Genomic DNA, 288358 nt, shown 5'->3' with positions numbered 1-288358 from the left:
ATGTACTTGTAGTTAGAAAGGAACACATTCATCTATGAAATACATAGCAATACTAAAAATATTTTAACAGTAAGAAATTACATGTTTTAAGTAATTTGCTCAAAGATACAGAGAAGTTAGATGACACCTTGAGATTTCTATATCCAGAGGTAGATTGAAACTTTCAGGATTTAATGCTATGGTAAAATCTGAATAAACCCAGAATCACAGAGATGGATGCAAAGCCACTGTGTACTATGTTTCTGCAACAAAATCCCTATAAAATATTACCTTTTCAAACATTTAAACTGAAATTAAGGTGTTCAGCCATGCCTATGTCTGCAGTTGAAAGTTCTTTCCATCAGTTCATCACTGGACTGTCTTAAGAACAAATTCCTCCACCCAAAAATAAGTTGGATGTGCAACTGTACATATGTAGCACAATGTAGATAAAAGAGTTGAATTTTCATCCAAAATTTCTGATGTTTCAGTTTGGCCAGGTCAAAAAAACTGCTGTAATTTTTCTCTTTCAGAGTCCATGCCCAATGACTGGACATTGTCATGCATTGCTTTTGCTTGTCATCTTTTTTGAGGTTTTTTTCTAATAGGGATGCAGAAAGGAGCAGTTTTGGCCAAATTTTATGTGAAAGAGTGCTGAATAAACACAAGAAATAAAGCATGCCACCAACAAAATTTTGAGAAGATTGAACTTCTAATTATTTAAAATAAAAGATGGAAGAGATAGAATGAAGTCAAGATTTCATCTCACAAAAATGCCATTCCCTAATGCATAAATATAAATCATAAATAAGTATTGCTGCAGATGTTTTCTATAGAATTGTCAATATTTCTATTAAAAAACAATTCAAAAGCTGCATTTGCTATTACCTGCCTCTAAGCAAAAATAAAATGTGTATATACTCCATAATGTAGCAGTATATGGCTTGATTTTTAAAAACAAAAACAACACCAAACCAATAGGTTTTTGAATATTAGTGGATGAAAAAAAGAAAGAAACTTAAAACAGGGCTGACTTTGAGTTAAGAGATGGGAGGTGGCTACTCTGCCTGTCCTGCCAGAGAGTAGACAGGACCAATTAGCTGAGCTATGTCTACCAAGGAGTCATAGAATCATGAAGGGACCTGAAAGATCCTCCAGTCCCAACCCCTGCCATAGGCAGGGTCACCTCCCACCAGACCAGGTTGCTCAAGGCCTTTGCCAACCTGGCCTTGAACACTTCAAAGGTTGGGACATCCACCAGGGCTGGCAACCTCCCAGGGCAACCTGTTGCCATCTCATCTCTCCCCAGTAAAGAATTTTTTTTAAATCTAACCTAAATTTCTCCTCTTTTGGTTTGTATCCATCAGTTCACAGCACTGTTGGGAATCACCTGGTGGTAATGTCAGCAGAGATGCAGAAGTTGAGTTATTGCAATTAGATGCATAGTGCAGGAGATAAAGAGGGGGGAAAAAATCACTAACACATTTTTAATGCCACCTGGTCCTGCTGAAACTACAGTCTAGGAAAGCTTCATGAAAAAAGAAGATGGAAAGAGCATTCATACATTGCCCATGTGAGATGTTCCAAGATGACAATCTTGCTTCCTGTGTTTTTACTTCCCAGCGTCCAGCTAAGGCAACTTTGGATACATGCTCATGGCAATTTCCTGCAGCACCCCGGTCTCTAAGGACAGGAGACTCAGTGTTATCCATATGCAGTGCCCACCTTAAGATCCAAGTAGCAAATAAAAAGAACCAGTGCCTATCTTGACATCTACTGCCAAAACACATGTAATAAGTAGCTATAATTTACCACCTTCAATATATAACCATTTAGATCTCTTTTTCTGTCAAGCCCTTTAAAAATAGTCCACAAACCACCTGTTGATCACATTGTTCCAAAGGCTGTTTTTCAAACACTTTTGTTGAGCTCGTTTTGTTTACTTCATTTTTAGAAGGAAAAATAGAATGCATTCCTGCCTCTGCTGCTTAAAATAATTTCAAATACTTTTAACATGAAAAAAAAAAAAAAAGGAAAACAAACAAAAGAATCACCTGTGGTTTTGGACAATGGAAAATTTCAGGTGAAAAAATAGAGTTAAAGGACAAGCAAAGTGATAGAAAGCAAATGGCCTGATATATTTTAAAACATGATTAAGTTACCAGGTCCAAATTTCTTGGTTGTATTCCAGACACTGGCAGTAGATAATAAATGAGAAGGAAAAACAAACCACAAAGGAAAGAATTTGAGGAATACTACTTTCTCTATAGCATGAACTACCAATTTTTACAGTTTCTGCCTAATAATGATGTAATTCTTCTTGATGTCAGTGGAAAGGTAGCTGGACCTACAATGGATACTTCTGGAAAAAACCTTCCTTGTGAATTTTCAGCCAGAGTTTGAAAGAAGATTTATGGGCCTCATAAAAGGTGCATTCTCATTTCTACACAATTCAAAGGTATTTCTTTCTAACACAGGTTGATTCTGTCATGCTGCCATGTCACATTTTGTATGTTTTTTGAATAAATTTCTGTGTCAATCACTGTCGCTTCCATTTTCATTGTTTATATGTTATAACTTACTTTCCCCTACCAAGGGCACAGATTTTTGTTTCAGGAATTATACACAGACCAAAATAACAGATGCTCAGCGACAACTGGGTCATAATCATGAACAATTTATAAAACACAGACCAAAACCATAGATAATATTTTCAGATCTAGATTGATCCCCAATCCAGAGGGACTGCAAAATCATGTCACCTTAGGGAAGGCACTTTGAAGGTGCTTCCACCAGTCTGGCCATAACAACATACACAGTTTTGGTTGGCAGAGAAGTGGGGGGAGAAGAAACAGTGAGAGAGCACTGGGATACCTCCACAAGCTCTGCCACAAAAGACTGCTCTTAGGAGGATGTCTTCAGCTGCTGCTGCTTTTTGGAAATAATGAAAATTCCTGACATGGGAATGGGACATTTACTTCAGTGTAGGGCCCTCTCTTTAATATATATTTCTCTTTATCATTTAACACAATTCAGTGTGCACTGTTCAAAACTGGACCAATTGCAGGTCTTTCACAGTAAATTTATGGTGCATGGAAGACTTTTTGGGTTAAGAGGAGATGTGGACAGTTGATGATACAAATGGAATATTGTCACTCAAGATGGCCTAGAAGAGGGAGAAGAGCATGCTTCTTGCAGTACTTGAAGCTGTATTTGTTACCTACCTCTATCATGTTGCTGAATAAACTGAGGTTACGTAATTAATACTACCACAGTCTTGAGGTTTTAAAGGTAATGTCAGAATTGGAAAGTTCATCTGGTTATTGCCTGAATCACCAAACATTTCTGTAACAGAGAGGCAGGTACATCAGAAACTGGAGATAGCACTGAATGTTCTTCCATGGTTGTGGACTTTGGTGTCATGTCCAGTAGAATACTGAGGAATCTTAAACCCTTATGGTGCCACATTCATACTATGAAAACCATCATGAACACAGTTTTTAACTCCCTCGCTGGCCTCACCCAATCCCTACCAAAATATTTGGATCTTTGACAGAGCTCCAAATTAAGCCATGGGTGATAAAAAGAATTGGGTGAATGGCTTGGTCAGAGGAGAGGCAGAGCAAAGTCCTTTGATATTTCTCACCAATCTCCTCCAGAGCCAAGAATCAGAATTTCCAGAAGTCCTTCCAAAGGATAAGAATGTTTAAAAAGCTGCAAGGATCTTGTAGGAGTTGAAAAAAAACAAGAAAACAACTAAACCTATGCTCAAAAAACATTCACAACCTGAACTGATGGATGTAACCATCCACCCTCACCCCTTTCTGCACAGCTGGACAGAAAGAAGTATATAATAGGATAAAATATAAGAGTTAGGTGGAAAAGAGAGGGTCCATGTCACATCCCCCTCTCCAAAATGCTGTGACCATAATTTTGGAAGGAACAGCCTATTTTCTTGGGTGAATTTATAACTTCAGTCATAAAACTGGCTACCAGAAGTGGAAATGCTTCTGAAGAAACCCAGACAAAGACAGCAAAATTCCCAAGGCTCATCTCAAATCATTTTAGACAAGGTGGGTTTCTTCTCTCATGCCATGGTCCTTCTACTTTTAGGTCTCCTCTGGTTTGCTTTTTAAGTTTTGCCTCTCTTATTACTGCTCCTATCCTCACTTCTGCTTCTTCTCTCTGATCATTTGCTTTTACTCACGTATTAAAAGTACTTAAGTCACTTCACAGGCCAAATGTTTCCCCTTTTATCTCTTGTTCTTTCCCCTTAATCATCACCTTCTGGGACAGTCTTCTGGTGATGGTTTGAACAAGTTGTTGGAAAGTAAAAGCAAACTGAAAGTTAATTTGGGTACTCCAAAGACCACATTCCAATGCGATCATAAGTTGCGGCTGAGAAGATGAAATAAATTTCTGTTTTTTGGGTTTTTTTTAATTCTTAAAATCTTTCAAAATTTCTAGGAATTTACTTAGAGTTATTTTTCTTAATTCATCTTAACAACACTGGAATTCACTGACTCCACAAATACTAAAATTCTTTATCCCTGCCAATTTTCCTTCATCTATTGTTAGAGACATCACCTTGTCATGACAGCACAAACTAGTTCCTGTCTTTGAAAGAAAAATCAACTATTAGTCTTCAATTTCCATTATTTCTATTGTGACTTTAAAGATATGCAGAGGTGCCATGCACACCTGCTTCTGTTATTATACTGATATCAATAAAAAGGAACAGATCTAGTAAATAAAGGGTTTCCTTCTTCCATTCAGAACAGAACAAACCTAAAAGTGAACTTTCAAAATCACTTTCTATGTAATTCACAACACAAATCTATTCACTCATTGAAAAACATTAATAATGTAAAATACAAACCTTTCAAACATTTTGACCTTTTCAAAATACTTTTTTTTTCCACTAACTGGTGTCAGGCAGAACTAAAAAAGATTGTATAATTATTTTAGTCTGATGTCATGGTTCTTTGGCTTTCTCTAAGAAAGAATAATAGTATTTGGAGATATTGATGTTTTAGCTTCCTGCCAGTCACATTAAGTTGTGCCAGTCCTCAGACAGCCAGTGAGAATACCACATTTAATCATCATTATTGCTGGCTTTCCTTGAATCACAGAACACAACTACTGTGAGCAGATATTCTGCTTTTAATAATAGATATAGCCATAAAATCCCCAGTAAGTTCTTCTCTTCCTCATTAAACCTTTTCCCCTTCATCAGGCTGATCATCAGAGCATGAAGAAATGGCTCATAATCCTCCAGTCTGGTGTCACAACAGCACTGGTGCATTATTTTGCCAGTGGAAAGCCCAGAGCACAGAAAGGATGAATCCTCTCTGCTCGTGTGCCTACGGTGGAGGTGGCTCCATGTGAGCACCCACCTTTCCCTGCTCCCCAAGGGCCTTGTGACCACCAGGATTTGGGGGGACACCCCAGGCCTCCAAAGCTGGCAGGAGACACCTCCTCAAAGTTTCTTTTGTGTAAAGAGCACTTCAGCAGGTATGCCTCCCTCACAGCATGGCCAAGAAGGAAATATTATATTTATGCTACCAAAGAGAACGTATTTCTTTCCCTCAGAGCAAGCCTGAAACTCCTAAAACAAAAGAACATCCTTAACTGAACTAAAAACACAGTCAAATATTTTCTTGTGGAAAGAAATGCTTAGTCCAAGTCAAAATATATAGAAATTCAAATCAAAATAAGAAAACACAAAGTTTGAGGTCCACTTATGTTGCAGCATTGCATACAAATCCATATTTCTCAGCATTTCTCTGGCACAACCCCTCCTTTCTACTAAAACCATTTTCAAAACTGAAGGGTGAACTCAAACTGTCAAATAAGAAAGGACATAGGTGAACAACATGACTGCACCTGAAAGGGATTCTAACATCTGATCAAAGTAGATCTGAAACATAATTTTTTTTTCAAGCAAGCATTCTGCTAATTGTTAGGTAAGCATAAAAACAGAAAGACAGATCAAGAAAGAAGTAGTAACATACCCTCTGTGCAGAGTTCATCTGACCAACTCCTTACATTGCATATTAGAATTATCCTATCAAATAGGGATTTTCCATTTAGCCTCAAATAACTGCTACCTAATTTTAAGATTTTTTTTTAGTGCACCTGAATTATATGATAAAAATAATCTTATACAGAATCACACTTCTGCTAATAGAAAACCAGACTCTCCTCTAAATTACAGATATCTTAAAACCTCACGTAGAGAGTAACTTTGGCATGCCTTGATGATTTATTACTCTAAATTTCATCCACTCAGCAGTTTCCACAAACATATTTCTAACATTACTGTCAACATGCAATGTTTAATTCTGTTGCTGTGCTAATGAAGGAGCTTTTTCAAACTCCTAACTGAGATAACATTATAGCTCAGATCATATTTATTACCATTACACTAGATGACTAGTGTAGCTAACAAAATCTGCTCAAGAACTTATCCACAAGTGTCATGTTTCCCTCCTTAAGGGAGTGAAATGTTATAAAAGCTTTATTTTCTGTATAATTGTGCAACTTACCTAAAATTTAGATAGCTCTCTGGTAATTTTGGAAACATGTATCAGAATATAAATCCTTTTTTCTTTCAGCAGAAAACAGAATCTCAGAATATTGTTTTAAGAAAAAATTACGTGCATCACAACAAAGGAATTCAGAAAAGCTGCAGGAAAGCTTGAATAAATAAAATAAATATGGATAGAATAAGATTGGCCTCCTCCCAAAGCCCGAGTTTGTCAAAAGAACAAAGCACACACAAACAGCATGTAAAACCTGAATTCAAAATACATTTATAAAAAAGGGATGAGGCCACATGTTTTTTCTATTTCAGCTTGAAAAATAAAGGGACACGGCAATGAGTCTTGCTGGCAGGCAGATAACTCATAGGCCCTGACCCTTCGACTCACCAGGAATTCAAACACAAAGCTCTTTTCATAGTGACCGTGCCATACATTCTCAAGATAAGGCAGCGAAAGAAGGAGCAATGGAAAGGTGCCACAAAGCTCAAACTGCAGAAAACTGCACAGAATTATGTTCACTTTTTCACCTCCATGCAGCTGCACACCAAGTGCTGGCTGCAAAGCGATTTCTTCCCAAATCAGAAGCCATGCAGCATGCTTTTAGACACAGGACCTGTCTCCTGAAGCAAGAAAAGCACAAGAGAGAGCAAGCAGCAAGGAAAGGGCTATCCCTGTGCATTTCTGTATCGTTCAGAACTGAAGTGCACATCCGGAGAAATCATCTGGAATACAATGAGCTCTGCAGAGGGATCGCTGCGGTAAAACAGAAGGGTTTTAGAGACAACAGAAAAAGCTACATTTCAAACAACATTTCAAATCTGGACTCACCATGAATAAGCAACAGTTGCCTGAAGTTAGTGTGTTATTTTCTGCCCTGTTCCATTGCACTTTTTGCCTAGTTGTCCAACACTTGGTAGCTCAGAGCTGCCACACAGAGGCCCCTTCCGTGATCTGGCTTATTTGCCTGTCAGTTTGAGTCTCAGCTTCTGTATGATGCAGCTGTGCACTTTGCTGAAGGTCTAATATCATTTCCATAAGCTTTCTCCCTGCCTGGAGCAAGCAGTTTGTTCTCCCTGCTCAATAAATACTCAGATCACTTTTCTGGTACTCACAGGGATAAAGCTTTAAGTTGTTAAGGAGTTCTTACTAAGTAGTGGGTGGAGAACGTAAGCTCAGTACAAGGAAACTCTGCGCATAATCAGAAACTGAGAAACTTCCTCCCTTTCCCCCAACCCCTCCTCTCACCAGGCAAAGCTGCCAGTGCCTCCTTTAGAGAAATTTAGGAATGTAAAGGGAGGACTCCAAGGGGCCCAGTCAGACAAGCCTTTCTCAATCAATTAGCTTGCAGCCATTACTTGTGACCCTAGGTCACACAACATAAGTGTGTGGGGTGTGCCTTTAGGGGTACACCGAAGCTACTTATTAAAACTTACATAACCAAAAGTGTTCAAAATCAAATAACTCCAAAAGTTGGAAAACACTTTCCATGTACCAGTTTGGAAGGAAGAAGTGTTTTGCAAAAAGAAATGCTGCTTTGCTTTTCCAATAACAAATCATTTGATGCAGGAAACAAATCTTTTCTTGTACTGAAAAAGAAAAAAGAAATGTGAGACGCATAAGGAGACTTTAAAGTGGTATTTGTTTTATGATTATGCAAAAACTAAATACTGGCTTGAGTGATATTTGAGGAAGCACGTGATCATGTCTTTTTAAAGTAAGACTATTGTGTGGAGCTGCAAAGGCATTGATGTTTATAGGACTATTTAATTAATGAAGTTCATCCCCTGTATTTCAGTCCTTTGCAAGAAACTAGTTCTCAGCATTCAGATTCCATTCTTCATTTTCATACACCAACATAACAAATTGAACTATTTACTTTTAGAAAAGTATGGAAAAGAATATTTGAACACTGCTTTAAGTTATCCTGCCCTGAACACACAGGGAAGAGAGGGTGTAACTTGCCACGATTCCCACACAACAAGGTTACACCCCTTGGTGTGAAGGAAAACTTCAAAAAGACCCTCAGCTTCATATCCTGCCAACCCAATGACATGGAGATGATGTCTTGGAAAAACCCATGAGGGAGTCCTGATTTGAAAAGCAGATCTATGACAACCCCTTTCTGGGCCAGGCGAGATCAATGCACTGCAGGGGCGATGCACTTCGATCTCCAGGTGCATCGCAAGGCATCCTTAAGTAGTGCCATAGATCAAGGCTTATACACAGAAAAAAAAAAAATTTTAGCCCAAACTTCACCATCTACTGAAGGTAATGGAGAAACAGATACACAAAAGCTCATAGATGTCTCAGGGAAACACAAAACCATGTAGGAAAGTAGTGGAGCTGATTGAGGGTGTTGCAGACAACCTGCAATCTTCAGGTCCCTTCCCTGTGAAAATCCCAGCCAAACTCTCAGAACAGGCAGCAAGGCTCATGTTAGTTCAGACATTCATTCAAGAGATCAGATTGCAGGATCAGGGCCACTAAGTGCCCTGGGGTAAGGATTTTACTTCTGTCTTGAACGTAAGAGAGCATTTAATAAATTAGGTCACATTTCTATCCTTGGAAAGCCCTGGCAGTAGAAATAATAATCATGAAAACTTTAATTTTGAAAAAAAAATGGGTTCAGGATTAAGATGCTGGACTAGAATTTAGGTTATTTGAGTTCTGTTCCCATTTGTGTTTCAAATGGCCCAAATTATTTGGGACATTGCTTCAATTTCTGCATTTATGTCAGATTGCCCTTGTCTTGAAGTTGTAAAGCTCTTGTAACCTCCTCAAAGTCTACCAATAAAAAAAATAGATCATGATAATAATCTTCAGTATGCAAATCTCTTCAGCACTGGTTCCCAACACATGCTCTGCATAATGGAATTAAAGCAGGATTGAATATAAACTATTCACTGACCCTGGACTTGTCAGTAACTGAAAACAAGAAAACTATCTACATCAAATCTTCTGAAATCCGTGCAATCTCCAGGAGTTAAAAACAAGTCCATATACATCATTAACAGTTTAGGGTTCTTTCCCCTTTAGCCCTCTAAGTGTAAGGCTCCTGGAAATTTTACAGGGTTGGTTGCATGAAACTCAAAAGGTTGGACTCCCTGATAGTAGAAAAAAAATGGGAAGACTGTGCCTGTGAAGGGACAGGCTGTCTAGAGTGTTGCTGTCAGCAAGTGTTAAGAAAAGGAGAACTCATTCCATCTTTGTCCAGTCTCTGTGAACTTCCAGGCTGAAGCAGAGGAATTACCACTGATTCCAGGTTTCCCTTTAAGCCACAATTTCCAAAGCAAGATGCATCCAAAGCAGACCACTTCAATATATGCTCACACCTTTCCTTTGGAAAAGTTGATATGGAAAATTTACAACACAAATAACAAAGAAATGTAAAGGATGTTTTTGATCTAACTTAAAACAATGCTTCCACACCAGAAATAATAATAGAATAATGGCTCCTCCTGGCACTGTTGAGTCCCCTGGCTAAGGACTCTTCCTTTTCCTGATTGCTGGCTGCAAAATTACTACTCCATTGGCTCCACTCCATTGCTGCCACATTTCAGCCATGCAAAGGCAATGTGAGCCATTTCAAAATTATCTCTAACAAAGAAAGACACCAAGTTTGAATGAGATGCTCATACTAAATATGGCAACCAGGAATATACAAAACTCCTTTAGCATTCTCAGAGTGTGGTGCTATGAGCAAGATTCCTTTTAATTAATGGAAGTAACCACCACCTTTAGTGTTTCCACATTTACATTCTAATAAGGATCAGCCCAGAACAGACTATTTCAGGAAAGTATAATAGAAGTTTTTCATGTATTTTTCCACATTCTACTCCCTTTCCTCAAAAGTAATCAAATTTGGAGGGATCTACCTAAACTAGTCACCTTTTTTCCCCCTTATTTGTCCCATGTTCTGGTAGACTAACCAAATGCTCAGCTCCTTGCATCAAGGTATTCTCACACTTACTAACTCAGAGTCACCAAGGAGATTAAATATGTAAGAATTTTACAAGTTTTTCTTTGGATGTGCAGATCTTCAGACCTGGATTACACCCAAGTTCAATGTGATCAATATATGATCATGCTACATTAAAGAATCCTTTGAGAATAAAGGGATTTCTTGTTATTTGGGAGCTTTTTTCTGCATTGGTCAATAGGAACAGCAACATTAATTCACAGAACTAGCTCTCCACCTCTGTTATTCTCTTAAATGTGATTAAATTCATTTTAGTTAGGAAGATAAACTATGTGCAAAACACTTGTGGCAGAATCACATGTGTAAAGTTTATAGTGTTGATAGTGGTACTCAGCAGACATTCATATCTTAAGCCATAAACACTCTATGTTAAAAACAACTGCTCCTTTAAGAAATAAAACTCATTCTATTAAAAAAAAAAAAAAAAAAAAGCACTTGCAAATACACTACAGTACTTTGAAACAGATCCTTCACTCTCTAAGCCTTCTTCCCCTGCTTTCCCCCACCCCCTTTTCCTTTCAGGAAACAAAACTCAAGAAGAGAAAGAGAGAGAGAGAGAGTCAAAAGGTTACAGCCGGCTTGTAAGTGCAAAGAACGTGAGAGGCCCATTCTTCCCCTTAACACCTGACATCCCAGGGTACATTTTACATTTTCCCTGCACTGAGGCTGCTGGATTAGGAATGCAGCTCCTGGTGGCGATGCAAGCTGTGCATCTCATTTGCCATGCGCTGCTACTTAAAGGTCTTCTCCTGCTCCTGGAAATTATTCTCATTCCTGCTACACAATTACAAGCTTAATTAATGACAATTTACATTTTGCCATGATTAGACTCAGTTAAATACCTTTTCTGTGCCCCTGATAATAGATAAGAACTCATTCCTGGAATTTGGAAGTTTGAAAAAGTTGCAGAAAAACCAGTAAAATTATGCAATTATTCTTAATTACTAATAAAACCCAAGAGAGAACCTGACACAAAGCTAATAAACGTTAAAGCTTTGATTAAAAAAAGAATCTTGATCAACAACCTTTGTGACAGCAATATAACATTCATGCTGTCATTCCTTCACTCAGAATACCAGGTTTCCATCATTCCCCACATGTGAAACCCATCTAAGGCTTGTTTGTAACAGGTACAGAACAATGAACATGCCAGAGAGCAATACCAAATTACCAAAGTGTTTGCTGCACTTTTTCTAGGATGGAGGTTCCTTGTAACCCTCAGAGGGAGCTGAGATCTGCTTGCTTGGCTGTTGCTGTAGGAACAAGGAAACAATTACCTCTAATTAGGTGCATAATCATGTACAAAATGGAAAAGGACTGAGAACAAAGTTAATTCTAAACACCAAAAGTCTTCAGGCTAAAGGACAAAAGAGAAACAAGATTGATTAAGGTAGAAAAGGTACAGTTCACAAAAATCAACATCTAGCTCCAAAAAGAAAAAAAAAAAAAATAGGAGGAGAAAGAAAGACAAAATAATTACTTGGAATTTCCTGCTATTAATAAATGCTATGTTCTAATTTAAAGATAACATTTTCAAAAAGGATCCAAATTCCAAGGTGAATCAGAGCAAAAAACTTTAGCAGTTAATAAAATGCTGGAAATGAGAATATGGCAGAAAAGGTGAGTTCCTTGCTGAAGAGGGGTAGTTCTGGGATATTGCACAACAGCTGCAACCAAAAACATCAACCCCTGCTTCCTGTCACCGACCCCATCCTAAGCACCAGCCAAATGCTTTCTGCTGTGGATGCAAGGCACTTGTTGGAAGGTATAGGTTTTCTTTAGAGTACAAAGGAAAGGTTTTTATTTTTATTATAAGTTTTGTTTCTTGGATTTTGCAAAATGTCTTGGTCCTGTCACTCCTAAGAGCAAATGTCACAAATTTTGCAGGAGGAATCTGAGAAGGGGGAAAAAAAAAATAAAAATCAAAGAGGCAAAAAAAAATTCTCGTAGTTGATAGCCAGGCTTTCAAAAATGCATTGAGGCAACTCAAACATTTAGGACTCAAATGTGTGAAATATCCAATGAGAACATCTCAAAGAAGGTTTGAAGGAGGATGACACATGTGTGCAGCTTCTTTAAGAAGATTTTATAACCAGGGGAGTAAAAGTTGTCTGAAGAAATTGGTTTTTACAACTTGTTTAGATGCACTGTGGTAAAAAAGCTTCCTTCAGCTGATTTGACTTTTTAGAAATGAAAACAAGTGGGTGTGAATTTTTTATTTGGTATTTTACTAACAGACTAAGATATTTTATTTAATTTGAAGTCACTTGGGTCTTAGAAGTATGACTGAATACAAAGACAGAGATTAAAGAGAGTGCAGTCATTCCAGAGAGAAGCATTAAACGAGATTTTAATGGGGTCTGTCCATCACCTCACCAGTAACCTGCCAGGTAACACCACAAAAGCCCTCACTAGACCTGCCTTCCAGCCAGGATGGTTTGATTCAGCTTTGTTGTTCAGGTAAGAGATGCTATTTATTTGGATCACAGAACCAGACCAGATATATACACAAGCACTACTTATTTTAGCTGCATTTATATTTGTAAAAAAATAGACCTAGAAAACAAGTCTTGTGCCAAAAAAGACCTTGAAGGGAAAGATACATAAATAAATTCCAAGCATCCCCATCAATATATCAACAATATAAATTTGGTGTACAAAAACTGACTGGCGGTGGGGGAATTCAGGTTAAGCAAATTTAGGGTGTAAGTCAAGCCCAGCATGTCCAGCCACAGAGCCTATTTTTTAAACAGAATCAGGTACTTAGCTCTACCTGACAAGAATGAAAACTTCCTAAAGCACCTGTCTGGTGGAGATCCTGCATCCTCACACATATCTCATTACATCAACCCTTTCATGTCTGCAAACCCCGTCCCACATTGCCAATGTGGACAAGCAATGAATCTGTTTTTTATAAAATCTGAATGTCCTAAAAACACCACAGAAGTTTTTAAATTTAAAATCTAATAACATTCATGAAAATATATGGATGGGTAAAACCTTTTTCTGCCGTTGCCCACACCACCATTTTAACATGTGCTTTCAGAAGAAAGTCTGGAATTTTTAGCTACTGTATATCCAGGCACACCTGCCTGACAGAGAACTACAATGGGAAAAAGCTTGGTAATGCTTGCTCCAATTTACTTTCTCTGAAGTTGATGCTACTTCTTTGTCTAGGACCTTTTTTGCTTTTTTTTTTTTTTAAGTGTCATGAAAAACATGACCTTGCTGAAGCTTCAGAGTTAAAAATGAATTCTCAGTAGAAAAATATCCCTAAAGTAGATTCTCTCTCTTACCAGGGAATGCTCCAGCAGTCAACTTCAATTTGCCTTAAAGACAAAAAGGCATCTCTCTAGGGATAAAAATCAATCCCCAAACTGTCAGCAGCAACACACAAAGTTTAAAAATGTGCTTAATTCAGCACAAACAAATGCTTGTAAATTGTCAAGCCAATATGTGAGAAGTGTCTCTTCCATTAAATAAAATCATGAGCTAAACGAAAAAACTAAAAAGAGGACAAAGACACCACAAGTAGATATATTTTACCCACCTGATATCTATCAAGCACACTTGTACAGAATAATAAGAAAGCAGTCCTTACTAATAGAGTGCGGATTAAGTTTAGAATTATTTTAATTGCTACTGACTTTTTCAAAGATTTTCATTACTGTGGTGTTCCAGTGCATGCAAAAGCACACCTTGTTCACACAGCCTGGCAATGGGAGCAGTTTGGGACAACATCAACTCAGATTTGCAATCTGAAGATGATCCACACCCAGTGACAGGGAAATCAGTTTTCCAGCCTGGAGGTGTCATCCCAAATTGCAACAACTGAGAAATGACTGAAGCCATTGCTGGGCTCCAGATGTGCACCAGGGGTGCCCTTGTCTTCCTGTGTGTTTGTCCTCCTCTCCTCAAGGCCAGAGCAAGGTTACAAGCCCCATCTGGGAGTCCTTGCCTTTCTCTTCTTGTGTACCTTGTGGCACCTATGGAAACTGCTCCCACCCTCCTGAGATGACCCTGCCTTTGCCTGGCAGCACCCTGACATCCTTGGAACCCTGTCTCCCTTGTCTCCAAACCCCCACAGCAAAGAGACAAGGTGCAGGGGCTGCTTGGCAGTTTTGTGGGCAAGCAAGGACCTTCCTCATCAGTTCATTCTGCCTGCAGGTGCTCTGGAGATAGGGGTGGGACTGTTTGGTGGGTATAGTTCAAGCCTTTGCTGCATTCCAGGATGCCACTGATCACAGCAGGGCAGAGACAGAACATCCTAACAAAAGATATAATACAGCCGTGACAGCTGTTACTGTAATTTCTCCCCAGAATAATGAAAATTGGACTTGTCCCTCTATAACTACATTTCATACCCTAGGAGATGAGCCCATAATGATCAACACTCATAAGAAACACGCTCAAGATTTGTGCAGAGCTCCACCCCTGGTCTCCTTAATCTTCAACGAAACAATTTAATCTCTCTGTACCCCAGTTTCTGATCGGAAAATCTCAATTTAGAGTATATAATATGGACTTTGTTATCAAACAGGTTTCATGCAATAACCAGTAAAAGCCTCTCAGTTTTGTTCTCATGTGTGGTTGTATACATCAGAAAGTCCTGAAACAAGAAGGAGCTATTTTGTGTAAATAAGGTGTTTTGCAAAAAAAAAAAAAAAAAAAATAGGCTCTGTTTTTCCCTAAAAAGCCAAACTTGCAATGACCCAAAAGTAAAAACCCCACCTTCCTCAGTAAGGGTCTAACACAGACTCAAAGACCAAGTTTCAGTGATTTCTGCAAAATAACACTAAGACCTCCATTTGTGTTAAAAAAGGAAAGGTATGTTCTAGACTATTGAAAAATCCACCATAAATAATTTAAAACACACAACCATAAATACATATGAAAACAAAGTGAATGGACAGTGCAAAAACCAGGAAGGTTTCATAAAGCAAAAAAAGCAAGTAGAGAAACCATCACAGCAAAATCAGCAATAACCAAAGCACATAATGGTGCTATTTGATGTGCAAATTGTAAAAAAATGTCTTTTGTGTAAAATGTAGAAAAAATAGACCAAGTTTCATGCTGGCTATGCACCTCAAGACAGACACAACCATGTCTCATTACTATGTTTTCATGTTAATTACTGTGAGCACAGAAATACTGTGAGTTCTGAACTTTTAGGCAGAATGAGAAAAAAATAAAAAAACAACATAGCCAATGAAGAAAAACCATAAGAAAAAACATTGACATCTCCTTCTGCCATTACTTTCAGAGGTAACAACAGTCAGATATCCACACATTGACAGAAAGTGTCACAAAATTTCACATACAAGGCAATAATGCCAGAAAAGGAATGGCTACTGCTACTCTCTGAAGTGCTTCACTATCAAGTTTTCTATGGAGACTCCTAAGGATTGAAAAGGGAGGAAAGTACTCCATCTTTCCTGACTTATCTTGAAAATCAAAAAGTCTAAGTTATTTGCAGCTGATACTTCAGAATGATCAGAAATCTTTTCATCACTACTTTGGCAAATAAATTTTCTGATACATGTGATCAAAGGCAAAGATTAGCTCAGGAATCTGGACATCAGTTATTTTGGCAGTGTGCATATGTTAGTAGATTCTTTTGGTCTGCCCTAAGACTTAATTAACATGCATTTTGAGAGATGGTATGGGGTCCATAGAAAAACCTCGAAGTTCAAAGCTATATTGCTTAGTCTAGTCAGCCAGGAAAATGAACTAGAACAATTAAACTATCAAGAATTCCAAAATAAGACTGCAAACTGTGCCAGAAAAGAGTAAAATTCATAAGTATTGGAGATGATCTCATTAGCTGGTTCCGTCTTCCATACAGTACATCATCACTTGAGTTCTCCCTGTAACTGTTCTTACTATTAAAAATATTCTTCAAAAATGTATATATGATAACTCTATTATACATTGAATGAAAAAAGATAATTTTTCTTTGGTTCTCATAACACTGAACTATTTAAGTCTTTAAAAAGAAGTTACTTTCATGGAAGACAATAGTTGTTGCTTAGGTCCACAGTATAAAAGTCATTATTTCCATTGAGTCCAAAGACAGCAAGAGTGCAACTTTGAGCTAAAACGCCAAATTAATAGGTTTGAGTCAGCATCAAATAAATGAGGGTTTCAGGCAGAAACCCCAGACCCTCTCTTGCCCTTGGAAGGCAGTGATAAACTTGGGCTGAGTCAAGCAGGGCAGTCCATACCACCTGCAGCGCTCGTTGCTGTGTGCACACACCTTCAATCACTCTGCCACACCTTCAGTCTTTTCTTTGGGCCTTAAGTAGGTCCTGTCAGATTTTGTAGGCATGGAGAGTGTCACCTCTTGCAACATCACAAAGCGGACAGGATTACTGGGATTGAGCCAGCAGGTCTCAAGGAATCATCAGTGTTTGACAGTTTTGGTTTAATACCTTGGGAGGAGAGTTCCTCATTCTGCAAGCCAGCCTGAATCCAGCCCCATGCCTTGAGGAACTGAGGGGATGGGGGAGCCCAGGGGTGACTTGTGAGCAGGGCACAACCAGAACTTGCAGGAATGGAGGAGTTGAGGGGAGGGCAGAGGGTTCCTCTGCTGGCAGTCCCAGAGGAACACGCTGAGGTTTCTGTTTCAGCAGCCAGGGATCTGAGCTACCCCACAATAACTGCATCCCCTCAGTGGCATCAAGAGCAAAAGTGGCAATACCATCTCAGTTGGCAAACCATTTATGGCTCCAGCATTATAGTCCGGGCACTGCTAGGTTTGCATTAACAAGGTACTGGCAGCAAAAAGGAAAACTGAATCGTGTCCTTCCACACAGTTTAATTCCTATGTCCCAGTCTGTCACATCCTGCAGTCTGCTCATCAGTGGACCCTACTGCAGCAGGGAGGGCAAGGGGGACTGCGACCTGAAACCTTACACCAAAGGTCTGCGAGCACAACAGGCTGAAGATTCCCTGAGGGCAATCCTTGCCTGGGCTTCCTAAGAGGTAACTGGAGAGCTGCTGTGCCTTCCCTGTCCACTGCATGAGAGCCAGACAGTGTCTGAACAATTACTATTTGATTTGGGTTAAAAGTCAGACACCACCCGGGGCAACATCCAGACTGCAGCCAGGGATTCTGTTTCCGGAAACAGAAACAACAGGTGGGAATTGCAAATGGCAACCCTTTACACACTTAGAGCACCACTGTGCTTCAGTGCAGAGCATTAAAACACAGAATAAAACACTTTTCAGGGTGATTTTTTGCATTGTGTTGTAGCAATATTGAGAGTAGAGTTTATTCCCAAACTCCCTGACATTTTGTAACAGATGATGATCCCAAACTCAGGGATGCAATCGCTGCCTAACTTTCTTTGCTGTTCAAATTTATCTGTCCGATGAATGTGCACCACATCAGGCAGTGAGTGAGCATGGAGGTAGTGAAAGGGGGCTGCTGTATCACAGAAAAACAGTGTTACTTTCAGAACTCCATCATTTCAGTTATGGCTGTAATCCTGATTTCTTTACTTACCTGATAGAGTGGGAGAAAAATTGCAGCAGGTCATTGGTGATTCCAATCATGCAAAGCTATACAGGAAAAATATTATACTCTGATTTCTGGAAGTATACATGCTCTATGCAGGCCTTCCTGTCATCTCTATAGGTACAGACAATACTTGGATGGACAAAAATTTCTCTCTGAAGACACTAAATGTTTTGTGAAACAAACTAACCACTATTGCCCAAAGCTATTTTTCCTTCTTAGCAGACATCCACAGCCAAAAAATGGTCATTGCTGCTCCTCATTTATTTGTATGTTCAAGAGAAAATGTGCTGAACTTCCAATTCAGACAATATATTTTATCACCTCTGACTATCTGGCTTAAAGTACTAGGTAGGTACATTACTCATTTCTTAATTTAGTGCTTCTTCACAGAACCTATTCATGGTGAACGGACTGATGGCTTCATGACATTATTGCCACCTTGACTGAGTGACAGAAACTATGCAACCAGAACAACAAAACAAGAAATAGCCTTCACAAATGAAGGCTATTGGGAAGATAATACCCATAATAAACTTTCTGTAATTATCATGGTCTGGGAACAATTCCAAGTGTAGAAAGACCATGTGTTACTATGCTTTTAAAATGAATAGAAATTCACAATCCTACTAATGAAAAAATATATTGTTTATATTTAAGCAGCACTAATTTATAACCTTTCTGAGGCCAACAGGTGAAAAAAAATTGGCAGAACAAAACTAGTCACGCATGTTGGGCACAGACATGAGAAAGTTTTGTCTTGAAAACATCCATGCTCCTGCTCTTTCCCTTTTTCTGTGAAATCCTGGACTGGCTGTCACCAGACACCTCAGACTATCAGGTTAATGCTTAGTAAACATTCTCTTCATGTTTACACCTGAAGGAAAGCTGAAGTGATTTCAGGGTTTAAAAAGCCCTGTGGCACCCAAAATACCCTAAGAACCCTCTGAGAAGCAAAGCTCCCAAGCCACAGCTCCGGTCTAGCACTGCAAGAGGCACAGCAAAATTCCACATGTGGCATTACAAGCGTGCCCTAAACTCTGCCCCAGAGGGACCATCTTGGAGGCCAAGAGAGCACTTGAGTCTCAGTTCCCCTGCAGACCTTTGGCTCTGTGCTGAGGCTGCTGCACAGGGTGCCAATTAGTGCCAGCCCATTGCTCCTGTGATGTGCACACCTCTCTGGAAGCCAGGCTGAAGCTCCCAACTCATTTCCTACAGGTCACTGGATGTTGACAACTCTGCCCAAGATTCACTAAGGCCCAGTTTGGGTTAGCAATTCAGCAGGAAGGTCCTGTGTCACACTGCCCTCCAACCTCTCTCATGTAAGCAATTTGAATACAGCAGCTTCTCGGCTGCAAATTGACTACTTTCAGAGGGAGGGGTGTTAGAAAACTCCAGAAGCAAGTACATTTACAAAGCCTGCCATAAAGTGTTATTGGGAAATTAAACTGTGCCTTGCCCCCTTCAACTCTTGCTATGTAGACTGCATTTGAAGGATTTCATTAGGGCCAGAGGCCAGAGCTTACATTTCTGTTGCCAAATGAAATGAATCATGGAAGAAATTGACTTAACTGGGAATTTCAATAAAATACTGGGTTTAGAACGAGAGTCAACAAATATTTGGCCACTTCAAATTTTTTGAGATGTGAGCAGGAAAATTATCGTTTGTTTTAGAATACGACAAATACATAGTTATAAAGTCATCTTCAATCTAATTTAATAAACCTGCCTCAACAAAATGATGAGAAAAAGAAAAGTACATAGCATTGTAGGCTATAGAATACCTGCAACACCTAAACATTCACTGCTATTAGAACTTTAAGTGTACTCTGTGGTATTCCAATGTATAGTTCCCTTGAGATGCAATCACTTTTAGCAGCTAAACTTCTGCCAGATACTTATCATAGATCCTTCAGAATTGATTCCAGTGCCAGTCACTACCACTGGGATGGTTCATTTTGCCTACATTCTCATTCCTGGTGCTGCTATGGAATGGAAATGGGATACAAACACTGTGTATCCTCCTCCTTCTCAGACTGATTCCTTAGCTAACCCTCAAGAGGTGCAATACTATTTTTTAATCACATTTAATGAGTACAACCACCGTGCACACACATTTATGCCTGGCATAAGACATCACGACAGAACCCATGGAAGGAATTGTAAAGGAATTGTAAAGTAATTGTATAGGTCGTCACAGTTGTTAAAAAGTCATAATTTTAAGTTGTTAAAATTGTATCATGTTCATATAGAATCAGAACTGGTGCTATTCTAAAATGACAAAGGCATTACAAACTTTCTGTTCATCTAATCCAGCTCAGCCACATCTAGAGGTATGTAAACACTCAGCAAAAAATAGAAGGATACCTGCTCAGCAGTGTCAGCCACTTGAGATGCTCCATTTCCTTGACTCCTGCTCATCTTTGACAGGTGACTGTAATGGAATAGCTCAAGGAGATAGGAAACAGGAGATTGAGACACCCCTGCAGGGCTCCACTGAGTTTCAAAGGTGCAAGCAGGAAGAAATACAGTAAATTAAAAAGCTAGAGTGACAAGAAGTGCAATCTTCAGAACTAAATATATATTGTGGGTTGTATGAAGTCACAATATAATGGCCTTCTACTGGAGAACAGCAGATATCTAAGACTTAAATTGGTTAAGTTAACAAATAAAAAATTTAATTAAAAAATTGAAGCTTTCTGAGTGTGGGCCCCATGCAGCAGGGTATGAGAAAGCAGTTGGGGACATCTGTGTTCTTTTTCCTCCTGACACTCAAAGCACCCCACAGCCAAGCAAAACCAAAGGTGCTCCCTGCTTGTACTGGGGCCAGGTTTAAAGCAACTGAAAAGGACACATGAAAATTCAAACATTCTGCTTGTTGTAGTTCTGTCCATTTCAGCATGACACGATTGCCAGAATTCCTGGGCTTTACAGCTGAATCTGTTCTTTGTGGCACCTGATGTACCCACTTTGCTGGTGGCTCATGATGCTATCCCAGCACTTTACATGTCTTTGCTAAGATATCAGGCAACAAAGAATGAAAATAAAAAGGATCCTATTATTCTTGTTTCTTGAGAACTGAGCTGAGGAGAGCTGAGCTCAGAGGTTTTCAATGCCTTTTATACAGAAAGAGGAGGTGCAGAAACTGTCATGCTGAATTGCAGCATTTGGGACTGGTCTTTACTTGCACACATGGGAGAAGCCCACCAATTTTCTTGGATATTTGTACTTCACAAGGAGGACTTCACTATATCATAAAAAAGAGGGATGTCTTCCTACCAGATCACATTCTATGTATAATAGAGATTTGTGTACATCAAAAAATAAATTTAATACAGTCAACGAGTACCTACTGGTATGTAGGTGGGGAAACACTACTTATAGAAAATAATTCGTTGCAAGAGGAAGCTGGACAAATTCCTATTAGAGGAATGACATTTTTAAGACAACAAATATATTTTAATTAAAGCTGCCTGTTTAAGAACATGTCAGATAAATCCTGAAAGTCTTTAAGTCAAACCTGATCATCTTTTTAAACTGTGTTAGAGCACAACAGAAGTGATAAGCTTGAGACAGCTTTATTTAGTGTGGCTCTGTGGCCTTTGCTAGGTCATGGGGTCAGAGAATATCAGTCACCAGGGCTGCCTTTTCTGATGACTTTAATCTTTAAAACCTTCCAATGAAACTGTGTGACCCATGGTTAGCAAAAGGCATAAAAAATGGCCAAAGTGCATATTTGGTTGCACATGACATCATAAATTACCAACAGGACCATTCTGAACGACCAGATTTCCCTGGAATTAAATAAGAAAAAAAAAAAGGGGAAACAGGGTTCCCACTGTCAGCACTCCCTGACAGCAGACACCCCCAGGATGAGCTGATGCTGTGCTGCCCCAGTCAGGTCTCCACCCCCAAGCAGTCACTCACCTCTGCCAGAGGTGAAACCTTCCTGAAATCGCTTTGACCGAGCTCCCCAAACGAGATATTTGTAAAACACCATCACTAACATCTTACCCTGGGAAGTACAAAGCAGTGCTCGCTGTCTGTGTTTGATCTCATGCTCCCCTCCTGCCTCACTAACTTTCACAGCTCCAAGACCATGAACAGGGCCCAATTTCAGTTCTATATATCCTTTCACAAAGTTTCACTTGATTAGAGTAGAGGTTGTTCAAATACTTTTACTCATAAAAAAGGGACATGATAAAAAAAGACATTATTAAAGATGTATTCAACCTCAAGCCAAGACACTGAAATCAAACCAAACATAAAAGACCAGGGAAACACTCTGTAACTCACTCAATAGTGTAACAAAATGCTATCACTGCAGAAAAACACAAAAGTAATAAAAGTAACTTCGACCTTAGTAGCTTTTAAAGTATTAGGTACTGATGGAAATTTCCTAACCTGATTTAAGAAATCTATTCTGCTCTGCAGCTTCCTTATTTTTTCTGTGATGTGAAATTTCAAAAGCCTCCAGCATTTTTTCTAAGTTGAAGTTCAAGAAATGAATCTACAATTTGTTGAAAAATTACTTTCAATAATAACAATATTTTATTAAATTCTTTTACATTTCTTGGAAGGATTTCCTGACAAGTAGGAATGAAGCATGTTTGTAAACACAATTTGAGCAGGGAATTAGAGCATGGTTTCTAAATCCCTTGAGAAGATAAATAAAAATTTTAGGAGACCAAATTAGCAATAAGCTGAATTTATCTCTATTCAGATTGCAGATATATTCTAGTTTGTTTTTATAGCAAAGACAAGCAGCTGTAATGGAAGCTCAGGAATCTCCTTTACAATTATCATTTGTTTTGTTAACAGGCAGTGATACACAATAAGGCACAGGAACACAGAAATTCTATTCTTCTTCATTAGAAACATGTTACAAAGAGTGAAAGGTTCCTGAGAAAACAGACCCATTCCTACATAAGTTTTGCTCTAAAAACAGCCAAGTTATTTCATTCCTGTAGCAGGAAGTGGATTTCACTTTTATAAAATTTAATCAAGGAACTAAATAGAAGAGGGAAAAAATGTAAATTAACCATATTTTAAATGTTTACCTGGACCTGCACAAACTGCCTTACTAGAAAACACCAGCTTCTTGTTAGTGAGGGTACTTGGGGGTTTTTTTTTATTTGTTTTAGTTTTTTTTTTTTTTTAACTCTACAGCTACCATTGAGCAATATCAGTCAGATACAGAAGTCAGTATGCACATATTTGGAAACTGCAGAATTAATGTGTAATGTAAACTCAGCCTAAATACTTATCTAGGCTTGATTATTAAATAGCTTGTGGTAGTCTTTAACACACAGCACTAATGTTGCTTCATTCAATGCACAAGATAGACAATACTCATTTTAAGAGCAGTTCACTACTTTGTTTTATTCCATTATTCATATTGCAATCCTTTGTAGCACCCTTTATTTCCTATCTATGGTTCAAAACCTGTTCTGAAGACAAATTTATTTACTTTGCCCAGGCAGTTGCTTGGTGCTCATCACCAGAGGATACAAGTGATTCAGCCATATAATTTTACTGCAGCCTGGAAAAAAGTCAGCATCTGTCTTGTGCAGATGACAAAAGATTGCAGGGACAGAGACACAGGTACACCAAATCTGAGACATCTGCCACATGTGCTTTAAGAGAAGATAGCACTACTCATTATTCTGTAGACTCAAAACAACTCTCTAGTGACTTCAGGAGCAGACATGGGTGTTCAAGGCTCTGATTATCACAGTGTAGGATCTCACAGTCAGTATGCAGAAGCCGGGGAAAACACGCAAGATATGAAAAAAATATTGACTTTGCTAAACATCAATGGCAGGGACAAGACTACAGGTCTATTTTTCAGAAGCTTATCTGGCTTTTCACCTATATATTTCCTTTCCTGCAGTCTTTGATTTATCTACTATGCACCATCCACCTGCAAGAAATGAACTGTCTCTTTCACTGCACAAGTTCCCTGGGCAGGTCTAACTTGTGGCCTGGATAAGACAGAAATCCCATAGGAGATGAGGACATGGGGAGAGAAAAAGAGGCAGTAGATAATTACAGCGTTAGAGACTGCTCTAGTGCATGTGAACAAATGAGCCATCTTAAATGACCTCAAACCTGCCTTTTTTTAACTTTGAGTACTCCATTTTGGTACCTTCAAAATACTCTGTGGGTTTTTTTTTTCATGCTACTTCCATAAAAAAATCCTATGCTTTATGTACCAAAGAGCTTGTTTATGTGCCAACAGAATTTTGGAAGGGCGATAGAGGACTAAATAACTATATATAATTATTTAACTTTATATATCTTTAACTTCATGCTTTGCTTTTTACTTAAAGGCAATTTTGATTTCATTAGTTTTTTGCTTGACTGGTTAGAGGGTTTAGGGGGGAGATATTTGCTGTATGTTATTTAAAATATGAAATTAATTTCATGTGTGTGCCTTTCTTGAAAAACTACATACTCTAAATAGTCTTTTTTTTTTTTAAATGAAGAATGTCTTTTCCATGATATTTATTGAAAAATAAGCCTCAAACCTCATTTAAGAGCTGAAATTTGGATCACTTTAAAAGATTGGACAAAAAAATGAAAGCTAGCTGAACATCTAATCACATCCAGAGTGGGACCATCCACAGCAGGACTCTGATACTGTGGGGCACACTGCAGATGTGCCATTAAGATTGTCACCTAAATAAGCCCAAGAACTTCACCATGAGAAACGCACTCAAATCCCTGCACTGTGGCTCTCTGACTGCCATAATTATTTTGCGGTTTTGCCGGCGAATTGGCTGGATTTTCTTTCCCATTGGGGCAAGGGAAGCCTCCCGGCTCTGGGCAGCACAAAGGCGGGGTTTGCACAGCCCGGGCTCTGCGGATGAGGAGGAGGAGGAGGAGGAGGATGGAACTCCGGCCCGGGCACGGCGTCTCCAACACCGGACCAGGAGCATCCTCTAGCGGCCAGCGCCTCGGGAAACCCCTGCGAACCCCAGGAACAGGAATCTTCTGGAAGGAGGAGAGAAACCAGCGACCGGGGAAAACGGGCAGAAGCCAGAATGGCAAAACGTCCTTCATCTTCTGGGTACCCGTCTCATTTATGCCTCCACGTCAGACTAAATGGGAAACAGCTCCCTCCTAGGTCCTGAGTAGCACAGAGAATCCTTGCCCTTCCTGCCCTGGAGCACCCTCATCATCAGCTGTGCTTTGGCATGCAAGAACACAACAACAAAAGGAGCAGAACCACTCTCCTCCCCCCAACATACAAACAGAAACCAAACACCACAATACTCCCCCCAAACACCCACAAAAAACTCCAAATGGAAACAAACCAAAACATCCCACAAATCCAACCAGTTTGAAAGGACTGTGTACACAACTCTGAAGTGTGTTACATTTGCATTAAACTTGTAGCCACTTCACTTCATCAACAGCTGCATTACATTCTAATCAGCCAAGAAGGACAAAGGCAAAAGAAAAAAGAGCAATCACATGAACTTGCCATTAACCCAGGTCATAAAACAATCTCATTGTGGTTAAAAATAAATAAATAAGCAAGAAAAATTAATCAAATAAATAAGTTTAAAATGTATAAAGAATCACCCAGTAAGACTTCCTCAGTTTAACTGCTTGGGAACTTTAGAGACCCAGGAACAGATATGGACTGAAGTTTGGCTCTCTATTCTATTACTACAAACTGGGATTGAGGCAAGTAAAAAGCCTATGGTGGGTACACACTAGCTGAAAACATAAATTAGTTTGCTAGGGCATAAATCGCACAGCAAAGTCCAGGAACTAGAAGGCAAAGCACAAGTGTCTACTGTTTTACAGCCCACAAGGACTGCACCTGGTTGTTGCCATCTTAATGCAGGGGTTCCACACTGTTTCCTCCCATCAAAAAGGCTCCATACCTTCTTGGTGGTCCTTGTGGGCAGCTCCTCAGAGCACTGACCTTTCTTCTCCACAAATCAGCCACAGACTCAAGTCCCCACCTCACCCAGCCACCCCACTCTTTTACAGCACTCTGCTTCTCATTGCTCACAGCTGTGGCCTGTTAAAGTCAGCCCTGCTCCTCATCTTTGATAATTGGCCCAGCTGCAACTCCTTAGGGGTGAGATTGCTTTCTACAGTATCTTTATTTTCTTATATTCTAACCCCCTACACCTGGTATCAGAAATGGTCACCTTAGGAGCTGCAGGATGAGGAACATGACCAAGACACACTGAGTTTGATGAGAGGATTGGGAGACTTCCAGCCTCATGACAGCACCCTTCTCTCTTTTCCTTTGGCCAGCTGCTTTCTCTCAGGCAGCATTTGCCCTCCAAACACATCAAAACAGAACACATTCACCTGGACTACTCTTAATAGTCTAACACATTCCAACCATGCCTGGATTAGGAAAAAAGGTAGCATATTTTAACATGTATGACAGCAATGTGGTCCAGTGCAGCCAGTATATTTATAAAAGTGACTATGTTTGAGTCCCTGGCAAAGCTTAAAATTAGTCATGTCCTGATATTTTGAAATCAAATTTTCTAATTTACCATGTGTTTCTACAGAGGATAATTTTAGGGAATCTTTGCCATGATTTAAAGCAAATTGTATCTGTCTGTCTTCTCATGACAGGAAATGGTGACTCAGTTTTCTCCCATTTCTGCCTGGATGCAGTCAGACACAAGAGCTCCATGCCAGCAGCAGTGACTAAGCCACCATGTGCCTGTGGATTAGCCATGACCTGGCCACCATGAGTGGCACTCCAGCAATCTCAGACTCTGATGTACCCATCACTAAAGAGAAGCAGATAAAGAAATTTAAGTATTCCTGATGTCCGCTAGACCTGTGAGACACACACCAAATGCAGGGCGTTGAAGGCAGTTATCTGTCATATTGCTCTGGATAGAGAAAACAGAAAATTCACAGGAAAACAAACAAAATTACTTCTGCACTGACAATTATCCTTCAAGCACTTGACCTACACTCCTATCAAGGAACCCTGAAACCTAATTTTTAAACACATGGCACAGATCAAACACCCTGCTGATGTAGCATTACAAACCTTTTATATTTCAGTGTGGTGGTAACCTAGAGAACTTCTGGTAAAGACACAACATGGCAGGAGAGTAAACATTTACTCTAAAATTTCAGTCAGACTTCAAATCAGGTCATGACATAGCACATATACATTGTTATGCATATATATATGTGTGTGTGTGTGTGTATACATGTGTACATACCTTCTGTACCTAATTAAATATACACACACAAAATGATGCAATCTTAATTGGCTATTACAACTTAATCATTGTCTACATACCTATAAGAATACAAAAATATGCACAAGAAGAGGCAAAAAGAAAATTAGAAACTTAAAAGAATAAGGAACAAAAGACATGCTAAAGTCCAGGTACAATTCTGGTAAGTTTGCCAGTAAAAGATGTACCAGAAGGCAACAAGAGAAAAGCAAAGAGGATGACCTATCTTGCAAGAACATGAAACAGATTAGAAAGCTCCAAAATTACTAGCTGGATAGAGAGAGAATGTGGTAATGATTATTCCCTCTTTCCCATTAGGGAGCCTTAAATACAGTTATCAGGCAGCAGCTCTAAAACTTACAAGAGAAGTGCATTTCCATACAGCTCATACCTAGATTCTAGAAGTCATTGTCACAGAACACTTCATTTAGAGTAAATGTCATCAAGAAAAAGGTTGCAAATGTATGCAAGAAGGTAAATCACAGCCTAATAACATAAATATACAGATATGACCTCTGGTTTAGGACAGTCAACTGCCTGATCCATAAGAAATGAGTAAGTACTGAAAGGATGAAGACACATCATTATTTATCTGACCAACTCTTCATGTTTTCTATTCTTTATCTCTGTTTTATTTTACTTTTCTCCATGTAAGTTTATGTCTCATTTGTATGTCTATGAATCATTTTACCCACAACAAATGTTTAATACTTTGTTGCTACTGCTGTAATCCTCAAACTTTCACAGCATCCTTCCAAACCTGCCTATTCCTCTATAACTCAGTGATGCTCTTTCAGCATCCCAGAGTAATCCAAGAGAAGTATTTGTATTTATTCCCTTCTAAATCACTTGGTAATTTTCACCTAGTAGATTTAATATTTTTATTAGAACCTTTATATTTCACTTTACAATACTGAACTTCTAGGACTTTTAGAAAAGGAGAAGTGAAAAAAAAGCACAACTTATAAATAGTCCTATACACATAACAATGAAATGAAGAACTGAACAGCTCTTTATAACCACAGCTTTATCTTACTGACACAGATTTGCTGAAAAATGCATTTACAGATTGATTCTTAATGAATTACTAAAGGTTTATTAATGCTACTGGTAGCATGAGCTGTCATTCCTCCAGTAGAAATACCTCCATGAAAAGTTCACAGGTGGCCATAGATGGATTGGATTCCTTTTCAAAAAGCTAAAACTGCTCCAGTATTTGAGTCCATATTGCTGCAACTTTGCCAGCTAACGAGATCAGAGCTAAGCACCTTTCATTAGGGTTCTTGCAAGCTACACAGGGATCAAGGAATCATATAAAAAGGGCTTCTAGCTGAAATTTTTTACAGCTTTTACTACAGTGGAGTTTAATCCTCAGTGGCTGAGTATTGTAACAGCTACCAGAATGTTACAGAACAGGAGGATCATTGCTAAAACCAGAAGCTGAAGAAAAAAATACACCAAAACCGTAAAGCAATAACTCATGCCTGCCCACAGAAAGACTGCTCTTCATTCCGTTACATAGAAAGGACATCTTAGCCATGACTGCAACCCAGTATTAAACCAAAAACAATCAACAATCACAGAAATATTGTTAATATTAGTTTTTGTTCACATAAATATGTTGTGAACATAATAGTCCGCTGAAAGCAAACTGATACCTTTTCACAGGCAAGGATACAGTACCTTCAAAATGTTATCATCCAAGTGTAAAAATACAGATAATTTAAACCATCTTCTGGACTGGATTTTTCTTCAGTATCTTCCTTTATTTTCTCTCATCAGTTCTAATACAATTCTACTTTCTCAAAGTTGACAAAGACTGGACAAACTCATCCTTTTAACAAAGGAATTGGTTTTTTAACCAGTCTGTTACAAAACAGACTTGATTTGAGGCTTGTGTGGTGAAGTTGGGAAAACTTGAAGTACAAATTTCACGGTATAAAATGGAAGGTTCAAGGTGGAGAACAGGCACTTGAGCTCTAGGCAGTGACTCTGTAGAGCAGACAGGCTGACGCATTTTATTGCTGCCCAGCAAATACTAGACATTCTAGTCTAGTATTCTATTCTATTCTACCTGCTTTAACAAAGGAAATTTTACCCCATATTCTGTAACAACAAAATAATATCTGTATAGTGAATCACTCAGAAAACAGTCCCATGAATACTAAAAGCAAACTAATTCAGTCTCCTTGTCAACAGACATTATACTGAAGTTTATATGGTTACTCTCTCACGGCTTCTGTTCTTCACACCAGAAAAAATCCTTTCCAAATGTGTGAGTATTCCATTGACTTTGTAAAGAGGTTTGCAGATTTTTCAGCTCTGTATGGGTGTGCCACAGTCTCAGTACTGGGATAGGGAAGTTTGTTAAACAGAAAAAGTTTTCTGTGTCTTCACTGAGTTGGCCTTTATTAATAATTACCTCCCCATCCCCAAATAACCTCAGCTTTAGTAGATATTCCATGACCATGCCTTCACAAGGCTAACCACATTTATAGGTTCTCTTGTCTTCAGAAAAGGGGGATGTTCAATAACAAGCCTCTCACACTAGAATGTGTTACATATTACTTTTTATATATTTTCCCAGATCAGAAATAGGACAGGATTTACAGGACTTTGGTTTGGTTTTATTCATCTGGGCTCTTTTCTTACATACAACATATCACATTCAACTTATACTCAAACAAAAAACTTGATCAAATTATTCCCTTTTCTAAAAAAAAAAAAAAAGGCAGTAAAATATTTTTTTAAAATTCGCTGAAATATTTGGGAATTGAAAATATTCTTCAAAAACTACAAAAATATAGCACATTTTCAGGATATAATGTGTCAAAATATCCATACTAAAAATGGAATTTTGCTATTTTGGGAAGTCTGCACAATCTTGTTACCATTTCATTTTCTATTTAGAAAAATAATCTTACTAATTGACTGGATATCGGTCTGCAGATATCTAATATGTTTAAGTAGGTGTAACAAAATCCACATCAAGAGTACACCTTGAAGTAAAAGTTTGAGCATGGAAAAGTTCAAGCTCTAGAGTTGTTCAGGCTGAGCTATGTAAATAATATCTGGAAAATCTCACATCCCTTATGACAAGAGAGCCATATACCTCTAAAAATGCTTACAATAAACCCAGATACTCCAAAGTTTATAAGTATTGGAAGAGAACAGAAAGTGAAGCTAGAGTAACTTTTTCAAGAAACTGTTGGGAAAAAAGGGAACTGCATTATGTTATTGGGAAAACACATTTTTGTCATAAAAGTGGAAAGAATACAAACTGTAAAAAATTAAAAATATAAAATTAATATTAAAAAAGCCCTTCATGCAATTGCTTCATCTCAGAGCAAGTGTAAAACCTGCTGCTTTCATTATAAATATGCTGCATTTCATGATGCTTATTTAAAGTTATGCACTGTAAAGCATTGGGCAAAGACATTACCTGAATCTGGACTAATGCAGTTCTCTTTGAAAGGTATGCTGAGGTTTCACAAAAGGCAGCTAGACAGGAGAATCAATTGCATTTCTCATATTTGCATGTAGTAAAATGATCTAGGCATGGACATCTGTGGCTCCAGTGTATGTCTGTATTTCACTTATATAAAATATATGGAATAACATCCATTACAGGGTCTCATCAGGATATAATCATTGTAGCTGCCTGCAATTCATAAGATGCAGAGGTGCCAAAACAAGGATATTTAAGGCTTAGAAAAGCATATTTATGAGTTTGAAATTTTTATGTTTAAAGGGCTTTCTGAAGCATTGATAACACCCTCTCAAATTCATGTTTTACACTTTTCCACTGAAAGTCACTGAGACCATCTCTCCAAAATTGTTTTTTGTTATGAGTTTTAACATCACTAGTGCTTTTTCAGTACTTCACTTTAGTCTATTGGATCTTTTGGAAGCGACTTGTCAATTAGGATTTATTAGAAACAAATCAATGTTCTTGATTAGGCTCTCAAAAGTAGTTCACCCACTCAACAGATTTTGGATTTTGAGATGCACAGCAGACAAAGAAAAATATTATCTACTTCCAGTTCACAGAATCACAGAATTTCTAGGTTGGAAGAGACCTTTAAGATCATCGAGTCCAACCCATGTTCTAACACCTCAACCAGATCATGGCACCAAGTGCCACATCCAGTCTTTTTTTAAACTCTTCGAGGGATGGTGACTCTACCACCTCCCTGGGTAGATGATTCCAGTATTTGACCACTCTTTCTGTGAAAAACTTCCACCTTAACTCTAGCCTGTATCTCCCTTGCACAGTTTGAGACTGTGTCCTCTTGTTCTGTCTGTTGTTGCCCGGAGAAAGAGGCCGACCCCCAGCTCACCACAGCCACCCTTCAGGAAGTTGGAGAGAGTGATAAGATCACCCCTGAGTCTCCTTTTCTCCAGACTGAACAACCCCAGTTCCAGGTTTGCCCATATTATTCATGGAAACAGTGAGTACAATTCTAAGACAACATGCACCTTGCAGTTTGAGGCAGCTGGGTTTCATTCATGGCTAAATTCTGCACCTTGCTGAAAAGGATTCTGTTAGGAAGGGATTCTGAGCTGCACATCTTCTCCTTAGCCAAGTTCTCAGGCCTGATGGCTGCCCTTGCACACAGCTGCTCTGTGACTGCACTGCAGAAAGCCATTAGGGAGCTTCTTCTCACTCTTTAGTATCAACACCCGGGTTCAACTATTGCTCATTTAGGTGATGCAAATTCTTGGGTGATCTAACTGGCAATCAATACAAATTCTTAGGACATGCACCCCTTACCTTGTCAAAAGCAAATTTCATTAACTGGCAACTTGTTTCTGCTGACCACTCATCATTCAATAAAGGAATAAAAACCACCTTCAATACAGTGAGGAAAGATGCACTTAGCAAGTGCATTAACTCATCAAGTTCTGCTCAGGTTGTCTCCTGTCCTATCATTTGGATTACTGCATAGAGCTTAATAGTAGGACCCAGCTGTGTTCACTGCTCCACAGACTGGAGAAGAATCAGTTTATAAATGATTGCTTATGACAACTGAATTATCCAGAAGTTTAGAGTTAAGTATTTGTTTTGCTGATCATTTAAAAGATAAGACTGATCATTTAATGGAATCTGAAGCATGATGTGGCTGAGGAGATTATCGTTTACAATCTACACTTTCATTATCAGAATAGCATTTAATATAATATTCCACAGAAGGAATGGCTTAGAAAATACTGTAAAATGAGGTAATTGCATATGCACAAGACCACCTGCTTTTATGCAGTACTGGTGTTATCTAATGTCAAACACGTGTATGCTAATGCCTTCCAAAACAAGCCAGGAATTAAAACCTGTGAAGCAATATACATATTGAGACATTCAATAATTAAAATAGAAGGACAGTTAATCAGAGCCCAAGTTTTACAGAAATCATTAAAAATCATTATTAAAAGGCAAGGGAAATGGTAACAGGCAGTGCCTGTTTTCAAGCACATGCCATGCAAAATATTTTCCTTGCAGGAGAAAAGTTAACCTAATTGTGAAACTCTCTCAGTAGTATTTCCATCCTTAGGCAACATTTTACAGCTATTGCTCATGCTTGCTTCTGGCAGGCAAATGTCATCTTCAAATAACATGGGAGGAATGCAGAGCTGGAGTCAGGGTTCACCAAGAAGATGAGCACAGGGCTCAGGGTTTAGTATACAGGTCACTTGGAACCAGCAGCCATACATTTTCTCAGTAATCTCTGTTGGTTAGAGATCACTGTGGTTCACAACAAAGCCAGAATGTCTGTCTGTCTGTCTGTCTGGTATGACAGGTATATTACAGCTCTCAAAAGCAGACACTCAAAAAAGACACTAATTTAGTCTCAAGCAGCATACTTAAAAGTCAGACAGAAGGAATCAGTTTTAAAACATGATCTTTCTGCTGACAATTCCCATCCTGCAGAAAATGTAGCACCAGGTCATCCTCTGCCATTAAGCTGTAGGCAAAAAAGTGAATGACAGAATAATGGTTCATCTTTGGCAAAAGCCAATAATGAGAGAACCCAATTTTCTAGATTAAAGTCCAGTTACTGCCCAGTTATGAAATAGTTTGAAAAGTAGAAAATATCTATGTCTTTAAAACTGGTATGCAAAGCTTTTCCCTGAGGAAAATTACTGTTGAAAAGGGATCTTTAAATACTTTCTTGCAAAGCTTCAGGATTTCACTAATTGCAAAGCAGTTTTGTTTTGTTTAGTCAATTATTCTAGCTCTATCCCTGAAGCAGCAATATTGAATGAAAAGAGCACCCTAATAGTGTTGCAACTTATCAGGAGAAATCTTCATGAACTTCTTCAGATGAACAAAGTCACTAGAATGGGCACATATTTCCTTTTTTAAATTTTCTTCTTCACTTAGATAAGAGCAAGAGGATAGAATCACCTCAGAGTTTGTAAGACAAGCTCCTTATTACTGGTGAAGAAATATGGCCCCTGAAGTCTGAGAAGCAGAACACATCTAGCTCTTTATTAATTCTAAAAATCAGATGTGAATAGAGCTTAACAGACTTGATTTCTTTCTTTTCTATGTTACACTAAAGATGATGCATTTACACTGAGAGTCTCCAAGGCAGAATTCACTCCATTTTGAAGTAAAATACTTTTTTATGCTTTTTGTTGATCGGATCTGCTCAAGTAGCACAAAAATAAAAGCTTCCAGATTTGCTGGTTGTTTCTCAGAAGTGATGCTTGAAGTGACTGGGGCAGTTGCCATGGGTAAACTCCTGGCCTCATTAAAGTTTTCACAAAGCGTTCAACAACAGTTTGCTGGTCTAAATGCATTCTGCCAGTACTGCTGAAATTAAATGCTCCAAGTACAAACTCATGGCACTTTTCCACAATTGCTGTTGAATATTAATAGTACTCTCTCTTCCTTCCTACCTCACACTAAATATTAAAATACATTTTCAAATGCAACCAAGTTTGAAAAAAAAGAACAGCTCACGTTCCATAAGAAATATTCAACTGGAAACATTTTGTGACAATTTTTGTGTATTGCATATTTCTTTATCTCAGTCTGGCCATTCCTACTTCAATGTCACTAAGTAGGTATTAAAATGAGTGACACTAGCCATGACCCAAACTATTGAAAGTGAGTAATGATGGGCAGCTGAGCCCCACGTTGAAAAGCTGCTGCCAACCCCCCCTGCTCCTCCTCCCTCACTTTTTGCCAACCTTTTGGCCAGATCTAATTTAAATGTGAATACCTTAAGTAATTGCCAATATTTGTAAAGTCACTATATGCAATTGCATTAAAGACAACAGATTTCCGTGTACTATATTGCAAGGATTTTTTTTCTTTTTTTGGGGGCGCAGGGGGGTGTTTCTTTTGTTTTAATGCCCTGCAGTTGCTGGGAAGGTGCTGGGTAAAACTTGCCTTGGTGCACAATTGTTTTATACACTTTCGCCTTACTTCATTCTTTAGTGAACATCTCTGGAATAAGTAATTACTGTGGGAACACTTCTTTACAGCAATTCTCAAACAGCAAAATTGGCAGAGGTTGGTTTTATAAAGTTCACAAACTGAATGGTGCCTTATTGCCATAAACAAAGGGATTTTAACTACTAGCATTAAAATACTCTAAGAATAACAGATAAGTGAATCTGTGAATAAAGATAAGTCCTTAATTGACAAGAAAATGAAGGATTAAGCTAATGCAGCATTATAGCAATATGCCAGGGATTCAAACTTCGGCCTACATCACCATTTTGGACTAAATGATTATAAAAGCTTCTTGAATGACAGAAAGCAGGACTCCCCTGAGAAAATTTCTGCCTAAAATTTGTCAAAATAAGTGCAACTTGCACTAAGACTCAATATAGGGTCTCTGAATGAATACATTATGTATTTAGTTACTTAAGATAATTGAAGTCTTGCCAATTTAATTAAAAATAAGCCATTTACTGAAAGGAAAAGATATTTCAGGATCACACAACTACTGGTAACCCTGGATGAATTTGATGAATGTAGGTTTTTTTGTCTTCTGCCTACTGGTTTTATCTGACAAATCAAAGATCTTTTGCCTGAAAAGACAGTTAAGGCAAAAGTTCAGAAATCAAATCCAGAATAAGAACTGCTAGCCTTGAACTGCACTAGGTGTTCATGAATACATATGTTGCTCTAAAATTCATCTAGACAGTATCTTTAAAATCTCATTGCTTTTCCATTTGTCCTTGACATCCTGCACAGCCTTTGTAAAATAAATTTTAAAAAATACATAAATAAAATTAAAAACTAAATGTAAAAAGAACTCAGTGAAAACTGAGGAGTTAAAGCTTCAAGAGGTATTTCAAGCTGATCTCCCTTTTGAATTGAACTAGTGGGTGAACACCAAAAGTAAGATAAATAAACTTTGTGTTGATTACACTGAAATTAAGGATGTGGGAGAACAAGCTCAGATCATTACAAGTGGAAAAGGATTTATTCAGACACACTTGTATAATTTTGATAACTATAGCAAAGGAGGAGATGAGACACCCTATAGCTATCAATAAGTGCATAATGGCATAAGTTACTCCACATAGAGTCAGAAATAGGCCAATCATTTTTTATTAGAACTTCTGGGTACAAATATGATTCTCCGCTTTCAGGTCTCATGAAACCAGCTCTAAACCCTACAAGAATATCACATGGGGGAGTGTTTCTGAGACATAGTTTGTCCAAAGCACTTATAAAATATATGTTCTCCTGGGACAACTAGAGCACTTAAAAAAAAGAAAACCTAAGTTCTGTGTTGGGTTGAAATCAAAATAAAGAATCGTAGAATGGTTTGAGTTGGAGGGGATCTTTAAAGGTCATTTAGTCCAACCTGCAATGAGGGCATCTTCAAGTAAACCACGGTGCTCAGTGCCTCACCCAACCTGACCTTGAATTTTTCCTGGGGTGGGACATTGATAACTGAACAGCTCTGGGCAAGCTGTTCCAGGGGTTCTCCAAATGTTTTTGTCCTTAATCTTTGAAGCAATATCTGTAAGGACATGTCACTACACAGGCATGCCCAGATATCTGTGTAAAAGTTTTGCCTTAGCCTTAATTCTTCTGAGTCAGTCTGAGTTTAGAGAAAAGAAAATCAGTATTAGTCAGTGTAGATAAAGACTACTCAACTCCAACATTGGTTGTTCTACCTTCTCTATTTCTACAACATCCTTCTCTCCCTGACAGCATATAAAGCACATAAAAATAATGCTACATCTGAAAGAATGGACCTTATTTAGTGGCAGCCATTACCAGGAGATGAATGGCAGCTTCCACTCTGATAATGGATTGTGTTCAGAAGCCGCACAAACCTATGAAATAGCTTTGAATCCCTTCATTACAAAAGAAATTAGTCATATTTGAAAGTTTTCATTCTAACCTTGAACTGTGACAGAACATTGTCAGTAATATTTTGGAATCTATTAGAAATGATTTTCATAGAAAGATTCTGTTAGTGTCTTGAATTTTTGTTGTAATTTAAGGAAAACATACAATTTAACCCTGCTTTGAGCAGATAGTTGGACTAACCTCAGGAGGTCGCTTTCAAGCCATACTATATTATGCATCTAGGATAACAGTATCATCAGCTGCAATGATCTTGAGGAAAGTCCCTCTAAATTCACAGAACAGTTTTTTTTCAGTTCCTGGGGTTTGATTAATTTTCAGACTTATTAGATAAAACAAGTACCAACCTGCAACCTGAGCAATGTCCTTTTACAATCCTATGAGTTTAGTTTATGCATTTGTACCTTAATACAATTTAGGTTTTTTAGCAATATTAATTCAAATGAAGTAAATAGGTATGCATATTTTTATTTATTTGCAATAAAAAATAATCCCATTAATTTTTAGGTAATTTTACTGTTAGTCCCTCTTCTTCCAAAGTGGGATGAATTCTTAGAAAGCCACAGACCTAAAGATGTACAGACAAGTCCTTAAGAGTCAAACAGTCAAACTGTTTTAAAAATAAAATAGCCAAGGCAGAATCTTCTGCCACACATTAGCTATTTCTCTGGCTCCTAAAAGAGAAGAGGAAAGAAAGAAAATTAAAAAAAAAAAAATAAAAGGACAGGGTTAAAGCTTCAAGAGGTATTTAGCAACATACGGTTGCTAAATCTGAAATGCAAGTCCCACAGTCTGGAAAAGACTCTGAGGAAGTGTTGCCCACACAAGGTACTTAAAATGTAACCAGAGAAAGATGAGCCAAAAGAAGACTACTAAAGAAATTGAATTGACAGGGAGAGCAAGTTTACGTTCAATACAGTGAGCAAGTTCAAGTAGAAACAGATTTGGAAAAGCAATTGACAGTAATTTGTGGAATCTGTTTCTTTCTCTGGAGCTCCAAAGGTGCACAAGGTTGCCATGAATGGAAGTCAATGTTTAAGAGGGCTCAGAGCCATCTCTGATTGGTTATGTAGTTTACCTTTAAAATTTTCTCAGAGCCAGTGTCGGTATGTCACGCCACATATAAACAGACCTCAAAATATTGGTTTTACTCTGAATTTCAAAGTCAAGTGCAGAAAGTGGGTGATTTTAAAGTTATAGCAGATCTAATTTGTTTCAGGGAAAAACTTTTATAGAACATCAAAATAACAAAGGAAAACATTCTTTGAAAATAAAGGAATCACTAAGTTAAAATGAAGAGCAGAATGCTCCCTTGCTAGTAAAAAAGTAAAGCAATAGGGTTTGGAGAAACAGTTCTATACCTCAAGAGATTGTCTCTGATTTGAAAAAAGACTTGCACAAAGGTATGTGGAGTGCAACTGCATCAGGAAAGAAAACATGGCAGAAATCATGTGTCAACCTTAAAAATTTGTGAGGGTTTTGATTGTTTTCTTCCATTGGATCTTTGAGAATCTAATTTAAATAGCTCTCCTTCCCAACATGGTCATTAGTTGTTGACTGAGACATTTCTCCTAGAAAGCACTGTAGAAATATATCCCAAGACAGCATCTGTAGATTACTCTTTATGTTAATCATAAGGAGTGATGGAGAATATGACAGCATAATGTCAAAAAAATTGTAACTGAAAGCTGTCCAAATCAGAGGCAATTTACTGCTGACAAAAAGTTACTTCAGATAAAAACAGAAGTATAATGAGAGCTTAGAGGTAAACCTAATATGGACATATCAGTTGAACTTAGAGACCCTGCTGCCATGGGCAAATCATCACAGTTTGTGCTTGGACTGTGCATCCAGGACAAACTAACCAATTCTGTATGAACCTAGGTGCAATATGGAAACAAAGTTCCAAGCTCATCTGCTGGGCATGTCCTTTCAAGAGGAAAACCTGAGTTTGACCACTTACTGTCTGGTTCAGTGCAAAGTTTCTTTCAAAAGTTGGCTAAAAGCACGGCCAATACAGTCACAGGAGTTGGAAGAAAACTTCTGTAATGAGAAGCAAGCAAAGACTTCAATAGGTCCCATTTTAACCTAATTCAAGTCAATGCAGATCCATTTACAAGAAATTTGCCATCTTGTTTCCTGTTTGGGCTTGGTTTGGGCACCAAAAACTCAGATTTCCTTTCAATTCTGTTACTTAACATAAACATGAGGTTTCCTACGCTTAGTTCTGCTCTTAATACACAAGTTTAAATGGCACATAAGAGGTCCTAATTTTATACAACTATACATTATATACAAATTTATCATTTTCTTACACAGACAGCTGTGAGAATAAAATTCTCTACAGTTAAACCTTGGCAGGTTGGCATCCATGCTGAGAATAAGAGAAGAACATTTTCTTTACACATCAAGTTTAGCATTACTTACATATCTATTATATAGTTCCAAATCAAAGGACTTTCTTTACTGCTGGCAAAGTCATGCATGTTCACGAGGTTCAGCCTTTATTCATGAAGTTTCTGGAACTTAAAATATTAATGGTATAACATTCTTATGTAAGGTATTTTACAGGTGACTTTTAAAACAGGTTACTGCATATAATCAACATCTAGGCATACATTCTAATCATAATATGGAAACATAATCTGGGAACTTGATTAAAGTTTCTCAACCACATTTAAAACAGAAATGCTTAAACTTTAAAATCAATTGGAAACTTCTTAATTTCTGATTCAAACACTGATTAATATCTTTTAGGGGCTGTGAGTGGTCAGCATCTCTGAGAGTCTAACATTTATTTAAGCTGTGACTAACTTTAAACCTTGATGTTTGAAATGCTTTGTGGATTTGAGAGGGTTTTTTTGCTTTTCTTTTTTAAAATTATTTTTAGTATATTCTGATATTTCTTATCCTTTCCTCTTGGCAACTTGATCATAGGAGAGGGGTGGATGTCCCCCTGTTTTGGTGAGATACTTGGCTGTAAAATTCATATATTTTTCTGGAAAACAGACTTACTCAGGTCTTCTGGCCTTTTTGAAAAAAAACCATTCAGTTTAGTTACAGTACCAAAGTGCAATGGCAACACTATTGGGAGAGCCTAAGTAAACTGGGATTCAGTGCAGGAGATGGGTTTATCTCCACAATGTAGAGCAGGGCCTAATTTGTTCTATTGCCTTTTCTCATTCAGATGATGTTGTCTAGAAAATAGCAGAAATTATTTTCTAGCAGCAAATAGACTTTCCCATGTTTAGGTAAGATAGCTGGTTGTCTCAGATGTACAATATGAAAATTCTATTTCTGTGAAGTTGCTTTGTTTGCTGGAACTCTCTATTCAAAAAACCAATAACCTGAAGAGAACACCTCAACATCTCACTCTCAGCAGGACTGTCATGAGATGAGTAATGCTGCTGTTTGGAATTCCAAAAGGAAACAGAAATTCCTTAAAATAAGAAAAAAAGAAAGCAAAGCAGCTTAAATGAAAACAAACAAACAAAAAATCACACCAAAATGCCATGAGTTTAAGCAGACTTCTGAGGAAATACAAGGTGATTTTTAGCAATTTCCTGGAAGACTCCTATGAAAACCATGTCCTTAAGTTTGAGGCTCTGTGCTATGGATCAAGAAGCCTGGGAGACAGCTCAAGTCAGCCCAGCCTGTTAGCTCTGTGAGAGGGGTACTGAAAGACCAAAGGAAACATTGCATTGTCCTAATGGGAAAGCCTGAGCTCCAGAGAACAGAATGGCAAGACTCACAACTGTACTGTTAATTCTGGTCACTAAAAATAGGATGCATATCCATAGTGCCATATCATATTACTTGGCTTGTGCTATTGCTTAGGACAGATTGAGCCACAGGCCAAAACTGTCAGGGAGCACACAAACAATTAAACAGCACAGACAATTGCATGCCTGAACTAAAAATAACAACCCAATCCTATTCCTTTTGTTAATATGGACATGAAGTAGAAAAGTTGAAAATCACCTCCCTGCCAGCAGATAGCGGAAATTTGTTGTGCATTTTCAGGAGTTTAAACACAACAGTGGTGGCAAAGCTGTTCAGTTTAACTGGGGGTCACAGATATCTGAAACCAAGGCCAGCCAGTCCAGCAGGACTGAGGGGCACCACTGTCTTTAGAAGCCCTGAGTAAGCTGATACCCTCTATGATTCACTTGCAGGATCATTTCTGTTTGGAAATATCTGAAAGGAAATATTCTGTTTATTTAGAAGTGATCTTGCTTTCTTTGCACATAAACACAATTTGACTTTTTATTCTAAAACCAAACAGAATTGCTTGCTTTAATTTCCTGCTTCTGACTGCCTTAGCACAAAGCAAATTGTCAGACACATTGCGAGCTCACCTGTGGGCACAGAAACAAGAAATAAAATGCTGGCTTTCATCAGCTTTGTTGGGAATACTAAATAGATGATATATAGGAAGGGAAACTAAAAGAAATACACATGCATTAGCAATGACACAACTGGTAGCTGTTGCAATTTTTACTGAATGTTAAAGTACTGGTATTCAAGCATGGGTTCTTTAGATGAGGTAAAAATGTTACTTATGAAGTTAAGAATACAAATAACTTGTTACACAAAGCATTATGTGTAGGCATAAGCAAAAGCAGCTATTTCCAAGAGCATTAAGTTTGTATTTATAGTGTTTAGAACTAGAAATTACAAGTGGCAGAATGCTCAATAAGCAACATGGAGTTAAGCAACTTAGCACAGCAAGCAGGGGAAGACTGAAGCAATCACAGGGAAATATGCTTAAAAGAGAATGCTGAGCAAAGTTTTTCAGTCTCTTTAGCAACTTTCTAGACTATGTGCAAATGCAATTTCACCCCTCCAGATTTCAGGATTGTTGCAATTGGACAATAAATCATTGATGGAAAGCCCTATTCTGTACTAATTCCTTTCATTTGAGCCATGTAATTGGTTACTACAAAACACATTTTGGTTGATATATTTTATGCATATTATTTGAATAGCACCTGCAATGTCATGAGAGATAAGGTTGGAAAAATCTGATTACAGTGTAACAAAAAAACTGAAGCTACAAGACTGCCTCTTTCCTAGCTCCTGATCTACGAGGAGGAGAGGTTGTTCTTTGTTCCTTAGATGTGGCCTCTGCTCCACAGTCTGCACTTTCAGGAGAGAATCTCCCACCACTGCTGTGTCTGGCTGTGTCCTCACAGTCTGGGCATACCAGTTTTCACCAGCGCAGCCCCACTGTGGTAAGACACAAGTGGTAAGAAGAGCTGCTAATACAGAGGTAAAGAAATAAATCCAAACACTAATGGAGCTTGTCACAGCTTAAACCTTTGGACCCATAATTGCAGCTGTCTGTAAGAGTTTACAAGCTTTTCTTGTTGCCCTTGATGTCCCTGACCAGATTTAATTCTATCAAGGATTTAGCTTTCCTAACCTGACCCCTGGTGGCTCAGAAAATTTCTCTGTATTTCTCCCAGGCTCCCTTGTCTTTGCAGACCCTCTGCAGACTTCCTTTTTGTGTTTCAGTTTGTCCGGGAGCTTCTTGTTCATCCACACAGGCCATTGAAGTATTCCTACAGGTTTCCTTGAGGACAGCTTGACTTCTCTGACCACATCAGTTCTGTGTACCTGCCCCTGAGAACTCCTGTTACAATGAAACACATTTGTCTTCTGTGTTGTCTTTGTGAACACTGTAAAACAAGAGAAAATTTTCATCTGTGGGATAAATGGGACAGGGTTGGCAGAGAGGGAAAAGTAAATCTTCATGAATACTGCTTGGACAAAAGCTTCTGTGAATAATTTATTGAACATCCTTTGGCATAGGAGGAGTAGTAGTGCCTTCATGACTTTTGTTGCACTAGAATGGTAGCTAGCCATACTTTAGACAATTAGATAATTTTTAATCATCTGACCAGTCAGAAGGTCATCTAGCAAAAAATAACTAGAATTTATAAAGTGAAGTGATGGTTTCCTTTTCCTTTAAAAGAGAGAAAGAGAAACATGACTGGAGAAATCACATTCTAGAAGACACTGATAAAGAGAAAGGAAGACTTCTTGGTGCCATAATCAGTTCTGGCTTTTTCACTGAGAGGTGTGATGGAAAAAGGTGTGGAAATACACTGATTTATCTCTTACACTGTTTGAAATAAAAGTGAGTTTTTGTTTGGAACAAAGACTGAATGCCTGTTAGTTTATGGTTCAAACTAAGGCTGTCCTGTCAGCCCAGAAAAGGTTACCCAAGTTATTGGGAAGGGAATACCTACTCAATACCTACCTACTCTACCTTGGTTCTAGAGCAGCTCACAGCTAGAGGCTCCAGATCTTCTAAAAGGTAGGAGGCTAATGGCTCCTGACCTGAAAGTTTGGGAAGTAAGAGGCCCAGTCATAGTAATTAAGAAAAGCTTTAGAATGTAGATTCAGTTTGTTGAAATGGCTTGAGTATTCAAAAGGGAGTGATGTGATAAATGCACACATTCCTACATACAAACCATTTAATAACACTGAGAAAAAAAATCAAAGTAGTAGAGCTTAATTTCTCTTACTCAAAACCTCTTAGGCAGAAAGATTAATATGTGCCAGCACCTCTTCTAGACCCAAGCTGAATGTTAAAAGATTTTATTTTGCATATTATTATTTCGTAGTGGACCACACAACCTTGTAAAAAATAAACTGTATATGGGCATTCTTTTGTTTACTTTTTTTTTTTAATATAATAACAGCTTTGGAAGTGTTAGCAGCATAGTTGCTATATTCTGCTTACGGCTTCCAATAAAAAACATACATTAGGCCCATTTCTTTTAAAAAAAGGACCGCTAGGAACTGTAAGTCCTAATGCAATTTTAAATCCATTTTACTTACTTATTCTTGAGAAGACTATAGAGGAAGCCACTTGAAATGCAATCATGAACTTGATGCCAGTTCTTCCAGTGCATATTAGTTGCATATATAATTAAAGTCATGTTTAAACTGTTTTTCATAAATGCAGTGCTTTTCTGAGGACCAATCACACTTTGTGGCATTTCATTTCCAAAACTGTGATTATGCATAAACAAAAGGACTGAATTAACCTGATTTTGTACCTCCAGAAAAAATGGGAATCCTAAAAGGAATGGGGTATATAATAGCAACAATAGCTATAGGACAGTCTGAACCTTGAGGGGAATACCTCCAGGCATACAAGTTATAGCCTGTGTTTAAGTCATTCTATCACCAGATCTCAAGTTGGATTTCTTTTCCCATCAGGATACCTGGCAAAATCAGCAATACTAACTCCATAGATTGAACTAAAAATACCACAGTTCTGGGAGAGATTTCTACATTACTGTCAAATTTTAACAATAAAGGTCTGTATTTTTTATCATTTTTATCACTCTGCAAATTAAATTCAGAGCTAGAAAGGATTATAATCTCAGCAAATAATTCAAGAGCTACTATGGTTTTTATAGAAAGATGGTGCTGTGAAAAGTCCAAGAAACCAAGAATTCTGCCAAAGACACTCAAAGAAGCCAAAACAAACTGAAAACACTCAGCCACCTCTGCCAGAGCCTAAATCAAAGTCTTTCACAACTAGCAAGCTCAGCAGAAAATGGCTAGATTCTGAGCAAACCTGCCTTAGATTTAAAAGGGAATATTGCCCACACACCTCTAATTATCAGTCCATCATACTTCTTAATAGCCACCATTAGCAGTGAAAGTTTTCCAGCAGCCAGCTACACTTGAATGGATAAGGGAAGCACAAGGCAGGCAGAGTTAGAGAAATTACATATCTGCCTATGGGCACACATGAGAAAGGATGGGAGATGGAGAATGCTCCACTTCCCAAAAACCTAACAGATAGATACAGCTGCCCTAATAGATTTTCCATAATGTATTCTACTTGCTATGAATGGGAAGAGACAGCCAGATTATTTGATTTCAGGGGTCATCAGTTGGATTCCCACTTCAGAACAGAGTGAGACCAATGCTGGAAGCATACAGGAATGGGCATTGCATTGCCCTTCCAAGGTGAAGGCACTTATCTATTGCTTTTAATAAGGAGTGCTTCAACTTCTGCATGACACATCTGTAAAAACTGCGACACCACCCACCTACTTAAACATTTTCAAAGCATCTCATCTCATTATTCAAGTCTGGAATCAAACATCCTCCTTGCCTGAGTCCTGTCTTGCCATGTAAGTAATCCCAATCGCTGCAAGAGTACAATTACTTGTGTAAAGGGATTGTTCAAAGTGAGACAAAATGGTAGAGTAAGGCCCTAACTTACAAAGTTTAATAATAAAAGCTGGAGAATTTTATTGTCTGCACATTATAATTAATTAGGTGCCGCAAATCAAAGAGGAGAAAAGAAACAGGTTTAGTGACAATATGTGTATTGTTTCATTGAATTGAGACTAGGGGTTTAATCTCTTATGTCTGCTATGATCATGCAGCCTTTCTTTGATAAATACAAAAACCTGTGACTTCAACAAATAAAAGTGAAATCAGTAATTAAAAAAATGTAATAACAGTTAAATCCAGCTTTGAGCCCAGCCAAGAAAGCCACAGTCTATAGTGGTTGGATTCTCACTAACAGACACACAGACACACACAAAAAATCATTGGAAAATAAATAGTACTTATGCAGTCACTTCTTTAGAGAAGGAAGGATAAGCTAATAGCATTTTTGGTCTGAAGCCACCACTTCATCTCCCTGCCTCTTCCTCTCTTCTTAAGAGCAAAAAACAAAAGGAGAAAGAGAAGTCTTTTCCAAGGCATGATCCTCTATAACAAAACAAAACTCTCTGCAAATTACCCTTTAAAAATAACAATTAGCTTTACTCTAGCATTTTGTGAAATATGAGTATTTTTGAGTCAGTGTAGTAGTAGTGCACAGACAGCTCAAAGTTGCCAGGTTTGCTCACTAAACTCCATTGCCTGACACTGATGGAGGAACCACCTGTAGAACATAAGAAGGTAATTTTGTGCCCCCAGAGACAGAGAGACCTTGGGTGCTTTGCTGAAACATCCATTTTCCTGCCAGCAATGTCTGCATGTTGCACACAGAGGAAAAGAGGGATATTTTCTATATGAGAAAAACGAGTCTCCCTCCCATCTACCTACCCTGACTGCCAGCTTCCTTTCATGGTCTCAGCACTTTTTGCTCATGAGTATGAAGAACAGATGCCAAAATCCCATAACAAGGAACAGCTTCCCACAAGATTTCTTGCAAAATGCAGCATAAAGAAGGTTTTGACAAACCATTAACAGAGTCCAGAAGAACAGCTCCAAGGTAACAATCACATTCCAAAATCAAATGTCCTTGCTTTAATTAGAGCCAGAGACTGCATTGAAAACAGCAGAATCAGAGTGCATTAGAAGAGCTTATGATAAAATCTATGGAAACAACTTCCAAAACAATGTAAATTAATAATTTTAAACTACCTCCAACTCTGACATTATTTCTTTGCTAGTAGCTCTTCTTTCTGGTGGAAATATGTCTTTTTTTATCTCTTCCCAAATCCTTTTTCTATGTTACTCAGTAATCATTTTCCTATCAAATCACCTTTCTTCATTTAATTTTCCCCATTCCTTTCCCTTTTTTGCTGTACAACAGAAATGTTACATTCATGGAAGATTTTAAATACAAACAAACCACAAAACAAAGTCACAAAATAAAAGCTTATTGGTGAAGGTTCTGTGGATATTTTTGGCTAGAAGACATCTCTAATTTCACCATTCACTTCAAGGGAAAGCTGTGCTTATATCCTCAACAGCCATCAGATCAAAAAATCTTTGCTGCAGGAAGCTGAATTTGCCTTTTGACCTCAATGAATTTCACTCTCTTATATGACAACCAAAACTTGTTTTCACTAGCCAGAAGTTGCTTTGCAGTTATGTTGAACATTCCAAGAGGGATTCAATGCAAGTGTGAACATTGGGTTTTCCCAGTAGAATGGGAAGAATGAGGAAGCCAGAAGTCAAAGTTCTTACATAAAATGACGCTACTTCCACATGCAGAAATCCTTAATTTTAATCCACAAGTCTACCTGTGGCAGATCTTCCTGTGTATAGAAGACTCTTCTATACCTGTGTATAGAAGAGTCCTTGGAGTCCAACTTTCTTGTTACAGTGGTTTACTCTTCACAAATGAAACTGCCTCCTGCACAGGAGTTCTGCTACTCCTTGTCCGTCTTCCTAAGAGCATTAAAACTTAACAACCTCTCCCCAAAAACTTGAGATAGGCAGCCACACCTACACTGTCTGAGACAACACAAAGGATTACATAAACTCAGGCACTTTTCCCAATCTTGCTGCATCCGTTTACCCATCGCAATTATCTGTGCTTCATCTGAAATGCTGCACAGTGCCAAAAGAGAAAAACTTTCCACTGTTTTTGAAGGAATATATATCCCTTTCATCACTGAATTACTAGTCATAAAAATATATGGTGGTAAATCTCCTATATTATCTTATACAGAGGTTTCTGATAGGTCTAGAATTCCCTCCACATTTTAGCCTCCACAGAACAGAACTGAACAAGATACATTCAATTTCTGATTCAATAAAAAAGCTGAAAGAAACATGTCACGTAATTAATCAATTAAAATGTCTCTAGTAAAGATTCTCTTTACCTTGCTATCTAATATCTTTAAATTAGATATAAAAATATTAGATAGCAAACACCCAAATAAAACACTCTATAAAAACACCCAAATATTTTAATTTGGGCCAAAATTTTTCCTTAAAAGTTCAAGAACTTTTTGCATAGAATTTTTGATTGTTTCTTTATTTTTTGGAACGGAGAAGTTGAGCAAGTCACGCACAGGCATTGCCCTGCCTTTTTTTTCCCCCCCCTTATTTTCTCCAAGCATTTTTTCAACTAATTTTTGCAGCTTATCATAGTATGGGGTTTTTTAGGTTTTTCAGTAAATCCTCTATAAATATAGTGTTTTCTCTCAGGCTGGAAGATTTACCAAATGTTCCTAAGAATTTCTAGGATTCTTCCTTTTCTAGGCCAAGGTGGGCCAGGAAAATGCTTGTGTGAAAGGTTTCAAGCACTGTGTTCACAGAAAACAGATCAGGACAGTGTGTTGTACTATTGAGCAAATTAGGAAATGAGAACTAAGAAGTTCTTATAAAATTCATACAGAGTGACCATGCCAAATATGAGTCTGATTGGGTTTTTGTACAAAACAAATGCAGGTGTTCACTGACTTTCCACTTGTACCTGGTCTCTTGGCATAAGTCAAGTTTAAACTGTTTATTCCTAGTCTATATTCACTAAATAAAAAACCAAACCAACAAATCACAGAACTATTGACTGTGATTCCCCTAACAAGCTACATTCATCCTACACTGCCAAACAGAATTAGTACTTGAAGCAAATTTTCTATCTTCAATGTCAGATGTTCCTTCACTTGTGCTTTCTTTAAATTCAACAAAATTTAATTTAAACTATTAAAGAACATAAATATTATAAACACATTCACACAAAAATAATATTTCAAGTATTCTTTCTCAGTATACTGTAACTTCTACTGCAAAAGCTAGACACGATGTATTTTTATACATGAACATAAAAATCTACATGGAGACATAGCTCTAGCACTGTTAAAGGGTGGCTCTTATTCACAAATTGTTCATAACAGTTATAACATAACAATAAAAACACCAAATAAATAAAGAGACAAACAGGACAAACTAGAGGCACAAGCAAAAATAGCAATCTTCCTCTAATAGAAGATAGCAATACCTGGTGTTATCTCCAAAATTCATCACTGATCAGAGCAACTCACCAAGGAACAGTTAACAGGTTGTTAACTCTCTTTGTAATAAAACCAAAAAAAATAAACTCATCTGGAAAGTCATTAATGCATTTAGGTGCTGCTATAAAGACTACATACAGCCAGGTAACAGCTGAGAAAATGAGCTTGTTTTTCTAAATAGCACTTCCCAGCATTCTCACAAGTGATACTGAAGCTTCCTGTCTCATTGGGCCAGGCAAATCCAATAGCTAATTTAGAAAAATGCATTGGTTTCTCCCTCCTAACAGATGTCTGTTGTTGCTGTAATAAACAGTCACTAAATACAATTGAGGCTGCCACACGAATGGAACTACTTTTTCAAACACCACTGCGAAGCAAAGAGTTGACAAGAGAGTTTGAAACAAAACTGAGGTAATCCCTGGAAGTGTTCAAGGCCAGGCTGGATGGGGCTCTGAGCAGCCTGGTCTAGTGGAAGGTGCTCCTGCCCATGGTAGGGGCCTGGAATGAGATGACTTTTAAGGTCTCTTCCAACCCAAACCATTGTGTGATTCCATGATAATGCCTTTAAAGAATGTTTCATTTCCCAAGGTCCCAAGAGCCCCAAATTTGGACAGAAGGGATGCAACTGACTCATTATTTAGAGAAACAGGAGCAGGAATGAATATTAGTAAATACCAAATATATGTTAATTCTTTCAATAAAAGTAAACACAAAGCTTATTTTTTATCATGTGAGTGTGGTCTGTGCAACCTGTTGAAGTCCTTTAGGTTCTTTCAAGTGTTTCATCCACATGCAGTGGCAAAGCACACCACTAGAATAGCACTTTCATTCATTATTTTTCAAAGATTCTAGATATGGTATTTTATCAGGATTTCTAGCATTTGGTCAAAAATACACAAGATAAACAATAGCTTAAGTTGCCTATCAGGGTTAAGTAGAAGAAAATAGACATTAAGGTTATCTATTCAGCAAGGAATATTGCAATTAACAAAGAGGGGTAAATTATAGAAGCTGGAGGCATGTTTCTGTTGGGAAAACAAGAAAGGAGTGGGAATTCTTGCAAGTTTAAAATGTAGAACTAGATTAACAGAAGTTAATACAGGTACTGGAGAAAACTTTTAACACTGAGATTTCCATATGGATTTTCATATGGAAAGAGATTGCTGATGCTTCAGATTATCAGGTCAAAGAGATGAAAAAACCCTACCAGACCCTTTCAAATTACTTGTGACATAAACTCCTCTTTCTTTCAAACATTTCCTTGGAGGCCACTTACATTGTTCTATATTAAGTAAGCAATTCACAGGGCCTTTGCCTGCAGTAAATACACTTTTCCCTGAGCTGACTTGCTGCCTGTTGCTTACTAGACACACTTAGCTCTATGATTCTGCATGAATTTACATCATTCAAGGCTTTATTTTCACAGATTATCCCAGTGAAAAAGGAATCTGAGTCTGCTCCTGTATTTCCTGGTTGGTGTTCCATGTTTTCACCAATGAGTGAATTACCTCAACAAAACCAACTTGAAAAGTTACTTGAGGTCCCTTGAGAATCCATCTAATTCCCTTAAACTAGATGGAAAGGGCATGATCAAAGTGAAAATACACACTGAGAGACTTGCTGAAATGATCCACCAATAGGGAGTACAGAATCAATGGACTGAATTGTTTTAAGTATAGTGGGAAATAAAGTTGCTATTAGTAAAGTTCAAAATGTGCTGAGTACAAAAAAGAGAGAGAGCAAATTGTCTAGTTCACTAGCTGTACATAAAAGTTGGAAAAGAGCTGATAAATTCATTATCTGAAAAGGTAATCTCTTAAAAATCAGTTCTGTATTTTCCATTCCCTCCTTTCCCAAATGAGGTAAAGGATGTGTTTATGACTAGTTGAATTCTTCAAAGTAATGCTCCCTAAATATTTGTACCACTTTTTCAGATTGCACCTGACTAACAAAAATCATAGAATATGAGAGTCCAGAGAGATCTCTGATCACAGGTGATTCTCTATCCTTTAGCACCGTGAGTCAAACATCCTTGATTTACATCCTTGTACTTAAGGAAAGTGTAATTATTGTATTTTTAAAAGATTTTGAATAGAACAAAATAGCACCATTTATAGGGACTAGTTATTAACATGACTGTACAGAAGAATCTACGTGTCTTTGTACAATATTAATGTTGAAAAAAAAGAGAGTGTCCACATTTTAAAAAAATAAAGTGGGATTTATGTACTGAAACTGACAGAGTTTGCTGTAACATAAATATTGAGACTGTGTGGAGACCTGATAGCAACTTTGGAGTATCTGAAGGGGCCTACAGGAAAGGTGGAGAGGGGCTTCATCAGGAATGGCAGTGATGGGATAAGAAGCAATGGGTCTGAAATGAAAAATAGGAGATTTTGGCTGAATATTAGGAAGAAATTCATCCCTATGAGGGTGGTGGGGCCCTAGTACAGGTTGCTCAGAGCAGCTGTGGCTGTCCCATCCCTGGAAGTGTTCAAGGCCAGGTTGGATGGGGCTTTGAGCAACCAGGAATAGTGGAAGATGTCCCTGCCCATGGCAGGGGGTTTCAAATTAAATGAGTTTTGAGGTCCATTCCAACCCTTAACATCCTGTTCTTAACACACTGCACTGCATTGCTTTTGATTCTTTTTTACTTCTTTCTTTTTCTTCTTTTATTTTTTTTTTGTCTAAATAATTGTTGAGCAACAAGACAAGCTCCTGATTCCTTTAGGTGTGAAATGATGTCAAAATATTGCTCTGATTGTTACAATGAATATCAATATTCAAATACCTGCATTGGTAGGAAGGCATGAAGAGTTGAAAGTTACAAAGAAGTCTTTGAAAAATTTTAATAAATCACACTAATGAAAAGCACTATAGGCAATGGGAACGGCAAAGAAATGAGCGAAAAGGAGCAATGTATCTACTAGGTAGGAGAGCCTAACCATTAGGGGTATGAGGCAACTGGTGGTGAGGTGCACAAAGTTTGTACCCAGCTCTGTCTTAGAGACATATTTTAGTGAGGACATACATTTCTGCATTCCACAGACACTGGAGTAAAAGAAACAATGCTAAAAGGAGGCTGAACAGGTAAATTAAAGAAGGAAGGAAATATTGTCATTTAGGGCACACACAGAATTCTAGTGACACAATGTCTTGCATACCCACTGGTCCCAACACCTGCTCATGTGCAGCTGGAGACCTCTCACTTCAGACAAGGGATCAGAGTGACTGCTCAGTCCTTGTTTGGGCTGGCATTCCAGGCTGTCTCCACACCCTGTTGTAGCCATGTTTCTAAAAGACAATCTGCCAGAAGCACCAAAGAAAGTGGGCAGAGTTTTGGAAATAACCTTCTTTACCACATTTCTCCAGCTACTGTGCCCATTTCCCTTGACAGCACCACAGGTGAGACTTGCAGAGTGTGAACCCCTGGATGCTCCCCTGGCCCCTGCCCTGGGCTCTGAACAAACACACAGCACAGGAAGGCAAGTTTTGCCTCAAATATCTCACATCTTCTACAAAAGCCAATAATGGACAGGTGATTATCATTGCCCTCTACAGGGAAAATGACTGATAAAACAATAAAATCTCAGACTGTCTCAGATATGTATCAAAATGGCACAGGAAAATGCAGCTGTGGGGCAGGATTTTATGTAGTCAAATTTTTTAGAAAAGACACAAATATAGTTTCACATACATGCCAGAAAACGAATATGCATACTCAAATGATGTAACTCTATTAACATAACGTTCACATCAACATTCCTGTTGATGTTGGTTTCCAGATTTGGATTGGAAGGAGAACCAGACTGTCTTCAAAAATAATTCATGAAACAATTTGAAAATGCAATTAATTTAATTTTTTTACAATGACATAATGTTGAGTATTTAGAAACATCTCCACAGAAGCATTAAAACCCAGAGTTTTCCAGATCTCTCTGATCATTGTAACCATCTAAAAACCGTGGCAACTACTCTTAGAATTTTGTTGGTTTTCAGAGACTTAAGTGGAAATACATTTTGTTACAAAACACCAACACATTGTCATTCCTTATATTCTTGTTTTCAGCTTTAAGTAGTGCTTGGGTGCTGTTTACAATGTAAATATTTTTTTTCAGCATGGCAATCATCATTATCATAGTCTTAATTTTATGCCCATATTTTGCAGAATAAGAAACAAAGAGAAATAATTTCAGTTGTGTAGACCAATTAAAGCAGCTGGTTTAACAATGAGAGCTTTCACTAAAAATATGTACTTAGCCCATTCTGGACTAAATCTACATCATTGTCAAGATTTTGCATGTATTACCATGAATGATATGTTAATAACTTAAAGATCCAAAGCATTATGACTGCCTCTCAATAAAAGTCTTACACTAATTGAAGTAATCTACAGGAAACAGACATAGAATATAAATTTCCTGGGAGAAATTAATGGGAATCTAAGAAGAAGCTATTTCACACACACAGTGATTGTTTCATAAGTATTTGATGGGCAGGCTTTAGGAAAAGTCAGCATCCCTCAGTTAATAGAAAAGGGAAATCGAGCCTTACACTCTAATACAGCAGTCTGCTGAAAATTCTCAACATAAGAAATTTTTACATAGCAACCTGTTTTACCATCTTGGATTTTCTTTCATTACCAAGATGGTCAAAGTATGGGAAATTAAAAAAATTGATGTTGAATGGGACATTCCAAAAAGATTTAAAAATGCAGAAATATTTCAAATTTGTTGATAAATTGTAAACACCTCTGAACACTCAAGAAACCAAAATATCTTGATTTAATTGTAAACAGTGTTTCCACTTTATTTTATGAACCATCAAAATTCCCCAAAAAGAACAAAACAATTTAGTAGCTAGCTGGTTTTGGTTTTGTGCATACATCATGTGCTCAACTGTATTTTATTTATTATAGCTGAAGTAAATTGATTCCTGATGATGGCACAGAGGAATATTGAAGTGGATACCTAAGAGAAAAACACAGAGATACTTCCCTGCTATAACTTCCTAGTCTGCAGCAATTCACATGTCAGGGATTTCCGAGTTAGAGGTAATACCTCTGTGTTTAACAGCTCTTCACAGGTTTGTCATCCATGAATTTGACTGAGCACTCTTTGAATAAAGGCAATTTTTGAAATAAAAATATTTTTTGTAGTCAGGAGTGTCCTAAGGTGAAATTTTCCATAGTATACATAGACACCATTTGTGCACATGTAATAATATATCTCCTATTCCTTGTTTTGAGCATGGATCATAAAGGAGAGCACAAGCCCGACTGCTCTTCTAATAATATGACATGCTAAAATAGAACTTGCTATGTGCACTTTTGTCTATCCAGATTAAAGCTTTTATTTGGTGATTTTTTATCTGTTTTGAGAAGACTTGACCTGGGGTGGAATATAATTTTTCCATTCCATACCTGTGTTAGACTCAAAAATTTTTGGTAACAAACATCACCCCAAGCTAGCTCAGATTTTATAGAAGCATCAGTTTTCATTGCACAGCTATAAATTCCCCACCCACTCTACCAGGTGCAAAACATCACAAATTCTACAGACTAGATCAGATGCATTAAAATGGCCACAAATCAGCTACAGTGTATTTTTCAGGGCAGGTCTTCTAGGTTTGTCTTCATACCAACACTAGTAGAACCAAACACCACTCCACCTTCCCAAAGTGTTTTTGTCACTTGGCCTCTCTTCAAAGCATGACAGCCCCATAATCTGTATCTCCTTTTTGATGTATATAAAAGAATAATCCCTTAGATTTTTTTAGTGGCTGGGCACTATTTAATCCCAAGGATCAAGCAGCTAATAACAGAAGCTGGCAAGCCTGGCTTCCTTGCTACAGCCCCATACTAGAGGTCAGTCTTCTTCACTTTGCTACCTCAGCCCAAGGCTTCTAACTCCTCTCAGAGTCCTCCAAACTACCAACAGAAGAACATATCTAGAGACAAAACTATCAATTTATCTTTGTTATGAACAAGAAGACCTGATTACTCTTCTGAGATACTGAACAGGTTGTGATCGGGGCATTTTTCTATCTCCATACATACTTAAACTTATTTCCAGCTATGAAAACATTCAACATCAAGAATTCAACTAGTGTAAAAACAGCTTTTGATGTGTTTAGCAATAGATTTCAAACCAATGGCATTGCACTCATAGCCTCTTGCAGCACAGTTAAGTTCCCTAGTGGTTCAGGGCCAGCTTTCTGCCCTCAAAGTTAATGTCCTCCACTTTTTTCTTCTGAGTAAAATTCTGCACAAAACCTATACTCTGCCAGAACCAGGACCCTGCCAGCCAGAATAGAAAGTCTGTGCATGTCATATAAAATATTTATAAAATATTTATAATATGTAGGATTTGTGAAGAAAATTCCTTCTCTTTTCAACCACTTTGGTGCTAGATTGGAATTGCAAGAATGATGATTAGTTTTTGACTTTCAAGATAATTTTGGCTTTTCCAACCCTCTCTTTAGCCATTTTGGATACATACTGCATAATGCCATCTGGTGAAATTGAATTTATCTCAGCTACATGAGGGATCTATCCCTGCTAATCAGCTGGCTGCAAAGGTAAGTTAGCTCAGGCTTTGTTACCAAAGCAAGTCTGCTTCCACTACCAAGGTAGCTTAGTTCATGTTAGAGCTGAGAGTTAATAAGAACTGTATCCTTTCTTTCATGTTGTTTTGGTCTACTTCACCCTTTCTGTGGTTATACATTGTCTGAGATTACCTGAATACTTTTAATAATTTTCTTGCCAATCTAAGGGGTTTTTAAAAATGTCTGTGTTGTTGGCCCTTTTGGACTTGTTAATTATGTTAAAGAAGTCCAACCCTCCTTGATCCAGCCATTTAACCCATGAATTAGGCAAAGATATTTCTCTACTTTTGCCCATCAGAGACAGCTTTCATTGCTCCATGAACTCAAATGAGGTCACAAACATAAGCTCTCATATATCATGCTACTCTTCTATGATTTTCACTTCACTCGGTATGACTATTTTATCTTTCTAAAGACAGTTTCCAAAAATATTAAGTGATAGTTTTCATAACAAATTCTTAGTGCTTAATTTTATAATTGCTGGATAGTGACACAGAGCTCAAACTCCCTTGGTGAAAACAGTTATAACATTAAGGATTTTCTTATAACAAGATGTTTTCTCCTTTCATCTAAATGCAGGAATAGAATGAAAAACTAGGTGCGTTAATAAAACATGCCTAGATTCCAAAATTTCCACTAAGAGCAATACAGCACTGACATGCAACATGAAAAATGAAAACAACTGCACGAAGAAATAAAAACACAACTCCAGAAGTCAGCAGTTTGCTGCCTTGCACATCAAAGCCCATCTGAGGGCCTGCAGGGTGACGTAGTGCAGCAGGCACTGCTCAGCTCAGCTCCCCTCCCATCAGCCACCAGGAAAATAAAGACATTTCAGGGCAGCATTTAGGCCAAGAAAGAGCCCCATTTGTGGTGCCAGCCCTTAAAATATTGTAGGACTGTCCTTGAACAACTGATGACTCCTATATCTTTATTCACTAGTCTTTCCATACTTGCTTCCAGAAAACAGTTTTGGGCCCCTTCCAGGCTTTTTCTCATACAGACAAGAGCCATCACACTCCATTTCCCACAACTTCATTTAAAGTGAGGAAAGCTGAAGTGTCACAGTAAAATAGTAACTGACCTTGTTTACCCAAGATCATATTTTGATTCAGTATTAAAGTACCCCATAAATAAGCTATTTCTTACACAGTCTTAGATGAGTGTGTATCTCAGTAATGTACTCAAAGAATATTGATATGCCCAAGTGAAACATATATATATGTAAGTATTTCTAGATTTTTAGACCAAACCCTGCAATGCAGACATTATTATACAGTTTTCTACCATTTCTACCTTTTTCCTATAGGCTATAAAAGAAGCCCGCTAGCTCAATATGCTTTGCCTTAAGATAAATATATACAGGGTATTTTAGTCTTGATTTACATGGAGTATTGAAGCCAATTCAGTGTTGCATGTTGCAAAAAGAGCAGATGTGCAGCCCTTTTAAAGGGTGGCAGTGCCACTGATTCCTTAGAGCATGTTCTGGGTTTGGCTGAGGTAGAGCTCATTTCCTTCATGGTGTGGGGCTGTGGTTTGGATTTGTGATGGAAACAGTGTTGATAACACAGGGATGTTTTTGTTATCACTGAGCAGTGATCAGAGATCAGGGCATTTTTTGTCTCTCACACGACCCCACCACTGAGTGGGCTCGGGGTGCACAAGAGTTGGGAGCTGATCCCAACTGTCCAAAGGGATATCCCAGATCATGGGGAGTCATGCTCAGCCTATAAACCTGGGGGAAGAAGGTGGGAGGGAAGGATGTTCAGTGTCATGATATTTGTCTCTCCAAGTCACCATTACACATGATGGATCCCTGCTTTCCTGGGAGTGCTGAACACTTGCCTGCCCATGGGAAGCAGTGAAAGGATGCCTTGCTTTGATTTACTTGTGTGTGTTTTTATTACCTATAACTGTCTTTATCTCAGCCACAACTTTTGTCACTTTTTTCCTTCTGATTCTCTCCCCCATCCCACTGGTTGGGGTGTGAGCAAGCATTTGTGTGGGGCTAGGATGCCAGCTGGGAGTCAAACCATGACAGTGTGTTTTCCTAGTATTGTCACCCTTAATTCTAAAAAACTGATTTAATGAAACCAGTTGTTTAAATATGGCTATTTGAGAAAAGAGGAACCTTTTCATAAATATAAAAGAAATGTGATATTACATAAAAATTAAGATACAGTAATTCACTATTAGTGTCACCTCTGCTGTCCAGTCTCATTGTTTTCCCTATAAATTGTATAGCTTGAATTGTAAAAACTAGGTTGCTTCTACACTAAGCATGGCAGCAAACAAATTTAAATGTCCATATCCTCTTCATGTAAATGTCCTACTTGGAAACATCAGCTATTGCTATAATAGCCTTTTGAAAGGAGAAGTCTGTGGAATGGATTCTTTGTTAGGACTTTTATCAGAAAGCTGAAATGCTACCACAGAAGAACAGAATCAAGTACAATGTGTTTGTTCACAGAAGTAGAAAAGAAATGTGTCATAATTTCCAGTGGCTGTTATTTTCTGGCTCATCCTTCACAATGACATAACTCCTCTTTTAAGCAGTGTGAACTATGACAAATAACATTTTCTGCTTAGCCTGTTTCCTCATGTCAGAGTTCAGCTGTCATGAAGGTGATTTGTCTTCCTGTGATTCATCAAATCATTATGATTTTTTGTATTGTTTTTCCCATTGATCCCTATTATGGAAATCTTAATAATTATATGGAGGATGTTCTTCAATGGAACATCAATGGCCTAGGAAATTCTCTTCCTCTATTCTAGATGGAAGGAGTCAGGAAGTAAGCTGCAGACACCAACCCTGCTTGCCTTATTTGCAATTTTATCTTATTTCTATGCCACATTACTGTGGATTTCCCTTGTTTATTTTAAAAATTCTGATCTTTTTGCACAGTATTTTAAATATGACTCACTATTCAGGTGTTGAGGGTCTTCCCTCTATGAAGATTCTTTAAAAGTCAGCCACCAGGTGAGCCCTATTTAATTATCATTCCTATAATCACAGAAGAACTTCAGTTCCCAAATATTAGCACTTTTGACTTTCAGACAGGTTACAGATTTTATTTCTGTCTTCCAGAAGGTAAGACAAGAGGTGGTGATAACAAGAGGATCCTCCTCTGCTACAGACACTTCCACAGTACTGAAATAAACATGTCTTGGGAAGAATTATTTGCTACAGTTGTATCGCTGTTGTTCAATGAAAAATATGTAAGCTTCAGGATGAGATAAACATGCTAAAGGAATTTTTGCTTCTTTCTCTCCCCAATACTTCCCCTCTCTCTTCACTAAATCAAAAATGACAAATCTGTTATCTTTAACAGGAATGGTCAAACAATTTGTACGGGACAGAAAACATCATGCCTCTACATGCTTACACAAAAAGAATATCTGTAAAAGATAGGATCTCAGGATATTTTGTTTGTGTTTTAGGGGTGACACTTATGTGAACAAAAGAAAATTGTAGGCCCTGGTGCTGGTGTCTCTGCTACATATGGCAGCAGTGCACACACTATATCTGAAAGACTTGCACAGATTTGGGGTTTCTTTCTCTGCTCTAAGCAGCTGCTTTTACTCACCTTTAGATGCCCTGCAGAGATTTAACCAACAGATACAACTCATATTGTATGAACTCAACTCGTGTTTTCAGATTTTGCATTTCTAAGATTTCCTACTTTGTTATGAAGTGTTCCTATTTTCTACACTCTTGGTCCTTTTTAGTATCTGTTTTACATTCACTGCTGACACTGCATCTTGTTGAATGCATCAAATCAGGTTAGATTCTCAACCTGGGAAATGCAGATCCAGTCCCAGCTGACACCATCCCATCAACATCCTAGTTAGAAAATTACCTTGTCAGCAAGGCAAACATCAGATTTTTAATACTGCACTAATCATCACCTAAGTCAAAAGCATGAGCTGGATTAAATATTATCAAAAATCACAGAATAGCCACCCACTTCTATTTTCTTCTCCTCTGCCTCCCTTAGCCTGTCCAAATGTCCTCACAGCCTGGATTTCAGCACATGGCACATTCAATACACTTTTGATGAATCCCTGTAAATGTTCAGCTTTCCTGCTTCAGCATTCTCAAATATTCCTGCTCCCAAGAAAACCAAATTTATAACGTGAGGGGAGGCTTCATATTTCTGGCACATGCAGTTGTGCAGATGTTATTCCTTAAGGAAGACTATCTTGATTGCCTCTGTGAATAATGGCTACGAGATGGCAAGGAGCCAACAGTTCTCTTAGAGCAGAAGGTATAAAACCACTCTCCTACTGAAAGAAGGCCCCCAGTAGGATAATATATTATTACGCATGATTCAAATTACAGGATCTGCAGCAGGGGAGCCAGTGGCTGAATCAGGACAGCCGCACGCAGAATACTGATGATGGGATGATGGAATGCATCATGCATTGAAAGAGCTATGGTTTAGTGCTTAAATCCTCTGTATTTTCAAAGTGACTAGAAGGATCAATATATAACTGAAGCACCGTAAACAAATTGTAGATTATTGTGTGTGAGGAGAGGGGAAGTTACCATGTTGCAACAAAAATTCTATTTCGGGCTAGTTTTTTAAATAAAATTGTGCTCTGTGAAAGACTTGACCTCTTGAAGCCCACTAGCAACAGATATAGCTTTAATTTAATAACACAATATTGAATTTGTCTTATATCTGATTCTGTTTTGGCTATTAGAATACTGAAGAGCAAAACCTTGCCTTATTAGATTATGCAGTCTGAAATCTCTGCATTCCACAGTATCCTGCGCTGGTTTTAAATTGTTCACACAACAAATTACTTTACCCACAAAGAACTAAATCCAAATGTTCAACACAATGTTGGCTTGCCCAAATGTTTTCCACTTATAATTGAGCACATATCAAGAAAATGTGTACGTTTATTATTTAAAAAAAAACCCCAAAACATCCAAACCCCCCACACCAAACCTATTTCCTAATATGAAAAGCTGGCTAGATCAGAGTTTTTTCAACCTAAATCTAATCTTTTCTGTGCAGACTAAGCACATTCTAAACAAAAATTCCATATTTCGCTTTGCTGCAACGTACCCTGAAGCAGTATGCAAGCTCTCCCTTGACTTCCTTTCATACTGGCTCTTGTATTCAGTTATTCTGGTAAATGGATGCAAATCAGGTGCATTGTGTCGAGGTGGAAGGAAGGGGGTGAAATTTGTTCAGAAATGATCTCAGTTCTATTCATTAATAAAATGACATCTTGACTGAAAGTGGTGAAGAATGAAATATAACAGTACTGAACTTTACTCAGTTGTAACAGATGCATGTAAGAACCTTTAGAGAAAGGCAGATATGTAAAACGGCCACAGCGAAATGATTTTTGAAGCATTAGAATAAGTACTTAGACCCTGATGGCAGCTAAAGATGCAAACTCAATGCTGCAGCAACACCCTTTTTTACCTTCCAAGACACTTAAAGGCAATCTCAGGCTATAACTGGAGGAAGCATTACCACATTAGGTAAGGACTACGAGGAGGAAAACATACATGAAAGAAAAATATATGCACAATATTAACAATTAAAGACACTTTTAAAGGTTTTTATGGGGCCAACAGAAAAAAAAAATGGAACAATGCCCATGGTTACCTGCAGAGACAGCACACAGTTAAAAAAAAAATCAAGAAATTGTAGCCATCGTTTTGCATAGCGATTCAAATTATGCTGGCAGAATAATTAATGGAGGACCTAATCTCTGTGAGGAAAAAAAAAAAAAAAGAAAAGAAAAAAGGCTACGTTAAACAAAGTTCATTACGGCATGATGTAAATGAGTTTCTCACCAGTGATGTCACTGATTGGCTGGGATGTAGAGCTGGTTTCGAACAGTGCAGCATGGCCGGATTGGCTGCTAGCTCTTCTGGTTACTGCCTGCTTGGGCAGCGGTCGAACCAGACTCTTTCTGTCTCTCTTGTTGTCGTTTGAAGCAAATCTTGTTCAGCCCAGCTGTGTCTCCATAGTAGTGGCACCCTAAGAGAGTCTCCCTCCTGCTTCCCACAGCTCATCTGTAAGGCGGTCGCTGCTGTGAAATACCAGCCTTTGGCACGGAGCCCAGACTGCGTTGTTAGATCCGTCTATAATACAGAAAAGAATTTTTTTTAAAGCAGTTCTTTCACCGAATTACATCTAAGAAGGATTAATAAGCACTAAATTGCAACTGATTTGTGGACTTTTTAAATTATGTAGCTAGCACGCTTTCTGAAATAAAATATTATCTGACTTGCAATAGTACAGCATCATTGATTAAAAAAAAAAGAAATAAAAGAGAAAAAAGGAAAAAATGAAAGAAAGGAAGAATGATAAGCAACAACTCTTCTTTGTTTACCTTGATTACAAAAAAAATAATTCTTCCTTTTTTCCCCTAGGACGGTAACTGATATCTTGGTGCTACACAAGAATATTTTAAACTATCGCCAGTTTTCTATTTACATCTAAGTCACTATTTTCAGGTTAAGGCAAGGGATCTTAATTAGCATTCTCTTTAACTATGCAAACTGAGACAGGGCATGAAAGAAAAATGCTGTATGGAAGAGACAGAGAGACAGAGGAAGAAGACAAAAAAAAAAAAAATCAGTGCAGCTTTTACAGTTCAGCTGTCTGACCCCCTGCAAAAAGAATGCAGTCATATCAACTTTGCCAGACAATGGAGTACCTACAGGCTTTCCTCTAGACAAGTCCTTTATAACCAGTCAGTATTATGTGCTGCAGACAGTGGCCAATCGCTAAGCTGCTTTCTACAGCAGTGACACAATAGGTGCACTGGCCACACTGTCCTCCTAGCCTCCGACAGCGGTGCAGGTTCATTTTTTGTACGCTGGAATATGCATATGTCTTAAATGTTCCCACTGTATGGGGAAAAAAACCCACCATCAGCCTAAGCTTGCTTTGTTTTGCTATAATTACATCAGCCTAATTACTGCAGCCGAGCCGCAGAGCCACTGCTCAGAGCGGCGCATAGGCATGCACGTCATATAAATATGCATGAGCACGCCTGCTTATTTAAATACAAAAATGCATCAATTGCTGGTGGTGCCTTTTTGGTTTTGTTTTCTGCATGTCCTTCCTCCCCCCTCCAACAGCCATTGCTGATAAACCAAGTGAGTTAAGGACGCCTAGCAAATGCGGTCACCATTTTTCTCCCTTTATTTATCCCAACTTTTATTCGTTCCATTCTAATTGCGAGCATTCAGTGGGAACTAAAAAAGAGGAAAAAAAAAATTCAAATGCAAATGAGTGTCAGTTAGTAAGGGAAGGGTATTGCAGACCTAGGGCATTTTTCTCCCTTGTCACTACCCATCAGAGAAAGCGCCTGTAAATGAATCTGCGAGCACTCCATCATAGCCAGGCATCAGATGCCCAGTTCCTATTAAAGCCCAGTGATCCCCCAGCATGTGCACGCACCCAGCTTGTGTGTTTGGGTCCTCTGTAATTACTGCAGCTCCCCCAACTGTACCTGAATCCGCTCATACAGTCCAAAGATTAAATCATCACTATCCACGTATTAGCAGACATAATTGGGCACATTCTATAGTGGGAACCGCCATGCTAATTTTTCTGATTTTATGCATGGGATTTACATATTCATGAAGAGAATAGCTGTTATGACCGCCGACAGAGCAACATGAAAAGAAAAGACACCATTCTTCAGCACACAGAGTATACAAAACCTAGAGGGAAAAGATGCAGCATATGGCGACAAGGAGGAGAAGTTGTTTGGCTTTCGAGGGTTATTTTCTTTCCTATTTATAAATTCTGGGTAGACGGCTTACAAAAAGCATGTAAGTATTCTGATCACGAAGGCAAAGTAAGTCTGTGTTATTAGTAATCAGCCACTGGTAGCTGAAATAAAATCATTTTCCACTTGGTGCCCAATTTTCTGCAAGTTTTGCCTTTGCATTAGAGACCATTATCAGTTTAAGAATGCTTAAGACATATTCATCTAGGAGTGCACAAAAATACTGATGAATCAGAAAGGAATAGAAATTCCAGTTGATATTTTAAAAAATCTTGATTTCTTATTCTAATGCCTACTTTGAATTAGGGAACGATGCCTTTCCCAGGAAAGCTGGTATTCTTCATTACCAGTGGTGTTTTTTACCCAACTTCTTAGCACTGCATGTTTTCCAAATCTGACAAAATATATCTGAACAACTTTCAGATTCCATTGTTTTTGAAGAAAAAATATCAACAGAGGAAAGATAATTCAGGCAGGGTTGTAAACATAGTGCACCTTGATTTGTATAACAATTTCATATAAATAAACACATTATGCATACTGTAACCCTGTCCCTTTTATGTATTTAATATAATAATTTCTTAAGTGTTTGCTTATCTCTTAGGTATCTGCCTCTCAAAACAGCACAAATTTTTTTATAACAGCCAGATAACAATACCTGCAGATGCCTGCTTTCCTTTACATCTTCCTTCATTTGACAAAGATAATACTACAGATAGAAAGGTGAAAAAAATTAATTTTTACAAGGAAGATTTTAATTCAATGACCATGTTTGTCAGGCCTGGTTGTATATAATTTTTCACAAAATATTCTATTCAGTACTTCTCAAAAGAACAAAAAATAAGGGTTTTTTTATTTACATTTGTACACTATAAATTTCTTTTAATTATAGCCTTTTAATGCAGTCATGCAGTAACATTTTTGTAGTGACAGAAATGATGTTGTACATTACATTATTAAAAATAATTTAAAAGCTGATTGATATTTTATAATATGTTATCATTAATTCAAATAGCAATATTTAAGTTATATTTTAAAATAAGCTCAAGAAACTGCTTTTGATTCTCTGAAGTAGATTTAAAAGAAATAAGCTAAAGGAGCACTAAAATAAATAAAGCAATATTAACTAAAACATGTTTCTCCACCCAGATCACTGTTACTGTCTCTGTCAAAACAAAAAGCTATCAAAAATAACCTTCTTTGTGTTTGTCTTTATCTAAAATTCAAACTTCAGCAACTGTAAATCTGTGAGCTAATTATTAATTCTCCCCTTTAGCATAAATGTCTGGGCTATGACATCATATAGTACAAAAATAAGCTTCACTGCTAAAAGGGAAGACTTTAGACAGCAGAATGGTGATATAATTTTTATGGTACAACCCTTTTAAAAACCTTAGCATGGCCTCTATTCAAAAACCCCACTCCATAATGTGAAGTACATAAGTGCTAATTTGAAGCTTTTGTTAGAGGATAATATCAGAAAACTTCAAGTATTTATGAAAGAATTTGAGGCAGGTTTCCTAAAGAAAACATGTAATTTTGTGTTCTGTGCTCACTGAGAGAGAAAAATGATTCTGTTTCTTGTTTGTAGCAGTGAACCTGACAAATTTCAAGTGCTCTATTGAAAAGAAATGAAATCACGTACCTCTAAACATGGGCAGGTTTTTGTCTTATTTAATAATCTTTACTGTAATGAACTTTTTAAAACTCATTCCAGCAGAGAAAACAACAGTAAAAATTAAGAAATTTCAGCAAAAATATTATCTGATTTGTTATATCTGGCATAAAATGAAATTTGACAATACTTTAAAAATACATCTATATTCAGAATAAGGTTTCTTATTCTAAAAAAGCAACACCTGTCACATCAGTTTTCCACTCTCTTCTATAATTTCAATTACTGTTTTCTTTACAAATGATCACCTTTTGCTCTGCATTTTCATTGCATGTAATGCTATTAGCCTCAGCCCTTTGTTCAAGCTCTTTCAAATTCCCAGAATACACAGTGCTATGTCAACAGTATTAATTATGATGATATTTGGTGTATTTACTTGCTACGTCTTCCTGCTTCTGAATTATGGCCCAAATTTTCAAGCAATGCTCAGGCTCTGACATCATGTTTAGACTCTGGCCATGCTATGGGCTTCACTCCCAAAATTACCACAGAACTGAAATTTTAGAGCCTGAATAAGCAGGTAGTCTGACTTGCAGAACTGCCAGAAACCTGCAGCTCACTGACACACTGCAGGAGCTCCCATTAACTGGACTGCCTTAATACCATGCAGATGTCAAATATTTTGCTTTCATAAGGGGGCCTGATACAAATATTGACCTGATCTTTTTCGTTTTAGTAACTCCAACAATCCCAAATGCTCTGATAATGAAATAGAGTTTTCCAGGCTTGGGCTTGTAACCTTCAGTGGAAAAGCAACAACAGCTTCAGAGGTAAAAAATGTAGCATTTAAGATTACTACTTAAATTTGGGGCAACATGAGAATAGTAATAGGTTGATGTAAAATAACAAGTTTGTAAAAAAATTTCAGTAAGAAAAGTTATTTATGATTTAATATCTGGATCACAAGAAGTGCTAAAGACTTGGAAATTCATTGTCCAGAGCCTAGCCAGTTTAGCTGTAAACTACTCTGGTATTAGCGCACCAATAGAGAAAAACAGATTAAAATTCTTCACTCAAGGATTTACACTATTACATCTTTCATGGCAATATTCAGCCAAACACTCCCACATGGAAATTGTGACAGCATTTTTTATCCCATTTTTTAATTTAGATTTTCCTGGAAATTTTTTTGGGCTACACATAATAAATACAGAGCCTATGCTTTTAAAAACTTGATTAATAAAATAGGTAAAAACATGTTATTTTGGGGTAGATTCATAACCTGTGTGCATACAGTATTTAGTATTTTATTTGGAGAATTTTCCTAATTTTAAAATATTTTTATTCATTTATTATTTAAATTAATGGATGTAAAGATGACTGAGCCTGTTAAGTGTCACTGAAGAAGCACATTCAGGATTTTTTTCATGAATCTATTCTAAAAACGCATAAAAATATTTGCCTAAAGTCCTTGTCACTTAAAAGCATGTTCTGTTCTAGAGAAAAACTCATCTTCATTTACCTCTGAAGAAACTTATCTTAGGGTTATGTTAACCCTAATTTCCTACTTGGTTGCATCTTCCTCTTATTCAGAATTCATCCTTTCCTCAGGCTGTACTTAGTCCTCCTAAAGAGCTAAAATTGAATGATACGCTTGTGACAGTAATTTAATTAAACTGATTGTAGAAGCATGTAAACACACGATTAAGAGTCTATTTCTCCACAGTGGCTCTGGTGCTGTAAGCACTTCTACCTGCCAGTACCCCACCCCACCATAAACCTCATTTCACTTATTGTCTTCTGTTTATTTGGGAGCAGGATACTCTGGGTGATGCTACATGAGCTGTGTTTGACCTGTTGTATGTTCAGCCTTCATAGACAACCATAAGCTGTGGCTGTAACTGAGTTTGCTGAACCAAACTGCAGATTTTGACATAGTTTTTGTCCTTTTTATTGCACATGCAATAAGTAAACCTCAATAAATGGTCATTTTCAAGAGCAAATACTCTGGGGTTTATCATTTGGTGCAAGTTCCAAAGCAACCCCATACTATATGATGGACTACTTTCACATCTAGTTTAATCTCAAGATAAAGTGGCTTTATCTGAAGGCTGGGAAAGGCTATGATACTGTTGAATATTTGAATTACCACGACCCAGAGACAAAGGTAATAATTTTCCATTGTATTTTCCTCTTTATTACTGAGGAGGTGGCATGGCTGTGCAGAGGACTGAACATACCCATCTGCATCAAGGAGGATTTTTGTCATATTAAAAATATGCACCTAGAACACACTTTCTTAATCTAATTAATTTCTTAATCTAATTAATTTCTTAATCTATACTGAACTTAAGAGTCTACCTTTAATGGAGCATATGTTGAGTAATCTTTCAGCACATCATAGCAGCTAAACACAAAGCCCGTGCTATGCAGCTGCAACTCCTCTTATTTGACAACTGTTTTGTAACCTCAGGTTAATTCTCCTCAAATACAGAAAACAAACACTGTATTTGAAATAAAACTCAGAGTTAGGAAGCCCTTTAAGCACAAGATGTCTAAACACTAAGGACAAGATGTCAAAAGCAAGATGACAGCCCTCTCAGACCACATGTGAACTCTCTCAGGGAGGCAATGTCAGTCTGGGCTACTGGGGCCACTGATGAAAGCAGCAAAACAATGAAGGACAGCTGCTGACAGGTACCTCTGACCTGCTGTTACACACTGAAGTTCCACCACCTTCCTTGAAACACAGAAAACATCCATCCATTAGAAAATAACACAAGCATTGTACCTTACAAGCCAGCAAACACAGTAGGGTTTGGTGGTCTGTGTTCAGTATTAATAAACTTAATGCCCCCTGGCCTCCCAAGCTGGGGGGACCATGAGTCCTCTGTGGTGACTGCCCAACAAAGGGAAAAGGAATGGATACCTACCAGTGTTTAAAATTTAAAGTTTTAAAATACTGAATGCTATCCTCAGAATTTACCTCACCTTTCTAACAAAACTGGTCATGGAACAGTCAAGAGAGAAAAAATAGCATGCAAAAGTTTACGGGTCAAGATAAAGACAGATCACTCACCAATTCTCGCCACTGGAAAAACAGAGTTGGCTTGGAGAAAATTTAAGTCACTGCCAATCCCCAGTGCATCGAGGAGATGAGGAATAGGGATTCTGGTCAGTCCTTCCACCTCACACTCTTCCCATTCCCCTGTTCCGTTGAGGTCATTTTCCCAGGCTGCCGCCCTTCAGGATAGATTTGCTCCTGTATGAACAATCTAAAGGCTGTGTCCAATAAGATGAGTGCTACAAAAGAGTGGGTTAGCTGAGTGAGAAGGGAGTTGGAGTTTGTTGGCTGTGCTGTGAAGGAGTCAATGCTGTGAGGAGATGCCCATGAGACATCACCAAGAACATAAGGAACTTTTGCAATAAGATGACAACAGTTCCTTACCCAGGTTGTCCCTGAGGCACCACACCATGGCCATGGGGCTCAGCTGTGCTGCTGGGATGGCTGGAACTGCTGCCCAGCCAGGCCATGGACACCTGTACCCAGTGTACACTGTTCCTGTTCTCTGCACTGAAGGGTCCCAGCAGTTCACGTCCATTTGTCCTCAACTGGCTCTGTGTTTAACTGAGCACATGCAGAGCATTCACAGCTTGCCCATTAAAAGAAGAAACCTGAAGAAGAAGAAGAGGCACTCCTGTGAAGTAACTACAGTGCACATGGCATTTTACCCCAAGCACAGTTTTCCCTACAGTGACTCAGTTTTCCACAGGCAGATATCCTCAGCCAGCCTTCAAGCCAAAACACATAAAGACCTTTTTCTGTCCTGTAGTTAAAATCCATGTGCACACAGGTACAAGAAACCCTTGCTGCTGTTCCACCTCCACAAACCTGATGATGTAGAAAATAAAACTGACAACAGCTCAAAACCTTGCTGCCTTTGGCTTCTCTGGCAGTCAGTACCTGAGGTGATCTAAGAGGTTGGAACCTCCAGTTACAAATCTGCAACACAGGAACAGAGACATTCCTTTGAAAGCAGAAACACTAGAACAGTCAGCAGCTCCTCTCCCTGGGCCCAAAATTCTGTGCATGGACAAGCTCCACAGACTTCTGACTCCTTCAAACGAATGTGCTGCCTGAGGAAAGGAATAGCAGCTAAAATAATGCCTACTTTAAGTGGCAATGGACAAAAAATGCTGACCATCTCACAGCCACATATGTAGCCATGGGAATATCCAGATGAGGACACCTAAACTCTTCCTTGATAACAAGGAGAAAATTTTCATACCTATTATAATAGGTGTTCTTTCTTTGCATAATTCTTAGGAATCAGCACAAGGCATCAATCAAAGGACCCTATGTACTACTTTAATAGCTAGGATTAATAAATTATAGGTTTCCCAGTATAAATAAGTGTGTATTCAGCACAAGCTGCTGTTTGAAATCTATTGATAGTTAGAGGAAGGATTTGGATTGTTCCCAAGTCAAACTGTGCTCTCTGCATAACAGCAACCTTCCTCACAATGTTCATTGTCCCAGTCTGCATCACAGCCTGGTCCTTCATTTAACACACCTAGGAGATTCTGAAATCCTTGGCAAGTCTGTCATTGACAAAATTAGTACACCATGATCCTCACATATAACACACAAGACACATAAGAAACGCTCTTTTTTTTTGCCTTAAGAACTTAAACAGTTCTTTAAGTTATAGACTGACATGAAAGGAATGATGTTTCTACAAGGACTTTCATAATTGCACAGTTATGTCACTCAGAAGGCAGTGTCTGTATTAACTCTTGCCTTGTTCATTTGCTGTGCTTCAAGAGACCTCTTGGCCCTCTATTTCAAACAGGAGAGAGGGAAGGAGAAGAAGTCCTAATGAACACATGCTCAAGGAAACATTCAGGGATTTCACTGTGGGATTCCCATTAGTATCAGTGGGGGATGTTTAGGGATTTAGCCACACAACACTGAAAACATGCATCTCAGTGTTGGGAGGAGCACTGAACTGCTCTGGATTTGTTTTTACCCCTATGTCTCCAGCCAGGGAGGTTAGGAAAAGGCTTAAAAAGAAGCAGTGGCAGGACAGAGATTCAGATATGATGGCAATGCTACCTGTCCTGCTGGACTCTGAGGTGTATTCACATGTCATTTCATGCCATCATTGTACACTTGGCAAAATGCAGGCATAGAAATATGTGCAACATGCCCATATTTCACGTGCCAATATGTGTCAGCCTGTCCAGAACACTGAAGCAAGCAAAAAAACCAGAGAACTTAATATGGTAGGATTAAAATTCATTTCCCACCAATTATAACACTCATATCTTCCTAACTTCTGAGGAAAAAATGATGAAACATCTCATAAAAATCCAGAAAATTCAGGGAAAAAAACTCCTATTATTTGTATTTTTTTCAACACTTCACAATTGACATTTTAGCCAGTAATTTGTTAAAAAAAATCTTAACAAGGAGTTTTATGCTAAGAATTCTACTTCTACCTCTATTCAAAGCACCAGTTTCCAATTTAGTACAGGAAAAAAAAAAAAACTAGTAATCTTCAGTACATATATGACATGAATATCCACATCTTATAACAATTTTGCCTAAGGATTAATATATCTGGAGTACTGCCTCTGCAAAAAAAAAATAGGCTTTCAGATATGAAATCCACACAGACAATATGAACACATAAAGAACCCTTAAGTAAAGACCAAACAAACAAGATGCACATGAGACGTACAAATGGGCTGTGGAGATGAAACACATCATTCCAAGTAAAAATGGGCTGAATACATCACTCCAAGTTAAAATCAGAGCATTAAACCAATGTGTGCAGTGTTGCTGCGCAATGTCTGAGCCTAAGGCTTGCTGCACTAAGTGAACCCTTTATATGGGCTTCAGTACTTCACGGAATGACATGGAATTGGTTGTGCTGCCTGTTCTCTGTCCCAAATGCTGACACTGCAGCTCTTTTTTCCTCCCTTAGACAAGATTGACATTAAAGATCCTCACACTTTTAAGGATAATCACCTAGGAAAGATATTATCCGGTACCAGGGTCTTTTTCTGTTTGGCAGAACAGTACTGAGAATTGTCCCATGGTCAAAGAGGATTTCTCTTACTGCCTAAATCAACACAAGCCTTCCATACACATTCTCTTAAAATATAATGATAAGAAACACAGCACATACTTTATTTCCATATAAGCAACACAGAGATTTGAATATGTTCTCTCTCTTGCAATGAAGGGAAACAAAATTCTCAAGGGCTCTGACCCACTTGGCCCTCTGTTTTCATCTTTTCTATTTTAACTCTGCTTTTTCAGACGCTGAAGAGGTTTGATTCTGGTCTCTAACTTGGGATGACAAAACTTGATTTTCCAGAAATGAGAAGATTTCACCCTGCTTGATATAACTATTCCATAGTTATTCCATTAATTCAAAAAAGACATCCCATGGCCTTTGACAAGCTATATCACAGTAGCATTATATAAGTGATACTGATACCACTGATGCTTCCTAGTGCCTTGTTTTTCCTGCAGGTTTTGTGAGCATTTATACGGAGACACTTTCCAACTAATAATAAATGCTAAATCCACTGAGGATTGCAGGATTTATGGGGTTTTTTTACTGCTTTTTTGTTGTTGTTGTTGTTTTGTTTTGTGTTTTCTTTTTTGTTTGTTTGGTTTTTGAGTGGTTTTGGTTTTGTGATTGGTTTGTTTGTGTATTTTGTTTTTGTTTTGGATTTTTGTTGTTGTTGCAGTAAACCAAAACTAGTAATTTCCACAAATATCTCTCATCTCACAGCAGATGATGCAGAATATTTAGTTCCAGGACTAAGATTCAATGTACTTCCAGATAAAAATATCAGGAATGATAATATTTATACACAGCAACAAGAAGCACATTCGTTTATGTGCAAGGAAAAGATTAGAGTTGGACTGAAAAAGCTCCAGTGGGTATTGCTGTCAGGAGAAGGTACATGTTTTCCCATGTGTGTTATGCATGGACACTGAGACAGTAAATGATAAGATTTGCTTCAGAAGCACATGAATAAAAAATAATGTTTCAACATGATTGATCCCAGATTGTTCCTGTATACGATCTTCAAATGCAAGGAATATTGTCTCAAATTCTGGAACCTGAAGTAATAACTTTTTTTCCCCAAGATGCACTCCAGCTGCTTGATTTTCTCCTTTCCTCCTACACACTGCACTCAATGTACCAGAAACTCTTCTTGTTTTACTGTGAAAGGTGGGTAAAGGAGAAAGGCAATTTTACACCTCCCTTCCAATACTTAGTACCAGACATCAAGTCATACTTCAAACCCAAGCGTGCCTGGTTAAAACCAGTCAAGAAAGCTCCCTTATGTGATAAATTTTTGCTATGTTTAGGAAAACAGAGCAACTCCACATGATAAATGCAAATAAAGCAACGGATAGCATTCAAATCTTGCAAAACCTTGACACAAAAAAGTGAACAAGTTCCCTTAATTATTGTCAGATGACGTGTGTGGTATATATGTCATCTGTTGTCTTATGCACGCATCTCCAAAGGAACGCTGTGCAGCCTTTTGGTGTGGAAATTAACACAGCCCAGCCTCAGAGCACCTCCTGTCTCCCATGGCCAGAAACCATACCCTCTCAAGTGTCACATCCCATTGCCCTGCCGCTGTTTGGAAAGCTACACCCTGCTGTTTGCGAACACCCAACGAGGGATTACTTCATCTTTGTTTTCTCATGCTGATAAGTCAACGCCAACTTAAAAACTGAAACAGTTGGTCTCTTGTCACTGAAAATTTGATCAGGTGTTCCTCCATTGAAGCAGTTCAGATTACATTTCTAACAAATACCACAAGCAGCAAAATGCTTTCACCTATTAAATCCTTTACATAAGAGTTGAAAGTAACTCAAACCAGCTGAAGTGACGTGCAAAGTACATGGATAGTGTCACTATTCTTGTTGCTACATTTTTATTGTGCTGTTGATAACAGATGACACCCATCATTGGAACACGATTCTTTATTATTTTTTGAACTCTGAATAGTGTCACAATTTCAAGTGCTGCATTAACTTCTGAGAGTTTTCATTATAACACTCTAGCAAACCAGGAAATATGATGAGAAGGTGTAACGCTCGACTTTTCCTGACATGGACGGTCTAATAGGGAGCCAGAATTGCTTTCACTTAAAATGGAAATGAAAGGCAAAAACCCTAACCTAGATCTATCTTGTGCTGCAATAATAATTGCCTTTATCCACCATATTACTCATATCATAGTGTAGCACAAATGTGCCAGTAAAGTGCTGGGTGAACCATATTGTCTGCAAATGGTTGTACCTGCCAGTCATGATATTAGAAGGTTAATAAAAAAGCATATCCAACCATTTCATAAGATCACCACAAAGAGAGGGATTGTGATTGTTTTGTCCCAAGTAACTCTGCGCACTCAGGACAGAGCAAATGAACAATACTTCCTTCCTTTTCCCAGTACCCTGCTGCTACCAAAGAACAACATTTTACTTGTAAACCTGTTGAAGTCACTGCTTCACATCCATTAATGCAGCTAGATGAGTGAAAACAAGTGCACACATCTGCTAATCAAATCTTCTGGACAGAGCTGGAAATGAGAAAAAGGTTTTCAGATAGGAAGAGAGGTACCCAGCTGGGAGAACAAGCCTCAGCAAGAAAGGAGAGGCAGAACAGCTCCCTCACTCTGTGCCAGTGGAGCTCATGGGCTGCAGTGGGGCACAGCAAGAGGATGTAAAGGAAAAAAAAAGGGAAAAATACTCCAAATGAAAATGAAAGCTGCATGGAATTCAGCCTTCCAGAGAAGAGGGAGGAAAGGATTGAAATTAAAGGAAATGCACAACTTGTTTTAAACTTGTGTGTTGCAGGCATCTTTTCATTAAAAATCCTTTCCTTAGGATTTTTCTTCCTGAGAATCTGGAGGCCTCAGGAACAAAATGTAAACAATGGTTATCTGCTGCTGTGGAATGCAACAGGTGGATCTGGGATTGGCCCATCTTGGATGTATAATTGATGGCCAATCACAGCCCAGTTAGCTTGGACTCTCTGTCTGAGACACAAACCTTTATTATTCATTCCTTTCTATTCTTAGCTTAGCTAGCCTTCTGAGATAAAACTTTTCCTTCTATTATCTTTAGTATAGTTATAATGTAATGTATATAATAAAATAATAAATCAAACCTTCTGAACACGGAGTCAACATTCTCGTCTCTTCCCTCACCTGAAGACCCCTGTGACCACCGTCATGCTTGTGGACTCCATTTTCCTCATGGACTGATAACACACTCTGCAGCTCCACAAAGTTCAGTGATCAACTCTGTGTTTATCCAGGACCCTGTACACAACAGGACCTTGGCCTCTGGGTACTGCAGAAATATAAAAAGTTAATTAAAAAATAAAGAGCAATGGAAGGTGGAACCAAGCCCCTGAAAATGGAAAGAAATGGAGAAGGTTAAACTACAAGCAGCACAAGTTAGACTTCATTTCATGACAATTGATGTCCATACCACTGCTGCTAGACCAGTTTAAAGACTGCAGCACAATTCTGAGCTCAGGACAAATTCACCAGACAGAAGTAATATCAAATACTGCTGTAAAGTGTATTATAAAGAAACCAACAACATCAGCAAAGTTTCATACAAAGAGAGAGGATCGATCTATGAGCAATACCGCAGAAAGAATTAAAGGATAAATTATGTTTTTCTCCAGGTGGAGAATTACATACGCCTCAGAAAATTGCTTTTTTGTGAGTTTGCTATTGTTTTAAAGCAATAAAGATAAATTGAAAAAGTAAATAAAAATATCCTAAGCTCATTTCCAAATAATGCCTGTCTCAGTCAAATCACCATTTTCCAATTGGTTTGTCTTTTTAAGAGGCCTAGAAGGCTCTGAATACCAAAAATGCTAAAAAATCACTCTTTCAATCTCAGACTTGTATTTATTAGGACTGAACAGAAAACTTGGATCTATGAGCTTTCATATCTTCCCCATCCTTTTTATCTCCACCACTCATTCTGTGTTGGAAAAAGCTCATTAGAGCTTTGCTTTCCATAACCCATGTAAATCCATTAAAATCCATGTTCAGAAAATGTTTCAGTTTATATTCCAAGTACTTCCTAAATGGGCAAGTTAATTTCAGTAAATCCTGTATTTTTTTCTAAAAGAGAAATCCCACAAACAATCAAAACAAATAAACAAAAACTTTAAGAACATCAACACAAAAAACCAGAACAACCCAAACAACCAGGAAACACCAACCAGAAACCCAAGTACACATAGTCTGGACCCTAGTTGACATGTACATTGCTCTCATTCTCTTCATACATTGCTCCATCTTATTTCTTTTTATTCCCCCCTTTTCTTTTTTTTTTTTACTGTTCTCACAACACTTCCTGAAGAACTACAAAAATAGGCATTTGCACTCCTCAAATGCTGATGTCCTTCTATGAAGAGTTTCTCTTTCCTCGGTGTTTTCATTATTTAGTTTCAAGTCCTAATTTCCAATATAGGGCTACTTAATACATTTTAGATTAGTTATTTATTTTTATTTTTGTAACCAGCAACCATTTGTAGAAGATTTTAAGAACTGTGTTGTAACTTCCCCTTCATAAGGCTGCTGACCAATAGTGAATTCCTAAATGAGAATTGTCCCTACTGATAATCATTTTTTCCATCTTATTCTACAAAATTAAGTTGACTGCTTCATGCCAGAGATAGGAAATAAGTATGTTAATGTCATTTAATGAAAAGTCTATCTGACACTGGCTCATGCTTCACTAACACCTGCCAGTCCACTACCAGAGATTGAAAACTTCTTCAGAAAGAACAAAGTCCTCTTTTTTCAATTTTGAAATGTTGACTGCACTTGCCTATCTTATATTAAAACTGTTTTATCATAGAAAATAGAGTAAGGTCCCCTCCTAAATTCCCTTTATTCTGACTCTATTGAGTTAGAACTCTGATCAGTAGTGACAAAAGATATGGGACAGTTTGTAAAATCCTTGAGGATTTGTATGTCACCAGAGCTTGTTCTTCACATTTTATCTAGTCTTGTAGGAATTAGCTGTACCCGATGGACGGAAAACTTCCCTTGCTGTGGCTATGAAATTCTTCATATACTAATTACATCTGTATTTATAAAATCTCTGCTGATTTCTCATCTGATTCATAGAAAAGCTGTTTCCTATTCCTTTATTTAACAGTCACCATAGCTGTAAGATAAACATGCATCTGTTTCTTGAGAGCTGGTGAGTTTGCAAGCAAAGAACACATAGATCAGCCTACATAAAATACAGTGTTTATCCATTGTGTGCAAAATACATATGTGTTCTACTTATATTACTTAGGGAAAAAATTACAAGCCTAGATCTGATGCTTTAGTTCTATCACTCAAGACATTTCCACATGTTTGGAAACAACTGAGAGTGTTAGAATAGTTTGAGCTCTGACACTGGTGAAGTTTTGCTTGCTCAGAGAGCTCTTTGCAAATTTTAGCCCCAGGGAACACTAAAGAAGTTTCAGCTATTGTTTGACAGAATATAGGTTTGAGACAAGACATCTGCAACAATCCCTTAACCTCCTTTTCTATCCCCAGCTGCACAAGTCTCTCAAAGAGAAGTAAAATAAACAGTTGAAAAGGCACTGCCAATCAGCAAAGCAATGTTCAGAGGTATTTTCAGGAGTCCTGTCAGTCCTATGTGAATATATCTAATCCAAACTATTTTAAGATATTTTTAGCACCTAAATATTCAAATATAAACCTTCTAGACTATCCCAGTATTTTCTTCATTCCTATTCCTAGTGCAACCTGATGGAAGAAATATCCATATGATGTCCAGTCTAATACCTGCTGTCAGTCTTGGTCCCCTGTACTAAAAAATGAAGCACAAGAATCAGACCTGTACTTGTTTTCTTTCTTTTCACTGTTTGTTTGGGTATTTTAAGGTATAGTAAAAGAATTGAATCTGAAAAACCAGGCTTTTAAACTGTCAGCTTTAACCAAGTTATTTCAGTTGAAATAAATTCAATGAAGTTGAATGAAATTTCAGCTGAAAAATTACCCAAAACCAGATAATACTCATGGTTAATTATATGAAACTCTAGAAATTAATCTGTTATATTTTATTGGACTAATCCAAGGATGTTCAAACACATCAGCTTCTCTTAGTGGCAGAACATTAAGAAAAATAACTAGCATAAAGGAAATCAAGTCTGAGTGACAAAAGACTGTCTTTAAAAAGGAAAAGTACATGGAGTCTTTTACATAGGAAATTTTAGAAGTTCTATTTTCCTCCATTTGAAATCCGATCACAGATCTCCAAAGAAAAACTTACATTGACAGAGCTACAAATTAAATATATTCACTACTCAGTTTCAGTCATCCATCAGAGGCCCCTGGATATTGGGTGCTCCTAGTTTGAATCTAAACTATCTGAAATAAGTGAAACTTTACAAAAACTCAAATAAAAAACTATGGGAGGTGCAAATATATAGATATGAGAATTGTTTCATTGAAAAAGACCCTAAAAGATTTTTAGGTTTCCCTTCCTCCTCAACACTTTTGACTGGAGCAGGAGAGAGTGCTTTTAACACATAAAAAATATTCAAATACAATGGAAATGTGGGATAACTTTTATCCACATGTTACACCCATGACACAGACCAGCAAAGCCTGCAGGGAGGGAAAACAAAGATAATTGTCTGGGGGGTTTGGCCTTCTCTAAGAATTGCAGAGCAGGCAAGGAGTCTGTTTAAAAAGACAATTTTTATTTCTCTCCAGGAGCAAAACCAAGGAACATGAATCCAGTTCATTATAGATATGGCATAGCCAAATGGTTTCTTGAATGAAAGAAAATCAGATTTTTTGGCCTGTACCTGTCACAGATTCCATCTTTGCTCTGAATAATAACTAGGACAGGCTGTTGCACACTGGAAATTAAGGGCTGCATTTATAAATTAGTAAGGCAATTTCCCTTATACCACATTTTGAGAAGATGCTTAAACTTTCTTTACTACAGTAAAAGTTCAATATGAGCACAAAGGCTTCCTTGATTTGTGAAAGGAGAGAACAGTGTTCAGGTTTGCTATAGTCAAAACTGAGATCAGGAACCCTATGTCACTAATTGCTACAGATTTTTCTAGTAACAAAAGCTGAAAATATATTTCCCTAAAACAAGTAAATATGAGCACAAGCAAGCTAGCTTTATTTGAAAGAAATAATAAAATTAAAAGCAAGTAGATTACCACTTAAATTTTCCGGCTCAATAGCCAGAATAGCAGAAAGACACTTTCTGTGGGTAAATTTTTTTCTTTTTCCTGTTTCTGATTGGGGTTTTTTTTGTTTGTTTATCTGTTTTTACTTTGGGGGTTTTTTAACATTGTGAGAAAAAGACACCCTGACTCAAACCAACGTAAATTCTTCTTTCTTGCAGTCATGGGACACAAATGAAAATAGATTATTTTTTTATTTCTATATTGCCTTCTGTTCCATAAGTTGCCAATGAACAACCTTAGAGACAAAGTTAAATGGCATACCTGGAATAATCTTGGGTAAAGGCAGGTGGAGGCACTTGGATTGAGAACATAGACACATCTCTCTTCAGCTGAAAGCCAGCATTTAAATCTGGAACAGAGGTTCCTACTCAGATCAGCAGATAAAAAAGTAAGAAATATGAAATACTCCCTTTTTATTTGAACAAAGATACTTCCAGTGTTCATCTTCTCAGTAAAAAAGTCTTTTCTTGGCTAAAGTGAACAGGAACGATCATTCTTTATGGCCATTTTTACAGCACCTACATCAGTTGAAGAGGGGAATGGTGCTATTACCAAACATTACCCAGCCCAAAGGGGAAATATTATAGAAATATTAGAAAATTGACTTATTTAAAGAAAGGGTATTTTTTTTATTGACCCTGTTTTGTGTTACTCACAAGGAACCTGACAATCTATCCTCCCATCTTTTACATCAGAGCAAAAATGTAGACATAGTAAATTATTTATGAAGCTATTTATAGTCCCTACTAACCCAGTTCAGACTGAGGACAGTGAGGAATACATCTGGCCACTCCTCCAGCCAAAATTAGTTGTACAGCTGGCAATTCTAAAAGGCCATGTCATTATATCAGTGAGTCCACTGAGCTATAAAATCTATCAGGTTGCAAACCCAGATTCCAGAAGGCAACAGCTAAGCCAGACTATAAATTTCCTATGCTCAGGTAATTTTGATTATTTAGTTTTCAAATGTGCTGAGAATATATTCTTTTATAAATTATAGTTTATTTGAGGGAACACAAGCTCTCATCAGGTCAAGCATTTTTGGTTGAGTGGTTTGAAACTAATATTGTAACCATGAAGACACCAGGACAGCTGCAAATGTCTAATTCTATAATTAGAATATAATTTCACATTCTGATTTATCATCAATGTGTTAAAGATAGCCTAAACATTGACTCAATAACAGGAAGTTATCCTGACTGCCAAAGTCATCCACTGGTATCCACTAAGCAGGAAGGCTGGAGAATGATGCCCCAGCTCCCTCTCTGTCCCACTGGGATGGGACAGCGCAGAGCATGTTTCCAGGCCACAGGAACTTTGTGGAAGGGTTTCTCCCTAACTCCTCAGGGCTTTATATCCCACACCAGGCTCTGGATATGATCAAAGCTTTGGAGAATCTTTGTACAGAAGATTACATTTGGTGTAGCCAGAAAAATCTAAAAAAATCTCTATGTCTACAACATAGAGAATAACTAATTTCTATAGTTATTTCTAGAAAGAACTAATTTCTAAAGCTCACAACAGTTCCTCTTAGTGTATAAATACAATAATAGACAGGGCTGACAACCTCCAGCCACCAAATGCCACTTTCCTAAGGACCCAGGAGAGACTAGGTATGAAGTTTTTGCAACCCATGAAACCAGAGAAAGTTGTCACAGTGGGAAGCTAGACCGGAGAACAGGTTTCTCCTGCACCTGTTATGGCACATCTCTGAGGAACAGTTCTGTGCTTGCTCCCCCTCCAGAAGTTTCCTCCAGCTCAGTATGCTCAGGCACTGCCAGCAGAAAAGGTTGGAGGATTACAGCTCATCTGCTTAGGTATAAGCCTCAAAACAGAATATACATGCATCTAATTCTGAGCCATTAGAACAGCTATGCCATGAACTGCAATCTGAAGGGCAGCACCCGAAGAAAGGGTTCACTGCCAAACCTGCAGGTTGCACCATGCAAGGTCTTGGCAAAAATCTGATAAACTTTAAATATTTTCATTAACAACTTGGATAGAAAATATGTTACCACAGTTCTGGCTATCACTGAGCTGGTAGGGGTTGCAGGAAACCTCAAGAGCAGGATTAGATTTCACACTAATTTCAGAAAACAGGCTAAGGCAACTGGATATCTTCAGTGTAATGAGGACAAGATAAAGAGAAGGAAGGACTTAAAAACAGTGTTTAAGAACAATATCTAGAATTTGTTGTAACGCAAGCAACAAATAATTTCTTTCCATAACTACCAAAAGATAGGATAAGAACTAACTCAATTTTATTTCAATAAAGAAGGATTTCAATTAAATATTACAGGAGAAACTTCTTATTCTAAATGTACAGGCAGAGACTGTGTCACTGCTTTTGCTAGAAGGGGAGATTGTCAGGAGGAAATAGTAATGCCAGAGTTCCAAGCTTGTGTAGTCAAACATAGGAAGAATGAGAGCACTGGAGCCTCTTTGCAGATTTTCAAGTAAATAAAATTTTCATGAGCCTATTTTTTTTCTGGGAAAATTATTTCAGGAGAGTTCCAGTGAGGAATCTGCTGGAATGGATTTGGCCTGCTTGCAATAACTCTGATGTGAAAATAAATGCTTTTTTTCCTGATATAGATTTGGTAACTTTTTGAGAACAAAATATTGTGCTTGTTGCTGTGAGGGGAGTGGGGGAAGGTCAACATCAAAGAACAGCAAAGACAAATACTGCATCAAAAATCTTGATCTTCAGAGATCCCTTTAGCACAGTATTTATAAAACAAAAACAGCTAACAAAACACAATTATACAATAGACTGGGAAAGAAAGCTGTCATTTTGCCAAGTGACACATGAGATCCTTTTGCTAACAGGATAAATTGGTGACACATATAGTTTAACAGTTCAAGAACAACTGCATATTTCTTTTTAAAGGCCCAGCACAGTGAAATTATATTACATAATGAAATTTCTGTTTTCTACTTTTAAAAGGGAATTTTAATTGTTTCCAGATAACTACATAACTACATGTTCACACCTGTACACCTGCCATTACACATATTCCCTTCTGAAAAAAAAAAAAAAACAAAAAAAAACAAAAAAAAAAAAAAAACCACAAAAAGAAGGAAGGACAAAAAAATTAAAATTAGGAAGAAAACATATTGTGGAAGTGTTCATCACCAAGCTCACATTTAATAAAGAAGAAATAACTGCAGAAATAGATATTTTATAAAATAGAAATAAATACTTTTCCTCCCTGAATAGGTGATTCATGGTTGAAAATGTAAGACAAATTGGTGGGGGGAAGCATTGTCTGGGGGTATTTTAGGAATACTTAGAGAAAACAGATGGAAAAGTGGTTCTTGGCAGGTGGCTGTGATTCCAGATGTAGACAGATGATAAGGGGCAAATAAACATTCTAGAAGAGAGAATGGACATGAATCTCCTTCAAATGCACCTGTGCTCACCTGGGACAAGAACTCTGCTGTTGCTGTTGGCACTTTTCATCACAAGCACTGCTGTTGATGGTGTCCAAGGAAACTAAATTCTGTGCTCTCTTCAGGAGATCCCATGCTCCACTTAGGTATATTATTATTTCCTATAAATTAATAATAATTTCCAGAGTGGAAAAAACCCACAATGAGTAGAATTTTTTGTCTTGAAATTCCATTTCAAATAGGGGATTTCATACTCCCTTTGCACCCATCATACACCTAGAAAAATCAAAAGGCAAAATTTTTTACTTAGAAAAAGTCAATGGAAAACAAAATATTTCTCAAATGAAACAAGGATGTCAAGCATGATGAAGTCACAGATCAAAGGACATCACATGTTCAAGTAAAATTTGCTTCTCTAGCCTTAACTGGCCACAACAGTGTCACAACCTGAAAACATACACAATTTTTAAATGAACTAAAAGACATTTAAATCCATAAAAATGTGACTTTTCTCTAGAAAGACCAGTGACATGAAAATACAGAATAAGCATCTATGAGAGGGAGTTTTGCATCTATTGGTTTAGGGAGGGGGAATCTGGAAGGTGGGGGCTTGGTTTCTGGTTTGTTGGGTTTAATCCTGGTTCTACAGTAAGTGTAAAGGATTATGCCAGAGCCAACAATTACAACCTCTTCCAATATATTCCTGCCTATCCTATATTAATATAGACTTCAAAGACTACTTTAATGATGCCATACATCTGGCAAGTTTCCATGGCACTATAGGCACCAGGACGAATCTCTCTAAAGACAGTATTTAACAGGCAAATAAATGACTTCATGACAGGGCTTGATATGGAGATTTCTAATTCTTGTGGCTTTTAATGCCCAAAATCTAGCCTTAAGTGAAAATAAAACATTGGTCTCATTTCAGTCTTCCCAAATCCATGGACAAATAATTCCAAACTTTCCCCTGCACAAAGCATTTAGAGAGGGGGTGGTTGCTACTGTGGGAATAAAGATTTTTATCCTGTGCAGTATTGTTTGAGGCTTTTCTCTTCAAAAATGCCAATAAATGAATTTTGTTTCAAGTTTTTACAAAAAAAGAAATTGCAAAAAAACACAGTTGTGCTAAACTACAACCAAACAAAACATCACCCAAACAACAGCTCTGTAAAACACCTTCAGGAACCCAAGTTAAATGAAACAATTCAATTTTGATAATTCCCTTAAATTACCTAAAAAAAAGTATTTGTTGGTTTAAAAGATGGCACCATTATGATTTGGTTAATCTCATAGTGTCTTTGTAAGCTGTTCACGTAAAACCTCTGGTTCAAAGGCAGCCAGTGATGGATAAAACAGGTCTAATTACATATCTCTTTGTAGGTTTGTCAAATGCATAAATATTACACAAAGAAAATGGCTGTGTGATAAATTATAGCAAATTACTATAATAAAAAAAGTTTACTTTTGTTTTTGATAATCAGTAAATTAATTGTGTTTGTTGCCAATTTAAAATGTATAATTAGTACTACATCTGTGTCATTTAAATCAGCTAAGCAATTCTCATTGTATCATTACTGGAGGAATCTGAAGTGTACTTAATGTATTAATGATTCACGACAGGGAAGAATTCTCATTAGTGGAAACTTTTGCATAGTCAATAACCAAGAAAATTAGTAAATAAATAAATGAGTTTTCCACTAGCCTATGAATTCCATGTAGGCTAATAAATACTTGGTAGAAGGGCAAACCTCTCAAAAAAATAAATTAGATATATATCAAGGGTGGATGTTTGCAAAAGCCACAGACACAAATGATTTTAAATATTTAATGGAAATTTTGAAAATTAAATAGATAACTAACATGCTAATAATTATATACTAGGCAGAATACAATAGTTTTACCTATCCTCGCTACCAAATCTGTCGTGCATTTAAGTCTGGTTGAAAATCAGATTACTAGAATTTCAAGGCATTCAAGCTGTTCATAATATTCTGCTTACAAAAAAAGGAAAGAGAGAGCAGTGAAGCTCATAACAGCAATATTTAAGTGCACCAGTACAGCCCTACCTGCAAACCTCAGCAGGAACATGGCTGGGATAAGGTTGCTCACTGAGGGTGCAAGAGATGACCACAGACCAGCTCACACTTGGCCAGCACCACTTGCTTCCCCCTTTGAAAAATGGGCAAATTCATGCGAGTCCCATAATCACAAAATGGGCTGAGTTGGAAGGGACCCACAAGGATCATCGAGTCCAGCTCGTGGCCCTGGACAGGCCAGGCCAGGAATCCTGTGGTTCCAAGCACCTGTTTTCACCTGGTGTGCAAGGACAGACAGAAGATGGAGCCCAGTGCCAGCCAAAGACCTGCAATGGTTCAAGGCTCATTTGAGTGGGGCCCTCACTGTCACCTTTAAGATGTGCCATATAAGAAATTATAACACTGCAGGAATCAATCAACTTGCTTTTTAGGATCCTAAAGGGCAGAAATAAATGAAAGAACAAAAAAAAGTACAACCAAGTACAGACATTGGTTTCTGTACCTCTCTAAAACGAGATTTATGATCTTTGCAAATTTTGAATTCAGACACAAGACCAGACACAAGACTGGAAGATCTAGAACTTTATCAATCTTCTCTGTATCTTGTACTGTTTCTTTCTGAAAAATAGCATTCCTGACAAGTTGAAAAAAAAAAAAAATCATGGAATTTCTTGTTTGAGCAATCACTTTCCTGATCTTTAAATACATGTATATTCAGCAAGCTGAGAAAATAATTTCAATAAAACTGGCCCATCTAAACAGCTGAAAATCCAGGACTATGGCTTCTTAAGAGTGGAAAAAGTGAGTATAGCTTAATCTCACTGAAAATAAACCTTAAAAAAAATGAACAAACTTCTCTTGTTTTTTTTTTTCCTAAAATTTCTAAGTCTAGTTAAAAGTTAGCAGAGCTGAAAACAAAGACTAAATGAGTGAAATTAATAATAGAAAATCCCAACAACTCTGCAATTTTAATTTACTAAAGGTAAATCTGATAGAAGTCTTTCCAAACCCCGTTGTCTCAAATTATCCTTAGCAAATAATAAACATTTTCCTTTTCTTTAACACATAGTATAGATTCATTCAGGGTGCTGAAATGAACATAAAAAATTAGATTATTGTACACACATGAAAAAAATTACTGTGTGACTAAACCCACTACAAATGTTTCCTTAATTTGTTAGTTCTCTAATTTACTTCATGAGGAAAGCCAGAGATTAAAGTAAATATTTGTGGAATGGATCACATTGTCAAGGACTATGAATAGGTTGTGATAAATACAAACAGAATCAGTCTTTTCTTTCAAGATAGAGTAGGAAATAAAATACTGATCCACTTCCCTCAAAAACTGAGGAAAAAAATTTCTGGAGAAACTGGAGGAGTTTTTGCTCCTCATGCCAATTTCAATGACCATGCCTCAGGTTAGGAGGGGTGTTCTGACTGAGGTAAGGGATTTGGGGTCAAACTCTAAGGTCACTTCATAGGATGAAGGTTGTCATGGAAAATAGAACAAGAAAAATCAGGGTCCCCATGTGAAAGAAGCCAGGACCAGCTCTGGAGGAAGATGTTGGCTGGTTTGTTCTTTCTTTGAAATGCTGTTTGGATGCGTGTGTATATTCTGTAAGTTTATTTTTATGTTTAAAAGGAATAAAACTGGAAACAACTTTGAAGCCTCCTTCAGATCTTCTAAACACAAAAAAATTATATTGCAAGCTACCATTAGGACATTTATTGATAAAAAATAAATTTAAGAAATGCTAAAAATACAAAGCTTGTGTTTTGAAAGAGCCCACTTTCTCACTGGAGTAACATGCAATTCCTATAAGGAATCAAGTGCAATGCTTTTCTCAAGGGCCTTTTGAGTGGATTATTTATTGCTGTTTCCTGTTCAAGTTTTTATGGGCAGGTCAAGTGCCAGAGTGCTGCTCTGCTCTGTCTGCCAAGAATGATAAAAGCTGGACTCCAGTGTGACAACAGGACCATATCTAATTATTAAAGCAAGCAGTGCATGGATTGCAGAGGGGTCTCCCCACCAACCCACTCACCCCTGATTTACTAATTTAACATACAAAATCTCCATGGAACAGTAATCAGTAGGACCAACAGCAATGCTTATTTATAAGGCATTTTTTTTCAAATTTCATTTTACAGATTTTCTTTTTCCTTTCTTTTTAAAAAGGCAAATAAATACAAAAGAATGTATTCTGTCTTCCAATTTAATCACATAGTGGCAATGGGGACTAAAGACCTCTTTCACAGCCATGAGCGAGTCGCAGTCATGCTGCTCCACTTGAATCCCCCATGCTGTGCTGTCAGTGACCTTAGTGATGACCTGAAGTAATGGTTATACTTCTTTTTCTTTTTTGTCCTTAGGAGTAACAATTCAGCCTCTGTATTCCAGGCATTAGTTCTGTGCTTCCAGTACTGAACAGAGACCGATCATTATACCAGTGAGCATTTGCTACATCTTCTTACACAGCCAGAGTTTCAATGCAAGTTCATTTGAAGACAGACACAACATGTACAACCCATGATTTACTTAAGGTGTCAATGGCAGGGGTAAATTTATTTTCCTTCAGCACAGCAGTAAAGTGGATCACTTGCTTCCCATTGTAATCAGTTCCACAATTGGGAGACTTTTGAAGACATTCACTTATTAAATCAGAGCTTTTTTGGAAGAACACCAACTACTCCAGACAACATTCAGTCCCCATACTGTATAATGAAAATTGTCATACACATTAACATTTGCAATGAATACCAAAAAAACCCCCCAAAAAAAAAAACAAAAAAAAAAACAAAAACCAAACAAAAGTGCAAATAAAACAGAAGCCACGGAAAACTTAAAAAGACTTCAGAGTCTCAAAGTTTTTCTAATATTGTCATCTCTTTCCACTTCTGGGTTTTCCATTAATTCTGTGCTTCTTTTGGAAGTTCAGAAGAAAAGTAAGCTAAAAATGTGTATGTATGTATATGTATATGGTTTAAAACATCTAGTCCTTCATGTTGGATGAGAGCAAGCTGAGCCTCTGCAGATGTTAATGAAGATTTAACTGGGAGGCAGGTGCATATAAATAAAAAGCATATGGAATGGGGCAACAGTAAACACAATAAGAGCTCAATGCAGATCTGGACACAATAGAATTTAATCTTTTATACACTCATATGATTCCCCAAAAAAAATGAACTCAACCATTCAAGATTTAATACACATAGCTTATATTTGTTGACCAAACAATGATCTAAAAATAGTGATAGAGACTATATTATTTTTATCAAAATGGTGCCATTTATGCATAACTTTTTGGTTATTAAAAATGTGATGTACTAAAGAAACTAAATTTGAAAGCAGGATAAGAAGAGACTAGTCTTTCATGAAAGGCTACATTAGCTGAGAAACAGAGAAGAAACTGTCTTTAGAAATACTTCAGTGGCTGCTATTAGGACATCAGAGGTAAATGTGTGAGTACTTTGTGGATCTGAAATATAAAATGCCATATTCAAAATTACAGATAAGGGATCTGGACAGAAAAAAACAGGATAGGAGCTGAGTCTGTTCACTTGATGCTCTGTGTTATTTCCAATTTATATTTCAAAAGCAAACTAAAAATAATAAGAATGTAAATGTTGTTGCTTCTCTGTAAAGGAATTCAGAAAAGTGAGGTAAGACTGCAATGTATATGTAATAAAAATCAAATATAAATCAGATCTTTGAATTTGAATTGGCAGACAAACAGTGCTGAGTTACTACTTGGCAATAACCACAATAACTAAAATTATGGAAGGTGTTTCCTCAGCAGAGAACATTCCTAAAACACACCCTGGAAAATAGTAATTTGGATATTGCAGAAATAAGTGGGTATTTTTTTCCAGAATGAAAAAATATTTTTGTGCTTTATTTCTCTAATATCTTCTTCATTAATAGTATTAACTCTGTGTTTGGACCAGGAAGGAAAATGCATGCTTCACCTTTATTGTCTTTAAAAATTTGAAACTATAAGTTAGAGGGAGTTGTTTTCTAGCTACTGGCATAAAATAAGCAAAAAAAATCAACAACCAACTAAAAAAAAACTTACCCAAGAGTCAAGAAAAGAGGAGAACTTGGCAAGCAAGGTTAGAAGCTGGCAAAGTTGAAGTTGAGATGCTTCCTTTTTTTCTTATCCGCTAGGTGCTGACAAGATGTGCATGATGCCAGTGACCATGGAAAATGTTTTACCTGGAGCATTACAAGAGATGAAGGCCTCCAAATGGCAAAATGGGATGATAGCTTTGTAGTCAGTCAGAAGGCCATGTACTCTAGCATAGCAGAAGGCAGCTAGTTAAGAAAAGTAAGGTAAGAAGGACTGGAGTGTTGGTACCCCACTTGACAGAGTGCTGTGACCATCAGCACTGCCTTGCTCAGAGCCAGCTGGGCCTGCAACGAGACAGGATGAGTGCTACTGTGCATTGCCAGTCTGGAAGGGTGCCATTGATGGGGAAGACTGTCAGAACCCAAAACATTCCTCTGGCTGTCCTGAGCAGCCAAGAGCCCTGCCAGGGGGCTCAGAGACCCTGGCACAGAGCCCAAAATGCCTGTGGTTTTGATTATGACCTGTGGAGCAAGTTGCCAACCTAAGATGAAGACCTGCAAGCCGTGACAGTTAAGTAGAATGACAGTGAATTTATCACAGGGTGAAAAAGTAGATTTTGGGTTTTTTTAGAATGGAGATTCAAGGGGCAAGATGGAAAGATCTAAGCGTGTCCAGCCTTTCTTCTTCTTCTTCTTCTTGACCTCCATCTTCTGCTGTAATGTTGGCACTTACAGATTGGTTTAGAGTAGAAGCTCACTGTCTAACAAAGGTGATAGGTATTGGAAAGTAATTGTAAACATTGTATACGCAGTTTTTAGTATAAAGACATAACACTGCCCCGGGGGCAGGCAGAGTGTCTGGAACTGACCTGCTGGATGGACCTCAGCAGGACAGGAGAAAGACTTTTATAGATAAGATACAATAAACAACCCTGAGAGCGAGAAATGAAGAGCCCTGACTCCTCCTTCGATCACCGGGCTGAGAAAAGAGACTTCTAACATTTCTCAGAATCACTGTGACCAGCGAGAAGACCCAAGAGAAGATAAGTTAAAGTCAGGCTGGGGACAGAAAACAGCTACCGGGGAAGTAGGGGAGCTGTGGGGCTGGGAGGCTTCTGCAGGACCACAGTTTGCTTAAAACCAACAGAATAAAAGCTGTCAGCACCTGAGAGCACTTTGTATTCCTGTACTGAGAGTAAACACCAGGCAGAGACAGACAAGAACTAAAAAGCAGCTGGGCTAAACACCCTAAAGATGTCTCAGGTAGAACTCTTTATAAAGCCCAAGTAGCCCAAGGACCACTGCATTATTTACTGAAAACATCTCTTCTCTTAATGTTGCACTTAAACAAAATAAGTAAATAAAGCCTACTATGTATTTCTGCTACAGAATTACTTTTTTTAACAGTTGATTAGTCAAGATAAACCTGAGATTCAAGCATCCAGACAGTTTTCATCTCAGAAGAAGTAGTTTGGTCTTAATGGGCCAAACATCCTCGAGTTTAAGAGAAATACTGCTCTTCCTTACCCAATTACTTGGGTATTTAATGCCAGCAATGAACTTCTCTCAGAATTTATGGGAAAATAAGTATGTTTTCACCACCATGGTAGGCAGACTCCTTAAATGGTAAGAATCACTATGAGGAAATAGACCCCCTTTATGGTAAGAAAACCTAAATCCCTAAAATTTAAGGTGACCTTGTAATTTGTAAACTGTGCTTGCCTGCTATGATAAATTATAGAGCAGATAACATAAGACAGCATTGCTTAATTTCATTTGCTGCCATCTTGGTCCAGAAATGCTTGATTTCAAAATATCCTTGTTTCCAATTCAAAGATGAAACATCTATGTGGATAAAATATAATTTCTAAAAGAGGAGTGATAAAACATGATATTTTATTTTATTTTGTCACAATAAATAGATAAAAAAAGACCAACTGAGCTACTTAATATGTCTCCCTGAACTTTTTGGTTTATTCCCTATATACATTCAAAGTGATTTTTCCACTCTAGCTATTAATGTCACAAGCAATATGAACTTTCACCACTTCTCTTGGAAAGTATGTCATGATCTGATAAAACCTTTAATGGCAAGATCATTTAGAGCACATATCAGGAAAAGCAGATTTCATTTCAGAGTCATCTTATTACACCTCATCCTCAGCTATTTATCTTCCTCCATAACACTTTCTATACTCAGAGATAGTGAACATCATCTTGTCACGTTTAGGTAACCAAACTGCATTTTGGGGCCTGGATAAAAATCCATGTGGTTTATAGTGGTTTCTACAGAAAGTGGAGAAAGCTATTCTGTCTAAGGGACAGCAAACAACAGGCTGCTGCAGCTCTTTTGGAACACAGATGCTGAAGTATCTTTGAACAGTTGTGACATGAGTGCACCTGGAGTGGATGCCCACTGAAGGCTGGATGGCAAGAGTTGATCCCTATACACATTCAGAGAAGCAGAACCTCGGTTTTGCAAAAGGGTTTGTGTGTGAAACCTGCAAATTGCTGATGTGCCACTAACCAGTGTGCCAGTGAGTGAGCACATGGAGCCTGACTGGCACAGTTTTGTAAGCACAAGAAGGCATTAAATACAACATGGGTAACTCCTTTTGTGTAGTGCATGCATAACCACATGTGTAGGTATATCTGAGATCTTAATGCAACACAAACCTGAAAACAGAAACACATATTGCAATGCCAGCCAGCAGTGAACTGTGCAAAATCAGTGAAGTGAAGCAGTTCTGTGATGTGCCTGTGCACAAGGCTACACAGACTTTGTGGTTCTGCATTATAGAACCTGTCACAAAATCTACCCCAGTCAGGAAACTGTGTTCCAGAGTCTAGAGGAGGATGTAGTATTTTAAAATACAAACTGTGTTTCCCAGCTCTTTCCAGTCTCCAAGACAGTTTAGGCAGTTCTTGTTCCCCTAGTAGTTCAGTGCACTGGGTGAGTATGTTTATTTGCATGGCTGTGCTGCGAAACCCATCAAGTAATTGGTGTGGGTGAAAAAGAAAATCCAAAAAGATCTTTTTTCCTCTGCTCCATAGGTTACTTTTTCAGCCAGATCTGTTCTTTTGCTAAAGCCAGGAGACAGCAGCTACAATGAAAAAGCAGAGATGAGTTGCCAAAGCAAAGGCTGCTTAAGTGTTGCTGCTGTGTGTGTATCACAGTCTTAGACAAAAATATATGTATGCTGATATATACAAATATATCTGTGTAGGTATGTGTGATATGCATATAAATATGTGCATATATATATTTATGCACAAATTTATACACAGTATAAAAATTAAATTTATTCTAAATCAATTTCTCAGGTCCCCTAGTCTTAACATTTGCACTGTAACAGACATTTACCTCAATAGCAGCATTAGCTCTTCAGGCTCATCACCCCTTCCCACTGTTTTTCCTTATTCCCAATCATCACATTTTTTGAAGAGACTAGATATGTTTGCCATCAAACTTTACAAAGTTGTTGATGAAGTCTGGAGAGAAAACCAAAATAATTATACAGTGCTTTATCTGCATATTAAAAAGGTAAAAAAAACAAACCCCACCCAAACGTTTTGCCTGTGAGAATAAGGAAAGTCTTAGATGGCTCCTATTCAGGTCAGCACACTCACAAAATATCTGACAATGTCATCCTGACCTCTACTGGAAACCCTCAGCATTTGCAGAATTAAACTGTGGAACAACAGCAAATCCAGAACGAATAATTTAAAGATGTAACAAGTACTTCCCAGCATCTTTTCTACATTAATTACAAGACACAACAGCTAATAGGAGCAGAGAGCTGCAATACTGCCAGCAACTAAAGAGGATGTAAAAACAAAGCACTTTGTAATGTTCCAATAAATTCACCTCTACACCTGGGTTATATCTTCCCCAACTATACATAGGGCTTAGCTGTTGCACTCACTTTTAATCTGATCATTTATCTGTATTCATTTTCGAATGTCCATCAAGGTAATGAAAAAGTAAGTCACAATAGGTACAAACATTCCCATCATATCATGAGTTCCTAAAGCCCTTAGTGTTTAGATTATTAATCTGAAGTTCAAAGTGGCGTTCAGAAATAGGTGAGAAACTTATCAACTGCTAAAATCTCAGGTATTTACAGCAAGAATGATTAACCCCTTCCAGGTTTGTGTCAGAAATCACAAATGCTGCACAATTCCTTTAGGACAAATCCTGGAAGAGGTTAGAAAACTTAGAGCTTGGAAACTGTAATTGAAATGTGTAGTTCTGCCTTTCAATGCAATCACATCATTTGCTAAAACATTAGGAATGACATCAAACTACCTGGAATGGTTGCATTTAGCCTCTCTACTTTTCTCAATACATAAAAACAATTTAAGGCTCGTAAAACTTTTCCAGTATTTTGAGCTGTTTTGGTGTTTGCTAAAGCAATTGCTATAGGTGAGATATAGAATTGTTCTATTCTGCTTGTATCAGACACATAGAAAGCCAGAGCTCATCATCCCAGCTGGGGCTGCACTTGCAAAATCAGTGCACACCAGGTGAGGTCTCAGCTGGTGCAACCCATGGCAGCTCCAGGGACCCAGGAGGAGACAGACACTCAGGGTAGATGTAAGTCCTATCAGGAGCAGCTGAGGGAGCTGGGATTGTTCTGCCTGGAGGAGTCATCTCAGGGACACCTTATAACTCTCTAGAAATACCTGAAATGTGGGTGTAGAGAGATGAGGGTCACTCTCTTCTCCCAGGCAACCAGTGAGAGGGAAAGAGGACATGGCCTCAAGCTGTACCAGAGAAGGCTGAGGTTGGACACCAGGAAGAATTTCTTTTAACAGAAAGGACTGCTAAACATTGAAATGGGCTGCCCAGGGAAGTAGGGGAGTCATCCTTAGTGGAGGTGTGCAAGAAATGACTGGACATAGCACCCGGTGCCATGGTCTGGTTGACAAGGTGGAGCTCAATCAAAGGTTGAACAAAATGATCCTGGAGATCTTTTCCAACATAAATGATTCTGTGATTCTGTGACTGTGAGGAGCAGCAAAGGGAAGATCTGTAGTAATGCACACACTGAGCAGCTGAAACCAGTCCCCAGCCACACAGGTGGTGTGTACTCTGCACACTCCCAATCAAAGCCACCTGAAGCCATCTGGACCACGCAACAACACAAAGTCTGGACATAGCACAGCAAATAGGGCTGTTAGAAAAACCAGGGCTTGGCCTGCTGCAGAAACCAAAGCTTTGGCAGAGAGCAAGAACCTTTCTGGTAGGAGCATTTGACAAGAACAGCACTGAAACCAGCATTATTTTAAGAGAATGGAATGACTGGATGTAACCTGATATTTAAATGGAGCAAGCTCATATCAGTGTATAACCAAATGTTGCATATTCTCCCACAGAAAAATCTGGCACTTTGGAGGCTGAACTGGGAGTGTGGGGGTCTCCTTCCTACCCTTACAACTTATGGAGCATCTCACATGCCAGCTTTCTTCTTACATAACATAAGGTGATAAATCTGCTTGTCACAAATCAGTTATGGAAGAACACAAGCTTACTAAATGCATCTTCAATCAAGGACAGGATTCTCCCTCAGTACTAGATCAAAAGTTATATTTGAGCTCTAATAAGAAGAAGCCTTATTTATTGGTGGTTGAGGCATAGGGCCAAGAAATCTTCTGTGTTCCAAATCTGTAGCATACCAAATTCTTTACAGTTTTGAACAAGTCTGTGGCTCCATTTCTCCATCACATAAATAGAGATTATAGTATTTGGTTACCTCAGTCTCAGAATAATATATATAGTCCTTTTGTTTTGTAGTTAACAAACTCCTACACTACAAGTTCTGCCATTTAAATCTGTAAATTTTCAGATTTCATTGAAAAGAAAGCATAGGGAAAGATGTGAAATAGAAAAATAAAGTGATTCTTACATTAGAAAAACACAACTTCCGGTCTGATGGGTTATATAAAAATATCCATAAGGGAGAGTCAGAGAGATCCTTGTTTCTCCAACTGGCTCAGCAATAGGGGAAAACCAAACAACTCCCCAAATGATAGGAAACAAAGAAAGCTATTCATTCCTAATTCTTTCTATATCTGTTGGTTTCATACACAACGGATATTTCTTACAGAAAATTATGCCTTCAGAAACCCACAGAAATCCATGCCCGAGGATATGACTTGCTCCGCGTGCCTCTCCCCACCATGCTCAGAGGGAGTGATTCCTGTGGGAACCCACTGGGAAACAACAACAAAGCCAAATATTGGCCTTTGAGGGAAGAGCAGGCACACTGTGGCTCTCCATGGAGCCACACATCACTCCAGAGGGCACCATGGACAAGTATTAGTGCTGAGGGCAGGGAATAACCTGGCAGCAGCTCCGTGTGCTGCACCAAAGGCTCCAGGGCAGGCTCCCCATGTGCATCCATGGCCCCAACACTGCCATTCCTGCCAATCCAGGCAAGAAGAGAGGCTTTCCACTTTCCACCCAGTGTTAAATATAAGGAGACATGGAGGCAAGCACGACTTTCCCAAAGGAGCTGCATGGTGTTGCACTAAGGACAGAGCTGGAGATGGGGATCTGGAAGATCTGGGATGCAGGTTCAGTGTGAGCCACCCACACAAGATACGCTCAGGCACCAGATCCCAATGGAGTACAAGCAGGTGCTAAATCCATATGACTTTAATAACAAGCATGTTTGTGGTGGTGCCTTTCACACTTTGTCACTTGAAGCCTATCCAAGCACTCCCATGACTGACATTCTGGTATCCTCATAAAGGATAGGGACCACCTCTCCTTTTGAATAATCTCAAAAATATACACACGGTAAAATTTCACTGCATGCAGCAAAGAGAAGAAAGGGAGGAAAAAACCTTTCCAGTCTCAGACCAATTTTGCACTATTTCTTGAACTGAAACAGTTTCTCCCCTGAAAATTTACAAATCCAGTGGAAGTGTTTGATAAGGAGAAAGTGATAAGAAGGAAGAGAAGTGATGGCCAAAGCTCACATTTGTAGACACAAGCTCAGGAGACTGACAGACATTGCTGCAACAGTCTCTATTTACAAACATGATGAAGTCAACTCACTGCATCTGGGAATTGTGAAGAAAAGTCTGAAGGACAGGTATTCTACAGGAGCAAAGAGCAAAAGATTGTACATACAACTAAAGAGAAGATTATTAGGCAATAATGCCTTTCTCTGGCTATATACAACACAGTAAAATTCCTGCTACTAATTATGATATTGGCATGAAAGTTATTCCCACTATTATGTCAAAAATGCAAATTTAATGTCAAATAGATTAACAGAAAGACTTTTAAGATGTAACAAACATTTCAAAGTCATGTCTTTTGTTTCCAAGGCTGGGGTATTTAAGTGGTTTTTATTTTTAATTTTTAATAGTAAGATCAGGGCAAGGTACCAATAAAGGTTCTAGACCAGAATAGCTTAATGAAGTAGTACTATTTATACTTTAAATACAAGCAACAAACAACTTTTAAAAAGAACAGCAGATAATGTTTAAATGTGAAAAGTTTCTTTCAAGTTAAAACTGTAAATCCAAAGCTGGAAGCCAAGCCACAATTCTTCATGCACCAGCTGCTTAAATAAGATGGGGGTTATTTCCTAGAGTAGTCCTCTACCAGTAGGACTCCCAAACTTAAAAAATATTTTCCAAAAACCCACTGATCATGCCATAGATTTAAATTACATGGAAAACAAAGGTACAAAGAGATGCCTTGAACTACACACTGAAACTCAGTGAGGTTTTTCCCACTTCTGCCAAAGATTTCTTATGTTGCCTTTTTAAAATCAAGAACAAGCTGACTTCCCAATATCCAAAACTCAAATTCTTCAGTCAGCATTGTCAATTTTTTCAATAAGTATTTGGTAATTGAAATACAGAGAAGATATATATATATATATATAAGGAGCCTACTGCTCCTTATGAGTGCTCAGAATCTGAAATTTTAAAATTTTAATAATGTAAAACTCCTTGTTTTGAGGCCATGAAAATCTCCCGCCTGTGTTTTTTATTTTTTTCTGAGTTTCATTCTACTCTCTCTGCAAAATAAGCAATACTATTCTTTTTTTTTATCTCAGAGTCTTCTGTAATGAGACAATAAAAAAAATCAAGTTTTGCTTCTTTCCACATAAAGTGAGTCAGCAAAACCATAATTGTGAGTGGAGTTTTCAAGCACAACTACAGTAAAAATAACACTCAAGTCCTTTCTGTTTATTACTTTTTCTTAAGGGTCTCTAGGAATGAAGGAAATCATATAAGTCATGTAGTAAACTAGAATGTTTTGACAGTGGTCATTGATAAACTCTTTCCATCTAAGCACAAAAGATGAATAATTTGTAACTTGCTACAGAATATATATTTTAGACAATATGTCTATAAATGGAACTGCCTTGCAGAGGGGACAAAAGGCTTTCTAAATATAGCTGAACTTGGATGCAGATCACAGGACAGAGCCTATGATAAGCTGTAAGAGCATTCAAGGTAAGCACAAAATGGTCCTAAGAGCAAATCTGTGGGCAGCACACACAACACTGTCAGTGCTCAAATTGTTTCAAGTGGACAGTCTTGCCTATTATTTCTACATAATGATATTATGTAGAAACATAACAGCCACTGTTCCCTGATGTATATTATATTTAAACATGTGCTACTGTATTTGCAGCATCTGCTTCCTCCTCAGGAGGAATTAGGATAGGTAGCTTCTAATGAAATTGACTAAAGGAAAATTATCCAACTTCTCTAATTTTTCCATAAAAATAATAAATAAAAAGAAAATCATATGCAAAATCATACTTGTACATAACACTAAGTTAAGCAACTATGGAAAAAACAAAACAAACAAACAAAAAACCAACAAAAAAGACCCAAAATCAGCTGCACCATTGCTAGATTCTCTATTCCTTTTTTTCCTGTTGAGTCAGCATCTCCCCTCACAACTTCCCATGTAAAAGCTGTAGGATCATTTTTGCTGCATCATTATTCTTCTTCCTCTTGCTCTCCTACAATAAGGATCTCAAGGAAATATCAATCAAAATACCACCTTTCAAAATATATTTTCATGCCTGAATTTGCATGTACTGTAATATTCAGAAGTAGAGACTGCCAAAAATGAATCCTCAATAAGTACACATAAATCCAAGTAAGGAAACCATCATCAGATCTGAAACTGCAATCCAGCTCTGGAAGAAAGCAATCTCTCCCAAGCCTTTTTGAACACTCAGGTGCATGAAGGTTTTTATTTTTCAGACCATTCTGATCATCTTTCAGAAGTTCAGCACGCTTTGGCTCACAAGTGTTATCAAGGGGGACCTTAAGGCATTTTCAATGGGGTTGAAAGTACATGGGAAGCAAACAGATTAGAGAGCACTGTACAGAGAATGTTAAGGGTAAATTGCATTCATGTCACAAAGCATTTTCACTTTTTCAAGGATTCCAAGCTGCAGGCATTTTGCTGTCACTAAAATAAAAGATTTTTTTTCTGAACATCGCATTTGAAGAACAGGATGTTAAAAAAGCACATTACAAAACAGCATCAGCAGCCACTACAATTTTTTTCAAATCTGAGGGTGAGGGGCCATACTATCTATTACAGATCACATACACCATATGAAAAAAAAAACTCACAAAAAATCCATACAAAAAACCCTCTTTAAATTGTGTGGAGCTGCAGAAACGAGGGTAGGTTTGGTGTAATAAAAGTTGAGTTTTACCACTGTGCAGTTTGTGCTGGTCCCTCCTTTCCTACTTGCCCTTTCAGTTTCTGGACAACTGAGCAAGCTCATTTTATTTACAGTCTAAATTGTTCTCCTACTGAGAAGGACAATATTGCACTTCTCAGCAGAGCAAGATCAGTATATTATTTATAGTCCAATTTTAATTATTTAATTTTTCATAAACCACTGAGAAAAACACACTAACCAAAAATACAAGCAACTTAATTGTCCCAATTTCTCCCTGTGCACATTTGGGAGTGAAATTCCCTGGTGTCTACTGCCTGAGGAATAGAAAAGTTAATGCTACTCCCCAAAAAGAAGATAATGTGTGGACGCTATCTGAAAAGTATGATGTTATATCACTATGATACACAGACCAGTACTCAATGGTCTCTGAACAGTTTAGGAAGAACTAAAACTCACTTCACCCAGGTATCTCTAAAACTCATGCACCTACTTCTTAGACAGACAATAATTTTTTGTTTCAGAGGCAGAATTACACAATCAGCTCTCTTGTGGCGAGCTACCTTTTATGTAACAAAATCAAATCCTCAATCAATTGTCCACAAAGATAAATTAAGACCCCTTTTCCAAACTCTAGAAGAAGAATATTCTTTTTCTTCTGTTCTGTTTTTATGATAGGACACAGCGTCTTATTGTTTAGAAAAGAGGAGTAACACTAACCCTGTTTTACACATAATATATAAGCTCCAAAACAAATCTTCAGCCAAAATTTTTGTCTCAATCTTTATGAAATAGAAATTCTAAAAAATATTAACTAAATATTCCTAAACAATATTAAAGATAACAAGCACAGAAGCTTCCAGTAAACAATGCAAGCATCAAACAATTGACAAGTTTTTCTGCATTTAAACCAGAATAACTTTCCCTTTCTTGTATGTCTCTGCTTCAGTTTAGTCTTAAAACTAAATGGAGTATTTTAAATTACACTAAAACCCCACTGATTTATGAAAGACTGTATAAACAACATCATCTTGAACAGGCCAGCACTAAAACATCTCATGGTGACTGGTTCCTGTCATTTACATTTTCTCCTTTGAGGGGAACAAAGATTTACAGGGCTTCATTTGAGTGCTAACTTTGAATACAGAGACAAAGTGGCTTAAGTGCCTTGTCCTGAATGGATGAAAATTGAAACCCTTTCAACACAGCAAAGGCTTGCAGTACATACAACATTTACAATTACTAATGACCAATTATCTGCTAATTAAACATAAGTGGCATTGCATGCTAACCAATGGCTGCACTGGGGTACCACAACATTTCTTTTATTCTAAATGGTAATTACTGCAAAGCTTAATGTAAGGCTGAGGAGGCAAAGTTTGAATATTGGTGTGTAACTTACATCTGGGTAACATGAAGTGCTGAGACTGAAGGAAAAAACCCATCTCTCCAATCTTATGTCTCACCTGGAAATTAAATATTTTAATCAGAATTTCAAGAAAGTATCTATATGCACTGGGGATCCAAAGCTGAAAAAGGAAAATTATGTCCACAATTTTTCCTGAGTTTTTTTCTTGTGGCTTGAAAATTTCTGGCTAATTTGTCCTTTGGTTACCTCATCTCTTATCTCTTGCTTTTTCCTTTTAATAAAGTTGGAAATTTCCATGAAATTTATCCTAAAACCAAGTTGCACCAGAGACGGTGCAATAGGTAGATTATACAGTTACTACAGAACTTTATAGGTTCTATAGTAAAGAGAAAGGTGGATTTAAAAATTAAAGGAAAGCTGTCAGATGCCTTGGCACAGTTTTGCTGTGAAATTTGACATATATCTCAAAATATTTTGTTTTACTACTTTTCTAGCTTAAATTGAAATCTTTGCAAGAAGTTAGCATTTCTCTATCCTAAAAAAGTACACTGAAAGAAGGCAGTAGGAAGAGGGCTGAGGCACCTGTGCAGCCTTCCTTCCATTCTACATCATAGCACAGCACAGAAATGTTGTGCTCATGAGGGGATGGAATGGCAGGAGATGCCATCCAACCAGGAAGTCTGGACACAGGAGGCAAAATTAAGCATAAGGAAGAATAGTGAATAAACTTTTTGATTCTTACATAAAAATGGGAGTCCTTGATTAGAGAATGCCAAGTGAAATAATTATTCTAACCATTCTCCTGAGTGCTTCACATTGTAGTGAAGAAATAAATAAACATTTCTCTCATTTCAAGGATAACTTATTCCCCCCCATGGCATAAAATTCCAAACCTTGATATAATATCCTGATCTTTCTCTCATAACAAGAGAGTTATTCTCAGAAGAAGAAAGTTCTTCCTAAAGTTTTGGAGCTATTCATCTGACTGAACTCTTCCCTTACCTAGCAACCCTCATATGAATTGTGAAAAGATCTCTCAGCCATATGCACAACTTCATATTTTGATGGAGTTTAAAATTCCTAATTCCTTCTAAACAAGGGTAAATCACTTTAAAAATAAGCATTCTTTGGCCAAAATCACATTAAAGTAACACTTTCTCTCAGCAGTTTCTCTCATAAGTGATGGAAAAATTTATAAGAAAAGGTAGAGGGAGGGAGAAAGGAAACAAAATAAAATCAGATTAAAAAAAGACATGAAGAAAAGCTTGAGGAAGGGGAAGCCATAGTTTCCTTGGGGCACAGGAACAGTAAGTGTGTATGTGTGTGTGTGCAAATAGCAGAAGCTGTATAGGCAAAGAGTAATGTAAAAGAATAAGGAGTTTGTTTTGCTTGTAAAATATACATTGATTTCTTTCCAGAAATGATACTTCAGGCTAATAATTAACTCTGAGTTTTACATGCTGCTTGTTTGGGTTTTTTTTTTTATTTTCTCAGAGCACAAAACAGGTAAAATGCCAAAGAAGTTCTGATTCAAGTTGATATCCCAAGACCTTGTTGGTAGTCAGTACAGAGAATTCCTCTGTAGCATGGAAAAAGAAATATTTCTGCCTTTTTGTACCAAATCTGTTTTATGTCTTGCTATAGTTTAACTATTAACAGGACTCTGAGACAGTTAATGCAACAGTAAGTCTCCTAACTCAGAAAATACTCTATATTTTATACTGGGTTGCAACAAAACCATCTTCTGAAACAGATACTGACAGAGACTAATAGTAGATGCTGTAACTTAATCTCAGAACCCCAATGATGTCAAACCTCTTGAGCATCATATACAGTTTATGGTAGGGTATTATCACAATCCTTCAATGGAATTACAGTTTTGTAACTAATCTCTCCCTATCAGTTACACTGCACAGAAACTGTGAAGTCCAAATACAAAGAGGCCATAGGTGTGAATGATTGCACTTGAGTCTTTCCCCCAAACCATATTTCTAAGCCCCAGAGTGATAAATGGCACAGCAGTTATAAATGGGCCACAGGGTCAGTGGAACTAAAAGCTGAGAGTTCAAAGAAAAGTCACAATTCTTCAGAGTTCAGCAAAAGGCCAGAGACTGATGTTGCAATGCTCAGTGATGAATGGCCAGGGTTGTTATGCTCCAATTAGAGAAGATAGGAGATTGGCAAACAACCATGGCAATGGGAACACTACAGCCTCAGACCATCCACATCACCTTGCAGGTCTCTAAGTGTTATGGCTTTCCTGCATTTGTCTAAAATTCTTCATTGACAGAAGCTTAAAAGTCACAAATAAACCAGCCATAAGAGGGAAATTATGTACACAAATTTAGCATAAATTGATCACATCTACACGAGTTCACAAAACAACTCTGAAGTGTGAGGAGAGGGACTTTGTCACCAACAAGAATTATCACAGGAGACTGAAGGCCAAATCTGCTGACAATTTAGGTACCTAAAGGGAGAAAAAAATCAGGAACTAGAATTGAGGCACACATGAGTTCAAAAGGCTGATTCAGCAATAAACCTAAAGATACCTGAATCTCTACCTGTTCCACTCAGAGAAGTGGAGGCCAACAGCATCTTTCTTTTGTGGAAAAGGAATCATATTTAAAGCATTTTCTTAGGCACTGAAACTACTGGGTTCCAGACACATGCACATTTTACAATACACTCTTACAATCCAAGTGAACACCCTTCCCACCAGGAGTGTTTTCCATCCTGCACTAGTTGCAGTTGGGAGATGAAAACTGGTGGATCTGTAAGGATTGCTGGCAGGAGGACCTGGCCTTTTGCCACTCCTGTGCAGGAAGGAAAGAATTTAAACTCATTTAAACTCCAATATTACTTCTATTTTTTAGACAACAGGATAATGTGTAAATAGTCACCATTGAAGTGAGGCCTGCAACAAATCTCCTTCCTGCTAGATAAAGATTCAGATTCCAGATAGGCTAAATTGGAAAGATTTCCAGGCATCTCTAAAAAAGATTTCCTGAAGAGACTTTCCAAGTGTTTGTTCATTGCTGAAAGCACCAGATTTCCAGAATATTCTTACTGTGATCTTTCATGGTTGAATTTTAAGGACCATGGTCTAAAACTGGATCTCAAAAGTGATCACACAGTGATATACAGAAAGAGTTGCAATTTTACATTTATGAAATTATCAATATACAGAAAGATTTGCAATAGGAATTAAATTACATGCATTTTCTACATATTGGTCTCAAAAAAAAAAAAAAACACAAATGAATCTTTGCTTATTACTTTTCATTGCATCTCTGCAATAACAACAAAAACAAATAGTTTTATGTTGAATATTTTTACACAAAATCTTGAATAGTGATGAACGAAAAATAGATATCTATTTGTCAGAAGATTCTTAGAGACAGCATATGAGGAAATTTTGCATGAAACAGCTATTCAGGCTGTCTGAAAGTATTCTCCAGAGATGTGTATCAGTGCCTACAATGAAATCACATAAACAGAATAATTGGTCATCCTCACTTTTGTATTATTGTCTCACATGATGGATTAAATGTCCTACTAATGCTAAACCAATTCACCTATAAATGAATGATCAGGCTCCCAGACTTTAAAAAGTTTACTCACCTTTAAACACTAGAGCTGCAACAGGAATAGGAAACACCGGTCACAATATCCAGAATACTTCTTAACATTTTTTTAAATATGACTCTTTGATTTCCCCTATCAAATCACTCGTTACCATGGGACTTCACCCTTGTTTTCAGAACTTAACTAAAATTACTACAAATGTTCTTAAGTAAAGCATTCATAAGGCAGGAAATGGGAAAATTAATTCCCCATCTCATTTGTATATACAGACTGAACAGATCTTCTTTATGTGCTCATATTACATTTGCTAAATGAGAGTTGACTCCCTCACCACAAATACTCAATGTGCAGCTATTTGGTTTTTCACTGCAGAGTCACTATCCCTGGTTCATAAAGTTCCTGAACTGCAAATTGTTGAAGGTTAGGAAAATATTCCTGGGAAGTTTTACTGTTTGCTGATAAGTTACACTTTCTTCCTTCAGCAGCCAGTGCTGGTAACTGCCAGGGATGGAGCACTGGGCTCTGTGCTCCCAGGAACTTGGACTGGTTTCAGTGCTGCAATCTCACACACACTGCACGTGCAGTTAACACTGCTGCCTTTATTTGCATATGTCAGAAAACTGCATTTACTGCACCAAGATTTTTTTCAATTTGTTCTGGAATACATGGTTACCTGAGTGCAAGAAATTTGTCTTTGTCTAGGTGTACATTTTGATATTTTAAAATATTTAGAGGTAATTTTCCAATTTGGCCTTCCTCAGAAAGACAGAAAGCCCAACTGATCTATAAATTCTCTGCAACTTAAAGTGCAATCATTTAATTTCATTTTATTGAAATCACTGAAGCATGCCTGAACACACACCTCGGTAGCACATGGGCAAATCTTGTTCAGTCTGATTTCATAGTTTGGGTGGGAAGGGATCTTAAAGCTCATCTTGGTCCAACACTCCTGCCAGGGAGAGGGACACCTGTCATTAGACCAGACCTCCAGGCTCAGAGACCCATCCAACCTGGCCTTGAACACTTCCAGGGATGGGGCATCCACAAGTCCCCTGGACAACCTGTTCCAGTGCCTCACACAGCAAAAAATTATTTCCTAATATCTGGTCTAAACCTACTTTCTGTCAGTTTAAAGCCATTCCCCCTTGTGTGGTCACTACATACCCTTGTAAATAGTCCTCATGCATTCTGTAGGCTCCCTTCAGGCAACAGAAGTCTGAAATTAGACCACCTCAGAGCCTTCCCAGGCTGAACAATCCTAATTCACTCAGCATCTCTGCAGAGGAGAGGTGCTGCATTCCTCTGATCAACTTATTGACCCTTGGCAGCAGTAGCCCAGGCAGGGCAGACAAGGAGGCAAGGAGCAGATGGCAGCTGTTTGATTGGAGGCCTGGAGTGGACAGTGAGGGAATAAAGCCAGGAGGATGCAATGAGGAGAGAGGTGCAATGAAGAGAACAAGGCTAAAGGAACATGGATGTGTTGCTACAGATTGATCTGTAGGAAGACAGTGGTTCCCATTTACTGAAATAAGAATCAGTTCACAGAAGTCCACTATCATGCAGTCATCATCTATTTAGCCAGCCAATTTGTGGTTCACTTAGTGGGGACCACCCTTATTTTAGGCAGGAATACTTATTTCACTGTGTGTGGGATAATATTTAATTTATCTATTCCTCTTTGCCTTCTTTTGCACTTCCCTCCTTTTCCAGTTCCCTCATTACCTCCATACCTTTCATTGCAAAGCTGGGATCTCACAGACAGTCTAACACCCTCCACAACCCTGACTCACCCCTAGCAGGTGATGGCAGCAATGCCTGGCATTTAGCAGGCATTTTGCAAGAGCTAGGAGGGAGGTAAGAGAAGGTCGTGTGGCCACCTGCCCTTTTCACCCTGTCAGCAATAGCCATGTGATGTGCTTACAGACTGCCCTACCAACAGAGACCAACAGAGACCAACAGAGAAATCCTGTGGCAGATCAACTGTTGAACAACAGAAGTCTCATCAGGACAGAAATCAAGGAGTTCCAAGTTTTGCTATTCACTCACAATTATGGCCCCATATTCAGAACACCCTGGTTCTCAGGGCTCATCTGGCCTCCTGAGACAGAGGCACAGACACATCTGATTTGCTCAGAGTGTGATTTTACATGACAGAGAAACATTGTGCTCAAGCTGTTCCAAAAGGGAATTCTTCTCAGTGATTCAGAAGGAGGTTTTCAACTTTGCTCTCCAAGATCCCAAAGCTGTAACCTGATCACCAGTTATTTTGGATAAAGTACCTCTGGCTCTGCTGGAGCTATCCCACTTTGTATAAAGAGTGCAAGAAGACTCTGTCTGGATAGCTGGTGGCTGGGGAGCCTCTCCATTCATGCAGGCAAGGCAGAAACCTCAATATGAACCTCAGCTTCCTGGTGAGATGTTTCACAATGGTGTTACTTGCTACCTGACAGCCCAACCTTTCTCTCTTCTCCTCTTCCACTCACCCAAAGGGTGGTCAGGAAGATTTCTTATGAATCAGATCTGGTTTCTTTAACTAAAAATATTCCCATCAGCTCCACTTGTACAAGGCAGAGCTGTGCAGGCATCCTGACAATTCCTACCTGGAAGCAGGCTGCTGAAATGAAAGCTAGAATTCAGCTAAGGAGGGTCTGGCATCTCTCTGACAGTTTCAACCTCTGAGACAAAATGAGTAATTTTGAGAGCAAAGATCAAACTCACTTCAGAGTCTGGACATCAGAAACTGGCAATTGTTGCAAGGCAAACACTGAACTTTGAAGTCCTTCTCTTTCATTTAGTACAGCAAAAAATCCTTACCACTCACACTTAAACCACAGTGACTTCCCTCCAAAGTGCACATTGCACTGAAGCTCTCCTGCAAAGGACTCTGAACTCATCTCTCCCATTTTGAGAATACTGCTTGAAAAAAAAATACAATTTGGCACTTCAAAAGAGACATTTGACTTTTCCTTGTCTCAAATGATTGCCCCTTATAGCCCTTGAGCAGCTGCAGCTTTGGGAGCATTTCAAAGATAAATGCTCTAGCATTTGATATCAGAGAAAGTAGTTTGAGGTACTGTAATCCCCATTATCATATTCTTAAAAAATATACTATTGCTTAGTGAGACACAGCTTTTCTCAGTCCTATTTTTAAGCTGTGGTACCTAACAAGGCTGATGTTTAAGATGAAGAAAAGGTAGTTTCATGTATTTAGTTTCATTAAATCTGAAGAAAATAATAGCTGCATCCATTTGGGGTAGGTATAGATAAAAAAACATCATTAAGTTCCTAAAGCTTGTGTTAAAATACAATCTGTTATCCTTAAGAAAACAATCATTATCTTCCATCACTATGAAATATAATGTGTGTGCACACTCATACATATGTATGCCAATGCACAAAAACACAGGGTTTTATTTTCTAAATTTAAGTGACAGCATATGAAAACAAACACACTTCGATGTACACACTTATGCTCCAAAATCATTTACCATACTTGAAGGGCCAAAAACCCCAACAACAAGAATAAAATCCCATCCCCAAACTGAAAGTTACCAATATTTCTCTGCATTTCATTTAAAACACTTGATTATCTATTTTGCTTTCTATTACATTCTCAAATATGCTCCATCTGACTTAAAACCTTATAGCAAGGTTACCAGGAGGAACAGAATCAGGTCAGCACATTAAACTAGATTTTTCTTTTACAACAGCTTCCAGGCAAATCTTCAGATTTTCCATGTTACTTACAAGGACATTAAGAAGGTCTTGGGCTTTCTACCTCAGTGATTTATTCTTCCCATATGCAGATGTGGTAATTCTTTAAAAGCTAGTTAATTAAAAGTTCTAGCAATAGCAGTAGGATCTTGACAGACTAACTTTGATTTACCAACCTTATAAAAAGTCTGTCCTTACCTTTCAGAATCTGACTTTACCAGGGGATGTGCTAAATGAGAATAATAATTCTTAAAATAAATTAGCTAAAAAATTTAGTGTCTTACACCCCAAGTGGCTGCAAATACAGTAAATGCTTTCACATAAGGATTTGACGCTTTGTTATATAGTATTTATGAAAACTATTTGTAATATCAGGGGTATCAGAAGTTAAGTTATTATTAGAAATGACTTGGTGATAAGACATGCTCTTAAACAGACACCTACTGCTTTTGTCAAATACAATTTGCAGAGCAGCAGTACACTCCCACACAGTTTTGTAAGAGATAAGGGAAAACAAAATCTTCATTCAGATAAGCTTTTTTTTTAACTAGTATCTATTTTGTAGTCTATGTGGGCTCTCTTCATAACCTTGTTTTGATACACATCACAGAACATCTGGAACCACATGTGTTTTCTTGACTTCCTTCATGCTGGATTTGAATATTTTTATTTTAAATGATACACAGTACATGATATACATATGTAACACAATATTAACACTAGAAAAATTGTCAGAAACCATCTCCTGTGTATCCTGCCTCCCCTTTCCAATCTTCTTCCCCACATCCCCTCTGCTGCAAAAGAATGATTCACCAGGATTATTAAATGTTAGATGTGTGAACCACGATGCCCCTCTTGCAGAGTTGTAGGTTGGTTGTAAGAAAGTTTTCAATAATTACTGGAGGATTTGTATCATAACTAAGTGATAAATCTGGAGTTACCCATTCTCATTCAGTTTATTGATAGAAGCAATAGTGTTACAGCTTTAGATAGTGAATTCACAGGAGAATTAATTGCTTGCAGAAGGTTTTAGACAAGAAGAATTCCTCCAGAAAAAAATATCTGGGTAATATCAGATTTCCATGAGAAGAAGTGCAAGTGGCAAATGCACCAATGTGTTCTGAAAGATATTTAGGTAGAGGCATCTTCTTCAGGAGGTTATTTCCTGAGAGCGTGATATTTCTGAATTTACATATTCCATCAGGCCCAGCAAAAAATTCAAACCTTATCTAAATTGTAACAGCCTGTGCAATCAGGGAGCACGTTCTATAGCAAAGATGCTAATATGTGCTACCTTAAATGCAAATTGGAAATTACAATTTTTCACATCAGATAATGGCACACCACCAGTCAGTCATACATACAATCAGATTTTATCTATCAGCTTTATCACCAGACTGGCAATAACCAGAATACAAGTACTGGGGTCCTGCAATTAATGGTGAGATATAAATCCCACCACTCTTGCTACTACCTAAACATGCTCAGCAACTTCCACGACTGGATACTAACCACAAAACCAAACTGGGGCAGAGTCTTCCCTAGGCTGCTTTTGTTTAATTTTAGGAAAAATAATATTCTTCAGTTACTTTAAGTTATATAGCTCAACAAAAAAAAATTATTAACATTCTTCCTACAAAACTTAATAGTACATTTATATCAAAGACACAATTAGCTTGTCTGGAAAATCCCTTAGGAAAAGTCTTACCTTACGTGGAGGAGACAAATTAAACCCAAGTTTGCAGTTTGAGACTTCCTTTTTTCTTCTAAAGATGAATTTATCTCTTTTCAGTTCAGTACCTCTGTGCTCTCTTCTGACCCAATTTTGTCTGTGATATATGCCAGAGTTTCAGTGGAGTCACTTGAGCTCCTGTAAGAAAAGAACTGAAGTAAAAAATGAATGCTCTCAACATTCCTGCTCTGACAGATTGCTTGACAGGCCACTAAAAGCCTTGCAAGGCTATAGGTGAGGTAAAGCCTCAGAACTGCCATTCTCTTAGACAAAATTGCATTTTGGTTTTCTGCTAATTATTCTGTACTAACATAACAAAGTTAAAGCTCATCCAGATTAAGCAGGTCTACAATTTGTACAGGCCTGATACAGGCTGTTTTAAAGGATTCATTCCCAGGGTATTGCATGACAAGAAGACATTCAAATTAAATTTCAGTCTTAGTTTAGACAGGAGAAAGACAAAAAAAAAAAAAAAAAGGCTTTCTACTGAGAGGCACTGCAAAGCACAGCTGGCACAGAAGTTTCTCAGTTTCATTACTTTCTGTTCTTCCCCTATCCAAGCACCTTGCTGGGATTGGTTTTTCACTTGTTGATGGAGGGTCAGCAAATTGCATGGAAGACTGAGCACAGGTGCACCTGCTCTTGCAGAAATGGGCAGAGAACAGCCATAGAAGGTGCAGAGAGGTTTCCCATCCCAGCCCTTCTGGGGGGATCCCAAGGTGTGTCAGAGGAGCCACCGCAAAAGTCCACATTGCAGGATAAGGCAGGCAAGATGGCTCAGACCCTCAGGTAACAACAACATTTAAAGGGCTCTACTGGCCCGAGTCAAAAGCTCTTCCAGCCCCATATCCTGTTCCAAATGCTGTGCTAGGGGTAATACAGGAAAGCACACCATGATTTTTACTCTACTGTTTGCTCCCAGCTTCCAGCACCCTGCAGCCTTGGGGCATACAGAGCCAGCAGGCATTTCTTTCCAGGGCTATAGCAGGGCTAAACCCCTCCTGAATTCATAGCACTCATTTATCCCCACCTCAACAAGCAAACTCCCTCACAGAGCAATGAGTTCAGCTGGAGGGAAAAACTGAAGAAACTAGATCAGATAAGCTCATCACTAACACATTTAGGAAGGAGTCTTTTTCTGGAAAGCGAACCAAAGCATGTGACACCTTATGAAGTAATTGGTGGGGGGGCCAACAGTTAAACAATTGTGGTTATATGTTATACAATCTTAAGCCTTAATATGATGTAATAAAACATTTTTAAATGTTTGCTTATAGCACAAACTTAACCAAGTTGGGCTATTTCAATACCATGATCAGTTTCACTGATTCACTGTAAATGCTCCAAAGTAGCTTTAATTTCCCAAAAATCATGCAGGTATATTCTGAAGTCTCAGTTTGTTGAACAGACAAATATTTTGTTATGTAGGATCAAGGAATCCCCACTTCCATCTTCTATCAGCAAAAAAATCCATAAGATACTTTACCTGAATCATATGAGAACAAAAACTGGCTGGTTTTGCTGCTAATGAACAGCTGCTTCATATCAAAGGAGCAAGAAAATATATTTATCAGAAGAGCAAGATTTCCTTTATTAAAACTGCTCCATTTTTTTCTTAGTGTCTCCTCAGTCCTCTGGGGAAAAAAAACCAAAACAACAACAAAAAAAAAAAAAAAAAACCAACAAAAACCAAACCCACAACCCAAAAACACCACAAACCCTTTTTTAAGGAATAAGATTATCAGATCTTTGAACTAGTATTAAAACACAGTATTGCAGACATATTAGGAGGACGGTGTTTCCCAAGCCTGTGTAATAAAATTCATCAATATCTTTAAACAATTCACTGAGGCTCTGAAAAGCCAATGTTTAAAAGTACTATTCAAGTCTGATTTGCCCAAGTGAACAGTGGAAAAAAAAAACAGTATTTGAAAGACTACAGCCAGAGCTTCTCTCACTCCATTATTGTTAGCAGATGAGTACATTCACATGAACACCATAAAACAGCATACCCACACTGTTTAGGTATTATCAAAACTTGCAGATCTACATAAGAGGAACAAATTCATGAAAGCATTTGTAGATTACATTCTAGCTTTTAAATGAAGAACAGAAAGTTTTCATGCATCCTACCACTTAAATACTTCTTCAATTCCTAGAAAACATTTGGATTTTTAAAGGTTTAAGGAAATTTAGTGTTGTTCCCCAATGTCAATGATGCTAAGGTGTTTACTGAAGTAGTGTCACTTCTGAAAGCTCACCTTTAATTAAAAAGAAAATGTGAAAGGCACAGACAAAGATGTAGCAATCATTAGTACTCATTCTTCACCATTCTTCTCCATCTTTTTCACAATACTTAAATGTCTAGGTGAAACAAAAGGAATCTGATCGTGTTACATTTAGGAGACAGCTGTAAAAACCAAAACCAAACAAACAAACAAAACTCCCAAAAATTCAAACAAAAAGCCCACCCAAACAAAACAATAAAAACAAGTTAAAAAAGGTGGGGTATGACTAGACATCAAAATCATTTTGCAGAAGTGAGAGTTAAAAACCTCATACTATCATTCACTTCTAACAGCAAAGTAAAAGCATTTCTTTTCTAATGAACTTTTCTTACAGTGAGAAAAAGAAAACATAACCTTGTATAAGTAATAGGTAACAGTAATCAGAGTACCAGCTATAGAAAACACAGCAGCAATATATCCATAGTTTCATATTGCTGCTGTTACACATTTTCCCAGTTTTGGCACTCCTTTTATAAACACTTTTTACCCTGTGCTTGAATTTTTCTAGCACTTAAAACTTTTCCCCAAAGTGCTGATATGATTCTAGAAAAAAGAGTTGGGACTGTACCATAGAAAGGTTAAAAAAGTCATGTTCTACACATGTGTCTAATGTTGCTCTCTGCCTTCCACAATTATATAAAAAACAGGATTTCCAAAACTAGTATACAAAAACTGCTTGTTTCCTCCACTTCCAAACCAAGCAGGGCATTTAGCTCTGAAGACTGGAGGAGGGATTTAAAGGACTACATTCAGCATTGGTTTGTAAAGCAAAATGGTAATAACTTTTGTCAATATCACTACTCTTATTTTAGAAGAGGCACTTCGTGATGCCTCAGGTTTTAACTTTTATATTTTTCAGATTCTATTCTGCTTTAGTGTGTAAGGCTAGGCTTCATATTAGGGGATAGTAAGTCTCTTCACAGAATAGGTAGACAAGGCAATCCCTTCTCTAGCTGGGGACCCATGGACAGATCCAGATCTCAGGCCCAAGGGCATAAACAATGGTGGACTGAAGAGAGAAAACAAGAAGGATGGGACTTCTAGGATGTGCTAAAGCTGTAATTGGACAATTAGCTCCAATATGCTAATGGACCAAAACTTATAAAAGGGAGAGACCCTGTGACCTGTTGTCCATTTTGTGGCCATTTTGGGTTGTGCTTTTCAAGGTGGATCTATTTGAGGCCTCTTAATAAATCCCTACTTTATTCTTTAGCTCCATCTAGTCTCTGTTCTAGGTCAGCCTTCACGAGGCATCACTGGCACCAAAAACTATCATGGCTAAAGATTGCTAAGGCCCATCCTCCTCACTCATCAGTCCCTGTAGTCCTGGTGGGGCAATGGGCCTTACTATTAATTGCAATTACTATTACTATGATTGTATCACTGCTACCAGCAATTGCACAGCGCAGTGCTGAAGATTTTTTGCAAGGAAGCATCCCCTGTGTGAAAGCATCTCCTGTGAGCCTCTCTGGTTTCTGCAGCATCATCAGTACCATGCCAGCCAACTCTCCATTCAATTCCTCTCAACTTCCTGAGGATCATGGGATGGGAGTTGTTTATTGTGAGCTGCTTTATTCCACCTGCTCCCAAGAGGAGCCAGCACAGTGATTTGATTTAATGTGAGACACTCATAGTAGCTCAGCTGGGCAGAGCACTGAATTAGTAACACCAAGGCTGTGGCTTTGATTCCTGCCCAGGCCATACATATAAGAGCTGGACTTGCTGATTGATAGTTGTGCACAATATTCTGTGCAATCTGAAACAGGACTGAAAGGACTGGAAAGCAGCTCATTCTGACATGAGTGATGACAGAAAGCCTCTTCCCCTCTTCTTCCTTCAACTAAATAAGGACTAAAAGTTGGCTCCTAGGAGGAGTTGCCACTAAATGGTCATTGGAGCAAGGGTGTTTTGCATTGGTATCCAAGTGGCTGCTGCTGTTTGTGCAAACAGGGATCCATGGTAGCCATGCAAAAAGCCACACACAAAACACTTCTGACCTCTGGAATCTTGTAGTTCACTTGGAACACCAAGGCTTTAACAGAGAGGAAAAAAAGGTACAAATTAGAAGCTGAAAATGACAGCTTAAGTCCACTTTTATCTTTAGCATTACCCTCCCCAAAAATAGCTTTTTTTGAAATTCCATTTAGCACAGAACTGTCTAATAGGTGAATAATTCCCCGTGGTGCACTCGCTCCAATAGTTTTAATATCAGCATAATAAACCTGAATTTTAATTGACTTTGACATTACAGTTACCCTAAAACGAGTCTTATTCTGTTTCCAACTAAATCATAAGTAACATTTGCTTTATAAAGTGATAAAATTATTCAAGACTTGTGATGTGAACATATCAGATACTCATGGTAACTAACATTCTGGAGAGTGTTGGCACCACACAGCACTCTAAAATCTGGACACTTGTATTTGACCTATGATCTCCATAGATTTTTTCAAGTTTTTTGTGCTTTTTATATGGTTCATTACTTTTGAAAGAGATTTTTTAAAGTATTAACTTTTTAGAAGTCAAAACAAACAAACATAAAACCTTTAAAGTTATTTTTAGGCCGTGTTCTTGCAGATGTTTGAGTCACTTTGAATTAAAATATTGATTATCAGCTTTCCAAGTGGAAGTACCAAGCCCTTGCAAACAAATCTGCTAGAGTGGCAGCCTACAGCCATCCAGGACTGTTAAAAAGCTAGTCTGAAGGGTTTTGCCTTTTTCTGAACACACAGCATATTCCATTTCCTGCTTTGTGGACAAAGAATCACAATAAGCACACAAACACATGCATGCATCTATGTCTATTCATACACACATTTGTGCAATCCCAGATTACAGAGAGCAGCTGTTCTGTCTGATCTACAGGAGGAGCAGATGAACACTGACTTGATAGCATATATTCAAGACTTTTTGGTTTTAAACATATTTTCAGTTTTCCTGAATGGGAAAGAAGGACCATTCAACCAGCTTCACTAGAAGCTCGTGGCTCTAGAAGGAAGACAGCACTCCAAATAGAAATACAGTCCTCAAACACACGGCCCAACCTTACCCTTCTTTTATTTCTGCTCAACTTCCTTTCCCTACACTGGAGAGGACACATCTTTCTCCACTGTGTCTTTTAAAATTTAAAGATTCTCAAGGTCATTATTCACTCTTACCATTGCTGGTTTTACTACACTAACAGCAGAAGTTTTCTCTCAGCTGGGGTTTCAAGAACATATTCTAACACAAACCAGAAGGTGATGATGAGACTACACATCCCCAGGTCTTGTGGCCCTCCCTGCCTCAAGTGAGTGTCAGGTCCAATTGCTGCAGGGTTGGGTTTGCCCTGGGGTACCTGCTCATAAACCACAACTTGGCTCTCCAAAATTGAAACCACACTTCCAAGAAGCATATAATCAATCTTTCAGAGGAGGAATAGGGCAGCAATCTATTTTTCATGCTTTTATAACCCCTCATGACAACATATCACATTAAGATATTTTCCAAGTGTGCGTCATTTCAGACTGTACAGGTCACAACTACATATTCCCAGTGAATGTTTCCATTACAGCACAAACTCTGCTGAATGAACCACACAGAAGACTTACAAGCCTTGAGAGGTGAGGGGGGAATAGCACTGCACTATGGTAGTTTTAACACACAGGACAACTAATCAGTTCAGAAACCTCCCAGTATATTCTAGAAAGAGTTTAGCAACTGCAGGAACAAGGACTAATGGAAAAAAAAAAAAGCAATTTACTGCATGCTTTGGTTCTGCAACAAGATACCAATATAGCTGGAAATAATGTAAGGGAAGGCAAAGTACTGGGGGTTTTGAGTTTATATTAAAGAAAATTGTCCTTTTTATTTTACTTCTTCCACCAGTGTAGGTGCTCCATTAAGAAAAATTCCATATCTCAGCCTGTAATTCCATAGCTACAGGTTTCTCACTCGGGGTGGAACTCAGCAAATTTGCATAAAAAAGAACAAAGATAAAAGAGCTGAGTGTTATCATTGAGTGCTACTACTGCACACATTAACTCCATCCTTGACTTTTGGCACTCTTCTCTCTGAATATTTCCCAGTGAGTACATACAACGTGCAGCTGAAGAAAGTCCCTGATGCTTCTCAGCAAAGCATTTGGAAGTGAAACCATGGAAAAAGCTCGGCACCAGAAGCATGACATATTTCCTTCTGTTCTGTGCTAGAGAGCAGGCTGGCAGCTGGGCTCTGCTGTCAGCCCTGGAGCTTTGAGCACTGACAGAAGTCCATTGTCACCAGGCTGGCAGCCCTGTGACGTGCTGCCAGCAAAGCATGGTGTGACAGGGCTGGGAAAGTCAGGCTGAGCTCTCTGGAGCAGGTAGAGCATGAGCAGCAGGGAGGGGAGCAGCAAGCATGGAGCAGCTGCTGTTAATTAAATCCATTAAATGGCAGCACTTTAGCATGAACACAAATGGCTCAGTGCTGGCCTCAAGTCTCCAGCTCTTGCAGAGTAACTTACAAGCCATGGAAAAGTAATTATGATGGCAAGAAAGAAAAATGCAATAGGTCTTGGGAGTTGGGGGGGTTAAACTCCTTGTTATATGAAAACTGAATATCAGAGAGACTTTCTTCTGTAAGTTGGCTTCTCTTTCATAGGGCAACTTTGAGTAAACACACATCTATCTTTTTTCTTGCCCATATGACCTCATACACTGCACATTGGGAAAAAAAGAAAATTTCACAAGTCCTAAAGCACGCTGGGTAAGGAGAACTGCCTGCAGGAAAGCTCCATGCTACAGCAACACAAATTCATCCATCTCTATAACTTTGACCACGAGTCATGATTATCTAAACATCTCAGGTTATCTCTGACATGTTCATGTAGGGCTATTTTGGTCTTGCACACGTGGGACTGAGTGGCACAGAATCACAAACACTGAAGGCCACTTAAATTCATCAAGAATTAAAAATTCCTCACAGAGCTGGTCCAAAAATTCTAGAAGACTGATCATACCTTCCAGTATGCCCAGAAAATAATATTATTTTTTTTGTAGCTTTTCACACACACACACCCCTCCAGTCTGGCCAGTACTCTGTAATGTGCATCTCAGAGGAAACCCCTTACAGTCTGTGGGAAGAAGAAATGCAATATATGCCACAAGAGGGGCAAACACAAAGGCAGGACAGCATCAAAGGTGAAAAAAAAAGCACTTTCTTTGTGAGAAAGATTTTCCTTGTAAAATCTCAGCTGGTTTCATGAGTGATGGAGAATGTAAGGCAGCAGCTACTTGGGCACACTGAGAACCTGCCCCACATTCCTCTCCTGTATCCCTGCCACTGCAGAGCAGGGACACAGAGTTTTCCCTGCCCTCCCTTCCCCAAGGAGCAGCTCAACCCTGCCTGCCCTCTGCTTGTCAGCCCTGCAAGTGGAACCAATAGCTGGCTGCACATTAGCTCAGAACATGCTGACATGCCACTCTGGAGAGCCTATTTGAAAGGTTAATAACTTTTAAAATCCAATTAGAGGGCCTAATTAGCTAAAGCAATCTTTGACCTGCCTACTGAATCTCAAACTAGGTGAGAACAATAAAGATTAATCAGTTCTTCGTTCTTTTGCAGGCAAAGCAAAGAGGATGCTGGAGCTCCTGAATGCCTCAGTTTTCAGGTGGGCACCAGAATGGCCTGAGCTAGCTCAGGTCTGAACTTCAGAGCAAGTTCAAACCCAGCAGAAAAGCTAAAGCCACAAACTTTGTGTTCCATTGCCACGACATCATGATGCTGATACTTTGATTGTGACAAGCACAGCCACACATGCTATTTTTGCCATTCTTGAGCACATAAGGTCAAAATGATCTGATTTGTTAGGAAGAGTAGCAGAAAAAAAAATCAGCAATTTTATTTCTCACTCAAGTATCTCTGTGGAACTTTTCCTTTGTAACATCAACTGTGACAAATCATCTTGCATGCAGTGTAGCTCCTTCACATGTACACACTTCCAAATACACAAGAAAACCATCCGTTTGTTATTAACACACTAACTCCTAGTTAGCCTGCTCTAGGCATCCAAATGAAACTTTATTTCATTATTTCACAAGCTATGCTTTCTCTTTCCTGCTAGACGTCATTAGCAGACATAAAAAGTGAATATATATAATATATAAAGTGAATATAAAAATGTACTATTTTCATAGACATTTAAGACATACCAAACCAAAAATGACCTTCAACACAAGCTCCTGAAAATTTCCAGTGTATAGCTGTCCCAAACCCCCATTTATACACAACCTTAAAGGTAGAAAGGCTAAATTCAGAATGTCATATTTTTTTAAACATCTACTAATAAAGTATCCAAAGTATCCTAAATTCCCTTGTTCAGAGGCACACCTGAATCTCAAAAAGCCCTACTGATTTTCCTAGGAGTACTGATTTTCCTAGGAGTGCTTCCTGGGGGGTGGCACATGCTGCCAGAGCCATGGCAGCGGTACCAATGACAAAGTGAATTTCAGAGGAAAAAGATCAGCTGCTAAGAGCACCACCCCAGCCTGTTTTAAATTCAGAAAGCAGCTTGGTACGAATCTGTCACAGGAACTGCAGCCATTAGAACAAACTACTGAGAAAAGCTGCCTGTACTAAAATAGCCCCTAATCACTTCAGGCTTTCCCTGGTAAAAAGGGAAATTTCATTTCCAACCCAAGAGAGGAAAGGAATCGTTCTGATTCACGCGGAAACTCCACTAAAATTGAAAATGCTTAAAGTGCCGAGAGAGCAAAACCTGCTCCCATGGGACCTCTCCGGAGCCCTCGGCCCAGTGGAGCTTTCACTGCGGGAAACACCAAGTGTCCGAGTTTATTTACACAGCCCGTCCGGGTCCCGGCGGGCTGGCAGGGCTCTGGTTCTCCCGCAGGAACCATCCCGGAGCTCACGGAGCTCCCGGCCGCTCACGGAGCGCGGCATCCCGCCCGCAGTGCCGGCCAAGGCCCGGCAGGGGCCGCTGCGGCCCCGCGGGAGGGCCCCCTGTCCGGGCTGCCCGGCACCGGGAGCGGCCTGGGCTGGAAAGGAGCTGGAGCTGAGCCAGGCTCCAACCCCTGCCATGGGAATGGAACTGGAGCAGCCTGGGCTGGAAGGGGCCTGGAACTGCACCCGGTTCCAGGCTCTGCCATGGCCAGGGAACCGGAACGGCGTGGGCTGGAAGGGATCTAGAACTGAACCCGGGTCCAAGTCCTGCCATGGGCACAGAACTGGAATGGCCTGGGCTGGAAGGGACCTGGAACTGCCCCCAGTTCCAAGCCCTGCCATGGCCAGAGACAGGGAACGGCCTGGGCTGGAAGGGACCTGGAATTGTACTCAGTTCCAACCTCTGCCATGGGAATGGAACAGGAGTGGCCTGGGCTGGAAGGGACCTGTTCCAACCCCTACCACAGGCACAGAACGGGAACAGCCTGGAAGGGACCTGGAACTACACTCAGCTCCAACCTCTGCCATGGGCAGGGACCGGGAATGGCCTGGGCTGGAAGGGACCTGGAACTGCACCCGGCTCCAACCTCTGCCATGGGCATGGAACAGGAATGGCCTGGGCTGGAAAGGACCTGGAACTGCACCTGGTTCCAGCCCCTGCCATGGGCAGGGACCGGGAACAGCCTGAAAGGGACCTGGAACTGCACTCAGCTCCAACCTCTGCCATGGGCAGGGACCGCGAACGGCCTGGGCTTGAAGGGACCTGGAACTGCACCCGGCTCCAAACCTTGCCCTGGGAATGAAACTGGAGCGGCCTGGGCTAGAAGGGACCTGGAACGAAGCCCAGTTCCAAGCCGTGCTGTGGCCAGGGACACCTTCCACCGTACCAGGGTGCCCAGAGCCCTCTCCAGCCTGGCCCTGAGTGCTGCCAGCGATGGGGAGTGCACGAGCTGCCTGGGCAGCCCACAGTTCTCACCATCCAAATCCAGGCTTCAATACTCTCAGTAAATACATACGGACTGAGGATATTCAGAGTGTTCCAGAATCCTTTTACCCTGGAGGTCACCACAGCCTTCCCAGATGGCAGAGGTGTCCATGGCTGATGGCAGCATTTTTGTTTTTCGTGGAGCACAGCAGAGATACACTTCAGCCCTCAGCAGATCCTATACCCTGGGACAGTGCAGCATCAGAGGATCTGAAGAGATCACTGTCAGCATTATCTCTTCAGAAAACAAAAAGTCATAAAAGCAAACTAACTCCAACCCAGACAAACCCTTAGGTTCTTAAAAAATTGCAGTATAAAAGCATTGTCAATAGCACACATATTCTATACATTTACAGAAAAAATGCTGTCCAAATTAATGCATTCATTTTAAACTATTTCCTATGCAGGTCAGAGGGAAAGGTCAACAAGTTTTTTAAAAAGATCAAAAAGTATGTACATTGCTACTGAGCACTCCAATGAAAACTTCCAGATTTTTAGTTTAACTAGATGGGACATATAAGAAATAGAAACTTTTAAAATATCAAAATACAAACTGAACTTCAGGTCAAAACTGAAATTCAGATATTTTAGCTGCATTCCTAATCATTAGGCTGTCACCATGTAATATTTGCATTTAAGAAAATTTTCAACATGTAAAGTAGCAAAAGTTTCAGTTTCATCACATCTGTGTTCATTTGCAGTGTGTTTAATGTCATTTTAACATTTTTATCCTTCTCCAGTGAAGGAGGCCTGAATCAGTAGGACTGATGCTGAAATTTGTAACTCTGAGGCTTAACATGTAAAAGTAAATTCCCACATGCAGTCCTGATAGCAAACGTCAGAACATTTGCTATCACTGCAGACCTGTGCACACTGTGCTGGTGTCAAAGAAAGCCTAGTGCTAAGACCAACTCTACCAGGTGATCAATAATTTCCCTTCAGGGAGACCACAAATCACCAGAGGAGCTTTCCCATTACAATCTCATGGCTTTTAATGCTGTCTGAAATGACTACAAGACCAAAATTTATGATTTATTGCAGAATCACAGACTGGGTAGGGTTGGAAGGGAGGGACCACTGGGTCATCTGGTCCAACTTCCCTCCTCAAGCCAGATCAAACTAGAGCTCATGGCACACGATTGCATCCAGATGGTTCTGGAACATCTCCAGTGAGGGACAGTCCACACCCTCTCTGGGGGATATGTTCCCGTGTTTGGTCACTGCAAAGTGAAGAATTTCTTCCTCATGTTCAGGTGAAACTTCCTATGCATCAATTCCTGCCCATTGCTGGGCACCACTGAGCAGAGCCTGGTCCCTGCTCTGACCCCTCCCTGCAGGCACTGATGAGGTTCCTTTCTTAGTCATCTCTTCTCAAGGCTGAACAGTCCAAGCTCCCTCAGCCTTTCCTCATAAGAGAGAAGCTCCATCCCTTCCTCATCTCTGCAACCTCTGCTGGAGCTGCTCCAGGAGCTCCCTGTCTCTCTTGCCCTGAGGAGCCCAGGACTGGGCACAGCACTCCAGATGTGCCTCACCAGGGCTGAATAGAGGGGTAGGATCACTGCCTGAACTGCTGACAATGCTCTTCCTAATGTACCCCAGGATGCCATTTGCCTTCTTGGCCACAGGGCACAGAACTTTTTTGTTTATTCCATAGACATTTTTGTGATGTCATGACAGGAGGGGTTTCTTCTTACTAAGAACTTCTTTCCAGAGGAAGCACTACTAGTGAAGGGAAGGAGTCATATCCTGCAGACCTCTTCATCAGGGAGCTGAAATACCAGCAATGACTACAGAGATCTGAAAAACCTGAAGGGTACATTTTGCCATGAGTCAGTCAGTCAATCACAAAATGTAGCTGAGTACTCAGTGAGCTGAATTCAGTTGAGGACAGAATAAATTAAATTATTAATTTTATTTAATTAAATTATTATTAATTAAAACAGGATATGTCCCTTCACTATTTAGAAAGTAAATTTCCTTATCCAAGAGGGCTTGTACCCTAGAAAGGAGAGAGGGCTCAGAAGGGACTTGAAGTAAAAATGAGCTCACAGGTGTGACACTAAACAGGAGTGTGGAAAAGCTGGCACTCAGCTGAGGAAGCAGAAGGCTGAGACACTCAGCTGGTGACAGGGAGGGGAACAGCCAGTGTGCAGACAGTGACTCTGGTGGAAAAGACAGGGTTTTGCCCAGCTGTATTCAGCTGTCCCTATTCCAAAGAAAGGCATGCCTGTCCCCTCAAGGTTACTGTCCAAAATACACCTGCTTCCCCTCTTCTACAGCAGGGAGCCCCACTCCATCATTTCTCACAAACAAACCCAGCTTTGCCTACATTATTGAGAAGCACTGAGTCCCCTCTGGGCAAAGAGCCTGTGGTTAATCAAACACAGAAAGAAGGAATGAAGCCACTTGCAGAAATCCTGCAGATATCTCTGTCCATTCACACCTCTGAGTGTCTCTGTAGTTGACACCACCTGTCTTTTCTGAACTCTGCAGGGATCAAACTCCACAATACTCTCCCTCTGGAAAGAGGTGTTGGACAACAGTACTCAGAAGCCCTCAATACTTACTCATCATCCAGAACTTCTCTGTAGACATTCTTTGCACAGCACCCTTTTATAGATGGCTTGTAAACAGCATTTGCAACCACTCCAAATTTTTCAGTCTTAATAGCAGAAATAAGACAGGTAAGTTTAAACCTGGCTGTGTCTCTTCCTCTCTTAGCCAGAGCTTACCAGGATTTGGTATATATATTAAACCTCTTGTAGCTCTTTGCCACACAACTGGTCTTTTCCTTGAAAAAAAAAAAAAAAAAAAAGAAACAAAAAAGACCCCTAACAATCAACAAAATTATAGTTTGCCCTGAGCCCACTACTTAGTTTTAGAAGACGCTTTGTTGAGGACAGTAGGGAGTTAACCAGGTAACAGCATAGACATAAGAGAGAATAATTACTGCAGTTTCACAGCTTCACTGAATTGACAGAAAAATCCCATTGGAATGCATCATGCTTTCTTGCTTAACACCAAGAACTGAAATTAGGTATTTACAAAACAAGCCTACCAAAAAAAAAAAAAAATTACTACAGACCAAATAAAAACCCACCATATATACTTTTAAATCAATGTGTTTAGAACAAAGACAGGAGGACAAACACACTTTCCATGCAAGTGCCCTCCTGAAGGGACTGTGACCAGTTTGAACACTTACCAGCTCTTACCCAGAAACTTCCCCTTTTCTTGTGCGAATATATGTCAAGGGAGAAAATTATTTCATTTTACTTTGTTATTAAATAAAAAACAACATTATGGCTCTTCTCTGTCAACTGCAACCAAAAGGTAATTAACTCCATTACCTTCCATTTCACATAAATTCACAGAGCACAGAGCACCATAAAATCTCTTAAGAAGTCGAAGTAGCACAGAGATGTCTCTGCACTATCTCCAGTGGAGTAGAACACTGGCAAACAGAATCAGTGCTGTTTCACTTGCTCAATGCAAAGCATTTGAGTAACAGCCTTAAACTGAACCAAGATAAGAGAGGAGTAAATTCCTAAAACACAGCAGTATAAACCTTAGTATGCAAAGAATGTTGAGGATTACATCCCACAGAGGGAAGCTGAAGTAACAAATCGTCTGTTCAAGCTTCTTGCAACAACCACATAATTAAAAATCACCATCACTTGAGAGTGGAACAAGTGCCAGTAGTGCCAAATACAATGACAGGTCTTAATCTCACATTGAAAAGTATCAGAGATGACAAGTTTTCCTTCAGAAATTCAAAGAGAAATTATATGCATTTCAAAACATAATGTACTTGTTCAAACAGACTGAGCAAGGGAGGGAGGAAATAAGTTTTTTTAAATATCCAAACTAAACTTGGACTTCACAGAACAGAATTATCTTCCTGGAGGAATTGGGGTGGGAGTGGGAGGGTCATTTGATTCTGTGGAGACAGTTTTTTTTTTTGGGTTTTTTACTTTCCAGATAAAAGACTTCATAAGCAGATTACAAGAATGTATTACCTTGAGCTATTAAAAGTTACAAGTTTTTCAGTTTCACCAATCAAGGTTGCTAACAAAAGCCAAACATCTTCCCTAAGAACACAGGAGGTTTTCTTCAAATTGCATTATGTAACACTGACTTCTTGGCTTAAAACTTAATTCAACAAATTAAGATTTTTTTTCTAATCCACAAAAAAGTTTACTATGTTTACACAGCCATTTCCTCCATCTCATGATCCTGTATTATTGATAATTTTTTCTTTAAAAGGAACCCCTCCCCAAACTCCCCCAGGTTTCCCAAGCCCTTAGTCCACATCCAACTGAAAGTTCTGCTGTTACAAATTAAAGGTCACAGACAGCAAGGAAATTTTGTTTCTTAGACAATATCTACAGGAATTAGTGCCCTTCCCCTTTTGTCTGTATATCCACAAAGTACAAATGGGTCCAGGGAACCTCCACACAGATAACAAAGCAGGTACAGTTATGGGCACTGATAGGCAACACCCAGACACAGAACACAGACAGGGGCAAGGACTGCAGAGTTACTGACTGAAATCAGCATAGCAGGAAAAGCTGCTTTTTGCCAGAAGTTGTTTGAAAGCAGTTTTAATAATTCAAGACAAAGTATAAAGATCAGGGTAAACTGAAAACTATTGCACAAGAGTAACAGCCTCTATGACCTTCATAAAAACCAGGATAGTGCCAAGATACAATGCACAAGACACCCCTACATTCCTTAAGTGCTCAGTTAGTAAATGAGTTAGGCTCAATTAGGCTCCAACAAATTATTTCCTTTTTTCTTTTTTTTTCTTGATATGTCAAGACATTGTACAGAAAACTCCGGTGTAGTTAGCTTTGGCTAACTATCCATAACTTTCCTCTTTCAGACTCTCAAATGCTGAGGTGCCAGACAGTATGCATGTGGATGGTGTTATATGACCTGTACAGGCATTTCCAGGACAAGACAGAAACTGAAGCCCACACTAATCAGATGGAAGCAGAGAAATCCTGGTTCTGTATCCTGCTGGTGAAGGTACAGTTGAAACTGATGATGAATCAGAGACTTCATCAACTACAAAGCCTGAAAAGTGAATATTTCCCCAGTGACCTTCACCGGGGGACAACATGGGAGGGAGAAATAAAAAGTGAAAGAATGAACCATGGAGCCCAAACTTTATTTAAGAGGTACTTCACTTTAGATATTAAGAGAGCAATGAAGAATGACCACATCCTGACATTCATGATGAATCCATCCTGTGACCATCATCCTGAAAACAAGCCTTTCCCACTATGCATTTCCCAGCCTGTGAGAAGGGGATTTGGGTTGATCCCAACCACCAGAAAGCAAGCCAAGCTGCTCTTTCAAAGTGCTACCTCAAGAAACAGTTTTTGAGAGGCATGAGTCCTTTCCTGCTATTTACAGAAAAGATGTGAAATTCATAATTGAGAACATTCCATGGCCAAGGCCAAGATTTTAAGGGCATGACAATTAAGCTGGAGCACACGTGTGTATGGCAGCAACAGACATGTCTGCAAAAGTCCAGAGACTTTGCTCTCATATGGATCAGAACAAAACTAGAAATGCTGAACCAAGCAGGAATGTTCTGCTGATTCTTGCCTACAAAGATACTCTTTAGGAGTTAAAAGTGTTTCCAGTTAATAACTTATCCACTAAGACCAGGACCTCAAAAGATTTTCAAGGACAGAGTAGACTAAGAAAAATTGGATCCCAAGCACATGAAATATAATTGTTTCACTTGAATCACTCCCCTTTGGAATTCTACCTACTGCACTTTGCTAAAAGACCTCTTTAGATAGGAGCATTTTCATATCCATATTATTGTCCTCTCCAGAAAAGAAAAATGGAAAGATACCACCACTTTCACTGAGAGGACTGTTACTCACTTTTCTTGCATTCTTACAGGCTCACACCTAGAATATATATATATTTTTTTTTAAACACACATTTCTGTTGAAAAATGCTGCACAGATGAGGTGACTCATTGCAGACCTAGAGTGGTGCATTGTTCCATGAAAATTCTTTACCTTGTGCTTATATAAGGCCTCCCACAGACATCTGGAGTCACTGGAGATTGAGGGAAGGAAACGTGACAAAATGAAGAATATGGGCAGCAACCATTGTCTCCCTTTATGAACCTTTACATTTGTTGGACATTATCCAGCTGTCTCCTGTGTGCTACTGATGGTGTTCAGTTCCTTCTGGGAGCTTCAATCTTCACAGGAGTAGCCTAAAAACAACCTGAAAGATACTTAATGCAGATATTATCAAATTGTGGTATGTTAATGCTTGAACACAAAGCATTTTGGGGCTGCTCATACTTCACATTTTCTCAAGCAACCCTGTTCCCTGGAGTAAAGCACAGACTGCCCACAAAGCAACACTGACTCACTAGGGAAGGTCAAGTTCTTCATGTCTGGTGTGATTCCAAATGTTCCACATCTAAGAAGGACTAACTGACTCCATCCACCCATCCTCTTTGTTTGTTCAGCTCAATTCTCCTGCTGCTCATGGTTTTCTGCTAGGCTGAGACTGACAGGCCTGCTATGGTAGCTTGAACTAGAAACAACAGGATTCCTGATACTACCAAAATATCACTTCAAGTAAAGCAATAGGACTGGGCAGCCAAAATGAAGATACATGTTTGGGAGAGATTAAAAAAAGGCAATTAACTAAATCAGGGTAAATTCAGGCTTTTTCTCACGATGAAGCAACAACTGGAAAAATCCCCACATTTTACTTGATGGTACATATGATTTTGTAAATGAATTTTGGTTAAATTTCCTTAATCTTTCTTTGTTCTATTAACTGAGAGAAAACCCTAATAAAGCACTTCATAATCCCCATGCTGAAGAGACCATATCTCACATAATTCAGCCCCAGATTACCAGGTAGCCACATGGACTGTATGCTTTCCTACCTTACAGTTACTTGTAGAGGTTTTGTGCTGGGCATTGTGAATCCAAGCTATCAACAGCAGTGAGAAAAGCAAGGCTTTCAAGACAAAGTTAATGCAACCATTAATGATTTCACATTAACATAATCATTAATTATTTCACATTAATGTAATCATTAATGATTTCATTGAAGGCCTAAACTCAGATATTAAAAATATATTCAATATATATTTATTTCTTCTCTTCTACCTTCTCAATTCAACTCAAAAATCTGTCTTTGCAAAGGAATACACATTTATCTTCACCGCTATGAACTTCAGTGGATTATTTTCATACTTTCAGAAACTGAATTTAAAAAAATCTGAAACAAAAACCAAGTCTCATCCTTCCTGTCTTCCTTTTAATTTAAAAATCTTAGTTATTTTTCCCAGATGAAATAATTTATTTTTCTTTTTTACCTTAGAAAGTGCCTTTCCCCATGTGTTTACCCATGTGTTTGTTGTCAGAAATTAAGCAGATGAGGGTTACTGGCTCCTTTGGGGTAAGAGGGGAGCTTTCCTTAAAACTTCCACAAACAAACTCAAAACCTGTTAGCCATAATGAAATAAAGCTGCTCTTTCACATCTAATTCTTTTTACTATTATTAAAATGTAGCAAGTCTGATCTGTTCAAAACCTTGTTTAAAAATACAGTGCTAAGTAGGCACATTCTTGAGTTTCAAATCAAAGTTGAACAGGTGCAAAATGTAAAAGCTTTTAAAATGTATCCTCTCCCACTTCATAATAAGCATACCTTTTTCTTTAAGAGGGATATTTCACACATCAACATTCTCAGACCTAAAATAATGCTCCTTTGCAGTATATTTCACTTCTAAAAGGTCAATATTCTTTTTTTTAAAAAAGAAATTTGATAAAATAAATGGGTGGTTTGAAAAAGCATGAAGCACTGCAATACTGAAAGGAGGAGTGGAGAACAGCCCTGAACAGACTTGGAATTGAAGGCCACATTCCATTCCCTGTACATTGTGATCCAGTGTTTCTCCAGAGAGAACAAATTCTCAGACTGATACGTGCTAAGATTGAACTCTGCTGCTTCTTGCTTATGAGATGCCCACATTTCTGCACTTCTAGGTGGTCTGAACTTCATCACTCCTTGCATTCCCTTCCCTCTGTGGTTTTTATTAGCAGATACTCAACCACCACTTGAAAATCTGTAAGGAAAAGTTGTGTCGCTCCAATAAAAACATACAAATAAATATTCACATATTTTACTGATCTAACACAAAACGTTCTCTAAAAAGAGAAGGAATCAAAATAGTGTCAGGTAACAGGATTACCTAAGGACGCATTAAATCTCTTTTTCCACAAAATAATTAAGTTTCTTCATTAAAACCAGACAGTATTTCAGTTCTACAAAACAAGCCCGATAGATATGTTCTTTTACTTCCAACAGAAATTTAATTAGGACAGATAAAAGATTTTTGAGATATTTTGTTGCAACAATAGCAACCCATTTCAAGTAAAGAATTAAAATTAGGATTTTCTTTCTGGTCATTTACATGACACAAAAACCAATTAAAATTGATTAATCTTTAAGCTTCATAAATTCAGTTTTTTAAAATCTTTATTTTCTTCACTTACACCAATTCAAAGAAGCTTTGCTTAGAGGGTGTAATATAGTTAGACTGAAAATATTTTAATTTTTTTACTTAAATTTTTTTCTAAGAAGAGAAGCAAGGTGCCATTATTGTTTTGCTTCAGAAGCCAGTCCCTACCATTAGAAAAGACTTGGCATGGCCATTCACACGCACACTAAAGTGCTCAGGTGCAGTATCAAACAGACCAGTGAAGAATATACAAAACACCATTGTGTATAATACTGTGACAGTTTTTCAATATATTCACATACAGTAATCTCTGAGTACCTGAAAGGAAACTGGCCATAAATCCTAAAGAACCTTGTCTATAAAATTGAGTAACCCATCAATATACTGTATCTCTTCTAAAAATACCCATATTTTACAATAATATACAAGGTATCTGCTTGCAAACACAGAAGTAGCCATAAATAAAACTTTATTCTTTCTTTTCATTTACAAGCTACCAAGTACCATGTATTTACACAGCACTGGACACTTAAAGTAGTTGCAGTCACAAAATGATCCAGACAGCTGTTGATAAAGTAAAGGATCTTAAGATAAAAGCAAAGTAATACTGTAACAGATAAATGGCAAAAAAGCAGTTTTGCCATAATGATCAGACTTGCATGTTGCATCAATTCTGGTTGAAACGACTGAGCGCCATGCGATTCTCAGCTTTAATCGTTTGCAGTCTGGCTAAAGTTTGTACAGTCATTTCTCTTTTGCAGTTATTAAAATAAAAAAGTTAAAAACTATAGCAGCAACAAGCAAACCCTGTGACAGGAAGGCAAGGTTTAAGAACTAAAAAAGTTTATACAATGTGCTTAGGAAGGTATGCAGAATTTATCTTCCATCGGCTGGAGTTCGACTGAGTGACAGCATGATTCGGGCGTATCTTTCACACAGTTCATGTGTGGAGTAGGAGGGTAACTTTGGCGGGTCATTGAAACCTTTAATCTCTGTAGAACAATCTAGCAGTTTTGGCAGGAAATCTGTCAGTTTTTCTTGCAAGTTGGCTGCAAATCAAACAGAAAAACAAACATAAGCATTGATGTCCACATGTAGAATTGTCCTTTTTCTGCCCAATGTTGACTTCTTTTTAATTAGTAGGTAGAAGAGGAAGAGTTTCACTTGGAATAATTCAGATTCATTAGACCTACCAAGCAATAACTAGGACATACCAATTCCTAGTAAGATGTTGATATAAACTCCCCTTTAGATAGTCTAACATCACAAATCTTTTCTCATTTGAAAAGCATGTTTCCTTTACAGCTTGATAGTGCAACATATGAAAAAATCTTTTATGTGTACAGAAACAATCTTAAATGTGTACAGGATTATTCAAAAGTCAAGGTAGCTCAAAAAACATTAATGAGGTAAAAAAGATACAGGTTTAATTCCAGATATTGAAAACATCATACTTATAAAAAAGGTGCACAAGAGCCTTTTACCTTGATAATAAATTACTTACGTTCCATTTCTTGTCCAAGATAGGAACACCAACGGTTCCTCATATCTTCCACAGCAACAATATCTTTCTCTTCCATTTCATCCACCAGCAGTAATGGCAAACAGGGGACAATAAGCTCATTCATTATGATCAGGCCATTATTTACTTCCTGATCGTCTCCCGATTCAAACAGTGCTGCAGCATGTTCGTTCAGTTTCTTCAGAAACCACCACAAAAAAGGAAAGCTTTTAAGTCCACAGCATTTCACAGTCTACCATGCATCATTATCACTTTGTTTTAAAGCACAGTCTTCCTACAGAATTACCTGGCAGTTTGTATTAATCACAGCTGTATTTTAACATTTACTCCATGATGCATATGGTGTACTAATCCACTTGAACTTGTGCTGTTCCTCAAGCCACTTCATTTCATACCTGCCAACTCCAATTTTGCAGCTGTTTTGTTAAGACTGAGATTCTATCAGCAGCTTTTACTTTTTCACTATTGTTAAAAGTGACATAAACAAGGAAAAAATCCCTTGTTCCAGGCAAGGCATCATTGCTGATGCCTTTGCCAATATTTGTCTCCCCATCAAACCATGGCAGCAGGGTGAGTCTGCTCACCAGCACTACCAACCACTGCTCCCACCCAGCCCAGACATGATTGCAGTGAGCCCACTATAATCATAAAGAAATTTATTTGCTACTCACAAAAAATCAGGGGAATAATGTTTTCTTTTTTACTTGTGGTTTTTTTTTTCCTCTTACAACTTCACTATTAAATTACTAATGCAGGGAGGTTTGAGGTTTGTTGTACATGATGGCAACACTTTACTATTAATTAATATTATTAGAGATATGCAGCAAACTCAACATTTTGAGACATACAGTTCCCCTTCACTTACTAGCAAACACTCTCGTCTGTAGTGAGATATCAGCTCCTCGTCATGCCCTCTGTAGGGGCCTTTGGACAAGAGTTCTTTGTTATTCTGGTAAGCATAGATAAGGTAGAGCAAGGCTTCCATGTAACTGAAGTGAAGAAACAAAAGCATTACGTGCAATATCCACATACCACCTGCCTCAAGGTAACTATTCCAAGGACAGATAACTCCACCTGCTGGATGGCAAGTCCACCCCTTCCCACCAATCTCTTCATAATTTTATTTTTAAACCATACAATTTTGTCTTTTACACACACTAGAACAAATCATTTTATTATTAGGTTAGATCATTACAAATGATGTCTGATCCAAAGCTCACTGAAACCAACGGGTATCATTTCACTCACTTCAAAAGCATCTTTAGATTGGCCTTGAGTATCTATGAAAATTTAATTTTTCCTGACTGCATTTATGTCACATTGGGTTTGAGTTTCCATTGCAATGAATATCTTGACAGCATTCTACACCTCAGCAAATAAGATTTAAAGTTGTCACCTTATTTCTAAAACAACAAATGTGAATTTTTAAGCTTCACTAATTGAAAGTTCTTCCAAGTTACTTGAAATCTAATGTGATGGAAGAAGCCATCACAGAATTTCAGCAGCAGAAGTGCTGTCAGACTGTTGATATTTCTGTCTTTAATCTGAATGCAGCAGATAAATGCAAGGCTAATTGGTAGAGAAGGAATAAGAGAGCACCCAAGAACCTGTCAGTTAGTAATTGACAGAGATCCCTTCATGCACAGATGAACAATCTCCCCTCATACTGCTGCACATCATCTCCAGCTAACACAGCTGAAATGGTTAATTCTCTGATTTACAAAGACCCAGTTATGACAGACAAGCACTGAAAGCAGTTCCGGTAGCTACCCTAAAAACAGGCAGCTTGATATCTCATTTTTATTCAAATAATAAAAAATAAAATTTAGGAAGAGAAATTTCCTAAGGGAGTGGTTAAAGGAACATGAAATTGTGCACTCCCTCTTGATGAGATTCAAGTTGAAACTACAAAAACTACCAAGCTACTGAAAAAGGCTAAAAATTATGTGGACACACAGAGCATATCTGAATGCAAGTCAAGAATTTTCCAAAGTAAATAACTCAGGATGTAAGGTAATACCTCCCAATGAGACAATATAAAAATAAAGGAAAAGGCTACTTCAACTCCATTTTTCCTAGCCACGAAAACTCTTCATACCACTGGTCACCAATAAAACTGACCAGACAGCTGGAAATTTAGTATGGGAGGAAAGGGGAAGAAAAGATGATTACAAGAACTGAAACTGCTGGTTATAAAGCCAGAGGGGGCGGACCTTCTCCTGTTCTTAGTTCAGTTATTTGTGAAACTGCAGGTTGGAGCTACAGTGTCAATAGCTCTGTTGATGCAAATTAAAACTCAGTGGTGGTAGTGACCTTATTTCCAATCACCCTTTCTTGCTCCTTCCCTCACCTATGTGTGACCCTTTCCTGAAACAACTGTGGTGCCATTTAACACCAAGGTAAATTATATTAGATTATCATGACCATATGTCCAAACTCAGACTCCTTATATATCTTGGGTCTGAGGAGTGGGACTACAGTAAAATTAGCAAACAGATCCATAGAATCATAGGGTGGCCTGGGCTGAAGGCCATGGGCATGGGGACACCTTCCACTTGACTAGGCTGCACAAATCCCCATCCAACCTCGCCTTGAAGATTTTCAGGGATTGGGCAGCCACAGCTCCTCCAGGCATCCTGTTGCAGTGCCTCACCAATGTTAGTGTAAAAAATTTCTTCCTGATAACAAATCCAAGCCTTCTCTCTGTCAGCTTGAAGCCATTTTCCCTTGTCCTGTCACTCCATGCTATTGCAAAATGTCTCTCCTCATCTTTCTTGTAGGCTCCTTTCAGATACTCAAAGGTTGCTTTCAGGTCTCCATACAACTTTCTCTTCCTTCAGGCTGAACAGCCCCAACTTTCTCATCCTGTCTTGACTGGGCAGCTGCTCCACCCCTCTGATGCCCTTGGTGCCTCCTCTGGCCTGGCTGCATCAGGTCCCTGTCCTTGCTGTGCTGGGAGCCCAGAGCTGGATGCAGCCCTGCAGAGGGGCAGAATCCCCTCCCTGCCCTGCTGCCCACGGGGCTCAGGACGAGCTTTCTGCCTTCTCACAGCTGAACTGCACATAAGTTCAGGTGTGTGCAGACTAAACCTAAAATCACTGAAGCTGCTCACAAATTTCTGGAGCTCACTAGGTTGAGGCATTGGAAAAGACAAGCAAGCACAGAATGGCAAAATTTTAGCACTGCTTTCAAAAAGGCATTTCAGTCAAAATTGAAAAGCTGTACTGGCTTTCCAAGTAACTTAAAAGGCAACTGGTAAAGCATACAGTTTGTTCACTTTTAAGTTGCTGCCACAAGAGTGAGCTGCAGGCAAGGTTCATTAGCTGCTGCCTGGGTTGATCTCAGCCAGAGTAGGTTACTGCTCCACACTAAAGTCAGAGACCTGCCTGAAAGACCCCTTAATTCTCCACCTGCAGTGAAAAGTGGGCCTTGTCACTCACCATCAGGCATGAGTGACAAGTGACCACTGAAAGTAGGCATGAAAAAGATATACCAAACTAATGTTGATTTCTGTGTTTGTTCAACACATTACAATTAAAGAAATAAATACTGCTGGAATAAAGGCTGACTTTTGGCTCCATCAAGACATTGAGTGCTGCTAGGTTATTGCTTAGTGTTATTGAAGCTAAGAAAAGTTTGTCAGCAGAGAGGTGGGTTTGTGGGGGAAAAACAGCCTCAAAACAGTCCTACTAATGAAGATCATATTTCTAGTATGAAAATCTATCCTTTCATGAAATATTTCTGAAGTTATGTTTTTATGATTTTAGTGTTGAATGAACTGACAGGGATCAGCAGTTTAGTCTTGTTTCTAGCACAAGGATGGTACCATTGCTCTCTCAAGTGTGCAAGGTGGGCATCTCTGTAAATCTCTGAAACCTTTGGGAACCTGAAGCTGAAACACAGGTATGTATTTGCACAAGATGTCTTTGGAGCAGGCCACTGGATAGCCAGATCTCACTCATCCACTAACTATATTTCAGTCCTACTATCTTTGTATCAGAAACTTCATGAAGCACTTCTGAAATTGTACCTTTTATTTCTGACCCATATTAGAGTGTAATATTATCACCTTGGTGATAATAGGCTTGTTTTTTAAATTATGAAGGTGCTTTCTAACAAAAGAAAACCTAATTCTGCAAGTTATTGTAAATAGTGGAGAACGTCATTTAGCACATAGTACAAACCTGTGCTTGCCTCTCTCCTCCATGACATAACCAGATTATATTATGGCAAGAAGGAATTTATTGAAAACATTGGTATTTTATAATTGAAGGTGCCACTCTGGAGTCCCAGTGCCAAAGAACTTGAAGATGTTTCACCCTCCTGTAATCTTAGAGAATGCATGAAGGGCTTCCTATAAACAACACCAAGGCCTGTAACATTTCTGCCTCTTTAAGGAATGAAGCATCACCAGACTTCAAATAAGCCAGGCAATCTTCTGACTAACCTTTGTCCACAAATTGTTTAGGACCAATAGTGTAGCATATTTCAATTCAGATTATTAGTAAATGTACTGTTTATTACATGGTGGTAACCCAAGGACAACCCAAGACTCTGGGCTCATGGTGTTAGTCACTATTAAAAGAGGTATCATGTCACAAAAGCAATGCTGTGTCTTTTGCAATTAATTTTCCTGTACTGTTTGGGGCCTTTCTTTTTTGGGAAGATATAAGATGAGAAATATGGAGCAATTTACTACTCAACAAAGAGAGAAAGAATTAAATTTGACTCCTGCTACAAATTTCCCTACCTATTGTTTTATACATGAAAAATCAGTGATTGACTACATTTATACTGTAATCAACATTCTTGTTGCATGTGTAGATCAGAATAAATATAAGCTGTTCTGAATTAAGTACATAAATGTCACCCATTTTATACAGCCACAATTTCTGACTTGGTTCAAAAAGAGAAGGGAATGAATCACCACAGAGTTAAGGACAATCAGCTACAACTATGACAGCTATGCATGACAGTTTTTCTCAAATATGTTGTTTTCCTGACCTTTAAAGGCCACCATAGGTGAAGTTTTGGCTCAGACTAATGCAGAAGGTAAAACTGCTTCAGTGGGAAGTCCCAGCCAAAAAGCAGGAAAGACACAGCCTTGACTAATTGTATCTGCTAATGAAAGCAAATAAAAGTATGTGCACAGAGTGACACCCAGAGCATTTAAGAACAGAAGGAAAAATAGGGATGCATGTGGAGGGTGCTCTGAAAAGAACCCATAGCTTGACAAAAGATTGGAAATGGAAATTAAACACTTCTTATTTTATAAAACAGCTTTACTTATTAATATTACATTTTGCTTTCACATCATTCCACTACATTTGAGTTCTATACTACCACTTACCTCTTTTTTTGGAAAAACTCCAATCCTACCATGAGAAACATGGTTGTTTCCCTGAAATGTCTATAGTCTTGATGCCATCTCTGCATGTAAAAAGAGGGTAAATAGAACTTCATCCACAAAAATGAAATATAATTTTTTTTAAAACATAAAACCGCCTCCAGTTAAATTCAGTGTCCAGTCACAGTAAGTACTAAGGATGCCAGTAGGCTTGCATATGAGAAAAGTCCACCAGAATCCACCCTTCCTCAATAAAAAAAATTCTTAAATGTCTTAAACATTTCTAGATGAGATTATTCTTACAGAACCTATTACCATTTGAAAGGAACACAAAGCATCTTTGGAGAACCACAGGTAAAATTATACAAGATCTTGTTTTTTCTTCCCTACATTACTCAGGTGGTGTTGGCAAGCTTTTTCATACGCCAGATATTAACCTTAATTTTCAATACAAGAATGACACAGAAAAAGCCTGAACACTTTACATGGGAAGTGCTAAAAAAACCCAAAGGCAGCTCTGATGAGATGCTGGTGCTGAAGCAGAACATTTATCTTACTGCATCACCATTTACACCAAGTGACTCCTGGTTCACTTTACAAGTAAATGGCCCAGGTGAGAAAGGCACTTTCTCTACAGAGGGTTAAGTGCTGACTTTCAATTTATTAAAAATAAAATAGACATAAGACACAGCTACTAGCAGATTCAACAGAAAGAGCTTGAGAAAACATCCATAAAATGCCAGCTCACTATACCGAGCTGACACCATCTATGGTGAAACCCCCAACTACCTATTGCAGAAGCTAAAAAAGGGGCACTTTTCTGCAGAAGAACAGAAGATCTCCCCACTCTTAGAGCCAAATTCAGAATTGTTTATTCTCTCTGTGCAGCATCATTCAGAGAATGGTAAAACAATGAGCTCTGCAAAGCCAAGAAAATGCAATTAAAATGCCACTCTGAGGGTCCCCCCCTCTCAGTGGCTAGGGAGGCACACTGTAATGCAGTAGTATCTACTGTAGGTCTTAAACCTAGTAATGAGAAGTGGAAATTAAAATATTTTTCATTGGATTTGTGAGGGGAAGATTACTCTCATTATCCTCCTGATCAAGTTGTTTGGACCTACCAACACAACAAGGAGGTTCAGGTGCTGCACTGGAATCTGCCCAGGACATAAATACCCACTGTTAAGAGGTCTTAATGAACACTATTACTCAGACTTGAAACTGAGGCTGGAAAATCAGCTACAGCTTAGCTTTAAATGTGAGATGAACTATTTTAGTAACTATTAGTCACGATTATTTAATGTCCAATTTTCACTCTCACTTTCCCTCCAAGTTTTTCTAAACAACCCAGGAGGAAAAATTAAATGCATAAGCTGGTTATGCATGGTCTCAGCAAAGAAAAGAATCTGCTGCTCATAAGACAATGGGAATGGCTGCAGCGATAGCTGGAGGAGAAGCACAAATGGGACTGTGCCTGCTATGCAGCTCTCAAGATGAGCAAGGCTGGGCACAGACCACTCTCCTCCTTCCTTGCCAGCTGCCTAGACAAAGCCATGTGGCTCATGTGGTGATAAATTACAAAATATTGTTAGTGACGTCAAGACTGGTTAACAAAGTAAGGACAGATTCCAACCTGACACTTATTAATGGCTCAGACACTGGAATTACAGAAGTGGAAAAAACAGCTTTGGCTCAAGAGCAGCCTTTAGACAAATAAGGGCTTTAAATAAATAGCCAGTTTTAACTTCTCAGTCTGAGACATGAAGAAATTTGTAAAAACAAAATTCAGCTTTACTGATAACTATTTCACATTACAACTTCATTTAAAGCATAGAAATACTGACCTCATATTCCTCCATGTTTACTTCATCTGGCTTTATCATTTCAAGTTTGGCTTGAGCAACCTTCATTATGTTACGGCACCTTACGAAAAGCAAAAAAATAAAATCATTAAATATTACTGGAAATTCACAGAGGATATTATCCTTACAAAGACAGGAGCCTCAAACAGTATGAGCTACAGCCTTATGCAAACCAGTAGGAAAATGCCTTGGAAAATGTACTTTTTATTATGCATGGTATAATCAGCAGGAGAAGGAACACTTTTGAAGTATGTGTGATGGAGGCCTGTGCTATTTAAAGGATTATTTCTTTTATTTCACTAAATTGCCACATTGCTCAGTCTTGCTTTTAATTTTAAATTTCAGATAATTTGAAACTCCCTGACAATTACTTTGCAGAAGTTTAGAAGATTATTCCCTACACAGAAATCAGACTGTTTTCTAACTTTTAATTTATCTATTTATATAAGTAAGTAGATGAAATTTTGAGTGGAAGAAAGACATAGTCTTGATCTGGAGGCAGTCACTCAGTTGGAAAGGCTTTGCTCTCTCTACTGCCTTTCAGAGCAGTGAGAAAACAGTGAAAGAAAGTACAAAAAACTATGTGAAAGATTATGAACAACACTGAGCATTTCTACTTATTTTAGATGAGTAGAAACTCAACCTCTTGATTAGTCTTTTAGCAGGGATTTTTATAAAGATGATTTGTTTTACAAAGTAAGCGTGCAAGCTATAAACCAGGAGATAAAGCTAAACACACCAGCCAAATATGAAGGGGTGTTTCCACACATCAGAGAATATTCATGAACACAGGAAATGAGATGTGCAGATCTTATTACCTTTCATCAAAGCTGAGATTGTGATCTCCAAACTGCTCCAGTAATGTCCTCTCAATTATCTTCTTTGGTGCCTGGTTTTGTATGAAGTAAACAATGGCATGACGCAAACGATAATCACATTCAGGTGGCGGATCTTCCTGGGCTAATTTTAGCAGACGTGTGTATTCCAACTTAATTGCCTACATAATTTAAAAGAAAAAGATATTATTCCTTCTGGCTTTCAACTCAGACATCACAGACACAAGATACTTTATGTGCCATAACATTTTGCCTATAAAATTTTTTAACAGTTCCACAGACTAGTCTTCTAAGACATCTAAACTATATTTTTAAAAACTCCACAGACAAATTGTCAAGTTGGTACTCTCTCTCACCAATTAAGCCTGACAATATCCCAAGTAAACCTTCCCTTTAAAAGTAGTTCCAATCCTGTGCTATGTCTCCCTGAGAGGAGATTTATCCAATCCTTAGAAAGGTTTCTTTAAACCCAAGAACCCAAGACAAGTATAAGATTTCAGGTACTTGACCTTAAGAAATTTTCTGAAGACTCATAACATAAAAAAGTACCTCTAATACATGGTTAAATGCAAAGACATTAATAAAAATACCCTACAGAAAGTTTAGTGAATGGGTATGATACAGAAAATACCAAGTGGGAATGGAATATCTCCTTCAATGAAAAACAATTGATCGGATTTCTGAAAATAATAATTCCATATGAACAGCACTGCCCTATAGGGCAGGAAGAAGCCCTCCCTGAATATTTTAGAGAAATTTTAGAGGTCATCAGAGTCATTTACTTTTCCAGCTTTGCCACCACATTAGGTTTTAATGAACACCATTTGATGTGTTCATTAGATTTTACTCACTGAAACTATACAGCATGAAGAGGAGCAACAAGAATTAGAAAAATGGTGACAAATGTTAACACACACAAATTCCCTCTGAAAACAAGGAGGTTATCAGATGGTTTCCTAACACATTTGCAAAGTTTCAATACAACGTATGCACAAAATAAAGCATCAAAGCAGTCACGCAAAAAAAACCAAACCCACAACAAAAGAATCCTGCTCAGTATTTCAAGTGTCTTTATGCGGTAATACCAGAAATCTGGGCTCCCATCCTCTGCTAATAACACATTTTGTTTCAGGACTAAACATGTAGGGTAATAATCATACAGGTTTAAACATAGAGCACGTGGAGATCTTTAAAACTTAGGGGAATGTTCTGCATCAATATCTTTAAATACTCATGATTTGCATTACCATTAAAAAGGATGTTTAGGACAACATTATAAGTGCCAAAAGCCACAGAGGTTCGATTATCTTACATCAGAACTTCCACCATTAGAAAGTTAACATGGCTAACAATTAAACCTTGTTTATTGAGGATGCAAAAATAAATTGATTTAGACATTTAATTTTTCATATCATTACTTAGAAGTAGGAAAAATGCAACACAAACCCTATATTTTTATAATAATTTTAAAATAATGTGGTATTCTAGATTCAGAAATCTTTAACAAAATGGAAAAAACCCCACTACTTCTCTACACAAAAAAGAGACAGTTGAAAAAGTATTATATGCTTTCATTTTCTCACTAAGGATAACAAAGATCTTAAAAGGAAACATTCTGCAAGGAGTTGTCTATAAAGGTTAAAGAACAATGATTGGAAGAGATCATTGACCAAGAAATATCTGAATGTTAGTCATGTTAAACCTGAGGTCTAGAGGGGGATGGAATCTTGGCTGTAACAATGACCCACACCAAAGGAGTTTCACCTGAGTAACATTAAAACAAAGATACAGAACCCCCCCAGTTTTTTTGGAAACACTAATTTCATCAAAAACAAACATATGAAGGAACACAGTAACAGTATTAAAAGACATCATAGAAGCTTTTATAGTAAGCTAGGGGAAAAAGTGAGATTTCATCTGATGTATCCCAAACCAAAAATTTTGCTCCCAAAGCAGCCCCACTTCATCTGCATCCATTCATACTAATGTATTCCTTCAAAATGAACCACATTTCACCTCTTCCAAGCTATTACAAACACAATTCAGCAGAAAATGAGTAAGGAAAGTTTCCTACTCTATGTCAAAACATTGTCTCACTCAAAGACATTCTGCCCCCATGAAGCCTAAATGTTTAAGGACTCAAAATTAAAGACTGAAAATAATTTCAACTGAGCATTGTTTTGATAACTCTAAAGCATTAAATAGAATTTTATTTTGAAGTAATTTTCTGCTTTAAAATTTTCAAAACACCCTTCATATTAAAAAATATAATTAGATATAATTGAACTTTCTGATTCAAATCAAGGAGTTATTTGATCAAATGAGTTGTTTTTTTTTTCAACCTGAAAACCACTTTACATATTTTCATTAATAAATTTAAAAATAAAATAAGCAACCAACACTAAATCCCAAGCAAACCCAGTTTCACTGAACAGAGGCTGTGGCAGATGTCTCTCCCTTCCCTGAGACCAGGCACAGTTAACAGAGACAGCCCTGCACACACATTATGGTTAAAACCCTTCTCTAAGTATCCACGTCAAACACCCACACAGACAAACCAGGCAACCAATCCATGAGGTTTCAATTTCCTTACCAAGGGGTTGCAGAGCTTTTTGTTGGTGATGTTAGGGTTTTCTGTTTGTTTGTTGCTTGTTTGGGGGTTTTGTGGCTTTTAGAATTTCTTCTACATCATAATGATTAAGAAGAAAACACACTGCTACTCAATGACAAGCAAGAAACTTCTTTCTCCTCTCCAAATCACATTTGAGAGGATTTTACACTTTACATCATGTCAAAGCAACTCCCTTTCTAATATCCTGAAAATTCAAAAGGCCACGAGCTAAAGGTGCTCAGAAGTTTGTGTATTTAAGAAAATGAACACATTTCCAAATCTGGTGTCACACTGAAGACTAATCACCATAAAAAGCCTAATGTCTAATTCCCAGTAATAAACCACTGCTGAAATAAATAGTATTGACACCCATGCAGTTACACAAAAGCAAGAAATTTAAAATTATTAAAAATCTTCAGGAATACAAACCAAGAATATCTCTTTGAAATAAACAACAAATGTCTAAAAGTCCATAGGTAAAAAAAACAAACCTTATGTCTACCAAAGGCATGAGTTTTATTACTAAGAGGAGAAAAAACCATATACTTTTATCGATTACACATCTAGGTTTCATATTACTAATATGTAACTCACTACTATTACTAAAAAAGCTAAAATGCAGAAAGGTCTATGAGCTGCTGACATCAACAGGGCAAATATCTGTATATTTCAATGGATAAACATCTAAATTAGGGACTGATATAGACAAGCATGTATAAATGCTGGAAAAGACTTTATCTACAGAAAGGGGTAGAGGGAGTAGCATATCTAACAGGAAAAGTCAGAGGAGAAAAAGTTGAAAATGTTAGTTGTACCTTAAAGAACCCTGCTTCTGGCCCACACCTGTCATAAACATTCCTGGCTTTACCTATAGCCATGATAATACCTTGCATGTTCGGGGTCAGCATGACCTGCCACAAGGGATTTAAGGTAAAAGTTTTGAATGATTAATATTTTAATGACTAAATTCAATATGCTTTTAGTCTCATGCAAAATGAAAAAGCAACTTAATGCATGCATACATTGATATGGCACACTTCAATACAGATGTGGTGAGCATATTCTGCAAATCAAATCATGGCATGTGTATGTATAGTTTTACTGTAACAACATTAAAGGAATCTTACAAAAAAAAAAAGGAAAAAAAATCTGTGTTAAAAAAGTTACATGGACCAAACTTCCCAGGAAAGGAACATGCACAGTTCAGCATTAGTACCAAGCAGAAACTGCACACTGAATGAGTGCTACCCATGGCCATGAAAGGATTAAAAAAAAATTTCAAGTAGAAAAATCATCCAATCACACTTGAGATATACTGCACTAAAGCCACCTATGTTTTATGCATATTTCAAGGTCAAAAGAGGAGACTCACTGCTGCAAATGCAATCAATCCCTGAAACATCTGCAGACAATCTCTTAAACATCATACCCAAAACAATTAACAAACACCAAGCCAAACAGAAGACATCTCTCACTGCTATTCACATCAGTTACACACAATTTGATACATCCAAGCTACTCAGAAAAGCCTCTCCCCTTTTTTATCTCTAAGGAAAGGAAAACATTCCCTCCCTGCCCAGGGTATTGCTGGCGCAGCAACAAATGATGAAGGATCTTAAACTCCCTCTGAGTCTCCCACACATAAAAACATTTTCAAAAGTGAATACACTCACAAAACAAATAGGGAAATAGGTAAGAAAGTTATCCTCTAGAAAGACAAGGACACGGGGACAAAACTAAAAACAAACAAGCAGGTCATTATATGAGGTTAAATCTCATTTCTTTCAAAGTGGAGACTACACATCTGTGAGAAGCTAAACTCAGTGTGATGATGTCAATTAAACCCATTTTATTCCCCATCCTCCCAGTTATAACTGATCACACTTCCAGGTCAGAATGACCTGAAACATCCATTTGCCCAGGGAAGCTAAAGCTCCCCAAGAACCCATGTTCAGAGCCCTGAGAATATGGGCTGCACCAACTCTATTCCCTCCCAAAACAAACATCGAGTAAGCAGTGACAATGAAGGGGAGTTTGATGACCAGCAGTGTTGCTTTCTACTGCTGAAACTGGGCAGCAAAAAACAATGTTCCTCAGAAAAACAACAGGCCCCTTAATTATTCCTCAAGTACTAGCAGATACATGTACCACATGAGTCTGAATTATTTTTAAGATTTTCAAGATTCAGTTCTACCAGCCATATCAATTTCAGCTTATTTCCATGGCTAATTTAATCCCCAAAGCCTGAAAAGCTTAACCTTGGCAAATGAGAGATCAGACTTTACTGGACTGACAAGAAAGCACAAACATTAAGAACATTTCTCAGTGTCCTGTCCCCTTTTAAATAATGCAGCAGTGTGCAGTCTTATCACCAGCATTTTGAAGGCTACCTGGCCTAACACAAACATTCGCCCTCCAGAGCTGAAGAGACAGATACACCTCCAGTGTAAAAGGCAGCATGCAAACCGTGCCCAATTAAGAGTTTGTAGTGCTTTCCTTCCATATTCCACAACAAACTATGACGTTGTTAAAGATCACAAATCACTAAGCACTTAGTTTTGCAGAAGTCTGTTAGGTGTCACAGTGTGCAGACATGCCAAAACTCTCATCAGGCAGCACAAGGAAGCCCCGAGGAGGAGCAGTGCACACGAGTACCTCATCGTCATAACCCCCCTCCTCTGACTCAATGACAAACGTCCCCACATCGGGGATCGCCACCTCCACCACTCGCTGGGTGGGAGCTGCTTGAGCTGGGGCATTAGCAGAGCTCTGCAGAAGAAAACCATTATCAGTACATGCTTGGGGGGAAAAAAGGAATAATCATAATCATTATCAGAAAATACAATAAAATTATGGAGAGATGCAAACTGACAGGATGATCTACAATGATGTCCACTGCTGAAATTTTGAAAAAATTCAGAAGCTGTATCTAGTTAGAGAATATAAGTGATATTTCTAATTTTTTAAGCAGTACATTTTAAAATAAAACCATAATTATTAAAACTATTTCAATTGCTCTTTATTCACTAATTCTATCTTTACATGTTATTATACCAGTATTACAACTCTAATATCCATTACAAACTTAAGTCACTTGGCAAAGGATGTCAGTGAACCACCATTTTTTGTACATTTCACCCCAAAATTATTAAGTATATTATAAAATATCAGAATAGTTTAGGAAGGGACCTCAAAGATCATCTAGTCCTAAAGATGCCACCCACTAGATCAGGTTGCTCAGGGACCCATCCAGCCTTGAAGAAGGCCAGGTCAGATACTTCATATCTGAAATACCTGATAAAGTCACACTAAAGACTTCATATCTGAAATATCTGATAAAAGTCACACTAAAGGGTAAAAACAAACTGAAAGCTAACATTTCCCGATGCTCTGGGAGAGAAAAAATGCCAAAAAAAGCCTTTTAAAGAACATTTAAAGAAGCATTACATTAAACCAGATTCCTCTTAGAAGACAAATTAAACAGAATATCAGGAGAAGACTATCTTAGTTACTAAAATTCTTGACATGTTAAATTAAGTTTTAAACAGCAACAGAGACAAATATTGCTATGCTACTTGTTTTGCAACTGTAACAACAACTTCACTTTTTAACCAAGATTCCAAAAACACAGCATCTATTTACACCCAACACTGTATAAATACAAAGGAGGGCTATGCAATCAGAAGGCAGAAAAAATAGACAAAAGGCGCAAAATGGAAAAAATGAACATGTGGTGAGTAACCTACAATCCTGTTACATGTGCTGATGTTGCCTTTCCTTCTTTTATAAATGGACAAACAAAAAGGCAAGTAATGGGATTTATGCCTGCATGTCTGAATGCATATGAAAGCGGAATAATTTGAAAGCATGATGATACACTGAGAAGGAAGCACAATTCTGCCTAAGTGAAATTTGGGAGTACAGAGAACAGCTTTTAAATGTTAAAAGAGTACCTTCAGATTAACTAGAAATTGAACTACATTTTTTTCTAAATAATGTTTGCATGGTTTGTTTTTTTTCTTATTAAACAGATCATGGTGTTCCCCAACCACAGTCTTGTGAAGTCCTAAGGCTGACCACTGTGCACAGTGCCATTACCCTGAACTATAACACTTGATGCATTGAAAAAAGTCTAAGAGTCTTTCACATCCCACTGGGATGGTGCCCACAAACCCTGGAAGGAGGACAGCCTTATGAAAGACATTTTATCATGTATTATGGTGTCTTCACAGTCACTTTTCCAGCTGGAGTAACACATATTAAACAGCTTCCCACTAAGCTGTTTTGAGAACTCAAAAAAGGCCAATATGCAGCAGCCTAAGGCTTTGGTGGCAGAGCATCTTCTCACCCAGAGTTAGGCGAGTTTCCCTGTTAGTTTCATTTCAGTTTAGCAGAGGAAGTGTGCTTCCCTGCCTTCCTGACACCACAGGAAGAGTGGAAAACACAGCTGGTCAACAGGGTGCCAACAAGCTGTCAGATAATTTTCAAAGATTGTAAGGTATCTGGGGCCAGACTGCTTCTGTTTAATGAGGATTCACACCTGATGTTGGGAAATATTTTGTACAGATCTAAACTGTTCATATCCTTGGTGGTTACTAGGGATGCCTAAGGAAGCCATACTGTACATTTATGGATACAGTTCCAAGACAGATGAATATATTGCTTTAATGACACAAAGTTTTCTGGCAAACACATTTGTCATTTATCTACATACTTATAGGGAAGTAAGAAAGCATTTGCTGCAAGAAGAAAATGTCAAATATTAGTTTCATTAATAACCCATAAAATAGTTAATGCCCCATTCCTCTTTCACTTTGTACAAAGTGAAAAGAAACATCCAACACTGATTGTTAAGGCATCCTATGAATCACAAAAAATTATTTTCACCAAGTTGTAAATCTGCATTAAAGCTACAGAATACTGTTGAAAAACCCCTTATTTTTGAAAGCTACATTAACTTCCACAGGTCTATCAAAGGAACTCAATTATGTATTTACATTTCCCAGATAAAAACCAGAATGTCTAAAGCAATATTTTTCAAGTCTTTCACATGGACTGTTAATGTTTACTCCTCAAAAATACATGGAATCATCTAACATTTTTAAAAGATGGTGGGCACACACAGCTGATTCTAATTTGAACAATATGCTGTACTCCTGGCAAGCACTTTAATCCCATAGAGAACAGCTATCTTAGTATTTTTATTTTTGCACTACACCCATTACCATCGTACACAGTTTTTGGATGGACTTTAGTGTTGGACAGTCCTTGAAGAAAAAGCAATTGTCAGTTCATAATTTCCAGACTCACACCCTTTTATCAGTTTTTGTATCATTTTTCACTTGCAAAATAAAGGCAAAATAAATATTTCAAGCTTCAAAATGTCCTCACCGTATCCATTATAGCTTCTGGACCTCTATCTTCTTGTTCAGCTAAAGCTTTATTGATTGCTTGTACAGAATCTTCTTTTAAGTGCTTTGAAATATCAGTTCTTGATGGCTGCTCTAAATACTCTGGTTCTCCAGGTTGAACTTAGTGACAGAAATAAGACAACAATTGTGTGTGTTAACATAAGCCTGAATTTTAAATTGATTTAGTTTTATTTAGATCACTGTCTCATAGATAAGGTAAGCACACAGAAAATGTAGGGTAGGACACAATTCACAAATACAACTTTACACCAGTCTGTGTCTCAGGTAATTTTAAACACTTCCTTACAAATGGATCCCTGATTTTTTATTAGGAACTAATATTTTATATTAGGAATATATTATATTAGAAATTTTATATTAGACCTGTCCTGTCTATAGATCCATTGAGGCTCCTGAGTGAGGGGTATTCATCAACCAATCATCAGGGATGACTGAGAACAAAAGTGAGATTCTAGGTGGAGTTTCTGTGGGATACAGACTCAACATATGGAATGACCTCCAGCTACCCGAGTGTAAGATCTACTTTTGCTTTGTAAAATAATAAACACATTATATTTTTCTGCCTTAAGGGAGATCTCAGTCTCCTCCACTTGAGAGCAACAAATTGATTAGTATAGTGTCTTATATTCCTTACATGATGAAACCAAATTTTGACAGACTAAACATTAATTTTGTACTTTCCATTACTAACAAAAGAAATAGCATAAATCTCAAAGTGTTTGTGAACTCAAAGCATAACAAAAGATGAAGCAGCTCTCCATAGAATATGCAAAACAAAATCACATTAAATCACTGCACTTCTTACACTTATTTTGCAGTCACACATGGCTATGAGAAATGTATGCTCAATCTGTAGGACTCAAATACAGCAATAAGAACATCTGGACAGAAAATTCATCATCATTGCCAGTGGTCCTTATTATCTGGGTTCCAACAAGCATTACAGTTGCTGGTCAGAATCTTTTCCACCCAATTTTAACACCCTAATTGCCACACAGTAATTTCATAAGCAGGCCCTACTCTCATTATCATTAAATCTATTCAGTGCACTGCATCAAATACATTATTCTGCTCTTTGGATCTAAATGCTACTCTAATTTAAAATGTTAATGTAGGTCTCACACTAAATCATCCTGAATAGAAGAAATACTCATTTACAGGCTAACAAGTCCTCAAAACAGACTGGTAAGACCTAACTTAAAAAGACTCAGTTTCTATGGGGGGAAAAAAAGAATCAAGAACCTCAGGACAACTGAGAGGGAAAAGTCAGAAGAATCAATGAATAATTATTTTCTTTAAATAAAAAATTAAATGGAAAAACCGACCCCAACAGGCTAAACTTGAAGTATAGTTACCTTGGCCAAGTAAACAGCTGTAATTCAAGATTACACTAATTAACCTTTTCTTCCTTCCTTATGTTCTAAAATATATATACAAACCCCAGTGACTTCTGGTCAACAGGTGGAAGCAGCTAACCTGGAGCAGGTGAGGGTGCTGGTGCCCTGGGTATCTGAGATAACAATTTCTCCTGCTGTGCTTTCTGAGCAAGTTCTGCATCCCACTCTTCAAGTTCTTTTTCAAAACGTTTATTGTCTTCCTTGACATAATCCCTTAGATCAGAAGGCAGTGTGTCCATCCCAACAAGCATCTGTCCTGTTTCTTTGTTGAACTCCTCTGTGGTAACATGAAATATAATTTTCAGAAAAAGAAGCAATAGGACAAAAGAAAGTAAAAAGTACGTTCAACAGATATCCACAAGTAAATTACCAGAAATGTACAGCATAGCATCAAATCCCCAAAACTATAATAGTTTTAACTGGTTTTACTATCTGTTGAGCACTCTATGTGAACAATCAGAGAATACTCACAAAATCCCCACCATTGCTTGATTGTATTAATGCCACAGAGAGCTGAACACAACTAAACTACCCAAGAGAAAAGGGGAAGGAGAGTAGGAGAGTGGACTACAGAAATTCAGAAATCTAGCTGATAAGAATACTAACTAAATTGAGTAATCTTCCTTTTGCTTTGAGAATGGTCTCTGCAGGGGTATCCCACATCCCAGGGGATCCACCAGCAGTAATTGCCATGCAGTGGGCAAGCCTCAGATTTAATCAGAATGGCACAGGCAGCCTATGGGGCCCAAACACCCTATGGCTGCAAGTGCACCACAAACATGGCAACCTAGGAAGGTCAAGGGTAATATTGGTTCTCATTTAAAAATTGAACAAATGAGCACTTGAGCCTTCTGCCCTATGAAAAAACAGGAACCTGAATATTTTCCATGACCTTCTACTGAATATCTGGACACTTTCACAGATAGCTCTCTGTCTACCACTATCCAAAACTTTGTATTAAAGGATCACTGTCCTCTCTTTAATCACTTCCATACAAAGTCTTATGGCTGCATACTCCTATATGACCTGAAAAACAATTCCCAACCCATGTATTACTTAGGTTTGATGTGTGGTTGGTAAGTCTAAGTTATTCACATTTCAATTTACTGCATAAGCTTTCAAGTTTTCATGCTCCAGTAGAGTGTATCAGGGCTGTGAAGCTTATGGGGAAAAAAGCAGCTACACAAGGATTTTAATGTCAAATGGCTCATTTCTCCATTTCCATACCTCTCTCCTAATCCTGAGATAAACCCTCCAAAATTCTGCAATCCCTTCTCTAAATATTTACAAATTAACAGTTTTTTTTTTTTAAATCTTAATAATGCTGAAGCACAGGCATTCTTTTTATTGATCTATAAGCTGAACAGCAATTGCTCCACCCACAAAAACAAACTAACAGTTAGCAGGAATAAAATTTTCAATAACTATTAAAAACATTTCAAAAATCTGGAAATCCATCTGAAAGAAGTTTGTTCAACCAATGTATTCAGCTATTCTGTATCATGCAGAATCTGTGTAGATAACATTACCTTGTATCAAGTACTGCTCCTTGTCATTGATGTACATTAAACAATATGCACTGGCATTCCTGTAACCACCAAAAGAGTCCCGTTCCAACTCTTCCCAAGTTGACTTTGTCACAGAAATATCATTATATTTCATCCATCTGTTCTGGTGGTGGTCATAAATATATGCCCAGTAGTGTCCTGCATTTGCTTGACCCTCATGAACTAGGACAGCATGCAACCTATAAGGAACCTTAAAAAAACAAAAGAGGAGATAAAACAAATGTCAAACCCTCCCTGACAGCATTTAGTTCCTATTGTATGCTACCAGTAATTGCTACACGAAATAAAGGTAATTGAAATAAAGTTAATCAGAATGAAAACACAACACAGAGGAAAAACAAGTAAAACTAGCAACCCACTAATCATAAGGACTTGGAACTATGTTACTTACCACTACAAGTTACAGGAGATCTTAAAATATTAGTATATGACATATATGTCTACTCTGTTGCCTTTACTGCCACTCATCCTCTTTTCTTAATTCCTTAATATTCCTACCTTCATTGTATCTATCAAAAAACCCTCAAATAACTCAGCCTTGACTGTCTCTGATTTGCTTCAGTTCCAATCTGGCAAACCTGTCAAAAAGTCTGGAAAGGCGCATGCAAATTCAAACTCAGTGTTTTTTGTGTGACAGTAAAAGAATTTATTTAAATTAGTATCTGCATCAGTTACCCAAAAATAGAATTCCTACAATAGAATAGGAATACAACTGTTTTCCATTGTTTTAACTGTATCAGGAAAAGTTAAATAAAGCACAGAAGACCTGAAAAGGTCCCTTCCTCCTCCTGAGGGAAAGGATGATAACAGTTTCTAGGATCAGTGGAAAATGAATTACAGGCTACATCTGTAAACCAACAAGTAAGAACAATGGGAAACTCAGTTTCTACCTAAGTAATTTGGAGTCTGATGGAAAGAGAGAAGCAGAATTAATGAGTTCTTTCTTACTTATAAGTCCTTTGAGAACATCTTAGTGATTGACTCATTTAACCTGCTGTTGCACATGCAACATAAAAAGGAAAGCTGAGCTTCTCTGCTATGCTCAGTTTGTCTCAATGACAACAGCTCAGCTGGGATGAAAAACTCCAAAACCAGCTTGTGCTGGTATCACAATCTGGACTGAAGATAAACAGTCTTTAACTCAAGGTGTACTCAGTATTTTTTGCAAACATCATTTGAGTACTGCAACAATCACAAACACACACATATCTGTGACTGGAGAAGCTCCTTGAAGTTATTTTTAAGCTGATCATTCTCTTCCAGGCTATATGCAAGTGCTGGAGATATGCAACTCCCCTTGAACTGTAAAGCAGAGTGACTGCACAGCAGCTGGAATCAAACAGCCTGTCTTTCCAGAGACCAGACCACACTCTAAATCTCCCAAACACAAGAAGAAATCCTGACAAGTCCTTAAATCTGAATGCTCTGGGGTTTTTAACATCTGTTATTAAACCAGTGTGAAAGCCTCCTTAACATGACTGCAAGCCTCTGTATATGCACACAAATGTATGCAGATCCTGATTTAATAAAAAAGGGGTCTCCTTACACTTTGTCAAAACAAATTTTCTTACCCTAAAATCAGGAACTAAAAATCCCTGTTGAATTTAAATTGTTTTACTTAAAACCATGCAAACTGAGACAGCTTGAGGGTCCCCACCCTTTTTTCCAAGCCAGGAGAAGCAGCTGTCAGTCACCCACACGGAGCTTTCAGGAAGGTTCCCCACAGAGGTCTGTGATCAGGGGACAGGTGAGTTCAGTGCCAACAGGCATCTCTTGTGATAAGCCATTATATCAACAGTAATTAACAGCACAAGGCAACACAAACATGGGTGGCATTAAACTTCTCAGTTTACATTTAGTACTTGTAAATCAGAAATAGAGCTTCACCAGCCCCATCACATGTAGCTAGAACACAGATATGTCAAAGCTGCTATATCCAAGATGAACTCCCACAGAAAAAACAACTGTGCCTCTTTCCCAACAGCAAGTTCACAGAAGGAAGGAAATAAATAAGCAGCTGATAAAACATTCATTCAGGAGAATGAAACAATAAAGATTTCAGGAATGCATTTCATATGACAATTTGACAAAGATTTTATGGACTACTGTATCTGCTCAGAATCCTAAAGGACAAAATGAGAAAACAAAGAGCTTATCAAATAGTTCATAAATATAATATTTGCAGGATGCTTCCTAGTGTATGCTTGTCTTAAAAATGTATCTAGTTTTATGTGCATAGAACTTGACTTCAAGACTGCAATCCTGCAATTGTATTTTGCAGAGGGAAACTGTTCCCAGGGAATGGGGCAATACCCAGCTATCAAATCACCCAGAGACAGAGGAAGCAGGGAAAAGCAGACAGCTCTGTGTACCTGCCTCCTTCCTATTGTGCCAAAACAGCAACAGGGACAAACCAGGTGAGCTGCAGGAGAGCAGCTTCCCTCCCAGCCTGTGAATTCAGATGGGTTCAGCACCTACTTTGTGTTTTACTAAGTAATCTCTTTTTTCTTTTGTAATGAGAGCTGACTAGTATCTTTGCTATCCAGAGGTATTTCTTCCTGCTACACCTCAGCCAACACAGGTAGATTATTCAGATGCAAGTGACTAAATTAATTAATTTTACAGTTAGATGACATGTAGCTTGTGGCCTTCTTCTTAGAACACAAGTATTAAGGGAAAAAAGTGCCTGCTAGTAGCAAGCTTAAAGAAAGTCATCTAGGCAAATCTGCCTGAAATCCTTAACATCACAGTTCAGCTGCCAGTAACTATTAGGAGCCATGTACAAAATGAAAACATACCTCAAGAAAAACTGTAAGCTGAACAGATCTTACTTGGAATGCAAATAATTTTTTTTTACTAACAGAAAGTAACAGACAAAGTAATCTTTAGCCTTAAAACCTCTCAGAGTGAGAGAAGATGAGTATGTGAACATAAGAAACAGCAGAGGAGCCACAACTCACAGCAAAACATTCTAAAAACACTGTTCAGACTACACAAAATAAGAATTTGCTACAAGATAGCTTAGACTAATAATCAAAGTTGTGAGTGATACAATTTCTAGACAAAGTTTAAAAAAAAACCCCAGAAAAACAAAATAAAAAAACAAGCCAATAGCAACAATACCACTCACTGGAATTAACTACAAGTCAAAATCAGGAGTCTTGAATTTCCATGTATTAGCATGGAAGTTGCAATTTACAGTGGCACTAAGAGCAAAGTAAACAGTTCTTTCCTGTGTCTAATGCTTCATCACCTTAAAGCCATAAGTTACTGAGTAATAATGGGCAAATCAGGGCAAGAAAAGTTTGTTGTGCAAATCTGCATTCAAGTAAAAATGGGGATCAGAGGTAGAACATGTTTGGGCTTTTCATCATAGCTGCCTGAATTTAAGCCTGTCACCTGTAAAATACTGTAAAGCTGTCTTTCATTTGACTGCACAACTAAAGGCTTACAAAACCCACTATGACTTTGCAATGAAATTTCTCACAACACTACATAATTGTACAGTTGCTCTCAAAACACTACATAATTGTATACTTGCTCTGTTTTCAAGCATCTAAGAATTTTTTAAAAGTGCCAAAAAAGATCTATTTTCAGTTATGCCAAAACTGTACTTACCTGGACCATTGTTTTGTCAGAGTACATCAACTCAATTGTCCGATGTATTCGGGATATACTTTCTTGTAAATCTGAAAGACAAAGAAGAAAGAACTTTTCTTCCACAAGGCTGTATAACTGCACATGACTACATATTTATCTCATGAAAAACCAAACAGGGGTGCATTTCACACATGGTACATCTATCTACAAGCCAAATGCTAAACCTTCTGGGATGAAAGATGTCCCCCATGTGCACAAATCCTTTCCTACAGCAAATGCCCTTCCCAGTGTGGCATTACCTCTTGTGTCATTCTCTACTTCAGTCCTCCAGCGGTGCAAGCAGCCCTCCAGGACAGACAGCTCCTCCTCTGTGATGTGCCTTGGTGCTGGATGCATGGGCAGGTCAGGGGGAATCCGTGATTGTGTGAATGGTTTATGTATTACTGATCTCTGTACAGGAGATGTGCTTGGGACTTCTGATGATGAGGGCCCCTGCTGCTCTATTGCGCTGCATTCATTCAAAACATGAAATATAAAAATTGAATCATCACATAGACAGACTAAATGTTACACCATAAAAATAAGCTTTTCACCTGAAAATGGGCATTTTAAACATAATAATTTCCTCAAGTGCAATCCAGAACATGTAACTACAATAGCAATATGGAATTAGTTTTTAAATTCTGAAAGCTTTGTGGTGCATTACATATTAGCACAAACTGCAAAGCAGCCACCTTAGGAGAATTCTGCAAGAGCAGCAGGGTAATAAAAATGTTACTTGTTACAGATTTTTCTCTTCCCATCAACAAGATCACTTCTATATAATTACACTGCATAAGAGGAATCTGAAGATCTTTCTTGCATGCCACTGAATTTTTACTTTGTGTATAGCATCATGATACAGCCTGAGGAACTTGGATTTTTCATGAGTTTAGAAAGGTCTGAGAACATTAAGAGCTGAAAATATCACTCCATATAACATGTTGTGGTGTTTCTACAGATAGACAAAAAAGCCACAATACTTACATTTCTACAGAACAAACTTCCTGTACAGGAGTTTGACCAGTTTATTACTTTCGATAATACATTTCATGCAGGCAATGGTAACTTTTAAAAGTTTGTCTTCTCTTATCAATCATCACAATTTCTGCTGGCATGATACCAGTAAGGCATTGGATATCTTGTTAAAACCTTGTTAGATTAATGTGCTTCACTTCTCTGAATGACAAATTTAACAACCTTGACTGACCCAGAAGACAGAACCCTACTTTCCAAATACAACATACAAAGCTATGTAACAAGCTGTTAAATGTCCACTTATCCAAAATTGCACTCTATTACCAAATAATTTTTTAGGTTGGAGAAAACTTCTAAGATGAAGTCCAACCATTAACCCAGCACTGCCAAGTCCACAACTAAACCATGTCCCTCAGTGCCACATCTACACTTATTTTAAATAGAGGAAGACTCCACCACTGCCCTGGGAAGTCTGTTCCAACATTTGACAGCCCCTTCTGTGAACAAATCTTTATTAGTATCCAATCTAATCCTCCTCTAGTGCAACTTGAGGCTGTTTCCTTGTGTCCTGTCATTTATTACCTGGGAGAAGAGGCTGGTTCCCACCTGGCTAACTCTCCTATCAGGGAGTTGTAGAGAGTGATCAGTTCTCCCCTGAGCCTCCTTTTCTCCAGGCTGAATCCCCCCAGCTCCTCCTTATCACAGTGCTCCAGACCATTCCCCAATCCATTGCCCTTCTCTGGACACATTCCAGCACCTCAATGTTTTTCTTGCAGTGAGGAGCCCAAAACTGAGCACAGGATTGAGGTGTGACCTCAGCACAGGAGCACAGTCACTGCCCTGGTCCTGCTGCCACACCATTCCTGATCCAGGCCAGGTGCCATTGGCCTTCTTGGCCACCTGGGCACTGCTGGCTCATGTTCAGTCACTGCTGACCAACATCCCCTCCAATCCTTAACTGTTGGGCACCATCTGCAAACTGACTGAGCATATACTCAATTCCCTACACCGAGTTACTAACTTAAATAAAGAGAAAAACATTATTGGACATTGATTTCTCTGGTACTTTAGCTATTCTGCATTTAAGAAGCCAGATTATTTAGATTCCTGACAAATTTGGTAAGATATGCAAACTGCATGGCAGAAAAGGAGCTTAGCTCCTAGGCAAAAAGTAAAAGATAAATTGTACACCAGAAACCTTGATGCTACACAGCACATACACACTGCCCAATTCATATTCTTAAACAATACACATGGGAATCAATGACCTCACCAGAATCTTCTGTCTATTTAGAATTGTAGATGAAATTGGGCTGTGCTTAAAAATGGTAATCTCCTTGTGAAAACATTTTTTTAAGTGCATGAGACAAACCCAGGTCGTTAACATTTTTATTTATTTAAACCTGCTGTGCTGAAAGAAAAGAGCAGAAACTTGATGCTACCTCCCCTAGAGATGCCTGGTTTTACTGGTCTGGTGTACAAAGCAGCTGAATGTGCTGGTTAGCTCTGGGAGCAGAGGCAGCCCTTACCTGGGGGGGATCTGTGGTGGCAGAGTGCCACTGGCAGGGGCACTGGCACCCAGGTCATCCACGGGGGACGTGCACACCGGCTTGCTGGAGGCAAACTCCAGGGCATACTGCAGGACATCTACCAAGGGGAATCGTTTAGGACCAGAACCATAGCTTAAATATCTGTTAACCACAAAACGTATTAATGCCATGACTCACAGATACAAAAAAAATTTAAAAAGAAAAAAAAAATATTTTTTTTTTCTGATTGACTGCAATTAATTAAAGCAAATCTTTCCTAGCATGTTTCATGAATCAGAATTACAACACTCATACATAGCTTCCAAAGAAAGGTTAAAAGAAAAGATATAGAAAGGAAATCTCAAGTAATACACAAAGTATACAATTGCAAAGAGTTATTCTACGTAGCCCACAATACTATTTGCATTGACACAGTTATCTATAGTACCGTTCTAATCTCTGCTGTAAAACTGTGAGGTACTCTTTGAGTCTCTTGATTTCATCTCGTTTAATTCTTGTTATTTCTCTGTTTTTGTGCATATACCTGTAAAACAAAATTTAGAAAGTATTGTCAGCCTCTAGTATCCCAACAGTGAAACTGAGGTGTGTCACCATCAGCCATGCAGTTCAATACTCATAAAAACTCACACCCTCTAGAACTACAACATACTCAGCACTAAAACAGAACTGAGAAGAAAATGAGCCTTCCCTTCCACAACTTTCAGAAGATCCATTTTCCCCAGTGTAAAAAGCACTGTTGATACTGAGGATGACAAAAATGTATTAGAAAGCCACTATTAGAGAGATTCTAAATTAAGTAGTTTTAGTGGCAACCACAGAGCAATACTCCTGTTTCATTATTTAGGTTCACAAATAACTTTACTGAAAGCCATCCATTTCTGCTCTACAGAGAAACTGCATGCACTCATGCTGACAACTGACTGCATGTTTGAAGAGTATCTGCAACACCACAAAACATCCAACTTGTCACCCTGTTTCCCAAAGGGACCCATAAATGGTGGGCATGAATTTTCAGAGTATTTTGCCTGTGTACACAAGTACCGAGCAATAAATGAAAGTGGAAGCAGGTTTTTGACACAAAGCAGCAGTATGTCTTAAATTGTGATCTATGTGTACTTTCTGAAACAGATGAAACCCATGAAAACTCTAACTTGTGTAAATAGAACATAAATTTACTATGATTCAAGTGAGCATAAGACACATCATGAACTTTACAAACTTACAAGATTTATTTTATATCCACACTAGAATTTTGTTGATAATATTATACCATACCTGTCTAGATACAAAATTGGAGGAAATTCTAATTTGTTGTGTATCTTCTCTGGTCTCCCCAAAGCCTGATTAAACTCAAATCTTGATAGCTCAAACGTTAAGACAGGAGGAAGCTCTGTGAACCAGTGCTGGATGAAGAAACAGAAATCCCCAAAATTAATGCCTTCCAATAGCAGAAATTCAGTAATAGTGATACAACACCTGCAGACTGACACAGCTATGACAGAAACTGGTTTTAGAGTGGGTCAGCATAAGTTTTCCAATGCTACCACCCTCTCCCTTCAATGTAAACACAGACTATTAGTTGCCCGTGCCCATAAAAGCTTTGTTATCTGTATTGCAGCAGAGGAGGCAGAAATACTTATTCCACTCACATTTATTTTGCTCATACAGAAGTCAGCTCATGCTTGAGCCTACCTGCCTTGTCAACTCCTCAATGACACTGAAAGGGCTGTTTACACTGTTAGCAAGTGCTCTTCCTGCTATAGTTCTCTCAGACTCAGCTTCCTGATACTTTCATTCACCTAGCAACATTCAAAGTTTCTAATGATCCCCTCTGAAACAGGATCAGTGAGTGTTTGACATTTCCTGCATACTAACAGCTTAAAGGTTCTACTCATGTCTCTAATCATCTTACAATCTTCTGCTCTCATCATCTTACCCCATTTGTCTTTGACTACTCAGCAGAGGTCTATCGCTAGTCCTCATTTCTTTTTTTACATGTTGTTTCTCAACTACAATACAAATCCAGCTCCAGTTCCAGCACTGAAGATCATTTTTTTCCTGTCCATTCTCACACATAACAACCACAGTCTACCCATTTAAATAAGTTTGGGGTGTCTAACCACCACCTGAAGTTTCTCTGATTGCTGCAGACACCATTGACATATTTGTCATCAGTGCCATAGCCCAGATGTGGCATTTGACTCAGGGCTCACTTGAAGTTCTCCTATCCAGCCAAATGTCTTGAATAGCCATTTCACATAATAACTGGCAAACAGCCTTTTCTTCCAGTGCTCATGGCTAAAATTCTCTTGAAGCAGGATTTAAGTTCCTCAAGACACAGAAAGTTTCCTTTTTCTGTTCCTACATTAGCTCACTAGCTGAGACCCTGCTCTGTAACTGAGGCTTTTAGGTATCATGATAAAAATACTTATACTAATAGCAGTCAAGCTAAATACCCCATTACAGTCAATGGTAGGAAAAAGGAAAAAAACCCAGAATGTTACTTTTAGGATCTTTCAACACATTTGAGTACCACGTTATTTTTCTCTTTTAAGCTTTGATATCAATCAGATCAGAGAAAAGTTACTTGAAGGCTTTGTTCAGTTGAGACAGACCACGTTGAAGCTACAAGAAATTCAGAGTTCTTTAGTACTTCCAAACCTTCCAGTGCACTGTGACATCTTTCTGGCATTTAAACACAGCTACTAAAAGAAGCAATATCACTATAGATTATTTCAGAGGCACATAACCAATTCACTTGGCCCCAGTCATAATGAAGCAATGCTTTTCCTAGAGTAGGACTTGACACATTACTTTTCTTGTTTTTCCACCACTAAATCTGTCATGTGTCTATTTCACTTCTATTTCCACATTCTAAGAAGCAAAGCTGACAATTTCACAGAACTCAAAGCTTAACAGTATAGAGCTGTACTTCACTATCCTGCTGTTTCCCAGTTTCCCAATATTACAAGTTAAAAAAGCCTCAAAACCAAAACAAAAAAGCCCACAATACCCAAATATGACATTTCTAGTCAAGCATTTATAACAGAACTGGCATTTTATGCATGAATACACACAGGTTATAACTGCAAGACAACCTTCAGTTCATAAGATGAATAGTTATGCTCTTGTAGTAGGTACAAACAAGGCTTCACCTTGCATGGAGAAACTAAACTTGGGATTGCATCAAGAAATTTATGAGATTTTGTTTTCTTCAAATTACATTTCAGGAAATACGCTCATTGTAGAAGAGATGCCATAAGACATTTGTTGTAAAACACAAATTGGTACCAGAACTTCAGATTGGAGGATGATTTCAGTGTGTGTCACTGGGCTTCACAATTAAACCCCATGTGTACTTTGACATTACAGGAAGCAAAATTGCATTACTGCAAAAGCTTGACATCAAGGAAGAAATTACACCTGAACTTTTTACATAAGTAAGAAAAAACCTCCCAAGATTTCACATCTTTAAAATAACTGTGATGAAACATGAACGACTGTGTAAAGAGAAAGCAGCTCAGCCTTTACAGGCAATGGGGATTCCCATCTATACAGCAGGTGCCATGAACCAGAAAACCCAGACATGAAACCCAAAGAAAAATAAAGGGCACTACAATAACATCCCAAGAGAAGTCCACAGGAGCACTTAACTCACCTCCTGACCAGACTTTGCAGAGTTTTCTGAATGGAGAGATTCAATTTCCCCTTCAATCATTGCAGCTTCTAGGCACTCATGCAGATCTTTAAAGCCATTAACCTGTAGTGGATACTGGCCAAACATTTCTGTGTTTTCAAATTTTTTACCTTCACATGAAAAATTAAACAGTTAATGTTTTAGAACAAAAATTTACCTCTATCTATCAAAAAAAACTCTATCTATCCTAGGTCAATTGATCTAGTCTACTAAACAATAGCCACATTTTCTTGTTTAATTTAATTATATGCCAAAACACAATTTATTCAAAAATGTTGCTCCAGCAATATTGAAAATTACTGTATTTTCCTCTTCAGCCCACTTTTATATATTTTTAGCATCTTTTGGTAATAAGAAAACTGAAAATTACTTGGCACCACAGACATATGGCAAGTTTTACACATATAAATCAAAGTCCTCCCCTGCAAATAGGAGCTTCATAATACAAATGTATATTGTATCAGCAAAGCCAGTGGAATTGCTGGTATGAAAGAGCCCTTTGTATAAGTACATTTTGCAAAACTAAGCCACAAAAGAGAACATTCATTTCTGCCCTGAAAACAAGATTATATTTTGGTAACATTGTATTAAGATGTAAGTGCAAAAATGAGAACAAATATGGGGGACAAGTGATTTCAACCTAGAAATTCAATTTATTTCAGCCGAAAGTCAGTAACAAGTCTTGCATCCCCTAGTTTCTTTTCATTTGTTTGATTTTTTCATATCTCCTCTGTTAAAATGAGAATGTTAGGGATGAAAGTAGCTAAATATAAAGAAAAAAGAATGCTACTAGCAAGAAATCTGCAGAATGGTTCTGAAATCTGACAACAACTCATTAGAAATATGTTCAAGGTCACAGAATAACCTGGAAGCCACTTAAAAGACTACACCTGCTTCATTCAAATACAAAAGTCATTCATTTGGATGAGAAGCAGAATCACCAACATTAAAATGACTCAAAAATACTTTCATGGCCTATTGGAAATAAAGAACAGTACAATTCTGCAGATCTACTAATCACATACAAATAAGGTAAAGGGAAGCTTGTTGTACAGTGTCTTCCTCCTTAGCACTCTCTCCAACACTGCCCTTGAGCAGGTTTCCACTGACTTGTTTCCCAACAAGCTGTACTTGTGGGAGGGTGAGTTTTCCATGTGAGAAATTGTGCATAAGGAAATGCTGTAACTCAAGCTTTAAATTGCATTAAATGAATCAGAGGGAGCATGAGAGAATAGCTCAGTGAAATACAGTATCTTGCCTTCTGGTAAGTGGTAACAGTGCCCCAATAATTTTTTCCAAGCATCTTCCCTCAGCATCTCACCCCAAGTTCTGCTGCACTGAGAACATACACTCAGCTCCTGAAGGTTATGAAAACATGGATGCAGCTCACTGCATTTCTCCTCAGTCTCATACCTCACCAACCATTTGTCACAGACAAATTTATATATGTGTGTTCTCCATACCTGCTTCTGCAGAAGCAGCTAAAATCCTAAAAATGCATCAGTCACCTGTGTGCTTGGACAAGCACAGTTCAGACATGACCAGAGAAGTGCAAGTAAATTCTGATGCATACCTTCAAGTACACCTACTGCTAGAAATCTTCCATAAAACAGCTCCACCATTGGGTTCTTTGGTTTCTCTCCATCCCTAAAAAACAAGAGCTGTGTTAGCGCAAAAAATAATCCAAGTCAAAGCTACAACCTTTGATCTATAAAACCATGAATTCTTCTCAAATTCAGAGTTCAGAATGAATGAATTCAGAAATTTAAGAACTTCTGAATTCGTTACAGAAATTATGTCCATTTTACTGTTAATTTATTTTTGTACTTTCCTCTAATGACAATAACAATGATTCAGATATTTGCAGGGAAAAGTATATTCTGTAAACTAATTTTCAGAAGTGTTTCACTTTAAGACAATCTATGCAAACCAGATTCAATAATGAGTGTTTAAACTGTACAAAACCCTTGTAACAACTGTTTGTTCAGACATTAGAGAAAAAAAAAAAAATGTGTTCAAAAGAGTTTCCAGATACTCACTAATACAAACAAGAAGTATTTTCTTCTGAGATGAGAAAGAGGAGCAAAATTTTGAAGTACTTTAACTACAGGATTGAAAAGCAAAATGGCACTAAAATAAAAAAAAGCCTAATTGACTATCTACAAAACACCTCTTTATTTTACTCTTTAAATACTTTGGACTTCATGGAGCTATATTTTTAACATGAAATAAGAGGGTGAAAAAAGACAACTTGTGGAAAAAACCTAAATAAAAGTATTGATGTATGGAATTGAAAAAAAAAAAAACTTACCTCTCTTCTTCAGCTTTAATTTGGAAGGCATCTTCTAGCCAATCTAATAATTTGTGTGTAAATTCACTAACATCTTGCTGTAAAAAAACAAAGTGATCAGTACACATTTGCAGCAGAACACAACAAAGTGTCACCTTACAAGACCAGTTTAGCAGAATTCCCTTCCCCCTCCACCAGTGTTCCAGAATCACACAATGTCTAAGACCATGCCATGATTGTTTTTTTTATGAGTGGCTCTGGTGTTCCTCAGCAGTGACACTGTCCTGTGATCCTTGTTACTTGGGCTCAGCTTTCACACCACGCTAGTCCAAAGGCATCTCTTGAATCCCATTGTTCAAACCCTTTGGTATCTAGCAAGTGGTGACTAATATTACTTTCATCAAGCAACAAATTCAGTGTGCTATTGTAATTAAACAACTCAGTCACATAACCTCATGTTATGAAACAAAGTATCTGAAGAAATAGAATATTTCTCCAAAAAAAGCAGAATATGCACATTAAGATTTGGGTAATAATCCTGAATATTTAGATCCTCCAAACCAGTATCTAAACAAGCAGGATAATGGCATTGTACATTAACAGTACAGTCCTGGATGTACTGTTAGATCAGAATAGTATTTTTCCTTCAAAAACCCCCAGACTCAGAAGCTAAAATAAATCCTAAAAGCAAGAATGTTGAACTATTAGTCCATTTCTAAAATAATAGGAAGAAAGTGTATTGAATAAAATAGTCCTGTTGTCTGGAATTATATTTTTTTACATATTTCTAACAAACATAACCAGAAACCACAAAAGTTCAAAGACTGTGATAATTCCAAGTTGCTTTTCTGTGGACATTTTGAAATTCTGTTGTCTGTGGTAAGTATTTCCTATTCCAATATGACTATATAGAAACATGCATAAAATTGATTGAAAATACATGGAATTTACCTGTTGGGAATCATTTGATTTAAAAGCATCTTTAAGGATTTCAACTGCTCTTGATGGATCAACATATTTTCTCTTTGAACCAACTAGAAGTGCAAACAGGTACCTCAATTCACGCATGAAAGGCAGATTCCTATGTTCCTGTATGTGAAGAATAAAAATATTTAACAAAGGGGTAACAGAAATCTACTGAACAGAAATGTTATCCAATAACCTGAGTAATGTCATAATAATACATGAGGTTACTTGTACCAAGGTAATGCTGCATGTCTTTTACTTGTCAATATTACAAAATAATGCAGTTTTCTGGGAAGAAAATTCCATTTCAGAAACTAAAGTTTCCCTGAAATAATATCTAGATGATACTCTTTGTCTTTAACAGGGCCTGCATTGACAACTGGACAAGCAGAGCTGCATTTAGGACAAAAACGTTTCTCTCAAGACTTAAAAAGCTTAAAGTAACACCCCGCAAGAATGCATTATTTTACCGAAATTAGTATTCCTCTGTACCTCTAAAAGAATTTCTTGTGAGCCTACACACTACTCAGCACCTTTTTTAAGCTTATTTTTTCCTGAAGACTAAACCGCTAAGGTCTAAATTAACCTCTGTTATTTCTCTTGACACTAATAAAATAGCCTTCTCTCCTTCCTACCAACTTTGAAGTACAGTTCATGTGACTATGGCATTCTTTTGCTGGTTTTCAGAAGAGAAGAAATATTTTCTGCCTGCATGATGAAAAACAAATAAACTGAAACACAAATACCATAGATTAAATCACAGGTTACCAATGCTGCAGAGATTGGATATCTACTTCTGAGTGGATAGCTGGCAAATACTTGTGAAATTAAACCCCGTGTAATATCCACTTGTATTTAGAACAAAGTATCATTCAAAGGCACCACAGATGTCTGATACTGGTCAAACTGGAATTTCTTGATGACAAATTGTGACTATTTCACATGCTCATCACACAGCAGACTTGTTTGGTCACTCCTGTGTCAATCCAGGAGGCATAAAGCTTTTTATATGTAAAATATGGTTTACTTCAGATTGCAAAAGTGCACAGTGAATTCCATGTGTTCCACATAACACCTAGGAAATACTTCTAGCCATGTAAATTTGAATTTAACTTGCTCTTCCAGTCCACCTAGCAAAATACCTGCCAGTTATAAACACTGCTCTAAACACTGCTCACAGAAAAGGTTGCACTTCAAGTGCCACTCTAATTCAGCATCAAATCATCCTAATTAAAAAACAAAACCAGTCTCCCATTTAGATACTTAAAGCATAATGTAACAACAAAAGAAGGAAACAAACTGCAAAAGTTGTATTTTTCTTGCTGTTTTCTGAAAGTGTTCTATTAAAACAAATGGAATTTCAATTTTTAGATACATTTTGTAAAGACGCTTCAATATCAGTGATAGTTCATATGCATAAAATAAATTATTAACCACAGAATACTATTTTTATTCAATCTGAAGTAGATAGGCATTATTATAAAGTACATAGTACATTACTGCATTACTCAAATTTACACTACAACTTTGGCTGAGTTTTAGCCAAAGTTAGCTTGAACAGCTGCATACCAATGTAAGAAAGATTACTCAGGACAAATATCTACAAAGACTACTAAAGTTCTCTAAAACTAAGGAAATCCTTGCTGCTTTTGAAAAAGCTCAATTTAATGCAATAGACATGACTCTTGACCAGAACTAACCCTAAAATCTTCAAAATAAGGTAGGCCAATACCTAAGATAAGGTATTGAGCTCCACAAAAGGACTTGCACATCAAAACAAAGAACTGATAAAGTGAACACAGCACAGCATACAGCTCCCATCTCTAAAGCATCCTGTACATGCACCAACACAAAAAAAAGATGAAATAAGGTTTTAACTAAGCACTGCATGAAAATTTCATAATCTAAAACATTCTCCATTTTATCAGCTATCCTGCCTGCATAAATAATTTCTTAATACATATCAGAATAATTTATTGTTATAAATGTCTTTTAAAGTTGTCTACATATTTAATACATAGCAAACATCCACTATGGCCAATCAGTTTGCCAGGAGAGTAATATAAAGATAATATTACAATAATATCAGACCAGGTGGAAGGATGTGCTGACTTGGAGCGCAGTAACCCCTTTCCTCTGATAATAAAATGTTTCCTGAAGATATTACTGAAGCCAAATATTTAGCTGGTCTCAGTGTGTACAGGAAAAATATCTGTTCATGTGACAGCAAGAGCCAAGAGAATTGGGACAGCAAAGAAGCTGCAGTAACTACAGAGAACTGCATTTGTTCTATAGAAAGAAACCAAGGAAGAAAAATTATTTTCAAACTAAAAAGAGCAACATCAAATCAAAGATTTTAAGTGTATGCCCAAATCCAGAAAATCAAAGCCCAGTTAGCTGAGATAAATAGGATGGGACTGTTGTTTGTTTGGGGGTTTTTTGAAGTAAAAATTTATACCAATGGCTTCTGGATTAAAAAGTTTAATGCCAAATTATTCATAGCATTTGGATTCAATATATTGATGGGAAAAAAACAAACATCCTGCTCTGTCATATTCCCTGAAGTACAACCACATGCTTTAATTCTAAATCAAGAGATTGTCATGACCCCAGCATTAACCTGTAATTTCCAGCAACTGGAAGAACAACAGGATGTAAACCCAAGTATTCGAAATCTGGGATTATTAAAACATATCCTTTATTAGCAAGGAAATTTGATCCTGGAGAATGTCAGTCACATATGGTAGTTAATACTGAAATAAAAACAAAAACAAAACCAAAACTGAGGCAAAATAGTTTTAAAATAAGTAAGCAGTCGGAAGTAAATTCCAGGGCTTTATTTTTTTTTTTTTACTGTCAACTGGTAACTTATATTACAATTCTGAATCAATTTCCCTCTAATTGCCTTCTCTTACAAAGAAATAAAGGCACCCATATTTGGGGGCATGCATGCTTATGTCTTCTATCCATCAAAATTCCAACTAGTGCAGCAATCCCTTATCCTAAATTCTCCTCTCCTTATCCTAAATCCTTTTTCAGCTGTAGATAAGACAGATGAGTACACCAAGTAATAATGTTACTTCCTTCTGGAATGTAAGTTAACAAAGGAAAGGATACAAACTACTGCCAGAGATTCTTTCTAGCAAGGTTTCTGCCCAAATCCATGCACTTGCCTGGTGTCACACCATTTCTCACCAACTTATTGCCTGTCATGGTCAGACTTTCTAAAATAAAGCACTTTGGCACAGCTAAAGGCATTTGGCTGCAAGTGTCAATGCTTGGGCAAGATGTTTATGATGCCAACAGCTTGTTATCAGCTATTTCATACCATTTTTTAGATGCCAATTGCTTTTTCCATGCTGAAAAATGAACATAGAATTTCTGAGTACTGAAGAATATTACTAAAACAAATTACATGATGAAAAATTAAATACTGAGCAGAAGGTCAATCTAAAAATCAAAATAAAAAAATTTAGTGCAACCATTTGTAAAGCATGACTTATCTTTCTCATTAAAATACACTATCCCATCCCTACCTTGTGTTGGGAACACTACCCATGTTTTCTTTTCACACCATCTCATGATCTAATGCAAATATGCTTTCCAACCAAAAAAGTGACCTCTTGCACTTTGAATGTGGTGAGGAAAGAAGGGGGTAGGGCAGGAGAGAAATTATCCAGGCCTGACTGAACACTCAACTTCCCTTTTATGGAACATACCCAGAGGTTTAGAAAATGGACACTGGCTTCTCTTTGTTTTCTTTTGCTTCTCTAATTACAGTTCTTACTTTTGATAGTGAACATTCCAGAGAATCCTGAAGGGACAAACAACTAAGAACAGGCTGACAACACACTTGCTTCTTTAAATCTGACAGAAAGGGGCAACAGGCAGTACTCTAATTTACTGTGAGGGTGGTGAGACCCTGGCACAGGCTGTCCAGAAGAGCTGTGGATGCCCCATCCCTGGGAATGTTCAAGGCCAGCTTGGATGGAGTTCTGAGCAACCTAAACTAGTGGAAGGTGCACCTGTCCATGGCACAGGGGTTGGAAGTAGTTAATCTTTAAGGATCTTTTCAACCTAAATAATTCTAATTTCTAGATATGCAAAAATTCATTGCTCTATAAGTCCCTGCTAAAAATCAGGCAACAAAGCATCTTCATAAAGCCACTTCCTTTTCCATTTCTTCCTTCCCATTTCATAGCATAGAAACCACAGGGCCCCCACTGCATCTGTCCTCAAAGCAGGCCCATGAAGGAAGAAAAACTGATTTGTCTTGTCCCCCACTCCATGACCATTCCCCTTTGCCAGTCTGAAGCCACAAGAAACCTAAGCCAAGACCTTCCCCTTCCCAATCCTATATGAGTACCAGGATAAGTATGAGAAAATTTATACTTATAATCACCTCCTGAAAAAGCCAGAAGAGACAAGCTAATGAATGAAAGCTCAATGTCAGATCATGAGTGGGAGGGAACTGGAATAAAGTACATTTGCTAAGACAAGCTACACTCACATGAGAAATGCTCTGCACCCTGCCCCATACTGTGCTGCCAGGCTGATGCCATTTATGTAAGATCCACAACAGGAATCTCAGAGAACTGTTAACTGGCACCTCTAAAACCCATGCTGATATGAGCTAAAGAACAGTGCAAAATTCAAATACAAGACAGAAATGCCCTCTTCAGCCATGAGAGGAAATCAGCTTCTCCTTTTACCTTTTGGTTTCGGGGTAAATCTTGAGCATTTGCAGGAGGATTGAAATTCAAAACTAGTCTTCGAAACTCCAGTAGGTTAAATAATGACTGAAAAGAAAAAAATTAAGAAAACTTTTAAGCACTTCTACAAACAATACAAAACTCTTCCAAATAAGCCTTAGCAAAATAAATGAAGTGTCAAACATATGCAGTGTTTTGTTTCAGAAGGCAGAGTATTGCTAAACATATTTTCACCAGAAGACAATTACTTTTGCCAAGAAAACAGTGTAATAAAAAAATAACTCTGCATTTAATCACATAAAAGGAACAATAATTTTACATAATAGGCAAATTACATTTTACAACAAGAATTTTATGAATTGTATAACTGTCGGTTTCCAAAATGACTTGAAACACAGTTTAGCCATCTAAAATTTATCTTGTAGGCCCTCTATCATCTACTCCTCAGTGCACAGAGACTACATCTCTCCATGTGCAACCCAATTCCACTTGCATTAGCTGAACATTTTGCATTCTGTCCTCTCTTCCCATTCCTACAAGATCTGAAGGATGCACATTAGAGTAAGGAAATTGGGTTGTACAACTTTCCAGGTACGGGACTGATAACATTCCCATTTTATGGAAACATGAACAGACAGGTGTCTGTCCATCTAGGACATGAAAACAGGTGTCTGCAGGCACATCCGCAAAGAACTCAACAGAGCCTGGAGCCAAGAGAGTACAAGAGCAAGATGACTCTGGGCTGCAAGTCCAATGCATTGAGCTGAGAACTGAAGGTCTCAGAACTTGTGGAACTGCATCACTGCTTTTCTGTACAGACAAAAAGCACCTTAACTAAAAATCACTACGTTACAGAAGAGCATTCTGATGAAGACAGAGCAGGAGGAAAGGTCTGAAGTACCTTAAACATGCTCATCAGAGAAGCACAGGAAAGATCTGCCTTCCTATTTGTATTTTATTTGGTTTACAATCTATAATTAACTCTCCTCCCACTCCATCACATACTTAGCTATTTGTTTTGGAAAGGCAGAGTTTGCCTACCCCAGCAATAGACTTTGATCCCAGAAGTCATCCTACCCATGCAAAGACTTAAGTCACAGATCACATCAGTTTAATAGGTTTTCAACACCACAGTGCCAAATAAGTGAAACACAAATTGTGAAGAGGCTCTGCACTTATTGCAGTAATTTAGAACATATTGGTAGGAAAATAAAAAGGTTGTAAAATACTGCCGTGTTCCTGATTCTCCTTGTGAAAGAGCCCATACAGAGTCCAACCTTTTCCCACACCCCACAGTGTACAGCATCCCCAACAAAACAAAGAGGCTTCCATTGTCACATTTCTTTTTCGATTTAAAAAGTATCCAAAACATCAGCCAGAAAAAGATCTCTCTGACTTTGCTGAATCAAGGTAGACAACTGAGACAAACTTTTTTCCTATTTTGCTGTTCAAAATACACGTTCCCCTTTTATCCATCCTTGCAGAGAAGGTAGATTAAAACAGAGTCCTTTGTTTACTTACTCAAAGCATAGAAAATGTTAATATTTAATTCAACTGTCAGTCTAGAAGCTGATACTAATTGAAGTTATGTCTCATGATGTAACAGCATTCCACTGGTGGGCTCTTCGGCAAGCAAAACACAGCAATGTTTTATGTACAAAATAAACCAGCTGCTGAAATATAATGTCCAAAGGCTGAATTCTCTCCATAACTAATCCAAGTGTCATCCAAATGCCAGCAGCTGAGCAGGCCAATTTCATAATACAAACACACAAATTATGTACAGAAAACTCTACTCAAGTTTAGCATTTTTGCCTGGCATTCAATCCAACAAGTTTTTCACAAAAAATCAGTTTCTTAAATTCAGAAGTCTACTGAACATAATTCCATGCTTTCTGACTGACCTGAACAAACCCATCTGTGCAATCCCCTGAGAGTAATTAAGAGGATTGTCCAATTTGCTCTTTTCTTCTTCCACCTTGTACTATTTAAAATTTCTTATGCAAGATGTTTAGTTGTTAAACTTCTTGCCAGAAAAGCTTACTCTGTGCATGGCTGTTGTGAGATACAGCAGAACCCTCACAGTTTATGTGCTGCCAACACCACTAATGCACACAGGACAGAGTCATGCTGTAGCTCTCCTATAGTGAGCTAAATCAACTTAAGCAAACTTCTACCTTCATTTAAAAAAGATCATTTCCCAGTGTAAGTGTAAACAAGTGCCTGAAACCAACTGTTTTAGTGCCTGAAGTATCTCAGTGGGGAACATGCAGTTCTTCCTGAGGTAAGGAGATAAAAAGGAGCTCACCTAAGCCCAGCAGAGACCTTCCAAGGCCAACCACCCCAGAGCCCAAAAAGAGGCAAAGCAAAACACTTGTCAATTTGCTGAGCCAACTTTGTCCAGGCTCCTTGCACCTAGAGTAAGTGGCCCATGAGGCAGAAGCTGCTCTTCTGCAGCCACCAAGAGACAAAGCAGAGACTGTCCCTGGCCCAAGTGCCTCACACTGGCCCTAGCCTAAAGCTCCAAACAGATTTGCTTTCCAAACTGCATGGAGCAGCTCCTCACCTCTTACCCACTTGGCTTCAGCTACACTGAAGGTGTAGGAGTCCCAGGGCAAGAAAACAGGCTGCATCTAAAAGGTGGACACTTCACATCTACTGTCCTTGATCAAAACCTTTACAATTGACTCAAGTACGCAAAACTCATGAATGAAATAAAAACTCTCTACAAGGTGGGTTTGTGGCTTTTTTTTCCCCCCAGTTTATTTAAACCATTTAAAAGTGGTCATCTCAAAATTGTCTGAGCCAAGCTAAGTTATACCAATTCAAATTGCCACCAACATAAACAGATTTTTAGAATACTGCCTTGTATTCTGTCAGAACAGAATACAGAAGACCAGAAATCCAGTCTCAGTTTAAGGCATTTACACTAACAATACTGAATAATGAATACATGACATTGTGGCTTTCCCCTGCTATAGGTGGTTATGATGTATTTTCATTCATACCAGAGAGAACTAGGTAGAGCTGTAGCTTCTATACTGTAAGATACTAAACATTCGCTTTTATGAGTAATGTTTACTTACATTGAGTTCAAACACAATTTCTGAATCTAAGTTGTCTGGGTTTCCCTTAAAACACTCTGCTTTATCCCTTTTCCCCCCTTAAAGTCTAGGATTATCAAACATAAGGACCTTGCCAAAATTTAGGTTGACTGAATAAAGAATTAATTCTGAACATTCAAGAACAGTGATGAAGAATATAAACAGAATTAGTGCTGCAAGAATATAAATTGGTCAGTATATTAAATCTATAAATGTCGGGCATGCAACACAGGTCATTAAAAGCCACTAGCAGAGTCCTAAATTAATAAAGTTACTGACACCAATAACAGTTAGAATAGGAAAACACTGCTTCTGAGTCCAGGTACAAGATGACCCAAGAAGCTTCTGCAGAGAGCTTCAGACAGGCTCTTTGGTGGATTCTTGCAAGTTTGTAAGCATCAGGAACTAAAACCAGCTGTTTCACTAACAGATTAATGAAAACATTTGGTTCTCTTTGACTTCCAATTTAGTATTTGTTTCCAGCACTGAGAACAAAAAAAAAAAAAACAAGAAAAAGGCAAAAGTCCACAAGAACTGTGCATTTTTAATATGCATCACCTTTATGTAAGTTTGCCTAAGACCATGAACAGGCAGACAGATTCCCCCTGAATTTGCAAAGGTTAAGCTTGGAAGGACAGAGGGAAGACAAGACAGAAGGAAGAAACTCAAAAACTAAATATATCTTACTAGGAGAGCTTGAAAAGCAACTCTTGGCAAGAGAAAAGAAAAGCATGCATTCCTACAGAGCTCCTAAACAAATTCCTTTAGGTACTGGCATTTAGCTAAAACATGATCTTGTATGAGTTGAAAACTTATGTGTATTAGCACAGCACAATATCCATTTTCCTCATTTAGTCATCTGCAGCCTTTTATGCACTTCAGTTTGACATTTATTTATTTATTTCATTTTTTCTTTAAAGCCAAAAGCCAAGATCATATTTACCTTCATTCTATGTAACAAGCAGAGAGCAATTTTAAATAGTGAATACATCATTACTGTTCTAATAATAAAAAGCAAAAATATAGCCCTATGTCATAAAGTATATTATTTGGAATAGTTTGCCTCTGCCAACATAACAAATTAGATTTGTGTTCCTACTTCTCTTTACAAACAATTTTGGTGGTTTAAGTTATATAGAGCCAGTTTTAATGGGGTAGACTGAGTATTATTAGTGTTAACATTTGATTCATGTTAATAGATCAAAGAAAAACACAGAGCTATGGAATGTATGGTCCTACTTGCATGCATTGCCATGTTTCCTCCAACAGAATGAAGAATTTGAAATTTACTAGTTACCAATATTTCGAAGGTTCAAAGTAAAAGTACTCGTAAATATTGCACAAATTAGTGATTTAATACTCTCTGATTAAATTTTAGCATTCAAAGCTCCATATTGCAAAAATATGAGCAGCTGACAGCTGAGTCTACTTGTCACCAACTTGCAAGCCTTTTGGACTCTATATCCCTATATCTTGAGAGAACTGGGATTGTTCAGCCTGAACAAGAGAAGGCTTCAGTGTGACCTAAACTGTGGCTTTCCAATACCTGAAGTGAGCCCACAGGAAAGATGGATAGAGACTATCCTGGAGTGATAGGATAAGAGGGAATGGAGTCACACTCACAGAGCAGGTTTAGATCAGATATTAGGAAGACATTCTAAACTGTGAAGATGATGATGCCCTGGCACAGGTCCCATCCCTGGAAGTCTTCAAGGCCTGGTTGGATGAAGCTCTGAGCAACCTGGTCTAGTGAAAGGTGTCCCTGCCCATGGCAGGGGGTTGGAAACAAATAATAAATAACCTTTAAGATCCCCTCCAACCCAGGCCATTCTTTGATTCTAATTTTGGAGAATCACTTCTCTCTCCTCTTTAAAGCTTTCCAGACTTTTCCTATTTATTGATTATTTTTCCTTTTTTTGGTTCATATTCTCCAAAGTACTTTCTCAAACAAAGTCCATAAAGTGGCTGCTTGCTGCTACTGCACCAATTATTCTGCTGTGCACAATGCTCCCTTCTACTCTGCTCCTCCTCCTAACTTACTCTGGGGTTGTCTCCTGCTCCACCTGTTTGTGTCTTGTTCCTGTTAAGTGGTAAATCCTGTTTCCAGAACAGAGACTAATAACATGCATTAAGAAAATTAGGAAGTCACCCAAAACATACTTTTGTACCTCTTTATATATACTGAGGATTTGGCACAGTCCAAAGTTTCTCTCACATTCTTTGGAAAATTTCATTTAAGGAAGGCAGAAGGGAAGTGAGCAAAGCAGCTTCAAAGCTGGGACTTGAGCAGGTTCCTGTTCAAACTTCACTGAGAAAGCATAGGAAGAGGAGTTTTCTTTTGCCCTTCCCCTCTCAAACAAAAACTCTTACAGACAGATATGACACTGTCTGAAACTCTTTCAGACAGATATGACACTGCCTGATGGCTCAACTTCAGCACAACCACCCCACATGTACAGTGGTAGTGAGAATCACAGATTCAATCCCACATCTCAAAAGCTTTGGAAAGTACCTCTAAAAGGACATTTTTACTTATAAACCAACAACCAATTAGCACTCCAAACTGCTGAAAACCTAGGTACAATTTGCAGTTTTAAGCTATCATGTCTTACATCTTCAGAATGCTGAGGTACAACAAGGAAGAAGATGGAAAACAGCTTGCATACTGTTTGAGCTAGAAAGTCAAACTAAGACCTCCAGCAGGCTTGGGTTAAGTCAACATTTTAAACAAACAGCTCACCATGGAATTACCAGTCTGCATTTAGAGAACATTTACTTGTTTATAGCAACAAACTCAGAACATTACTACAATTCAGAAGACAGCTAAGTATGATATGTGTCTAGAAGAATTCACTTTATGCTTGTGTCTTGGCACATACTAAGAAATGCCATCCAGCCATTCCTCTACTACATGGTCAAAGCAAGGAAAAAAAAAAGGACAAAAAAAATCACAGCCAACATTTCCTTACATGGTTACAGAAGTTTTCAGCTTCTTGACCAAATTAAGTGATGTGAATTTAAATAACACACCTAAGCAATGCATCCTGTATCCTTTATTGTAATTAAATAAGAACCATTTATGAGTAAAAAGGAAAGCCATGATCCATTAAAGCTTTCCATACCTTGGTAACAAATTTTGCAATATTACAAATCACTAAATGTAAGGTAAGAGTTTGAAATACCATGCAAGCAACCTGAGGACGCCAGAGACTACAGAAACACAAAAAGCAGGAAAAGGAATATCCTGTCAGCAAAAATCATAGGATGACTGAATTTGGAAGGGACAGGTTCACTTCTCAGAGGAACAGAGGGAGTGACAGAGGAATGGAAAACAAGAAACTGGATTTCCAACATCATTATTGCTCTGCCATGAAACTCTACAGAGCAGTTTCTATCATATCCCCCGCCAACCTCTGCCTCAGGCTGTTCCACAGTGAAAACAGTGGCAAGAAAATATTCCATCAATGACCATTTTAAGTCATATGGGGACTGAACACTGAAAGTTCTTCAGCCTACAACCTGGCACTGCATGCCCAGCAAAGCAAGGGACTCATGTGCAATGTATAAATGTCCACATTTAATAATATAATGCTAGGCTTTTTGTATGAATGCACTACCACATCATCCATCACAATCCTTTCCATCCATCATGACAAATCAGAAACATAAAATAATGCAAAAGTTAGATACTTGTGGTAGGCTGCTTTAAAGGAGAAGAAGCAAGTAGCTGAGCTACCAGCTGGGAAGAAAATACTTGCTTGATTCTCATCCACCAAGTTGGTTCATTTCTTCCCAGAACTAGAAGTCTAGGATCAAAGGAGATCCTAACCCTAAATACACTGACATCAGGAAAACAAGAAGCCTGCTCCTAAACACAATGCAACAGAGTAAAATGCCAGAAGTGGTGCTAGGGACCCTGAAAAGAAAAGTTAAAGAGCACCCTAGGAGATTTATGCTTGCTGACTTAATTCAGCAAGCTATGCACTTTTGGGGGAAAAAAAAAACCTAATCCTACTCTGACAGACTCACAGGGGATCCCTCATTTGGTAAAGGGAGAAGCTGCAACCTGGCCCTCTGGGAGTCATGAGACAGAGGGAGAGAGTGCACATGGTACATGAGGAATGGCACTGGAGAAAGAGCAAACAGCAGCATTCACAGTACAGTCTTCACTGATTTCCCCACACACAGAAATCTACCTTGGCACACTGTGACATCCTCTGAACCATCTGGGCACTTCCCATGGCACCTTTTCCACAGGGCAGGACCTGCCAGGACATTTCCTCTTGTACATGACCAGAACCCCACTTGGGACTCCAAAAGATAAAGTTTGTCTGGTGCAGGGTCTTAAACAAAAACATCTGGGGGAGAACTTGCACAGGCAGCAAACCTAAGATATGATTCCAACAACATATCCATGTCCTGTCCTTACTTGCTTTCTACATCCCATGTCCTGAAAACTCTTAACTTGTACTCAGCATGGGATGAAGGAGCCACTCCACAGGCTCCATAAACTTATTATTTCTAAGCCATTTTCAGGCTGTAAACTCTTACAGCTAAGAAAAACCATGATGTTACCTTTTCACAAAGGGGCCACTAAAATCTACTGCAGAAAAGTAAAAACATACAGTGGTGTATCTGTGTTTTGTTTCTTTAAAAAATTTGATGTCTTAAATTCTAATTCAAGAGCACATATGTAGTTACAATAATGAGAATTTTTAAAAATTAATAAATAAAAAAACAACATACAACCAACACAGAAATATTCTAAAGCCTCAAGATTTATGGGTACTTTTATAAATGTTCATCTAACTAAACAATAGCAAAATCATGCATGGGTGAACTCCTGTCCCAAATGTAGGTTTATTAAAAGTTCAAGAAGAGGTAGAAAAAAGGTTGAGGAACTTGATTCATTTTTTGGCAGGTAACATGATTTAATACAGTTTTGTTTTGAAATACTGTCTTGGGGACGCAGTTTTAAATTCATGTTATTATCAAGTCCTCAACAGCAAGGCAGATTTTAGAAGTTACACTGTGGGAAAAATATTACTTTTAATTCCAGCACTGCTGAATGTACCTGTTGAAAGCAAAACTTTATTTTGGAGCTCTCTGAAGAGAGACTCCCCTCTTCCTGTGCAGAAGAGGATGCCTTCCACATATGCCTATTTCTCTACAGCACAAATAAAGACAGGGTAAAAGCAACATTTCCAGTGATGTTTGAATCTTGTTAAACCTTGCTGTCACTCACTACGAATGTCTCTTCAGGAATTTCATACTCTTAATGCAAATACACAAACCATTTATGACTGCATTTCACTAAGTCAGTTAATTGGTGCCTATAAAAACACACCTTGCAAAAGGAAAGCATCAAAATGTCAAAATCTTTTTTTTCCTTAACAAGCACGCCTTAAATAGAAGGATGACTTTTCTTTCTTTGCAATTTAGTTTTAGATTATATTACACAATATATCATTGTGACTGACAGTAGTTAACATTTAGATATTGTTGACTTATGTGATGTGTCAGGTTACAAAAGTCTCCCAAAGAAAGCAAAAAAATACTTCTACATAGTCAATGCAACCCAAGTAGTCAATCTGCCCTGTGGATACATAAGTATGTTATTAGCTAATGTTCTAAATTAACATGCATTAAATTTCCTGGGATGGTTGCTGGAAACATAAATCTTCCTGGCTGACAGATAATATTAATACCCTAAATTTTCAACCAACTGAAGTTATAAATCTTTCAATGATTTGCTTAAATTACATTCCATAGACCTAACTCCAGAAGTTTCACTATCTTTGAGGATCAAGCCATTATAATTCCAGACACCACAGATTTTCACATGATATGGCTGGTGGCCATAAGAACCAGCTAGGTCTCTTTCTAATCTGTTTGCAAGGTATAAAGTTGCACACTGGGTATAAATAACATGAGATCATAGGTCTAGCATAGGTTTTTACATTCTCTGCCCTCTGCTCTTATCTCTGTGATTAACAAATTAAAAATCTAAGTTCCCATAAAAACATTTATCTAAAGATTTTCAATTTCCTATATAAAAAAATCTTTAACAGAAATGCACATGCACATAAAATCAGTCCTTTAGATTTTGGGCTGCTAGGAATATAAAATCTGATTACACAACAGAGAAGGTAAAACACCAAGTTTACATTAGCCCCATCAAGATCTTAATGGAAATAAAATGTTTGCTTCTGTTAGGACAATGTTTCTGCTACTGAAAAAGAGCTATGCATGCAATGGAATAAGGAAAGGAGGAGAAATTAACAAGGGAAACATCAAAAGATCGCCAGGAACACAGAAAATTCAAATATCTGTTAGATTCCTAAATGCTGAAAGAAAAGAACATAAAAACTACAGTGGGAAGTGGGGGGGTCATAGAACAATTAAAGAAATCTTTCAATTTCATGATCTACAGCATTAACCTAAACAGAACTTGCAGGTAAGTAAATCCTTCCCATTAAAAACAAAACCAAACCAACACACAAAATGACCCACTTCAAACAAAACCAAAAAACCTCCAAGTCAAGCAGAACATGCATAACAGCAATCCAATTTATGCCGTCTACTGGGATTTCAGGGCAACTTCAGAAGAATTCATTCAACAAAAGCTTTTAACTAAGCACCAGTGAGGTGAGATGGAAGTCCAGGTACAAACAAAGAGGCAATCAAAAATTAAGAGAGGAAAAAGAGCCAACCATCTGTTCTAGCCTGAAGGTAGGTTACTGTAAATTCACCAACTCTGCACTGGTAAGTAAAATTCAGAAGTGATTGAAAAAGGACAGCAAGTTTTGAACACGTTTGCTCAGTAAAGAGATCTGCAGTGTACTAGCAACAAGAGTTGGCAAGCATGAACAGACAGAAATATCATATGAGATTGAGTATCTATGTAAGAAAAAAGCTATTTTCAAAACTACTGTGTAGTGAGGTACATGGTGGAAAACAACTCTGGAATTTGTAGATGATGGTCATTAAAGTAACTAGCGTTATTCACATTATTGACCTGTGACATCAGACCACACTACTCAGAGCTTTTTTTCAGGCATCTTAAAACTTTCCCAGATTTGACAAACCCTGCACAGCCTCTCTGGGCAACCTCCACTGCCTGCCTGCCTTTATGAGGAAAATGCTTCTTTATATCCAGGCTTAATCTTCCTTATCTCAATGACTCCTATTGCCTCTCATCCTCCCAGTATGCACTGCTCTAAAAAGCCTGGCTCAAGTACATCAGAAACCTCTTTTATTCTCCATGACTTTGCAAAAATGAGAGAGAGCTGCCTTGCTAAGACTTCTTCCCTCTGTCTCTCATCACCACTGGATGCAGCTCAGTGGGTCTTGTGGACTTGTATGGGACAAGTTTGCACACAAATCCTTGTTCAGAGTTCCCTCAACTATGTACAGGTCTGACGTCTTAGAGATAGATCCCACTGGTAAAGACTGAGGCAAAGCAAAGCACTGAGAACCTCACCTGCTCTATTCAGCCACATTCTCCTAGCTCAGCCCTTTATGCCCAGTAGAACATCAAAACCTTTTCTTGTTACCCTAGACAACCTTTTAGGCACCAACTCAGATCAGCTTGCACTTTACTAATACCATTCCTTCATGCCTGGACAACATCTCCAGTCTGCTCAGCAGCCCATCTCTGCTTCCAGACCCTGCACACTGCCTGCATGGCTATGAGCTCCCTGAGAGCAGAACAGACTCTTCTGGCAATCAGGGAATGCTGTTAGCTTTCCTAAGCATCTCTGCACTTCCACCTATGGAACCCCAGACACCAACTTCTAGAAAAAGACAAAGTCTGCTCTCCTGAACTGGGTCTGGGTCCTGTTATTCCTTTTCACTCCCAGCAGTATCTTGAACTCCACTATTTCATGGTTGTTGAAAGAGTACCCACATTTCTCCATCTTCAGTTCTTTCATTTTTGGGGAACAGCAGATTCAGCTGTGCATCACCCCTAGTTGGCCCATCAGTGCTCATACCAAGAAGCTATTCCTCATGCCCTTCAGAAATCTAGTTTGTTTGTGTCCTGCTGTGTTAGACCCAGCAAGGGTCAGGATGTTTATTGAAGTGTCCCATGGGAACCACAAACTGCAATCCAGAGATTTCCTTGCCTTTCAGGAAGGCTGTGTGCACATCCTCATCCTGAGGAGGGTATCTGTAGCAGACACAACTGTCACTGATGACAGCATGAGCTGCATACACCCAGGATCTTTAGAGAGTCAACTCCTTGTCTTCTTCATAATAAGAAACATTTTGAAGCTTCACTTATATATGCTACCAGCACCTTCTACACTTCAATCTGACTTAGAGGTAGACACATTAAGAGATGTAATAAATAAATAATGCACAAACTTATCTCTTGCAGTGGCCCAAACTTCCCAGGAAAAGAGATTATTTTAAATTATTCACTTAAAATGAGCTGACTCACCTCCCAACAGATACAATGAAGAGTGCTTACCTGAATGACAGCACTAAACCAGCACGTGTTGCCAACATTCTTTAATCCTACTGGGCAGTTGTCTTGTCGCTTTCGATCATAAGGGTTTGGAGAGTCACTCCATACCTCTGGATGTGTCCTCTTTAAACTCGCCTTATTTTCTGCAATACTGGCTTCTAGAACTCTTTGAGAACAGAAGGGAGGGAAAAATGTGAGAAAAAAAGCTAAGACCTCAGAAAAACAAATTAAAAAAAAACCCCACGACCCCACCAAGTAGTAAAATATATGCAGGTAGCAATACAGACATCATAATGACATCATTCACTTATTGTTGCTGAGCAATATATGCAAAATTATATATATTATATGCATTATATTATATGCAATATATATATATTATCTTATATGCAATATATATTATACATTATATTATATGCAATATATATTATACATTATATTATATGCAATAACATGTCTCCAAAAATGCTATTTTACTTTTAGCTATGCTACAGCAATTCCATATTACCTTTTGGAAAATCCTATCAGCGAGTGCATGAATCTCCTGTGAGAGCTCTAGATAAAAGAGCCATGTCTACAAGTCATCAATTATTTAAGCACCAGGTTCAAACAGGATGGACAAATTTTAGGCAGCACTAATAGTACGATGCTTTCATCCTCAAATGCTTTTATTGCTATGTGAAGCACAAAGTCACCAATCTTTTGTTTACTGACAGGAAGCCAAAGCTAGCAAGGCAGCTTTCAAAAACGAAGGCAGTTTTCTTAGTTTTTCCTTTTTGCAGCTTATACAACTGTGTTAATCACTTTACATGGCAAGTAATTACTTTATGAGCCATGGAAAGTCTTCTCCCTAAAATTTTTCAAATGCCACCCAACATTTTAATTGTATGCTTCAATGACCACTTTCTTTGCTGGAAACTGTTCCTGTGTGATTTATGCTGATTATCCATATTTCACATGACAATAGGATCTGATGGCTGTGAAGATCTCCAACTCAAGCCTCATCTGATACATTATTTCTGTATCAACAGGTGGCTTAGCCTGGTGACAAAATACACCTTAAAAGTAATTTGTGGTAGGTGTATTCTAAAGAGAAAGATGGAGATGGATGCACTGAGGTCCTGTAACAGTGGCTCTAGCTCTTAAGCCAAGAGTCCGGCTTGGGCACTACTGACACAACAGTCACTGTTTCCAACCATCCAGTCCAACCCTCAGACAAAAGGCTGAGCTCCTGTCCAACACCAAGCACAGGATTTCACAGGCTGCATCACAACCATTAAGCAGTCTGAGCAGCATGAAGAGTTGACCCCTCTCAGTTCTCAAGTCACTAAGCACCAAAAAAAGGCAGATTTAGGTTGGCCTGTAAAGGGAGCTCCTAAAGGATAAAGTTTGAACATCTTAGAAAAAACATAGAAACAGACAACCCCCCTCCTCATAATCTCTCCATTTCCTACCTACATCTTTATTTCAAGCTATGTTCCTATCAAAGAAAGAAAAGCTATCTTACCAAGAACTATGAAATATCATATGAATTTACTGAAGATAACTGTTCTGGGGAACATACTAATTTGTCATTGATACTTATGTCAGAAAAAATACAGTAAAGGAGAGGCATTCTAAATCTGAGAGACCATTTGACACAAATACCACTTTTGTATCTGTCTCAGAAAGAACCTAAATCTAGTAATTTCCTAAGGATTAATCAATTTATTTTTTACAGCACCCTGTAAACAGCATTGAAAGGACAGGCACATAATCCACTAAGAGTTTCTGTTCTGACATCTCTTCAAACATTGCACAGAGATGGAACCTGACCCTGATTGTTTTAAGTGTCTTCTCTGATATTTTTTTTTTACTAAAAAACCCCAAAAATATAAAGAAACGGTCAATTTCATTTCCCTTTTCACTAACAGAGTCTTTCAAAATTATTGGATGACCTACGTATCTCTGGTTTGAGAGCAAAAGCTGGTCAACGTGACATTAAAAAAATGCCACACATAGTTCAAATAACTTGTCATGAAAGTAGAATTGCTTAAAATCTTGTTTAATCTAAATTGAAGGGACCTTTAAAGCTGACAGGAAGATTGACAGACTGGAATAAATTTAAATGATGTTGTAACAGGATTACAATACCTACTTCACACCACTTGTGTTTCAGGTAAAAAACCCAAACTCCTCTTTTTTTGTTCTCTCCAGAAGTTCAAGAATATTTCAAGGTATTTTAAGATTCAAGTTCAGAAAAATAAATACTCTCAAACTGAAAGAGTTCCCTGATCCTGTGAGCATTACCATTCATCAGTTTAATTACCTACTAAAATTTCTTTGTATTTTGAGTTTGTGTTTCTTTAGCAGTTAAGGGATTTACTCCCCTCTAGCTTGACCTAAAACGTGTTTCCATGTGTTAATAAAGTATTTGTTTCTGAAGGTATCATGGTATTTTTCTATTATTCTTTAATCTACCTATAACATTATCTTTCCTCAGAGAGCACATGCAATAACTGCACATTTTATCTGCTGAATTAATTTTCCAACATAATGATAGCTGTGATGCAGTTAAATCAAAACTGAAAAGTGAAATAAAGTGCAATAAGCACAGCAAACAGGAAGCTAATGATCAGCTAGAATGCTACATAAATAAATGTATTTACTAGCACAGTGAGGATATCTCATATAAAATGCTCACTGTCTTACATTCATAGTGTCACAAATTTGGGACATCACCTAGATCAAGAATCTTACATTGCTTGACAAAACAAGCATCCTTCCAGAGAGTTCTGACAAGGATTTAGCAATTTTGATGACAGAGCTGAAACCCCACTTGGTGACTCTTGGGGCCAACAGCACAGTCTCAGCACAGAGCCATCAGCTAGCTGAGTGCAGAGTTTGACAACCCCCCCAAACTCACAGGACCTACAGCTTCCACACCTCCAAGGGCTGGAATCCTGTTTGGTGGGAAATGCTGTAGCAAGGGTTAATTAATGCCAGGCTTGGCATGACACTTGAAAGCAGTGTTTTATTTCTCTGTAACAAGCTGGGCACAGCCAAGCACCTTTGCAGAACTGCAGGGGGTTCACCAGACAAAGCAAAAACCCCGCAGCAAGGCAAGTCCAGGGCACAAAGATTCTGTCAAACCACACTCTAAGCGAGCCCACTCAGCATGCTGCAGAAAAGCCCACTCTGGCAGCTTACTCAGCTAAAAGAGCATAGGAAGGTATTTGTACTGGGACTGTCTTACAGCTGGACATCCAGGAAGATATCCCTGACTCTACAACATTCTACAACTCCACCTTGGATCTACACACACAATGCCTAACCACAGTCTCAAGCAGTTTCAATGACCCTGATTTAAAAAAAGCCCAGGGGCTGTGCACATCCCTTATGCACTGACAGTCGGACTGAATTTTATTGGGGCAGTACCACAGCCACAGCTGATTTCTCCTTCCAGCAATATCTCACTGGCTTCCCTAGTGAAGCCCTCTTCTACCATCTTCACACTTCAATCCACAAAAAGTAATATAAAGAGGAGAAACTTCTTCACAACAGGAAATACACTGATCAAGCACATTTCTCTAGGAGATTTAAAGAGGAAACAGGAAAATAATTGAAACGTGCCATGTACAAGATGTTCAGCTCGGACACTTCAGATGCACTCTCTCAACACCTACACAGTAATCACATCTGTCCTCACTAGGTTTAAAGCAATTACATTCAGGAAGACAAATTCTACATGCATTACAACATTAATTACACAAGTCAAGAAATTCCATTAATTCTCCCTTGGAAACCCTAACAAAATCTGCACAAATTAGGTTCCAAACCACCACGAATACCTCTGAAAAAATTATCCACCATAGCAAAAACTATTTAAATATGCACATAGCCTACATTTTTTTAAATAAAACAATTTCACTGTTTAAATTTGCTTATTATTGACCTCCTATTTGATTTTTGCTTCTTGTTTTATCTAGAAAATCAAAAGTAAATGGCTGTAGCTTGACTTGTTTACAACCACAGCGTTCTATTTTTTGTTTTGTGAAGTTCTGCACAACTCATGCACTTTCTGTAGGAATGCCAACATTCTTCTCTGGGGTGTTAACTACAAAGTGGGGTGTTTTTTTTCTTTTGTCTTTTTGTAATAAAACCAGTCTAAATTCTGCCCTTAAGGAAACTGATTGAACAGTTTCGATTAAGAATTCAAGAACTCTGAATTTCCTATATTTGTTCTACACTGACATAATCTGTCATCAGCTTAGGGTGCTTCTTGCTAAATTACTGAGTTGATCTAATGTCTCAATGCTGCCAAAACCTTCAAGATCCTCATTCTTCTCTGCCTCCATTCACAAGCAAAGTCCCATTCCCTTCCTTGTGTCATGAAATACTATGGATCCTCCAGTGAATATTTTTGCATGGCTTTGTGAAATGAATTTGTGCAATAAATGATCCAAAGAACCCTCCAGCAAGCATAGAAAGTGTGGTGCAGTGCACCAAGGAGGATATGACCTGCAACAAGCCCTTCATTTGACATTGCACATGTTACTCTGTGCAATTTTGCAATTAGATGTGAGTCTCTATTTCATAGGACCAACTTTTTCTCAGCAAATAACCAGATTGTCTAGATGCCTTTGTACACACAGAAAAAGGTCATCCTTTGTTATTTTCTGCAGCCAGAAAGATACACACTGTAATTTAAGTTAAAAGTATTTATAATACTTCAATATTAAGTATTTATAATACTAATAATAGTACGGGCTAAGGTAGGACCAAATGGTGTGGGGGGGAGGAATTTAGTTTCAAAAGTAAAAAACAGTCTACAGCAAAAATCCTAAATCTTCAAGGCTACAAAGACTTGAGCACAGCAGAAGCAGTCAAGGCTTGGGTAAAGAAAAAGAGGGAGAAAATTTTCCATCTCCAGAAATAGGTCCATCTCTCTGAGTGCCTGCTTAAATCACAACTCTGTAATTACAGCAATTCTGCCCTTCAAAAAGGAACATGCAAGAGCTGACCTTCTGAAAAAAACTGGACAGAACTTCCATCATCCTCTTGCATACATGCACATACTGAGGTTTTAGAAAAAAACAACCCCTTAAATCCTTCTTCCAGTTGTTAATGAGCATATAAACCTCTTTCATCCCACCCTTCCCTCCTAAAATATGCTATCTTAAATTCATATAACAAGATATCTTTTATCACAAATGGAGAGGTAGAGGAATACATTTATCCTCACAATTAGCATATTTATTTTTCAAAAGGGAAAAGAAAACTACTGTTGATAAAGTAATAAAATATCCATATTCTCAGAAATGGAATTTTCTAATAAGTCATTTAGCCTATCAAACACAGTGAACTGAGGAAAAAAAATATCATGGTTAATCTCCCCCATCTAAATTATTCTTTTATAAAATTGGTCTTTTACGAGGAGGTAGTACTTTGCCTCCTATCAAGGATCAAATCATTGCCTGTTTCCCTTAGAACAAGGCCAGCCACAAATGAAAAACTCAACATTCCTCCCAAGGCCAGTGACAGATGGAAAAAGAGAAACAACATCCCTCCCACACAACCCTACACCCAGGCTTAGTTCAAGTCCCAAATATTTCATAATTGTATCAACATTACCAAAAAACATACACTGTACAAAAAGTTATCATAAAATCTGACCAAAAGTTAACTGAAAGACTCTTATCACACCCAAACTGAGAGTTATGTTTATAAAACTTGAAATCCAGAATTTCACTCAAAGCCTATAAATCTTACTTGTTAAATAGGTTAATAACATTCTTCATCTGCTCTTAGTGTCCTCAAGTCACAATATTAATACCCACTCCCTCAATCTCATCCTTAGCAAAGAGGGAAGAAAATGTCATTGTAAAATGAAAATTGCAAAAAACGGGACAAAGTATTTATTAGCTTCTTAATTTATATTTTGGTTTTGTTGCTTTTTACCTGTTACACAAGAGAAACTTCTGGGTTTAGTTCCTATTTAAATATGACCACACATTCTCTATCTCCATCCACTTCCTCCATATTTAAAGAAATACAAAAATATGAAACATTTTATTAAACCCTAGTCCACACATAATACACTATTTTCCAGTGTAGAACATACAATACATTAAAGCAGCATCCTGAAGCCAGGCATATCAGTAGCACAAGTAAAAGTAAACAAGTTATTATTTGTTAAAAGTTTAAAAAAGCAATACAGGCCAATCTCCAACTCTTTAATTTAATTTCTGCTTTATATAAGTTGGTTGTTTACCTGCTAATGGCTTGTTCCTCATCTGTTATTCCAGTCTCCCTGAATGCCCTGTTTGATTCCTCCAAACTCAAGGCAATTGCCCTCTGAAGATCATCTTTATCATCTCCAGTGAGATCAATCACATCTGAAAAGCAAAACTATCTTTCTCAAAATTAAAAGTGAAACAGAATGAAAGGTAAGTCTTACTGTAGAGGAGAGAGTCCACGTGGATTGCTGAGCACCATTCCAGTCCATCCCTCCTGCACCCTACACTCTTGTGACCACTAACCCTGCAATAACAACTCCCTTCTGCCTCCAAGGCAGACAAAAACCTCAGCAGCTCACTCTTGACATGATGGGCTGTGGTTCTCCTTGCTCCTAATGTTCTTAACTTTCACAAAGCTAAGGGACAAATTTAGGAATACATGTTTTCTGAAAGCCCTCTTAAAGCAATACACTTAAATGCATTATTTCAGCTACTGAGATCAATTGCTTCAAGGAACACATGATGAAGAGGACCTTATTTTAAAAGGATACCTTAATTGAGCATAGTTGATTTTTCCTCCTCATGAAGGAACATGTAACAGTGTTTTCCCAACACAGCCCGAAATTCTACAAGTATTTTGTACCCTGGTAAGCCAAATACTTTCACACAGTTTCATAACAAGTGGAACAGTTCCTTACTCAACCTAATTATTTTCTATCCTGTTTGTGCATTCCTTTTCTGAACATATTTAAATTCGATTTCATCTACTGAAAGTATCGCATCTCAGCATGAAAAAAACAAATACTGGAGAGAAAATGAGCATCCATACTTGGATAAATGGGGAATTCTGGATGGACTACTGACTGAAAATAGCTCTACTTCCGCCTTCTTCACCAGCACTTCTACAAAGAATCAAAGACTGACATTCCCCATACACTTCCTTATTTCCTGAGGGCAACAACAACACCCCTGCTCCTAATTCAGGTGGGATCCTACTACACACCACAACACAAATCATGTCCTCATCAGGCACAGCCGAGCTTTTAGAGCAGGTAGGGCCTACAGGAATGTCCATCAGCTGCACAAGACCTTCAAAAAAGCCAAGGTCACTTCACTGGTTATCACCATTTCAAAGGTCAGAAGTCTCATTTTCCAAGTCAGACAGAAATAAAGGAATAGTGTAAAAGAGACACTTGTGTGCAATATCAGATTTGCACATGCACATGGAGCACTGACTGGTTTGAGCCTCCCTCTTCCAAGGCAAACTTTACCCAAAGAGTTATGAAAGGGACCTGTCTCCAGCCTGGGGTTTGGCCATTGGAAGCTGAAAGGCTCAGGGAGAAAGAGATGCAGATTTGAAAGTGGCAATTGCTCACAAAAAGAGACAAAAGGCTTGTCAGCATATTTCTCCTTCCACAGGCAAACCCAATTACTCCAAAGAGCTTGTCTGTCTACGTTCTGACTTTGCTCCTGTGTGGGCCACCCACTGTAGAGACTGTAACTTCCCCTATTCCCCTGAGCTTTCTTTTATGGGATGCTTCTCATTGGATCAGAACAAAACACTAAACTTAGTATACAAAAATTATTGCCATAGTCACACACGAACAGAAAATGGGATGACCTGTCCGTGCAAAAAGCTGAAACCAGAAAGAAGTTGTAAAGAAACTTTCCTGTTAACACTAGCATCTTCAAAACCTAGTTTTAAATTCAGTTCTGTTTTCTCCAAATAATGGTTGATCTTCTATTTTATTTAGTGGGCCTTTAAAGGGAGCACTCTTACCTGCAGAGTATACTGGGCAATCTGTCCTGACCTAGAAGTATGGAAAACCACTATTGGTACAAAAGCAGCACTTTCTAATTTTATTCTTAGGCTTTCTACAGTCAGCTCAGATCTTCCAGTGTAACAGAAGGGTACTTCAACTGAGATGCCTGAAATTCTCCTTCAGAAGTACTAAAGCAATTACAACCACCACCAGCAGAAGTCTCTCCCAGAGAAGTTTTGATAAATATGCTGCCATGATGAGAATAACATAATTTGGACAAAAATACCACCTCAGCCTGGGTCACATGCAAACCCTGCTCTGTCCTACAGCCTGACAGCAGGAGGAGACCAGAAAGGTTGACAAATGAGAGGATCTCCTCATCACACACACACTGCCTATTCTGTTCTGAAATGTGGTGCTTGTGTTGTATTTTCTGCACATTTACAAGGAGCCACACACAGCTTCCCTGGAACCAAGCTGTATTTCTCAAAGCAGGAATAGTGGTCACAACCCAGCAGCCACACATGCTGATGGACAAGGATGGGATTTCACTTCCTCACAGAGAGGAATGTTTCTTGAGCAAGTCTCTAGTCAGGTAAGAGTGATGACATTTTCACATGACAATAAAAAAGTTAAAGTAAGAAGTCAGTTTCTCTATATGGGAACGATTTTCTAGAAAAGAAATTTATGTAGATGAAAATGAAGTATTTAACAAAAACTCCCCCATTATACAAAAATCTATCTGGATCAACTCTAACTCTCACTTCCATTAAAATATTCAACTTCTTTGCAACTCCTTAGCTCTCTAATTTTTATTAATCTATATCAGCACCTTAAGTCTTTAGAAGTTTATTACCATTCATATTACCCAAAGTTACATAATTTTAACATTAAAACCCCAAATCTTTTACTTCCATTTGCTTCCCATAAGCAGATGAGCCAAAACAGTTTGTTTTGACATGCAAGGGTTTTGGAGCAGACACTACAGGATTCTCTTTAGAAATGTTCTAGCCATACATTGCTCCAGCTCTGCATGAAAATAGACAACAGAGTGAAGACTCACTCATAGATATTACCACTACATGTGAGTGGTGCAATCAGTCCAAGTCACAGAGGGCTTATCCAGCATAATTTATGTCCCAAATTACATTTATTAATATCAGCTCATCCATGGTAACCTATTTCATGAAAGCTTTTAGTTCAGAGCAAATGTAACATAAAAATGGTTTTGACATTTAAGTTAATGTCTTTACAGCTCACACAGTAACTCATTAAGCTGCAACACCTCATATACAACTTGAATCCTAAATCACAAGATATTAAAGAAGACTTCAATAGAAGTCACAAAAGAAAGGTAAATCTGAGACCAAACTCTTTGTTCTAAAAACCAAAAAAAAAAGTATATCTATTACCTTGTCTCCACATTTTGCATTCCTTGGTTATACACTATACAAATGTACATATAATACATGAAATTAATATAGTTTTCCTATTTTATAATTTTTAAAATATCTTCATGTTTTATAAATTCTTGCATGGGGATGTTAATGTTGCAGCTATGAGTAGTAGAACTCATTCATGAAACTGAGCTGCTGATGTTTCCTATCTGACCAAGAGATTACTGTTTTAACCATGAGACTGAAGAAAAAAAAAATATGACTTTTACTCAAAGATTTTATCAGACACACAAGTTTTTGCTGTGATAGGTTGAAGGATGCATTTCATAAAGGTGTGGGACTAATGCCTCTTGTCCAGATTTAGTGACTTTAACTTACACATGCCAGTTTTGTAATACTCCTCTCATTTAGCTCATAGAACACTTCAGTTCTCACTGGCTCATCCTTGTAAAGGTACTTATTACTTTAATGCCAAATAGCCTTAGAAAATGCAAATATTCTTAACCAGGCCATGACTAGGAAATAAACTTTGCTTATGAAAAAATTCTCCCTAAGTGAAGAAACTTCACATCAACACAATCTGGTTTAGTGCATATGTGTTTATTCAATGAAAACTAACATTCATAATCAATCATCTGTTTTACTAAGATCTGTATTCTTGGTTTACAACATTATTATTATTATATAATAATGTGTCCTTCTGATACATAAGATTCAGAGAGTTTGACATTGTTTGTAATTCTATAAAACAATTTTAAGTTGTATATTAAAATTTGGGTCAAATACTACTGCATGTATAATAAATGCACACAATATATCTATCCCCATAGATCTTCCTTTAAAAAGAAAAATTATCTGTTTACTTAGGAAATTTCAATCATCATTTAAATAAAGGGTTCTTACTTGGTTATTGCCCAGGTCATTAAAATAATTACTGTGTTGTTGACTTAGTACTTATATGAGGAGGAGGCAGAGAGTAGGAACTTCAAACTTAAGTAGGCTGGGAAACTCAGCATGAGAGACAGATCAGAAGTAGCAATTGAACTCAGGGATAAGCAATAAACATCCACAGTGATGCAACAACTGGAACAGGGAGGAAAATGAAGGGGCAGCCTTGATGGGTTCAACAGAGCAGTGCCAAGAATGAAAATTCAGCAGCAACATTCCAATTTCAACACATAAACAATACAGAAGTTTCTTAAATGGAGTTGAGACTACATCTGGTTTATTTATTACAAGCAGAGTTAAGCAAGATCCTACATACTGCCACCTATTCTGTGAAGTTAAATTCATAGTGGTCTCAGGCTCCTAAGGTGAAGATTTAAAGGAATTTATGTGGCTGAATATGCCAATTTTGGTTAAAACTGGATGTAGGAAGAGCACCCAGCACCCCTGCAGCAATTCAGCCAACTCAAACCACTGTACTGGTGCAAGAGCTTGTAAATATTGGCCACCACTATCCCACAGCTTCCTCATCTCAGCTGTATTTACAACACCCTGCAATTATAACACCTTAAACTGAAGGCTCCCACACTGAAGGGAAAGGAGAGAGGCAATCATGACACAAAGCAACAAGTTAACCTGTAGGATGAAAAGAGGACCTCAAGGTACAGGACTCCTGACATTTGAAGCGGGGACCTTGACATACCAAGCTGGCAAAACTCCCAGGAACCTGGATGGAGATGATACAAATAATCCTTGAAGTAGAAGGAAATGTCATGAAGACACATAGAGATGGCTGAGTTAGGCAAGGTGACAGAAGAAGCCACTGTCAAATTCTACTGACAGAAACAATAAATGAGCAGCTAGAGAATGAAGACTGACTAGGACTTGTGCCAAGAAGGATCCAGGAGCTACAGCCGACTCATGTTCAATCTGCAATTCACTTCATCACAGCACTGAAGAAAATAGGAAGTGTTACACTTCTGTCAGAGTACTACGTGGATATTTATAGAGATTCACCTATTTTTCTGAAGAACTAAGCTGATGTCTTCATTATAGTTCTGAGTGCCACAGCTCAGGAAAAAAGCATACTAAAGAAGGTGTAGATGAGAAGAAAAGAAATTACAATAGGTATAGGAAATGCATCCAACCTCTTGAAAGGAATTTAGGCTGTTTCATTTAGATCTGAGAGAAGTCTTTTGATACACTGTCTTCACATGCAACACGTCATCTGAGACAAAAGGAATGAAGTGTGCTATAATTTCCACAGGGGCACACTGGAGTAAAGGACTTAACCTGAAGCAAAAGGGATTCAGGCAAGACACTAGGAGTCTAAAAGGAGGGGCAGTGAAGCTTCAAAAGAAATTACCCTATATACTTTTCAGAGTCTCTAGAATGGAACAGTAAGAAATGTTTTATAAACACCACTTCAGAAGGATGTAGGTACCATTGAGCCTAAACTCCACCTGACAGGAAAGGGCTGAGTGACTTTTGAGATATATGCAAAGGCTCAAAGTACGAACAGGAGGATATAAAAAGCCAGAAGCCATGAAGTCTACAATCCTCAAATTGCTGTGTGTGGCATTTCATAGTTACACTGTAATATGCCCTTATAAAAGGGCTTGAAATCTTTTGTTTTGGCTGTGGAATGTGCAATTGCAAAGACTAATAACTTAGTTTTAATGAAAAATAACTGTGTTTTCAAAAGAAGGGAAGGAGAGAATTTGTCCTGACAGCTGTTTCACTGGAACACAACACAACTTCCAAAATACATCTTTTCACTCTGTTCCTTCCTTTAATCCTGGGTTCTTCAAGTTCCTTCAATAATAAGAAGAAAATGGATACATTCTTAGCAATCCAACAGTTCTGTTGTGCAGCCACAGTGGGAAATACACAAAATTACTTCAAATGGGAATAAAAAGGTTTCTAGAGAAATAAATAAAGTGAAAATATTTGGAAGTACTACTAAACTTCTTTTGTTTTTCTTTAAGTACAATGCCTAGGATTTCCTCTACCAAGTGAAACATTGAAATTACCTTGGACTAAAAAGTGTGCATCCATACATTGAAAACCTAATGCTTGAGCACTTTCTCTTCACAGAGTGCAAGAAGGGACAGAAAGTCAAAATGTTAAAACAGCCTTTGCAAAAGGATCAGATTAAGTTTGCATCACTGTTGATGTGAAAATACTACATTTGCAGGTGCTTGCACACGCCATTTTGAAGAGACAAAAAAGCAAGCATCATGAGTAACACTGGTTGTGCAAGTCCATCTTTGTTTAACAGACGGAGCAGGTTTAATGAAAACCTATTATTTTTTTGCATCTGCACTTGGTAATAAGACAAACCAGGTTTCCTTACACCTCCTACCATCCTGGCTGCAACTCTCAAACCATTTATGAGCATGGTCACTTTTGGAAGAGCCAGGGAACAATTCTGGCTGTTATGGTACACAGTAACATTTCCATTTTACCCCTTTAATTAAGTAACCACATCAAAGAAATGCAGTCAGTCAAGCTGACATCTGATACATCTTTATGCAAGGAATACATTCAACAGCCTTTGTAAATGGCTGGAGGTTTTCTGTGGCACAAAAGACAGCTCTAGTATTTATATGTGACTTTCTCCTTCCCAGTTTGGATGCTTTAACTGGGCAGGACCACAAAGCTCGGTGAGTCTTAACATCCCCAGTTCCAAACACACAGAGGTAGTTAAGCAGTAAGGAACAGTAAGGGTGAGTGTTAATAAATTAATGTAATTGTACCTATGTAGGATAATAAAGGGAGTCAAATTTGAGAGACAAGATCCTGTCATTAACTCAGCATAGCCACTGAGAACTGCTAATATGTGTTCTTTTGCAGAAGGGAGCAGTGATGGTCAAAGCCATCTGCTGAGGATTTCCCATCCTGTATCCTTTCACACCCCCTTACAAGACAGTGTTTACTAACACAGGGCCCTAAGGCTTGGCCTTTTTGGTGCACTGCATTTTTTAAATCTAGAATCCAAACAATTACAGGCAAGCACATTACAAGAAAAGGTTTCTTCCAGAAGCATTCACTACAGATCACTACAGGAGCTTGGGGGGCACTCCATGGCCACACTGGTTTTGACTTTTGTTCTGCTGTAGGTGTTCAGTTCTTACCCTTTAAGTCCTCCAACATGATAAAAAGTTCACCAAGATGCCTTTATCTCAAAGTGCTTTCAGTCTAACTAAAACAGCAAAGACTGGCTAAGGGCTCCCATCTTTGTTGCCAGTGAGGACCTGACCAGACATTAAAGATGTTAAAAAAAATTTCAGAACCTGCTTTTCCCACAGCAGTTGGTGTTTCTTGATCACTGACTTGTCATGCTGTATAACTGTAAGGAATCTGCCTTCAGTCCTCCAGAGAAGAGAAGAGAATCCTGAAATTCACCTTGGAATGTACAACTCATGACCTACCCTTCTCAATTTGACCATCTGCCATGGGTAATGTGGGCTCTTGCAGATTTGATCCATATCCCTTGTCACCTCATTTCTTCAGTAAGGTTGTACAGCACACTAAGTGACAGCAAAACTAAATACTTCTATTAATGGGATTGCTATTAAATCTAATTAAACACAGACTTCAAGAGAATCCAGCTTACTATTTCACTGCCATAGTAGGTTGTCAGTACTAGAAACTATGACACAGTGCTGAGTTTCTTCTTAATAGACTTCATTCCCTCAATGGCAATTTTCTGACACTGAAAATTAAACACATGGGGAAGATCGTGTGTGTTTTCTCTCCAAAGGAGTGAAAAGAAAAAATACACAAAAAACCCCAAGCCACCCACCACAACTACTGCATGGCTAACACAACTACCTATAAGGCACTCAGGACATTTTATATAGGGTTGCTAATAAGACCAAGGATTTAAATGCAGTTTTCAGATTGGACATGCTGAGAATAAATTCATCTCCAATTAAATAAAAATATTTTAAAAGTTCATGCCAAGGTTCTACAGACAAAAGATAATTATACAATTGATAAGGAAATCTAACTAAACTTATTTACATTGAAGCCACCATGAGCAAAACAAAGGAGGAAAAAAAAACCTACTGCAGGAGGCACTAAATAATCCTACTTGTTTAATAAAATGTACATAGATGTACTAGATATATGGCCATAGAACTGGTATGCAATTAAAATATTCTCCATCTGCATTGGAAATGGTGTAAAGTAACTATACCATGAAGAAACTTGGATTTTACAGATATCAATCCCACTACAAAATTTACTTTGACTTTTACTTCTATGTTATTTCCTATATTTATTTCCAGAACATTTTTATTTTTTTCTCCCCATAAAAATTACTATATACTAAAACAAAGGATAAGAACCTGCAAGACTTAGAGAAATGCAGGTTGTGGGACCTCCTGTATCAACTAAATGAAATTGTTTAAAATTGGGTATATTTAATGCTAATTTAATATATCAAATACCTACTCTTTTAGTACAAAATTCACACTTAACCTCCCACATCTTTGGGAAAGTCACTCCTGTCAGGGAGGAGCTACTCTTAACAATATTAACCTTTAACATATCAAGACAAACAATGACAGACTATTCTCCAATTTTGTTTTGACAGAGGAGTACCCAGCTTTTGCCCTAAATTATTTACTGCATGACCCCAAAACAAAACTTATAATATGGGGGAGGAAACAAAAGGTAAAAAAAAAGTAAAGCTCAGTTACTCACCCTTTGATCAGTATCATACATATATGTAAAGGTAATGTCTAAAGGTAGTTCAAACAAAAAAAAAAAAAGAAAAAAAAACAAAAACAAACCTCACTGAGATAAGGAGAGAGAGACTACATGATAATCTAAGAATTGATAAGGAAGAATTATCTGCAGATTAATAGTTACGTCACAGGCAAGGTTTTATTTCCCATGCCTTTAAACTGAACTTAGGAAAAGAAAAGAAAAGATACCTACTGGTGTCTGCCTGGCTGCCCACGCTGATGTATCTGTCATTGCCAGGAAGGGCTGTTTGGTAGTAAGTGGCCTCCTCTAGCTGGGGAACCTTGGCATTCTTCGCAGTGAGAAAAGCCACAGCCAACTCCAGATTACCATTGCTGTCCTTTAAGCATATTTAAAAAAAAAAAAATAAAACAACAAGTGAGAGTCCTCTCACCCCTTCTTTAATTTTTCCTAAAAGGAAAGGACATGATTAGCAACTTCAAATCAATAGCCATTGTACTGTCAGGTAAAATAATAACTCAAAACCAAAGTCTGCAAACTCGAAATATTCTGCGTATTTTGCTATTTTTTTAACCAAAATAAAGATAAAACATCTTATAAAGAAATTGTTTTGGTGGCCTTTCACTTATTTCAGGAAAGAAAAAAATACTGTCTTGTAGTGTAGGTCAGCCTCTCAACAAACCAGCACATTCACTGGAGTCAGACTAATTCTTCTGAAAATATACAGTTTCATTTTTAAAGCCACAGATCCCAGCTTTTGAAAAGCAGTTGTGCACATGACTTAGGCTAATAACAACTACCTGGTTTTGTGTAGATAAATATTTTTGATTTAAATTACTAAATCCTCATATACCATGTATTAACAGCTAAAAAGTTCTGCTTGAGGGAGAGAAAGCATTTTTAAATGTTTATATATTTATATTTATATAAATAGAATATTTATATATGTGCAGACACAGAATACAGAGAGACCTGCCATTTTTTACTTGCCTCAAAGAACTCTTTGGTGCTGTGAAATAAATTACAATGGTTGAAAAAACATTGAAACAATACCAAATTAGTAAAGGTTGGCAAGTTCAAGCAGTTCTTCACTCTACACAGTGAGCAAGGCCTGTGCATGGTAGAAAACAGCCACACCTTGACAAGAGAACACCACCTGGTTCCCCAGGATTTGATCATCTGTAGTAGCACCAATGGATCCCAAAAAAAATCACACAAGGTTAAAGGCAAGTCATAACAGTCCTGTCTTTTCATTTTTGAACACTTAATTAATTTTCAGGTTAGTACCAAAAGAGAACAAGATTTCATGCAAAGTGAACAAGCAATCACTATTAGCTTTCTTTCCCCCCCCCCCCCAAATAAATTCAAGGGGGGAAGGGAAAAGGAAGGAAGTGAAAGAAAGGAAGGGAGGGACAGAGTAAGAAAGGGTTGGATTTATGGCTTTCACAGGTAGTTAAGATGCATTCAGGTTCATCCAGCTACAAGTCAGTTATCTTACCTTCAGTGCCTGTTGTAGTACCTGGATGTCATTGATACCAGTGATCTCCCTCAGCTGATTTAAAAATGTTTGCTGGTGCTGAAAAGAAAACAGATCATTGAAATTAGATTAGAGCCAAAAAAACAGCAAAACAATGTCTTAACAGAGTACACTCCTCCACAAACATTAAAGGCATCTCCATGTGAGGTTTATGCATCACAAAGGGGTAGAACCTACATTACTCAAGTTTGTCTTCGTCTCTGGAATTTGGGCACTTTTTTGGGAATCCTTAATTCCCAAATGCAATGATTTTGCATTTTGGTGTGTTTGCTTGGTAAGCTTATGCAACGTGGGTTTAAGAAGCTCATATAAAGCCACAGTTGGCCCATCTAAACAAATAAAACTCTACAGCTTTGGTTTCCAGTGGAAATAGCTGACTGAACACCCACCAAAACCAACTTCTTTAACTCCCAGTTATTCTCAACCCCATTATTTCCTTAACATAAACAATTCCTCATCATTCTAAACACAAAACCTGGAAATGCAACTTTGCTGACCACTGAGGTGTTTTAAGATAAATACTATAAAAACTCCAAACAAAACAAGTTTCTTGATACTGAAACAGAACTTAAGGAATCTGTCCAAACTGCCTTCCTAGACCAGTTGAATCCAACTCTCCCAAATCACACAAGTCAGCACCCATGACTGAGTTTAAAGCAACACTTGGAATTAGAAAAAGAACAAGAGGTTCTAGGTCTCTTAAATATTCACTTCATAAGAATTTTGAGGCTTGGTTTTGTTTTACTTAAATAAAAATCTGGTCCCACCCCAGTTTAGAGCCAGCAGATGATTCACTCCAGTCATGCTCAGCTATCCCATCACAGAAGCAAAAAGCAGGCACTAAGCTGGAACAATCTTTGAACTCCTGTAAACCATTAAAAGCATCTTAACCATTAAAACCATGAAAAAACAGAGCATTGACCATTGCTCCATACCAACAAATTCAATTGCTCCTTTGGCAGATGGGAACTGGAGAAAAAATATTTGCAAATGGTTTTTCTTTTTTATTCTTTGCCCACAACATCCTGAACTCAAAACAGTAATTTCGTCTATGAAAGAGAAAATTTTTGTAAAGTACAGGGTTTTGTTCGCATGACAAAAAGCGTATTTCCTATCAGGAACAAATAAACATTCTCCTGCTACTCTCCAAATTCATTTTAAAATAGCAACTATAATTGTCTTGCAGCTTCTTCTAAAAGATTTATTTTTGAGCTGAATTATCTGGAATCAAATATTCAAATACCCTTATTCTTCCTTTATCACTGCTTTGTATAGAGGAGGAAATTAAGATCTGCATGAATGCTGAATTCCCCAGTGAGAAATTAACCTGGCAGGCACTACTTCATGCCCTAATAAGTTGAAATAGAAGGCGTATAGTTCAGGATGTTTATGAATTACATACACAATCTTCCCTTCATTTATGATCCTAAGAGACACTGCTAACAATCCAATTTGCCTCTTTCTTTTTTCTTTTCCTTTTAAAAACCCTTCTGTCGGCACAAGAAAAGTGAAGTGATGCAGGAAAACAAACTCCCACTCTATCCCCATCCCTCACCCCCTCGTTTGTTTACTCTGTGCATTTCATAGCACTGTACAAAGCCATGACTTGTTTCCCCTATAAAGTTGCTTTCCTGCCCCTAAGCCTGGCAAGAATCAAAGAAATTAAATAGATTATTTGGGAAAAATAATTACAACAGCATTAAAATTGGCAGCATCAATTCAAGGGCATGACAGTAAAGTGGATTTCTTTTTCTATTTGCCACCAACACAATGGTGAACAGAACAGAAAATAGTTTCACTGTAAATTATTACAACAACACGTTATAAGAGATTTCTGTATCTTCCATAATATATACAACACTTGGAAAGGCTGATTGGAGGATATTCATCGTTCACAGAGACTGGGAAAAGACAGAAGAGACAGTTTACCAACAAACAATCTCTTAGCAGTTCAAAATATTGGCTGTTAATTTATGAGCACAGCTGTGACTTATAAACTTAGACATCTGTAGTTTCCATCCACATTTCAGCATTCCAGCATAAAAGCTGTGTTTCAAGGCCCCCTTCCCATGGACGTCCACATTTAACAGATCAGAACTTCACCCAGAGATGCTCCTTTCTCATCAAGAGATGATATAAGTCTCTTCTAATACATATATCTAAATGTATAAGTATATAAGCATATCTAAGTATATATAACTATACTTTTTTTAAGGCCAAGAGTTTAAGGTACTCAGCTCCAGAATTTCTTACTGGTAATTAAAAGAACAACATGGAGAATCCATAAGCACCACTGTTAGAAGTGACAGGAATTAAAAGGAAAATTAACAGTTCTCCTGAACACCTTAAATGGAGCTTTGGGGCATTTGTCTGGTTTAGACATTACTGTTTCTTCAGCTAAATGTGGACAAGTTGCCGCTAATTTCTAATTGACTTACTTCAAATTATGCAGAAGATAAATAATGGACACATTCCTTTTCTAGGAGTATTGTAATTGACATTATTTCTACCTGACCAACATGTTCTTTTAATACTTGCTAATAGACTAACAGATCTTCAGAAACAATTGTGAAACTGCATAAGGCAGCTAAAATCTCCAACTGGTGGCCTTCTCTTCCATAAATTCACCATCTGCCCTCATCCTCACAGATCTGCTGTAACTGCATCCATCATCTTCACTATATGCACTGACCTTTTTTGTATAACTGGATGTTTAACTTGCCATTAGTCTTCTTCACTGTTATAATGACAGTATGTTATTACCCATGAAACTGAATTAACACAAGTAATTCTATTGCTTTTCATTACAAGTGGCAGAGCAGGCACTGTCAAACCCTCTCCTCATTCACTATCAGAGGATGAGATTCAATTTTCTTTTTGCTTTTCTTTTCACTTAAGACAACTATGAAACAATTGCAACTACATTCAGAGAGCTTGTATTACTGAATTCCTGATATTACTTTATTTAGTGCATCTGTACCATTTTGCAAAGTCAAAATGGCTGAATTTCATTTGTTTTGAATCATTATTCCTTTAGCTCTGCTTACTGTGGAATACAGAAAATTTATGCTACTAAACTTATGCTACTATTATCCATGACTGAAGCTTAGAGATCAATTTCTAGTGCTAAGCAATTAAGTCTCTTCTGTATGGTAAGAAATATTTAATACTACAAACAGACTTGTACATATGAAGCAAGCCACCCTCCTTACTCCTATTAATGCTTATTCTGATTACATTTACCCTAAAAGCTCAAGAAGCTCAGGCTAACTTGAGTTGAAGTGACTGTACCATCTATACCCTCAAATGTCTAAAATCACATAGATATATAAAACAAGTATAATAATAATTCACTCACAAGCTATAACCAAAAATACCCAAAAGAGCTCATCCTACGCTAAAACAAAGATAAGAAATAAAGAAGGTAGCAGACAAGTATTTAGAAGTGTCTGAAATATCTACACCAATGTATGCTTATGAAATCAGGCCAGTAAGAAAAGTTTCAGATCACAACTACCCATTCGAGCATAAAAAAATTATTCTATCTTTTCAATGCAGCTCTTTCCTGATTCCCTATTTTTTCCAGCCTTGCTGGAAAAATTCTGAATTATAACTCACTGTACTTTAATTCAGTTTAATAAGCAGCCTCTCTTTTCAAATGGACATACAAACCAGGTCCATTCTTTCCACTTCAGTTCTTTCAGGTTTGCCTGTACCCACTTCTGTTTGCTATCCTACCCTCAAATTTACATGACTGATTCCAGATCTTGTCTCTAGCAGAGATTCTCCAGTTTAGTGAGCCAAAGCTCCAGGAATATCTGCAGTGCCAGGATGTATGTGCACATATGTCACACACATACAGGAATTCTCCATCGAAGCCTGAACAGCATTTGTCTCAACCCTAAAAAGCCCTCAGGACCTGATCTGGGACACCAGCCTGTGCTGGTACAGCTGCTGCAGGGTGCCCCAAATCCTTGGCCACACAAAGGAGATGGTATGGCTGCCCTGGATCCAGCTGTTCACACCCCCCAGTCCCACCACATCCAGCAGCAGTCTGCTCCCTGCGGCTTTCATGCACAAGCTATTCCCAGCCTTTCCCCTTCCTTTGGCTCCCTGAGGTATGTAGGCACTGTATCTTCAGGCTTTCAGCTCTTGGAAGATTTTAACTAACAGGAAATTCCCCCATTTTCCTGGATGGAAGCCAAATTTGTGTATTAGGAATGCATGCCCTTATTTCCAAGTCTCTCCTTGTTCAGCCATCTCTGCCTTGCTCTCAGGAAATGCCCAATTAAGATTATCTGGTTTATAACCTCACACAATAGCATATTCAGTAGCCGTGCCAGCACCAGTGAAGCAGAAAAGGATCTGCACTGCTATCAGCTTAGGGAGATACTGTACCCAAATTAGTTCCACGACAGTACTGTAAACTCTGATAACTTCCTACAACCAAAGCAAAAAGCTAAATTACATAAATGTTTTTTTTAACAAGGCAAATCTCATAAACTGACTAATACTGAATTACAGTAAAGATAAATTTGGGGGGGAAATTAGCCACCTTTTGATCTGTTTATTTTCTCCTCTCTGCAGCTGAAGAGGCACATGTAAACTTCAGCTTTATTCATGGCAACATCCAAATATTTGCATTTGCAGCACAACCACTTAAAAACTCAGAAGATAAAACAACCCTTTTCCATTTTCAAGCACAGATAAAGTTGTATGTTCAGGAATGAATGAGATGATCCAACCATTAGGAGGAGAAAACAGGATCTGTGGCCTCAATACACAGTTCACATTTCAATTATGTACTACATAATGAAAATGCACTAGGGGCACCAAGCTGATTAGAAGCATGGACACTTCTCCTGTGGGGAAAGGCTAAGAGAATTGGGATTGTTCAACCTCAGACAGAGATGGCTTAGGGGTAACTTGCAGCCTTTCACCACATGACAGGAGCCTACAAGAAAAATGGAGATTATTTACAAGAGCCTGGAGCGACAGGACAAGGGGCAATGGCTTCAGACTGACACAGAGTGCATTTAGATTGTATCATCAGGAAAAACATCTTTACTGTGAGGGTGGTGAGGCACTGGAATAGGTTTTCCTGGAAGGTTGTGGGTGCCCCATCCCCAGAAGTGTTCAAGGCCAGGCTGCTGGATGGGGCTCTGCACACCCTGCTCTAGTGCAAGGTGCTGCTGCTCATGGCAAGGAGGTTGGAGACAGATGATCTTTAAGGTGCCTTCCAGCCCAAGCCATGATTCTGATTCCTGAGGGATGAATACTTTTATTAGAGACAAAAAGAAAGAAAGAAGAAAATGCAGATGCTGAGAATGGCATTTTGACTCAGGTCCTCCACACACACCCCATTTTCTTTACTTTCTAGTGCAACACTGATTTATAAGACCTATTTATTGGAGGAAAACTCAAATGACACTGTACAAATATTTTATATTAAAGACAATTCTAATGAAGCCTGAGCTGCAGAGGACCTACTAATGGCATTGCTTGCAGACAAGTAGCAAATAAGCTGGTTTCCTCATATGATGCTGCTGTAATGAGAAGAACACTGAGAGCTTAGAGGAAAGTAATCCTCCATAAAGAGGCTTTAAGTTTCTGCTACAAACAAACAAACAAACAGAAACAGTTTAACATACAAAAGACAAGCATTCTAAAGACCCTCAATTACTACTGTGAATATAATTTTCTGCCACATTAATAATTTCTCCCAGGAATAGTTAAAAGGCCCACAGACACTGCTGTACATTACAGCTTCCAGCACCACAGATACATCAACCATTTCCTAAATATGCTGTTGGTCAAGTTCCAAATAGGCAAATAAAAACTAACTCCTTCCATGAAACTATTGAGCTGAAACACAGGAAAAAACATGCAGTCAGCTCCAGAAGGCTTTGCTTTTCCCAGCTTTCTCAAGATTTTTCTCCATGTATGTGTAGAATAAAAGTATTTATAAAAATATATAAAGTAGAAAGCGGTTAAATGTATACTTTTTTATTTTAAGCACTATTTTGTTAATGCAAAGACCAGGTTAAATCTCTGCACCAGCTCTAAGGTGCTCCTTAAAAGTACAACAGAATGAGGTCCCCTTGCCCAGCATCTGCTATCTGGGCTTCCTTTTGTTAAGACATGAAAAGAGAAACATCTTACATGACATTGTATCCTCTAAGAAAGTAGGTAAAGATATATTTTTACACACACTGTAATGCCAAATGCACCTCAGCTTTGGTTCAGACAAAAATCACCTGTGGAGAGCAAAGGACATGCATAAAGACAGCAGATTTTCAGTCTGGGACTGCTCTGCACAGGCTGCCAAAATCAGGCTATTACAGCAGCAGCTTGTACAAAGTGCAACTGGACTGAGAGCAAAACTTACTTCAAGGAGCAAAAGGACACAGTGTATGGCAGGAACTTTCAGCCAACCACAGACTAGCCCAAATAAAACTTGCAGGGGGAAAAGGCTTGAGTGCACTACTTAGGTGTGTACACTCTTCTCACAAAAATTTAATTAAGGACTCTACTTAATCATAGCTTGATGTAACCTATATTGATCCTAGACAACACACAGAAAATCCTCACCAAATTTCCACGCTTTTCATGCTTAATTAGTAACTTTTCAATGAATTTCAAAGTCTGATATTAAGGTTTCTACTCAACATGAGATCGTGCATTCATATAAACACTCACAATTCTAAGCCTCATTTGTGGCCAAAAAGAAAAATCTTTTTCACTCTCAGCATGTACATTTGTCCTTATTCAAACTGATAGTTAAAGATTTCGAGATCATATTTTAAGGAGAGGCTTGAGGAGTTTGGTTTGTACTCTCTGACACTAAATATAAGGCAAAACCCACCTCTGACAGTTATTTACATAAAACCACCCAGAAGTTATGAGCCAAATAATCACCTGCATGGGGAATACTCTCACAATGAGCAGGAAAACCACCTGCTCAGTTCACAGGGGAAAATTTTAAAATTAGTCTATGAACTGATTTATGATCAATGTTGCTTGATCATAAATGTTTTGAGTTATTACTGACAGCTAGCCCTAAATGAATCTCAGTGACAGGATGCTAATGAAGAAAGGATAGCAACCTTAGTACTTACTGAAAACAAAAAGGTGTCAGAAATGGAAAATTACCAAGATTTTTGTGGTCTTTTTGTTTTAAACCATAATGATTTCTCCATACCCTGCTCAGCATAACAGGGAGCTTCCCAAGAGTAATGACAGCAGCTCTGAAATTAATTAACTACACTAAAACCAATGAGATCTTCAGTTTCACTTAACTAGACACAAGTTAAACGTCAGGTTGTATTCACTGGGACCACCACAGGAAAATCTGCTTCACAAAAATTGCTTTGATTCTTACACACTCCACTAACTGTGACAGTAATTAGCAAAAATCTCTGCTCCAGTTAAATTTTGTTGAGTAATTAGTTACTGGTAGCAGTGGAAGGAGTCTTTTAAAACACCAGCATATATTAGCTGTAAACTACACATAAATTCAGGGGGATTCCTCCAAGAGCCCACCATGGACAACAGCTGGGCAGTGACACAGTACCAGTGGTTCACAGCCCATCCCACCTCAACACCAAGTGACCTGCCAAAAACATGCACAAGCCACGGCAAACTAAATCCACTGGGGTCAGTCAGAGGCAACATTATACAGATAGAAAGGAGGAGGAGGCTAGAGGATGGCAGATACACAGCAAACTGTGTCCATAAATACACAAACAGAACCACAGGGGCAGCAGCTGGAAGGGGCTTGTGGGGATCATCAGCACTCTGCTGAAGCAGGATAGAAACTCACATATATGAGGAAAGGCTGAGAAAACAGGGCTATTCAGGCTGAAAAGGGAAGACTTCAAGATGACCCAGTTGTGCCCTACCAGTACCTGAAGGAAGATGGAGAGAGACTCTTTACATGGGCCTGGAGTGATAGGACAAGGGAGAATGGCTTCAAACTGAGAGGAGGTTTAGATTAATATTAGGAAGAAATTCTTTACTGTCAGGGCAGCGAGGCCCTGGCACAGGTTGCCCAGAGCAGCTGTGGCTGCCCCATCCCTGGAAGTGTTCAAGGCCAGACTGGATGGAGCTCTGGGAAACCTGGGATAGTGAAAGGTGTCCCTGCCCATGGCAGGGGGCTGGAACAAAATGAGCTTTGAGGTCTCTTCCAACTTAGATAATTGTGTGATATTTTTCCAGATCTTCCTGGCTACTTTCTGTTCTTAAAATTTATTTCTTAATTTTTATCTTCAGTTCACATATATTTACCATCATGCATAAACATCCCATTTTACAGTGTCTGACCAGGCAGCACCACCAAGACTTAAGCTTTCTCCTCACAGGAAACATTATTGCCCTAGGGTATAATTTTACTGTAGCCACTATTAAAAATGTTCAGTCTTGTCTTTCTGGTCTAAAACAACACTTTCATAAGATCCACATTTTTACACTTTGAGATATTTTCCTTTGCATCCCAATCACAGTTTAACCATCATACCACAGACAAGCTCCTCTGGTTCATGTTTGATGCTATTCACAGTCCTTTTACAGGCCTAACTTTCAAGTGGAAAAGGCAGTCCCACTAGCCCCTTCAAACACTCAGCATATTCATTTTTCTCCAAACAGACATCATGATAGCCTCACCCTGCTCTGCACAACACCAAAGAGCTCCCAAGGAAACACCAAGCCAGCCCCTCACTGTCACTCTGCTGTTACGATAACAAGGGCTACTATTCCAGGAACAAACAAACCAACTCTGGAAATTCCAAGTATCCTCAGATCAGTGGGATCCCAGGCCCTGCAATACAAACAATAACACTCACAGGGACTGTCAGACCACAAGCTGCTTCCCAGGAGTCAGCTGTTCTTCCCAGGCTGTAGCTCCTGCCAGTGCTGGCCAGCCCAGGCTGGTGTTGCCAGATGCCACTTATTCCTAGGAGCCAGCACCACCAGATGCCACTCATCCCTAGGAGCCAGCACCACCACTCATCCAAACCTCTGGCAAGCCAGGCCAGGGTCCCAATAACCCATCAGAGAGTCACTCTCTGCATACACTGATTTTCTGCCCTCTTAGTGAGAGCCATGGCTGGGACAAGGGAGGGGATAAGACAGAGATTGCATCAATTTCCACACAGTTCAACTGTTGTGGAGCCTTAAAAGAATGAGTTGTTTCTCTGCCATTATTTTAATCCTGTTTTTATCTAGTGAGAGCAACTGATGGGGGGAAAAGCCTCCTGCAGTCCCCATCCCACTTAGGCACATAGCAGAAAACTTACATCAATGGAAGATGAATTAAAAATCTCACAGTGACAGAGATGTGGTGCTCCTGGTGTACACTTCTCACAAATGAACATGCACAATCAGACCTGCTCCTGCATGGGCTGAAATGCCATCCACTGTTCTCCACTCCCTGCTTTAGGTGTGCACATCCAGAAGGATTTCATTTACTGCAGCTGTTAATGGCACAAAGATCAAAGCTTCCACTTCACCTCAAACAACTCTGCTACATGCCCTAGGTAAGTGATACCAGGAAGATTTCACCATTTTTCCACACAAAATTCAGCATAGTACAGCAGAGAAATCGTAAATAAAATTTAAATTGCACTTTTTCAGACAGGTCTGTATTACAAAGAGTCGACTGTATTCAGCAGAAGGGACACATTTGGGGAAAGAGTTCAGCTGACTGTTTTGAATAGGAAGGGAAAAAACCAACAATCAAACTTAACAGAAAGCCTTTCAATAAATGTCTTCCATTGAATTCAATTAAAAAAAATAGTAAAATGATTTCCTACAGAAACAAGCCTTGTAATCACAGAGTGGGCATGTACCCAGGCACGTCTACCCTCCTACCTCTCCAGCTCAAGGTCACCTCCAGCAACTTGGCCCAGCCTCAGGGATCCCCAAAAGCCTCAGCAGCACCCCCAGGCTTCTTGGGGTGCCAGCCAGCATGTAGCTCCTGATCACACTGCCTGCTCTTGCCCACATCCTGCGCCACAAGAAGTTAGAGGAGACAACACAGAGGGCTTGGGAAGAAGAACAGAGGGGAAGCACCTCCACTCCACTGCAGTGAGGTCTGCCAGAGGTGAACTCATCCCACTGCCTCAGCTGGTCACACCTCCCAACTGTTGTGCATTCTAGGACAAAATTACACCAGGAAATTCACACAGCCCTATTTGCAGCATTCAGTAAAATTATTTGATGGTTTATCCTGCCCTCCACTAACCACCTACAAAGAAATCAAGTGAAGAGACATGTTTTCAGCTGGGGAGGGGCACGTGGGCATGGACAGACACAAGGCACAACTCTGCACAAGAATGAGCCTACAGATAACATTAGGCCACATAAAATCTGGGGCAGGGTTTAACAGGTTGCCTGGAAGGTGACAGGCTTCTGACAGCAGTTCCAGCTTCTGGGGAGAGACAAGACAGCCTTTCCTTGCTGAGTCGAGCACCAGGCAGGCACTGACACATGCTGTGTCCCTGTGGAAAGGCCACTGCCACACCACAGTGTGAAGGACAGCCAGCAGCTTTCACTTGCATTGGGTAATAACCTCCATGGATGCAGGGGATGTTAGAATTGAAATGAACCTCAATCACAACAAAGACACTGCAGTATTCAAAGGTGTGGTGAGATTTATACCAGGGATCAGCATGTAATTTTACTACCTCACAATTAAAGAAATAGTAAATTCAGCATTGAATAAATAAGAAAGAATAAATTCTTTATTACTAAAGAAATAGTAAATTCAGCATTGCACTCCACAGAGGGCAAATGAAATTTTCTAGGCCATTTTCTTTCAGGGAGAAAGAAAGACATTGCTTAAAGTTTGGGGGGCACTTTTTAATGGATCTTATATTGAAGTACACATTTGCTTTACCTCCCATAGAAGCTGAAGGTGCTACATTCAAATACATTTGGACACGGTCTCAAGAAATCTATAACCACCTTGGTTTGTCAGCACTGTTTGCTGTAATTTAGCCCTCCCAGTGTCAGTGGTGTCATATCAAAAATTACTTTCTGCCATCACCACACACCTACCTGAAGCTTCAGAAGCTGACTTGAATAAAAGGGGTACAAAATACTCCCATAAAGAGTTCACATTTTTGGAAAAATTACTTGAAACAAAAATTTCAATTCTGTGCTGACTTTTTAGCAGCAGCATTACGCCAATCCATTCTCCATCAAATGACAGAGATGATAAACTCTGACGGTAAAATCTTCAATCCTTTTCTGTTCAGTTAGGTCACAAAGCACTCAGTACCTTCTTCCCTGGCCTCCAACAACTCAGCAGAGCCTGTGCACTGCACACACCCTCCACTCAGCACCAGCAGGGTGGCACATTTACCAATCACCTTAAAATCAGCCCCAGGAAAAGCTTCAAGGCAACACAGCAACTTAGCAAGAGCTGGAACTGGACAATGAGGAAATCTGTCTGTCTTCACCATCAATAGAGCTTACCCTGTAGACCTGCAGGCTGTACCAGAAAAGCATCCCAGGCAGCTTCAGGTGAGGGGACAACTGTGTGGTCCAGACAGGGCTGTCACAAAAGATATTCTGTGGCTTTCAGCACTAAGTCCCATAAAACACATTCAAGACCAGAGAGAACTTTTAAAAGTTGCCAGTAAGCTGTCAGTTATTTTTTAATTTCCAAACCAGTAATGGGATGCAGACAGAGAAGATTTAATTCTAGTACCCCATTAAAAAAATGTTATAACCTTAGATGCTAGAATTAAATAAAACTTGCGAATTACTACCATCAAATAATTAAAAGATTCTAAAGTAAGTAGCGGGAAAGTCTCTAAATGAAAAAAAACAAAATCCTCAAACAGGTGGAAAATTACATAAGAGATACAAGCAGAATTTGAATAAAAGTACCTGACAGACAGGAAAATAGGTAATAGCAAGAAGGGAAATCCCTGTGCAAGCCATTTCTAAAGCTATTTAGCTTTTTAAAAAAAATCATATTTACAAGTTTAAAAATGTTCTGATATATTTTCCCACAGTTCTACATCAAAACAAAGCAAAAGTTAAAACCTGCAAACCTGCAAAGTATAAAAACCTGCAAAGTTTCTCAGTCATAACCTAAGATTTCTGGGATATAATATAGTATTCAGTCCTCTAACCAGGCCATTCATAACTATACAGTGTAAAGTTTTAGGGGGAAAAAAGATAAGTACTTTTGCAGCAACTGTGGTTCCAGAAGAAATTTCTGTTTCAAAGTAACTAACTTTCAGAAGAACAAAACAAAACCAAAACCAAAAGGGAAGTGGAGTAGGAGTCTGTTCCTGCCACCTCCTCTTCTGAAGAGGACGAAGAACACCATGTGCCAATGCACACCCAGTCTTTTCCAGATGCTTACTTTAAAGCACTCTCATAGCACACATCTGAATGCAAATTAATATTATTTTCAACCTCCATGTGACACTCTTCTTTTTTTTCCAGCTTAAACCCAGTAGAAACACAGCTAAATTCAACTTTTCAAAGTGGCTTTATGTTTTAATGGAAATTTGAAAATCAGAAAGTGTAATTTTTGGTTTGCAAATAGGATAGAAATTTCAAGCACAGGTATCTGACTTTCCTTGGAGTCACACAGTTATCACATAAACCATGTGTGACCTCAAGCCTACCATTTACTATTCAACAAAAGTAAAAACTGGCAGGAAATACAGCTGGATAAATCACAATCCAAAAATTTTACACTTCAGACTCAGACCCTAATTTTAAGTGAACATCCTCTTCTAAAGTGAGCCCTCTGGAGTTTGGGGTACAACACCAGGGAAATTATGACAATTGGCAGGATGAAGCCACAGGGGGATAGAATGCCATCATATCATGTGCTTTTATTTCCACAAATTCTGTGTATACAATATACAAGGGTCAATTAGATTTAAATAGCTCCAGACCATGCCTTGCAAACACTAATGCCTCTCTGACAAACTTTTATTAAATACATTGTTCTGTCTACCTCTGCTTGCTGTAAAGCTGAAAATACGCTTTCACCTGATGGCTAAAAAGGCTGCAGTCAAGGATATTTTAAACACAATCTCCATTTTCTTGGCATCTAGACTTTGATGAGCTTGACTGTTCCCAATTAGATGACAACAGAAACATTTTAAAATAAATACTGTGCAGAGTATAATTTTTTAAGCAAGAATCCACCAGGTAAAATAATTCAAAAACCAGCTATAAACAAAAGCATCAAGTCAAAGCTGGGCACCTCAGAATAAAACTTGTTCAAATTTGCATACCAGTATTTCTTTAAATGACCTTAAAAAAAGAGTGGTTTACATACACAAATCTGTGTCAGGTAATGTTTTCAAAGTTAACCTAGTTGCATTCCAGCCTTTAAGCTGTTCCACATCACATGTCCTTTGGACTCCACCCCTCCAACACCCTTAGAAGGAGAGATACTTTTAAACTGTGGATACTCAGTGGCGTTACTGCTCACAACAATGCTGCCCCTGTTGAAGTCCCATCACCAGGTAACACCAGATTTCAGGGAAACTCTCATGCTGATGCCTTTCAACATGCTCCTGAATTTCATCCTTTATGGCAAAGAAAAGCCAATGACATTTACAAAACAATGAAAACCACAAAACCCAGCAGAAAAAACCAAAATAAATCAGGGCCTTCTTAAATTGCAGTCTAGTTTGAATAGATTATTTTCATTGTGATTTTCAAATGCTTAGAATGAATGGTGCTACTAAATACATGGGAAAGCCACCCCATAATTAAACAAAGGAAAACTCAGAAAGCCTGTCACCAACTGAAGTCGTCAAAGTGTCCAGCTCATGATATTTTGTGTCAATCTGTCCTTTACACCATCTTGAAACACAGTTCTTCCTTTACAGCATTTCCCAGCAATCTCAACATTTTGAGTCAATGTTGCTTAACATTTCGCTCAGCTTAAAGCCCAAACCCTCAGATTCTGCACAACACCCCCAGGAAAACTCCTGTGTAGCTCAGTATGCTAAAACCAGTCCTCTGCCAGAAGCTAGAGCCCTGTGAGTGTCAGCAGGAGTCAGCACACCCCCACAGCCACTCCAGAACACAGACTGGGGTACCACCCTCAAATACTGAGGCAGGGAGGTGTAACCCTCTGCAGCCAGGAGGTGCTTGATCCACTTCAGAAAAATGGGGTGTAACACACAAAGGTGCTATGGACAGGATCATTCAAAAAGAAGTTTCATGAAAATTTCCCACTAGTGGTCTGTGGAGCTCTTAGTCAATTGCAAGTTTTGAACTCCTACAGAAATTTATCAATGAAAAACTGCAAACCCTGCAATACAATGAGAGAGAGCAAACAGCAAATTTGGAAGAAAGCAACATTTTAGATTTACCATTTTACCACAGCACACACTACAGCTGCTCCAAATTTTACCTGCAAGCTTGGCTGAGGTGTGCAGCCACAGTTCAGCTTATGATAACATCTATATTCAGCACAGTATTAATGTAAAGTAACATGGAAAAATCCAACACGTGCTGTTCAGGACACACTGTGTTGCCAAGGAAGAGTTACAAGTGCTCACAAAAAACAGCAAGAGACGGCATTCCTCAGCCTGAGGAAACAGGAAAAAGTATTTCCTTTTGCTTGGCACAAAGCCTGAGTTTGTACCTTTACTTGGCACAAAGCCTGAGTTTGTACTATCATGCAAGGTAAGCTCTGCAGGAAGGCATCTCACAACCTCGACTTTCCTTCAGCCCCACAGCTTAGCATTCTCTTTTTTTTCTCTTTTCCCTTTTTAAATAATAAAAGGAATAAGCTTATAGAAAGCTTTTAACTTGAATGGTTTTGCAAGCAGCTAACTTCTGTGATTCACAGTATCAGCTTTTCTCTATTAATTATGCTTGACCAGCCATTAACCAGAACACTGAACATATCACAGTCCCAAAGGGAATGGAGGGAGCTTTTATCCCATCTATCTCACACTCAGCTCCCTGGCAGAAATCACACCTGAGTGACATTAGAGTCACTTGACTACTGAAACTGAATTTTCACTCCAGTCAAATATTTTCCACTCATGGCAGATGTTGACTTCTTTAGCAGCACCCCAACTGATAAAGTGTAGCCATCAGCTAAGAAAAGCCATCTTTATTTCATTATGTGAAAAGAAGACTGAACTCTACCCTGAACTCACAAAATCCGTTTGAAATACATTGTCACAACAGCCTCTCCTACCTTACTCACCTAATACTCTTAACTTGTGATTTGGATAGTAATGTTACACTGCTCCCCCCAGGCCCCTGCTGAGAACCTGAATGCTTTCAATTTAAAGGTGTCCATTTGCTGACTGAAGACCATCACATTGGCAACTTAGTCACTAGGGCCTGATGGGCAAGTGTAGTAACAGAGCCAGCTAAAAAAAACCCAAGCAAACAAATGAAAACAAACAAACAAAACAAAACAATCAAAAAACAAACAAACAAACAACTCCCAAACACCTATACACACACAACCCTTCACTGTGACTGAGGCAATCTCCACCCACTTTTAAATAATCACAGTGACTCTCACAAGAGAACCAGAAAGTGAAAGCCATCAGGATACTTTCATTTCCCAGAAAATCTGCTCCCACACCTCTGGCTTTTCTACTCAGAGAAAGTAGAAAAGACTTCTCTCTTTCAGTCAGGTCCCAGCAACTCACACACACACATCTCCCTCAGCTTTTTAAGAGTTCTGTTCTCTAAAAAGAACAGAAAATCAATTAAAAAAAAACCAAAAACACAACCAACTAAACAAAACTGAAAATTCGGGCCTTTAAAGGAATTTATTCCTACATGAATACATGTGACTGAAGACACAGCTCTTAAGCTTTTTGTTTACTTTTTATGCTGTGGAATACCAGGAATGTCACATTTGACTCTTGACCAGCTGGGAATTGAAAATCAGTACCTCCACTGGAGAAAGTGAAGAACAATATTATTTTAATACATCTTTAGGCACCTCTGGGCACGTCAATAATCCCCCTGTCAGTGGCACTGCCAGCAATGGCTGTAAGGGGGTGACTGATGCAGCTCCTCAGACAACTCCTGGCACAGCTGAGTGTCAGAGACCTCTCTGGTGGTTCTGCAAAGATCAGGGCCCAGCCTGAAAAGGCATTCTCCAAGTCCTCTGGGGCCTCAGGCTGATTTACCAACCTGGCCACTCAGTCCCCAGCACCTGTGACATCCCTCATCCTCACCATTCACATCACTGGAGCTACAGAGCCAGCTTCTCAGGGACTGAAAAACTGGGCTGCCAACTCCTGGATGGGTCCTTCAGCAGGGAAGTAGAGAAGATTTAGCCAGAAGCAGAAGAGAAATTCCATCTTTTGTTCTACCTTTCATTCCCCTTCAGTTACTCAAGTCTACGGACACCAGCTAAACTCACAGAATTAAGGAGATGCCAGCCACAAATATCTTCTTAGGCACAAGAGTGTAAGAAAGGCAACTGTTCAATTACCCTTCCACTTTTCTTTATGAAGCACTTTTTAAAGTGTTAAATACTTTTCTATTTTAAGACATGGGTAATTTGTTTTTTTTGACCTTTTCATAGAAGCTGATGGGTTTTACTACCTTTTGTAGCTGCTGCTCATAGTAGCTGTGAATACAGAGTTATCCTAAAAATATTGAGGGGAGGGGGGAATGTGTGTTAAGGATTTATTACAGATATTTTAAAATAATACTACCAAAGCTTACCAGGAAAATCTATAAACTTTCATATTCTGAAGCAGTATTTTCCTTTCAAGGTGTGGACCAAAAATATTTAAAGACATTATTTCAGACAAATTCTAATGCTAGTACTATACTTGTAAACTCCTGCAAACACAGCCAAAATCATTACTGAATTTCTGTGAAAGGTTTTCTGAAAGCAAAAAGTTTTAACCTGACGTTAAAGGTTTCATAAAGGTGCTGATTCATAGCATATATCAATAAACACAACCCTCCAAGATTCAGCAAGCTTGCATAGATACTAAACAAAAAAAAGACCAAAAAAACTCCAAAACTAACCACATACACACCTCCACCCATTCCCAACAAAATCCATCAAAACAGTCACCAAACCAGAAGGCATTCAGCAGACCAGTTTGACAAGGGCTTCCAAAATTACTTTAAATGACTGGCCTTTGCACCTTGCTCTAGCTTTCAGAAATACCAATAGGAATCTGTGTCAAAGGTGTAACTACAAGTATTACAAAGTTTTTTGATATGAGCTTCTTAAATACAGAACAAGATGCATATATTTAACAGCGTAACTCTGCAGTTCTTGAAGTAATGTTTGCAAATTACTCAGTAGTTGGTGCAAATACTTTCAGTAAACCAGTGTTGTTATTCTGCTCATTCTGGACAAAGAGGTACTAAAGCTCTGGGTACCAGCACTTGGGGCTGTAACACCCCACATTCAAGCCCTCCAAGCTTGGCTGTCACACAGTCCAAACACAGACAGCTTCCCATTCATGGGGAAATGCAGAAATCATCCTCATTCTGTGACCCAGGGACCATTTCTCAGGTGCAGAGGGACATTGTTCACAGGTAAGAGTGACTTGGGCCTTGTGATGAGAGAGGGAACCTGCAGCCTCTTGGATCCACCAGGCAACTCTGAACTCAGGTTTTAAAGATTTGAGGTTTTAAAGGTTTGAATTTTAAACCTTGGAAGGTTGCCACCTATTAAGATGGGAAAAAAAAAAAAAAAAGAAAAAAGAGTACAGAGCTCCCAAGATATCTTCCTCGTGTACCAGGTGCTCAGTAGATACTTTGCAATCACTTCCTGCCATTTAGGACTGCATCATGTCAATTGGTGGAGACAGATGACTCTCTCATCATCTGCATGAAGCAGCTATTGCTATTGCTCTTAGGAAAAAAAAACAAAACAACTCAGTGCCATACTATTAGCTAAATCTTTAAATAATAAGTACATCAATAACATGGGACAAGCACAACAGAAGCAAACACAAGCTAGCACAATTTTCACTTTTTTACCCCGAGAATTTATTATCAGACCTTGCTTTAAGGCAGGTATTATTTCAAGTGGTAAATATTCTTAAAAGTTTGTGCTTCTTTTAGAAAAAGAAAAATGAGCTGAGCTGACATAGCCCTATTCTACTATTATTCTACTATTCCTGAGACTACACTGCCAATGCACTGCTGAATCACAGGTCTGAAATAACAGAGGGTGTGGGAAAGCAAAGGACAGATAAAACAGCCTTTAAATCCATGTATCAACCAAATGTCAGGCTCTCTCCAGAAGCAGCAGAACTTGATAACACACATTGCTGAGAGGCCAGCTAAGTGCCACCAATTAAAAGCCAGCTTCTTCAATCTGCCATTCCGAGATGACCATCACAGTAATTATCTGAGCTGAGACAATGCGGAAACACGTTTAACCTCCCCACATCACAACTTCCAGTTAGCAGGAAAATCACATTCACCCAGACTGTGTAGGGGACACTGGCCAAGGGAAAGATCTGCACAGCACATGGGGCAGCTTGGGAAGATCTTCCTCCAGGAAGAAAATTGAGGTACACAGCCATCAGCCATGTAGGGCTGCCTGGAGTACGGGAAACCCTGCAACACTCGTGCCTTATTTCCTCAGCAGCAAAATGTCTGACCAAAAAAAAAAAAAAGATTGGACAGGACAGAAATACAGATTGGACAAAACAAGAAGCAACTTTTTTTTTTTAAATTCTCTCATTGTTTACCTTTATTCACATGCTTTAGTCTTACTGTAAACAGTACCTATAACCTTCACCACCGAGCAATGTCAGAGAAGCACACAAGGGCCGTGAGCAACAAGAATAATTTGATTAATTATTTGCTTCAGGACATAATTTACAAGTTTTAACTAATGGTCAAGATGACCAGTAGAGATGAAAGAAAAAACTTCTTTTGACCTGACGCAGCTGCTTTAACTACACAATAAACTAAAGATAGCTTCAGTGGGAAGCAGGCTGTTTGTAGTTAGAGCATTTATTAATACAAACCTACATCTCCAAGTGCTGCTGAAGTTTGACACACACTTCCTGTATGGCAGTAAGAAAACATCTGATGAACAATGTTGGGAACCACGGCTCCAAATAAGGTATGCTGATGACTCAGGCATCTCTTGTAAACCCAATGTATTTCTGCTTGTATGTGGTTTCTTCACGCTAACAGAAAACAATTGTAACCAACTTTGAGGTCTCCAGAACAAACTCCCTTATTTGTGGACATTGGGTTTTTCCTCTTTTGAGGGAAAATAGTAAGTTATTGCTGTAGTAGCCTCTCCACCTTTCGTCCATCCATCAGGCCACTGCACCTTCACCATTTGCCTTCTTACATGCAAATAATCAATGTTAAAGTTTGTAATCCAATTAGCTAGCCAGTCTCACTAACAATGAGATACTCACTTTGGAGTCATATAAAGCTTTTTTACAAAGATTTGCCTTTCCCTCACTCTCTAAATGCATGCAATTAGGGATAAAACAGGTTAAAAGCAATTGTAGATAATAAAATAATCAGATGATTCAACAAATATAATAATAAAAAATCTCTTCCATGAAAAAACCTTGATATTTTATTCAGTTTCTCTAGACACTTAAAAAAGTGGCCAACACCCACAGATGCTGATTACAACTTCAGAATTATTACTAGCTGTATTTTTTATTGCAGCATGGATTACCTGGCATATACCACAATCAGTCCTCAACGTCCTTTTGGATTTGAGGCTCAAGTGAAACTGAACTACTGACCCACAAGCAGTAGTTTAGCTGAAAACTAAGGATCCTTCTAGCGCAACTGAAGACCAACATTACTCCTTCAGGATTATTGTCAGAAAGCACAAATAGGCAGCACTGATCTGGGTCCAGAAAGCACTATGCAACTGACGTGATAATTATGATATATTAACTAAACACTGACAAGAGATTTTGGAAAAGATAAACTTGCTCACAGAAGTTGTCAGATGCACAGCAGCAACATCAGTTTTCAAACACAGCAGGCACATGTAGCAGCAAACCTGCTACACTAACCTGCGAGCACACCCCAACTGAAAACAGTGAGAGAGGAACAAAATCGGAGCGCTCAGCCCTTGCCTTCCTGCTGAAGCCGCCAAAATCACTGCTAACTACTTCCAACTATGAGAGCAGCCCTCGGCCAGACACGCCCTCCCTCCAAAAAGGCTTCTTAAATGCGAGCTGTACCACTTTAACCAATTATACCCTAATCAGCACATTCCCACTGTCCACTCTTAGGGCTGCAGCCATTTAACTTCCACCCCGACTACACCAAAGCACATCCACCTTTATCATCCTGTGAAGGCAGTACGTGCCATTAAAACACTAATAAAAATCAGGGAAAAGGCAACAGTCATACCACTAACCGCAAGAGTTGCGTTAACCTACAAATTACCTTTAAAACATGTTATTTTAAAAGCGTTGCAATTTAATTTTAGACATTTCTCACGATAGTTCAGTTCAAGGGAAGGAAAGCTTTAGAGGGTATCCTTTTTTTTATTCTTTTGACAGAGAAACATTCTCCGCCGAGTCCTGGCGCGCAGTAAAAGGCTGGGAAGCGCCGTCATTCCCCTAACCCCGTTCCATGATGCACGTTACCACGAGTCCCCAAACCCGGCACTTTTTCACTCCAGCAGGAGCGCGTCACTCGCTGGAAATAGCGTTCACCTTTGGCAGGCGCGGATGCCGGCGCTGCAGGGTCACGCCGGGCATGTGCAGCATCTCCCCCGGGCCCGCGGGGGGCTCGGCCGGCACCCCGCGCTCTCGCTGCCCAGCCCCGCTCCCGCCGCGCTGCCCGGCAGCCTGCGAGCGCAACAGGCCCGCCCGGGGCCGCGGGCAGCGCGCCGGGGCTCCCCCGAGGGCAGCGCCCAGCCCGGGGCCGGCATGACCCGCGGCCGGGCCGGCAGCGGCCCCCGCTGCGGCTCCGCGGCTGCCGGAGCGGCGGGGCCCAGGCGAGGCCGCGGCACGGGGAAGGCCCGGCAGAAGCTCGGCACGGGCAGGAACGGCGGGAGCCGGAGCGGGCGCGGCCAGGCCCGGGCGCGGCGGGGACGCGGAGCCGCTCCAGGCCGGGCCCCGCCGGAGACTCACCTTGGCGGCGCCGCCGGGCTGCAGCACGTTCTGCTCCACCGTCATGGCCCCCGCGCGGCTCCCGGCGGCGCCCCGGGCTCGGCGGGTGGCGGCGGCGCCGTGCGGCGGCAGCTGGGCCGGGCCCGCGCTGGGGGAGGCGGGGCGGGAGGGGGAGCCCGAGTCACCGCCCGGCGGGGGGGGCAGCGCAGCCCCGCTCCGGCCCCGCCGCCACTCCCGGAGCGCCGAGCGCCGCCCTCGGCCCGGCTGCGGCTCCCGGCGGCGCCGCCCCGCGCACCTGCCCCGGGCGCAGCCCCCGCCCGGCCCCTTCCCCGCCCTGTCACACCGCCCGCCTCCATCTTGGGAGCGCCCGGCGGCCGCGGGCTCGGCGGGGCCGCCCCGCTCCTCCCTCGGGAAGGGCTCCGCGTCCTTCGCCCGCCGCAGGGGCGGCCCCGCCGCGTCCTTGCCCGGGGAAGGCAAAGTTCGCTCCGCTGCGGGGGAAGCGAGGGCAGCTCGGACCGGTGCCGCTTTCCAGGGGATCGCCAGGGAATTTCTGCTTCCAGCGTTGTCGCTGGTCGTAGCGACAACAAACCGAATCGCCACATGAATCACAGAATCACAGCATGGTTCGGGTTGGAAAGGGACCTCCGGAGATCACCCGCCCCGACCCCCCTGCCAAGGCAGGGTCACCCAGAGCAGGTGGCACAGGAACGTGTCCAAGTGGGTTTGGAATGACTCCAGAGAAGGACACTCCATACCTTCCCTGGGCAGCTGCTCCAGTGCTCTGCCATCCTCAAGAGAAAAAAAAAAAAAGTTCTTCCTCGTGTTGATGTGGCACTTCTTGTGTTTTAGTTTATGGCCATTGCTCCTTGTCCTGCTGCTGGGACTCACTGTTGCCCCACCATTCTCTTGGCACCCACTTTGGAGATCTTTGTACGCATTAATGAGGTCCCCTCTCAGTGTTCTCCAGGCTAAGCAGGCCCAGCTCTCCCCATAAGAGGTGCTCCAGACCCTGATCACCTTTGTAGCCTTTGCTGGACCCTCTCCAGGAGCTCCTTGAGGAGTCTAGAATCAGACACAGTAATGGTGCATCCTAAAGTTGCAGGTCATCCCTTTCCCTGAGGTTTGACTGGGTGAGCTGTGGGGTGATAGTGTTCAGCATTCAAATTGTACAGGAATATCATTAATGTATGGGGGGATGCAGCTGGTCTTGGCAGCCCACAGTGAATTTTGGCACCACAGATAAACAGTATTAGGGAAGAGATTGTACCTCTTCCACCCTGGGTGTCAAGGAAAGGGCAAGAAAGGGCTCTGCTTTGGGCAAAGTGACTTGGGTGGCCAAAACATGTTTGCCCAGCAGCAGGTGAAGGGCAGCAGAGAAGCCCACCCCACATCTGGAATGCCAGTGCATGGTACCCATGTCCCAGCTCCATTTCCAAGGCCAGCAAAGCTTAGTCTGTAGGAAAAGCTGCAGAGAGCAGCACGGTTCTGAGAGCCCCAAGTACCTAAAAACATGAGCTGGGAGCCTAATGCAACAAAATGAATTACAGCTACTGCTTGTGTGTCACACACAGTCTTTATGAGACTGTAATTCAAGGCCTTCCTCTCCCCACAGTGGAGTATGGATCTTTTTAAAACTGAGGTTATCAGGTAATAACATCACTGGAAGATCCTGGACTTTAAGTAAAACACAAGCACAACCTGCAACCACTGCTTTATTTCACCGTAGATCCTGTTCAGGAAATGTTGCAATGTAATCAATATTTGCACTTCTCAGGTTTGTTGCCCACAGATTGTATCAGTTTTAATGTTGTTTTTTTTTTTTTTCCTTTTATGCTGCAATATACAAGGCAATTTTTAAAATTAATGTTCCCAAAGAATTTATTGTGCAAAAGACAAGAAAGTATGCAGATAATGTAACGGGATCAGAAATGGCTTGCAAATTACTTTACTGGAGATAGGAGTGGAAATTTTCTCTGCTCAGACTGATGGCTACATGTAAGAAAGGCAACAGTAGCAGCTTGGGCCCTTCTTAAAAACCTTTTCTGCAGCAGCTGTGTGGGAGTGCTAGTCCAATTCCTCTGTCCTCTTCCAATCATGCTTTTTCTTATACATTTTTACAGCTTCTTCATCACATTTTTGACATGTGCTATATTCAGATAACTCTCATCAAAACTATTAATTATTTACATTATTTGAAAATATTATAAACAAATTAGCATTTAAATGAAATACATTTGTCTTACAATATTTTTTCAAGTGTTTTCACTGTTTCATTTAATAGCTTTCCTGTGTCCAAAAATAAAATGTATCCAAAGAAAGAAGAAATCATACATTGTGTTCAATTCTCTTTAAATCATGATAGCATGACAAAATCACCTTCCATTAAATTCCCCTCCCCAATAAAATGATCACTTTTAAGGGCTCTGGCTTCCTAATTTGCTTTAATACAAAAAAAGGCTGAGCAATCCAATCCCAAGACAGGGATTTGCCATTGAAATACATCATCTGAACCACAACCATGCAAATGAGGATTCTCTCTTACTTACACAGTGTTGCTGGGAACCAGAGGGAGCAGAGTTCCCTGTTCTGTTTGCAGCTCAAGCTCTCTATGAAGTACAGTGAGCACAAGGCTGGAATTTGTACCTCATCAGAAAACACTAATGATTTTGTCAAGGCCACAGTTTAGGAAGAATATATGTGTATATTTATATGTTTATATATATGTGTGTATATTTTCACCGAAGTTTGTCAAGTTTCCCCTTAGTTGCTCCTCACCTTTTAACAATATTACAGGGTTTGGCTGTTACCAAACATGGTTTGGTTGTTAAACAATTGGTGACACATTGCACAACCTCTGCCTCCAGCTGCTTGGTCCCCTGAGCAAGGTTCCCCCTCGTCTGCACCTCCTGCTCACCAGCAGGGCTGGAGAAGTGATTCACCTGAAACACAAGCACAGACTCCCCTCCCCCCTAAACTGGTTGTTTTCTTCTGCTAGATCAGTTCCCCAAAATGGTTCACTGACTGGCTGCAGGAACAGCTGTGCTGGCCCAGAAGAGAGAGTGACCCAGGCTCAGTGATGGTACCCATCAAGTTTCATTTCACTCATTTCTCAAATCAGTAAGTGATTGTGCCTTCCTGATCTGCACACTGCCAGTTGGAGAGAAAGCCTGTGCCTGCTCACAGGAATCCTTGTTTTCTCATTTTTGCAAAGAGCAGCCAAACATCAGCCAACCACAAAACACTTTAGCACATGTTTTATTGTATACAAAGATCATGTACAACAAGAAATAGCTCATTATTTCCCTCCATTTTCAATAGACTTGGGTTTGCCCTTAATTAAGTGCAACATTTATTTAGGGCTTTAATTAGACTGTGGCTGTATAAGTTACAGCTGGGGAAGTACAAGTCAGGACTTCTTGGTTTTCCTTTCCCGAATGTGTAACCTGCTACACTGGGGATGAGAAAGCCCTGCTTTAAAAAGCACAATGAACACTGCAAACACAGACTCTGTAGTTAACCCTGGATTCACATTTCTAAACCCCACCTCAGAGCACTTTCACTTAGGCCTTTTGGCTCTGCAGTAAATAGTTCAGCCAACTGACAAAACCACGGCCATTCAAGCAGCTTTTATAGCATGACACATTTGAAATAATTTGGCAATCACTCTCTGTGTCACTGGTAACCATTCAAGCATTGCTTTGGCACCTGCAAAATCTCCTGGTGGTTATCAACCAAGGCAACCAAAATAAAAACTAACCAAAGTTGTAACTCAGGAAAGAGAGCAATCATTTTCTGAAAACCCTTTGAAAATCTAAAAGTAAAATTTAAAATGAGCTGAGTATAGGTTTTGTTGCTATGCAAAACACAACTTCACATTCCATTGTTTATTTACCTTAAATTGAAGGTTCCTTACCTTCTAATTGCTTCCTGACAGCAGATGTCTGCTCACGTGCCTTCTTAAAGTCAAATGCTACATTCAAAATAAAAATTCTCAGATTTAGAGTCCTGAGTTCATGTAATTGCAGCTGAATTCCACAGAAATTATGGATTTTACAAGAACCTGGTTAAAGTGCCCTTTTTACCCTAGCTATCATCACATTTTATTTACTTTTTTGACCACTCTTGCACATTGATCATATTTCACACAGCTTTCCTGAGAAGCTGTAACATTTTTTTGTATGTGGCTGAAAGTAATTTAGAGCGCAGCAATGACTGCTTGTCCTTCCAAAAGGCATTACCCATGTTTTTCAAGGAGCAGAAACTTACAGAACTGTTCCCAAGATACTTCTTTCTGTCGTTGAAAAGGTAACTGATTTAAACCAGCATGTTCCAAAACAAATCACTATTTCCACTGAATTAATTTTAAGCAAAATAATAATTAGCATTCCCCCTGATTTAGACTTTACCTAATGATTACTTATAATGTTTATTTTGAAACTATTTCAACTCAAACACTTATTACTTTTAGCACCATAAGTGCGTAACACTCACATTCAAAATCTAAACAATTTTTTTTGGATTACAAAGTAATAAAGCCAGTACTATATATTTTTTCCCATTCTTACTTTGCATGTATTTTCTCAAGTGGCAAACTCCCTGTCCCTCTCTTCCATTCAACTACTCAGTCATTTCTTGCTTTTTGTTGAAGCAAAAGCTCATTGACCATGATGACAGCCTATCAGAACTCCTGGTCAAGATTCCCGTACACACAGTCATGTAAATGCACACTGCACCCTTCCTTAAATAAATACTGACAGACAATTGTTTTCTTAGATAATGACCTTAAATTTGAGGGTCTGTGTGGACAAATAGGGTTGTTCTCCATCAGGATCACGTAATCCACACATAAAACTAGGAGTCAAAGCTGACAGGACTAGCACAAAATTGTTATAAATGGCAAAAGTTCTATTATCACTATAGTGCAAGGATTCCATATTGCCAGTTTTGTGCCTCCTCAATGTTTCTCACAGACAACACCTCTAAGCACTGACTGTTCCAAGCCCTTACAGTAATCATCTGACTCCTGACCCCACCAACCCACTCTTTTATACCACTTGTTCTTATTGGCTACAGGTGTGGCCTGTTAAGATCAGGCCTGCTCCTAATCTTTAGTTATTGGTCCAGCTGCAACTCATTGGGGGATAAAATTACATTCTACACCACCTTCATTTACCCATAATGTATCCCCCTACACAAAATTCCCATGTTTTGCTTCTGTCATTTTGGATGCCCTTCTTTCTAGCCACCCACAATCAAAGATAATAATAAAAGGCCCCAAAATGTAGTGCATAATTTCACAAAGGTTTCAGGTATTGAGTTCTTAGGGTGATATTAAAATATTTCAGCTAGTTACCCAAGTTCCCTGTCCTAGGCATGGAATGGCCTTGGATGCTTCAAGCTGGGATGTACAACATCCAGCAACCCACAACCTTCTAAATTGCTGAGGGAGGCATGTGCCCAATATCCTACCCCTGCTATGGACAGGGAAAATACTTTTGAATGGGTGGGAAGATGCTTTACATAAGGATTCATGTTTCACAACTAAAGCTTAATGATCCTTGCTCAGGTCCAACCAGCCCATGTCCTTATCACAGCCTGGTCTGCAGCCTCCCTGCCTGGCCACTCCTCTGGAATGAGGGGAATGTGGACACCAAACCCCGACAGTGTAGGAGGGAGCAGCTCTCAAATCCTCCATCTACTGGGACAGTACTCTATATACAAGGGTCTTAAATAAGGAACAAACATCATTACTGCCTCCCTCAGTGGCTGTATTTTTAAATGAAGAACCCAAGGCTCTGCATGCCATGTTGATTCACCCTGTCAGCATGCTCAGAGCTCAGCTGTCAAGTGCTCTCTGGGAAGATGAACTGGGGAATACCACTGCTTTCCGCTTAGGGAATGTTCCTAGGTATTCAGCCCTGGCAGGGCAGAAGCACACACACAGAAAGAGCTTCCTCAGCACATAGGAAACTTTTCTGATAACTATTTGTTTGTCTAAAAATGTACATGGCAGTTTGCCTTTTTTTGCGTGTTTGGTTTTTGGGTGGGTTTTTTTCTTTTTTAGTTGTTGTTTTGTTTTGTTTTTCCTTTATTAATCTTCATTTTCAGCCTACTCAGCTTCAGGCAGGCAGGTTTCTATAGACCATGGTGGGCATTAGCACAAGTTTCATTGTATTCATCCTGTAAAAAAGTTAAGGAAAGATCAGGCAGTCCATCACAAATGACTATGACTTCCATAGTAGGATTTAATTACAGCTTCTGGGCTTTTTTCCCCAAGAAAGGATTTTAGTAGGATCCTGTAGGATTTTTACAGCCTAAAATTTTCATGCCCTCAGACTATTTAAAGATTTTTTTTAACTTAATAGCTCTTAGTCTGTATCACACAAAACTACTGAGTAAAAGGTGTAAAAATTTCCTCAAAAGGAACTGCATGTTTACATTTTTACATTCTCTGAGCAGTTTCCTCTCTTTTACATCCAGATAACATGTCCTTAATTTCCTTAAATAGCTGTTAGTTTGGTTTGTACCTTCCTACTGATTGTAAGATATATGTAAAAAAAAATGAGTAGATACAAAATATTACTGATGTGTGCATGGTCAGGCTCACACCATCTTGTATTTTTACCTGCATATAGAAACTAAATGCTTTTAAATATATTTTTTGGGCAGAAAATAACGTATTCCTTGGTGTCTGACCACATTTACTGACTGTAAAAATAGCAATTTTGTAAGTCAGAATGAATAAGAGAAAACAAAAAACTGTTTTGTTTTCTTGTCATGGTTTCAACCAGCAAGCCTGCTTTTCCTAAATGGTACAGAAGAATGCTGACAGTTGCAGACCATTTCACCTGACATATCTGTCTTGTTTTATCTGAAAATAGTGTTCATTTCAGTGATTAAAAAGTTTTCATTTTAATAATTAATCTGGGGAGGTTACCTACCAGAAAGAAAGAAAAAAAAAGTTTTTAATCAATATATATAATATATTGAATAAATAATTATATATATATTATATATATATAAAGTAGCCCTTTAAGATTCCTTTATTGCTATTCATTCTTCTTAGAGATGAATTGAGGGTGGTTGTGTCTGTTGTCAGTGGCTTCTCTAGACACAGCTGTAGGCCAACCTCCAAATAAATATGCAACTTTACTCTTTGTGTATTCACATGAGGGAAAATATTGGGCTCCAAGAGTACACTTGACACCACAAAATCTGTCACTTTATATATTCTAATGAGATTTCCATTCCCCCTTGTCCTGAGAAGACCAACTGAAAGCAAAGTCATTTAATATGTTCAACATTTAAAGCTGCTCTTGTCAACAGATTTGACTGTGACTCTTCCTCATCACGTTTGGTATATAAAAATGAAACCCACCTAATAGTAAAGTCAGCCTAGTGACCTTTACTACTACAGTATCAGGCACAGCTCATGCAAAGCCTTTAAATGTAAAAACATGGACAGCTGGGGTGAAACATAAGATTGAAAGGGTGACACATTAGCTAAACAGGAGCCTGAGGAGATGAGATGGGGTCATAAATTGCATTAGTCAGACTGTTTGAGAAATGATCTCCAGTGGCATTTGCTTCTCATTGGGGACTTCCATTGATGATATTTAGTATGCACTGGTAAAACTCTATTAGCTTCTTACATATTTGGTAAATGTTCCCAAAGAAAACCATCCTCGGGGTCAGCTTTCCTGCCACAGAACTGAACATGCAGAAGGGGCAGAGTGCTACAATAGCTAGGAGTCCATGCTGAACAGCTACAGCAAGGGTTAATTTTGGAGAGGGAGAATCTAAAATGGAGATAGGAACTGAAGTGGTGGCATTAGGCAGTGCTTTTGGGGAACTTGGGAGCAGTGGCCTCCTCAGAAACACTGTGCAAGGACTGACAGCAGGAGCTGCTCAGAACAGCACTTCATGCATGTTTCATTGAGGCACACTGCACATGGGCACACTTTGCAATTTAAAACAAGCTCAATATAGTATTCCAGAGAGTCAATGAAACAAGAACATCTCCAAAGTGTTCTTTATAAAAACGGACAAAATTGAGACAATAAAATAGTTCATCACATGAAAAAGATGGAGACTGATTAGCTAAGTGTGCAGGCAGAGACAGAGGTTCATCATCAGTAGCTGGTCAGCATTACAGGGAGGTGATGTCATACACTTAATTTAGCTGTCCAAGTAGAAATGTGGGCAAAGCTGTTCATTGTGAGGGCTCTCTCTACTTTTGTTAACCAAGGCTGGGAGGTGGAATGGCTAAACAGAGCTCAGGGATGGCAAAGCATTAACTGTAGAAGGACACAATCACAAGGAGGGACTGTGGGAAAACCCCACACTATGGGGGGCTCTCTGCACCAGGTTAGGCAGGTGGCTGGTGTGGAAGCTGTGCAGAATTTAGTGTTCCTCCACTCTGGGAGCCTTTGCAAACACAACTTCATGGCCTGTCAAAACATTACTATGCTGCACTGGAAATACGAGTTCCACACACATGTGACAGAGCAAGAGAAACAGGACAAAAAATTTGAAATTACCCATCCCACCTGTGTATCTACAGTAAGGTGAAAAGTTCAGGTAAACACATCTGAAAGATAAGGGAGTTTCGTTGTTGTTGGTGTTTTTTTTCTTTCAGCTAGATGATAAAAAATAATTCAAAATGTTCTTTAGTGAACTCTGGTCACCACAGAGGAGACATGTGGATCAATGTAATAGACAAATTCAACATCTTTGCGTAAGGTTCAAAAGGTGTATTGACTAATTCACACAATGACATGAGTTTGGATCTTCACTAGGTGAAGAAACTTCGGCTCTGGGATCTTTAAGACCAGGTTTTATGGATTGTAGTCAGTTTGACTCAAGTGGTCATGGATTTGAGGACTTATCTAGAAAGACCCTAGATGAAGGCATTTATTTCCTCAGAATCAGTATTGATTCCTAGATAAAGGAATCTATATTCTCAGAATCAATGTTGCTTCTTCTGATACATTCGATTTTGGTCCATTCTTCACACCTGCAATATTTTTAAAGTGATCTAAACTCAGGTTCATTAATGCTGTGTCTTTACTGACAGTCACATCCCTAAGACTGCCACAGATGACCAGGAGAATTTATAAAGGCCAACAGAGACTCTCAACTTTCAGAAGACCACTACTCTCCCTTCTTTGTAGTGGAGCTTGGACCCCAGCATGTCACTCAGACTGCAGGGAAGCACTCTGCCTCTGTCAAGGCACTCATTTCATTCTTGCCTGCTTACAATTGCAAATATTTCAAAACTGAAGAGTCTTCCGCTTTCTAGCCCTTCCAGACTGACACCCTCATGACAAAGCAGGAAAAGGCAAACTAGGGAAGTGGATGGCATCAACCCTTCTATTATTACTATTTAGGAAGTTGCAACATCTTCTGGTTCTGACACAGCTATCATTGCACCTGCACCAACACATCTAAAAGCCTTGCATGGCCTTTTCTGGAACGTTTCAAAACACAACACAAAGCCAGCTCATTGCACCAACTAGACAGACATCTGGGTTTGCAACCTATATAAACTTCTATCCTCTTTTTTTTTTCAGGCAGTTTCACTCTGAACCACAGTGCTGTAACTTCAGCCCAGCTCTCTGGGGAGGTTGTGTGAAGAAAATGCATGGTGGTACAAGAGCAGGCAGCATATATAAACTGCCATGGCTGGAACAGCCCTGCTTTCTCTGGCTATGCAGCAAAGCACTGCAGCCCAATGCCATGAGACCCGTCCTACTTGCCAGGAAACACAGAAAAGAGTAATTTGGGGAAAAACATAACTATCAGGGGTGCTCCTGCTTGTAGCTGCAAAAGTTACTGTTTGTGTCTGAGTTTAAGGTGAGAAATTAACAGACTTTAGCTATAGGCCTGCTTTGGTAACATCTGAACCATCTAAAACTGGATTTCTTACCTTGCCGAGTGGAAAGCTGCACCAAAACTACTGTCATGTTGTCACACATGCAGGTACCTCTGCCTTCTCCTATAATGTCTCTTTACTGTTTCAGCTTGGAAGAGTAGAATCTCCTAGTAGTGAAAAACATAAAAACCCCAATCCCCACATTAAAGAATTCATTTTACTAGGATAGATTAACTTGTAATTAAAGACTCAAGCTATTGCACGACTGTGGCAATAGTTAGAAAAGACTGCCTTTCTTGAATGTGTGCATATGTTATGTTGCCATTTAGGTGGCGCCGCTTTTTGCATAAATTTTACTTTGCATAATTACAGGCAGTTTTGCAAAATATATATTTATAATCTTTAGTACTTGCTTGCCACATATTTTTTTCATTTGGTTCAGAATGTTTGTAATAGATGTCTGTTATATGGGGCTAAGAACTGACTTCTGAAATACAGAAAAAAGTCCAGAAGTCTTTGAAAATTCATTATTTATTTCCTCCTTCTGTTTCTAGGCCCTTCACAATTTGCTATCACATGTTTGCCAGGGAAAACCATCCCTGCAGAAAAGCAGCTGCTGGGGCTGTGTGTACATGACTCAGATGCAAAGTCCAGCAATTTTCTTTAAAGTGCTGACAAAAGCTGGTTTGGGCCAAGAAAGAAGACACAGTGCTGAGGCACGTGCAGGTGCTCCACCCCTGCAGGCCAGCTGTGGAGGAGACAGGACAGACAAAACAGCTGAAAAGGTTCTGCCTCTTAACAACCTCAACACAATTTGCAGGACTGTCCCCCTCCTTGTCCCTGGGCTGCAAGAGAGGCTAAACTGCTTTGTTCAAGGAATAAACACAAGTTATGAATAAGAGGGTACTGTGGGACAGGTGAAGTAAACTTCTCCCATTTGTAAGTAGAGTAATTCAGTGGGAAAATTCTAGTTCATTGAGTTCACATCATCCAGTTCACAATACCTCCAGGTTTGGATTCTGTTGAATCCAAGGTAAAGTGAAACCTTTCCATGGTTACTGCGGACAGCTGAGAGCAAAATCCAGCCCTTGTGTTCAGCATTTCTGAATCAGAGCCACCAGCTGCATCCTGGATGATGGAAACCCTCTGCAAATGGCTTGTGGCACAAAATGTGGGATATGCCACTCTGTGGGCTAGGTAAGTTTGCTGGCTCATATGGGGCACAAGGGAGGGAGGTAAGCACAAAGGCCATAAAATGTGGGAGATGTGGGGCATTAACAGGGCAAGAAACATAACAGAGAAGGAAAATAATGATCTAACACACTGCAAGTCATTCTTAGAATTCAGCAACTTTCATGTTCAGATTCATATTTCACAGGCATTTCTCTTCCTCCCATTTCTTTAGGTGCCAAAAATGTCTACTATTTCCTCCATGTTTTGTTCTCTATTTCCCCTTTCCCTGTGCATTGTTTCTTCCTGTGTTCTGAGTATTTGCTAAACTCAGTTTCAAAAACAATCCTTTTTCCTAAGTACCAGGTTGTAAAATACAGCAGCCAATTGCTGCTCACGCTCACTGATGTAGATAGATCTAAAATTGAACTAAAAATGTTGAATTGGGTAAGCTTTTTCATGTTCAGACAAATCTCATTATAAAACCATAAAGAATTATCCTGCTGTCCTTCCGAGATGCATAGTTTAATTAATACTGGATATATTTAGTTTCCAGAGTGCCTCTCCCACACACAAGAGCCAAGGTAAAACAGGAATATTCAGTTGCTGCATAATGGGAGGATATTTATAAAAACAAAGCTGCATTAAGCAAAGCATTGTTCATTTAGATGCATGAGTTGAAAGATGTAATTAATTCTAACTTTAATGTGAACTTGTACACATTACATGTATGATTAAGAACCCATACAAATAGCTAAATAAGATTTTTAACTTGACTATGCAGAGTTTGCAACCTGATTGTTTTGGTAGACATCCCAGGCCTGGTTTTACTAGTCTGTTACCTGTACAACTCCTTGGCTTACAACAGCTCTGCATGGGAGGTGTTACCTGCATTCCTTCATGTGACTAAGTTACTCTGCCATGAATCTGCTGTATACAAATTAAGATGAAGGACAAGATTCTTGAGTCCACCCACAAGAAGGAGTAACTCATTTGAACAGACAAATAATTCAGACATAGCTTGAAGGGCATTTTGAACTAGCACAGACATGTTCATTTGGTGACAAATACTCCTCTAAGGTCTACACACTCCTACATAGTCTCCTACATAGGAGAACTCTAGCTAATTAATTTGTCAGACTATACTTCTTGTTCAGCTTACAGAGTGATGGGAAATGCATGGATGTGACACAAGAAAAATCTGTTTCAACAGGAAATAGGTCAAACTCCCCAGAGGAAAAAGATAATCTGGCCAATAGATGATTATTACATTTGGTGGGTGTTATAGTCAAAGCATGGTGCAATGCTCATCGCACAGAGATGAGTTGCACAGTACAACTAGTCCTTTTTATTTCATGTTTGAATTTCTACATAGCAAGAAGAGCTAATGAATGGGCTCTGCTTCCTTTATACTAAAAGCTGCTGCCTCCACCAACACTTCTTCCAGCTATGGAGTTGGTCTTTATAATAACAGTTTCCCAGCTTTCCGCTGCCAAAGCTGGCCAGCTCCCAGTGAGACCTGGCTTGAAGCACTCCATGGGGACATGTGAGATGTGGTAACAGCTTATCTGACATGTTCTTCAGGCTTCAAAGGTAATAACCAATTGAAAATATACAGAAATTTAACCCCAGCCAGCACCTAAGCACTGCACAGCCACATGCTCACTCCCCCTCAGTGGGATGGGGGAGAGAATCAGAAGGGTAAAAGTGAGAAAACTTGTAGGTTGAGATAAAAGTTTAATGGGGAAAGCAAAAGCCACATGAACAAGCAAAGCAAAACAAGGAATTCATTCCCCACTACCCATGGGCAGGTGTCCAGCCATCCCCAGGAATGCTGGGCTCCATCACATGTAATTTGGCAAGAGAAACCCCATCAGTGCTAACATTCCCCCTTCCCCCTGCACAACAGCAGCCTGCACTTCAGCTAATTGAGAGCCTTATGCCTTATTGCAAAAGCATAATTAGTCTGAGGCTATTGATATTTACAGCTTGGGAAAATCTCTTCACCCAGTTTTCAGAGAGGAGCACAACTAAGCTTGAGTGCTGAGGCACCATTCCCAGAAACATGTGGAACAGAGCTTCCACACTATGATCAAGCTGTCCCCACTGAAACAAGCAGGTGGCCCAGGAGATCTTAATCCACTTGCATTTGTGAGTTGACATTTAAGAATCTTCTCTCCCTTTAAAACTATCAATCAAAAGTATTTACAGAATCATGACTCATGATTCTATGAATCAAAAGTATTTGCAGATTTAGGAAATTGTCTCTAAACAGACCTGGCCAGGAACTGGATTTTCTGTTTCACAGAATTCTTTTTCCCCAATTTCAATTTTTTTCCCATTTAAACCAAATATATTTGGTTGTTCTGTTGCTGCAAAACATTTCCTAGAATTTAGATTTCTTTTATTCTTTTAAATAACACATTTCACATTTTAAAAAAACTTTAAAATAGTCAAAATATTCTTTGCTGGACTTTTTAATGCTTTATCAGTTCTCCTTTGAACAGACTTAAATCAACTCATCAACTTAGCATATTTTTCAAAGCATTTCAAATTTGATAGAAATAATGCTGCATTAAGAAAAAGAATCTCTAAAAAGATACACGAATCCCATCTGCTGTACTCATCATACACCTTTCTATTTCTTTCCCTAAATTTACAGTTCCTAGACAGACTCATGAGCACTCAGAAAAGAGGCATGAAAATTACAGCAGTCATTCTGGAAAGCTTTCATTCAGGATTTTTTTTTATGGCTTGATCAGTTATTTCTTTAAAGATATTCTTGGTAATATTGCTCTAGTAACTACTTATATCAGAATGAAAAATGCCAGGGAAAAAACAAAACCCAGCTGTGCTCAAGAAAATGTTAAAATCCATAGCAGCTTAGAGAGCCACTGCAGAGCAGTGACCCTCTGAAATGAATCACCAAGAAGCTTCTTCACCTCCCTTCAAGTGTTTTCTTTGTGAGAGGAGCTTTTTAAAGCTCTCATTACAGGACAGAAATATTGGAGGTCTTTTGCATGTGCTAAGTCAAATGTACCACAAGAGCTAATCTTGGATAGACACATCTCTGCTTAGCTCTGTAGACTCAAACCCTTTTCATGTCTGCCTGTACTTTAGCACATTAGGTTCCATCTCTGTGGGGAAGGTGGCAGTGAAGCTCCTGATGCAGCATTTCTTAATCAATAAACTAAATTCATGAGATTGCTTGAATCAAGAAGCTCTAAAACCATCACCAATTTACACATATTCCCTGTTCTTTTAAAGGACTATTTGCTAGACTCATGACTTGTATTTTAGCTTGAGGAGTGGCAGATATTTTTTTTACTTGGTCCAGGGATTAGACATTCAGAATACACTGGAAATCTTTCAACTTACCCAATTCAGTTAAAAAAATATGTGTGTGCAGCAGTTATGTAGGGTTTAGACAGACTTTATTTTCTGCTTAAGTGATTCAGTTTCCCCTGGATACATATGGCCCTCTCTTTGTTATGCAGAACTGGAATTGCACAGAAAGAAGATGAGGTTATTGGTTATTGGCTAAGTTGCAATACATTAATTAAACCAATAATTTCAAATAGCCTTCAATAAATAAAATGTTCTTTAGGTTAAATCTGATTCTACTTTAAACATTAGTCTACCAGGCCAAATGAGAACAAAACAAAGTAATATCTATTAATAAAAATAAACACTGCTGACAGCAAAAGCAACAGCACAGCCATTACTGTCAGAAGAGACAGTATCCTCCTGACTTCTGAACCACCAAAATTTCAGAATCAAGGAAGTTTTATTTGTCTCAATTACTGTGGAAGAGCTGAACAATTTTATCATATGAGAATGATGACTACTAAAGAATCAGGCAATGAATTTCAAGATCCAGATACTTAAAGCATCCTGTTTGGATAAAAGTTTAATAGAAACTAAGAAGATGGAGCAGTGCAGTACAAAAGAACATCAAATTGAAGGACTTCCATCACAAAGATGCAGGAAGTCAGTGCCCACCTAGAGAATTGTCTAAATCAGTCAGTGCACCTTGAAGTCTCTTGGTGACTCCCCTTTAGTCCAGTTTTGGGTAGATCCATAACTGTGATATTTTAGATATCTGAATCCTGGATATGGGTGAATAATTCACCCACAAATTCAAGCAGCTGAGCAGCTCCATTCTCATAGATCCAAGCGGCCAGGCTCCACATGGGCAGTCTGAGACAGCTGTGGGGACAGCACGTGGCAGGGCAGAGGGGCTGCAGTGCTGGAGCAGGTTCCTGAGACCACTCTTCATGTGCACAGGCAGAGTCAGTGCTTTCTGAATGCAGACCTTATCACACACAGCTGACAAACACAATTGGAACAAAGCATTAGTCAGAACTTAATGTCATGGAATTTGCTTGCTGTAAGCATGAGCAAGAAGATCTCGTCCCAAAATGGCAGATATGTCACGTACAATATTTTTGAAAAACAAGACAGGTGTTAGCAGAGAAACTGTAAGAGAGGAGAAAGGATGGACTGATACCCCAAAGAAAAGGTGGCTGTGAATTGGTGGCCCCCAGTTCAGGCATCGGGCTCACAAGATGTTCCAACTCACCATGCTTTGTGCAGCAGCTCTGGAAGAGACAGGACACAACAGCAGGTGGAAACTGGCACTTCCCTGTCCATCTGTGCATGGCAGCCTGTCAGGAGAGCTCCCAGCACTGAAAAACTGGGACTACCAAGGCAGATCCACCCCTTGCATACTGCAAAGGGTGTCTGAGACAATCCTCTCTCTCCTCCCCTGAAGGGTGGCACAGAACACCTGAAATAGCCTTCTGACCAAGAATTCCCTGTGAGATCCACTTCCTCTTTGTGGACTACTAAGGGGATCCTTGGAAATTAAAATCTTAATTTTGTTGACCAAAATTAGTGACCTACAGCTAGGGAAAGTGAAGTCCTTATCCTTTCCTCAAAGCATTTCCCATGGACAAAGTACAAAATTTCCCAAGGTTTTTTATAAAAAGGTTTCTAATAAATCAGTATTTGATATTCAGCCAAGTACATTTACATAATTTCCAAAAACATTGAGAAACAATATCTTCTATTAATAGGAATGAAAGGCAGAAGCAAGCCCAAACCCCCAAGTTAAACTCCAACTTCTGGTCACTTCTGGAATTTTGTGGTGACACTGTATCTCTTCAGTGAACAATTGTCTCTGCTGATGTTAATAAAACAGTTTAAAAAATTTATTTAAACTATTCTTTAATAGTTGGGTTGCAGATGCTCCACTGAACATAGATGCAAAAAAAAGGCAATAATCTCTGTTTAGGAGAGGTTATAAGTCAAATGAAGTTTCCTAAAAAGAAACAAAACTATAATGGTAAGCCAGTTTTAAATACTGTCATGGCTCTAGTGTATTATCCCCTCTACAGAGGACAGAGGCAGCTTTTAAAAGCACCTTTGTTTCTTGTTAACCAGTAAACTTAGCAGGGGGAGGGATTCCTGTCACAAGACAGGATGTAAGGAAGGAAAAAATAACAGTGCATTTCTGTTGTTGTCTTTATTCTGTAATATTTTGTATAATCCAAGTAGCTGATGATGCTATTTTCTTGGCAGCAGCACAAGGAGCTACTGTAATTAGGAGAGGCCAGGCCATTTTCACATGAAGCAGCTTTCTGAAACACTACAGCAACATTCAAGGTTGGGAGAGAAGACTTTGGAGAAAGCCCAAACAAGGAAGAACAGAACTGGACACACTGATATTCCCAGGCTTCTCACAGGCCAAGTCAGGCAATGACACTCACTGGTCCCACACATTGTGTGCTCTGAAGTTGTGATGATGTTACAACTCAGAGCAGGACAAGATGTGAGATCAGCCTGCCCTCTGCATAAACTCTGTGAGACAAGGGCAACAGTGAGGCTGGGCCTTGCTGAAATATGGCACATGGAGAAATCAATGGGATATATTTATTTCCCAGCACTCAGACACTGCAGATACATCTCTCTTTTCTCGTTAATGCTTCTGTCCCATCCCCCTTCCAAAATGAAGGAATTTGTAAAATTAACAAAGGGGACGGCAGAGAAAATCAGTGGACTGGTTTCTCAGTAACTATGATGTTAAAATTGAGACATGGTTTACCTTTGTAACCTTTTTGTTCAAAGATACAGCTTAGCATAGAATAAAATATATCAAATGCAGTACTTTTGGGTTTTTTATAAATGCATTCTCCTTGGTTTTTTTTTTTTTTTTTTGCTTGTGGAGTTATTTCAAGGATTTTAAGATGATTGTACCTCCCTTGTGATCAAGAAATCTAGGTATCTAGTCAGTTATATCCTGCTACAGAGTGACAAGAGAGGGACTCCTGCAGGAGCTCCAATCTTTTACTCCAGAGCCCTGAGCTCTTTATTAGCAAATGTGAGAGATTAGCAGTGTAGTTTTCAGCACTGAAACCAGGTGTCTAGAACTGTCTGAAGTAAGTACCTGACTTCAGGATAAAAACTGGTATTACAGGTTCTAGCCTGACTTCCATCTGGTCAGTTCTTCCACAGATCTACCACAATCATGGTATTGTTAAGGATGGAAAAGACCTTTAAGATTTTTAAGCCCAACCATTAAATCCAGCATTGCCAAGGCCACCATTAAGCCATGTCCCTCAGTGCCACATCTACACATATTTTAAATACTTCCAGGGATGGTGATTCCAGCACTTCCCTGGGCAGCCTATTGCAATGCTTAACAACCCTTTGTGTGAAGAAATGTTTCCTCACACCTGATCTAAACCTTCCCTCCAAGAAGGACCTATATACAACATTCCAATGTCCTTGTAGTGAGGAGCCCAAAACTGACTGAGCACAGGATTTGAGGTGTGGCTTCAGCAGTGCCAGTAGAGGGGCACAGTCACAGCCCTGGTCCTGCTGCCACAGCACTGCTGATCCAGGCCAGGTGCCACTGTCCCTCTTGGCCACCTGGGCACTGCTGGCTCATGTTCAGCCACTGCTGACCAGCACTCCCAGGTTCTTTTCTGCCAGGCAGCTTTCCAGCCATTCTGCTCCCAACCTGTAGCTCACTGTACACTCTTTAAGACAATAATTTATGGCCCAAATATTCTGAGCTTTTTCAGCAACAAAACGCCACAGAATTTATGGAAAAAATAATATCAAAACCCCTTGAAACTTATGAGTCTACCTGCTACATACCCTCTTTGTGTAATTAGCATTATCATTAACAACCTAGAAATCCAAATTCCAAACTCTGAATGCAAAAGACCCACAAACAAGCAAGATTCTTTTCCAGGTTGTTAAACAACATCAGGCAGTTCCTGTGGGAGAATCTTCTCTCCCAGCACTGGGCTCTGTCCCACCCTCGGGTCCAATGCATTCATCTTTCTAAGCATTCTTTTTTAAAAAAGTAATTTCTCCCCTCCTCCATCTATAGAAAAAACATTGCAGAGACTGTGGAAAACATTTCAAACTTTCACAGGAATTTCTAAAACTGTACTTAACTTTTGTTACTTATTTAAGTAGAAACAAAAGAGAAAGAGAAATGAAATTAATAGGTATAATTTAGGCTTACACAACCCCTTCTTGCCACTTTGCTGAAACTAAAAAAAATGATGATGCTATCAAAACTCTGAGATCTAGCCATCCCTTCCCAAACTCATGCAACAATATTTTGGATCTTTATAAATAACTGCAGTTTTGTATATGTAAACTTTTTTCTTGAATTCAAAGAAAGCTACAAATACATCATGACATCCTCCTAACAGAAATTATCATGGCAAGGAAAGTAACTTTTCCAAGAAGTGGATTTGTACTTTAGAAGCCCTTTCTGCAAAAGTGAATGACTAAATCTCATCTCATACCAACAAAATTTCTCACTAAAATCTCATTCCTTGAACTAAAGTTTCCAGTAAGCTGTTCTAGACACACACACTGTATACAAGCATAGAGATTTTTCCTCACTCTCACATAGAAGAAAAGTAAAATGATGTTTGAAGAATTTAATATCAGCAGGCTCTGAGAGAACATGATAGGTACCATACAGATAGGAACAGTACAGCTCAGACTGGTCCATTCACTTCTCAGCCACATTTGTGGCCTGCCCTTCCATTCAAATCACTGCTCAAAAATGTTAACTTTCCTTGAGACAAATGTTTAAACACATATCATCTGACAAATTTACAGAATTCAGCTATTGCAGAAATAATTTTGAATCACCTGTGATTATTTCCCTCCTCTTTGTCATAAGTTTTCATGATGCCATTAATGCAAACCAGAAACAAAAGAACTATTCAGCACAGATGGCACAGCAATAAAAATCTGGACATTTTTCACATGAATTTCTATCTTTGGACCTATTTTCTAGGCATATGGAGAAGAAACCACTACACACTGCAGTATGGTAAACACTTTTGAGAGCAGTAATTGACTATTACTTGAGCACAATGTTAGGGATTATTTGACTTAAAATACATGTTTTAAAACAGGTTATTTACCTTGGCACCATACTTAACTCACTCTGCTTCAGCTGGTACAGTAAGGAATTCATCTGCTGTTTCTAGATATCTTCAATGTTGAGGCTTGAGGTGGAAATCTCAAGGAAGAGACATCTGAATCTCTGAAAAAAGGCAGGGTTTTAATCTATGGGAATTTAATTTTTATACAAGATAGGCTTGGAGTAAAGAAATTAAATGCCATGCTCCTAAAAGAAAAATATGTCTTGCTTTATGAATGAGCACGTATCACTATTATTTTGGAATGAAGAAGAAAGAGGATTCAGAAACCATTTTAGGCCAGCAACTTAGAGCAGTTTTCACACAAAGAGAACTTAGCTAGAGCAAGCAGCACTGCAGAGATAGCCAAAACCTGAAACTGGCTGCTCAAGTGTGAGAAGTTTTATATTAAAGGCCATCCATGGCAGGAAGGAACAGTTTTACCCAGCTCACCTGCTGAGGGCCAATTATTCCTATCAATCTCTTGCATTGCCACTTCCATTACTTCAATGGCTAAATTAAAGCTAGTTCAAGTATTGATAACTCCAGTTTATTATTTCGAAATAATTCCTTAACAGCCACTTTTGAGATGGAAATGCATCTTCACAGCAGCAACTCCTACACATTCTCTCTGGTTTTAAAAAGGAAATGGGGATTAGTCCAGACTTGAAAAGGTCCTTCAAATTAGGATATATCAGTTGCTCCAAATCAAGAGGCATTTGAAATATACTTCTAAGAAAATCAGATTATTTAGCCTTTCAAGTTGCAAATTACAATTTTGAAGGGGTTGCTACAAAATATCTTGTATGATATTTGCATATATACAGTCTCCTTGTAGCTTGAAATTATTTCTCATTGATTCCTGGTGTTATAATAATTTAGTTTATTGTGCAGCTATCACACAAATTTTTTAAAGAAACCTCTAAGAGATCTCAGACACATTTTTGCAAATCATGAAGTGCCTAAAATTTTTCCAGCTGTTCAGCCCAAATAAAGCTGAACTTCCTTTGAAATTGTCACATAGTTACATTTCTATATCATTAGGCACAACTGTGTTTTAGGAGCCTCTGACAATGAGAGAATTGAGACAGCGTTACTGAACAGAAATTATGTTATAAACAATTACAACCTTCCAAACCGATCTCATAAATAACTGGAAAGGAAAAATTTAAAAAACATAAAACTTGATAGGAACAGTGTTCCCAGACTCCTTCTGTATGATTGCACCTTTTCTTGGGCAGGTAAAACTGAGTACACAATTACCACTGGTTCTCTGGTCATTTAACACAGCTCACAGAAGGTCAACAAAGTTTTTGGAGCTGATTTTTCCAAGTGCCATTCCTCTGAAACATAAATGTCTGCTATGAGATTTCTAAGGAATGAGCCTGTGACATCTGATACAAACCCTGCTACAGATGCAGAAGTGGTGTAAACAAGGTAGAACTTTCTTTGTAAAACACTGAGCCCTAAAAAAGAGTAAGAGCAGGAGACATCCTGGTGAGCCAGGGTGCCTGTAAATGCCCTCAGAGCACCACAGATCAGGCATGAACACTTGCAGCACCCAACAGGATTTATGTGCTCCCTGAAATAAAAGCTGGCCAGCCCCACAGCTCCTCCAGAAAGCCATCTTCCCCCACAGAGGGTGCTCACTCTCTAATTAGTTGCCCCTTAAGGAATAAAATGATGTGCCTCATAATCTATGTTTAAACCCTTGCTGCTCCATAATCAGGCTATTAACACCATCCACTCACACATTCTTTGAGATCTGGGACAATCCTGCTCTGAGCACTCCTAGGTTTTGGAGTCACTTGTTCTGTATTAGTTACACCATGTGAGAGAAGGGTATGAGTAACCTCTTAGTAACTCTGCCCTCAGTGCCTAACACAGAGACAGATTAGGGGTTTATGGCACAGCCTGACTGACAGCTCACAGTGCTACAGTTTGGGCATTTCTGAGCTAGGGAAGGAAGCAACTCCCCATTCACAGTTACCCTTCACTTCAGCTTTAAGAAGTACTCAAGATAAAGAGCGTTATATAAAAATCTCATTATTACTCTGCCTCTTCCTACATTTGAATTTCATCCCTTTTATTATTTAATTCCCTCTGCCTGTGCTGTGTCTCCTCTTCTGCAGGTGACAAGAAGAACATGAAGAGGGACTAGTGATGACATGTAAATAGTACCTAAAGAGGTGAGCTTGAAAGCACCAGCCATAAAATTGCTCTTTACTTGTGTCTTACACATCTTTGCTTCTTGTCGTATTTCCAGCAGCAATTGCAAGCACTTAATAATGTTCCTCAGCTCCTGACCAGTAAATTTAATAAGAATGTTAGAATCCCTTAATTTGATTTGCAGACAGGGTATGAACTGGTAACAACTTAAAAATAGAAAAGTGATGGATTTTTCTTCTCTGTGCCACTTTCATATCAACATACCCTTACCTGTAACAGGTTGTAACACTCAGGCCACATTTTAATAACCAAAGGAACTCTTTACACAATCAATGATTTCTTATTAAGATGCAAATCAAGAACAATCTCTGATCTTCTAGCAGAGCCTGAAAGCAGCCTCTTAATTAGTCAAGCTCCATCTAACATCTGACAAGACTTCCTTCAGCACAGAAAACTGACTTGAAAATTATCTTAAGAATTCAGATTTTTGGTCAGCAATAAAGGGCTAGAACCATATATAAACCATCAAAATAATATGATAATTTTTAATAAATTAAAATAAAAATAAGTAAATCAGCCATATAGTCTCCTTAACAACCAAAAGTATGACTGAAGTTTAGTTGCCTAATCTCTTTCTGTAAACTCATTCTGACACCTGAATTCCTTTATATGCTAAAATGAAATGCCCCATGCTAGACAAGCAGAATGGTATTTCACTGACTCAAGAGTCACCTCTAACTGCTCACTAGGTGAGTTTTTCCTCATGCTTTCTTTCTCACCACTTCCTAGCTTTTGCAGTATCTCCCTTCATCTTTTAAATATAGACCTTTGGCAATGTAAGTCTCTAAAGCAGCTCTGGTGATGACATGATTACCACATCTCACCTGTTGCTGCCATCATGTGGTCCATAATTAACCTTCAAAGTGCTTTGTTGCTATCTCAGCTTGAGTAATAGAATCCTTGAGACAGACACCACGGCCTGCGATCATTTTTAGAGAGCTTGCTTTTCTTGCCATCAATAACAGATTTACAATAAATTATTAATACCTCTATCCCTTTCAGACCTTCATTTGTACTGAGCACAACTTTGCTAAAGCCAACAAATACCTAAGGTCAGGCTGAGGCAAAACCGTTTCTTGTGGCAGCATTTTTACTATTTTTCTCACATATTTTGGCAGGCTGACCAGTTGTGCTATGGATACAGGCACACTGGAAAAAAGCAAAAGAAGGTAAAACAGGTTTTCCACCCACATTTCAAAGAGAAAATGTTTTAAAGAAGCTGAATAGAGGCTAGTCCTGATTCATTGAATTTCCATACCAAAATCTCTATTTGTCCAACTTCAGCAGGACTGCTCATTATCTTAATTTAAAACTTAAGCCTGAGGAGATTTGTTTAAAGCAACTAATCCAGCTAAATACACTACCATGAGGAATTTACAGAAGCTAGATCTCTCTATTTGCATCTCCTCGAGGCAGCATTCTAATGGCACCATAGTAAAAGACTGTTACTGCCTCACAAACCTGACATCTTCAATGCTCTAAATAGTTTTAAAAAAATAATTATAGGTCAATAACCATCTGACTAAAGCTGATGATGAGTCTGGAGCATCTCTCTTATGAGGAGAGACTGCAGGAGCTGGGCCTGCTCAGTCAGGAGCAGGCTGAGAGGGGAGACCATCAGTGCATACAAATATATCCAAGAGGGGCCAAGAGGCTGGAGGCAGGCTTTTTGCAGTGGTACCCAGCAAGAGGACAAGGAGCAGTGGCTATAAACTAAAACACAAGAAGATCCACCTCAACATCAGGAAGAACTTTGCACTAAAGATCGCGAAGCACTGGAGCAGCTGCCCAGGGAGGGCACAGAGCCTCCCTTCCTGGAGACACTCCAAACCCACCTGAAGTCGTTCCTGTGTCACCCGCTCCAGCTCCTACCCTGGCAGGAGGTTTGGAGCGGGTAATCTCAGAGGCCCTTTCCAACCCGAACTACTCTGTGATTCTGTTTTCCGAAAAACCCAGCCCTCTCAGCCACCGAGCCCACACGGCGCTCCCGCTCCGAGCTCCGCACGGGGCTCGCAAAGAGCCGGGCCCAGCTCCCCCTCCCGCGGGCGGCTGCGTGCTGAGGGCGAGCGCGGGCACGGAACAACCGCCACCATAAAAAAAGCATTTTCCTGCCAGGAAGAGAAGGGCGGTCCCAGCAGGAAAAGGGCGGCCGGAGAAGGGCAGTTTCTGCGGGAGAGAGGCGGTACCGGCAGGAAAAGGGCGGCCGGAGCAGGGCGGTCCCCACAGGAGAAGGGCGGTCCCGATCCCACAGCCCCGGCCCGCGCCGCCACCTTGTGGCGGAGTAGCTGCCGGCCGTGAGGAGGAGCCGCGTTTGGGAAGTCCCACCCGGAGGAAATCCAGGCCAGCCGCGTCCCACCGATTTTGGGCGAGCCCTGAACCGGGTGCGGTGGTACCCTCCCGCTCCCGGTCGGGCCAGCACAATTTGGGGTTCGCTGCTGATTCCGCCGAAGGCGTGGTTGGTGATTTCCGAGGATTACACACCTGCCTCACCCGCTGCAGTGTTTTCCAGGGGATTACCGACACGCCTGGGAGGCAGCTGTGTTTGTAGTTAATGCCGTTAAGTCAATCCACCTCCAGATGTGAAGGAAATATTTGCCTACTACGGGTTTAAGGCTTTCATAAGTCAGGCCAGGCTCGCTAATTTATAGCCAGCCTTGCAGGCTGTAAGGGTGAGCACGATCACTTATCAGCTTGTCTGGGGTGACAGTGCCCTGAACACGAGAGCCCCGGTTCACCCCTGCCCCTGTGCCCTGTCACGGCTGCCATGGCAAAGCCCTGCCATGCCGCTGCTTCATCCCAGCTCAGCGCCTGCGCACAAGCCCTGTGCAAGTACCTGGGCAAGTGTGAAAAACGCCAATCACTTGTTTTTAGAACTTTAAAAGTTTAATAGTAATAAAATTATTATAAAAATAGTAATACAATTAAAGTAATAATAATTTGGACAGTTTGAATTAGGACAATATGAGACAATAGAAACACAGAGCTATGGATGGTCCAGGTACTTTTTTCTGTGCAGCACGAGCCCAGAAAAGGACACACATTAACAGAGGATTAATCCTTAAAAACAATAGCCTGCTGCATATTCTACACTTTATACATGATGCATAAATTCCATTCAAATACAGGATTCTGTCTAGTCAGTGTCAGCTTCTTCCTCTTAATCCTAAGGGCGTTGTCCTGCCTGAGCGAGGTGGGAAGAAGTTAATTTCTTCTGATAATGGAACAATAAATTCTTTTTCTCTGAAAGATTGAGGTATCCTGTGGCTGCTATCTCAGTGCAAGTCCGTTCTTTAAAAAAAGTAGCCTACATAGCATAGTTTCTTATTTTAACATTTTGTTATAACTTAAAACTATATTTAACACACTACTTAAGGGAATTAATACAAATTAATACAGCATTACTTTCTAACACAACACGCATAATATTCATTTTAATATTTGCGAAAAGCCAATCATAAAATATGCATTTTTCACTGAAGGAGGGCTGAGGAAAAGGCAACAAAGACAGAGCTGAACCCTTATGGCTGGAGCCATGTACTACCCCCGTGCCCAGGTGTGGACCACACGTGTTGGGAGGAGCTGTGCTGTGTCCAGGATGGCCAGGCAGGCTCTGTGTGTCCTGCTGTGCCCAGGCAGTGACCCCAGGACCTGCCCTGGCTCTGTCACCTGCCCTGCTGGGCAGCCCTGGCCTTTGATCCCCTGGGTCTCACCCCAGCTCTTCCTTCACAAAACCACGGTTCCCATTGGAGGTAACATCAGGGACTGAAAGCAACTGAACTTTTGCTTGGTTTGGGAAATCCTGAGTAATCCTGGTTTTGTTGTTTTGATTTTTTTGTTTTTAAGGCAAACAAAACAAACCTTTGTTTTCATTTATCTGTATGCAGCTTCAGCAATCTACTATATACTTACTGATACATACAGTTTTTCTTTCTTTCTTTCCTTCTTGGACCTTTCCATATTCAGTCATTCTCAGAGCTCTTCTCTGAGGCCATCTCAAATTTTTCAGTATTTTTCAGAGGTGCTAATTTGGAATCGGACGCAGCATTCAACAGTGATCTCACCACTGATGCTGAGAAAACAAAACAAGCCACCAAATAAAGCTCTCCCATCACCTCCTGAGTAATATCTCTTTCTTAATACAGTGGAGTGGGGCTGCCTTGTCTTAGGACAATTATACTGTCTGTCAATATAGCACTTTCTAGTCAGAAGAAAATATTGCCTTCATAATGCTAGGCCTGTTTAATTCCAGAAGAGGGCCCTTAGTGCTAAAACCTTACTTACAGTCTTAGCATACAAAGTCTGTGTCCTTTTTTTAAACACAGACCTGCAAATACTCCCCTCCACCTAATTTCAGGTTTTAATTCCTGACTCACAGTATTACAGGTATCTTGCAGGTATGCCCAGTCTTCTTGAATAGCTTCTTAATTCTGTTCTCCCCTGAGGTGTTAGCAACTACCAGAGACTACCTTCAGTCTGACAGTGCTAATTTTTTTTCATTTTCACAAGTTAAACCACAGTGTAAATCTGAGATGAACACCTTGCAGAAGATAATTTCTGACATTTCTTTTACCAACCAAGCCAGTGATGTTCTCAAGAAGTTGCACATTGTTTTGATGACTAGGTTAAATTTTCATAGCTAATCTAAGATTACAGTGAGCTTGTGGAGTGTATGAATCTTGTAATTTTTTTTCTCCTTTTTTAGTGTGCACTGCCTGGACCTGTGTGATTAAACTTGGCAGCCAGTGTAACTCTTGCTGGGACTAGCACAGGTCAGCCCTTCACTTTCAGACACAGGGTTAGTCTTGAAAAGGATCTGGCTCAGTATAAACAATAGAGAAGAAAAGCAATACTATGTAATACCTAGACTGCCTTCAGAGGTCAAGCTAGAAATATTTCTACTTTGTTCTGAAAAAAAAAAAAACCCACTCATACTAGTGGGCAGTATTTGGGTATTCACATGATGCACTGGAAAGTGACCCTGTGGGTTTGTAGGTCTCAGACCACTGATAAGGAAGCATTGACCTTAGGAAAAAAGGCTCAATTTTTGGAAGGCCAAAGTCATAAATTACAAGAGTGAGTTTTCTTCTCTGACAGGAAAATCAGCCCCTTCTTCCTTTCAGTTTAGTGGCAAAAAATTTTGCAGGAAGCCCCTTCAGGCAGGATCACAGAATCATTTATGTTGGAAAAGACTTCCAAGATTATTTAGTCCAGCCTTTGATGGATCTCCAGCCTGAAAACTAGATCATGGCACTGAGTGCTACACCCAGTCATTTCTTGAACACCTCCAGGGATGGTGACTCCACTTTTGGGCAGTCTGTTCCAATGTTTGACAACTTTTTCCACATAGAAATTTTTACTGGGAAGAATTCTTTCTGAGAAGAATTTACTTTATATTTCTACAAGAGCCAGAACCCCAAATGTACAGGAGAATTCAAGTGTTTCCTTGCTTGTTAACAGGAATGATCAAACCTTAGTACTGCTAAAAAAACCCCAACAACCCAAAACCAACCAAACAAAAACAGACAGGAAGACAGACAAAGGGGGAAGGTAGTAATAATAATAGTAATGAAAAATCTGTCCTGGCTGGCATGCATCTTCAGGAATTGGAATGTTTTATTTCTCCTCCGGGTAAGAAAGTATACTATGCTATTTTATCTTTGCCATTCTGTTAAGGTCTTTGATAGATGTCATACTTTAAGAAAAATCATCAACAGTGTCAATTATTTATGAATGCTAGAGAAAACTTCATCAAAGAAGACACAGAAGGCAGGCAGTAAGATGAAGAGCATGGAACTCTAATAATTACAGATGGGTTAGTTCTTAGAGATCTTTTTAAAATGACAAATATTTTTCTTGTCAAGTTTAAAAGCATGTCATTTCACAAAGGAGAGGCTAAACCAGCTGACACCAAATTCCTGATATTAAACATAATCTAAAGCAACTTCATTAAAATCTTAATTTAGCAGCACTTGGATTCAGCTTCTTGGTTGCAGTAAAACCCCACACTGATAGAGCTGAGCCACTAGTAGAGCTGACTTATTTTATGGTGTCTTAAAACTGATTTAATCAATCCTTTCAGTCATTTGAGAATAAGACAGCTAATGAGGGTACCATAAAGGGAATCTCCTCCTCATTCCTGTCTTTTAGGTAATGCTTTTTGCTTTACAGAATGGGGGTACCAGCTGTGCTGCAGGTGGCAGATTCAGGGAAATCTTTTATCTCCCTGACCCCTTCCTCCTTCCACACCTCAAGGCCAATAGAGATTTCATCTCTCAGTACTATTAATTTAAGTATTTGCCTGGTTGATCTCTTGCCAGCAGATTGAGCTGGCTTGAAACAACTCTTTTCTTATAAAGAGCTTTTTTCTTCTTCTTCTTTTTCAGTTGGGTCATTTCTCAGAACTGATTTAGGGCCTGCATATCTCAGCCTGCTCAAAGTGGAACAAGCAAATGAAACCCAAACCCAAAGGCAGGGATCTCTGGCTGAGGCAGCAGCTAAAGGTGAAAACAAGCAGCTCTGGGGAGGTGAGGGGGTGTTTGTGTGTGGGTGGTGGCAGTAAAATATTGATTCAGCTCAGCTGTAACCAGAATAGTTCCTCTGACCGTACACACAGTGCTTATCTCCTACTTCATCATATTGCCTGTACGTGGCTTCTTTAATTGAAGTAATATATCTTTTGGGCTGCTTTCCTTGTGTTGATACACAGTGGAAGACTTAAGTGAAGGAGAAGAGAGAGTCAGCTCCTACATTTGTATTCACCTTCCTGATCCAGGGCTGGAAAAATATGGAGGCACGTCTCAGGCAAACATCAAAACAGCTATTATACAAATCTGGGAGAGCATCAAAGTGAAAGCTCTCGTGTGCCCTGATTGATTTCCATTGCAAATACAAAGCTTACTCATTTATTTTCCAGTTTGTGCTCATGATTATTTTAATTTAACATGTTTTTCCGGAGGCAGCCGTCATGTTGATGCCATGGTGCTGTGTCACACAGGCTGTGGCCTAAGACACCCCAGCTGGGGACCTCAGTACCAAGGAAATTTATTCATGCCTCATACAAAATGCATTGTGCAGAAAAGCTTGAGGTGGTATTTTGCAAAACAGCAAAATCTGCTACTCTGGAATGCTACAGATATTATAAGAATCCCATATGGGCTTATCTAGTCTACTTTTTTTTCCTAAAGATGACCAGAATATGCCTTAGTGGCAGATAGAAGTCTCAAGATGCACTTACTGGCATCAAGAGCAGATTGTCTGCAGATCCACATGTATTCAGAGGAGCTGCTGGGTTAGTGAGACCACCACTGTCAGCCAAAGCTGTCAGCTAACTGAAATTTTGTTATAATATCAGTTACAGGTCTGCTGCAGAGCAGCAATTCCACGGAGTTTTGAAGAGGAGGTGTCAGCTGTAATTGTGAAGAGCCATGCAAATCACTCAGGAAGGGAAAAAAACCCCAAAAAACAACCAAACAACAAAACCTGAAATCCCTTAGCTTTATAACCAGTTAATTTAAGTTCAGTTGTGGCTGTTGCAAGCACCTCACAGGTTCTGGGAAATTAGGATTGGAAGGGACTTTAAAAAAAAGTCATAATTGGGAAATTTTCTTAATGGTTATCCAGAACTTACCTTGCTGTAAGTTCAGTAAACTTTTGTCCTGTTTGTCAGGGAACAGTGACAGTGGGGCTGCTCCCAAGGGAGGATGAGCCAGGGGCCAAGGGTAACTCCAGGACAGGCGGTGCCCTCAGCAGCTGGGGTGAGCAGAGCCAGGGGCTTGTGACAGCATCTGCCAGGAGCCCAGACACAGGAGAGGGCAGGAACCAGGGGCAGGGCCATCCAGGGACAGCAGGAATGAGACAGGATTGGAGACAAGGTGATGACATGACCCTAGGATCCACCTGGGAAGCCCTGTTGGAGAACAAGGACAGAGAAGGTCTGAGGGACAGGGAGGGTGGTTCCAGGGAAGTGGTCACAACAATTAAAACCTGTTAGTGCTGACAGTGTCCTGACAGAATTCACAGTGGGTGTGGTGATCTTCTGTATGCTCTTCTGTGAAAGATGAATCTGCTGGTTTTATCCATCCCTCTGAAGGTGCACTCCTATACTCATTGAAAGGAAAAAAGGTTGTGGAAATGCGCATTAAAAAGGTGTATAAAATTATCCTCTTGGTTCTTGTGTTTGATGGTGTTGCGTCTCAATACAAGCCTGTGGAAGGATTTTGTTTCTATGTGGTGGTTGTTGTTCTGGATAGGATTTTTGTCTCTTGGCAGGAATGAGAAATAAACTTTTTTTTTTCCCTTGAACCACTTGACTCAAAATTCAGATACATGAACAAGTTTGAAAAGCAGTCCATGAAAATTATTAATAGTTTGAAGAGCTGTTTATTTTATAAAACATTTAGGTTTTTTTCCCAGAAGACATTGCCAAACAATTTGAATCCTTAATATGGGAAAACCAGGAAGAGTTCAACAACATGCACTGCAGTTGGCCACAGTTTCAGTTAAGAAGGTTAAACCCCCAAACCTCTGTCGTCTCCTTCCATTTATGCATCCAACTATTGTAGCACGAGGGTCATCAGTACTGTCTCTGAGCAGGTCATCCTCCATTCCATGACCTGGAATGATTTTGTATTTTGGTTTACGTAATAATATAATTTATAAAATTTTGTTTATGTAATGGTTTTATGTTTGCTCAACACTATCAAATGCTTATGTGAAAACCATACCCTGAACTCTGATAATTGCCTCCCATCATCTTCCCAAGCTACAAGTAGTTCAGCTTTTCTTTGAGGCATTATCTATGGAAGATTTCAGAGAAGATAAAAGGGCCCTCTAATGGCTGAAAATGTGGCTAGAGTTATGTTGAACTGAATAGCAAAATAAATAATATATAGCTTTTATATTTTTAAATATATTTCAATTAAATAAAAGGCCCCAGAATTTCCAGTTTCCAGTATCTTGAAATTTCTGTTCCTCATTCCAAATGTACACAAAGCTGTACCTATGCCCACTGAGGGATATTTCACACACATTCTGTGAGTAAAGCAAACACTGAGTTATTTAAGAACAGAGTGTTTGTAGCTGTGTACAGAGAAAATGCACGTACTTGGGAAACAGAACCATTGACAGCGCTAACACTTCACATCCTTGACTATTTCCCACATTTTCTGCTGTATGTTTTATTAAACCAGGAACTTTTGAACCTTTGTCCCTGTAGGGAATTTAATTTAATCAAGGCTCATTCACAGGAGCGAAAGATACTATATCTTGTCTCAAAGTGCAGTCTAATTCTGCCTTGATGCTGCTGCATAATGGATGCATACTTTACACTCACATTCCAGAGTGTATTTTTCAGCTAATATACTGTTCCAGCACTGCAGAAAAATCATCTGAAAATTGAAATATGTGTCAGTCAAATGGTAGAGATTAATAAAAATTGCTGCCTGCATGAAAAACTGAAACTAGGTTTCTAGCAAGAAGATATTTTATTAGCAGAAATAAGAAGTTCTTTTCTGAATTCATTCTCACATGATAAATTAACTTCTCTTACAGTAGAGACATTAAATCATTTGAAGTTACCTTACCACAGTTCTCAACATCTGTGCCCTTGCTGAGCTTCCTTCAGTGCCCAGCAGCAGGAGCACTCAGCTAGCTGGGAATGGAAATGACTTGTTTATATAAAAATAATGAGCCACCTCTGAACTGATTAAATTCCCCCCTGTACACTGCCTGCATTAAGGATTGTCTGAGATTACCTCTTTTGTAAATCCCTCACCTCCTCTACTTTGTATCTCATGAGCTTTAAGACTCATAACATTTTGCAGTGACACTTTTCCAGCCCAGATTCCTTACCTATGCATTTCTTTTTTTATTAGAAAGGATTTATATTTTGCCCAGAGCGCTCATACTGTAGAAGTTTTCTGCATCCGTGTAACTAAGGGGAAAAAGAAGAGGACAGAAAATAAGTTAATTAAATTCATTTTGCCTGCTACAGAAGTTTGGTTTTCATCAGCTGGTGGGGACAGGGAGGAGGAAGCATGGGGATGGATGGAGGGATGGATGGATGGATGGATGGATGGATGGATGGATGGATGGATGGATGGATGGAACAGGACACATTTCCTTCTTTGTTGCCAGAGACTAAACTTTGGAGTCCCTTCCTTTACCAGCAAGTGATCTTAAAACATTGTGATTCTGGTTTCTTTATAATACATTTGAGGAATTGGATGATAGATGATGTGTCTTCAGAAAAACATTCATAAGGCACTCATTTTCTTTACATATTTCAAGCAGTTGATGTACATTTTGAGCTAATAATCTGTCAGAATTGCCTGATACATGATTTTTTTTCTCATTTCATGTACTTTATCTTGGTCAAACTGCATTATTTGTTAATAATACTACTGTACTATGTCAGGACCCTGTTGTATATGAAGACCAGAATGCAATTCAATGAAAAAAAAGAACCAAAAGTAAAAAAGCATTTCTTTTCCCTTAGTATTAAAAAAAGGATAAATGTTTATGAACTGTCAGACTAGCAAGAGGAAGGAGTGAGCTTGAAGCAGGTCAGCATGATTGCCAGGGATCTGATGATTCAGCCCAAACAGATTTGACTGTCTACAATGCACAAAGCTCATTGTTCTACCTGTTAAAAACCAGAGGAAATTTTCCTGTAACCATAACCTTTATAGGTCTTCTCAGCAGGGAATTCAAATCAAAAGTGTAAGAGCTAGCATGGGAGAATCTTCCATATTGCTCCCAATTCTACCTATAATAGTTGAGAATAATCCAGCTCTGCTTTAGAAGTACATGAAATACAAATGGGGTACCCCAGAAAGCAAGTCCTCCCAGCAGAAAGTATAGAAACACATGTTCAAACCATTCAATATTTTCTGCACTTCACTTGAGTAACTGACCTAGAACTGTCTTAACCAAGAAAGACCAACACATGACTGACCAAAAATTACTTGTGTATAGGCTGCTAGTATTAAGGAAAAAAAGTTTAGTGTGGTCAAAGGGGCAATTCAAATAAAAAGGTGATACATATTACTTAAGGGTTCTTCACTGCTAATAAACTAACCTGTACCACTGTACAATTTTTGCAAATGGAGTGATGTAAAGCGCTATGTAGTTTCAAGAAACGCATTAGTACATGTGAAGTTTTGTGTATTTTTTCCTCATGTATTTTTTCTGAGTTTATGGGTTTATTGGGATAAAAAAAGATTTTTTTCACTCTTGCATACTAGATCAGATTCCTAAAGAATCTGCAAGAGTTAAAGTGAAGAAGGTCATGGCAACAGCCTTCCTGTTTTTGATGAAAAAGTGGACTGCAATAGCAATGATGAGGCACAAGGTGTCCCCATTTGTTAGTTGTCCTGGTTTAAAGCATAGATGTCTGCAAAGGAAGGTGGGAACCTTCCTGGATGGAAAGATGACCCCCTCCCTCCAATGGTTATAACTTTGAAATGACAGGGCTTCCAGGCAAAGATATGGAAAAGGAATAACACTTCTTTACTAGACTATAGATATATATATATGTATGTATGTTACATATATATATATATATATATATATATATATATATATATATATATATATATATATATATAACAAGACAAACAACAACAACAAAAAAGGCCTTTATTGCAATGTCACACTTCCATACAGAGAAGGCGTTTCAATTTTATTATTACCAAAGTTTACATGTTTATGACCCTGTCAAGTCCCTAAAAAACATCTTTCTTTAAGAGCTGAATTACTGGATTAAGTTTGATTGCTGAAAAAACACAAGAACTAATTCAGCAGCAGCATTTTGATGGCAAACTGAGGTCCATAAAGTATATAAACCAAAAAGATTTCATAAAGGATATAAAGCAAAGATTCCATATTTGAAACTAGTAAGTCTCAGAAGTGGAAAAATACTCCATTAGCAGCTGGTCTCACACATGCTACATGGCCAAAAAGAAAATTAAATACTGTATAAAAATTGTTGAAAAACTCTTCAGTCTAACTCCAATAACTTGCAAAAAGGAACTGTGGCTCAGAGCTGAGCAATACTTCATGCTGTGCATTTATTCATTAGGAAATGAAGCTTTTACATTTCTAACCAGGCTAATTTTGATAGCTACGCTGGTACTGGTAAAATATGAATGTCTTAACTAACTGTATCTTACAGAGATTGTTTTTTATTGAGTTTGAAACTGAAGCAATACATATGAGCCACCATTCTGAAAATATCTATGCAAAGACTTAAAATATCTATTTGTAATTAGTTTCTTTGATACCAGTAGTGCCTTTGCACACTGCTTGTAGAATCAAGGCCTTAACTCACATTCGTGACTTCAGGTACTCTTAAATGGATTAGAAGTCAGTTGAATTAACAGATGAAAATATCTAATAGGGTTTTCCCCACACTTGTGCTTTCTCTTTATTTAAAAAGGTTAAAAAAGCATATTAAGTGATAGTAGTAACCACATTAGTTCTGAAAATATTGCAGCACTGCATATAGCACAGATGCAAATTGCCACCTTCTGTTCATAGAACTCACTGAAATTCGCCCACTGAAATTCACAATTATCAGAAGCAGCTTTTTACCTGCCTTAAAGTTCCTTGTCAGGAACCCTACACCTCCAACAGAAACACCAGCAGGACAGTACTGCAGTGCATCCATAACACCTGCTTTGCAAGGTGTGTTAGCCAAATGACAGGAACCCAGTTGTGGCACAATTAACTGCTTTATGGGAAACTTTTCCCAGGCAACAGGAGTTTCCTTGCCTCTAAGGGGAGTTGCTTGCAGCCCAGTGGTGGAAGTTTTCTCTCCCCTGATGGGCTGCAATGCAGTCACCCCAGAGACAAAGCTTCCCTCCATTTTCTAAATGGGCTGTCCTCTTAGAAATCCTAATGTCAGTGGTTCTTGTAATAGCGGGGTTCCCCGTGGCAGGAAGGAATGATGAATCTGACCCCATATTCTTAGAAGGCTAATTTATTATTTTTTGATACTAGAATATTTTAAAGAATTAATATTAAACTATATTAAACTATACTAAAGAATACAGAAAGGATACTTACAAAAAGCTAAAAAGATAATAATGAAAACTCATGACTCCTTCCAGAGTCCCAATGCAGCTTGGCACTGATTGGCCAATGAGTCAAAACACACCAGAAACCAATGAAACAATCACCTGTTGGATAAACAGTCTCCAAATACATTCCAAAGCAGCAAAACACAGCATAAGCAAATGAGATAATATTGTTTTCCTTTTCCTCTTAGGTTTCTAAGCTTCCTAGGAGAAGAATCCTGGGCAAAGAGATTTTTCAGAAAATATGATGGTGACAAGTGGTCTGTGGAATTTGCAGGCAACCCCAACAAGGGAAGAGATGAGAATCTTGACTCCATGTTTCAGAAGGCTTATATTATATTATATTATATTATATTATATTATATTATATTATATTATATTATATTATATTATATTATATTATATTATATTATATTATATTATATTATATTATATTATATTATATTATATTATTATATGAAAATTATATACTAAAACTACACTAAAGAAAGAGAAAGGAGACATCAGAAGGCTAGAAAAGAAAGGAATGAATAATAAAATCTTGTGACTGCTCACAGCCTCAACACAGCTGGCTGTCATTGGTCATCAAGTAAAAACAATTCACATGCTGGGTAAACAATTCTCCAAATCACATTCCAAAGTAGCAAAACATGGAGAAGCTGAAGCTTCCCAGCTTCTCAGAAGAAAAGATCCTAGTGAAAGGATTATTCAGAAAATATGATGGTGACAAGTGGTCTCTGCCTCCTCACATGGCCAAGCTGCCTCCTGCATGTGGAATGTGTTAAGTGTACAGTGTACAGTAATAGTAATTTTCACCCCATGTCAGAAAATGGATTTATAACATAAAACCCAGACAATGTTGAGGCATAAGTAAAGATTAAATTGGTTCCTCACACATTCTCACTGTCATCATCATCATCATCTTCCTTCTCCACTGGGATAGTCCTTGATGGATCCTCTCCCTCATCTCAGAGAAGAGATCTGGTGGGTGATACAGCTCTGGCTCCAGGCAGCTTTCCACAATGCAGCTCCAGTGGAGCTGGGACAACTTCCCAGGCACCCCCACGGGCTGGGATGGTTCCCCAGCAGGGGCAGCTGACAAAATCTCAGTAATGGAGCAGCTGGGACTCTCTTCCACTCCTGCAATGAGCTCACAAGCCAGCGGTAGGCAGAGCCCATGGCAGTGTTGAAAACTGCTGTGCAGGAGAGGTCCAAGGTGAAGAAGCACCACGGTCCCACCCATGCAAAAACTGCTCCCCACCCTGCCAAGAAACTGCCAAAAACCCCCTGCTTTCCTCCCTCCCCCAGCACCATTCCAAAAGTAAGGCACTCAGCCACATCAATCTCTAGATCACTGTCCATTCACCATCTGCCTGACAACAAATGGGAAGAAAATTCTCTGAGAAAAGGAAAAAAAAGCCTAGCCTCCCAACACCAGTCCAGCACTGAAACTTAGGCCTACATCCCTCCTTCATTCTGAAAATTGATTTTCCCCCTTTCTGTGCCTCAGTCTAGGAGTGCTTGTAGCTGTCATTCCAGGAGGTGGTGGTGAGGGTTACCAATGGATTAAAACAGAGTGCAAGGGAGTGGTTGGGAGTGGTTTCTGGTGCTTCTAGGGCACCAGCAGTCAAAGCTGGGGTAGTGGTTATCTTTCATTGGAGAAAACCATATTAAGAAATTGAGAAAAAGACCTGAAATCAGCTTTGCTGTCTCTCAGTGACTCTGTCTGCTCTGCTTGTATTGCTTTCTGTGATAATGCTGCATTCACAGCTTGCTCACTCTTGTGGAAACCTCTGGCACTGTATAACATGCAGTCCCAAGGCACCAAATGCAGACTTGACTTTATGCTGTAATCTAATTTATCTTCTTTTTAGTGAGCAAGCCTTCAGAGGATCCGTGGGAAAAGCCCTCAAACTCTCTTAGAAGCACAGTGCAATTAGGCTTCAAAAAACTCAAAGTACATTTTCTACAAATTTATTCAAAGCATTTTAGATCCTTTTTTTTTCTTCTCTGCCCCCATAGGTTAGGTGTGCTTTCCATTCCTAATGAAGTATTGAGCTGGGCATAAGCTTAGCATATTAAGGTAATGATGGGGCAATGAAGAATTGCTGGTATTATTCCTGCTTTGAGTGGGGAGATGAGGCCTGCTAGAGTAAAGTTGGTATTTTTGGAAATTCCTGAGACCCAGAAAACTCATGAGCTGAAAACTGAGTGAGAAGCCATGGGAATGGCAGTGTACTTTGTTGCCAGCTAAAATTTACTTGAGAAATCTCATGTAATTTAAGGTAGGTTTCAATTTTCTTATTGGGTGAAATTAGCCCTAATGAGAATTTTCATGACAACAAATGAGACTGAACACAGGTTACTGCCAGAGTCCTGTGTGTCTGCACATACATCCAGAGATGCCATCTGCTAGAATATGAAAAAGAGGAAAAGGGTGCAAAATATTAGGAATACAATTGAAGTAAAATAATGTAAAGATTGTGTTTATAAATTTTTTTGATGTTATAACGTTTTATTTTGATTTTTTTATTTTGTTATTTAATCATCATTGAACTTAGAAGAAAAATTCTGTTTTATACTTATTTTGCATTTTCAGATTTTCCTATTGCCCAGGTGAGCAATTGCATATAGCTGCCATGGAAGGAAATTAAAGGGGAGATAGCACAGGTACAATACTAAAAAGCAAATAGGCAGGAATACTGCTGAAGATTATGTTTCCCAGTACTTCAGCATTTGAGGCAAGGAGGAAAAAAATACTGTGAGAATTAGGTGTTCCTACTCCATTTTTCTAGCCAAACTGTGCCCTCCAACCATGAGAACATCCTCTGTTCTGCAATTCACTCTTAGTTTACTCACAGAGCATTTGGATGTAATGAATAAGGAGAGACATTTTAGTAAGCGTGATTGACGCACACAGACAGATCTTGCTGTCTGCCAAATTCACTTTGTGCCCTGCAACTCAGAAGTGGCCAGAGTTGTGTGGTGCAGAATGAAGTCTCCACATGAGAAATTATCACAGGCACAGGACTGGCAGCTCCAGACAGTCGGAAATCACAGCTCAAGCCTCAGAGCAGTGCCACGGGGCTTTTAAAAGTATGAAACAGACGAATATATTCTGTATTTTTCCATTTACACTCTAGATATGGAGACTTCAGCTTCATTTTTTTCTTCCTCTTTTTTTTTCTTTGTTTTTTCTTTTTTATTTTTTTTTACCTTCCCCTTTTTCCCCCCTAAATAAAAGCTGACATTTCTTTTGAAACTTTATGGTCTGGCAACTGGTCTCTGCAAATATTTCCAGAAATTGCAAGTCTTGGGATAAATTTGCAAGAGTAGAGTTGTCAATACATTTGGTACAATAAAGGCTGCACCCTGCACAGGAAATTCCCTATCTGGTGTAAGATAGATAAAAGACTGGTAAGAGGAATAGCAGGCTAAGGTGAAATATATCAGAGAAAAATAAGAGAATGTGAAGTGAACTGCTTTGGCTCCTGTTCTTGACACAAGGTTCTGTCTCCTAAACCCTGTAACTCACAGAGGTCTTTCACAGGGGAGAGCCTTTCTCCACCAGATCAGGCTTTTGCCATCTGTCTTGGTCTCTCTTTTCCCCACCTCTGTGCAGTCCAAACAGGAAGGGACAATGTAAAAGCCACTGACACGTTATTAAATGAAAAATGTTCAGGAGAGGTCAGGAACAAAATCTCAGGGCTGTTTATAGTTGCTTGATTGCTGCCTGTGTAGCAAATAAGGCAAGCATACAAAGGTCACCGTGTCTCATCCTATTACATCAGTGCCCTTTCAAAGTACATTGTGTCCCTTCAAGTTGTGTCACATCCAGAGCTGCTTGAGTGCTTCATTGTGATTGATATTCACTGCTAATTTAACTTTCTGCTACTGGTACATTACTTGTGAACCAATTCTTGTTCCTGGAAGCATATTTGCTATTTGTGAGAGTGTTTGAGCAATTTGCCAACGCTTCATTTGATGGTTCATGTTGTTGGGAGAGTCACATAAAACAAGTGGTTCCTTCCCCTTCTTTATCAGATGGCATTTCTTTTTAATAGCAGAAAAAATAAGATTATTAAAGCATGCATGTGTTTGTTATTTCTTAGTACAGCTGTAATCTCCTTAAAACCAAACCAAATCAAATAAACAAGTAAAGAACAAAAGAAAAGGCCCAAGTAAAATGAAAAAGAAGCTTTGCCAAAGAAGCTGACAATGAGCATGAACTTTTAGGTATTAAAATGTTGACTGTACTTTCAGTAAGGACTTGCAAGCCGGAATATTTTTTGCATTAGAAACCCAGTTAAAAGTTAAATCCTTCAAATGCTACGTTGCAGAGTAAAACTCAGAATTCACCGCTAGAGGACTCTCTTTTCTTGGAAATGATGCTCAGCTCTCACATGAAGACTTTGGGACCCTGTCCTTTGGTCCTTGCTGTCAGAGTGGTTACTTTATAAAATGTGCGAATGAGGTCAATGCTGAGGGACTCGTGTGAAGTCTCAAATGTTCTGTCTTTAGCTTTAAATAGGAAGCAGATTTTTGAAGCAGCATCCAAATCAATTAACCAAGCTGTGAGATTGAACTGAAGTGCATGGAAAATCTCACTCTGTTTTGATGCATGTGTAATATTTTATACATACTGTTGCACTCTACCACATATCTTCACCCTTTTCTATCATTCTGCCCTGGTTTTGACACATTCACACTTAAAAGTTTACCAAACATGATTCTCACCTGTGACCACATTGTTTTATTTTGACTTCAATGCATGTGGGAATTTGTTAGTGCTTTATATAGTTTATTGAAACACCAGGGAAATGAAGTCTTGCTTTTTCTCAGCGTACATTTTCATGTTAACCTGCCCCATTTAATGGGGAAATGCTAATGAAAGGGCTAATGTCCCCCTCAATCTGCCTGTTCCTGGCTGCGTGTCCCCTCTTCCTTTCCTCCAGCAGGTGTAATGACTGTGTGGCTGCAAGGTGAGCTGAATCAATCACCTGGCTCGCCGCGAACAAAACCCTGTGCAGCTGGTGCTGTGTTCTCTGCCAGGGAGCTGGGGGGACCATGGGGCTGGCTGGGAGGGCAGGCAGGATCAGGACATGCTGTCAGCTGCAGATTAGGTGCAACATGATATGGCAGGTTTTCAGGCCACTAAAAATGTCACGCAAACACCACTTTGGTTTTTTATTTGTTTTGTTCCTGAAACTGGAGTTAGGTCACATCCAGGCTCCTGATCTGCAGTGTTGGATTCATGCACTTTCCTGGAGTTCACTGGGTTCACAGCTGTTTGGTTTTATGCAGCTACAGAACAGGTGGCCTGAGAGAATTAGACCAATAAAAGATGTGTTAGCAAACTTAGGTTTGCATTTTTTTTTTTTTTTTATTCCTCCTCATGGACATTATAGTCACATGGCTGCTCCCTATGACACTAAAAACAATTGTACTCAAGGGGTGCGGTCACTGAAAATTATGGAGACAATATATTGTGAATCCATCAGTTTGTGCAAACACACTTTCTACATAGCACAGACTCAATTGAGCAACATCTACTGTATATATTCGAGTTATAACATATTCTTACATCTCTGGTAGATTTATGTTAAAACCACATCCTGTCACAATAACATGGATTAGAGTCACAAACACAGTGCGATGTGTGTTGCTTGTTGTTTTGCCTGTGTCTAACAGATTTTTTTACCATGTCCTAACTGTAATTATTGAGAAAAGAATGTTAATTATTGCAATAAAACATATGAAATAGAAACAGCAAAATGATGATTTAACATTCAGTATATTTTTTGTCTTTCAAGGGTGATATTTTATATTTGTACACAACAATTTTACAGATGTTTGTTCTTTCAGTGGCATAAAAATATGTAAATTATTTACTGCTAAATATGATTTTCTGGCTTTTTTCCTTGTAATTGCTTTTGAAAAATACTGATAAAAAGCAAAGAGATCTTCAAAAGGCAGACTTAAGCTTAGAGAAAACAAACTATTACCCAGACCTTACAACAGTAATTAAGTAACTTGCCTTTCTTCTTGATGAACTTAAGAAGAAAGTATCTTTCATTGTTAAAAGGCAAGGCAGATCACCTTAGTGTTACTTACTTGATGCTGGATGACATGGAAAGGGATTCTCCTATGTATAAATTCCAGGAAGTCACAGAATAAAAGAGTGCACATTTCCAGAGAGCAGCACAGTCCAGTTGCAAGGCTCCTTGAGTTTGATTCAAACCTAAGAACTAAACTCTGTTATCTGCCTACTTGCATATGATCAAATATAATTTTAGCTGGATATAGCCAAAGTTCCTAAGAGTTAATTTAAGGCAGAAATACTCAGAACAAATTAATATAAAACAAAGAAAACAGACACAATAAGCCATTCAGTGTTGTCAAAATACAGTTTTATACTAGCTAATGAGCATGTATGTAGTATTACAAAGTCTTCTCAGGCACTGTCTGCCAAGCATGGATGATAATTTTATTATGGAAAAAAACCAAATGGTTCAGGAAGTACAAAGAAATTACTGAAGTCAGAAGAGCAGGAACAACTATCAGTGGTTTAAGAAGGACCTAAAAAACTAGATATAGTCACAAAAAATATAAGGAGAGTTTAATGGCAGTATTTTGGAATAAAGTACATATTTTCCTAGACAAACTGATAAAGTCGAATAAAATGGAGATGCTTTTGGACTTGTCACCTTTTAAGGTCAAATCCAAAAGCATAATTCCCAGAACATTATCTGACTTAGTTAATGTTGCATCCTCTCCCTTTCCTCACTTGTATCCTTAGATCATGGTTTTAACCAAAATTGCAAATGTTATACAGTAGAACAAAGATGTCTTCTACAGTGATAGGTATCAGAATGAAAATGAGACTACACAGTCTTGCAGAAAATAGTTCAGTCATGGAGATTTCAATTCATTATCTGTGATTCCTTTCCTCTTCTTGCAAAAAAGGCATCTTTATTTCTGCCAGGCTCATGCATAGGTGGCAGATGAAGTCCTTTGCTGATCATAAGTGGAAAGATCCTGTTTTCTAGGTGAAAATGTCACATCCTCATTTTCCTCTGGAAGCAAAGGTCAGTGTCTAGTCTCACCTGCCTTAAGGTGTACAAAAGTTAAACCAAAACTAGTGGAGAAGCACAATTATGTCATCTAACAGTAGTTACCCACACAGGCTCAGCTTGCTGCTGTTGGTGTTGACCACTGGTGATATTTTGGGCGTCAGATTCAAAATCTTGGTCTTACTCCAATATACCAGGACTGTAGTTGGCACTTTTGGGTCTGTGGCACTGGGGTGTTCAGATCAAGGCTTTCCACAAGAATCCACCAACCCTGTAGAGTCAAATACCCCAGAGACTGAACCTTCATACCCTTTCAAGATATGAACCATCATATCCTTTCATAACATTCTGCTCCAAGTACATTTTTTGACCACTGCCCCTGCTCCATATAAATTTACAACAACATATACACTAATAAAGACTTTAAAAGCCATCCTCCTTCCCTTTCTTGAAGGGAAAAAACTCCCTTTAGCAAAGGTTTTTCCCTGCACAGGTTCTCTCCCTGGGGGCAGGAGGAGAGGAGAAGGATGTGCCAGAAGTTGGGTGCTGTGGCTGCTGCAGTATCAGAAAGCTCTCGGGCTCTCTGGTGATGAGTGTGGAGGAGAGGAGGTGCATCCATGGTGTGCCAGGAGCACAGTCAGAGTGACAAGTGGGCTCAGCTCGTTTGCTGCACCTCACTGAAGCCTCTTGTCCCCTGGCCAAGCCACACCATTTGTCCTGGCTGGCTGTTGGCAGTGGGACGGGGAAGCACACAGGGTGAGCGCTCTTTCACAGAATGTGCACTCTGTCTTGTGTGTCCAGAGCACTCAAGGGATTAAACAATAGGAATCACAGGCAGAATTAGCATTTTAATGGGGAACAATGAGTTTGAAAATTCCCATAATTTGCCCTTTGAGCACCATCTAAAAAAACGGCAGGCACATGGGGAAGGAGACAGAGACGGAGAATGTGCTCTGCCCAGACTTACGAGAAATCCCGGCTGTGTTTTAATGAGGGATGGGCTGAAGAAAGTCAATGCAGCTGACCTTGCTGGAGACACATTTTCCTCACGCTAAATCCTGACATTTCAGACCTGCTTTCACACATTCCATGAATAGATGTCATTACTCATTATCACATTTATCGCTACAAGTCTAAAACAATGAGGTGTCACCAAGGGGAAGGATTAAAATAGGCTCTAAAATCCCCCCTTCCACACACCTTCCCAAGAAGTACCTGGCCTAGGTCATCATATGGCCATGTGTTCTAAGAAGGGAAACAGAAGCCAGGCTTCTGATCTGAAAAGCTGCTCCTCAGATGTTATTTTGCTAAATCCACAACTTTTCATTATCCTGTTCCTTTCCAGACTAACAGAAGACATTGAAAACAGCTTGGAGTGATAATGACCAGTTCTATCCTCTACTGGAGGTTTATTCTCTCCTTCACTGCAGGTAGCATCTAGTACACAGTGCTGATCTTTCCTACTTTTTGAGGTTTTCATCAGTGGCAATAAAGTACATTACAAAGAATAACTTGACCATCAAATTCTGAACCTACTTGGGGCAAATTGTGATGGGATAGTGAGGGCAAAGAGAAAATGACCCAGTTACTGAAGTGCAAAGAGGGTGAATACTTGTAATGCAAAACTAGAGAGGCTGAAATTATCTCCTTACATAAGTCACTCACAAAGCCTGAAGACAGTCCAGACACCTTCTTTCCAAGCAGAGGTGATGATTGGAGCAGATCAAAGGAGTCCTGTCCCATGTGTAACCTTCCTCTGCTCTGCCAGAATGGCTCTATCCATTGCCCCACGAGCATCCAGATGCTGGAAAATAAGTTTTGAAATAAGCTCTTTTTTTCCCCTCTCTTTTACTGTGGGTTTTTTTTTTTTTTTTTTGGGTTCAGTTTAGGTTGGCTTTTTAAGCCCTCTCAGTTCTTAAGGTGTTTCCCAACATGAACAGATGCAGAGTGGTGCCAGCATACAGGGAGGAGGAAAATAAACAAGCAGGAACTAAGACCAAAAAAAAGGTGGTTAAGAAAATACAGGGAGATATTGCTGTTCACATAGCTCAAGTTGTGACTGCTAAACATGTTCTAAAATCCTAAATCCTGTGATAAATGCTGTGCACTAAGAATGGGAATCGTACCTTAAGAAGAGTTTTGATAATTTTCTCTATTTTTAATAGAAAGAAAACTGGCCTCTCACAAATAGTAAATCCTGCTATTTGAAAATGAACTTTAAAAAATGCATCAGTTAATAGAATTCTCTGTCATTTAGCCAAATGCAAACTCAGGTGAATAAGATTGCCAATTATCAGTACAATTTTGAAAGAAAGGTATTCAGAACTAATTGTATGCTTCACTTGGAAAGGCAGTCTATCAATTTATGTTTGCAGTGCTATTGTCTATCCAACTGACAGTATTATGGCTTCTGTTTTTTATGAATTTTTCTCATTTGAAAGAAATCAAAGCCTTAATAAATGAAAATCCAGCCTCTCCAAACAAATTCTGTCAGTTTTTGCTGCCACTCCATCATGGCCAACAGAACAGTCAGGAGGAACTGGTAAACTTAATTTTGTTGACAATGGTTGGAAAATTGGTAGTTCTGTACACATGTATAATCATAGAACAGCCTGGGTTAGAAGGGACCTTAAAGGTCATCTTGTCCCCACCTCTGTGCTGTGGGCTGGGACAATTTCCACCAGAGCAGGGTGCTCAGAGCCCCATCCAGCCTTCCCTGATATCAGTGGGGAAATTGCTTCTCATTTATTTTGGGGATGCAAGGAGCCTGATCATACATCAGAGTGAGAGAAGAGAGAATAAGAAGAGGGAGAGAGAGAGAATAACCTTGCCTTTGCCCATGTACTCCTCAAGTGCAAGCCTAAAATCCACAGAGCACTGACGGATCTATTTTGCTTCCTCTCGCAGTTTCATTACTCAAGTGATAAAGTGCTGTCTGCCATACTGACAGCAGAAGAGGACCTAAAACAGGTCTTGTGATAGAGCCTGGGATGCAGAAAGCTTTCTGTGAGAATGGATAATGCCCACACACATGCAGAATAGCCTCTTCACCTCTGTATTATTTTACATCATAAAATGTCAAATGCAGATGCCACTGTGAAGACCAAACAAAAAGAGACATTGCCTGATTTTGCAAACAGTTTGATTTCCATGCACTGATCAGAGATTTCTAGATTTAAAAGGCCAGAGGGACCATCATCTAACCTCTTGTATCGCTCTAACCTCTTGTATCACACAGGCCAGAGACTCCCACCCATTAATTTCTGCCCCAAGACCACAACCCGTGTTTGTGTGAACATAATTCTTGTAGAGACAGATTTTCTTTTCAGTACCCAGGCCCATGACTCCAAGTAAAAGAGAATTGAGAAAATTTGTGCAAATGCTCTGTCTCCTGTTCTTTTTTAAAGCCCAGAAAACAAATAAACAAAAACTTTTGAATGTTTTTGCCATCTTCTCTGACAAATCAAGTTCTGCACTGTCTGTCAGCAGTTAAAAGCACAGCAGTACTTGTGTCACCAATACCCACCTAACCCTTGATCTCTGCCAATGAATGTGCCAGGTTTGGTGGCAGGTTCTGGAATACAGAGAGTTTGCAGCTCCAAACTGGACAGACAAGTTAATTCCCTTCACATGGTCCACTGAACAGCCATCAGGTGGTGATAAATTTCAGCTGCTGTTCACCTGCACTGGGTTTGCTTTTGTAATTGTAACTGAAATATTGTAATGTTCTACTCTGAGCTTTACTATTGGTACTTGAGAGCAATTCATTTCCCTCTTTTAAATTGTAATCAGAATTTACCATGCAATGTATTTGATAAAATAGAATGCATCTGTAATTTAACATAAGACATGGTATACTTATGCTATTTCACAGAAGTGTCAAGAATAGATAGCCCAAGTTTAAAAGTTTAAAATCAAAACTGCACAGAATCTGCCATGGTAAAGACCTTGTGGTATAATATCCAAAATAACTCCAAAGAAAACTCGTATCACTACACTTTGCTACCTTGCTTGCATTTCCTGTAAATTAATCTTTACTTTCCAACTGTTAATCTCTGGAACTGCAATGTACAATATAAATGGGACCTTTTAAAAATAGCACAGTAATATAATGAATTAAAATGACAGTAAAGAAAAAAAAAAAATCTTACCATTGTGCCAGAAATCAGTTCAATATGCTGGCTTCGTCTTTTTTAAATGAAATTGAATTGATGAAGTTAAATGCAGTTCTTGCACAGAAAAAAAAATGTGTATGATAAATATTTATGTGGTGAGCACTTGAGAAGTAACATATATTCACCATATATCTGTATTATCCAATCTTGGGGTATCTTTATTATTTTTATTAAGGATACAATCAAGCATAAGATTGTAGTGAATGAACAGTAGAAAAATTGTGTCCTATATAAAGCCATATTTATGATAACAGTTTGGTACTACCCCTTGTGTGGAAGTTTGCTTCATTTTCAAAGATGTGACTTAATTAGAAATAGAAATGATCTGCAGAGTTGTTATCTTTGCTGATCTTTTTTTTGTGTGTGTATTTTACACAAAACATGTACCACAGCCATTCATTTGCACATGGGAGAATTCTAACAAGTGGGTTTTTTCCTTATATTTTCAGACCTCTGCTACTCAACTCTCAGCCCAGAAGTTCATCTGAAGGCTTCTCTCAAGGGCAGCATTTCCAATGCTTCTTTAAGCTGTCTATGTATGGTCTGCTGCTTCCTTTCGAGCTTTCCTTCACTAAAATATTACTCAGCAAAACCCTCCTCACCACTGCTGCTTTTGTTTTGAGGAGCAACAGGCCATTGTATTCTGCTCAAATATTTTCTTATGCAGCATTTATTTCCATGCTGGAAGGCAAAGATTTATTTTAAGCCATGTTTTTCAGTGTTACACCTGAACATTTTCATTGAAGCATGAGAGACTCTATATTTTTAACCTTTGCACACCACTTTTATATTTAGCTCATAGAAGGCACTAGAGAAAAGATAAATGAGAAGGCTCTAGAAAACATGGCAGAGAACAAATATCACATAAGAATATAACACAGCACTTTTTCCCATGCCTACCAATGGCTTCATTTTCCCAATTAATTGTTATCTGGACATTAGCAAAAAGATAATTGCTCAGTATCACCTAATACCAATGTTCACATACGTGAGCATTGATGTTAGGATGTGAGCCCTAACAAATCCTAAGGATTTCTTGTCAGGTCACAGAGGCTTTGACTATGGGCGATGTTTATATTCCTAGATGGGTTTCTTTGTTATTGGAATTCTCCATGGGATTTTGTTTCATTCACATCACAACTGTCCAACCCAGGTGCAGATGTTGCAGTTGGGCTCTGACTCTGCAGTAGTTCAAGTCCACAAATTTTGACAGAATCAGGGAATAGTTTCCAGGGGGAAAAAAAAGTGGGAGTGTTGTCATTATTTATAAGGGTTCCATATTGCTAGAGTTTCATACCTGCTTGATGTTTTCTGTAGGCAGCTCCTCTAGGCATTGACTCCTCCTCGTACTCACAGCAGCCAACTGACTCCAGTTCTCCTCAACCAACCAATCCACTCTTTTATAACACTCTGCCTATTGGCCACAGGTGTGGCCTGTTAACATCAGGCCTGCTCCTAATCTTTAGTAATTGGCTCAGCTGCAACTCTTTTGGGGGTAAGATTACTTTCTGTACTACCTTTATTTACTTATGTTCTATCCCCCTACATGGGAGGGCCTTTCTCTTGTGAATGGGTTCAGAGACCTAACTGTGGTGGACTGGGGAAAACTGTTCCTAGTAATTAGGGAGATGCTGTAAATTGCTGTCCAAAGACAGTGTTAATTACCTCAATCAACTAAAATTGAGTCTGCAATCTTCCATACTTGCAAAGGTCTCATTTTGGATCACTGGCACAGTAGTAACTAAATAACTGCTTCTCCTGAAAGTCAATGTTGGATGGAATTAATTTGAATTTAACTTCCTAAATACTGATTATCTATTTTATACCTGGTCTCAGCAGAAGAGAAAGCTTCCTCAGCAAGGATTTGCTGTAGTGCCTTTAACACTCCCCAATAGCTGAGATGATTCCAGTCTAGATTCCTAAACACAGGACAACAAGTTGTACCTCAGTGTTGGTGCGTATTTCCACGGCAGTCACCAACTTGGTCAGGTACCACAAGCAGCCTGCCAGTGGTCTACATGTGGTGCACATTCCTGATGTGCTCAATTGGGACATTAAATTTTGCTTACCTTGGATTTGAGACTTTGCACAGGAGCTTGGTGGCTTGCACTGCTCCTGTTGGTGGCAATGGCGGGGATTGATTCTGCAATCCATATTGATCTGAGCACATGGCTTTTGGTTTTCATTGCTACTTGCTTTATCTGAGGTATCAACTAGCTTAGGAATATCAGGCAGCTGTAGGTAAAAGCTAGGAGGAAAACTTTGTATTTGTTACTCTGCTCCTACTGCTTCATGACTGATTGTAATTTTGCTGATATTTTTGGGTTAAATTTTTAGTACTATTAAAATGCTTCATCTGCCAGAAGGCTTTTCTCCATGTTCTTGCAACAGCTCTGAAGTTACTTGTTTGTAATAATAAGAATTGGTAAAAGAAGGAGGGCAGCAGGCATCAGGGCTGATATGGGAAGTGTCAGTCAGCTTTTGGATCATCATTTGCTACGACAGCAGTGGGAAGGAAGAAGAATGGCGGTCACAAATTTATTTTAATGTGTCCTGCAACCTTGTGATTGATTAGAGGAAAAACAGATTGTTTCATCCTTTTTCCACAATTGGATTTTCTGGTTAAATCCAGAACTGTCAAAGTGCAATAAAACACTCTCATGAAAGCAGTAATCTCCCTAAATCTTCAAATTTCCCCCACCCCGCCTCCCCACCTCATTTCATACACAAACACAGAGCAAAATGATGCATAAAAGCAGCAGAACTGATTACCATCAGCAGAGTTTCCTTTTTAATGTATTAGACCTTTAATCTTTCCTTAAGTATCAGCCATTAAAATTATTAAACTACTTCCCCTCCTCCTGCCAATGTATATTTTTTGAATGAATTGACCGAGGTATTTAAAAAATGTTACTGCATTTTTTTTCCACGGCTCTCCTGGTGTGGTTTGTAGTGTAAATTTTGCATTGTTTAATGAAGGCATTTCACTGCTTTCTGCAGAGCCAGTGGCTCCTGCAAGCTGCTGGAAGCTGGAACTGCTTCTCCCCTCAGCTCTTACCAGGATGCCCGGGGCTCAGGGAGGCTCCCTGGTCAGCAGTGAGCAGGCAGAAAGGTTGATTTCTCTGCTGGAATCTGCTGGGAGTGGGTGTGTAGGTGTCTGAGAGCTACCTTTTACTTCTCCTTAGGCTCATGAATTGAATGAACGTTGGTCTGAAGATTGTCCACTACCAGTCGGTTAACTACTGGCTAAATAAACATTATGACAGGAAATAATGTCATTATTTACCCACGTCCAAAAGCACTGCAGGCTCCATAGGGGTGGGAGCAAACAGCAGCAGGTTAGACAGGGAATTTTCTCTGCAGGGTAACTAAAATAACTGGCAAAGATATTCCAAAGTGTCAGGGGGTTTCAGGAGACCCTTCTGACACGTCTCGGGGAGCCACTGGGTTTTCAGAAGGGTGGAGGACTTTCTTTTTGAAGTCTCTCCACACTCTTTCTAAAGGAAAGGAGCTATACCAAATAATTTCTATCTTTTGAAAATACTGATCACTGATAGACTTAATACTATTGATCCCAAATTAAGTGTTACCTTGTATATATGAGAGGTTGGTATTCTCACACTAGGCTTTAGAACAAATGACAAGCCTTTCTGCCGCTCTTGATTTAGTATAAATCTAGTCTGACAGAAATTAATAATGCATTCTTGAAATATGAATCATGGAAAATGAGCAAGATAAGTTCTTTTACTAAATAAGCCACACACTGACCACAATGACTTCTGCTCTACACCGTCTGCTCTCCCTGGAGAGCGGTGACTAAGAACTGGGTGCTGTGGGAAAAATGTTTGGGTGTAGCAGCTGAGTTTCTGGATGTTGTGAGCTGATCTTGTGAACACTTCAGCAAATGAGTAACAACCCACATTGGAGCAGTCCCACTGAACAGAAGCCACTTCTTCCTTATGTGTTTGCAAATAAGTGCTCAGCTTTCTCTACAAACAAAATGTAGTCATTTACTTCACATTTCTGACTGCCAGTTTAACTCTCATTTCACTCAAAACAAGTAATGCTCTTATTTAAACAGGAGCTGAGTGCCACAGGAGCAGGCTGACAAGGAGCCAGCCCAGCTAGCAGTGTCTGAGTTTCAATAAGAACACATGGAAAGTTGCATCGGTCATTTATTTTGAGCAAGTTCGCCAACTTGGCCCGTCTTTCTGAATAGTTCACTTGTTTGGTACAAGTAATGAAAGACATTCCACTTATCTTAATTGCTTTACTCGTGTCTTCCACATTCCTGTAATGGTTCCTGATTGTTCAGCCTTAGAAATTAAATGTATTGTCTGCTATTATTTCCACAGTTACCCAGTATGAGCAGTTAGGTAGTACCACTGATGGATAGATGCTTGCCTTTCACTTTTAAAAGTCTGAAATTCAGTTTTTCCATTAGATTAAAAGTACAAGCAACGTTAGCTGGATTAATTTAGCTCCTGGCTGGCTCTTGAAACAAAGCAACCAAACCAATTGGACAGTGCAGTGAGTTGTCACTAGATATATTGGTAACTGCAGTTCTTTTGCTTAACTTACATGTAGGTAACATTGTACGTAACCAGAGAAAGTTTGCTTTCAGTTAAAGCAGTTGCTTTCTCTTCACATGAACAACTTTGATTTAGACATTTCTATAACAGACATGCAGAGCTAATGAAGGTGTGTGAAGACAAAAAGTGACTGAGATCTGTTCCCCTCCACCAACCCACAGGACAGCAGATCATGCTTGTTCAGGCAAACATGCAAAAACTAGGAAATTCCAAAATTAATGCTGCCTGTGTAACCTTAATAGGGCTGTCTCTATATGTGCTTCAATTCCTTGGCACCTCATACCTGCCTGGGGTGTGAATCAGGGTTCTGTAAGACAGGGGAATTTTGAATTTGACACCTTCACTAAATAAAGGGCTGCAAGAACAATTTCACAGGGTTGAAACAAAGCATCCCTTATACCCTTATGTTTGGAAACACCTGACTTATTGTAGATGAATAATTTTCTGCAAATTCATCCTTCCAGTGTCTGCAGTTCTGGTCTGCTTGGAGGAAGCAGAATGATCTTGAAAAACAATATGATACTGGGTTTTATAATGGAAAACATATGGGACTCGTGGTGATACAATGATCTGGAGGAATTTCTGCTGGGAGCTGTGGTCATTTATGTGCCAGACTGCTCTAAGAGTGAGGCTCATAGAAGGATTTTACAGCTGTTTGCCCTGTTCCACTGCACCACAGTTCTGTAAGTGCTCAGTGTGGTCCATATGTGGCTACACTTGAAATAGTTCCTTTTTATTTTCCTAATTTGTTTTAAAAAATGGATGATTTCACTGAGTGGGTTCAAGGAGTGTCTCCACAAAGAGCTGCAGCAGCTTGACTGAAGGGCTGGGAAATTGTGGTGGTCATTGCCTTGATGGAGGTAAGACAAGGGAGAGATCAGGAACCTGCTCAGCAGGATTTTCTGCTGGAAAAAAATTATAATGTGGAACAAACCATTCCTTTCTATTTGTGCTCTCACCTGTAACTTTCATTTACATCTCTCAAGACATAGTGCTGTGCTGGTACTTATATAGCAGCTTCTCATCCAGCTCATGAGCACACTTTACCCAAACCTCACGTTATCTGCAGGCAGCCCAGGAGTTCCTCCCATTACCCTGCTCCCTCAGAAGGTGGCTGTGAATTGTGAAGGCAGAGCAGAACCGGTGCAGTGATTCCTGCTGATCAAATCTCAGTAAGAATTAACAGACCTTAGAAGAATTTCCCAGCAGACCTCGGTAGAAATTAATTAAGTACCCCTTCTCTAATGGATTAACAGAAACATTCTGTTCGTTCAGTAATGAGAACTTCTTTGATATGGAGGCTGGGTGCTGCAGCCCTGGCTCTGCCTGGCCCTGGGCCCTGCTGAGCCAGCACTGCCCTAATCCCATCCCATCCTGTCCCATCCCATCCCATGCAATCCTTTCCTGGCTGAGCCCCAGGGTGCCTATGGATGACTGGGACCTGGCTGACCCTGGATCACCATCCCCAGACCAGCCTGGCCCACCTTGCTGGGATCTGCAGGACAGGCCTGGTCAGGGAGGTGCCTCCTGGTCCAAATCCACACTCCCACAGCAAAGCCCTCCTACCTGTGCATCTGATTTAATTACCTAATCAATTTTACTTTAAGGCCAAGCTGAGAAAATCTGAGAATCACACACATTTGCTTCTCAAAAAAATATGTACAACTAATATGGCCTCTGGATGATGTTGTGTCTAAAAATGGGCACAGAGCTGAAAGAGTCTGACTCCCAGACCTATGAATCTCATGCTGAAAAGAGAGCAGGTGTCAGTACTGTAGGTGAGAATTGCAAGTCCTTGAAAGGCAAAAATAATTTAAAGCATTTGTCTGTAGGACCTCCTGGAGCCATGGGAACTTCCTGGCAGCTGTGTGGATATCCTGACTTGCCATCCTCATGTCCTTGAGGCCACAGACATCAGCCTTGTTTCCCAGTGCCATGGCTGCACCTTCATCTCTCCCAGTTCTTCCTCTGGGCACAAGCCAGGGTAGAAAGCAAACCAAAGGAACATCATCACTGTTGTCTCCCTTTTCTACTGAGTTTCTAGTGGGGAACCATGCATTGCAAAATATTTCCTTCTCAAACTCAGTTGACCCTTTCTAGCCAGGGCCGGAGCTCACAGTATCACTACCAGGAGACTTCCGTGCGAAGGTGAAAGAGGGCAGATGGCTTCTCTCTAGGTTTTGCCTTTCCTTTTGGCTCCTGTTCATCCTCATCTGTCTTACAGCATAAGGGAATGCAGAGGTCTCTGAGCAGAAAATTCACTGTTGTGCACTGCAAACTGGGGGAAAGGATTCCTGATCCATCACCACGCTGCTGCCAGGCCGAGGGCAATACGACACCGTGGAAATCAGCTGGGATGAGGCTGCAGTAGAGCTGCAGTGGGTCAGCACAGAGAATACACAGTCACATCATTATATTTATACCTGAGGCCCTTGTGCCTCCAAAGTGCTCCTTGCACTGCAAAGCAGCAGCATGGCACTTGGAAGTGGGAATAAAACCCCCTCTTGGCACAGCCTGCCCTGCCTGGAACAAAGACATCCAGCAATCAGTGCGTGCAAACAGCCTGGCTTTCCTCTTCAGAGCTGCAGGCTTGTAACCTATAGCTGCCGACTGTCTTTATTCAACAAGAATAATGTCAAATGCTTTTCTGGCAGGAAAAAAATGCAGACTTTGACCACACATTAACCCCATTAGTATGGTGTTAACTTTTGACTTTAATTCTGGCACAGTGTTAAGGATACTTAAAAGCAGAACAAAATGAAAGGAAATGTTAAACACATTCCTCTTTCTCTTGAAAATGGGAACGATAATTTAAGGGTAATGTCACAAGATGCTTGAGCAGGTTTCTCATCTCTCTATATTGCATACAGTGTTACCAGAGGTAAGCTATACAACTTGCAAACAGCTGAAAAAAAGAAACATGTAATATAGCTTTTAAAAGTTTAGCCCATGAAGTAATTTCAAATGTGTGTCTTAGGAGGCATAAAACTTATTACAGTAATACATTCTCTAATTGATAAAAATATAACATTGAAGAAACCATATAATTAAAAATTATCATTAATTATTAAATTTCCTATATTATAATTTATGCCAGCACTTTACATACAGAGAAATCATTCTTAAGAAACGTTTTTTAGAGGAGTAAAACTCCTAAAGAGGTATAATGTTGGTCTGTGAAAGGCTGCATATGCTGCATCCAGAGGTTTAATATTTGGCATGAAGTTATTTGCAGCTTCACTTGCAAAAAGTGTCTGAGAAAATTAGGAGCCATAAATTACTAATTACATAAAATATCCAATAGCCAACAATGGTTGCTTCCAGCAGTAAGACTACTATAACAAAAGCCAATACTGATTTCCCAAGATTGCAGGATGGATAAACATGAGGCACACAAAGAGGGACGTGCTCAGCACTATTCTAAGGTAAACCTGAATTTTATTTTTCAACGCTTGCATATATTTACTGAAGGAGAAATGTGGAGTCAGCAGCAATTGCATGGAGAAACCACTCTATCCCATGGCTAGTAAACTCCAAATGTGCCACGGGGGACTGATTGGAAGTTACCTGCAGCTCTCTCATTATCACAGCACTTTGCGTCTCTGGTGACTTTTGTCATGGTAAGCAGGCTGCAGAGGAGTGAGTGGAGGATGAAATGAAGCCAAGTACAGAGCCTATTGTTGAGAGACCCACACTTCATCTACTCCATCCAAGCACAGGAACAAACACTCTTAACCCTTCTGTAGCTCTCACTATTTGTTTTTCCTGTGCTGGTGATACCTGGCTTTGTCAGGATTGCTCCACTGCGTCTATTTGTAAGTACTATAAAATGAAAAAGAGGATCCACACAGAGGATTTTCTCATTTCCCTTAATAACTGAATGGGCAGAGGGTGAGCTTGAACTCCTCAAGCAATGTTCAAACGATCAGCACATGCAGTGGAGGGGCAGAGAGGCCATCCAGGCCCCCACACTTGGCTGAGGTGTGAGGATGTTCCCATTGACTGCTCACACTTGTCCCACCTCCTGTCCATGCTGGGAGCTGGGCAGGTGCAGAGGGTGCTGAGACACTCACAGCTTGTCCCTTTGCAGCTCAGCAGCTTCCAGAGGGAGCAGAGGAAGTGCAAATTGCCACCAAAACACACTGAGACCAAAGGCTTTTAGGTCAGTAAAAGCCTGACCTTTTCCTTCATGGTAAATAAGAAGATCTAGCCACTTTGGGGTTTTTTACTGCATGAAGAGGAGCATTTATTTGAGCTTTATATGCACAAGGAGCAGATTATGTTCTTTGGATGTTCACATTAATGTAGGGTTTTTTGTTTTTTTTTTTTTTACTGTCAGACAACATAAATTGCATTGCTAGGGATTTCTCTGAAGTTTCACATCACATTTTTTGTAAATAACTTTAAATAAGAGGGATGAGAAACGTGGCATTATGTAGCACAAGAATTTTAGCTGAGATAACACAGAAATAATCGATGTTCCTTTATGGTCCCAAAATTTGTTACAGTAGTATAATTTATACTGTAGTAAATGAAATATTAGGCTATATTCAGATTATTGTTGTATTAGACATTGTAAAGATATACCATAACTGATTGTTTGTGTCTCAGAGCTATGATCTAAGAGCCTTAACAGAACAAAAAAGCAGCAGAAGGGAGGAATGGGTGACAAAAACATCTCAACAACTCAAGTGTGATTCACAGCCAGGCATTAAAAGCAAGTATCTCACCACTTCTGATGCTGTCCTCTCCACATGGGCAGCAGAGCAAGTGACATGAGGAGCAAGGTGTCACCCTGTTTCTGGCCAGAACCACACCAGGCATTACAGGAAGGCTGTGCCCTTCTCTCCACTCAGCTGCACAGGTGCCTGAAAGCTGAGAGTGCTTGGTACCTGCCAAACAGCCAATTTCAGTGTGGGGTTGTTTGTTTTCCTTTCCTGCCAATGACTGCTGCTGCAGTCGCTTCCAAAGACCAAAATCTTTCACTTAATGTTCCAAACATTACAAAAGAAATTCAGATGCAGAACTCAATGTGTATTTTTTATTATTATCATTGCTTTAGAAATGCAGCTAGGACAGTGTGGTGGGTTGTCCCCAGCTGCACACCAGGTTCCAGTGACTAAAGTCATTCTGTTGCTCACCTTGTCAAATGCACAGGGGAGAAGAAAAATGTTATGAAAGGCTCATGGGTCTGCTGGGTGTCTGCACAGTAGAACCTCTCACATCTCCTCACTCCTCTGGCAGCAACTAACTGCCAGATGACTGTAGTAGTTGGATATTTACTTGTTAAAACCAGTAAATGTGGTATAAGTTGCAGGTACCTTTCCTGGAATTATGGGTTTTCTGCTTATTTTTCCTGTCTTTGCTGTTACTTCCTTACATTTAGAGGAAGAAGAAGTAAATGCTATTTAGGATTCATGTGTCAAATAAAAGCACTGCAGTTAAAATGATTGTTTCAGCCTAATATTTTTTTCTTAATAAGCTTAATCTTTTATTTCATTTTAGCTCCCATAAATTCTTCAGAAGCATGCCATAAAAAGGTGACAAGAGAGATCCAATTTCATACTAAGAAGTCATTGCAGGTCCATTGAGTTGGCTCCCAAGCACTGATTTTGTAATCATACTTGGAAGCCTATCTTCCTTCTCTTCATTAGTATGAGTAATTAGTAATTAATAGGAATAAGCAGCCTCAAAGAAGGCAGTGCAGAGGCTTTCAAGCCTGGATCTCCCTCAGTGCAAACAGAAATACTGCTTAATGCTCAGTCTCCCTTCTGAGTCTCCTCTGTCCTTTTTCCACAAGCATTTCTCTGAATCACATCTTCAGTGGCTGCTCAGAGCCACATCCATTCTGCCACCAAGATATCAACCTACCAAAATGAAAGAGAGATTGGCAGCCACCAAAGTCTAAGAAGCCATTTAAGAGAGCTGAAGCAGAAATAAGAAGTTGGTTTCCCAAAAGAGAGCAGATTCCAGAGTCTGGCAGAGAGGCACATTTGAGAGGGAGAGAAGAAAGGAAAGAACCTGGAAAATTTGTGCCTCAGCCTAAAGAATTATCCAGAAACTGAGGAAATGAAGGCATGGGGAGGCATAGACGAGCTGCACTATTTTATCTAGATTTACTGTCTGCCACGGTAGTAGAAGGAAGAACCATTAGTCCAGAATCTCTTTTGAAAGGCCTTTGTGTTATAAGGTATATGTGCTACCTAGCCATGGACAGGCTAAAGCCAACTCAAATTGCTCATGTGGCTGAAGTTTGGAAAGAGGAAGTCCAAGGTTTGGAACTACTACACAAGGTTCTACTTCCATAGGGTGCCCATACCAAGAAGCTGCACACTGGGGAAGGCAAGGAAAGAGCGGGCTGGACTTCACCCTAATCAAAGACAGCTTTGGAATGCATCAATCCAACACCCATAACGAAATCACTGACATCTGGCCTCATAGACTTTCCTTATTTCTTTCTGCCTTTCCATAACTGGCCTTGTCCAGCTTAAGAAATGAGTCACTTATTCACCTTTTTCCTGGGCAGATCTCAGGTGTCTGCATTCACAGGCTTCACATGGATGATCCTATCATTGAGGTGCTTTGCCCCACTCCTGCTCATTGGAGCCCGGAGTGAAATTCAGTGGAAGTTCAGAGAAGCTGAGATGCACTCAAATCCACTCTGCTGGTCTAGTGCAGGCAGAAAACAGGCAGCAAAAACCAGCCCAGGACATAGAGGTCAATCAGTAGTGTGCAAATGGTACTCAAAATCTGAAACTTGCTATGGGCTCAATTACACCTTGAATGAGCATCTAATCAGCAACCATCAAAACCTTTGATCCTGTTGAAAGACATTCTTAAAAAGCCTTTGTCCCACGTTGTTTTTCCCAGATTCTCTCAGAGAGTTGCTTTCTAAGAATATTCAACCACAAAAGCCTGTTTCCCTGCTGATATTTTGTAGACAAGCATTTCTGACATTAGAACTGATGTCAGAGCCCCTCAGATGTGTCTGTGTATAGGATCAAAAGCCAAACTCTTTAACCTCAAGAGTGGTATTGCACGAGTTGAGGGTTGTGCTTCTGACTTTTAATTCATTACCAGTAGGCCAAGTTGATCTAGCTGATAAAAACTGGCAGCTCCTTCTCTCAGAATCTTTAGGATTATAGCTATGTACCACTTAAAGTTTCTTTTGACAGATTTGTCTCCATATGGTCACGCTTCATGCCAACATAAGATACTTTAAGAATTTGTAAGTATTGCAGCCAATACATGCCTAAATCCAGCCACACTCTTTCCAAAATACTTGTCTATTTAGCATCCACTGGTGTACTCTATGTTTATATCAAAGCTCTCTCTTGCCATCGATTATAATTAGATTATTAATATGCTATGACCATTAATTAGTATGATTTTCTTTAGTATAATTTCTCTCTTGCCTCTATAAATCATCTGTTGTCAGATGCTTGCCATGAACTGTTTGCATCACTGATTAAAACCTGGCCTGCTTTTTTGGCATATAAAGCTGAGAGAATCCTTTTTTATACTCATAGAAATTGAAACCTTAGTTGCATTAGCACCAGTTCTGGGGTTTGGTTATAAAAAGCATCAGCTGAAACCAATTGGTGTGGTTAGTATGAAACTGACTTGGCATCCATTAGAATATCAAGGGAAGAAGGTCAAGTTCTAAGTAATATTGATATCAATTATAAAAACTAGCTATTTTTTATTTGGAGCAACAAGCAGTTTTTTTCACCATTCTTGCATATCATGTTTCAAAATGAAGATATTATTACATTGCATTTGGCCGATAATACCTGAGACATCCTGATCTTTTTTTATTCAATGGCCATCATTTTATTGTCATTCTGACAATATTTATGTTTTACTGCTGGAATATAGCCATGCTCAAAATTTAATGCACAAATCTCTTGCTGCCTTTAATTCTTAAAAACTTTGATGTCTTAGTATTTTGCAAGGTACACAACAAACCTGATTATCAATTACATTAAGACTTTTTTTTTTTTTAGCCACTCTTCTGTCTAAAAGGATCTTAAACATTATGGAAAGAGTCTCTTGAGAATAACTCCTGTATGAAAAGCCCTGTAAGCAGCACAGGAGCTCTAACTCTCCGGCCCTGCCTGTCAGGAGGGAAATAAGAAGACAGGAATTTGTTGTGCTGCACAAGTTCTTTGCTTTGCATGACTGTTAGTAGGTCATGGGAATCAGAGCCTCAGGTGCCTCAAATTCATGGCACAAGCCTATCCAGCTTAGTGCAGAAAGTACAGATGTTTCACATTGAGAAAATGAACATGTTGCTGTTTGGTCCCAAGTTAGCTACCACAGATATTCATTATTACTGCTGTTATTATTATTATTTTTATTATAGGATTTTTTTTTAAGAACAGTCATTTGTGAGGTAATTTTCATACTCCTGACACTATCAGCACAATGGTACCTGGCTTTGGTATTCTGAAAATAAGACAAGGCCTTCATTTGCTTCTCACTCTGGCTTGGTGGGTGCAATGCATCCCAGCAATTCAGAATGCATTCAGTACAACATTATTCTCCAATAATCACCTATAGTCCTTAGTCTCTAATGAGACATTAAAGACTTATGCTTTATGGTATGCCCAGGTTAGCTTCTGCAACTGCACATGTTTTAAGAATCTGAATATGATCTATATTCATCATCTCTTGATTTCAAGCTCTGTAATTTGGAAGCACTTTTGCCAGGCTTTACAATTTGTATGGCTATCATGCATTTTGCCAGCAAGCTTGATTTAAAAGATCTTTGCCCTAACAAAAAAATCTACAAAAGTAACAAATTTAAGATGTTGATTTTTTTTCTTGGCTACTCCATCATATTCTCTTTGGTCCTATTTGGATTCTTTTCTAGCTGAGAATAGCACTGTCAAGCATCCAAACACCATGATCTGAGGTGCCTGCAAATATTTTAAGTGAAAATAACCAATACTTGTGGTCAGTAGTGGAAAAGTATGGAATAAAGATGATATGCTTTGGCCAATGATCAGAGGAAATTTTCTAATGAAGTTTCTAACACAGTTTCTAAGATTGGTGAAAAACAGGGCTAGGGGGTTAGACTTTGAGGGAGTTTTTTTTGTTTAAAATGCTGCCTTAAAGGGTGGATATGCAGTTGTCAAGACAGAGTTTACAGTCTGTGGGCAGACAAGTCAGTATGGCTGAGATTGGAGCCTGCTGGTCCATAGCACTGACATGTTTGAAAGCAATATTATTCTATCTCCCAGCAGAGTAATTAATAATACGCAAACAAAAATTCAAATCCTACTTCTCTTAATCTGACACCCCTCCTCCACCCCGAGTCCTATAGAACTAGACTTGAGGACCACAAGATGAGAGAATCACTATTTCTGTTTTGATCTGTGAGCTCTGTGTTGCAGGGGATCCTGCTGTCAGAAGAAAGATCAGCAACTTCAAACAGATTCTTTCCAATAGTACCAGAGTTCAGATTGACTAGAGACCACCTATGACTACACAGCCAACCTTGACTGTGTCATTTTCCAACCTTTTAGTACTTAATTTTGCAGCTTTGATTTTAATTATAGTTGTTGTAGTTTAATCCCAGCCAGCATCCTTAACAGGTCCTCAGTCATTCCCTCACCAGTAGGATCAGAGAGAGAAGCAGAAGAGCAAAAGCCAGAAAACTTGTAGATTGAGACAATGACAGTTGAATAGGGAAAACTAAAGGCACACATGTAAGCAAAGCAACAGTTACTTGGGAAGATAAAATGCCACCACTACAGACATCCCTCCTTCTCCTTTTTCTCTCCCACTTATATACTGAATGTGATGCCATGTGGTCTGGAATATCCCTTTAGTCAGTTTGAGCCATCTGTCCCAGCCATGTCTCCTCCCAACTTCCCATTTAGCCACAGTCTCCTCTCCAGTGTGGCAGCACAAAAAGCAGAAAAGTTTTGGCTCTATGTAAGCCCTGCTCTGTAATAACAGAAACATCTCTATGTTATCAACCCCATGTTCAACACAAATCCAAAACACAGCCCCTCACCAGCCACGGTGAAGAAAATTAATTCTACTCCAGACAAAACCAGCATAACAGTGAAATTGCATCATTTCAATGTCCTATTTCTTAGGACTATTTCAAGCAAGGTTAAAATCATAATTTGTATATATGATGTACATGTTCAATAGAGGGAAATACGTTAGCTTCTTTAACTTGTAGCTCAACTGTAGCAGAAGAGGCTTTTAGAGAAAAAAGACACTTTTAATGCTTCTTTTTGCTGGATATCAAAGCCTTACAACAAACAGGGAAGCTGTGAGAGATTAGTAATGAAAAAATCTGAAGAGTCTTTTACCATGGTGTGTATTAACTAACCTCACTACCAGGGAGGATAGAATGTTTCTGTACTGGTTCTGTGAAAGTTACCTGTGTGTCACTATAGGATGTGAAAGAACACAAGTGCACACCACTGTTCTCAAGGTGAAGAAAAAAAGGAAAGTTTATTTTTTTTATTTTAACATTTATGGTTAAGAATGACAATGGATTGGAGGGTGACAGTGACACCTCTCCAATGACACTAGACAAACCAACAGTCTATCAACTTTTTCTTCTTCTACAAAAGAATGCAAAACAATAAGTTAATTACAGAAAGTGTATGAGAAAGTTCACTACAAGAATGTCAACATCAAAAAGCTTAAAAAATCTGGGCAACGCCTGTGTCACTAGAATAAATAATAGCAGCCTAGTACACGTATTACAGTGATGAAAAATTAGTGACAGCTTTGAGAAGTCAGGGTGCAAGTTCTGCTGGGAGGAGAAGCCCTGGAAGCTCTTGCAGCAGCCCTTACCATGATTCAGGTATCAGAGCCATCACTGGCTGCATCACCAGGCAGAGCTAAGCCAGCTCAGAAATGAGCACAAGGAGGCATAGCCAAATTAGCAAAAGCATGCAGTGGTGATTTTCTGCCAGCACGTGTCACTGGTATTCTAGACAGCTCCCTGCTTGTCTGCCCTGTGCATACCAGGACACCAGCCCTGCCTCACAGCAGGAATATTTTGGGGCAGTTCACTTAGACAGGGCCAGCTTTCCTTTTCCAAGGTCAACTGGTGACCCAGGAAATAGCTTTGTAAAAAGTGCCATGCCACAGGCAGGCCAAAATGCCCCAGGAATCTTGGCATTACAAGCACCCTGTGCTATTTTTGCCTCTCTCTTGAGCAACAGAAATAGCAGCAGCAGCACGTGTCCATGCCTGGCAGGGCCAGGACAAAGCCACAGCTACACTGAGTCTTGGCACCAGCTCCCTGCCCACTGTGGGCCACATGGAGAAGGCAAGAGGGGACCAGCACACATAGGTGTGTGTTCTGCAAGAGCTCCAAGGCAAGGAAGGGAAATGTCAAGCTTCTCCCAGCAGAGCTGACATGTATGGGTGCCCCATACAGCTGGGCTTGGCCTGGAGCTTGGTTCTGGCTAGACTGAAATGGCATCTGCTGAATCTGCTGCATGTAGCCATAACGGCCAAGGCCTGGTGTCAGTGCCCACAGAGAAAGATGCTACAGAGCTCTGGAGCCTGCACTGAAGGGTAGGCAAGGATTTCTGGTGAAAACAAAAAAAATGGAGGGATGAAAAACTTGCAACCTTGTGGCCACGCTAATAGAGAAAGGTAGCACACCAGTCCTGTCAGGATGGACAGGAACTAGAAAAGTCCTTTTGTTTACAGCTTTTTTGATCTGGAAAACAGAAAACAAACTTTCTGGTACTATCATTGTATTGCAAGGGTTCCATATTGCTAGAGTTTCCTACCTCCCTGATGCTTCTTGCAGGCAGCTCCTCTGGCACTGACTGCTCCTTGTTCTCACAGCAGCCAACTGACTCCACCAATCCACTCTTTTATAACACTCTGCTTATTGGCTACAGGTGTGGCCTGTTAACATCAGGCCTGCTCCTAACCTTTAGTAATTGACTCAGCTGCAACTCTTTAGGTGATAAGATTGCATTCTATACCACCTTCATTTTCTTATATTGTATCCCCCTACCTTCTGGCTTGGGGGAACCCTATCCAGCTGTCATTGGGCTGTCAATGCTGCTTGCTTCCTGCATGTTGGACTGAGAACTGCTGCCAGAATATTTACTGTTGCATCCTTTGCTGCAAGTAATAAGCTGTCTGCAGCTGGGCTGCTGTCTCAGACCACTGTAGCTACACCTGGCAGAGGTCACCTGTATGACTCCTGCTCAAAGAATATAGATTTTTAAGGAATCTCTTAGCTCATTTTGTTCCCAAAAATATGGCAACATAGGAAAGAAAAGAAATAAGAACTACTCCAAATCAAGTGCTCCCACTGAAGCATAATCAGCTCACCAGTCCTGATCATAGGATAAAAGACACACATGTAAACTATTAATGGCAGCATAAGAACATAGGTATTGCTGAAAACAAGCAGAGACTATTTTCCCCAGACTTACAAAACAGGACAGCTTAATTCTCAACTTTCTGAAGCCTAAGCGTCTCGAAATTCCAAAATTAGAGATGTGAAAGTAGTGTGTAAAAAATTCAGGAGCATTTTATGAATACCAGTGTTTGCATGTCTTATTTCTGATCTAAATAGGATTTAGCCAGAAATCATGGGAACACCAAGAAAGACTAATGAGAAGGTCATTCTGAGGCCATGTATTTTGTCCATGTGATACTGGTGGTGAGGACACAATGTGAAACACTCATGTCTGCTTTCTATTTTGTGCCTTATAGAAAGGCCAGAATGTTATGAAAGGGTTAGTGACCTGGCCAAGCTTTTAGAAAGAGCTAAGAGCTGTTTTCATATGCCCCATAGCCAGGAGGAAACTTCAAGAAGGGACTTAAATGCAAATATTAGAGTTGTATTTCTGATGATGTCACAGAAAAAAACAACCCAAACCTTAGAAAACAAATTAAATAAGAAAACATCCAAACACAAAACCGAAAACAAAGGAAGATTTCTATTAAAAAAACCCAGAGGAAATAGTGGTGATCATTGTAACTACTCATAATAGTTAAAATAAGGATGTATTTCAAATCATGGACATATGCAATTAAGGCTGTTCCCTGGCCTAGATATTATACAGGTTTGGATGGTTTTGCAATCAGGTGGTATAAATAGGATTTTTTTCTTTACAGGAGTTCCTAAGGACTTAGACTGGGTTTCTCTCAGTCTTTGCTGTCCAAAACATTCTATTTCCTGTGCAAAATGTAGACAATTTTTTTTCAAGTTACTGATTCTTTCTCTTGGTTTTTAGGTTACTCATATGGAATCACGCACAGAAGTTTTCGCCCACTGTGGCTGAATCTCCACAAGCACCTACTGTCCAGACCTGGGACCTGACCTGAGCAAGCTGAACCCTCTCCTAGCCCTTCCATGCTCCTTCTGGACTTTCCTTCCTGTGGGTATCAGGCCATGAAGGCAGAGATGGGAAGCAAAACTTCACAATCTGCGCTCAGTATTTGTTACAATGGCTGCGATGTGTGCCTGGAGCTGGGAAGCATTTCGGAGTCCCACCAGGCTCTCACAGCCCAATCCTGCAGACAGCAGAGGCTGATGGCACCATTCCAAGGCTCTGATCCATGCAGGAAAACTGAGCCCTGGATCTTCTCCTGCAGGGTCTGAGCCTCTCTTGCCTCCTTGCTGGACTCACAGAAGGAACACATGGACCTGGAGGCAGGCAGCCCCATTCCCAGTGCTGCATGGGGATGGACCGGCAGAATGCATCAAGAAGGGGAATGGCAGGGAGAGGAGGAGGTCACAGCCCCCTTGGCTGTCCTGCTAAATCCACACCTGAGTTTCATTACGTTATTGCCTTACAGCTGACATCTCATTATGGAAGCTCACAGAAGGCCTGGACTTCTGAACCCAAGAGCAAAGGTCAATTTTTGCCACTAAATCAAGGTGGCAGAGGAAACATATGGTCCATGGTTGATCCCTCCTCCCTGTCCTGATTTATTAGAAATCAAGAATTGATTTTTTAGGAACAACTGTCTTTGCATTTATTTTCTCTGTATTTGGGATCAGTTAGATATCTCTAAAAAACCCAAAAAAACAAAGCCAAAACAAAAAAACTACCAACATAAAATCTCCAGTAAACCTTTATACGCAGGTTTCTATTTAGGTACCTGATATTCTGAACTTTTTACTTCAGAGATCATTTTAAGCTGTCATCCCTGACATTGCCTTGTGTTGAACTCTGTTACAGTCCTTTCTTGCAATCCCTCTACGTTTTAGTAAGATTTCATCCTCTATCCATATTCCATTCTGACTGCTTTTGGCACAGATCCTGCACTAACATGGTCAAGAAATGTGAACATGATAGGAAAATAACCCCATAGGTGAGCTTAAAGTCTTTCTCTGGGTAATTTGTATGCTCTTCCCTTCCAGCTGTAATAGCATCAAATCGAAGTGATAAGGATACTGCTAAAATTGCTTCAATTAACGTCAGTTTTACAGCCATAAATCATTATTAATTCCCAGGTTAAATTTTGGAAATGGCCTAGATTTTTTTGGCCGTTGCCACCATTTGTCTGGAACTTTTCCCACTCGCAGACCTTTGCTTGTTCTTCTTACTCTTATCCTGATGTTCCCCCTGTCAAGTAGAGCTTCCATCTGGCCTGAATGTGTGCACAAAGTTACTCTCACTCCTTCAACCGTGACCTAACTCCACTTTCTGTCAGTGCCTGGCCTTTTTCTAATTCCAGAGGTAGATGAGATGCTGGAAGTCATTGCTGCCCTGCCTTTCAAGAGACAAAATCATTGATCAGAGATTGTCTTTCCATATTAGTGCATTATTGCAATTTAACAATACTTCAGATGTCTACAGAGAGAAGCTGAGCACATCACTGATACATCTACATAGATTAAGCTTTTCCTTTTAAATGTAATACAGCCACTTCTTTCACCAGGAGTTCTTGCTTCCAGACATATTAATGAAGGTGGATAAAATATTTAAATTACTTAGCAGCTCATGTATTTTACTAGATGTTGACTTTCCAATGACTATTTATCAGGCCTTTCTTTTATTCCACTTGGGAGCTTGAACTAGTTTGTTTTCACTGTTTCATATGTATTGATAAAATTCACTTCTGCTGGAGGGAATCCATTCTTTAGGAAAGCTGTGATTCTCCTCTATTTCCATTTTGATTTCTGTTTATACACTTCTCTTACTTAACAGTATTCAGCTGCCCTGTTTGCTGTGTCATTTGTATGCAGACGATATTCGGATATCCTCTCAGTCCCTTCAGAGTCTACAAAGAAGTTTGATGTTTTGTGTAATTGCCTCTGTGATATTTAATCACGGGTAACTTCAAATTTTGTTAAACTTAACACAGACAAAACTGAGTTGCTATTGATTAGTTCACTGGCGCAGAGGTCTCAGGTGTCATCTGTGGTAGTTTCCATTTGTGTTATTTCTTTTATCCTTCAGATAATGCTGCTGACCTTGGGGTCATTGTGGATTTGGTGCCTGCTTTTGAAGCCCACATCAATCATGTAATTAAAGTGTCTTACTACTGTCTTTGGAATCTAGCTGGGCTGAGACCTATGCTCTTTCTAGCCCACTTGCTAAAACTTTAATCCATTTTTTTTTGTCTGACTTGACTACTGCAGCTCTTCCATGTGCCCTCCAATGTTTGCTTTAGGGACACAGTCTGGCTATTTAGGAATATACAGTGAATTAACCATGTTCATTGAATTCCATTCTAAGTAGACAATGTATTTTTAAAACGTGGCTAGACCCTGGGCATCACTTGGCTGCTTCTTAGCAGGGGGCTTTTAATGATATTTTATTTAACAGGATACTCTTTCCAGACAGACCAGGAAAATTTCAAAAAAATCATATAAATTTGTGCTGTTATTTTTCAACCTTTTTCTGAATGTGGATGGCCTTAAAAATTATTAGAATTTCAAGATTACTGTCACTTAATGTTATTAAATGTTATCTCTTTGGCAAATTGCAGAAGCTTTGGTTATGATTCCATTACAATCCTGTCTTTGCTTGTTTGTCACTTTGGGGGTAAAGATTTCCAGAACAGTGTCTACTAAAAGATGACTGGTTTCAGTTTTTAATTTATTTTTTTTTTTCAGAATTTATTTGCAACAATCCTTTTCTTTTTGCCAATACAATGTCACAGGCCACATTCCTCTCTTGCTTGTGTCTGCAGAATTCTTTGGGATAGTTCAGGATTAACAGAAGCCTTGACCATGATGCAAGTTTTAAACAATCCAAATAAACCTATACAAGTATGTATGTAAATACTTATCTAAGTTTAAAATGTGTTCAACTTTTAATTCATGCTGATGGCAGGTACTGTTAAGTCACACTGAAGCAAATGAAAATAAAAAGTGATGCAGCCTATTTTCCTGTTATAAAATCATGGTATGTGTTTGTATTTTTGAAAAGTTAATGTGTAAACGTATCTTAACAGCAGGCTATTGCCCCATACACCTAATTATGGTTCATACCTCTCCTAGAAGGAGAAGCATGTGAGATGAAGTATGCTCTGACACACAGTGAGTAAAAAGACAGCAGCTAAAAAAGGTAATCCCTGAAGAAGCAGGACAACAGTTGCATGTATCTGAAATTATTCCCCTTAAAATCTCTTGAAAGGAAGAGTAACATGGAGCACAAGTGAGTTATCAAATATGCATGCCATGATGATGAAGCAAGGCTCCTCTGCCTCTATTGCTTGACACAGAAAATCGCTGCTGAGATGGCAGGAGACAGGAAGATCTCTGGCTTTCAAATACAGCAAAAACTGCAAGTGTACAGATATTTTATTTGGTTTTTCTTTCAGTTAGGTTCTGTAAATAAGTGCCTGAAACTATTCATTAGCATTGCTACATGCAGTCTCAGTGTTTATACAGCAGCCAAATGGGTGAATTTCACTGCAGCAAACTGCTACAGGAAAGATTAATTTGCACTGAATTAAGTGGAGTAGTCCATTGTCTACCTTTGCTGTGGTGCTTTTTGTCTACATGCCCAACTCTAACCCAAGGCTGTTCACTTAGATGTGAAAATCAGATGTATGGGATAAACTGAATGTTTTATTTATAGCAAGAACATTAATATACAGCACGCTGTGCACTATGAGCAAGGATGGCCTAATGGCACTCTGGAGTGGCTTGTTCCTCACTGAAATGTGAACTTTTCTCTCTGACAAAGAAGTACAGGAACACTCTCTGAAGTTGGATGCTCTTCCTGAGTCATTACAAAATTGTCTGGCAGTCACTGCAAGTGTTAATTGCTGCAATGAGAAGATAACTTAACCTACCCCTCTAATTAGAGAAAGCACACTGGCCCAAGCAAGGGAAATGGCTGAAGCTTTGCCTAGTCGTCTAAAATGGATCCCAAAAGTGATTAGATTAATTTTTCACTACCTGAACAGCACTGCCTGCTTTCCTGATGGCCATCTGCAGCCTCCGTCTTGCAAGCTACTGGGCTCAGAGAAAAGGCAAGGTGTCCTCAAGCTGCGAGGAATGAAAGAAACCTGAAATTAGGTAAGAAATTTTCCAGATGAGAACTTTCACACAAAGGTTATCCCAAAGTCTCTAGAGAAGTAAAGATTCAGAGCCTTATTTAAAGCTTGTGTAAGCTACTGATTTTTTTATAATTAACCCACAAATGCTGCTAATTGATTTTAATTTGGCACACATTTTCTTTGGGGTGTACACCAAAGGAGCAAGAATTATTCCAAAATATTGTGCTAAAGAGATTATGCACTTCACGTGTTGCAAAATCAGTTTCTTTCCCTTCCACCTGGGCTCACAAAGTTTGCAGGATTCATCCCAAAAAAATGAGAAGTTGTCAACGTTTTCCCACCTTTTCCCACACAAGGGTCAAACACAAAAGTAAAGAGGGTGTAACATGAAGAAGTATTTATCCTGCAGTGTGATGTGCTGTTTTTTTGGCAGCAGCAGAATTTCAAAGAGAATTACTTTATCTCTAATATGGACATGAGTAATAGATGGCAGAATGTACTGAGACTTATATAGGCAGATTTATGAGGCGTGCCAGAAAACAGTGGCCTGCCGAGTTTATTTAAAGCCATCCACTCTGAGCGAGTCTGCAACAAGGACTGGAGCAGTCTCTGTCCTTCTTGCAGTAAAACTGTCTCACACTGGAGAAGGTGACTGTAGCACCACTGACTCCTGCCCAGGAGAGCAGTCTCAAAGACTCCAACAGCTACATGGAAGTTCTTCCTGAGTGAGCAGGCAGCTCTCAGTTTTCAAAAGCAAAAATCTCTCTGTATAAGACTAGGCTGACTGTACCGTAAAACAGAGCTCTACATAACTTCAAACTTCATTGCAATAGGTTTTGAAGATGGTTTGCTCACTTTGGTCAAATTTAGACACTTGGCCTCAAAGACTGTTGGCACACTGATGTTTATATCCTCTAGTCAGTAAAAAAATAACTTTGTGTGACTCCAGAAAAGCGTGCCCTGGAAAAGTGTGAGAGCACTTCAGCATCCCTGAGGAGGAATGTAATGTTCAGCTGCTGTATAATGAAGAGAGGTGGAACTTGTAGTGGAGTAACTGTGCAGTAAAACATTCAGAACTCATAATGTTTCATGGGGCCATTGCCCCTGGGAAGAGAAATAAACTCTTTCCTATGTCAGAGCAATAAATATTTATATCTCGTATTGCCCAAAGACCTCCATCAGAAGGGACTGAGAGGGAGCTGAGTTTGCAGAAAAGAAAGAGGTGCAATCCTTCTTTTGCCTTTACAACCTGAGGATACAAACAGGCAGAGAGGAAGAGCCTGTTCCTAACACATTTAAAGAAATGAGACTATTTGATAAGTTGCTGGGAATTTGGTAACTGTAGCTACTACAGGAATGCTGCTTTTCCCCTTTCTTTGTCTCTGTTCAGAAGTGAATCACATACAGTCTTTGAGTCAACACAGATGACAGATTCACAAATTTTACTTTTTGATGGAGAGAAAATTGATTGTAATTGAGGACTTTTCCTGTGTTATCTGAGTAACTGTTTAGCCCTTACAGACAGAAGGGAAGTAATCACATCTCTCTTGAGCCCAGAACATGAACTTTCCCATCTTGCAGGAAAGCCCATTGACACAGCCTCATCTTAGAAGACCATAATTGATTGAGAAAAATAAGAGAACCAAAGATTGCAGGGAAATCTTTCTCACCCACCACAGACTGTGCTAAAGGTGTTTTCCAAAAGTACAAGTCTCGTGTACTTAAACGTAACACCCACAGCACCTATTCATAAGGCACCACATAAAAGAAATAAGTTTCAACTTGATTTTCTACTTTGGGGAGTTCAAGTTATCTCCCTAAGACATCAAAACCGCCCAACTGCAATCTTATATCAGACAAGTGAGGTCTGGAGGTTCACAGACAACCTCACAAACAAGGCATGTCCCACTGCAGGCATGAGAGGAGACATTCTTTGCACATCCAGTGACGCTCAAGCACCCTTCAGATGTTAATGAGGGTGAGAGGTCCAATGTTCATCTAAGTTGTTCACAATGTATAGATAGGCAAACTGAAGCCTCATGATAATCATCCTGAGGTATATTTCATAAGTTGGTCTCTGATTCTGCAAACACTCATAGCTCTTTTCCATCCAGGCAAAGCATAGAGATATCTGGAGATTTCCATAAAATCAGATCTGGTTTCCTTTTCTATTAAATGTGTAAAATTTTAAATAGCAGAATGTTTTTTTTCAGAAATACATGAATTTAGATGAAGCTCTGCTAGAAAAGGTGGCCACTGGAAGCTGCTTTTCTTCCTGCCTACAGGCTACTAAGGAATCCAGATTTCTAGGGTTGAGATTTCCAGGATGGTCCTTTCATATGGACTACCACAGACTTAGGAGACCACAAAATTTTGAGGGGTTTGCAACATGGCTGAGAGCCCAGAAACACAGGCTGCAGCAGAATTTTATCAACACTTCTCCATTTTTCCAGGACCTGAGAGAAATCTCACTAAAATCAAGAAGAACAAAAGGGCTCAGCTTATATTTGAAAGGCTTTTGGTCTTGTAGGAGCAGCTTGCTAAGATGCAATTTAAAAAAAGTGTTAGGAAAGACTTAGCTAGGTAATCAAAAAATACATATTTTAGTTATTCTCAATTATTTTTAGGGGTTGGAAATAGATTTTCTGCAGGGAACTTTGAAGATGACCAAAGTTGAGAAATGCCAAGAGGAACATCCAGATGTGCCCTGGTTCCAGGACACAGTGGTGGCAGGGCTGCTGGAGGAGGGGCTGGCCATCACCTTGGGTGGCCCATCCATACCATCCATGGCAACTGGAGCTTTATTGTACCTGTGGGAATATTTATCACTCTGAGTGAAACACTACCCACATCTCCTCCTGGCAGGATGCTATCCTGTCCTGAGGTGTGCGAGAGAGGCTTTCAGCTGGGAGGCTTTAATGATAGGCAAGTGCAATTCAAAGGAGAATTGTAAATTGAAGTCGACTCCAAAACACTTCTTAAAGCCCTGAGTCATTAGCAGCTGAATCACATTATTCCTGTCAGCAAGATCTCTTCTCTAACATCATCCTCTATTTACTGTACATTACCTCATGGTCCTGATCTAACTGTGCAGCTTTTACACGAGCATGAAGAGTCCTAGTCATTAGGATGAGCTTGACATAATGCAAGCTTTATTTTCTGATGCTAGTTAGAAAGCAACAAACCCAATCCAAGGATTTTCTTAGTCCCCACACAAAAAGCTTTTCCTAACAAGCAGGTCAAATAATAAGCCTTGTTTTCTGTTTTTCACATTTCACTTATTTGCTGAAGCTCATGGCTCTGCTACAAGGGCAGTTCTGAAAGTCAAAAGGTCACAGAATAAAGCATCACCCTTAAAAATTCATCATTTATCTGTCAAAGAGTGACCTCATGGTGACTCTTTCTCAGCTTCAAAGCTATTGATTGCATGGCCCTTCATTCTCCTTCTGGAAATCCTATAAACAAGTCCCTCTGAGATGACAGAAATTTAACATGCAACCGTTGCCACATATTAAAATAATGATGCAATATTAGATTAGATATTAGACTAATTACTACATATTTAGTTCTTTCCAACAGTTCATCATATAAGATTAGGTGATAAATTACCAGAGAAATTTTCAAATGCTTAAATGGTTAATTTTCAAATGGTTTAAAATTTGTTTATAGAATGTATACTGATGTAAAGATATGTAACTTTAGGCTTACCAATATGGCAGGTATTGTGTTAAGGAGATAAGCTTCTCTGATCCAGATATGTCTGTGAATTGCAGCTCCTTTAGGCACAGAGCTCTTGATGTTGGAAAGGCACAGGATTACGAAGTTTAAGCAAGCTGAAAGATAAGGATCAAATTAAATTGAAAGTTACTTTGGTTCATTTGTTTCAGTGATTAGAGAGACCATATTATTAAAATAGGGAGTGAATTGTTTAGTGCTGTGCTTGACACAACTGCTCAAAGGGCAGAATTAGGGATAAAAAGTCTAAGAATTAGTACTGAAGTCTGAAAAGAAAACGCTTAAACCTGCAATCAAACATCTATATTTGCAGTCTGGATGATGCCAAACTTCACTGAGAAGATGTATCTCTTCAGCAGAGCTCCTGAGGGACCTGAAAGCCAGGCCAGGCTCTTTTCTCTCGGACGCCACATTCTGCAGAGGAAGTTCTTTAAGCAACACAGATCTCTGCATGACAGAGGTGCATCCTTGTCATCATTACTGCATCCCCTTTTTTTCCCTTACCACCTGTTAATTCTGGGCCTGCTGAATGAGGGGAAGGGCTGGGAACTGGATTCCAAGCCCAGCACAAGTTCATAGGGTATCTGCTAACAATAGCACTCAGTTCATAGTGAGACAAAGCCGACATCCGCAGCCAGTTTGCAGCCACATTGCAGACAGACCCTCACTCTGGCCAGCCCCTAAACCAAGAAAGTTTTTGTTGGGATGGAGCTTTTCCCTGACAGCAGTTAAAGCACTCCTGGGGTGCCTGAGAGATGAAACTGCAGAGAGGAGTCTTGCCGGATCTACACGTTGCAAATCACAGTGCTGGAGCTACTCTATCAATTCAGACAGCAGCTGGCCTCTGGCAATGCTTTTTTTCCTTCAGATTAATTAACATTTTCCCCTCAGCCTCCTGGTTATAGGCATGATCATAAAATCTGTGCATGTTAGCAGAAGTTACATCAGATACTGTTCACCTAGCCAGATGTGTAGCAGTGTTTTTCCATCTCTGCAAAATCTCTCCTGATCTTTCTAAGAGGCGGAGACTTCAATGCTGAAAATGACAATGGTCAAATTTCAAGTGATCAGTCTAAAGGACCATTCAATCTTTAAATTCCCCTAAAAATGTGTCTCTCTGGTCTAATTATGCTTTCATAACAGGCAAAGCTGTTGTTCTATACAGTCAGGTTTGCATTTCCAGAAGTCAGGAACACAGGAACACACCAGGTCAGGATTTCACAGCTTGCTTCGGGGAAAGCTCACTTTCCATTTCTCCACCTCATGAACTACATACACCTCTGCTCTTCAGGCTCACAGCCAATTTCTTTTAGGAAATCTCCTTGCTTCAGTAAGGCCTTGTTTCATTATTCTTCAAGATTAATTATTCTTATTAAAAAAAACCTGATCCCTGTATCAGCGAAAAATATTCTGCTTTCAACACAGTGATGTAAATGGATAAACTATGGTGTAATTTTCAGCATATCTTTTAGCCACCAGCTTGATAATATTAAGCAGTTCCAGTTGGAATCCTCATGGGCAAAGCTTGCTATGACTGAGGTTTGCAAATAACAAAACTGCTGCAAAAGCTGGCTTACTAGTCAAATTCCCACAGAATTGCTTCCCTTGACACAACTTTAACTCACTCTCATCCAATACCAAATCCTAAAAAATTGTAATTAAACAACACAGATTGTTCACTATTTGAATTTTAAGCCACTGTGTTGATTAAAGCTGGTGAGAACCTTGAAAACATAAACTATTTCTAGCACAGGAGGGACCAGATATTGGACATAATGACTGCATGCATTGCCTCACTTGTATGATGATGTTCAGTCTGCCCCTAGCATTATACAACTGCCAGTGCTTTGTTCTCTAGATCAAGGTAACATCCTTCCCTTTCTATTACTTTCCTGGGGGTTCTGAATGCATTAAATTAGTAGAAAAAACTGCAGAGTAAAAGTTAGGGTGTGAAATCTGGTACACAGGTATTGTGTGTCACCTGCAGAGATATCTACAGCGGTCCTCAACAAATCTTTTGAAGGCCTTTGGTAAGTAACAACCAGAGGGTTTGTTGGACAAGATGTCCTGAGACAAAGCCTATCTCATATATTAATTAAATTCACTGTTTGGCTATTCACTATTTGGCTCCATTAGAAAAACCCCAGACACTGAGGGCAACTAAACCTCTGTATTCGTGAATAGGTCAATATCAAAGATCATCTGTAGATCAAAACCTGGAAAATGCAAAATGTTCAGATTAGTATGCAAAATAAAACATCAATGTGGAGAGTGGATTTATATGATTATCTATGAATAATTCATTAGCACAAGAAATACAATTAGCTTTTAAAAATTGTCTAACTGCTATATTCATGTTTAGCAAGTCTAACATATAGTAACATCAGGAGGAAATGTCCATAATGTAAAATAAATTAAAACATATTCCTTAAGGAGTCCAGCTGCCTTATTACTAAGGGGGGAAAGGGCAGTGGATTGGATGGGTTAGATCATGGCCAGAGAGGTTAACTTGCCTGTAGTCAATACCCTTGCATTTGCAGGTGTGCCCTCAATTGACCCTATTAGTTTGTGCAACCCTTGCTGGAAACCTTACTTGAGAAACATGAAGCTCTGGACATTGGAATTGACTCTGACTACAGCAAAGCATTCTTTCAATTTGGAGGGGGTTTATTTGGTGGGAAGATGGAGAAATAATTTTCATGAGAGAGGGTTTTCTGCTCTTCCAGTAGATAGGAATCTGAGGGCTGAATCAGGCAGAAGATAATCGATGCTATAGCTGGCATACTAAATCAATGCATTACTGGCAACTGGAGCTGGTTTTAGCTGAACCTCTGCTTTCCAGAGCAATCACTCCAAGTCCTGACTTAGTCATTTTCAAGATGAAATTGCATCAGGCTCTTAATCTGTAGGATCCAGTTTGATGCTAGCCAGGCTGATAGTGGCAGTGATTTCCTTGGAGCTGACTTGT

General features: G+C 39.0%; 1 protein-coding gene and 2 long non-coding RNA genes across 8 annotated transcripts; all 3 read right to left on the bottom strand.

Moving 5' to 3' along the window:
- Nucleotides 1–126377: 126377 nt before the first annotated feature.
- On the bottom strand, nt 126378–213750 carry USP25 (ubiquitin specific peptidase 25). Of its 5 annotated transcripts, none has more exons than XM_059493313.1 (26): nt 213557–213705; nt 192444–192521; nt 191180–191324; nt 182160–182283; nt 175910–176072; nt 164333–164419; nt 159606–159743; nt 158676–158752; nt 157938–158011; nt 156326–156474; nt 153943–154070; nt 153095–153190; nt 152647–152808; nt 150400–150608; nt 150119–150189; nt 146462–146690; nt 145012–145209; nt 143495–143634; nt 140759–140872; nt 138919–139014; nt 135475–135653; nt 134639–134717; nt 132798–132877; nt 128313–128436; nt 127430–127625; nt 126378–126974 (listed from the first exon to the last, which is right to left on the bottom strand). In XM_059493313.1, exons 1-26 carry the CDS (start codon nt 213599–213601, stop codon nt 126802–126804), a joined length of 3354 nt encoding a protein of 1117 aa, XP_059349296.1. In that variant the 5' UTR covers nt 213602–213705; the 3' UTR covers nt 126378–126801. The 5 variants fall into 5 exon arrangements, with proteins under 5 accessions (XP_059349296.1, XP_059349298.1, XP_059349297.1 ...); XM_059493315.1 differs by having other exon boundaries at nt 182160–182296; nt 213557–213687; XM_059493314.1 differs by lacking the exons at nt 138919–139014; nt 140759–140872 and having other exon boundaries at nt 213557–213704.
- Nucleotides 213751–227096: 13346 nt separating this feature from the next.
- On the bottom strand, nt 227097–237324 carry LOC132069987 (uncharacterized). The gene is made up of 3 exons (XR_009417858.1): nt 237103–237324; nt 233042–233163; nt 227097–228908 (listed from the first exon to the last, which is right to left on the bottom strand). It is a non-coding gene; the product is annotated as an uncharacterized LOC132069987 (long non-coding RNA).
- Nucleotides 237325–253156: 15832 nt separating this feature from the next.
- LOC132069819 (uncharacterized) lies at nt 253157–260957 on the bottom strand. Of its 2 annotated transcripts, none has more exons than XR_009417828.1 (4): nt 260889–260957; nt 257069–257220; nt 254458–255687; nt 253157–253663 (listed from the first exon to the last, which is right to left on the bottom strand). It is a non-coding gene; the product is annotated as an uncharacterized LOC132069819 (long non-coding RNA). The 2 variants fall into 2 exon arrangements; XR_009417827.1 differs by having other exon boundaries at nt 256384–257220; nt 260889–260941.
- Nucleotides 260958–288358: the final 27401 nt, after the last annotated feature.

The sequence above is a fragment of the Ammospiza nelsoni genome, chromosome 2 (assembly GCF_027579445.1).
Source record: "Ammospiza nelsoni isolate bAmmNel1 chromosome 2, bAmmNel1.pri, whole genome shotgun sequence".
Lineage (NCBI taxonomy): Eukaryota > Metazoa > Chordata > Aves > Passeriformes > Passerellidae > Ammospiza > Ammospiza nelsoni.
Note: the sequence above shows the minus strand (reverse complement) of the source record. Positions and strands in the feature narration are given on the sequence as shown.

Bases quoted from the DNA above. Each gene is read 5' to 3' on its own strand.
- USP25 (XM_059493313.1), bottom strand. From the start codon at position 213,601: ATGACGGTGGAGCAGAACGTGCTGCAGCCCGGCGGCGCCGCCAAG. The intron at 152,809-153,094 runs GTACTATAGATA...TGTGGTTAACAG, and splicing joins TTACAGCAGAGATTAGAACG to ATATTTAAGCTATGGTTCTG. The intron at 132,878-134,638 runs GTCAGTATTTCT...TTTTACATGCAG, and splicing joins TAAACATGGAGGAATATGAG to AGATGGCATCAAGACTATAG.